General features: G+C 41.5%; 1 protein-coding gene across 1 annotated transcript; it reads left to right on the top strand.

The window, feature by feature from the left end:
- Positions 1–64,432: 64,432 nt before the first annotated feature.
- LOC308367432 (A disintegrin and metalloproteinase with thrombospondin motifs 2-like) lies at positions 64,433–232,303 on the top strand. The gene is made up of 23 exons (XM_080841340.1): positions 64,433–64,616; positions 66,753–67,195; positions 136,334–136,508; positions 187,857–188,056; positions 204,848–204,931; positions 209,245–209,401; positions 210,419–210,524; positions 210,951–211,094; positions 211,435–211,567; positions 212,542–212,571; positions 214,151–214,264; positions 214,491–214,636; positions 215,060–215,235; positions 217,392–217,525; positions 218,577–218,700; positions 220,317–220,397; positions 221,344–221,507; positions 221,715–221,874; positions 223,085–223,217; positions 223,958–224,162; positions 225,828–225,960; positions 227,049–227,114; positions 231,115–232,303. The coding sequence occupies exons 1-23, from the start codon at positions 64,541–64,543 to the stop codon at positions 232,047–232,049; spliced, it is 4,119 nt and encodes a 1,372-aa protein (XP_080697466.1). The 5' UTR covers positions 64,433–64,540; the 3' UTR covers positions 232,050–232,303.
- Positions 232,304–244,067: the final 11,764 nt, after the last annotated feature.

Raw genomic sequence — 244,067 nt, 5'->3', positions numbered from 1 at the left:
TGGTTTTGGTGATCGGCCTTTCCTGCCTTTTGAAGTAGGACAATTTAGCTGATAAGTTAAGCCTGGTGGACATTAACCACATGATTAGGGTGTGGATCAGCCGTCGACGAGCAGATATATCCTGTTCTCATTTAGCGCGATTAATCTAACGTGCTAAAATGACAATTGATTAACTTCATTAATAATTGTTAATATTAATTGTGCATTATTAATAACTGTTCTAATGCTATCCTGTGGAGCTGTAAACTCACAATGTCCGAGTGCAGCTGTTACTTAACTGCCATTGGCCCGTCTGCGTTCGAAAGGCAGGGCTTAGCGACAGGTCAACTCCAGTATTAAGGAAAAGCATTTTTTCGCAACTCCTCCTACAGATTTAATGGTATAGCCTTCAAACTTGGTCAGGATACTCTTCAGCCATAGGGGATCAAATTCTCTTGAGGGATTGTTCAAAATCTCAAAGGTGTGGGCGTGGCAGACCCTCAAACTTTTACTTATTATATGTTTCTTCTTCTGCAATGGGTAGTCTATGGCAGCCCCTAGAACCACATGGTCAAAAGTTGTGAAATTTGGCACACTTATTGGGACCAGTCCTCTCATCAATTTCACCAAGTTTCATGTCTCCCATTTGAACCCTCTAGCGCCACCAATAGGTCAAAGTTGAAGATGTGTTTACACACGTTACTTTTGAAGCGCATGGTCAAAAGTTGTGAAATTTGGCACACTTATTGGGACCAGTCCTCTCATCAATTTCACCAAGTTTCATGTCTCCCATTTGAACCCTCTAGCGCCACCAATGGCTCAAAGTTGAGGATGTATTTACAAATGTGGTCAAAATTTGTGAAATTTGGCACACTCTTTGGGACCATTCCCCTCATCAATTTCACAAAGTTTCATGTCACCCATTCAAACCCTCTAGCGCCACCAATGGGTTAAAGTTGAAGATGTGTTTACACACGTTACTTTTGAGCCATTTGCCGCATTTCCCAAAATGAGGTATCATTGGATTCCCTGGATCAAGACGAGTTCAACACACTCTCACATCATGCCCAGTTATATTTATTCTCCGCTATTTACCATGTTAAGGAAAAACGTTTTTTTAGCTACTCCTCCTACAATTCTTGTCGAATATTCTTCAAAATTGCCACACATGATCTTCAGACTTAAGGCCCAATCTCAATACTTCCCCTTAACCCTTATCTTCCTCCTTATCCTTGAAATTGTGCGTTCATGTGAGAGCTAGTGGTGTCTCAATACCCAATTTGATCAAGATTAAGGGATAAGATTGAGGGCTTTATACCCCTTAAAATTAAGATGATCGGAGAGCTTACTTGCTCCTCCAAGGGCTATCCCAGAGCACACAGCGAAACCAGCTCGGCAATTTTCAAAAAAACATGGCTGCTTGAAGCGAGGAATATTTTACATGAATAAAGCTATCTACACAACTTTTTATATGTTTATAATGACTCGGTTTGATCTGAAATGTGCTACACGAACGATGCATAGTATTGTAGGTCTTAACTGAAGCTTTCAAACGATAGTTTTAGGTTACAATTAGCGCGTATACCACCACTCCATTGGCTTATATGGTAGCTTGCCAGCTAGATGCTACATACACTACATGTAAGTATTTTTGGCTTATAATTAATTTAAAAATGACGACAGTCTTGTTTCGTGCTCTACACAGTTGTATACATATATATTTGCAACCATGGTCTTCATTGAAACTTTTTTTAAATCGCTAGTTTCATAGCTCATACAGTCACGCATGACGTACCCGAAACCGAGTGGCGTCTCATTTCATAGGGGAAAGTTTTCAGCCCTTGGCCCTTACACTTGCAAGTGCTAGGGTTAAGACAAAGACAAAGCAAAAGGGGCAAGGGGAAGAATCGAGATTCGGCCTAAGCCTCACAAAAGTTATCCCCTGGCGTTTAGATTTTTGCAACCGTTTGTTAGTTACAGTCAATCAAATTGATGTGGCTGCCATTTTGAATGAATGAATATAACGTTTTTAGTTAATATCAAATATTCACCAAATTTTGGAACAGATTATCTTCAGACCTCAATCACCTTGACTTGTCAAAATAGGACTGAATTACAGCTGTTTAAACTATTTAAACTTGGTCCAAATTTGACAACCATTGCCACAGGAAAAAAATGCTTCTATTTTGAAACAGTTGGTGTATGCAGAGTTTCTCCAATCTCAACTGCTGAAGCTTGAAACTCCTTCAAAGTAGTCATAGGTCTATTGGTGGCCTCTCTTACTAGAGTCCTTCTTGCACGGTCACTCAGTTTGTGAGGACGGCCTGATCTAGGCAGATTAACACATGTGCCACAATCCATCAATTTCTTGATGATGGATTTAACATAATTCCAGGGGATTTTTTTGTATCCTTCTCCTGACTTATACTTTTCAACAACCTTTTCTCTGCGTTGCTTAGAGTGATCTTGGGTCTTAATGGTTGAACAATAGCCAGGAATACTGATTACTGAATACTGACCAGTGAATGGACCTTCCAGACACAGGAGTCGTTATACTACAATCACTTGAGACACATTCACTGCACACTGATCCCCATTTCACAAATTGTGAGACTTTTAGCACCAATTGGCTGGACCTCTGTTGAATTAGGTCAGTCTATATAAAGGGGGTGAATACTTATGCAATCACTTATTTCCATTACATATTTTTATTTAATTTACATTACTGTGTAGAAATCTGTTTTCACGTTGACATTAAAGAGGGCTTTTTTGTGATTTCTTTCGTCCAAAAAGCCAACTTATATTGACCATGACTGATTTATAAAAGCAATAAAAGGGTAAAACATCCAAGGGGGTGAATACTTATGCAAGGCACTGTATATATATACAGTACCAGTCAAAAGTTTGGACACCTCCTCAGTTTTTTTCTTTACTTTTATTATTTTCTACATGGTAGATAACACTTTTTTTGTTTAGTACATCATTCCATATGTGTTCTTTCCTAGTTTAAATGTCTTCAGTATTAATCTACAATCTAGAAAATAATAAAAGTAAAGAAAACTTTTGACTGGTAGTGTATATGCCAGATATATGTAATGGATAAAAGCTCTTGTTAAATATATTTTTGTTATCTTTGTGTACTATTTATCATCTATCTCGTGAACAATAGTTTGCGAATTGAAATGAGCACTCTATACATATCTAATCATGGTAACTTTCAGAACGTTCTGCTCAGAGTTGAGAGGAACAACTGTTTTGCAGTGGATAACTTAGGGTTCGCCTTGCCTATCTGTCCATTAAGAGCTCAGGGTTCGCCTTGCCTAGGTCTGTCCATTAAGAGCCCAGGGTTCTCTTTGCCTAGGTCTGTCCATTAAGAGCACATCTTCAGGTTCAGATTAGATGGAATCACATCTCTGGACTTCCCCCAAGGTTTCTCATCAGTCCACTAGCAAATTATCTTATTTATCCATTTAACACTAGAAATTTGAGAGACTAGAAAGTGCTTTTTCTTGAGCTGGCTGTCCCAAAATGTTATCCGAGGATAACAACCTATGGTTGATTTACACGTCAATAAAACTAACTGCTTCATACAAAGAGGGTGAAATGCCATCATCATCACTAATTAGACATCACAGTAAAAAGTGCAAAATGTAGCTTCACCCTCCAGCTCTGCCCTGCTTTAAACTATGTCAATAGAAAAGGGTACAATGCAATTACTAACTTGAATAATGCTGCTCAATGATGGTGTTTAAAAGGTCTGTGTTTTTAAAAAGTAATTACTGATATCTCCAGTGCCTCATCTTTTACGATGCAGCTGACATTTGGTTGTCTTGGAGAAGGATGCCACATAACCCTCAGGGGATTATCTGTTGTCAAGGGTGAGCAGAGAATAAGCGCTCTCCACAGAAACCATAAAATTAGACATGAAATATGAGGCTTGGACTGCCACTGCTGAGTGCCCGGCACCTCTGAGGTAAAACTTGAGACAGCAGCCACATTTCATGAGGGCGAAGAACATCTAGGGCCCTATCTTGCCGATCAGAAACGCAAGTAGGATGGCGCCAAACGCAAGTAGCTGTGTGGGCGGCTCTATGGCGCAGTTGCTATTTTAACGGCGGAAAGGGTTGGTCCAAAGGAGGTTACTCAGCCATAGGTGTGTTTTGGGCGTAATATGCAATAAACCAATCAGAGCGTCATCTCACATTCCCTTTAAGAGCGAGGAGCGCATATTGCAAAGCGGCTTGTTATCGTAATTGCGGAATTACCGGGAGGAAGACCGTGAGGCCACCAGAACGTGTGTTACCAGAAACAATCACGGCAATATTTTCCCATGCTTGTTTGGAGAAATGGTTCTACTTTTCATTTCTCGTTTGTATTTTTTCAGTTAGGCTACTAGCATTCGTTTTTTGGTGGCAACATATTTGAAATAAAAGTCACAAAAACATACTTTCCGATGTTTTGGGTTCACCCTCACTGAATCACTAGGTTATGTATGCATGGTAATAATATTGCACCCATCGGCACATGCAGTTCAACCTCACGTCTTCTAAAGTCCTCTAATCTATCCTCATTTACACATCCATGATTCATGGCAATGTTGTGTAAAACACTGGGGGGGCACGTATGTGAATATGGGTGCAGTCTACAGCGCCAAGGACGCCAGGGAACCCATACTTCTCCCAGAACGCCTGCTTAGCCCGCTCTTGGCTGTCGGGTGTTACGGGAAATGTTATGAATTCCCAAGCATGTCGGACTAGACCTGACGTAACTGCATGTATAGCCGAACTTATTGTAGACTGTGATAGGGATATTGTGCGTCTGTCCCCAGCTCATCTGCCAGAGAGAGAGCGAGTGAGTGCGAGTGTGTGCGCGCGCGTGCGGCCAGCCACTGATCAGGCTGTCCTCTCTACCGATCTCTCCCTCTCCCTCCCTTTTCTCCTTATCTCGCCGCAGAAATGTGATAGGGACAGTGTGCGTCTGTCCCCAGCTCATCTGCCAGGAGATGGCAGACATCAGAACCGCCATTACAATTAACCTGAATCATTTGGGTCATTGTGTACGCTAGATGTATGCCTATTTTTTTAAATCTCTTGGATATGGATATCACAATGATTTCCTCATGTGGTAAATACTTTATTTTCCTTGTAATTATATATGGCTTGCCAAAAAAATGGTGTAAATCTCTCGTGAAGACGACAGAAGTAAAGTGTAGCCTATAGGTCCTATACTGTGCGGGCAAGCACATGCGCCCTTAAAATAGCGTTCTGAATACGCGTTACAGACTTTAGACATTGCGCCTCTGACATTAGACCAGCTTTTTTGTGGTCAATGGAGCACGGCGCACGGCGTTGTTATGAAACTGCAAAATACCACTTGCGCCAGAGAAACGCCTTCTCTGTTCCGCCCCCGCCCATGTCGACGCAAGTTCATTTCGAAGCGCGCCTCTGGAAGGAAAATCGCGCTGTGCGCCGGGTGCAAGATAGGAATGATACATGCGTCGGTGACAATGTCAATTGCGCTGGGTGCAAGATAGGGCCCCTAGTCTCCTTGGTGAGATCCTGCTGCTTCTTTGTCATTACATGACTAGCAATCCCTCTCTGTCTCTTTTCCCTATCTTTCTCTTCATTGCGTTTGTCATATTCACATTCAAAGAAGGTTTTACACATTGGAAGCTAAATTTGATTATTGGTGATATGGGTGTAGTAGGCTCCTCATTCGACCTGGATCCTTATCTTGTTATTTGGAAACACTTGTGCAACCTGCTGTCTCTAATTTCAGTGTACATGAACACTTTGCCAACTTTTCTTTTTTTTCTTGCGTCTCTTTGTTAGAGGCTTCATTGGTTTTACCATTGAGATCTGTTTCATAATCTATTTAAGATACTACCAAAAGTTCAAACTAAACGAATTTGTGAATGTTTCTACATGTCTTCAAGCTAAGACCCCAGAGCAGGCCAAGAACAGGCCAGATTCAGTTAATTACAGGATGGAGTGACAAAAAACATTTGGCGCAGTACCACTATGAAGCATAAAGAGCTCATCTTAGCTGCAGAATAACAAAATATAAATTGTAAAATGTCTGCCACACAACCACATCACTGCTCCCTTCTATGTGATATCCCTACTGTGTTTGGAGCTGCCATTAAAGCTCCATTCCGGGAGAATTGGTATGTTTTTGCTACTGAGGTCGAAGTTGCGGAGTGTAGCTCACTTTTATACCACTGTCGTAAATACAAATTACGCTTTAAGACCCCATAATGGACAGCGTACATGCGTATTTGTTAACAAGCCGAAGGATATGGAACTACCAAAGACAACGACAGAAGCCAAAGAAGCATGTTGACTGACAAGGGGCCCTATCTTGCCGATCAGAAACGCAAGTAGGACGGCGCCAAGCGCAAGTAGCTGTGTGGGCGGCTCTATGGCGCAGTTGCTATTTTAACGGCGGAAAAAACACACTTGCGTCCAGCGCAAGTGTCAAAAGGGTTGGTCCAAAGGAGGTTACTCAGCCATAGGTGTGGTTTGGGCGTAATATGCAATAAACCAATCGGAGCGTCATTTCACATTCCCTTTAAGAGCGAGAAGCGCATAGTCCATAGCGGCTTGTTATTTTGATGGCGGAATTACCTGGTGGAAGACCGAAGAAGTTCACAGCCGAGGAGACCGACGTGAGATTTACACCAATTTTTTGGCAAGCCATATATAATTACAAGGAAAATAAAGTATTTACCACTTGAGGAAATCATTGTGAAATCCATATCCAAGATATTTTAAAAATAAGCATACATGTAGCCTACACATTGACCCAAATGATTCAGGTTAATTGAAGCTGCGTGACATTTGATTTATTGTATGGCTTTGTAAAAAGCCGGGAGATAGATATATATGGGGATGCGAGAAACCCTCCAAAAGTAAGCAAAGTCAAGCAAGCATGTCAAGATATTGCCGTGATTGTTTCTGCAACGGGGCACCCGAAAACGTTGCCGAAAACGCTATAATGACGTCCGGAGACGTGGGACATCCAAGCTGGAAGGTAACACACGTTCTCGTGCCTTCACGGGAGGTGGATCTGCCTCGACCCAGGATCTGACGGCAGCAGAGGACATCGCCACGTCTACCCTCACGCCTGAGAGCGTGCAGGGATTTGGGGGCATGGAAATCGGCACCCAAGCCAGTGCACCAGCTGACCAAACCCAAGGTACATAAATAAAGTCCACATACACAGAGATGAGTTTACAAGATTTATAATAATACTGGCATTAAATAAATGCAACAAAGCCATACAATAAATCAAATGTCACGCAGCTTCAATTAACCTGAATCATTTGGGTCAATTGTGTACGCTAGATGTATGCCTAGTTTTTAAATGTCTTGGATACGGATATCACAATGATTTCCTCATGTGGTAAATACTTTATTTTCCTTGTAATTATATATGGCTTGCCAAACAATTGGTGTAAATCTCTCGTGAAGACGACAGAAGTAAAGTGTAGCCTACAGGTCCTATACTGTGCGGGCAAGCACATGCGCCCTTAAAATAGCGTTCTGAATACGCGTTACAGACTTTAGACATTGCGCCTCACATTAGACCAGCTTTTTTTTGGTCAATGGAGCACGGCGCACGGCGTTGTTTTGAAAACTGCAAAATACCACTTGCGCCAGAGAAACGCCTTCTCTGTTCCGCCCCCGCCCATGTCGACGCAAGTTCATTTCGAAGCGGACCTCTGGAGGGAAAATCGCGCTGTGCGCCGGGTGCAAGATAGGAATGATACTTGCGTCGGTGACAATGTCACTTGCGCTGGGTGCAAGATAGGGCCCAAGGTGTCATCGGCGGACCGGACGAACGGGCAAACCGGGCAGTTGCCCAGGGCCTCGGCCACCAGGGGGGCCTCGTCGTATTTCCGATTTTTTTTTGCTAATTAAAATAAATCAATTGTCATTGCAAAATAATGACAATTCATAAGAAGCATGAAAAACGATTATTTTCTTTTCAGTAACAGATTAAAATGTATCTTCCATCATGGAACAAATTATTTCAGGTCACGTGACTTTTCTGTCACTGACAATTTTTCGTGTGGTGATGTGGTCGCAAAGTTAAGCGTGAAAAGAAAGAGGAAAGGGCAGGATGAGAAGTTCAGGGAGAAATGACATAAGGTAACACACAATTTCCTATCAAGGAATTCGTCCGTGGAAGTGGAAGAAATATCTGATAATGTGTCGAGTTCATCTGATAATGTTTCAAGTGCGGCTAAGCCAAGTTTAGCGATTGCTAGCAGCAGCAGCAGACAAACAGCTTGTAGTGACACCAACTAGCTCTGCCTGCTTTGCTTCTACAAACGGTGAGCCATCATGTACCACAGCTGCCCATATCCGAGACACTGTCACACCCGCACTGACGACGACACGCATGATACTGCCATGGTCATGAACACAGCTCAAGCACAGCTGGCTGATAACGACAGCGGTGATGTCAACAATGTGAGTACATCAATGGTGGCGATACACTGGTTAGTGAAGACCCCTGGCGTGACAATTAACAGATAGAGAGAGAATTGAAATGGTTAAAACAGGACCTGTACAAATTGGAAGTTTCAGTTGAAAACATTCAGAAACAGAACTATAAAGCATTAATCAAATGTAACAAGTAACATTGTTTTGATCAAGAAATAAAAAAGTTACACTACTAAAACACTGCACTCAAAACCTCATAATTAAAATAATTTACAACTGTTTAATTGTTAAAGTCATATACTCACAATAAATGTCAGTTCCACATAACATTAAAACGATTTATTTATTTTTTTGGGGGGGGGGGGGGGGGGGGCTCAACATTGTTCTTTGCCCAGGGCCTCCAATTTGCTAGAACCGCCCCTGGGTGTCATATCACAAGAGTTTACACAAATATGACTCTGCATAGTTTTATTTATTTTGACATCGGTGAAAACCATGAACATAACCAAAGAATTTAAAAACAAATTGCATTGTTTTCTAAGCGTTTGAGTGTGGAGTATGTGTAATCTAATGAAATGTTATTGGCGACATGCTTAATAAACATTGGACAGGGTAGTTTATCACAAGCTAGCTGAGTCAAGATTGCAAAAGTCCAAGGCTTATATGACATGATATTGACAAAGACTGATAAAACTTTAATTAATTAAATGTGTCCATATGTAATTCAATAAATAATATTGTGTCAATAAATGTTTAAATGATGATTGAAGGTTTAATTGATCTATTCATTTAAAGATATATTTCATTATATATTGCATTCATATTACATTATATATTTAAGGATGTCATGGTCCAATACGATATGAGCCATATGATTGGATAATTGTTTTTAGCTTTGTAAGTTCTTGCTCTTCAGCTCCCATAATGGGAGCTTTTCCCAATATATTATTGTGAACGTACATAACATAACTTTCACTTTACATATTGATAATGCACAATAAAATATATTCTACTAGTATAGACACTTAATAATGCATTCTTAAGTTTTGAAGGATTACAACCACCCACCCTGCTTGTCCTCAGTGGTTTAAAACAGAACTCAAACTCTTGTCCACTATTCATTTAGTGTGTATTATGTGTACATTTGTCTCCAATTAAATACCCCAAATCCTGATTTATATAAGGCTGTCTCTAGCTAGTTGCACTAGTCTTTTATCTTTTATATAATTACCTAATTAATTAGAACATAACATTGTGTTCAAAAATACTTAAAACTTAAAATATGAAAATTAAAATGTAAAAAATTATTCTCTGTGAGACCAACTAGCATGTAGGTGCGTCCTTGGATTTAAACTAAAATTATAGTTTATCTTCGTCCAAAGGCCCCATGCCTGTTGTAGGTTAATAACAAACGGTTCTTCAAAAAACGTACTTGTCAAATTATAATAAAATGTAAAAATTATTTTCCAAATTAAGATACTCCATCAAACATGCAATGTAAGGAGACTCAATACATTTTGTGTGTTGATGCCAAGCAAGGCACAAGGTAGGTGAATCAGCAAAAAGTGTATTTTGTACAGCAATGGATGTTCGGTTTATACTGAGGCTTCGTTGATTTTTTTTTAAATGTATGAAAAACTAAAGAATGGCAAAACTAATCATGCCTCTAAGTTTGAGCTGTTTTAGCTAGCTGTGCCTTACCCAGGACATCCAGTGGCTCTTCCACTAAAGGTAGCGGGTCGGTATCTTGCATGGGACTTAATTTAAATCAGGCCGTCCTTACAAACTGAGTGACCATGCAAGAAGGAGACTAGTAAGAGAGGCCACCAAGACACCTATGACTACTCTGAAGAAGTTTCAAGCTTCAGCAGCTGGTATGGGAGAGACTCTGCGATATGGTATGGGATATGGGATATGGTATGGTATGGTATGGTATGGGAGAGTGGCTCTCTTCCATAAAGCTTTGATTGGTGAAGAACCCAGGCAACAGTTGGTGTATGCAGAGTTTCTCCAATCTCAACTGCTGAAGCTTGAAACTCCTTCAGAGTAGTCATAGGTCTATTGGTGGCCTCTCTTACTAGTCTCCTTCTTGCACGCCGCACGGTCACTCAGTTTGTGAGGACGGCCTGATCTAGGCAGATTTACACATGTGCCACAATCCATCAATTTCTTGATGATGGATTTAACATAATTCCAGGGGATGTTTAGTGCCTTGGACATTTTTTTGTATCCTTCCCCTGACTTATACTTTTCAACAACCTTTTCTCTGCGTTGCTTAGAGTGATCTTGGGTCTTAATGGTTGAACAATAGCCAGGAATACTGATTACTGAATACTGACCAGTGAATGGACCTTCCAGACACAGGTGTCGTTATACTACAATCACTTGAGACACATTCACTGCACACTGATCCCCATTTCACAAATTGTGAGACTTCCAGCATCAATTGGCTGGACCTCTGTTGAATTACGTCAGTCTATATAAAGGGGGTGAATACTTATGCAATCACTTATTTTCATTACATATTTTTATTTAATTTACATTACTGTGTAGAAATCTGTTTTCACATTGACATTAAAGAGGGATTTTTTTGTGATTTCTTTTGTCCAAAAAGCCAACTTATATTGACCATGACTGATTTATAAAAGCAATAAAAGGGTAAAACATCCAAGGGGGTGAATACTTATGCAAGTCACTGTACCTGCACTGGCACCTTGGGTTATTTGAGTTAAGTACCTGCACTGGCACCTTGGGTTAATTGAGTTAAGTACCTGCACTGGCACCTTGGGTTATTTGAGTTAAGTACCTGCACTGGCACCTTGGGTTAATTGAGTTGAGTACCTGCACTGGCACCTTGGGTTAGTTGAGTTAAGTACCTGCACTGGCACCTTGGGTTAGTTGAGTTGAGTACCTGCACTGGCACCTTGGGTTAGTTGAGTTGAGTACCTGCACTGGCACCTTGGGTTAATTGAGTTGAGTACCTGCACTGGCACCTTGGGTTAATTGAGTTAAGTACCTGCACTGGCACCTTGGGTTAGTTGAGTTGAGTACCTGCACTGGCACCTTGGGTTAATTGAGTTAAGTACCTGCACTGGCACCTCTCCCGCACCTTCCCCCTGCATCCAATGCCTGATTTTAAAGACCAGAGTACAGGGATCCTCACACCATCTGCTTCAGTGAGTCTGACCCACTCAGCAGAAGACAAGGACAACTGTTTATCCTCCAAATGGGTCTTAAAATACGATTATAATTGTGGTCACCTCTGAGCATCTCCCTAACAAATAAATGTTTTACGCCACTTATCATGACTTCTCTTTCCACTTATCATGACTTCTCTTTCCCCCTATCATGACCTCTCTTTCCACTTATCATGACTTCTCTTTCCACCTATCATGACTTCTCTTTCCACCTATCATGACTTCTCTTTCCCCCTATCATGACTTCTCTTTCCACTTATCATGACTTCTCTTTCCCCCTATCATGACTTCTCTTTCCCCCTATCATGACTTCTCTTTCCACTTATCATGACTTCTCTTTCCCCCTATCATGACTTCTCTTTCCCCCTATCATGACTTCTCTTTCCCCCTATCATGACTTCTCTTTCCAACTATCGTGACTTCTCGTTCCTCTCTAAGGAGGCATCCTCCTCCCAGCCCATCACCCAGCAACATTGCTTTTACCCATATACACATTTGACCTCTGACCTCTCTACCCATATACACATCTGACCTCTGACCTCTCTACCCATATACACATCTGACCTCTCTACCCATATACACATCTGACCTCTCTACCCATATACACATCTGACCTCTCTACCCATATACACATCTGACCTCTCTACCCATTTACACATCTGACCTCTCTACCCATATACACATCTGACCTCTCTACCCATATACACATCTGACCTCTCTACCCATATACACATCTGACCTCTCTATGTGGAAGTATCTTTTGTAACTGAGAAAAGGGCCATATCTTTCAGGGGGGTTGAATACATTTGCAAGGCCCTCTATATATGTGAATCACTATCTGAAAAGTGTTACTAAAGACAAATGGTGAAAAAAAAGGACTAGCTGACTAGTTCACCAGCTCCGCATTTCACTCCTGTGTACAGTATATCTAACAAGCTTAGTAAGGTTGCTAACTAGCCACCAAACATGGTCCCTTCTAATATTCAACTAACGTGCACAACCAAAGTAAAATCATATAGAAATGGCCAATGACAAGAAAAACACAAAGGTAATGGCATAACATGCATTCCACATTAATATTATGTTGTATACTGTCACTGACTTATTTGAAAAGCTCTTCATCATGTCAATTACTGTTAACATAATCCAGTTACTTTCAGAGGTCTTTGGACAAGCCATGCATCTGAGTGGGACAAAAAGTTCATAGCCAATTCAATTGCATTACAGTTTTTCACTATTGCTAAAACCCGTTTTTCAAAACAATAATGGCTTTCTCAAAACTGCACACAGACAACTGAAAACCTCACACACAAAATGCTAAACCTGACACTCCCTTTGCAAGATGACTCTTTGCTATCAAATCTCTTAACTGTTCACAAAATGGAACTCGTGTTTTCATTTGGTACACACAGCCATATTTTCAAAACACACACACATACATTCATTTAGTACACACAACTAAGCATTTGCTGCACACTACCAAGCATTTACAGCACACAGAAGTGCAAAATTGAAAACACAATCATCGAATCACACCATATGAATGACAATGACTCATTGAGCCATTTCTCCTTTTGTAAAATGTATCAGTGTAGGCCTACATTTTTCATAGTCAAACATAAAACAGCAATACCGTTGTTCTCACAAACCATATTTACAATTTCAGTCTCCTGTTCCACCAAACACTAGATTGTATTGACATAAAATTGTATACAAAATGCTTACAGTTTTTCTCAATTGCTTACACACATTTTTTGAAAGCATGCCTTCTCAAAACTCTAAACACAAATCCCAAAACAACTAACAAAAAATGCAAAACCCTTTATATCTCCTGGAAAATGCTACTTTGCTTTCAAAAAATATTGAAAGTGTGTTTTCTTCCTCCACAGTGTTTGTCTCTTTCAGTCCTGCAAAATACAAATACTGTGAGCACACTATATTCTATTGATATGCAGTATTACAGTACACAAGGCAAACAGATTTCGTACTTGTTCTCCATCCTGAAGGTTCTAATGAAAAACCATGAAAACATGGTCTACCACAGCGGCCCATATCTCATTAGAGATGACCATTCTCCTTCTTCTTTCTCCTCCTCCTCCTCCTTCTTCACCTTGTCCTCATTCTCTTCCTCCTCCTTGTCCTCCTCTTCCTTCTCTCTGTCCTCCTACTCCTCAACCTCCTACTCCTCCTCCTCCTTGTCCTCCTCTTCCTCCTCCTCTCACTCTTACCCCTCTCCTTCTCTGGTTGTCGATCTTTTCAAAGTTTTCAATAGTTTACCAAACAAAACAGAGGCTCAAGACACTTTTATGGTGCAGTCCTCACTGCAAATTGGTCAAAAGACCTGAAAGTTTAGAGATTTTACTATTTGTGTCTTGCAGGTTGATGCTTTGAGATTTTACTTGAGAAATGTGTGCAACAACAGAACTTTGTGTACAGTGTTTTGACAACAGCATGATGTGTAATTGACATCAGTGTGTTCACAAGGAAAATCAGAGTTTAATGCAGATGAGGGAGTCTTAAGTATTTCCCACTTGGGGCGAGCAATTGATACATGACGTGAAGGTTGTGCAGATTGTGCCGAATTTTCGCTTTTTACTTCTTAACAATAGTGAAAAACTGAAAAGGAAGTGTGCCATAGAATCCTAGTAAAGTTTGATGTTAATGGGGCTCAAAGGGATGTGTGTCCACATGTGTTCAAGTGCACCTAATAGATGACTATGTCCAGTCGGAAGGTAATTATGTATATACTGTATATATCAATTTGACAGAGCTCACAGATGAAGGACCTATGTATCGACAAAATATATTAACCATTAAACAATGAATGAAATGAGAATTAACTTATTCATTTATCATTTAACATATTTTGCTATGGTAATACAATATTGTATAAGGGTCACTTGAGGTAAATCTAGTGGAGGGGGCTCCCATAACAGTATCCTTCCTTCTTTCATGGAAGATACCTAGCAGTTCTTACTTGTAGAGCGTGAAAACACACACACACACACACACACACATATTTGTCTTTATTGGTTTCCATGGCAACCAAGGAGGCAAGATCAGAACATTCAAGGACAGGTATGTTTGTCAACGAAGGTGTCAGGTCCCATCTGTGTACACACATCCTCACACACACTCTCACACAAACAGAAACAGAGAGTTTATCCTTTCTCAAGGCCTGTGCTTTCACAACTGAGATTGCAGATACTTTCCACCACATCTTGCCTATGAACAGGACTGATACATATGTATGCAAACAATACAACCAATCGCAATGGTCAAATGAGTATCCTTATATTTGGTTCATATTTCTGGCAGACATAATCTTTAATATAAATTCAAGATTAACATGATAGACAAGAATCAAAGACACAATTTGGGAACATTGTGTGTAAAGCACAACGATTAATATCCAGGAAATACTACATTATGAAACATTTAAAAATCCAAAAATTCTTTGAAACAGATATTTTCATTTGTTTTGCAGGCTTCTTGCGTGGGTTGTATCTATATGGCATGCCTATAGTGTAGCTCATAAACATACCTGGGTTTGTATGGCGTGACCTGAGGCAGCCTGATGTGAGAGCCTGAGAGACATCTGTGGACCATGCCTTGCAATGTGTGCATGTGATGTCCTCGTGCTTGGCTGTCGAATACACCGACAAAAATACAAACGAAGACAGAGACCAATATAAGATGCCACAAAGTGTTTTTCCAAATGACTTTTCGAGTACCAGACAAAACTGATGCAAAAGCTCTTCTATGTTTAGTTTTTAATTTTGCCATATAAGCATTGCCCTTTTCTTTAGACAGAACTTACATTTTTTTTCACATGTGCTGGTCAAGTATTTTTAAATCTCTCTCTGAAGGTTTCACTATGTGTTTGTGGACGAATACACATTCATCCAGCACAGCACAGCACTGTTTGTGTGCCATTCCCCAGATGTGCTCTGTCTCCGTTCTCAGTGGTAGCTGCCACCATGTTAGCTGGGAGTCTTATTAAATCCATGTGTTTGACCAAGGTCTGATGTTCCTCAGCGCCCGCTGATGAGACAAGTTCATTATCAAAATGTCAGAGTGTCACAGGCCTCGACACCAACCCTCAGCCAACACCACCAGTGGCTGACGGCTGCAATTTAAGCCCAAATCAGGATTAGAAAGCAAGAGTAGAGGGGATAATTGAGAGACAGTCTACAAAATGCCACATACTGTCAAAGGGGTTTGGATGACAGAGTTCCATTTAATGATGGTATCTGCACATGATATCCATTACCATGAGTATAATAGCATTTCAATAAAATAATAAAGTGAAATGATGAAGATTCCGAGGAATTGTAAGAGGAAATAGAAGGGATATTGGTGGTGTTATCTGTGACGTGTCAGACACTCAGGTATCTCTTGGAATCCAACAAATGCTTCGAAATTAAACAGGGACAGTGAAAACAAGTGACATTCACAATTAACATTCCCAAATGTAATCCCATAGTTAAATGGAGACTCAGTCAGGCAATGGTTGATCAATTAGGAACAAGGTTTTATTTACAATCATGTGCATCGACAATAAAGGTTTCAGATGAAGATTCTCTAAATTCTGCATCTCTAAAGAGACAGACAGAAATGGGTGCCAATCACTAGTCCCAACCCAATCGAAAAGTCATTTGGAAAAACACTTTGTGGCATCTTATATTGGACTCTGTCTGTGTTTGTATTTTTGTCGGTGTATTCGACAGCCAAGCACGAGGACATCACATGCACACATTGCAAGGCATGGTCCACAGATGTCTCTCAGGCTCTCACATCAGGCTGCCTCAGGTCACGCCACACAAACCCAGGTCTGTTTATTAGCTACACATACCAAACAACTTCTCCCATATAGAAAACTGCCACAAGATGTATTTGCAGAAAGAATAATCCAGAACAATTTTGAGGAGGCCCTTTGAATACTGGGAGATTGCAACATCCATATGGACATCGAAAATGATAGAATAGCATTCCAATCCCTGATCAGCCATGTTTCCATTATCGGGAAAAACCAGGGCGAGCTAGTGCATGCCAAGGCCAGCTGCGTCTCCATTGTCACTTCCAGGGCTTGATTGTGCCTTCTCTGGGCTTCTGGCTAGGGGGGGTTGGCTCTATGAATAGCCTTGGGCCAAGCAGGGCTAACTGTTGGGGGGTGTAATACTTTTGAAAGATGTCGTTCTTACTCGGTGGTTGAATGGCATAAACAACTATGAAATTTCAAGTTGCGTGACTATTTTGGTACGTATCAATTACAACAAAGTCTGTCACCATTTTTTTTTAAAAATGCGAACTTGCCCTAGCTGTGTTACATGGCACAGGCAGACTATATGCATAGTGCATGTCATGATTCACTGGTGGATCAAATCTCAATATATTTATACAATGCATACAATACAAATCACTGCCGGCTCAAATGAACACAATATGTAGGTACAGAGCTTAAAAGAAGATAAGAAAACAGAAAATGCCATACCAATGTTATACTTCCTAGACTCAAGCACTTAATCAAACCGGGCTCAAAGCAGGGCTCCACTTCAATCCCAATGTCGGGGTGGTGGGCAAGCTGCATTGGGTCAAGAGGGGTGCTCACCTGAGGTCTGAGAGGGGCCAAGATCAGTGTCTCCAGGATGGTCATGATGTGTGATGTTAGGGCCTAGATCAGTGTCTCCAGGATGGTCATGATGTGTGATGTTAGGGCCAAGATCAGTATCTCCAGGATGGTCATGATGTGTGATGTTAGGGCCAAGATCAGTGTCTCCAGGATGGTCATGATGTGTGATGTTAGGGCCAAGATCAGTGTCTCCAGGATGGTCATGATGTGTGATGTTAGGGCCAAGATCAGTGTCTCCAGGATGGTCATGATGAGTGATGTTAGGGCAACTTGTCTATAGTCGTTGAGAGCAGATGGAGAAGACGTCTTAGGTACCAGGAGAAAGCAGGATGTCTTCCACCGCACGGGAACCTTCTCCTGGCTCAGGCTAAAGGTTAAAGAGGTGCTGTAGAAACCCACAAAGCCAACTAACTAGTTAACTAGCTAACTAAGAAGTTGATTCTACAATTACGTATATACCGATAGCCACAATGAAAAATTAAGTAATTAGCTGTGTAGATAGACAATACTGTTTATCTGATTATCATCATCTCACCGTAGCTACCTTTTATTTAGGTGTAAACGACAAGAGTTTCCCAACTCAGAATTCATAAAGACATTTTTTACAAACATACATATAGTACTCTTTTGTTTGCCACCATAATCTAGTCATGTTTCAAACACCCTTGTTTTTCCACTACCTCAACCTACTGCCCACATACTGTATATTAAACCTCAACAAGCCTAAATGTTACTATCGTTTACATATCTTTCTCTCTGTCAGCACTGAGTTGTGTACCCTTTAGAGAGTAGGTAGAACCGCCCACTGGATGATTGTATCAGAGAGAGCTATGACTTAAGTTTTTTTTTAAGTTGAAGGTTGCGAATTGCCAGTTCATTTAAGCGCAGAACTTGCAGGACAAAGCAGGCAAATCACAAGATCAGATTACACCCCTTATAATGTATCAATATTTGCTCCAGAGCATTTGATATGTTATCATTGTTTTACACAACATTAGGCACATTTAATCAATTTGTTTTTACATAAAGATTTGTCAAATTAATCAGTTCGATCTGGTGTGTTGATCTTCATTGGCTTTTATCTACTTATGTTATTTTGTAGGTATATATTTAGTGTTCCATATGAAAGAAATCCAGTTTATAGGACCTGTAAAATAATCTTAACACAAACTTCATTACTAACACTTAGTTAACTTAGTAAGTCAGTTTGTTTTCTGGAATTAGGAGTAGTATTAAATTGAATGTTGTGAATTCCTCTGTTCACATCCGCTCCAGTCCTTGCATCGTGGCTCTCTATTCATTAGGAGAGTGCGTCAGCGTTTCCTGTTTCTTGGCATTCCACATATGTTTACCACCAGAGTTTAGCTTCTCTTCTCAACACAGAGTGAGGTAGTGACCTTATTTTCACTCTCCCTTGTTTCCACTTTATTCTGGGATGTTTTGTGTGAGGCTCTGGCTTCTGTCAACCATTTCCACATATGAAACTATTTAGGAGATGATAGAGAACACATGCAACACAGGCATTTGGGTGGTGGACTGAAGAAAGCAACCATGTTATTAGACAGTGGAAGAGGGAGAGGCATGAGGTCAGGATCTGGTAGCTGGAAGCCAGTCTTTTGGAGGTTGTCTAGTACTGTGAGTTGCATGGGCTATCTGCACTTTCTCACGTTTGTTTTTGTCAGGATTAGGATATCGACACAAGCGTTCCAGAGCAAAGGCGAATGTACGCGGATACACAATCCAGAACCTTCTCTTTGTCTTTTACTACTGTTTAAACACAGCTAAAATGACTTATTTAATCGGTTCGATATTCATCAAAACTTTAGCACTGTATAAAGCGAGAATTCATTCATTTTCTATAAATATCAATTCCATGTTTCCATGTCCATATCCCATGTTTAATAAAATGTTAGCCTTGAAAATGGAAAACGGCATTAAAGACAACCACTTTTATTCTATACCACTTTCAGCCCTCAGCCTACAAATACATCAGTTAACATGCTAGATAGATTTGATATGTGCCAACTGTGCTGTTTTTGTAAGTAATTGATAAACCATGTAATTAACCCTTACTATTACTATACAATACTATTTATTAGGGATGCACCGATACCGATACCGATACCAGTATCGGGTATCGGGTCGATACTTCGTTAAAATACTCGTACTCGTACTCGTTTTAAATTACCGATACCAAAAACCGATACCCAGTGTTGCGTCTTAACGCGTGTGTTTTCCTCTCCTCTATTGTCTATGCCTGCCAGGTGTGAGAGCGGCGAGTTGCATAGAGGCCGAGAGCGGTATTGCAGACAGATAAGTTGAGGTTGAACTTGCAGTTTAAATTAATTCAATAACAGCTTGGATACGATGTGTGGAGGTGGCTTGCGTAAGCTAACGGTTTCGCTAGAGATTTTAAACTTAACACGTACGACCTCCAGTAAAGGTTGTGCTATCTTCGGCTATTTTATGTTTTGCAGTTAACTGCTGTTACATAGGCAAAGTGTAGGGGCTAGCCTACTGTCTTTAGCGATGCTGCGCCTATAACATATTATTGCCATTTGCTACGGTTGATTGACGGGGACGGGAATGTATTTGGTTTCTCCTCTTTTACCCGGACGCATTTAGGTCTCGAAAGGAGGACATGTGAGGGTAAAAGAGGAAGTCTGTCTTGTCTTGTGTTTCAGGAATCTTGTTGACCTGCTAGTTTGTCATAAACACCCGCTAGCAAGTAGCCGCTAGCAAGACATCCAGTTAGCGATGTTAGCAAGGTTGTTTTAACACTCTTGGACATTGATGCTAGTATTACGGTTTTTTTTTTCCGTTTTTCCGCCTGATGCTAATATTAAGTGCTTTTGCGTTAACTTCTTTGCAATGTTATTGTCATAGCTATGTTGGCTAGGTTGCAAACAACTTCCCTAACACAGTCAAACTTCAGGCAAGTGTCAATTTGGCTGCAAGAACGTAGCCCAGTTCATTGTCAACATTAAATTCTAGTAAGAAATCGGTATACCGTTGTGCTGCCTTAACGGCGATTTGGACTCATTTTAAGATAAATGATGACAGGAGTAAGGCACAGTGTAAGATCTGCACTGTTACAGTGTCGAGGGGCGGAAAGGAAAGTACTTCGTTTGACACAAGCAATTTGATAAAACATCTGAAGACGCACCATAGTGCTAAGCGCACAAAGTTCACTCATGCCAGTGGCTCAATAGACCAAAGCAACCATTTTTTACTGACGTCTTTCAAAAGAAAAAAACGTGCACGCACACAGACAGAGAGAGAGAGAGAGAGAAGGGGAGGAAGAGAGTTGTTGATCCTTTTGTAACTGAACTTTGCTCATGTTCTTATCCAGGATAGTTCTGTTCAGTTTTTGTTAAGCAGACTGTGTTGTTAACTATGCAGCAAATTAAATTGCCATCTGTCTATATTTACATTTTGTCTAATGTGATGATATTGACTCTCTTTTTTTTTTGTTTAAACCAGAAACTAAAGCTCTGTTTATTTTTGGCTTGGGATAGCCTTCTGTTAATGTTGTACTATAGGCTTGACATAACCTGCAGAGGATAAAATAAAATCTTTCATGGAAACCGAATCTTGGAAGTATCGGTATCGGTACTCGGTATCGGCAAGTACACAAATAAAAATACTCGTACTCGTATCGGTTTGTAAAAAAGTGGTATCGGTGCATCCCTACTATTTCTGTGTATTTGGATAGAATGGTAAACAAGATAGTGGATTTAGAGTGGGAGGGGAAGAGTCTATGAGGAGGGGAGGATCCCAAAGAGAAAACACTGAGAGAGTATTGAGAGGGGAATAAAATGAAGGACATGGGGAGTCGGGGAGTGGACATCTTTTGAGGCACTGATTCGTTCATTCTGTCCTACTTGGCCATACACCGATTTGTATCGCCCTTCCTAGTCACTACCACATATTGAGAACAAAGTGATTCCCGTGAAGGCAAGACCCTACGTTGCCGAGCAACAGCACACTGGTCTGATGGAGTTGAGTTAAAGGAGGTGTTTAGCATGTGAAGGATTCATGCACAGGTCATCAAGGGCCCTATTACCTCCAAGCCGTGATACCTAAAGTCAAAGGTTTTGGTACTCATATGAATACCATGATGAAAACACAGCACTGAGGTACCTCAAATGAACAAGGTTTGCCATTTTGAGAAAGCAAAGTAGACGCCATTCATCAAAGGAAAGTAGTGGTTGAGAGGAGAAATAGATGAATAAATAGGAGTTAAGATGAGAAGAGTAATGGAGCTGGGTGTTGAGCCGATGGCTGTTCCGTTGGCATGAGTGAGATTTGAATTAAATCCTGACAGCTACAGGGAGCGAGTGAAGGGTAATCAGCAGAGTGACATATGTCCTCTTCCATGGATTGAAGACTAGAGTTGCTGCCATGCTCTTTATCATGGTTGCATTCTCACCACATAGGCAGTACGGCTTGCAAGAAGAGCATTGCAATATTCTAGTCTGGAGATGGATAGATGGTAGTTGAATTGGGTGAGGTCTGATCTTCCAAATATTATAGGCAGTAGCTCATAGAAACCAAATTGGTTTTGAGGCAGTATTTTCTAACAGTAACACTAGGTTCAGTGATGAAGAGACAAGTTGGATGCTGATACTATATTATAATAATAAAACAATAATAAAGAAGTCTCAAGGTGCTACTATATAGGGCAGCAGGATTAGATGTAGATTCTGAAGTTGACAATCCTTCATCCAAACCGAGGCATTCAGGCTGATTCATTCAAACCAAAAATCATTGAGCCATCTAAGCGGAAGGATGAAAACTATTTAGCGTCATTAACATAGCAATGCTAAGAAAAAGCATGGGAGGGGATAATCTTACCTAATCAGATGGTGTCAATTGAAATTAAAAAACCTCATTACTTACTGCCATGGAATGTGGAAGTCAAACGAAGTCAAGTCACATTTATTTATTGAGTTTCACCAAAGTGCTTTGCAGTCAAGGTTAAACAATTTACAATAAAAATAAACAAGAATACAATAACATGTTAAAAAGACTAATGAGACTAAAAACACATAAAAGATATTAAATATATGGGCCATTCTACCGAATTCGTGTAATATGCAGTCCCTCAACAATAAAAACTATTTACAAAACAATTAGGTATTAAGGCATAGATATTTAATTAGAAAATGTTACGGTCTATACAAACCCAATGCATTACATGAGATAGTGATAAGCTAAATATACACAAAATCATCATTTATAGGGTACTTTCTATTGGGAAGTAGCTGGCCCCAACCCTGACATCTAAATTTCAATGCCTTTAAATAACACTTTTCAATTTTTATTTTATATTTTATATTTTTTTCAATGATTTAATTTCAAAGATCTTTATGATTGGGTTGAAACAGAACTTGGAATATTTAGATTTATTGTGGGTTTCATTTTTCAATCAATTTACTATACTCAAAAAAATCATATCCCTAGTTTTCATGTCACTACCGAAACACAAGAGTTTTAATCCATTGGCTGAGCCTGTGTTTTAGCCACGACACGCATTTTTGACCATGCAGTGACACTGCATCTCTGTCCCTCATGGTTGAATGGTAAGTAGCTAAATTCCATAGTTTTTATATAAATGTGTTCCAAAGTCTGAAAATCGACGTGTAACCTTAAGAATTGTCACTACCGAAACGCATGTTTTCTTCAATTAAGTAAACCTTTTGGGGTTTCATGTAAAATCTTATGTTTGTATGTGTGTTCACCTCTTCGAGGTGTTTGCAAGCCGTGTGCTTGCTAGAATTCTTTATTTATGCTTAAAGTTAGCTAGAATTGTCACTACCGAAACAGTCACTACCGAAACATATGGTAGTGACCAGATGATTTCGGTAGTGACAAAATGAAATGGTAAGTAGTTCAATCCCATCATTTTTAAATAAATGTGTTGTGTGGACTAAAGGGCGGCCCAGAGCACCTTTTGGAAGATTTTAGGAGAGAAATGAACATCCATCCAACAGTGCAGTCACTACCGAAACAGTGCAGTCACTACCGAAACAGATCAAATTGAACTTGAAAATTTGGTAAAAATTTCATTTTATGGATTTCATTGTGAAAACCTTCAAGAAATATTTGTAAAAATACTCTTCAGAGAAGGGAAGGAAACACAATCTGAACAGGTCAATAATAATACTTTTTTACTATAGTAAATGTGATGTTTCGGTAGTGACAATTTTTGGAAGAGGAAAAACATTCCAACACATTCTGAAAATACAATATACATACGGACAAAGATTTGGGAATAAAACATAAAAAAATTCAAAATATTTCCAACGTGACTTCGCACCAATTCGGTAGAATGGCCCATAAAGGACAGAAAAATAAATGAAAGTGAAGAAATAAAAGAGAGCTATATGAGCAAAAGCTAATACAAATATATATTATATAATATATATTATTAAAAACCATATAATATATATATATATAATATGTATCAGGTATATATAATATAATATAACATCATTTATATTAGTAAAAACAAAAGGCTTAAGACAAATACAAGTGAGCATAAGCGTAAAGCGATCTAAAACTGATCAAAAGAGGACAGATAGGAGAAAAATAAATAAAACCATACAAGCATAAATATGGTTAATAGAATAGAATAAAACCACCAAAACAATAAAAACACAACAAAAGAAAATGTGAACGGGAAGGACTAATAGCACAAATAAAAGCCTAACCCCAGACTGAACTAAGTGCAGCTAAAAGAATGCATCCCCAAGTTGTAATCCAGGGAAAGCCTAAAAGTGTCCTTGATGAAATATAAAGGGACAGAAGCTTCGAAATATAGGCTGGAACTAGTCAATTTACAGCCTTAACAACAATAGAATCTTAAAATCAACCCTGAACCTTACAGGGAGCCAATGTAGTTCTGCTAAAACTGTGTAATGGGGTCAAACTTCTTTGTCTTAGCTGCATGGTTAGCTGGGTTTATCCCAGTCCGGAAGATAGCAATTGTTCTCAGCTGGTGAAATGAAGCAATAACAATCAATCTTCTGCCTGTCAATTTCTAAATCTGAGTCAAATAACAAACCAAGATTGTTGACTACAGGCTTTTGGTATGGTGTGAGAGGACTAAGCACACTACTCATATCAGGGGAACCAGAATAATCACCTCTGTCTTATTTTCATTGAACTTGAATAAGTTGTTATCCATCCAGAGTTTAATGTCTTCAAGGCAATCAAAGAGAGGTTGTAAATTGAATGTACTGGAATTAAGAGGGAAATATATTTGAGTATAATCAGCATAGCAGTAATAAGAGACCCCATGTTTTATGAGCATCTGATCGAGAGACAATAGATAAAGCGAAAACAGAAGGGGGACAAGTATTCAACCTTGTGAAACTCCACAAGAGGGGTGCAACGTTTCAAAATATACCAGCCATGTTGACCATAAAAGTCCTATAAGATAAATAAGAGACTGTGCCTTCCCCTTTATACCAACACAAAGCTCCAACTGCTCAAGCAACACTGCATGGTCTATATGGTTTCTACCTATTGTAGCTTTTTAACAATGCTAGCTATCTCGTGCTTAGGGAACCATCCATAGGCAGCTCATTCCACCAACCTGGAACCACGTATGAGAATAGTCTAGATTGCCATACTTGCAAAGACAGCAGTGCTAAACGACCCTCATCAGACGAGCGCAGCATCCTGGGGGTAACATTTGCCCTTACAAGAGCATTTAAGTAGATGGGAGCAGAACCTACTGAATAACCTGAAGCAAAGTTTAATTTCTCAAACTCAGCTCACCAACAAAAAGGCTTTCTTGGGTTCAAATGATCACAACCACTTGTGGCTAATGTGAAATGGCTTCACATAGACATTAAACAATCCTGTGGGACATCAGGGTGAAGCAAGGGCTTACTCTGACACCAGTGTAGTGAATAAAGTCCCCCCCCCTCCCCCTTGCCCTTCTCAAACACGTTAATTCAGTGGTTGCCAGGGGAGCATATGTACATCTGATCCAGTGAATTTTAATAATGGTTATGGAATGTGATTTAATTTAGCTAACAGCCAATGAATACATGTATGTATGAGTGCATGTATGCCAAATATGATCCTGCAATTTATTGCCACCAACAACCCACTAAGAGGCCCTTATTATACTGCAGTACAATTATTATTAAAAGCTAATTATATACTATTTTAATGAGACGTTGAAATTCATATCCTGAACCACTGAGTCACTATATCAACTGAGTTAGCCAAGAGGGAGTGGGTCATCTTGTACTGTTTCTAGATGTGTTGTCCTGACACCCTTTAGGCAAGGTTGAATATAACATTGTCATTCAGCTTCAGAGCTGACCATAGGTCACCATAGGTAAGGTTTATTATCTTCAGATTTTGCCTTTCTATAGGCTGTGTCTTTAATAAAGAATTCACCACATTCTTTTAGAATTACTGTGAAGCTTCACAGATCAAGAGCATCTGGTCAAGAGCACACATATGTGTAAGTGCACAATGAGACACACACACACACACACACACACACACACAGACACACACACACAGACACACACACACACACACACTTTACACAGTCATGCTTCTTAGGGACCCTAGAGATATAGATATGTAATGCATGCACGGATAAGTCAGAACTTTCCCCTTTTGAGAAGTGGAAAAAAAAAACTCACAAAACAGATTAGTGATCACTTTTGTAAACGTGACTATGAAGGCGATGAAAGCCTTATTGTGCAGAACTCAGATCAGCTTTCACTTTGTTCCAGGCAAACATATTTTCAAGTAATTCCATTATACTTAAGGCATGAATACCAACATTTGCTTGTCATAGGAAAATTAGATCAAAATTGAGTACTCTGTGATCCCTGATTTTATAACCACGTGGAAAGATAATCCTGTACGGAGGAACCATAAAGCCCACATCCGAGATTGTGTCATGGCATTCTCATTTGAGGAAAACATCCCTTATGTAACACACCGTCTGCTCCGTCTTCAAAAGCTACCACCTATCCCAGTTTATGACGTCTGTCAATCAGGTGTTCCATCTCACTCTTTCAGTGAAATCTATGACTAAAGTCAAACAATACAATTGATAGGACTGTGTGTTCCTGTAACTGATTCTGAGGAAATAATGGGATCTCATGCTCCTTATACAGTAAGCCTGAACAAAGAAAGCCACCATGACCACCAACAGGGGGAGACAAAGTTATATGTTTTATCTGAAGGCAGCGAATATTCAGAAGGCTTTACATTGATACGATACAATGCTGTTGCATAAGTTATTGCACTCATTAGCCTGAAGGTTAACCATCTTTTATCAACCTATAGAATGTTAGTCCGATTTAGTGGAATACTTTTAAAATAGTAAAGAAATGTATTCACCCTTTGCGAGGCCCTTTATGTAGACAGATGGGACGTGGTTTAATTGGTATCATGGTTTATCATGGTTTCCATGGTTTAAGAGAAATCTCATCTCTACCTTACGAGACTGCTGGCAATACGTGCTGAACAGTGTGTTCAGAGGCTCTCACGCCTCTCTTCATAGAACTAATTTATAGTGTAGTTTGTGAAATATAGTGAGTGGAAGAGAGACTGCATTCTCACATTTGATGTCAAAACTGATTTGAGGAACCAACGATGATTGTTTGATTCAATATACAGAGCCCATCTTTCTCTGGTGCAACTAAAACAAAAGACTACTTTGATTTGAGTCTATATATTTGTCCCAGACTGTAATAGTCAAATGTTTCTTCAGAGCATTGTCCATAAATGTTAATTAATGTAATTAGAAAAGAATTAGTATGTAATGACATCCAAATCTTTCAGATATCCGCTTTTGGTTGCTTTGCATTAAAAGAGACCTGGTTTCATAATCCAAAAGGAATATTGATCCATCCTGTTGCGTGGAGGGTAGATCAAATCTAGGAAGTTTCAAAATTGTTATTTTTGCTCTAAACCGACATTTGCTTCTGAGTGTGTGTGTGCACTGTGTGTGTCTGTATATATACGTGAGCTCCCTCATTGTTTTGATGGTCAGTTTCATGCACATTATATTCACTTTGGTCTAGTTTGCCGTGGACTTCCTGGTTCATTTAAGGATAATATTTCAAACAGATGTATATAGTAAGGGGGAGTTTAAAACATGATCACAGCTTAAACTAAATGGTAAAAATCTACCACAGACCATAGCCTTGTCTCCCAAGGAAGGAAAAAGTCTCTTTACAACCTCCAATATGCCAGGGAAAACAACCCATAATCTATGCACCAGCTCAGAAGCCCTACACTTTGATCTCAGCTTTACTTCCAGTATTGTTCTACGGTTTACTTTGGCTCATGTCGATATTGAAATGCAAGTCTACACTTATGGAATACTTTGGAGATATTTTGTATAAAAAAAACAGTTAGCTGTCATTATGCATTACATGTCTTGCATCTGCAAACGGCCTGATATGCGAGTGAATGAGCATGTGTGGTACTGTGCTCGCACTGCTGGAATGTATGTGGGAGATTGAGACGCTCTACCATTGTTGCTTTTTGTGAGTCACTGCATGTGTGTGTGTTTGTCAGAAAAAAGAGAAAGAAAGAGGTGGTGTAAATACATTTGGCAGCAGACATTTCTAAAAGACCATGTGTTTCTCTGCGTTACCGGCATGTGGGAGTAGTTGAAGAGCCTTTGGTGGACACGTTAGCAGTCCTCTTCCACTGTATGTTCCCTCACTACTCATCTCTCTCTTCCACTGTATGTTCCCTCACTACTCATCTCTCTCTTCCACTGTATGTTCCCTCACTACTCATCTCTCTCTTCCACTGTACCCAGCAAGCAAGCCTCCACCGGCCCCATGCAGGCAGGCTGTGGGCACTGTGGGCTAGGGCCAGCCCACACCAATTCTTCACAGGCCCGGTGTGGGCACTGTGGGCTAGGGCCAGCCCACACCAGTCCTACACAGGCCCGGTGTGGGCTTGCCCAAGCAGGGCCTGCAGCTTTGGGTTCACTGCGGGCTGTCACCGGATAGCCCAACAAAGTCTAAGCTGCCCAGAAAACCCATGCTGGGCCTGTGCGGGCTGCCACATATGGCCCCCCTTAGGGCTGGCACAAGGGCCCTTTGAGGGCTGCCCACGCAGGCCCTTTGAGGGTTGCCCACGCAGGCCCTTTGAGGGTTGCCCACTTTGAGGGCTGCCCACGCAGGCCCTTTGAGGGCTACCCACGCAGGCCCTTTGAGGGCTACCCACGCAGGCCCTTTGAGGGTTGCCCACGCAGGCCCTTTGAGGGTCGCCCACTTTGAGGGCTGCCCACGCAGGCCCTTTGAGGGCTACTAACGCAGGCCCTTTGAGGGCTACCCACGCAGGCCCTTTGAGGGCTGCTCACGCAGGGCCCTTTGAGGGTTGCCCACTTTGAGGGCTGCCCACGCAGGCCCTTTGAGGGCTACCCACGCAGGCCCTTTGAGGGCTACCCACGCAGGCCCTTTGAGGGTTGCCCACGCAGGCCCTTTGAGGGTTGCCCACTTTGAGGGCTGCCCACGCAGGCCCTTTGAGGGCTACCCACGCAGGCCCTTTGAGGGCTACCCACGCAGGCCCTTTGAGGGTTGCCCACGCAGGCCCTTTGAGGGTTGCCCACTTTGAGGGCTGCCCACGCAGGCCCTTTGAGGGCTACCCACGCAGGCCCTTTGAGGGCTACCCACGCAGGCCCTTTGAGGGTTGCCCACGCAGGCCCTTTGAGGGTTGCCCACTTTGAGGGCTGCCCACGCAGGCCCTTTGAAGGCTACCCACGCAGGCCCTTTGAGGGCTATCCACGCAGGCCCTTTGAGGGCTGCCCACGCAGGGCCCTTTGAGGGCTGCCCACGCAGGGCCCTTTGAGGGCTGCCTACACAGGACCCCTGAGCTTTTGCTCATTGGCAAAATGCTGGCCCCACAGTGATGGCCCTGCGTGGGCAGCCCTAACGGGCCCCCTTAGGGCTGGCACAAGGGCCCTTTGAGGGCTGCCCATGCCGGGCCCCTGAGCTTTTGCTCATTGGCAAAGTGCCGGCCCCTCATTGCTGGCCCTGCGTTGGCAGCCCTAACACAGCCCACAGGAGCCCTCACTAGGCCCACACAGAGCCTGCACTCATTTTTTGCTCATTTATTTATTGAATTTATTTATATATGATAGTAAAAAATAGAAAGTGTTTGTTCTGCAAATCTAAATGGATGCAGTTACAGCATAACTAACATCTGTATAGTCAGAAATGTACAATAGCCAAAAGGAATTCAAATTAAAGACTTTATTAATACAAGTGTGTGTGTATGTGTGTTTGTATACAGAAAAGCTCTATAAAAAAATGAATTATTATTATTATTATTATTATTATTATTGAGCTTTGTCAAACCAAACTCCGAGGTAGAAAACGTATAACTTTTGAGTTTGGGTGGACAAAGCTCACGTGGACTACTGGTAAGGGTGTTGGGCTGGAAAGCGTAAGGTCGTCGGTTCAATCCCCAAGCGGCAGGAAAAATGTGCTGTGCTTCACTTCACTGTGTGCTGTGTGTATCACAACCCTGGATGGGTAAAATGCAAAGATCAAATTCAGAGTGTGTGTGTGTCACTACCTTGGATGGGTAAAATGTAGAAATCAAATTCAGAGTGTGTGAGTCTCTACCCTGGATAGGTAAAATGCAGAGATCAAATTCAGAGTTTGTGTGTGTGTGTGCCAGTTTTTTACTTTCACTTTTATGTTTTACTATTATATATAAATATATTCAATAAATAAATGAGCCAAAAATGAGTGCAGGCTCTGTGTGGGCCTAATGAGGGCTCCTGTGGGCTATGTTAGGGCTGCCCACGCAGGGCCAGCACTGAGGGGCCAGCACTTGGCCAATGAACAAAAGCTCAGGGGCCCTGCGTGGGCCTTGTGAGGGCTCCTGTGGGCTGTGTTAGGGCTGCCAACGCAGGGCCAGCAATGAGGGGCCGGCACTTTGCCAATGAGCAAAAGCTCAGGGGCCCGGCATGGGCAGCCCTCAAAGGGCCCTTGTGCCAGCCCTAAGGGGGCCCGTATAGGGCCTGTGGAGGCTTGCTTGCTGGGTATGTACCCTCATTACTCACACTGTCTCTCTCTCCCCCACTGTATGTTCCCTCACTACTTATGGCTCTCTCTCTCTTCCACTGTATGTTCCCTCACTACTCATGTCTCTCTTCCACTGTATGTTCCTTCACTACTCACACAGTCTCTCTTTCACTGTATGTTCCCTCACTACTCACACAGTCTCTCTCCCACTGTATGTTCCCTCACTACTCATGTTTCTCTCTTCCACTGTATGTTCCTTCACTACTCACACAGTATCTCTCTCACTGTATGTTCCTTGTTCCCTCACTACTCATGTTTCTCTCTCACTGTATGTTCCCTCACTACTCATGTTTCTCTCTCACTGTATGTTCCCTCACTACTCATGTCTCTCTCTCTCCCACTGTATGTTCCCTCACTACTCATGTCTCTCTCTCTCTTTCACTGTATGTTCCCTCACTACTCACACAGTCTCTCTCTCTTTCACTGTATGTTCCCTCACTACTCATGTCTCTCTCTCTTTCACTGTATGTTCCCTCACTACTCACACAGTCTCTCTCTCTTCCACTGCAGGTTCCCTGACTACCAACTTAAATCTCCATAATGTACCAAACCAAACAAAATGCTAAATGCCAGCATTACTAAACATCTGCAATACCCCCCTAATCAACAAAACTGGGCTACAGACAGCGTATGTTGTACCGTGAAGGAGGGCCTTTACGAATCCCGGGTACAGCATATGGCGCGTGTTGCGACTGTTACCAGCCAATTGGGCAATCCTGTGTACCCTGCAACCCTAAAGCTTACGACTAATATCTCCACATATACAAAACCAAACAAAATGCTAAATGCCAGCAATACTAAACATATCTTCTCCCTTTCTCTCTCTCTCTCTCTCTCTCTCTCTCTCTCTCTCCTTTCATATCATATTGCTAATGCTTATAATAACACTGATCAAATAGCCATATTGCCTGCTCTTAAATCTGCTACCCATAGGTATCTCCCTATCTGTTTCTGAAATTGATGTCTACTAACAAAATGTTTTCTCTCTCCCCTACAGCATGTTCCAATTGCTGATGGAAGTGGAAACATTGCTTCTCACCCCCACCATTCCTCATCTACGCATATGGATAGCCGAACTCTACCCACTCACTCTGTTCCTTTTCTTTCCCTCCTAATCTAGACTATCGCCATGGGATGCTGCTGTCTCTCCACCTGGTCTACTCGTGGAAACCCTCGGCCAATTGCACCCACCGCCACCGCATTGCCGTACACTTACACTACCCCATACCCTATGCTAGCATTTATATACAATAAACATTATTGCCACCACTGAAATGTTTCTCTGTCCCTACATCCCTTACCCCTGTAACAGTAACCCTATGAGCACAGTGTATACCCACTAAACTGGTCTTGCCTGTATCCTGTATTTACCACCGGATGTCTGTATATATACTACGTACATCGACCAAATGCTGGCTGTATACAACCCCTGTTGTTTCCCTTCCCCTTCTGCCACACAACCCTCCCCCTTCCCCCCTTCCTATCTCCACCCGGCCGACCTCAAGCAGATGAGTCCCCCCTTATGTGCCGTGGTTCTGCTTAAGGTTTCTTCCTGCCTAACAGGGACTTTTTTCTTGCCCCTGTTGCCATAGTGCTTGCGCTAAGGGGGTTCAGGCTCTGGGCTCTGTAAAGCGCCTAGAGACAATTGTATTGTTATGGTGCTATATAAATAAAATGGAATTTAATTGAATTGAATTGATGGCAGTCTCTCCCCCACTGTATGTTCCCTCACTACTCATGTCTCTCTCTCTCTCTTCCGCTGTATGTTCCCTCACTACTCATCTCTCTCTCTTACACTGCATGTACCCTCACTACTGATCTCTCTCCCCCACTGTATGTACCCTCACTACTCACACAGTCTCTCTTCCACTGTATGTATCCTCACTACTCATCTCTCTCTCTCTCTTCCACTGTATGTACCCTCACTACTGATCTCTCTCTCCCACTGTATGTACCCTCACTACTCACACAGTCTCTCTCCCACTGTATGTACCCTCACTACTCACACAGTCTCTCTTCCACTGTAGGTATCCTCACTACTCATGGCTCTCTCTCTTCAACTGTATGTTCCCTCACTACTCATGGCTCTCTCTCTTCAACTGTATGTTCCCTCAATACTGATCTCTCTCTCCCACTGTATGTTCCCTCACTACTCACACAGTCTCTCTTCCACTGTATGTATCCTCACTACTCATCTCTCTCTCTCTCTTCCACTGTAGGTTCCCTCACTACTCATGGCTCTCTCTCTTCAACTGTATGTTCCCTCACTACTCAAATCTCTCTTCCACTGTATGTTCCCCCACTACTCATGTAGTCTCTCTCCACTGTATGTTCCCTCACTACTCATGGCAGTCTCTCTTCCACTGAATTAACATGTCATAACACGACACAATGCATTCCAACAAGTCAGAGGTCTGGGTCTCCTTATGAGATCCCAAAGGGGTCAGAACTGTCCAGTTCAACAAAGACTTAAGACATTAAGAAAGCTCCTGAATACGTTATGCAGGTGAACTAAGAGTCGACTTGGGCTGCAGACTTCATAGCAGAGTTTAAATAGGCTGGATATCTATAGATATGGATTTCTTTTAGTATCAAAGCCCAAAGATATTGCACTATGTAATTTATCATTTCTTTGTAGTGATTGTAGAGAAATTTGTGAAATTGTAGTGAAATCTTGAAATGTGAAAATAGTATGCATTCCTAACACTTGTGGCATGGTATATGGTACATGGCTAAAGTTAAGCCATGAAGAGTTCAAAAGTTGGAATCCTCACATATGATTTGTGTTTGAATGACAAATAAAATCAACAAGTGAAAAAAACAATACTCACTGGTACTTGGGTGTAGGCCTACAATTAGTAATTAGCTACAGAGTTGTTATAAGAGAGGAGACAAATCACTGACGGGGACATTAATGGGGAAAAAGGAGGGAATCTGTAACACTAAACATGGCAGATTTGTAAATTGAAGTACTGTCATGTACTATAAAGAGCCAATCTCGTTGGAAGGCTATACATGTTTTGCCTCTCGTGCACATTCTGTTTCTTTCCACTGTTGCATTAGTTATGTCCGTGCAGCTACTGTAAATGTGTTGCATGTGCAGTGAGCAAGGCAACATGGAGAATAAATAAATGAATAAATACATTATTTGAGCAGTAGAGGGAAACAATGGTCACGCCATTAGTGTCAAATTTAAATGCGGATTCACATGTACTTTTAATGTCTGTTTGACCACCCAGTGTGGAGTTGCCTGGAGGCAGTGCCAAGATGGCTGGGGAGTGGCAAGATCACATCTACCATCACCCTAAAGGTAGGTGTCGTTTAGTATAGAGGGGTATAAAGGGGCTCTAACCTCAGGCTGCCACTTCCAAGACAGGCTATGGATACTTTACAGGTCCCAGCACTGTCACTTAAGCTGTTGGAGCTTCAGGCCTTTGTGGCGGTGCCTCAGCTGTCTGGTTGTTGGACCTGGGGAGCATTTCAGAACAAAGTCACCGGCAGTCTGGGCCATCTCATCCATAAACACAGTGTGATGCTCATTAGGTGAAATGAGAGACCCTCTTAACTGGAGTCACAGTTTAGCTTGAAGGGTTGTGCAAAGTCACCATAGGCTACTAAGCACTCTGCAGTTTGCTTTTGAGCTCTTCAGTATCTGCTTGGCAACTCTGGTCTGGTTCCATTCCACTGGGTGATTCTTGTCCGTGTGTGCTTTACTACTTCACCCTATAGTCACAATCATCCATAAATGGTCAATGTTAAATGCCTTATGAATATGTTAACCTTTATAACAAGCCTTTGTTGGATAATTAAGGGAAAGATGGAAACGTCAACTTGCGTAAAGAAGTTAAAGTCTGCGAAGTATGGGAAAGTACACCAAGTAAAATAATGTACTGAGGGAAATGTGTTCTTACTTGCTAAAAAGTCTGTCTGGTCTTATCATAGGCTGTGCATCATATGGGGTGCCAAGTGTTACAAACCTTTTTATTTTGAAGACAAAAGGCTTAATGGACTTCTTACTTTGTGGACAAAAGAAAATAATTTCATAGTCAGAGTAAACCTTATCAAACCAAATTAGATATAGGTGATTGGCATTGGATCTATTCTTTGATATTTTTTTTTTTTTTTTCTGTGGCCTCGAAAATAAACTCCTTGAAACCTAATTTAAATAAATGTTGGCCTATATGACAGAAAGACAGATGGAGGTCATTGTCCAGTGTCTGTGCTTGACAGTTTTGCGTTTTAATGGTAAAATAAAAACCCTCAACATTGGAGACTCTTTTGGTGCCACTTTAAAGTGTTCTCTCATTATTACGTCATTGGAGCAGTAGACTTCTTTTGGTGCCACTTTTGATGTCCTCCTCAAGAATAGCTCTTGTAAAAGTGGATGCTACCAAGACTCCAGGGCACTCCCATTCAAATATTGGCCTCGGTGGTTTGACCGTTTGTTTTTAATCAGCCCATCCACTTGACCTATAGGGCCTGATTTACTAATATGCGAGCGCTTCTTAATCTGCGTTCGCAAATTAACGCACGGTGTTTTAGCGCATTTTAGTTGGTATTTATCAAACCAGATCGCGCTGGGCAATCTGTGTTTACTCCGCCCTATATAGGGCCTGATTTACTAACATTGCGACCGCTGCTTAAACTGCGTTCGCACATTAACGCACGGTGTTTTTCCGCATTTTCCGTGGTATTTATTTAGGAAGAGAAAATGAAGCTACAGCAAGTGGAGATTGATATATTGGTTCACGTTCGCTCAATCACTGAACCTGATTCAATGTGTGCTATAATGTTGTTCTGCCCGCCATCACCTACAGCAAGATGTTTAAAAGAACACGATTATAAATAATATGCTATTGGTGGCATTAATGCATAAACTGTCTATTATAACAATATAGATGTGTACATGGCGAGATTAATACGTTCTACAAGGGACATGGGTTCACTACAATATATCCCCACTGAAACAAATACATTTACCAAGTAGACAGGCCTCTCCAAAATCACCGTTGCTCAATCATGGATAAATGGCACTATTCCGAAAGATACTGTCATGGACAGACCACTTCCACGTAAGTAATGGTCATGTTGGCATCACATATGACCTGGACATTCATTGAATATGTGTGCTTTCTGTTTCGGTAAACGTGTTCGCGGATTGAAGGTGGGACTGTTTGCATGTGGGTGCGATCAATTTCTCCAATTACGTTCGTAAAGTTTAATTTCATATATATGAATATATGAATTATACGAGTTGAAACAAATATTTCTGTTCGCTGTCTCTGTCTATGTCTTTGCCTTGCTGCTGCCATATCAACGTTTTCAGACTCAGTGGAAATGCGCTTGGTTTAGACGTGCTTTTATGAGGCGGAGAATTAGCCTGCAAATCAGAGATGTGCGCTCGCCGGGCAGTTTAGTAAATACCACGCAGTTCATCATTAGGCGCACTCCTCCCATTAAATAGCGCTACACGCCTACGGTACCACCCACGTTTCCGAACCATCCCACCTGTTTGCAGGTACACACCCTCAAAGCGTTAATATGCGCTGCGCCAGCTTAGTAAATACCGTTTTTCGTTACGACCGCTATTTTACGCCAGAAAATGGGCGCAATCCTGTTAGTAAATCAGGCCCATAGTGTCAAGATGATTGGTTTGAAGGGTGCCTTGTCTCTCTGGTATGTGACATATAGAGTAGAGTAAAACACTCTGGTGTGTCTGATTAAAACATAGAATATGTGAATGGTCAGTTACAGGAGAAATGCATGGATATAACAGCTGAATATAATGGCTATTGAGGGTGAATTAAATATCACACTGCAAACAAACAAATACATTGTTCAGGTTCAAAATAAAAACGACAAATAGAAAATAATTCTGCAAAACTTTAAAACTAAAAGTTTGAACTTCTAAAATAAAATAAAAATTGGATGGGCACTTGAATGTTTTTGCAGCAGATGCACCTCAGGACTGCTCTTTCTGTTTTCTTTTAGTTTTTCAGTTTGACACGTTGACAAGCAGTCCTGTGCAAATGCAGCCAAAAACCTCATGACCTCTGGAATTATGGCGACACTGAGTACAGGTGCACCATGCCAGAGGAAAGGGAAGGAGTGTGTGCATGTGTAATGTACACTATTCTCTGTTAGTAATCTAAATATCATAACCTGAACAGTAACCAGACCTTTAGTACTTTTACAGTTTGAAGATTAATTTTTAATGCTGCTTTTACCTAAACGTCATAACCATTGTTGTTATCCCCATTGGTTGGAATGTTAATTGGATTCAAAACTGCTATAAACCAGTGAGGCCATGGATATAATAATGAATTCCTATTTATTCTGTTTATTTATGATTTCAACCTAATCCCCCTGTCACTTATGAAGGGAGCACAAAAACATGTATCATGTGCATTTGGGTTTATTTAAGTAATTGCTATAGTCATTGCCAGTTATGGTGGGATTTATGTCATTTTATTGAGAAGCAGGTGTAGGAGATTTCATGGCCCTCTTCTTATATTGTTTTGTAGATAAGAGACAATGATTTTTACCATGAGGTGAACGTCTTGAAAGTTAATTCAGGGATATATGTATGTAGTCCTAGAGGAGCAGCCTTTCATTTCTCAGAACTACATTAAATATCGTAACTTAAGTGCATTTCTATTGTCTAAAGCTTTTTGTGCAAATGTGTTTGCATTATCGGACAAAGCTACAGATTTTACCGTGTTGGTTGTGGATCTGTAAATGAAAATTTAAATACAGGGTTAAATTTATTATAAACACTGGGGAACGGATGACCTAATTTGGCAGAGTTTCAGTGCACATTCCTTCTGCTAAGTAGAGGTCTGAACAGGAACATGACAGCCTTGGCCCAAACCAACTGGCATCAGTGATAATAGCAATCAGAAAGCTCTGTACTTTGAATTTCAGAATGCTTGGATCTTTAATGTAGCAAATACATTGACATTATATTGGATAGTTAAGGGCAGGGCATAACAGTCAGTTAAACCATTTTTTTCTACATTACAGCATTTTCTTAGCATTGTCAGAGTGAGGCCGCTGACTTTAGGTGTGTGTGAGGGGGGAGCAGCTTGCTGGGGATTTGACCACAGATGGTCAGTGCTGTGGATGGTGGAGGTGAGGCCTGAGGATGCTGCTCAATGCAGTAGTCTCTGTTGGGCCAAGCAGCACCAGAAGGCGTGCACAGCTCCTGAGTGGAGAGTTGAATATCAGCAGCTGGCCAGTCAGGCAAAAATAAGTATAACTAGACCACCGGGAAAATGCCAATTGCAACCATATTCTAGAAGAAATATGTTCCGAGAGTATTCCTTACATTTTCTTCAATAAACAAATAAACAATATATCTATGAAAATAAAACCTATCCTTCTTTTTCACCCAGATCACGTTATACCTCATAATGGGATTACATTTTCCTCAAATCAAATGTTCTTCTCCATAACAGCCATCACTTACTGACCCAGATAGAACAAAAATGTAATTACGAACTGATTATCATATCCACACAAATAACTGTAAAGGATGCATTCACACCTCATATAAATAAATAAAGTTATGTCAGTGCAATATATGATCGCTAAGCAGTGAAACAATGTCATTCAAAGCGATAAAACCATTCACATTTGTATTCTATTAATTATTTGATGATTCAAATGTAGTCAATTCTTAGAGATAGTTGAACTTTCAAAAACCTTTCCGTGTCCTTTTCCTTGGCATCAGGACTGATAATCCAACATTTTGCCAAAGTGCGCTGGGTTTGATATTGCCTCAACTTGCCAAGCTGTGAGTACTATTCACATGACATTTTTTCACTTGCTTTTTTTTTTAGGACACAAAATGTTCTAACAAATGTCTTGTCCATATGTATGGGAAGGAAACAACTGTTGTTGTGTGTTGGAATTCATTTAGGAAGTATTTCAGTGCATTGTATGTAATGAATCACACGTTGTATGACAGAGATACAGTATGTATATATGCAGTTTAACCCTATGGTACATGAGTAGTGTCTTTTTTATATATAATTATTTTTATTATTGCATACAAGAGGCAATACAGGTATCAGCATACTTTGTAATGTTATACAGTTTATACACCTCCTTATGATTTCAACAACACTCATATTCACACATTCATACGTGCACAGACACTCAACCGCCCCCAGACACCCTCCCACCACTCACACACACAGACAAACCCTCCCTCCCTCCCCAACACACACACACACACACACACACACACACACACACACACACACACGGTTCCCATCTCTCAGCCACCACACCCATTCCCTATTTCTTGGCTTTACAAGGCTTCATATAAATCCTGCCACACCTTATTAAATTGTTGCCTTCTGTTCCGGTCTTCGAACATTGATTTTTCAATATTTAAATAGTATTTCATTAGACCCTTCCATTGCTGTATTGATGGGGCCTCGGAACCCTTCCAATCCTTCAGAATACATTTTTTATACACCAAAGAGGCAAATATGACCATCCATCCAATGGGATATTTAAGTGTATTTGTGTTTGTATTTTGGAATATGCATCTCGTAGCTGTAAATTCAAGTTTGATGCTACAAGTAGTGGTCATCCATTTTTGAATCTCTAATCATCCCTTGCGGACCTTCTCACATTCCCAGAAGGCATGTATGATTGTTTCCTTGTATATGCCACATTTGACACAAACAGGAGAGAAAGAGGCATCAAATGTATTTATTTTTGATCTTGTGTAATATATTCTAGTCATGAGCTTGTATTGTATGAGCCGCAGATTTTCATTGGTGGTTATCGTATTGGTTTTGCTGAGACATTCCTTCCATATACTGTCAGAGTTAGTTATGTTAAGATCTTTATTCCAACCCTCATATATTTTTTGTAATGAATAATTACTTTCCTGAGCCTCAACAAGATCTTTATACACTTTTCCTATTAATTTCTTATTTTCATCTGGATTCAAGAATAGTCTCTGAATAACTGGGGGTTCCGAGGAGCTGGGTAACAGCTCAAAATGATCTGTTATCCAGCTCTTCAGTTGAAGGTATCTAAAGAGTTCCTTGTTAGTTAAGTCGAATTCTGTTACCAGTTGATTAAAAGGCTTTACGTTTGTATCTGACATAATATCCCCAATAGTTTTTATTCCATTGTCACTCCATGATCTCCACTTTAGCTTCTGCTTTTGGATGGTGATGGATGGGTTATTCCACAGGTACGTGGTCTTTGGGATCATGATTTTTATATCCAAAATTTGTTTTATTCTCGACCATGCTCTTAATGTGCTATTTGTGACAAAACTAACATTCTTAATCTTCACCTTTGTAAATAAGGCTAAAAACAGGTTTTTGCCCCTAAGCTGCTGATCCTCTATGTTTATCCAAGTATCTTTCTCTGATCTGGTTATAATTGTATTAATGTAATAGGCCTGAGCAGAATAAAAATATAGCTCCAGGTTTGGGAAATTTAGCCCTCCCCTTTTTTTATTGTTTTGAAGTAGTTTTCTACTCAGTCTATTCGCCTTATGTGACCAGATAAAAGCGCTGAAAAGTGTATTAATATTTTGAAAAAACTTTTTAGGTGGGGTCATTGGTATTGTCTGAAAAATGAACAGAAATTTTGGGAGCCATATCATGTTAAGCAAATTGATTCTGCCTATTAAATTAATTAATTGTATTCATAATTAATTGTTTAATTATTAATTAATATATTCACAATTGTAAGTCTGTGCATTTATCTAGGCTAGCCTTAAGATCCTTTATTAATGGAGAGAAATTGTCTTTATATAGTTTTGTTTTATCAAAACTGATAGCGGCGGTTAGTGAGAGTTTACATGAGTAGTGTCAGTCAGTGTATGTATTCTTGATTTCTCCACAGGAGTACAGTTGGTACAGATGGGATACCACTCAGTTTGATGTCCCTATAATCTTATTACTTTAAACAGAGAATGGGGTCTTACTTCTTCATTACATTACCATGGGCTAAGGTTGCTCGGGCAACTGCCCGTTTGCCCTCCTCAACTGAAGTTGCCCCTCTGACGGAAATATCTATATTTGCGATCAGGGGACAGGGGTGTGGCAGCAACAGTTAGTGAGAGTTTAAAATGATATTGGTAAAATTTGCAATCAGTTGACGGGGGCGTGGCAGTGGCGGTTCCTGAGAGTTTAAAATTATTTTGGCGAATTTGCAATCAGTTGACGGGGGCGTGGCAGCGGCGGTTAGTGAGAGTTTAAAATGATATTAACAAAATTTGCGATCAGATGACGGAAGGCGTGGCAGCGGCTGTGAAAAAAAAAATAATGTGTTGCCCCTTTTTTCCAGGGCAACTGCCCTTCAAAATTTCTATCACATCCCTGCCAATCAACTACAAATATTGGCTCTGTCAAAATGACTTGGCCTGGACCATCATACACCATTACGTGCACGCAATTAACTTGAATGTCCCTACAATGTAAAACAACTAAGTATTTGGCAGCTCTTGGGCTGTTCGCCTGTGCATTAGGAACTGTGTTACATTAGCCCAAGTAGCAGTAAAGTTCATTTTTGATAGTGTTCTTGAGGTTCCATTTAGTTAATCATGTTGACATGGTCAGGTCCACATATCCTAGCACATTTTTGCATTCAACTATCACTGGCTTATTTTGTTCTTCCATAGCTGTTTTGGTCTTTAAGGACAATGCACAAATTGTGTGAACAATAAACACAATGATGCTATGCTTAATTGCACCCCCCTTTCGCACAAGTTAAAATAGTTTCAGAATTAATAAATAAATGCAATGTGGTCACATTCAATCATAACCTTGAATTTGCATTCATGTGATTGGCTGAAATGGTAAGAGACATCTGTAAGGCTTCTGAGAATGTACTTTTGAAAAAAAATGCATTTGTGAAAAAAACTGCATCAGGAATCAGGATCTATAGATACTGCATGACTATGGCTAGCCTGACGATGTCATACTCATAATCATAATTATAGTCAGAATATGAGTCTGATACTGCTCCATTGAGCTGTGATTATGGGGCGTGTTTCAACGAACCAGGGGAAAAAAATGCCTCTTCGCTCAATTGGATACCTAGAACCAATCAGAGCAACGTAGTATGACCTTCTGATACATTAAACTTTTACCGGATCCCATAGGAAGGACGGCAAAAACGTCTTTTCGATCGACAAATGCCTTGATCGCTTTTCTCTGTTCCTCTTTCAAAATGAATGCGCTGTCAATATCTGTGAGATATGCATGCTCACGTTATACTCATTAGCAGCGAGGCTAGCTAGCTTCTATGTGTTTCAATGGATTTTTAGTTTAAGCGTTAGCAGTAACCTAATAATAATGGTCTTGAGCTTCAGCTAAGACTTACAATACTCATGTAGCACATACACAACTAACTGAGTCAATGTAGACATAAAAAAAGTTGTGTAGATAGCTTAATTCACATAAAATATTTCCCACTAACAGGCTCCCGAGACGCCGCCATCTTGGTACGATTTCGAATCTACCGTTAATTCAACTCAAGCGTTGGTTGATCATCTGTCCATCATCGTATGAAGCCCCCTCTGACAATTTCATTTGTTAGAACATTTTGCTGAAAACTGATAATTTCTCCCCAATGGAGCAGTGCCAGACCGAACTTCCAGACCTCAAATGTTGTGGGCGGGGTTCGGTCTGGTATCCAGGCTAAACTATGGCTACAGACATGAATTTGAGCAGGGATAATTTATGGGAAATACATTTTTGTGAGCATGGAGAAGTTAAAATTCACTTCATAAAACATGGGACCAAAGCCTGACATGTTGCTGACAATACAAAAAAATAACAGACTTTAAAGCAAGTCACTTTTCTGATGCATCACCAACTGTACTAGTTGAGCAGAAGCTAACCTTAGCTAGTGTTAATTGGGATCACATATTTTTTCAGACCAACCACTTAGTAAATCTGCCATTACTGTAATTGCCTCAGTATTTGACAGTTGCATATAGTAAATCTGATGTTTTAAGCACTAGAACTGTAGATTTCAGAAGAATACGCAGACTTTGAGAGTTGTCTCAGTAAACTAATTGTGCTCATGTGCACAAGTGTGCTCATGGCCATCGTACATTCGCTGTGCAATAACACATGGGATATGTCATTGATTATCCTGGTACATCTTCATTTAGATTCCGTTGGGGACAGCAGATAGCTGAGGATATCAGGTCAAAGATCATATCACTAAGACAAAAAATATTGCTCATAAAACTTATCTTTATATCAAAACCCACCATATTGATGATATTTATTAAATAGTTGAAAAGGTATTCCCCTTTTGAAACTCAACTGCTCTGCACCCCTCCCTTCTTGCTTCATATGCTGACATCACCATGGTGATTGAATCAGTTGAGTATGTGGTGAACACGTCCTCCTCCCTCTCTCTACTCCCTTGTGCCAGTCCCTCGAGGATCAGAAGAGAAGACAAACAGAGAGACAGAAGCCAGAGGAGGGAGGACTGGGAGTGGAGTGGGCACATGTTCCATATCTGTCCGTGTCTATCAAGTTGGACTAAAATATTTATGAGTGGCATAAGGTTTTCATTCATTCTTTACTAAATTCAGAGCAGAGAAAAAAAAATATTAAAAAAAAATTGATACAATGACACATAAACTGCAAAAGAAAGTTGGACAAGGAACCTTAATATGAGCAACATGAAGACTGTACACTCACCATACCCTGCTAGGTCCAGTACACTGGGAGAAAATAGGATTATATGTTGGACAAGGGGAAGGGTTTCAGGCTGAAAATGAGACAGTGAGTCAGAGCCACACTGTTTGCACATTTGTGTGTCAGTATGAAGACCTTAGAAGGTTTGTGAAGTCACACGGTTTATGCATGAGTTTTGTCATGTAACTTTTGTGTATATATGTGTTTGTGTATGTGTTTGGGTGGGCGGCTGGCTATCTCTGTGTGTTTGTGATGGAGAGAGAGAGACAGAGAGAGAGGGAGAGAGAGAGAGGGAGAGAGAGAGAGAGAGAGAGAGAGAGAGAGAGAGAGAGAGAGAGAGAGAGAGAGAGAGAGAGAGAAGTGTGAGAGAGACAGAGGGGTTGCAGGAGGACTGGAAAGAATTTGTTAGTAGGTGTTTATGTGATGGTCTACAGTAAGACTTGAATGTGTATATAAAACAAGGAGTTTGTCCACATTACAGTGGATGTGTGTGTGTGTATGTGAGAGAGATAGAGAGAGAGAGTGAAAGAGAGAGAGGGAGACAGAGAGAGAGACAGAGAGAGAGAGAGAGAGAGACAGAGGCATCATGAACCAGGTTGTGTGGCATACTGGCAGAACATGCTGGAGTGGCAAGAGAGGCCCAGGACACAGATGGCCTGTGGTAAAGGAAAAGCTGTCTAAAAATACAGTAACAACACACCCTGTTACACACTCACTCACTCGGTTGCTCAGACTCACATAGTGTGCAGGCAGAAAGAAGGCCCTGGTACCCCACTCATTGAGTATGACCAGAGCAAATTCACTTACTATTTCCCTAGTTCTAAAACAGCAATACATTTCTCCAATTAACAAGCTTAACACCAAATGGACAAAGTTGGTGAAAGGGAGGGGACGAAGGGATGGGTCCGCATTATATAAAGAGATGTTATAAAAGAAATCAATCATGGAGAAATAGGCCAGGGTAAATGAGGGTGGAACAGCGATCTCCAGAGACTGGGGTTTTGTTCCAGTTGCAAGAACGTACATAAAAAGCAATCGATCAGATCTCCACCAACAGCAGGTACCAATCAGGGGGAATAGGCTTCATGGACAAAAACACATTAAAACACCCAAACTGCTAAGGTGTTATGGTGACGCAACAGAGCTTTAGAGAATATTTGAACATTTTAAAATGTAAATAACATTCAAAAGATAAAATGCAGGAGAATGGAAAGAACTACAAAACACATCCACACCCTCAACAGGGTACATCACCAATAACACATTAGTCTTGGACTATACCAAGCCTGGAAAGTATTAAGGCATATACTTAATATAATGTTATGTTATTATGCATAATGTTAGACAAACATTGCTTTACCATTACCGACATACATGTCCCATATTTCTAAATCAAACACTTTGATTGGATTGACAGTGCCTTCTGGAGCTTTCTAGTGTCATAGGGATGTTGCAAAGAGACAGCTAATGTATAAGCACTATATAGGGTGACTATATAGAGAGCAACTATATAGAGCCACAATTCAGGATAATACACAGGTTTTCAAGAAGTGAGTACAATTAAGTGGTAAATGCTATTAGTACCTCTTTTTTTGTTTCGAAAGAGGGGTTCAAGGATAATGACGAAAAAAGGATTGTAATGCATTTGTAAATATTAAGGCATTAGGTGGTATTTACAAATAATCCATTGGCAAGATATGAATTCATAGTTTTAGGAATATATTGCTGCTGTAGAAAGATTCTGTGCTTTTGATGCAGTCCTGCTGCAGGCATTTATGCACATGCTTCTAGACACATCCTAGCTTAGGGGGAGACAAGGCCTTGCATGGTAATGCTCTCACACTGTCAAGTGCAAGAAGAGAGTGAGTACTGAAGCACGCCAATGTGCCACACACATGGTACCGAGGGCCAAAAGTTAGAACAGTACTGTTTACATGCCAGTGGTTCTCAAAAGGGAGATCTGACGGTAAGAGTCTTGCAAATATGACAGTGGAAGAGTACTGCTGTTATTGCTAAATTGCAGAACTCCACTGCCTATACAGTCCACATATATAAACCATAACTGTCTAGGTGGCCTTGTGGGATATGACAGTGTATTGCACACAGATATCTGGGCAATCCCCTAAACTCAATCCCCTAAACTCAATGAAATGTCAATGAAAACAATCAGGCTCTAGCTTTTCAAGAAAAAAACTGGATACTTTTTTGCATACTGACTGTACCATCCCTCAGGTCTAAACACATTTCAGCCTGTCCTGTCATTGGAGCGGCATGAGGATATGTGGTATAAATAATGACACCAGCACTGCCACCCACCCAAGCCAAAGAGAAATGGAGGGGAAAAAAATTGAAGTGGTTTGAAAGAGAGCGTATTTCCACCACCAATCAAATCGTATATCAGAGAACTGTCCACACTTTTTGACCCCTTGTTGTTAAATAACAAATCAAACTAAATGACTGGTTCATATTTCAGTCCTTGGGACACTGAGAGCATTTTCAAATGAACAGTGTCCTAAATGGTGTCCTAATGGACATCTTTCATACTACGGCCCAGAGATCATGTGCTGCTGTGCTGCGCTGCGCTGCTCTAAACAACTCCATATTGTAATTCAGCGTGAATGGATTACAATCAAAACAGCTGTCAAGGTGGAATATAAGAACTCCACAGCTGCGACGGGTAATATAATTATTAGTTTATTACTTTCAGAATGTGCGGTTGTGAAAACAAATGTATTAATGGACTACTCCCACCCCATCTCAAATAAATATGAAAGGTATTAGATTGAAGTTTTACATATTTCCAATCAAGGGCGTAACTTTGGGTCTACCATTGGGGGGGTTAAACTCGCGGCATATTTATTTATTTATTTATTTATTTATTTAATCAATCATCTTCTTGTGTAAAAGGTAACATGTCAATTTGCCGTTCCTGTATTAGAAATACATTGCGATACCTTTACTGATTTTGGCTTCTTTTTGACTATTTATGCCATAATGACACAGTAGTAAAATTCAGTGTTTAAGCATTAGTCAGCAGTGGCAGCTTCCACTTAATTTATTTTGTGTGTGTCTATCTTATGAAAAAAAACACGCAAGAACTTAAGATTTATCAATTGCATCACTGTATTATTGACACCTACATCCAGCAAATTCACACAATTCAATACAAATGCACAATTCAATAAACATATTGTCGGGCATCACCAGCTCAAACTATCAACATCTAAACAAAAGCAGGTAAATACAAAAGAAGTATAAAAGCATTTCACATAAAAGCACCAAACACCTGTTTGCGTCTTGGTGTAAAAGAAATGAACTGTGCACAAATTGACTTCTTAGTTAAGAGGTCCAATTTGTCCTGATGGATGTTGCACACTGCAACATGGTTCAGCCTCTGCTGTGACATACTTGTGCGTAACCAAGTTTTTAATCGTCGAAGAGCACTAAAGCTCCTCTCTGCCTCAGAGGACGAGACTGGTACCACAAGGAGTAATCTCACCAGAGTTTCGACTTCGGTAAATAATCCTCGCACCTCTGCTGGCAACTCTCTGATAATGTGTGTAGCCTCTCCACAGGAACGGTACATGTAATTGTGTTTGAACATCGGTAGCTGGATTTCCAGCAGCTGGGCATTAATTTCTGGGTAGTCATGAACCACCAGATCAATATTTCCAGAAAGCAAGGTGTTCTCCAGCTTTTGGAGGGTAAGAAGACCACCCTGCTGGAAACGTTCAGTGAACTGTGTGTGAATGGTGTCAAGTACCTTATAAAACTCAACTCTGTAATATTCTATAGGAGTTTTAGGACTGAATCCACTTGATTCTCCATAGCACTTGGGTGGTTGTCGAACTCTTGGCATTGTTATGGGTTCTAAGTCTACAGAATTCACAACTGTAGATGCCCTCTCAAAAAGGTGTTGGAAGGCCTCATCACTCCTCTTGCCATTGAGAGTAGACTGAACCTTACAAACAGCAGCCCGCATACCAGAAACAGTCTCTGTCCTTCTCTGAAGAGACCTGTTGAGACACTCTAGCTCTCCAATAACTGCTTGTGCCATCACAAGACCAACTACAGTGCTGCCTCTCATAAACTGCTGAAATAGACCATTTGCAGTGGTTGCAGTGGGAGAGTTAGTCCCTGCCATTTCCTCTAAGGCAGTGAGGATTGAGTCATACTGTGTTAAAACAGAATGGATGGCACCGTGTCTGACGGTCCACCTAGTTGCACAAAGTGGTTTCAGGGCACTTGAGGTTCCGTGGTCAGATATCGCTATCGTATGAAACATATGTTTGAATTTGCCAGACTGTCCACACAAAACTCCTAATTGATGAACCCAGTCAAGGGCATCTCGCACAACTATAGAAGCTGTGCATGCCTTCTGTGCTATCAAATTAACACAGTGTGCTCCACAGTGCACATACAAAGCAAGTGGTTGTTTCTTCCTAATGTGAGCCTGTGTTCCAGAATATTTGCCAGACATATTTGCTGCGCCATCATATGTCTGCCCACGCAGAGCTGACAATGGCAAATTTAGTCTGCAGATAACATCTAATACTACATTTGCAAGAGATTCTCCTGTGGTCTCATGCACTGAATACATCCCAATGAATTCCTCATGAGGATTTAAGTCATGATCCACATAACGAAGACATACAGATTCTTGTTCTTGACCTGATATGTCTTGTGTCCCATCAACAATCAAGGCAAACTGTGTGACTGGGAGGCATCTAATAGTGTCAGCTATTCCTCTTATAATGTCTTTGCTCATTATGCCTAGTACCTCGTTTTGAATGAGAGGACTTGTGTAATCCTGCTTGCGTGTCTCTAACCACTTCTGAAAAGCAGGGTCATCCTCTGCCTTTTCTTTCAGATGTTGGGATAGATTACCCTTCTCTTCCACATGACCTCGTAGCGCTAAACCTTGCCTAGCTAAGTATTTGATTGAGCCTACAATCTTCATCAATCCATACCTTGCTTCCTCCTGTTGTCTGGCAACAGCTGAAGAAAGCTGTGAAGCTATAGTGTTACCTTTTTGTGCATAGATGTTCACGGCATGGATATGCAACTGACTTTTTGCATGTTGTGAGAACTTCTGGATAGCTTTTTTCCAATTTCTAAAGCCTACACTCACAAAGGCAGGGTCACACTTGCTTGCATATGTTGGCTGATTCAAAAAAACCTTGGCACAGTGAAAACATATGACTCCTTGTAAAGTGGCACTGTAATGTAACCAAGGAAAAGTTTTGAACCATTTCTCTTGAAAAGACAACACACAGTTATCTCGCTTCTGCACTACTATAAGCTTAGGGTCAGGTTGTGCAGGCTTTGTGCAGGTGAGGATGTCTGAAACATCAAATCCCTGGGGCTCAATATCCTGTAACATATGACATGAAAACTTGTCACTCTCTGAAATAACAATCCTATTAAATGAATGTATTGATCAATAATGCTCTTCACAGCTAAATTATGTTCCCTTGTGTTCTCACCTGCTCATTTGCCTGACTGCTGCCCTCATCATGTGACCCTCTGTGAGGAAACCACAGCAACCAAATTACTTGCTTTACACAAGATCTCTCATTCAAAACTAAATACTAGGCACAATGAGCAATGTCAAGATAAGTCAGCACTTTTTGAAAGGGCATCTACAGTTTTATTTACACTTAAAACCCATAACTGGGATTCTGGGATTCCTCGGAATTAAGAGTACGTTACAAATTAAATGAATTATTATTTATATTATTATTATAACAATGCCTAGAGTTTGACAACCCCCCAAGTGCTATAGTAGAGAATCAAGTGGTTTCAGTCCTAAAACTCTTATGGAATACTACAGAGTAGTATGCAGTTCACAGAACGTCAGTGTTCTGACAGTGTATGGCATGCACAATTTTGTTTGAGGTCTCTTACCTGGTCAACTGTGCCTCCTGCGCTGCCTGTCTCTGTGCTCTCTCTCCCTCACTTTGGTCATCTGACCCTTCGTCGCCTCCTCTGTCTCCTTCTTCTTCTCTCTCTCTCTGGTCATCTGACCCTCTGTCTCCTCCTCGCTCTCCTTCAATTGCTCTGTCACCTCCTCTGTCTCCTTCTTCTTCTCTCTCTCTCTGGTCATCTGACCCTCTGTCTCCTCCTCGCTCTCCTTCAATTGCTCTGTCACCTCCTCTGTCTCCTTCTTCTTCTCTCTCTCTCTGGTCATCTGACCCTCTGTCTCCTCCTCGCTCTCCTTCAATTGCTCTGTCACCTCCTCTGTCTCCTTCTTCTTCTCTCTCTCTCTGGTCATCTGACCCTCTGTCGCCTCCTCGCTCTACTTCAATTGCTCTGTCGCCTTCTCTCTCTTTCTGGTCACCTGTCCCTCTGTCGCCTCCTCTCTCTCCTTCAATTGCTCTGTTGCCTCCTCTGTCTTCTTCTTCTCTCTCTTTCTGGTCACCTGACCCTCTGTCGCCTCCTTGGCCATTTCCCTCTCTTTCCCTCTTCTCCTGATATATAAAAAAATATTAAATGGGTTGAGAGAGGTGGTATCGATATCAGTTTTGGAGAATATGTGTTCCCTCACCACAAAGTTGTAAAGCATTTTAAACTCCTTTTGCCCACTTACTAGCACATTTAGACTGCTACACATTTTTGTATAAAATAATAATAAAAATACCATTATTATTATTAATAATAATAATAATAACAACAATAATGCTGTTTCAATGTTTCCTACGAGCAAGCCTACTCACATGCACCGTCATTAACCGTTGTGTGTGTGTGTGTATGTGTGAGTACAGTACAGGAGAGTGCGCGCTCAAAAGGAGTGGTGTAACCTCTGAACTAGCCCACAGGAGCTAGCTGTCAATGGATGACATCTCTAAGTAAATTAATGCATTCCCCCAAAAAACTGTATGTGTGACTGTATGGGAGCAAACAGCAATTTGGTCTCTGTACTCACATTGCATTTTACCCACACGTAACCGAGTACGTTTGAGGCAGTGGGTTCTAGAATCTTAGTTTGAGGACGTCTATCGCTGCCATTACAACGTAGCCTATGCTAATCATATAAAGTTCACATAGTTAGCTAGCTAGCTCTTACAAAGCGGGAAATAAATATCTGGCATGAATCAGGAATTATTCAGATCGTCTGGTTTTACTGCACATAGCACACCAACGATACTGTTTGAATGTGAAATTATGCTCTCAATCTAAAATAATTGTGTTTCTCCACTGATACCTCTTCATTCTGAGGGTTTGTATGGGGAAAGTGAATGTCCCTCTCCACTTTAAATGGAGGCGTAAACTATCCAGGTAGTGAACAAATATAAAGTGGATGATAACACCTAACTTAATAATACGGGTATTTACCTCCTTATCGTCAGGATTTTTACTTCTTTTGACTTTTGGCTCCTTTGACGACCAACAATTAAAAATTGTTGTCTGGCCCTGGCTGCCTTTCAGTGTCCTTTTCATATCGATTCATGTACAGGTAGCATTAGTCTTCTCTTACTATTCATTCCCAGCGACCTCGCGAAATAGTTCGGGTAATACCAAGTAGTCGGTGGGCTGGGGGGGGGGGGGGGGGGGGTACATGATACTATCTTGCTGACAAATTAAATGAATAAAGAAAACAAACAAGGTATTAATTCAGAATATTTAATTTTTTTGTTCATCTGAATTATGTGTGATGATATTGAGGGGGTTATATTAGCCGGATCCGATTATTGAGGGGGTTATAACCCCTCTAACCCCCCCGTAAATTACGCCTATGTTTCCAATCCTCATAGTCTGCTCTAATAATGCACAGTTGCATTGTGTCCTATAGATATGCAGGAATCAAATCATCTCATTGTGTCCTATACCTACGAAGGATCAAATTAAGTCCTAATGAACTCTTAGGGCCCTATCTTGCACCCAGCGCAATTGACATTGTCACCGACGCATGTTTCATTCCTATCTTGCACCCGGCGCACAGCGGGATTTTCCCTCCAGAGGCACGCGTTGAAATGAACTTGCGCCGACATGGGCGGGGGCGGAACAGAGAAGGCGTTTCTCTGGCGCAAGTGGTATTTTGCAGTTTCAAAACAACGCTGTGCGCCGTGTGCTGTTGACCAGAAAAAAGCTAGTCTAATGTCAGAGGCGCAATGTGTAAAGTCTGTAGCGGGTATTCAGAACGCTATTTTAAGGACGCGTGCTTGGCTGCCCAGTAGCCTACACTTTACTTCTCTCGTCTACACGAGAGATTTACACCAATTTTTTGGCAAGCCATATATAATTACAAGGAAAATAAAGTATTTACCACATGAGGAAATCATTGTGATATCCATATCCAAGATATTTTAAAAATAAGCATACATGTAGCGTACACATTCACCCAAATGATTCAGGTTAATTGTAATGGCAGTGTTGTACCCGATTCAGCACCCTCCGTGGCAGATGCACCCCCTCGATATTTAGTCTTGTGAAACGCTGTGTCAAATACATTCAACTTGCTCAAAGGAAAATTAAGTTAATTCATTTTGTAGTCATGGCTGGGGTAGGCTATATATTTTCCACAGAACAAAAAGGTGTTCTTTTGCGTTCGCTATAAACATTGGTTGTTTGTACTCTTTAGAACAGTTCTAAAGACTGTAATCACTTGTGTTCTCTTCTCTTCCATCTCTTTCACAAATAATGAAATCATAGTATAGTATTTTTCCCTGCGTTTGTTTAGGCAAACTGCTTTCCTTTCCGATCAAGCGAAGTGGTGCGCACTCCCTTATGGAAGTTTATTAGACTCTTTATTCAAATGGCAATGCATTTGTCAAATGGCAATTCAATGCGCAAAGCGACAATGCAATCCGCAATTCAAATGGCAAACCAGTTGTCAAATGGCAATTCAATGTGCAAATGACAATGCAATCCGCAATTCAGTTTGTATTATTTTGAATAAAAATTTGAATGAACGCTTATTGCATTGCATTTCATATTGACACGGTTTTTTCGACTCTTTATTCAAATGAAAATGCATTTGTCAAATGGCAATTTAATGCGCAAAGTGACAATGCAATCTGCAATTCAAATGGAAAAGCAGTTGTCAAATGGCAATTCAATGTGCAAATGACAATGCAATCCGCAATCCAGTTTGTATTATTTTGAATAACAATTTGAATGAGCGCTTATTGCCTTGCATTTCATATTGACACAGTCTTTTCGACTCTTTATTCAAAAGGAAATTCAATGTGCAAAGTGGCAATGCAATCCGCAACATATCAATATCCACGTGATGTCAGTCACGTGATATGTTAGTGTGAACCTCAACATGGGGTCCATGTATTAAAAATTGTATGTTCATTTTTGATTAAAAGATGATTACTTGGCCCTAAAAAGCTGATTCTGATTCTTCTGACATTTAATACATGGACCCCATGTTGAGGTTCACACTAACATATCACGTGACTGACATCACGTGGATATTGATATGTTGCGGATTGCATTGCCACTTTGCACATTGAATTTCCTTTTGAATAAAGAGTCGAATGCTAGTAACTGAAAAAATACAAACGAGAAATGAAAAGTGGAAACATTTCTTCAAACAAGCATGGGAAAATATTGCCGTGATTGTTTCTGGTAACACACGTTCTGGTGGCCTCACGGTCTTCCTCCAGGTAATTCCGCCATTATAATAACAAGCCGCTATGGAATATGCGCTCCTCGCTCTTAAAGGGTATGTGAGATGACGCTCTGATTGGTTTATTGCATATTATGCCCAAACCACACCTATGGCTGAGTAACCTCATTTGGACCAACCAATTTGACATTTGCGCTGGGCGCAACTGTGTTTTTTCCGCCGTTATAATAGCAAATGTGCCATAGAGCCGCCCACACAGCTACTTGCGTTTGGCGCTGTCCTACTTGCGTTTCTGATTGTTAAAATAGGGCCCTTAGTGTTACGCAAAACTCCATGGATGGGGCCACACAGGTTTCGTTATGAAGCTGAAGGTCCGTTTTATGCCTGTTTCTGCATGTCTGGGTCTTTGTTATGTCTCTTTCTGCATGTTTAGGTCTTTGTTATGCCTCTTTCTGCATGTCTAGGTCTTTGTTTTGCCTCTTTCTGCATGTCTGGGTCTTTGTTATGCCTCTTTCTGCATGTCTATGTCTTTGTTGTGCCTCTTTCTGCATGTCTGGGTCTTTGTTATGCCTCTTTCTGCATGTCTAGGTCTTTGTTGTGCCTCTTTCTGCATGTCTAGGTCTTACCTCCTCTCTCTTTCTGTGTGTGCAAAGGTGAGTGAGTAGAAGTGTGTCTTTTTTCTGCCATTCTCTCTGAGCATTGCTTAGCGACACTGTGCTTCTGTGCATGAGCTGCAGGATAATTCCATAAAGTTTAATTATATCCAGAGCTCCCTATGGAATGAGGAAGATTAAAATGAAATTAAAATGTGTTGGCGGTGGAGAGACACCTCGGCGGTGCTCAGCATCAACAAAGTCGGCACTTCAGCGGAGCATTCCTCACCACGTCCAGAGCCTGATTAGTTGAAGGAAAATAGTTCTAATACTACTTACATTTAATATGGCATAATATCCTACATAGTAACAAAACAGAGGATGAAGGAGGAAGAGAGAGGAAGAGAACAGAGCAGAACAACAGACTAGGAAGAACTGGTAGTAAGTGTATAGCTCTGGGGTCTGTGCATGTAGCGTGTGCATCTAAAGACCTTTCATATACGATTGTACCACTGCCTCTTAATGTGGAGGCAATGTGTGCGGCCTGAAGAACAAGTAGACAATACTCTTATACTGTTACTGTAACTATATGACAATACTCTTATACTGTTACTGTAACTATATGACAATACTCTTATACTGTTACTTTATGACAATACTGCTACTGGGAAAAGAATTGTGACACAATTAAGAGGCAGTCATGGGACTTGCATTCCTCTATGAATAGTCTCAAAAGAGTTCTATCAAACCATTCTCATTAAAGCCCATTGAAAGTTGGCCTTGCTGTTTGGCATGGACTGTCTGACCCTGTTATATGTCAAAAATATGTCCTAGCAATGTGAATATAATACATAACACTTGATCCCTCTCGTCATCTATTATGCTTTGTAAGGTTTATCTAAACTAACAGTGTGAATATAATACATGATATTTGATCCCTCTCGTCATCCATTATGCTCTGTAAACTAACAATGGCCAACTTGGCCAAGCAGAAGAGGGTTTTCATAACAGCATCTCTGATGTTGTGCTCAGAGACTCTCTTTCCCCGTTTATCACCTAAGTTATGTTTCAAAACTGTTCCTTCACCACACACACTTTAATGAGGTTGGAGCATAAGGTTTAAGTCTAATTTAATGCAACTCCTAAAGTGATGTGTTCTGCTTTACTGTATCTATTAATGTCCTGTTGTTATCCAACTTTTCTTTTTGCTTATTTAGGAAATCTATAGAATATCTCCAGGGGTTTTACATTAAGCAGGCATGCAGATGTTTGAATGTGTTTTCACTAAGGTTCTAAAACTATGATGTTGAGATAGAATCTTGTCTTATTGATATATCTGTATATGTCTGTATATATTGAATCTTGACCAAAATCATCAATCTAGTCTCATTATTTACATATTTGCACACATTTTGACCACTTCCCACAAACATCTTTTCTTAAACAATTCATCTCCTCCAGTTGAATAACAGAAAGACATGCACACACACACACACACACACACACACACACACACACACACACACACACACACACACACACACACACACACACACACACACACACACACACACACACACACACACACACACACACACACACACACACACACACACATGCACACGCTCACACACTCACACCCACCCACATGCACACACACTCATGCACTTGTAGAGGCAAACAATGGAGTGAATTATGTTACAACACTCATTTAGATTCTACCTAGTAAAACTAATATTCTAAATGCCTTTTGTATGGTTTGTGTGTTTGTGTTTGTGTGTGTGTGTGTGTGTGTGTGTTTGTGTGTGTGTGTGTGTGTGTGTGTGTGTGTGTGTGTGTGTGTGTGTGTGTGTGTGTGTGTGTGTGTGTGTGTGTGTGTGTGTGTGTGTGTGTGTGTGTGTGTGTGTGTGTATGTGTGGAAATACCATAAATCAAAGTTATAATACATCACACGTAGTACATCTTTGAAAACCAAAGGCAGTTTGTGCACCACAGATCTGCCACACCATGACTTTAAGCCCATCTGTTATAAAAAGGGGGAACATTTAATCATCACTGTAAATAGTTGCACCTATCAACATTCTTGCAATCAAATGAAACAAATGTTAATCACTGGATTGTTAACACAAAGAATCTGTCATCTCAATAGAATCTCATTCTTCTCCATCAGTCATGAGAACCATGTTGGCCATGTAATTAGCCTCACAGTCTCTGACCTCATCCCTAACTGACCTACATGATTACAAGTGGGGCAAAAAACCTACGGAACAATCATGCTGCCACATTAACCTAAATAATTGGTGAAACAATGCACCAATGAGATCAAAATAACTATATGATTGGTAAAATAATGCACCAATTAGATCAAAATGACTGGATATCCTTTGGTAGTTCCTGAATATCTAACAATCCATGCGGTTCAAATAGCTGCACAGAAGCTGACTAAGGCCTATTTTTCCCATACCTCTACAAACAACAGCACTGAACCAAATGATGCAGTTTGGATAGACACTCTCTAAACTACTATGCTAGCATTGTCAGTTTGGAACTAGTAGAGACTGTAACAGGTGGCCTGTGGAGAGTTCTGTGCAGTATAATTATATGTTTTCAGTTTATTTTCTGATTTGGTAGAAGTTCATTCCAAGTTCCTCCACAGTTTTATTTAAATAAGGGTTGCAGTTCTTTGTTTCAAAACCTCCCAACCTCACCATCCTCCATGCTATATCATTAAAACTGTGTCTAGCCTGGTTGGCTACAGAAGACAACAATCTTCTCAGTTATTTGGTAAAAGTACCCAAATCAAGATTTTCCCATAACTTTCAAATGACTGCTCATGCTACCAAAACCCCATTGATCATACTGTAATGGTTATGGCCAGTGTGTTTCTGTTGTTTGCTTAAAGGTGGCATGTGTATTTTTTTTTTTTTTTTAAGGGATGATGAAAATGTGGTGTTTAACCAATATTCACTTGCATCCCATGCATACAGTCCTTGTGTGTCAGGTCCATTATTAAATGTGTTTACATTTTCCTCCCCTAGAATGTAATGAAAATGTGAACTAATGCACAAAAACTACAGAAACCAGGAAGGAACATTGAGAAACATTATCTGACACTGCACAGAGAAGTGATACATTTTATCAACAACAGAAATGAATAGTAGGCTGTGTGAATAGAAACGTGATTGTGTAATTTCCGCATTGACACATACAGTAACTCAGTTGGGAAAAAATTAGCCACACCTATACAGTACATACTGTAAACAGATAGATACATTTAAACACTGCCACCTCAATACAAACTGAATCCTCCCTTCCAAAAGGAGCCTGTGTGCAGAGTGCTACAGAAAAGTAATTCAAGAAAATAATTCAAGAACATTCAGGAAGAAGAATGCTTTATTTGCTTTTATTTACAAATCTTTGGAATTCTTTGAATGTAACCTTCTGAGCAAACCACCGACCGAGATTAAAATCAGCGTAAAGTGTATTCTAGCTCATAAAAACACAGCGGAAACCTTTCGTGGTGTACTAATCAATACTAATCAAAGCTGCGATTTTTTTGGTTTGATGCTCCTATTCTGGGCCTCGTTTCCCGATAACGACGTATCTTAACGGCCTACGTGGATTTTGGCGTCATCGTAGACTCATCATTGCCGTAAGTGCGGCGTCGGGAAACCGCTCTGCAATATCCCTCTTACGACCGATTTCAAGTCCTTTTTAGCGTTCGGGAAACTGGGCCCTGTCCTGTGCCTCAGAGTAAGTGGTTTGTTGTATTGAAACTATTCAATATCTCACTGAAACATTGTTGCAGAAACTATGTTTTTGAATAGATAAATTACACAGTGACAGAGTATAGCCTAAAGTAAAGACAATCTCAAAGTTACTGTAGAGCTAATGCTAAAAATGAAAAAAGATTCCAAGTGATAGCATTGTTTTAAAAGTAGGTTGGTTGTTATATTATAGGTTACCCATCTGTGGTTTAAAAGTAGATTGGTTATTATAATATAGGTTAGTCTATGGTTTTGCTTGACATTTGTTAAATGAATAAAAACAAATGTATAACACATATTTAGTTTGTGTGATGTCATGCATTTGTATTTGTGCACTGATGTTTGTCAGCGATCAAACATTATTAATGATGATATTAATAATAGAGCAACCCATAGGGGAAAGCAATGTTTTCCAATGCCGTGCTACACCAAAAGACAAAAAGTCAAATATCCATGGCTATTAAGCTGCTGATCAAATCAAACCACCAATAATAACCATTCCCCAAACACCAATATCACCATCTGGTTACCAAGGAGAGTCATGGACACACTCACACTCACGTTAGAAAACTTCTGATAAAACATGAGTTTACAAATGAAAAAGGAACACAGTTGTCTTGCGGTTAATATATGGTGCAGCTTATAAATGTGAAACTACAGTGCATTTAACTTGGTATGTCTGGTTTTGAGAACGGTTTGGAGATGTTTGTTTGCTCTATCACCCACTGTGGTAACCTTTTAATGTCTTATAATGCGTTCAACATGGTTGGAGTTTGTTAGGTCACCTCGCTATTGTTTGCAGCTTAATTATACTCTTATATTGCACTGTTCATCTGTCTCTCTGTAGTTCTTCTAATGTCTTTTTTTTTTACCATACTTTTAAGTATCTAGTTTTAATTCTTCTTCTTAGATAATCAAACAATCCCTCCTTTTCATTTCTCAAGAACTGAGAATCCACAATCCACAATCCACAAATGATCTGCTGATTTGCCAAGATTAGAGGAGACAGTGGGGTTGTGTATTGGGATTCAAATAAAGGATGGAGCCACGTGAAACTGTTGGGCTCTTCACTCCTTCAGCTTGGGCTGCTGGTCTGTCTCCTCCTCTCTATTCTTTTTTTGTATGATGATCTGAAAGAGCATGTGATTGTGACATTCCAGTCCCTAAATGTTTTGAATTTGGATTTTGGACCACTTTCTGGTCTAAATGCAGGAAAAAAATAACAAAATGTTTCAAGTCCTAGCCTATACTGCTATGCTAAGATATAAATTGACACAGAAAAAATATTAAATTAACTCAACCAAAAAAAACAATTACAAACATTCCTATCATGCCTTTAGTAAATGTGCATGCAGTGCAGTAGAAGTTTTTCAATGTGCCTCACTCATATACATTTCTACACTTGGTGGTTGCCCTTGACCTCCTTGTGGCCAGATGTGGTATGCTGATGGCCACAGCCACTATACTGTCTGCTGGAATTTGCCCTGGTTCATAAAGCCTCACATTTGCTGGGGTAAGGAAACGGTCAGGCTGGGTGGAGACTGCTATTCGTTGGCCTGAAGAATGCAACAGGCATACCAGTGCCACCATAGCCTTCACATACAATCTGTGTAGAGACAAGTGTGAATATTATGATGAAATGAATCTCAGTCATGCACATAAGTCTTGAATTTCCAAAACATTGTTTGGAATATATCTTCATTTTTAGGGTATGTCAAAAGGTCTCTTCTCACACCCCACAGTCTACAGGCCTACTAAGTTTTCTCAGGATACTGATATGTAGAAACTTAGAAACATAGTTATGCTCAATAGAGGATAAGTTCTTTGAAGAGTTTACATGTATGCTGAGTATACTTGGTTGTTTTGTATTTGACTAGACAAAAAAATATGTCAAAAGCAAAGAAAGCCTTTCTAATGTAAGAATTAAGGTTCAATTGTTAACTCTTTGAAATAAAACAATTTAAATGGAAAAGAAAAGAGAGTGTATGAAACCCCATCATTAGGGAGTATGAAAAATACTTTGCTTGAAAAATGGTTCCAACAAAACGAAAAGAGAAATAGAATAATAGCTTAGTTGTAGCGTCATCAATTATGCTAAATATGCGCAGAATGAAGCGCCTCTGTGAGAAACCTATAGCTATGGGTGTTAGTGGCAGAATTTGTCGACGTAATGTCAGCCTACCTTACTTTGAGTGAATAGAAGCTGAACACCTACTTAATTAATGCACAGGCACACTGATCCCTTGATCTGATCATTACAGCTGCAGGCATGTTTCATTTCATTACTGACCTGTGCTGTAACGTTTAAAAGGGCAGATTTATGGACACAAACTAACGTTCCACTGCTTGGGCGTGTGTTATTGCAGACAATACCTCACTGTGAATTTACAGAAGCACATCTACAGAAGCAAACAATGTATAAACTGTTATTAATCCACATTGGTGGTGGTTTTTCATTTAATGACAGCAGCTGAGCACTAACAAGTTTGGATGGCTCAGCTTAATAACATGTCCTCCCACTACCAGCCTCATCAAGGTTGCTTAGCCATGTTGGATGTTTGGATGTTATTGACCTGTGGCTGTCTGAAACCTGGATGGTCTTGAATCAAGAAAATGAGAAACACAAGAATGACTGCGGAGATTGCAAACTATTTTACACAAGCACCCCACAGGACAGGCGCGCTGACGCAATCACAATAATATTAAAACTTAAGAAGAAGAATATGTGATTGCTGCACAATCACATTACTAGTGAACACAATTCATTTCCCTTCCCTGTGCACCAAATAAGGCTATATGTGCAGAACTGCTGTACAGGGGTTTATCTTGGATAATCAACGGCCCAGTCAACATGATAAATCAAAATACAGTACGGATGTGTTTCACAAGTGACTATAATAGGCAGTGGGAATTGGTCATGACGTGTAAAGTGATTTCCATGCATGTGATGCGATCTGTCCAGCTTGGCTTCTACTGTATCGAGCCACTTTCACACGTACTGTAAGTCTGCTCATCTGACCTATGTGTATATATCCAACAATCGAAGCACTTGTTGGCAAAATAAATCAAGGCGATATTATGACCCTTGCAGTCTGACATAAACAAGCATTTGCACCTCTTTTGCAATATCAGTATAGCAGTGACCGCCTGTGTATTTTTAAGAGAACCTTCTCTTCTCTTTAACGTTTGTCACAATACATCCAATGTGGTTCCCCACAATGTGCTTGACGCCGGTATCAACGCGATCTTCTCACATAACAAAAACAGTGTCCTTAGCACCGGGTGAAAAAATGACTGACCCAAATTGTGTGGCTTCCCAGTTTTAACAATCCAATGTGACATGATGAACCAAGCGTGAGGGACCTTCTTATTGACTGTAGCAGCTGAGTGTCTGTGACTGTGTGACTACATATTTCACTAAATGCAAATTGCTTAGTGTGCAAGAATTTGTGTATGATCTGCCTTTGCATCTTGGATAGTTTAAAGCTCTCTTAAGCTGCACCTCATCAAAAATCGCATACTGTGGTGTTAGATCCCCGCTATCGCAGGACTGTGTTGGGCTATAGTCCACATATTTTGTCATATACGTCTCTTTTTATTCCTTTCTCCTTCTCTGCTAGACGTTTTGTTTGTATTTATTTGATCTTTCTCAACTATGATCTTGCAGTTTCAATCTGAAGTCAATGTAGGAGTTGATAAATTGCATACAACTTACATGCAGTTGTTTTATGAACTTAATTACCAACTTATTCAGTAAATAATTTGAATGTATTTAAAGTAATTAGAATAATGTATAATCTGATCATTTATTTCAAGTTTTATGCTATTTAAAACATGCCCTAGCTTCACCAATTAAACTTACCATTAAAGCATGTATAGAGCTAACCAGACTCCATGGCTACATTAGAAAAGGGTTGACTGTGTACAGTTTGTGGACTCTGCTGAGACCTGATTGAAGGCACTCAAATGACTGAAAAAGCATGTGAGTAATCTCTGGATGTTGTTTTTTGTTTATTTTCTGTGTTATCAATGACAAATATTTAATCTGAAACTGACTTATATGTCATATTTCTAAGAGTTCTTTAAATAAAAGTCTTGCGTAAACCAACAACAAACACAAAGCGTATATTATTTAAATCTGTTTATGCCTCATTGTAAAGGAGCTTAATGCATGATTGTATATCTACCAAAACCTCATGCATGGATGTATCCGTGTTCTCTCTTGGTAAGATCTGTACTAGCATAACCTTTCAAGAGCACAATTACCAATGTTTGACCTCACCAAGGACAAGAAGCATCCCTTTATTTTAGAGAGCTCTAAGAGGAATAGGTCTACATGCTCATCAGAATTCATCTGAAAGAGAAAGAGAGAGGGAGAAAAAAAAGAGAGAATCAAAACATGTCTGCCGTTAGAGGTTATGCCACTTGTCAGAATCTCAAGGTTTGTAGATAAAGTACCTGAGCCAGATCATGTGAATGTCTGAAGGCACACGCATTATTAGGCTGAAGGGAGCTTCAGCATCCTGATTCTGTTTGAAGTTTGAACTACAGCTATCTGTCTAAAATGAGAGATCCTTCTTACCTGGATTAAACTTCTTTTACTATCATAGAGATTCTGCATTTACATAATCCCCTCTTTTTGCCATATACAGCGGGTAAAATAAGTATTGAACACGTCACCATTTTTCTCAGTAAATATATTTCCAAAGGTGCTTTTCACATGAAATTTTCACCAGATGTTGGTAACAACCCAAGTAATCCATATATGCAAAGAAATCAAACCAAATAAGTTCAGAACGTAAGTAATGTGTAATAATGTGAAATGACACAGGGAAAAAGTATTGAACACATGAAGAAAGGGAGGTGCAAAAAGGCATGGAAAGCCAAGACAACAGCTGAAGTGCAGTGCAAATTAATATCAGCTGGTTCAGTCCCAACTAATGGTCTACAAAAAGGTGTATCATTACCAAGGTGTCACACAAGTAACATCTCATCATGGGTAAAAGCAAAGAGCTCTCTCAAGACCTTCGCAAGCTAATTGTTGCAAAACATTCTGATGGCATTGGATACAGACGCATTTCTAAGCTTCTGAATGTTCCAGTGAGCACTGTTGGGGCCATAATACGGAAGTGGAAAGATCATCATGTCACCATAAATTTGACGCGACCAGGTGCTCCTCGCAAGATTTCTGACAGAGGAGTGAAACAAATTATCAGAAGAGTTGTCCAAGAGCCAAGGACCACTTGTGGAGAGCTTCAGAAAGATTTGGAGTTAGCAGGTACAATTGTTTCAAAGAAAACAGTGGGTAATGCACTCAACCGCCATGGCCTGTATGCACGCTCACCACGCAAGACTCCATTGCTAAAAAAAAGCTGAATGTTGAAGCTTGTCTAAAGTTTGCTGCACAACATTTGGAAAAGCCAGTGAAATACTGGGAAAATGTCGTCTGGTCAGATGAGAGCAAAATTGAACTTTTTGGATGCCATAATACACACCATGTTTGGAGGAGATGGCACTGCACATCACCCTAAGAACACCATACCAACAATGAAGTTTGGAGGGGGGAACATCATGGTGTGGGGCTGCTTTTCAGCATACGCCACTGGCAAACTCCACATAATTGAAGGAAGAATGGATGGAAAAATGTACCAAGACATTCTTGACACAAATCTGCTGCCATCTACCAGGATGATGAAGATGAAACGAGGGTGGACATTTCAGCAAGACAATGACCCCAAGCACACAGCCAAGGAAACTCTCAATTGGTTTCAGAAAAAGAAGTTCAAGCTGCTAGAATGGCCCAGCCAATCACCTGACTTGAATCCTATTGAAAATCTTTGGAAAGATCAAGATTCATAGAAGAGGCCCACGGAACCTTCAAGATTTGAAGACTGTTTGTGTGGAAGAATGGGCCAAAATCACACCTGAGCAATGCATGCGACTAGTTGCTCCATACAGGAGGCGTCTTGAAGCTGTTATTGCCAACAAAGGCTTTTGTACAAAGTATTAAATAAATATCAGTAAGCGTGTTCAATACTTTTTCTCTGTGTCATTTCACATTATTACACGTAACTTTATTTCTGAGCTTATTTTATTATTATTATTATTATTTGTATGGATTACTTGGGTTCTTACCAACATCTGGTGAAAATTTCATGTCAATGGCACCTTTGGAAATATATTTACTGAGAAAAATGGTGACGTGTTCAATACTTATTTTACCCGCTGTACTATTGAGAATTGCTGTGTGCTTACTTTTTTTTAACAAAAATCTTGTAATCATTGCAAGATAAAATCTGTTACTCATACACCTGCACACGCACACTCTCTCCCTCTATCTACTCTGGGTTTTTCTCCTTGATGATCTCCTGTAATAACATTACACAAACAGGGAGCTAGCTGTCTGTGAGGAGTGATATTAATGTGTTCCAACCCTTAGAAGTGTACTTTTCAGGGTGCTGGGCTTGGTGTCACCATGGCAACGCCTCAGCAATGGGGAAAGAGTGGGAAGCAAAGGTGCTCAGCAGTAGCCGTTCTGTGCGGGATTTAAGAAATATGTGACACTTCCCTGGATGTGTGAATGCGACGATGAACAAGATATAATGCTTGTTTTATTCAGAGCAGGGGTCTAAAATCCCAGTCAGGGGCAAATTCGAGCGTACTTCTCCAAAAATTAACATGTGTTGCTGAGATCTATGATGATTGTGATAAACATTCCTTGGGCTGTTCATAGGCTACCACGCCACACCATACCATTTTATATGTAGGAATGAGTATCAATATAGAAGACACCACACAGAAAACTAGTCAACCCTTCTCACTTGCCCTCGAAGACTGTGTTAGCCTAAATGAAATGTACAAAAATATTATTCAACTGTTGATTAACATAATTTAGCATTTTACATCTTCAATCTGATATGAATTTAACACTAAAAACTGTTAATACCTACCTACCTCGGCAAATGAATGATATTGACCTTTTGTGTAATGTAGCCTACCTGCCACAGGGGGAGCTCTTGTATCGACAGTCTTTGTGCCTTACCCGGCTGCTTTTGTAAGGGGATCTGCAATTTAGCCCGAATTTGAGCGATCCGAACACAGCGGAGGTGACTACCATGTTCACTGAGGTTTTCACCCTTGCCACTAAGACCATAAAGAAACAGAAGAACTTAGTATTTTACCCATCACTCCTAAAAAGTTTCCACGATCGTTCAGAATCACCGTGTAAACGCCCCACGCCCTGAAGCAAGATGAATTCTGTGCATCTTCCGTACTGTTGAGTGCGAGTGTGTGGGCGCGTGTGTGAGAGAACGTGCGCGTGTGTAATGTGTGTGCATGTGCATGTAGACTCGGTTGGTTAGCTGAGAGAGAGAGAGAGAGAGTGAGCGAGCGAGAGCGAGAGAGAGAGCGAGAGAAGTACGGTCTCTCTTGGTGCACTTTGCAGTAAGTTGCAGGCGGCTGTTGCTGGCGTGGCGGTTGCTGGTCACGGGGAACTTCAACACGCTGGATCCCAAAGTCCGTCTCGCTCACCCGCGCAGTTCGGAGCTGCTATGGATTCGCCCGGATTTACCATTTTTATAATGTTGCCGGTCTTTCTGCAAACGACTGGACTCTCCAGTAGCATAGGTATGTGAGAGTTTATCAATTTACACTTTCAGTCAGCGCTCTGAAGTGTGCTGGACAAACCCTTCTGTATGACCCTCACCTTGCTTCTGTGACAGGCTTGTGTTCATCATCCCATTGTATCAGCAATAGATTTGTAAGAATTCCCAGCACTTAACACTCGTGGATTGTTTTGTCTGCTGTTCCGCAGTCACTGTTTTGAAGTGCACAGTCCTGTCATCTCACAGGGATATTAATACTGGCTCAACTAAAATGATCTGATGGGGAAAATGTGATGGGGTTTTTAAACAAACACGGACTAGTAACTGCAACATGACAATCGTGCTTCCACAGTGGTCAATGCAGTTATTGATCTGTCCGATAGAAAGAATCGCTGGATATTGATGTTATTACAATATTTCACAATTTGTCTCCTCTGTATTACAAAGAATGTAGCATGCCGGCGGACAATCATATAGTCCAACATCTCTTATAAAAAGGGTTCAGATATATATTTTTATGCTAGATTGTAAGGTTAATGCTTATTTAGAGATTGTTTGCTGTAAATACGCTCAACTTACACATCTGAACTATAGGCTCAATGGTCTATAAACCTGGAGCTTAAATATGTGGATTACAAATGCTTCACCTGGTCGTGTCAATTAATGTCAACATAAACTATCAGGTAACGGTCGGTCATCGTACATGATTTCATTTGTGGGGGAAAAACGAGGACGGCAGAACATTTTCATATTAATGTGAGGGCGGATGTCATCTCTAACAGGACTAGATGGCTTAATTAAATTTCAATCAGGTTTAAAGTAGAACTGCTGTGTGTTAGAACAATATAAGCAAGCTATTGTTGTAGGCTAGTAGGCTACCATACCTGAATCATGTGTCTCTTCAACATATTGTATGTTGTAAGAATACAAGTGCTTAATAACACTTTCTGTGAAAAATTGAGAAAGGTCTCTCCATGCCAACTGAAAGCATCGATTCGTTAGGCTACATGAAGATGTGTTGTTCAGAGATGAAGAGATGTTTACATCTCCTGTAGGTGTCTACTATAGCCTACTGAAACTGTTCAGTTTAAGCTGTTAACGTTAGAAAGCTATCCATATCAGATGGCCATCTACCTAATCGGTAAGACATATGTATTACTGTCTTCCGGAATTCTGTCTTTTTACAGTCAAATAAGAATTATAATTGGCTAATGTGTTGTGCATGTTTGGAAGCTGTTGATGTAGAAAGGTGTGCTGTATTTACGCACGCGCAGGTGTTCTGAGTTGAACAGTCGAATTGGACGCTATCGGAAGAGTTCTCAGTAGCTCACTGGGAGTGCCCTGGCAGTGAGAATATGTTATTCAGCGTGTAAGGAGTGCAATTATCACCTTGATCGCTCTGGCTTCTCTGTTGTTTGGGCTCTGGGAGCGCTGGAGGAAGTAAAAGCGGCGCATCAGACACTGAGCTGAAATCCCGATTTTTTTTTATATGCACTGCTCTGAGAGTCGGTGTCCTTGGGTCCAGGGTGGGGTTTGGTCCGGAAAAAAACAAAACCGTAAAACCACACCTTGTGTTAGATGAATTGTGAACAATAGAAAGACAGGTTGATTGCTTTAAAAAAAAAAAAAAAAAAAAAAAAGTCTATTGTAAACACTCTATTGTAAACACCCTATGAGTGAAACTATATCGGAAGACCTAGTGGGCCTATAGGCATGATTATAGAGTGTTACAGACCATTGAAAATCCAACAGAATGTCACGAATCCAACAGAATATCACTAAATGACATTAGTTTCTAGAGCTTCCGCTGCTTTGCAGTGATGGGGTGTCTACTGAGAAATCGTGATATTGACATTGCACCATTTTAATATTCATACTGATATTGCAAATGCAATGCGTTTACATATTCATGAGCCTACATAGTGAAATAGATGGAAACTTAGAAGAGGTGTCATGTAGTATCGCCAAACTGAGATGCTTTCTTTAGGTCATACATTTAAGGCCAACATTATGGGATTCAATATATATACAGTATATATATTTCAATAGCCACTGTGATTGTTTGCTGTACATAAACAGTGCAAACAATTTATGTGACAGCTGCCTGCAGTACAATGTTGTACCAATGTCAATGGTGTTTCTCCCTCCTGCCCTGCAGATTCCCTGCAGCATACGCTGGGGGACTATGGACTGGTGCGGCCCATGCTCACCGATGCAGAAGGCCGCTTCGTCTCACACGCCATCTCATCTGGCCAGGTGAGTGGGGGGCAGTTCCGTAGGCGCTGGCGCAGGGAGGCGGGTTCGGCCAGTGACGCCCAAGACCCGAGTGGGAAGGAGATGAACAGCAGCAGCAACAGTGGCAGCCAGGAACCTCTCTACTACAATGTGACCATCTTCGGCCGGGAGTTACACCTGAGTCTGAGACTCAACTCACGACTGGTGGCTCCCGGAGCCAAGATGGAGTGGCAGAGTGATGGGAGGGAGGAGAAAAGGCAGGGCCATGTTTCACACACAGAGCCTCTGCTCAACGGCTGCCTCTACGTGGGAGACATCATCGGCACGCGGGGCGCCGCTGTCGCCATAAGCAACTGTGATGGCCTGGTGAGTGAATCGCAACATGATCTTGTCAGTTTTAGCACCCCCCCTACCTTAACACCTCACCACTACCTCAGTGCACACAGATAAATTGTCAAGTGTATGTGGAGCTTGCCTGAGAGCAGTTTGAAGCCTTTCCTGTTAATATATGAGCTTCTTGCCTGGATTTGTCTTTCAGTGCTGTGTCCTCACAGTGTACAACACGCAGGCCAAAGGTGTGATTAAGGTCAAAGAAATATTTGGATTCTTGTTGTTTTCCTTGTTTGGTTTTGTCTCTGAACTAGGGCACGTGTTTGTTCCTTATTCTGTGTATGAAGATCGTTTTTTGTCATTGTCATAGAAGAACTGAAAAAGGTGTTTTTTTCAGGAGATATGAGATACATGGACTGTAGTAATATGAGTGTCGCTGCCAAATGTGAGTCCCTGCCTGATGTGAGTCCGCATGCGCAAACACAAACGGTTCACGCATAATGTGGGTTCATTTACTGGTATATTTAATTGTGTTGTAAACGGTGACCAGCTAAGGCTCAACGTCAACATATGGGGTGAACATTATGCGTGAACCGTTTGTGTTTGCGCGTGCGGACTCACATCAGGCAGGGACTCACATTGAGCAGCGACAATGAGTTTGAAATGCTAATGATACAGTGGTGGATGTTCTGTCCATGCTAACCTGGGCATGCTGGGCCTGACTGCTACACTCTGGCAGCTAATGAAGGCCATTATGTGAAGGCTGGTGTTCCCCTTCTGCAGTAATCACACATGTCTTGTTGCTGTGTGGCTCACCGTGCATTTTGTTTCATTCTTAGTGTTCACTCAATATGCTGGGGATATGATCTTAGTTCCGGCTGTTTTTCTCGTAGGGATAAGATGTACCCACTCTTGTTGTTTTGTTTCTATATCATCACCTGATATACGAGTGTGTCTGCAAGGTGTTAGGATCTGCAGGATGCTGTGTGAATGTATCTCTATGATGGCCATCTGTACTAGTGCTTTGTGTGAGCAAGATGCAGACAGAGAGAGGAAGTGTGAAAGAAAGCGAAAGTGACAACTTATAACCTTGGAGATGGAAGTTGTCACCTCTTGGTGACACTGAAGGTGAAGTGATGATGACAAGGGGGGTAAGAGTAAAGGTCCACGAGTTTGCACAAGTTATTTTGAGATAATCAATTTGAAATAAACAGCCCATCAAATGACGTCCCTCCCTTCCATGCTCCTGAAGCAATGTGTTGATTTGTTTATGGAATTGTTGATGGCTTGGTCCGAATTTAGGACAAGTCTTGGTCGAAGGCTTGATCCTGATTCCCATTTAAAGCCAATTTCCCCCCCATTTTTTAGAGCTCACACTGAACAGACAGCTATGAATTTGACAAAAAGTGAATCTCATTACAATCGTAGACTCTTCCTTTTAACGTTTGACAATTCGACCCAATCCTGGTATGGAGAAATGTTACCAGATTCTATTTATAAAGTAGCTAGTCAACTGACTGATAGCCCAGACCATGGAGAAATATGTGTCTTTCTCTCTCCCTGTACTACAATGTGACCATCTTCGTCTTCACAGGTTTACCTGCAGGTTGATATAATACATTGCCAAAATTAGTCTGTCTATTTATCTGAGTGATAAAGTGGTTCAGTTGGTTTGGCTTTTGAGCTGTCAGTAGGTCACTGGGTCTGGAACAGGCAGGTCAAAGGTCAAGGATTGCTGGGTGAAATGAGTACAAGTGGTTAGGAAAGGGCTACAAGTGACAAAACCATGGTGTATTTGTGGTGTTTTTATTGAAGGATGTGCAGGTAAAGCCATCCATTTCTCCACCTTCTGCCCTCTGTTTCACACCCAGCCACCTGCACCTCTCATGTGTGCTGCAGCACAAACGGGAGAGTGCTACTATATGACTTAAGGACGTTAAAAAGTTTACACCACAGCTCTATTTCTTTAAAAAAAAAATAGTTTTAACCTTCTTCAATAATTTAAGCTTATATGTATGTGAACTCATTTATGAGCAGCTTTAAATTACACTAAAAGATGTTGTTTCTGTCGTGTTATCCTTTCAAATATAGCTAGATAAAGTTTAGTTTTTTCAGTGTTTTGACACTGGCTCTGAGTGGGTGTTAAGATGGATAAGTGTATTCGACAGCCCTAAACTCATTATCAGTGCTAGGGAATTTGCTATATAAAAGCTAATTACTGACCAATGGAAAAACGTCTCATTTTAAACAGTAACTGGTATTATCATGCTGATTGGATAGCAGCTGGTCAGATATCAATGACATTACAGTACCCTTGTCAACAGATGCACAGAAGAATACATCCACACACATAAGAACACTCCTTTCATACCTGTGGGGGTTGAACAGATGACAGCAAGTAGAGATGGTGCTAATAATGACTGAAGTCTAAGTGGGAGCCAGTGATTATTCACTGGTGTCTCAACCATGCTTTTTAAATTTGCGTTTGAATGTGTGTATGTGTATGAAACCCAGTTTCCAGGTTTTTTTTTTTGAAACCATATTTTAATTTCACGTTTTATGGATTATTTTTTTCAAGTTTAAACATTATTAATCAATTATGTAATTAATCAATTAAAATTAATGACATTTTAAGAAGAATTTGACTGTGCTTTTAAATCAATCCTCTCTGAACCCAAGTGCAAACCCTATAATTCAATATAGGTGTAGGTTAGCACTGGTAATCCAACCATCATGACAAGTACAGTTTCACTGGTAAGAGAGGACCCTCCTGTTGAAATGAGTCAGTCAACAAGCTGTTCACTGTAGACCATAGATGGCTATTGGGAGTTGAGTCTGATGGTGCCCAATAAATCTGCTCATTTTGTTGTATTCCAAGTCATTTGAAGTTTGCTCACATGACATGGGGATGCATCAGTTCAATGCCAGTGTGGCAGTTAGACAGCCTGTTCGGTACATGTCCACGGAACATGTTCTTAACTTTCAGGTGAGCAAGAATGCTGCGCCTGAAATGGATGTTTCTTCTCTGTATTTGATAAATATCTCCTTTCTTATCCTAAAATTCTTTCTTTTTCCATAAATTGCATTTTTTTAATTACTGAAGTCTGTAATCATGTTTTTGTTTTCCACATTTTGGAAATGACAGCCCCCTATACGTGCATGGCAGATGTCTATGAAAGTACTGAGTCTAATACATGCTAGTGTAGTTTTTTGCTGAAAGTGTGTGGATTTAGGAGTTGAAAGCATGGGTGATTCCACGTGTTTGTGTATATGGATGTGCCTTTGCATGTGTACGTGTGTAGTGGGTATACTGTCTCAGGGTAGAGGGTGTATTGTCCGGTATGAGTGCTGATAATTTAGAAATAGCACATATAAATGATAAGATGTTGTGTTGATCTTCATGAAGATCATGTCACTTCCACAGAGATACAATGCAGCATGCTGTGAAAATATTAACATAATAATTTCTGTAGGGAAAAGCATTGAATTTGTTCATTCAGATCAACATATATTGCACATCAGTAAAGAAATGCATTGATGAATTTGAATTGAGAAGAAGCTGATACTCCTCAAAGTCATAGGGACTTTCAGGAGACCTGTAAACAAGTACATGAAATATGCAATAAATGCAAATATATGCAAATATACATCTTCAAGACAAACTCGCTTGGATGCCACTGCAGATATAAGTGCATGATGTGGTGTAATCATACTGAAAAGGCTATACCATAGGATACTATAGCATAGGCTGAGCATACATTGAACATTTAGAACAATACACAAAGTGAATAGTCAGACAAATACATGGTACAAGATCCTGGTCTTGGGGTTGAATGGTACTGGATGAGGCAAAGGGCAGAGGCAAAGAACTCCAAGATGCAAAGTAAAGTTTTCTCTGCCAAGTCCAACATTTTCATTATTTTTCACAAGTTTGTGGTGCTACTTTCTTTTGTAATGGACAAATATAACACTGGATAGTCTGCTTGGTTTGATGCTTTTAAAGGTTACTGCGAGTTATCTGGGTCCTTTTTTAAAGCACTGTTTGTGGGGAGCACCAGTAACATAGTACACATTTGATTTTTGAACTGTTTAAGAGATAAAAATGTATAGATTTATCTGAATATCTATGTTAAAAAATATGTACATTACCGACCAAATTCAATGTTGGAATTGAGTTGGTATACAGTCATGGACGAAAATGTTGCCACCCTTGCAATTCTGTCAGATAATGCACCACTACTCCCAGAAAAGAGTTGCAATTACAAATGCTTTTGTATTCACATGTTTATTTACTTAGTTTGCATTGGTAAAACACAAAAAATCTGACAAATAATGCCAAATCTGACTTTATTCCACATAAAACTCAAAAAAGGGCTTGTAACACCCACCAACGTAATAACTTCCCACCAACGTAATAACCCTGCCAACGTAATAAAAAAGTGTGCATTTTAGAGGTAATAGCCCGGCCAATGTAATAATTTCCTGCCAACGTAATAATTCTTGCCTCCTGCCAACCTTATTTTCACCAATATTGTTATTATCAAGTCTTACTGTAGGGACAGGTAGCAGGCGTTGAAAGACTGTAAAACGCTGCAGTCCCACCCGGAAAAGACATTTGCACAAAGGCGCTACTCACACACACACACAAACACAAACACACACACACACACACACGAATGTGACAATGTGACACATATGAAAGTGACAATGATAGTTTATGTTTCTCATAGAGGTCTATTAGTCTATCAGTGATCTATCAGTACATAGCAGGGACATGTTTTATAAGTGTGTTCACAGTTATAGTCTACACTTTTGACACAAGAAGGAACACAATGAAAGATTTAGTCTGCATTTAATTGCAACTGTTATTCACACAAACAAATCCAGCAAAAGGACTTTCTTGATAAACACACAAATTTACGTTGGCAGGAGGCAAGAATTATTACGTTGGCAGGAAATTATTACGTTGGCCGGGCTATTACGTCTGAAATGCACACTTTTTTATTACGTTGGCAGGGTTATTACGTTGGTGGGAAGTTATTACGTTGGTGGGTGTTACAAGGGCTGGACAAAATTGTTGGCACCTTTAAGAAATAATTGTATTTTAGGCATGTAATTCTCCTTTAATCTTTATTTAAACTCACCTGTGGCGAGCCACAGATGCTGGTAATACAGAAATCACATTTGCAACCAGTTAAAATGGAGCAAAGTTGTCTCAACCTTTGTGTTGTGTGTCTGTGTATACAAAATTGTAGAAAAGCATGGACAATCTCAAGGCTACAAGTCCATCTCCAGAGATCTTAATGTTCCTGTGTCCACTGTGCGCAGTGTCATCAACAAGTTTACAGCCCATGGCATTGTCACTAACCTCCCTGGATGTGGAAGGAAGAGAAAAATTGATGACAGAAAAAAGATTGTTTGAATGGTGGATAAATAACCTCGAACAACTTCCAAATAAATTCAAGCTACCCTGCAGACAAAGGGTACAACGGTGTCAGCTTGCACTATCCGTCGCCATTTGAATGAAATGGGATGCTATGGTAGGAGACCCAGAGGACCCCACTGCTGACACAGAGACCTAAAAAAGCCAGACTTGAGTTTGACAAAACTTTCTTGGGGAAGCCAAAATCATTCTGGGAGAACGTCCTGTAGATAGATGAGACCAAAGTAGAACTTTTTGGTAAAGTAGTTTACAGACAACGAAATGAGGCCTTCAAAGAAAAGAACACGGTCCCTACAGGCTAATATGGTGGAGCTGGACTGATGTTTTGGAGTTGCTTTGCTGCTTCTGGAACCTGATGCCTTGACTATGTGCATAGCATCAGGAAATCTGAGGACTACCAAATCATTTTTGGGCGCAATGTAGGGCCCAGTGTCAGAAAGTTGGGTCTCCGTCAGAGGACATGGGTCTTCCAGCAGGACAATGACCCATAGCACACTTCAAAAAGTACCCAGAAATGGTTAAGACAAAGCACTGGAGAGTTCTGAAGTGTCCGAGATGACTCCAGATCTTAATCCCATAGCACAACTGGGGCATGATCTCAAATCAGTAGTTGGCAGAAGGCACCCTTCAAATGTGAGAGACCTGGAGCAGTTGGCAAAAGAAGAGTGGTCCGAAATTCCAGTAGAGAGGTGTAAGACACCTCATTAATGGTTACAGGAAGCAATTGATTTCAGATATTTGTATTTCTTTATTTTTAAGGGTGTTCTCCCCATTATAAAGTTGAGGGTGCCAATAATTTTGTCCGGCCCTTTTTTGAGTTTTATGTGGAATAAAGTCAGATAGGGCATTATTTCTCAGATTTTTTGTGTTTTTCCAATGCAAACTAAGTAAATAAACATGTAAATGCAAAAACATTTGTAATTGCAACACTTTTCTGGGAGTAGTGGTGCATTATCTGACAAAAGTGCAAGGGTGCCAACATTTTCATCCATGACTGTATAAATATAAGGTTTCACTTTTACATACTGTATATAACATGAGCTAGTTAGTTATTTGTTGGCTGTAAATGTGAAATATGACTGTATGTTCATTTTGGGGCATAATACATACATTAAATCTAGGGGAGACCTAGCTATAACTTGTCAACATAACGATAGCTTAACTTACTTTGAATGTACACAAGCGAAACATCATATCTGACCTGTGCCGTAGGCAATCTGAGCAGATATGTGGACACAGACTAACTTCACACTGCTAAGGCCTACGAGGTATGCTAGCTAAATAATAAGGGGTTTGTTGTTGTAGACATTACTCTCTCACTGAATTTCCACAAGCAAAACATTAGATGGACTGTACGCTGTAAATAATCCACAGCGTTGGTGGTTTCTTCATAAATGTAAAAAATATCGCAGATGCGTATCCATAAAGTTGGTTGAAATGTACGATGCAATCTGTATGGGTGGTGGTATTTTCATCTATATGGAAATGACAGCAGATAAAGCAGTAATTTGTTTGCATGGCATGGCATAATTGCCCTTTATTACACTACCAACACAACAAGGTTGCTCAGCCATATTGGATGTTCTTGAATTGTGGCTGTCGGAAACCTGTATGTTGTTGAATTGTCATAAAGACTTCCACAGTGGTGGTCCTGAATGTTTTCCCATTAATTTCATTTGGGATAAAGGGATGAAAAAAGAGAGAAAATTGAAGAATGACTGGGGGGATGGCAAACATTTTTACAAGAGCACTGCACAGGATCAGGAGGAACGTGTCAGAGTTGGAGCAGGGTTGATATCGCAAAAGTGCTAGGAGCAGAAACAGCGCTACGATACAGGTGACATAAGAATACATAAATAGCTAGAGGTGCATTTCCACGAAGATAATAATTCAACCTTTATTTAATTCTCGGAAATATATTGAGGGAAGCCCTAATTTTTAGTGATGCTGAAGTTACAGGTAAAACTAGAAAATGCATTTCCTGAAGGAAATACCAGTGCATGAAATGCAAAAGTTAGGAAAGGAAGAAGAAAAGAAAGAAGAGTGAAAGAAGGAAATAAGAAAGGAAAGAAGAGTGGAAGAAGGAAAGAAGAAAGGAAAGAAGAGTGAAGAAAGGAGAGAAGAGAGGATGAAGGAAAGAAGAGTGAAAGAAGGAAAGAAGAAAAGAAAGAAGAGTGAAGAAAGGAAAGAAGAGTGGAAGAAGAAAAGAAAGAAGAGTGAAGAAAGGAAAGAAGAGTGAAAGAAGGAAAGAAGAAAGGAAAGAAGAGTGGAAGAAGGAAAGAAGAAAGGAAAGAAGAGTGAAGAAAGGAGAGAAGAGAGGATGAAGGAAAGAAGAGTGAAAGAAGGAAAGAAGAAAAGAAAGAAGAGTGAAGAAAGGAAAGAAGAGTGGAAGAAGAAAAGAAAGAAGAGTGAAGAAAGGAAAGAAGAGTGAAAGAAGGAAATAGTAGTTGAAGAAGGAAAGAAGAAAGGAAAGAAGAGTGAAAGAAGGAAAGAAGAAAGGAGAGTGAAGACAGGAAAGAAAAGTGAAAGAAGGAAAGAAGAGTGGAAGAAGGAAAGAAGTAAGGAAAGAAGAGTGGAAGAGAAAAAGAGTGAAAATTTTGAAAAAAGGAGATAAAAATGGAGTGAAGAAGAGAGATTTAGTGTGAGAGAAAGTAGACTGAGAGGGATAGAGAGAAAGATGGAGAGATGGAGAGAAAAAAAAGTAGAGAATGGAAGGTGTCTTAATGTTCCTAGTTACAGTTAAATTGAGAAGGACAGAGAAGAGGCTCCTTTGATTTGGCGCAGCTGTCAGTGAAGCACAGGTGCAAGCCAGTTTAAAGACCCTATTATGATGTCATAATGGCCCAATGTAAGTCAATGGGAAAAAATATCTTAAAAAGTATAAAGTTTAGAAAATTGAAAAATACATAGCATAAGTGTCCTTTACAAGACCTACGCGACAAAGTTTGAATGAAGTTTCTACGTTAAGCGGTTCGGGCTGAATTAATCGCAGAAAAAGGTAACAAGAATAAGAAGAAGAAGCCTAGGAATAACAATACAGGGCATTTCATGCACTGTAATAAGACATAATAAACAACACAATAAAAAAACGAGTAAAAAGGCAGAGAACATTGTCCAGAGCTGTTGATGTGGAAGGCTCAAGGTGTTGCCCAATAATGGCCACTAGTGGGACTGGCTGTGGCGAATGACACAACAATTTTCAAGGCTCTTTGAAATGTGGCCCTGGTTTTCTAAGTAATCTTTGGATTACACAGGATGCAGACAATCACAATGAAGTTTAATAATTACAGGTCAAATTGAGGGGGTAGTATGGCTAACATATCTCACATAAAAAAAATACAGACTCACCAAAATTCCTTTCATGGTTGTAAGCACAGGGTAGTAGGATATACAGATGGCAGCAGTGGGAGACCCTATCTTAATCAAAGGCTTTGGTCCACTGATGACAGGGTGGTGTGCAGGTGGGAATGGGGGGAAACTGTCACAACCTCTAAACAGTTAGTGTTTAGTGACAGAAAACTCTATTTTCTCTCAGAACAAACACCTGGAGCCATGCATTATGTTAGAAACATGTCGCCATACAGATGTTTTCATGGAAATATGCAAATATGGGACTGTTTTTGCCTGACAACAGGTGGGTTACTGCCTGACAGGGAGAAAAATGCTTGCGAAGATTCAGATTATGAAAGATTTGCATGATAATTCATCTTTCATCATCTTTTAAGATTCATCATCTTTTAAGATTGTCAAAGGTTTATGTCACCTCTTGTTGGAATGAAATCAGTGTTTACGTGAAGCTTTCCTTGCAATTGAGCTTGTAGCTGGGTGTTTAACAGAAAACAGTTAATGTAGGCCTAAATATAGCCATTGTGGTTGACGTGGATTTTGTTCTTTCATCGGCTAATTAATTAAACTATGCATATAAACATTGTTCTAGAATGTAGTTAGACCGGCACTTTACTAATGAAATATCCTCCTTGAACTGTAGACTTATTGAGATAGAATAAGGGGAAATGGTGGAGGGAACAGCTGGAGTGGGGCTTTTAGGATGCCGGGGCAATACTGTGGTCTTTTGATCAGGAATAGGAAGGAGTTGCCCAGAAGATGAATGATATAGCTTCTGTCTTTGTTACGCTGCAGAAGAACGCCACCGCACACTTCTCCTCAGGGGACATGTATTTGTATGGGTGTGTTGAAGAGTGTCCAAGGCCTAATCCTTTTACACACTCCACTGCCTGCCACAATTACACCTTCTTCCTTCATCTTTCCTGGGGTGTCTATATTCAGCCTGATTTAAAAAATCATCAATCAGCTTGCTGGACTGTCATCATCTTTTTTTCAGCTGTTCAGGCACAAAACTCTTTTCTCCAGTTGTTTTTCCTGTAAGAAATATATCCAGTGTCAGTCTTTGCTATTGTGGGTGTAGCAAATTCCTTTAAGACACAGATCCCTGAAACATGTGGTGTAGTCTGCCCAGATTTGTTGATGTGCTGTTATTAAACCATTTCCGAATGGAGCATAGTCTTCGCAAAACACTTAAGATGTTTGCGATACCTTCTCTTGAAACACCTCATCCTTGATTTAATTTGGTGAAATGTGCTTAGCCTCTGTAGATGTAATAGAAAGAATGACATGTTAGCATATAAGCATGCCACAATCTTTCAGTGGTGCTCTCGGAAATAACCTCTACCAGTTCTAGCAGATCTCTCTTATTTAGTTTAAAAGAAAGAGAAAAGGTTGTATTTCACAGTACCAAAATAAATGCCATTATACCACAAATTCCGTCAACCTATGCGAGTAGACTTGATTAGAGGGAGGTCACAATATTCAGGTAGGTTTGGTATACTGTACTTGGATAGTTAGGGGCCAAAGTAGGTTTGGTATACTGCACTGGGATAGTTAGGGGCCAGGAGCACCTTTCTAAAGCTATGGTACACTGGATGTCTTAGGTCATACGCTGTGTGGTCATCTGCACGGTATCTTAAGTTGCACATTTATAGCAGTGGTAAGGTCATACATTTGCTTCAGTTTGTTCATCAAACTTGAGCAGGATAATTTAAGTGAAAGAGTTAACATTTGTATAGATCAGATGGGTGTACGCTGAATTACTGTCTCTCGAGTGTTGCATCAGATAATTCTGATCTCATGAACACTAATGTTACAGAGTTTTACACCGTGATGTGCCTTCATGATTAGATCATTCATACTGTACATCTGTATTGAGACCTTGCCATTTCAAGGATGCCCCCTTAGCAGTTTTTTTGTGTAACAGTAAGGGGCACAAATGCACCATAGTATGAATCAACTTCATTTGAAATTATTATGGAGCACACTACTGTAATTGAACCTGTTTGTAGCCAATGGGTGAATCTACTACAGAATGAAATGAATTAACACATCACAACACAGGCAGATCAGATTACAATTACAGGTTCCACCCTGCAGTGTGGCTCTCAAACACACAATTACCCAATCAAAGCGCTATTACTGGCGAGTTAGGGGCTCACTTAGAGGGGTGGAATGTCTCTCTCTCACAACTGCCATAATTATAGGGTCTCTCCAACCGCCACGGAAATAGTCCTTTCAGTTGGAGAATGAGGGTTTTCCCCCGGTGAATAGCCTTCATCTGCTCAGATACAAATATTTGTGACGTCACAAGTGTGTAGCAAATGTAATCTTGTTTCTGAGCCAGCGCACAAAAGCACTGAGTGAAACACTCTGACTACCTGAACAGGTAACTCTGAGCACAGGGGAAGTGTGAGTCGGTGAGTGGAGCCTGGTTAATGTGCATATTTTTAAATGAGCAACTCAACAACTCTACTTTGTTGTAATATTTTTGAGGGATGATTGAACCAGATCTGAACCAGTTCCTGGAGATAACACATTATGTGAAGAACATCTACCAGATTTGGGTTTTATATAGTGATGGATTAAAAGACTCCAAACACATATTTGCTGTCCAAAAATCTTAAATCATCATTGTGTCTATTCAGATTTATCTTGTGTATTTGAAATGTTGTATTTCAAAGATAGTGATCAATTTGTACTTCAGTAGCTTGAGGATATTAAAACAATGGCTTGGTGGCTAGCTCGAAAAAAGGGCTTCCCTATGTCCCCAGATGTCTATGTCATCCACTAATGCCAAACAACAGCATCATTACTGGGCCAGACTATTTCCCCCCAGTAAGCACTGCCTTTATATCATCAGCACACAGCCTGAAGCATTTGGTGAAAATATTGGTGGGAGTTCCCCTAATCTCACTATCCTGTTTTTCTATCCACTTTGTTGGGAGAGAGATTGTGGGGGCTTGTCTGTGAACCTGTACTTCTTGAGGGCACTGTGAAAGATAACATGTATTCAAGCAAGTCTTGTGGTTTTGATGAAGAGTCTGCCAATCTGTACAAACTACTTTCAAAACATGACATGTAAGCAAATTAAATTCAACACCCACAGTCACCTGTAGAAAATGTTGATTGCTCTAAATCTACCTACCCATCTGGTTTTTGGTCCTCATCCATTTATTTGTAAAAGCATTGAATACCCATTATGCATTAAGAAGGGTCATTGCTCTTTTTCTTTGAGGCCAAAACAAGACAACTGTTAAGGCCTTGTAGAGAGCCCCTACATTTAGAATTGTACTGACCTCAATCCATTGATGAGTGACACAAACCCATGAACTGTCTGCATATGCGTGCCTCTGTTTCACCATGTGTTTGGTGTTTGGAGACCAGGCCTCCTAAAATCACAGGGTTGAGGAGCAGTGAAGTATCTCGCATGTAGAGATGCAGGATTTGATTATGTTTTTCACCTGTTAGTTGCTCGTCTGTTGTATAGTGTGTATGTTGACGCATTTTTCTGCCCGTTGTCTGTGTGCACGCACACATATGTGTTGTTCTCTGGCATGTTGGCCATCCCTGGTGCCTGTGTGCTCATACATGTGTGTGTTGGCCATCTCTGTTGTCTGTGTGTGCGCATACATGTGTGTGTTGTTCTCTGGCATGTTGGCCATCCCTGGTGCCTGTGTGCTCATACATGTGTGTGTTGGCCATCTCTGTTGTCTGTGTGTGCTCATACATGTGTGTGTTGGCCATCTCTGTTGTCTGTGTGTGCGCATACATGTGTGTGTTGTTCTCTGGCATGATGATGGCCATCCCTGGTGCCTGTGTGCTTATACATGTGTGTATTGGCCATCCCTGGTGCCTGTGTGCTTATACATGTGTGTATTGGCCATCCCTGGTGTCTGTGTGCTCATACATGTGTGTGTTGGCCATCCCTGGTGCCTGTGTGCTTATACATGTGTGTGTTGTTCTCTGGCATGATGATGGCCGTCCCTGGTGACCCCCATTGTGCTTCCCCGGCTCAGTGTTTGATGTGTCAGGTCAATTCAGGTGTGTACATGAGAGCATATGACATCATCAGCACTATACCTTTCTCCCCACCCTCCCCCTATCCCCTGTGGGACCGCATGAATAACAGGAATCGTTTGAAAATGTCTCTCAGGTCTTCTCGACACTCTTCCACTCCAGGCTCGGCAGATCATGGCTGCCGATATTATCTGGGGAATTGATTCTTTTCTCTTCCCTGAAGCACCCCGGCAACATGCGAGGCCTTGATAGTCCCTTTGTAATCATCTCTGTTCAGCTGGAGAGTGTATAATCCTGTACCTCAGCCCCGGTCTGCCCTGATCGGCTGTAAGTTTCCTTCCTTGGTTTGCAAGACTGTCAAACTATGTAGTAGCTTTCCCGGTCCACACTGAAGGGGCCATTTGTGGACGTGGTGGTCATTACTGCTGGAATACTGTCCTAAGCACTCTTGATTCACTTCCAGTCTTTAAATGGTATATTTCTCACTTTCTGGTCATTTTGGCGTTAGCAGGATTTGTGAAGCTCCTGCTCAGTTGTCTCCATGAATCCTTACTGCTTATAATTCATCCACCCACTCGCTCACCTGATGTTTAAGTGAGGTTACTTTGGTCCTTCCATCTTCCTCCTCCCAACAGAGATCCTCAGAAATCCTGTGTGTGTGTTTGTGTGTGTGTTTGTGTTTGTGTGTGTGTGTGTGTGTGTGTGTGTGTGTGTGTGTGTGTGTGTGTGTGTGTGTGCGTGTGCGTGTGTGCATGTGTGTGTGTGTGTGTGTGTGTGTGAGTGTGTGTGTGTGTAAGAGAGAGAGAGAGAGAGAGAGAGATGCTCAGGCATGTAATGTTCAGGCTGCAGTGGGGGTTGCTGACGATGCAAGAGCCTGCGTCTTTGATGGAGATAGGATGTGACAAGGCTCTCCTGACAGTCTTTTCCCTGTGTGTGACAGCATATTGCCTCCATCCAGCTCTCTCTCTCTGGAAAAAAGCCCTTCCTGGGCTACAGTGTTATCTACTCTCTGTTCAATATCTCCTGCCTGTGGTTCTGCTCTTTGTCTCATTCTCGCATTTTCCTCAGTAATGATAACGATCGTTTAAATTGTAATTGCATTTTTGACTAATTTCTCTGTGACCCCTCCCCCACCTCCGTTCTCCCCAGCACAGCCCTGCTCTGCCCTGCTCTGGGCCTGTCTCAGGGCTGTAAATCCTGATGGCTGATGCTGTCTTTGGGCATCCTGTCAGTGTGACCATCCTCCGTTGCTGTGGATACCTCAGCCCTTGCGCTTCTCCCAGGGGTCTAGGGCTTAGCCAGCCTCACAAATAGCAAAGTGCTTGCAGTACTGTCAGAAAGGTGCGCAGATCCTCAGAAATGTACAGAATCATCCCTCACCCCTAAACCTTATAAAGATTCCCTACTGTGGGATCATATGTACAGAATCATCCCTCACCCCTAAACCTTATAAAGATTCCCTACTGTGGGATCATATGTACAGAATCAACCCTCACCCCTACGCCTTATAAAGATTCCCTACTGTGGGATTAATGTAGTAATAAAAGAGGTGGTGTAATAATCAAACTGTCGGTCTTGTAATAATGTGGAGAATTCGGCTCTACCTAAGCATTTATTTTTTTTGTCACTCAATCACAAGGATGCAATAGGATGCTATTGACAGGAAATGTGTTCTTGAAAGCTCTTGTTACTGGTCACCTTCAAGTTTTGCGCAGTCAGTCTCAGATGACAGCTATTGTTAGAGGACTCTCTGATGAAATTTTTGGGGAGTTCCTGGCATTCTTTAGTGTATCGCTAAGTGGCATTCACTGGCACTCTGTGATTGGGAGGGTGCATGATGTGGTGTGCACTGACAACTAACAGAGTGTATGTCTACTTCAATATAGCTTGTCTCGTGGGAAACCAATAAGTCTTTGATCCATGTGCTTGTTTGACTGCTGGCAATCAAGGCAATCACAAAATGAATCACTATGTAGAATAAATTGGTTTTTAAGTAGAGACTTTAAAGAGTTGTAGTGTAAAAACATCAAATAAGTATGATATAATAGGTGACACTGTCTTTGGATAGCATGACATAATGCATGTTTCGAGGTTAAAGCCTGAGCTATATGTATACAATTGTTCAATGATGATGAGAACAGACAACATACCGTCATACTTTCCATGTTATTTAAATCTGAAATCTAAAACTTGTCTATTTTACAGTTTTTATGCCACAGTAGCTGGGCCCCCTCATTTTCTCCAGAACTGTGATACAGACTACTGAACCATCATTTTCTCCAGTGAGTGCTGAGTAGTTCTCTTTGGTTAGCTCCCATGTAGCCGAATTCTTAATTTACCCTCCTCACACCATGGAAGGTAACAGGATCCACTAAAAGTCACACTTCTTAGGTATGCAGGGCATAAAGGGACATTTCAGACAGCTTCACTAATGACAGAGTACCGGTGTGTTTAGAATAAACTTTCAAAGCAATATCTGGGTCCATTGAAAATAACGTGGAATTTGACACTACATGGAGTTTTACATTGATGATGAATGCATTATTTACTAGAATTTAAAAAAAGTACCTGTTGAATGGTTAATGAGTTTTTGAGAACATGACATTCGGAGCACTGCACACTTCTATCAACTCACTCTGCTTAGGTAGGGAAAGAGATTTCAACCTACTGAGATAAAAACTTGACTTCCGTGTTATGATGATAAACAAATACAAGTAAGAACTATGCAACTGTTTTGATGTACGTTATTGTTAGTAGTTTTGTAAAAATTACTAAATCAAATTCTAAATCAATTCAGATAACAAGATTATCTGTTAGCTGCAGTAGCCCAGCTTACTAGCTAGCCACCACCTAGCAAGCTAAATTGTTAGCTTGCCCGTGAACACTTGGACTGTCAATGTCCACACACTATACGCAGAGGCTAAGGGCCTGATTTACTAATATGCGAGCGCTTCTTAATCTGCGTTCGCAAATTAACGCACAGTGTTTTTGCGCATTTTACTTGGTATTTATCCAACCAGATCTGCGCTGGGCAAACTGTGTTTACTCCGCCCTATATAGGGCCTGATTTACTAACATTGCGACCGCTGCTTAAACTGCGTTCGCACATTAACGCACAGTGTTTTTCCGCATTTTCCGTGGTATTTATTTAGGAAGAGAAAATGAAGCTTCAGCGAATTGGAGATAGATATATTGGTTCACGTTCGCTCAATCACTGAACCTGATTCAATGTGCTGCTATATTGTTGTTCTGCCCGCCATCAGCTACAGCAAGATGTTTAAAAGAACACGATTATAAAGAATATGCTATTGGTGGCATTAATGCATAAACTGTCTATTATAACAATATAGATGTGTACATGGCGAGATTAATTATTTCTACAAGGGGCATGGGTTCACTACAATATATATGGACGTGGGTGCAATCAATGGTTCATATTACGTTCGGAAAGTTTGCGATTTCAAAACAAGTCCTGTTTGATGTCTATAATTTCAGCTGTGGCAGTGGGGAAATGTATTGACCAGTGCGCCATAGCAATGCTTCGAGTACCTGTGTGAATATTTGTGAAGGCTGAGATATATCAACTGCTGATACTATAACGGTTTGAAATGATCAGGTGCCAATATTTGCAATGTTTACCAACTGATTGAATGGAATGTGATCTCCGGTTGGAGGGTTAGATGTCGTCTCTGATCTGGTCCAGTAATTTAAGTATTGCGTGGCTGGTTAACCTGTACCGTCTAATGATTTCTCGTTCGCTTAATTGAAAAAGTGTTATACGAGTTGAAAAAATTATTTCTGTGCACTGCCTCTGTCTATGTCTTCGCCTTGCTCTTATTACTGCTGCCATATCAACGTATTCAGACTCAGTGGAAATGCGCTTCCTTGTTAAGACGTGCTTTTATGAGGCGGAGAATTATCCTGCAAATTGGAGACGTGCGCTCGACAGGCAGTTTAGTAAATACCACGCATGACATCATTAGGCGCACTTACCTTGTCTCCTCCCATGTAAATTGCGTCCACGTCCACCTCCACGTTACCTCCCCTGTTCACACCCACAGGCGTTAATATGCGCTGCGGCCCCTTAGTAAATACCGTTTTATGTTTACGACCGCTATTTTACGCCAGAAATGGGCGCAATCCTGTTAGTAAATCAGGCCCCAAGTATCAACAACAACGTCAAATCACAATAAAAACACAGCTTAAGTTATCAATCAGGCAGTGAACAGTGTTAACAATGTGCAAACTAACATGTTAGCTTTTAAACGCTGCAGGTTTATTTCACAAGCAGGCAGGGTGCGCTATGAACCAAGAGAAAGCCTGTCAAGCTCACCTGGGTCCACCTTCCAACTCAGGCCAGAAGTTAGACTACACTTGTCATTATCATCATGATGTGGCAGAGAGGTTGCATCACCATTTACCTCAATGAAAAAGGAATTGCTTGTCCACTTCTTGAAACTGCCGATAGTCCTGGTCAACATTTCGTTTTGCTTTGGAAATAGACAGGTTTGCTTCCATTTGCAGTTAAGTGATGGCTAGCTAGCTAAAGGTGTTCACAAGGAATAGCTCTTTTGGTTGCTTTAATCAAACTTTAACTCTAGTCCCAAAGCTTTCGTCAGTAGAGTATTCTTGAGAACCTTCTGTAAAAAAACACAGTCCGCCCTCGCATTCCTGAAAACTGCGGCCCAATGTCACCGCTCTTTACACTTCCTGCCTGTGGTGATACGTACTATACAAAAAGTTTACTCACTGCAATCCCACCGGTGGTGGCTGTGGTGGAACCAATATCCCAGGCAGCAGCACTCTCAGTGAAGATCACGGAATGACTAGAAAAGGTGTGGTGTGGCTGTAGATGCCCCACAGAAGTAAACAAAGGTTTACATTCAGGGTATTTCCTGGTGCCAAAGTGGGGCAGCGGGCTCAGATCCGCGTTGTTTGCACAAGGCATTATTCAAGATGCTGATGCAACATCAGATGATCCAGTGTTTTCGACAGTGTGACTGGTTCACAACTGTGAACCTGAAAGATACTATTTTTCAAATTCCCGTGCTGCCAAATCACAGTAGGGTCTTTTGTTTCGCATTTCAAAGAGTGGCTTATGAGTACTGTGTTTTTCCCTTTGGCCTATCTCTGGGACCTTCCACGTTTACACAGGAAATTGTAAATTGAGGCCACCCCTACACCCTTATGGCAGAAGGGCCTGAACATTTTTCAACTACTTTGATGATTGGCCGCTATGTGCCGAATCAGAGGGTGGGGCAATCAACCACACAGCCCTAGTTCTGGAACACCTCCAGTGTGTGGACCTAATACTGGATCAGGAGAGATGTTTTCATTCCTCAACAACACCAAATTTCCCTCTGGGTTAATAAAGTATCTATCTATCTATCTATCGATCTATCGATCTATCTATCTATCTATCTATCTATCTATCTATCTATCTATCTATCTATCTATCTATCTATCTATCTATCTATCTATCTATCTATCTATCAAATCTCTCAGACTAGATTCTCAGTCTAGGGGACAAATCTCTCTCAGGAGAGAATCCAAGCAGTTTAGCAGTGAATTTCCCAGTTTACAATAGGGAGATCAGACCGTTTCTCTGCAGGTTTCGCTGCAGGTGATAGTACAGTGCTGTTGCATCCAAACTCTGGATACAAGCCAGATAAGATCCTTGCAACCCCTTTTTCCAACCAAGTCAACCAATTGTCATCCTTTTCTCCTCCACCTTTTACTTCTGACAAAGACTGTGAGATACATACCTTTACCATGTCCAGAATTATGTTCATTGGACTTGCCCTATTTTTTCAATCTAAACAGCTTTTTGCTAGGGAGGGCATTGGGCAAAAAAAACTTGCACAATCCAAAATGCAACAAGTATTTATTCCATATGCATAATAAATTAAAACAGACAACTATGCATTGACAATATTGTCTCGGATCACAACATCATAACTTACATTACATTAATAGTAAAACTCATAACTACAAAGTGCAGCCGCAACGAGAAGGTGACATTCAGCTCCGGACAGCGACCATGTGCCTGCCCATAACCAGACAAAACATCCAAATTGCAACAAGTATTAAATGAAAACAAACAACTATGCATTGACAACATCATAACTAACATTATATTAAAAGTAAAACTCATAACATAGGCTACAAAGTGCAGCCACAACGAGAAGTGCGAACAGCTTGTTCGAATGATTAAAAAAAAAAAGAAAACTCACCAGAGTTGTTTTACAGAAGGACGATGCGTCTATTGCTGTGGTTGAGTGCAAATGAGTCTATAATTTTCTGGACATCCAGGGCCTTGGTTCTTTCTGCGTGTATGGACAGGCAGGCAAGGTTGCTGAGTCGAGGGTTTGCCATTCTGTTCCTCAGGTAGGTTTTTACGCGCCGCATGCACGAAAAACTGCACTCGCATGAAGCGGAGGTTACAGGCAGTGTAACAGCAATGCGCAAAAGTTTATAGATGTCCTCAAAGGAGTCTTTGTACGGTTTAAGCATGGACAGAAATTCCAGTGTGCTGCTGAGTGTTTCACCTTGTTCTTTTTTTCTTTCCAAGAGCCGGCGCATTTGGTGCACCTCGGCCAGCAGGTCATCCTTTTTGATCCCATACAACTGCGCCATGGGCTCAAGGCTCTCCTTTTCAAGGAATGTGGCATTTTCGGGGTTGAGGGCTGACGTGCCCATGAGAACGGCTCCTGCTTCTGTTGAAAACCGTCGTGTCATTTCATTCACTAGTCGGTCAATGACAGGGTAGAATGAGGATGTTCAGAGTTTATCCAGAGAGGACATGCATGGATGTTCTGTTTGAACTGGAGCTTCAACTACATAGTCCTGCAGATGGTGAGGTTGTTGAGATTGTCTCTTCTGTTGTGGGAGCTGCGGTGGTTTTGCGACACCGACTTTGGTGCAGAGCGCCTCTGCCTTGCTCCATATGGCTCTCCAAGAGTCCTCTGTGCGCTTTTCTTTTAGGCCCGTGATGACTGAGTGCGCGAGGTCGGTGGCAGTCTCCAGCAAAAGTTCGGGGGACTGTAGAGTGTCAGACATGAACTTTGCTGTACGAAAAAGATCCTCAAACAGAACAAGGTGGCGAGTAATGACCGAGCAGCAGTGGATCTGCGTGGATTTGGTTGCGCCTTAATGTCATTTAACGATGCAATGATGGCGGGTAGGGTTTTTTGCACTGCCCACAGTGAGTGATACTGGCAGGACCAGCGCGTATCGGACAGTTTCTTGAGTTCTATGGGCTGCTGAGAGGGCTCAAGGTCCCGTTGCTTCTCAACGAAATGGACATGGACAAATGAGCCTGAGAAAAACTTGTACATGTCTTGCACAATAACAAAAAAATCCCCCGCTGGCTTCACGTTTCTCACACAGTCCACCAAAACTAGATTGAGGCGGTGTGCATGGCAATGGATGTAGATTGCCTGAGGGACCTCTTCTCGGAATTTCTCTTGGACCCCGTTGTGAACACCGGACATCACTGCAGCGCCGTCATAACACTGAGCAATACAGGCAGTGTGATCAATGTTACATTTGCTCAGAGTGTCTTTGATTGTAGCAAAAAGTGACTCTGCATCCAAACCGTCAGCTCACGTAGCGCACCACAACAGACACTTGTTCCGTTTTACTCAGGTCCTTACTCTCATCTACCATCAAAGCAAACATTTCAGCATCTTGTACTTCACTACTTATCTGATCCCTTATCATATTTGCCATAATGTCCAGTATTTCGTTTTGTATGTCATGATGTGTGTACTTCGCATTTCTTGGATTGTCAGATATTTTCTGTGCAACTGTTTTGTCAAATTTGCCTATCACCTGTAAAAGTTCAAGAAAGTTTCCCTGGTTGACAGCCATGTCATTCTCTGTCTCCTCTCTGTGAAAGTCCCTGGTATGCAGTGAAACGCAATGACTCCACAACTGCTCTCATATACTCTCTGTTATATCTTACTATTTTTGCATGTCCATCACTCAGAGCATTGCAAATTGTTGAGCCAGACTCTTTCTGAATAGTCCACTCATTCCACACTGCCATAGCATATTTATGCTCCACACTAACATTGTGTGTCTTGAAGGAACTTGTCGCCTTCTTTCAGTTCTGGTAGCCGTTGTGGGTAAATGCTGCCTTCTCGCCATGATTTCCTGGACGTTGAAAGTGGCGGCATGCAAAGCAGAAAACACGGTCCTTTGAAATGGAATATTCAAGCCATTTGTAATCCTCATACCATCTACGATTAAAATAGCGATCCTGCTGTCCAACTTTGGTGGCCGGATAACGCCGGTGCTCCTTCTGGTCCTGGCTCAGGAGTTCCTCTCTCAGATTCATTTTTCAAATCTCCCTCTTCTTCGTTGGCCGTCTGGGAGACTTCATTCATTGGTTCTTCATTTTCTACCTGCACTCTTTTCTTGATCAACCAACGATCCATTTTCAGCTAGCCTTATTTAAACATCCATTTGCAGCTAGCCTTATTAGCCTACATTTAATGCGCGAGTATCCATGGTGATATAAATAAAAGACTCCCCCCGCCCTCCCCCCTCTTGTCCCCTCTCTCTCTCTCACACACACACACAGCATAGGGTAAACGGGGTACGGGCGCAGTACAAACACGCAAGCGTGGATTTGGAACAGAATGCATACGTATGAACCTTTACAGTTTTTCTCAGTCGCTTTGGTACATTTCTCAAATCATCCTCGACATTTGCAAAACAGTGCTTAAATGCTAGAGGGGCTTAACTGGGGCTACACATTTTTTTGCCGTCGCTGCATACATACATGCATCAGGGCGATAGTGGTTCAGGAGTCGTTCAGCAATCGTAAGGTTGCTAGTTCGATCCCGACTCCTCCTCACCAAGTGTAGAAGTGTCCTTGAGCAAGACACGGAACCTCCCAACCGCTCCCGATGTGCAGGTATGCACCTTAAAAAGTTGCCTCCATCATTGGTGTGTGAATGGGTAGATGTAAGAGGCATTCATCTGTAAAGCACTTTGAGTGATCTATGAGTAGAAACGCGCTGTATACATGCAGTCTATTTACCATTACGCACACACACACACACACACACACACACACACACACACACACACACACACACACACACACACACACACACACACACACACACACACACACACACACATATATTGTTATATGTGTGTGTGTACAACACAACAGTATGTTCTGCTATATCTTTATTTGAGAACCCTCAACCCTTAGGGAAGAATTGTGCAGCACATGGGTGAGCTGTTGTGTCAGATCATAGAGCTGGTTCTCTGCTGCCATGTTTTCGAGACAGCCAGTGAGTGTGTGAGATTCAGAAGGGTGCGTTGTGTGCAGGGCAGCAGTGAGTGTGTGAGATTCAGAAGGGTGCGTTGTGTGCAGGGCAGCAGTGAGTGTGTGAGATTCAGAAGGGTGCGTTGTGTGCAGGGCAGCAGTGAGGAGGTCAAAGATCCAGCTGAGATGCAAGCTGCTGCTGCTGCAGCAAGTACGTTGGCTGCAAGGACACCAAATGTACCGCAGTTATTTATCACTACCACAAACAGATGGAGGAGTGCTCTGCCATAGTTTGACTTGGAGTTGAGTTGAGAGGAGACAGTTAGGAGCAGTTAGTACAGTAATATGAAGGACTATTCAGCCAAGAAGATGTATTGATACAGTCAAGGTTTTGGTTTCTATAGGGTTCAAGAAGGTCTTGTCATAATGGAAGGGAGGAAAGACTTGTGATATATTTAGGAAATGGCCAAAACTGCTACTGATGTGCTGCTGGCCATTCAACTATTATTTGAAAATCTTGTGTTTTAAATAATATAGACTATGTGCTTGATACCTGTACTTGGCTCCATTGCGTGGACTGTAATTACTAACCTCCATGACTGAAAAATGTCATTTTAGGACTGGTTGATTATCCTCCCCTGCCATACGTCTGTTGTTTCCATGTAACAGTTCAATGCACAACTATGTATGTGCCTGTGTGTGTGTACGCTAGCAGTCAGGAATATTAATATACTTGCATCAAACCCACCTTCAGCGCTTTAAAGTGAATTTTAATGTCGACACACACCAACAGTGTTTCAGTGCGCACATGCACATGCATTCTCATCACGTAAGCCTTTTCTCCCGTCCTGTCTGTCCAAAGGGTGAGGGTGGTCATGTTGACAGGATGGGATGCTGAATTATGATGCAGTGAGATCAGTTGCTGAGAGCAGGGGGAGGTGGGTAATCCAGTTAAGCTGGGTAACTATGAGAAATAGCCTCAACGCGTGGACTGTTTTGACAGCTCTCTGTTGCCATATCGTTGGTTCAATGGCAGAGAAGCCTCCCTTCAGGCAAAGTGTATACACATACAAAAATATTTGGGAAAGTTGTCATTTTCGTTTCAGCAATCAGGATAATGTATTTAATCTTTACAGATATCTCCACAAAAACATTGAATTCATGACAAGGGTCTTAGTTGTGTGTTATGAACAATTTATTGATGGTCAACCAAGACTCCAACCCACTGAGGCATGGGCTCTGTGATTCCCTGTGTGGCACCAGACATTAGTTGCAGATCCTTGATTGGATTGAGATCGGGGGAACTTTGAGGCCGTGACCTCTAGTCATTCTCATGTGAATTTCCTACAGATATCCACTAGAAATATCAAGACAGTGCTCTTAGCTTCTTAGCCTTAGACAGAAAATTAGATATTTGAAAAGTTTTGTCTAATGCTGTTCAAGACAGAAAATAGACTTTTGCATTCATATCAAAAGGTCATACACCACAGGTGTTGTAGTCAATGATCAAATATAAGAAACCTTTATCTGAAAGATGTACATTTAATTTCAGTTTGTGCCATGTGTGCCTCTATGCAGAAAGAGTGGTCAAATGGCATAGATGATGTCTTTTATCAAATGACATAGGCTATATTCTAAAACTGATTGTTCAAATCCTTGATGGTGATTGGCTAAAAGCCGTTGTAAAATCCAGCATAACCTTACAATTTGTCCTCATAACATTCTATGATAACATTCCATATTACTGCGCAGCGTATGGCAAGGCAAGGCAATTTTATTCATATAGCGCATTTCATACACATGTGGAGCAACATCATCTGGGACACTGAAGCGTCAAAATCAGGATACCCCTGGCGCTGCACCAGCAAAGAGGAGCCCGTTTGAAAACTATTTCAACAATTGCACTATTAATGGCGATATACAAATTAATGCGAATATATAAGCACCCCTTTTTTGGTGGTAGCACAAGTGTTCCATCTGGCTGTTGCGTTGCTTCAAGGGTTGCGTGGCAACGATTTATTAAGGAACCATATTTTGTAGTGGTGGAAGAATGACGGTTTATCATTAAACTATTGTTTCTTAAATTGAATTGTTTTTATTTAATGAAACCATATCAAATATGTGTAGTGACAGTTTTAGAACAGCAATAAGCTCCGCGATGTCCGTGCTTTGCACTGATTTTAGAACAGGTTCGCGTCGACACAACCCTTACCTGATCTAAAATCAGCGCAAAGCACGGCCTCTTGGGGCTTATTGCTTAAGTATTGTATACATTTGTTCATGGTTAAGTGGGTATACTGAAAGGAGGAACATGGGGAAAATAGTGTGCTCTCTCGCTGCATCTTGATGATGGCAGGCGTGCAGGGGGAGGGGAGGGGAGGCTTCAAAGGTTGATCTTCATGTGAGGTCAAGCCCTCAGGCCTCATCTGGAGTTGATGAGTGTGTCTGAGCCAATCTCCGCAGGTTTATTCATTTGTGAAGCTCAGTGTTGATCTGCATCCTCGAGAGCTTCAGCATCCCGACTCTTTGGAAGATCGCTGCTCCGGAAGCTGATGATTGGCCATGGATGTAAATAGTTAACCGTCCAAAGATATTCATGACTTCTGTCGTCTCTACTGATGCTTTATCTGTGGTACGCTAGGTTCTTCTTAATTGTCAAGAGTTCATCATCCTCTGCCTATTGTTGTGTCCTCACCTTTAAAAGCTTTTTTCTCCTAAGAAAATGTTTTGACTCATTTGTTTTTCCCACATTGAAATGTATTCTCTCCCCTGGTTGTTTTGGTTTTGTGAACCTGCTGGTATTCGCACCAAATACAAACACTTCACTCCACCCATTTTCACACACACCCTAACACACCATCCTCCCCTTTAAATCTGCACTTCATCATTTGTGCTTATATTTCGTGTAAACTGCAGATTAAACACTGATAGTAGTTTATACAACAGATTACACACTGATAGTAGTTTATACACCACATTTCACACTGATAGTAGTTTATACACCAGATTTAACACTGATAGTAGTTTATACACCAGATAAGACACTGATAGTAGTTTATACACCAGATTTAACACTGATAGTAGTTTATACACCAGATGAATCACTGATAGTAGTTTATACACCTGATTAGACACTGATAGTAGTTTATACACAAGATTAGACACTGATAGTAGTTAGCTCTTAGCTTGATAGTCCTGTCTGAGGGAAATTAAGTATTTGCTGTTCATTTTGATTAATTAGGATGCAGAATAGCAGTGACTGTTTTTTAGTGATATGCTAATGGTACATACTTGAGACCATTAACCAATTAATGAACATCCGAAATACTCAGTGTTCAGTGTTTGATGTGATGGCACTGTGCAGAGGTAGGTCCACTTCAAACAGTAGCCAATGTAGGTGTAAGCAACGGTGTGTCCAAGTCTCAACGTAAATATGAGCTTGATCTTAGCTTGATTGTTCTCTCCCTTGTACGTCGCTTTGGACAAAAGCGTCTGCTAAATGACTAAATGTAAATGTAAATGTAAATGTAAATGTAAATGTTATAAACCATATAAGTCACTGATAGGCTAGTAGTTTATACACCAGATTAGACACTGATAGTAGTTTATACACCAGTTAAACAATGATAGTAGTTTATACACCAGATTATACCCAGTTAATAGTTGAATCGTATGGATCTAGCCCTTATCTTTCAGAAGATCTTTTGGATGTTCAACAGATCAGCACCAGACCCATTCCAAAGTCAGCTTTTATTTACATGACATGCTTTCTAAGACAGTTCTCATTCCTGAGAGGTTTTTCTCCAGAAAATCAGAATGATGGTTATGGACACATTCCTCTCTTAACCATCATTTAATGTTACTGCATGTTTCGCCCAAGTTGCCCTTCTGTTAGTCAGGGCCAGGGGAGTTAGCCTTCATTGCCCTGGTGTCTTGATTAGCCTCCCACACATAGGTTACACACATCAGAGAGAAAATCTGTGTATTTGCTTGCCTTTGTCATGTGTGTCTTTGTGTCTGTCTGTGTGATGCATGAGTGATGATGTGTGACTTCTTACTAATCTGGCTGTGCTAGTTGTTAATTAATTTGGCTCTTATGTAACAGCAGCTTTCCCCAAATGCCATAATATCATTAGTGAAAGCAGTACAAAGTTAGATAGATCCAGGTGCTGAGGTTGTGAAGTCCTTTCTGTGCAATTATGTTTGTGCTGGACCTCAGCACAGATCATGTGTATAACAGTTGAAGGAAACTTCAACACAGTTCTGCTATATGACTGATTATCTTCATGGGCGATGTAGACCACCAGCTTTAACTTGCTAGCTAGCTGTCACTGTGCTAGCTGTAACTGTGCTGGTTGTCTCTGTGCTATCTGTGCTAGCTGTCACTGTGCTATCTGTGCTAGCTGTCACTGTGCTATCTGTCTAAAACTCTGCATGTACCAATCGGCTTCTCAGCTTCTCTGATGGTGATGGATTTGCTGTGATTGGTTGGATGAATTTGAGCAATGCATGTAGGTTTTCAGATATAGAACTCCTTACTCCTACTACAATGCATACATAGAACCAACAAAGCTACTCTGTCCCTCCTCAACCATGATTGTTGTGTGTCTGTGCTTATCTTTCTGTGGAAGTTGATATTGACATGGGTGTGCATGTGCATCTTTGGGTGTGTATGTGGTCCATGAATGTGTGTGTTTATTATGTGTTTGTTTCTTTGTGAGTGTACACAAGCATGATAGTGTTTCAGCATTTTCCCTCAAGGACTCCCACTGATAGAGATTCAAGCCAAGGTGATTTATGGTTGTACTTAATCAACAATAATACAATGCTGTGCAAATGTAACTACCATCACGGCATTCTCTGCTCACAAAACACTAGGCTAATCAATAAGGAGTCAATGTGGAAAATTATAGGGAATTTAAAGTCCTGTCTGAGGGAAATTAAGTATTTGCTGTTCATTTTGATTAATTAGGATGCAGAATAGCAGTGACTGTTTTTTAGTGATATGCTAATGGTACATACTTGAGACCATTAACCAATTAATGAACATCCGAAATACTCAGTGTTCAGTGTTTGATGTGATGGCACTGTGCAGAGGTAGGTCCACTTCAAACAGTAGCCAATGTAGGTGTAAGCAACGGTGTGTCCAAGTCTCAACGTAAATATGAGCTTAATGTTAACAAGCATAGCAGGTCCTAGCATGCACCTGTATGTGTGTTTTTTTTTTTTGCATGTGACACTCAATTGTGCGCACACACACACTCTCACACACAGACACTCACACACACACACACACACACACACACACACACACACACACACACACACACACACACACACACACACACAAACACACACACTCTCACACACACACCCCTTGCTCACTTCACAAAATGACAAATGTGGTGTGCCACTAGCCCTGCAGGTGGGAAAATCCTTGCAGGTGTGAAATGTAAAAGTGTCCCCTTCCCCACACAATCTTTGGGATTTGGGTGTTTCTGCTGACGCCAAAGCGCCATAGCTCTGAATGTATGCCATGGTTGTAGTTGCAATAATAATATTTGCTAAAATACCAGTCACTGAATTAATTATGTCATCCAGCTAAATTAGTCACCAATGATTTAGTTCACCCTTCAGACCAGGGTGGGAAATTTACATAATTTTTGTGGGGCAATTTTTGCCCACACTAACGGAAATCCAGGGGCATTTAACAAAAAATTGGGGGTACTTTTAAAAACTTGTGAAATAACATTCTTTGTTCAAAAATAATAAACACACTTATTTAGGCTTACAGTATATGAGCATTGTCATCAAGTGGCAATGATAAGACTATTAGGCAGTAGTCTACAAATCAAAATGTTTTCTTAGATTCTTTTGAACAAAAACCAAACAGAAAACCTATGATTAGACAATCATATTCAATTGTATTCTTATTTCTTTGTGGTTATTTATTGCTATTACATTCTTTTAAACAACTATTAACAATATTTTTTTCTTTCTTTTTTATAATAATAATTTATTATATTTATGGATTTTTTTGTTACCTTTAATCATGTTGTACCTACCATAGTAGGCCTACAGAAAAATACAGATAGGACTAGTTAGCTTGCAAGCAGGCCTTTTTAGCTAACGCACTATCAGAGCTATCTAACGTTAGATAACTAACATTAAACTAGCTAAACCGAACTTATTCATTTCTAAATGTATTATTATTATTTATCATTCACCATAGGCGATGGCTTGTTGCTTGGCGCCTGGTGACGAAAGGCCATGTATTTATGTATGTTTTTGCTCCCCTTGAAGAAATCAGCAGAAGAATTTGCCTGTGCTGGATTGACAACGACTTGGGCAACTTGTTGTCCACAAGCCCGACATGCCTTGTAAAATATGTGCGTCTTTTTCTCATCGTCGTCGTCGTCATACTGCACCCCAAGCCAATCTAGCTTCCATTTTTCGACGGTGGCTGGGTTTGTGAATTGTATCTTTTAAAACCTGAGACGGTGACAGTCTGTGATTGCTCATTTCTCCTCACTCTCGCATTCACAGGTCTGGTTAAGAAGCGCTCTAAATATTTTTAGTTAGAACGTTCGGTTCTTCAAGCAACAATCAGTTAAGGCGAAAATCAAAACATTTTATTGCAACTGGACCGGGTCATACAGGCTACGATGTTTTTGACAAGTTCATGAAACTATTATTACAGAACATTATGGGGGCATTAATTGCCCCTCTCCTAGTGATTTTGGGGGCAAAATAATATTTCTTAGGGGCAGTTTTGCCCTTTGCCCTCGAGTATTTCCGACGCTGCTTCAGACTTACATAGTCAGGAAACAAGAAATCTAAGCATATTTGTGTTCTTAGGTGACAGGTATTCATGAAAGGTGTACATGCATTTTCACTCACAGGGACTTAACACCATCTCAGGCAGCGCACAAGCTGTCTTTAGCTGGTTTTCCGAACAAGGCTATATGTGTGTACAAATAAGTGCGTGTGCATGCATGCAAGTGCATGTATGAATTTATATGCACATCAAGTGAAGCATATGACGCTTGTCACATGATTCCAGAGCTTGTCATGTCAGTGGTGTGACAACCCCCTGTCCTTGTTAACAGCACACATTGTCTGCGTGTGGGGGAGGAGGCCACGGGCCTACCGGTGAGAGGAGACGCAAAAGCAGAGATATTGCTACATGGAGGATTTAGACTCACACTTCTGTTTTCACTTTTTCATATCTGTCACATATGTCAGTCACTGATTTGTACCTCTACTTAACTACAAGTACAAGTACTACAAGTAACTGTAAATGTATTTCTGATCATAACTTCATAACTGCTGTTATGACTTACCTTAAACACTACCATTGATATAAAAAAACAGTAAACTTAAGATCCTGGCTTATTTTCTCCCTCTCTTGTAAGTCCTGGAGTAGAGCCCAGTCTGTCTGGCTGTGCGCTACACCATCCATTTGCATTGACATATTGATATCCTTATCAGGATTTATAAGAACAGCATGGCAGCTTTGCAGTACAAGAATGACTTGCTCAGATAGAATGTCCCTGTTAGGTCAAACACAGCTATTCCATGTGAAAGGACACCTTATTTCGGACCGTGTGTCCAGCATTCATGCCTTGCATTGAGTTACTGATTTACAAATGATAATCATTGTTCAATAAACCGGTGTAGTTTTCTATTAACATCTGGTAAAGGCAGGAGCTACTAGAGCTCTTTGTGCAAATACAGTATGCACAGCTCATCTGCAGACATGTGACAGTATTCAATGCTCAGAGAAAACTAAAGTATAAAATGTTGTAAAGGAAACATAAACATGATCAGTAGCTAACACCTTCCTACAATCAGCTCATTCATCTTTCTTTCCTTCTTTCTTTCTTTTTTTCTTTCTCCACTCTTCCCTCTGTTGGCACATTGGTCAGCACCCCCGCTGTCTTCCTCCCCAGAGATGGGAGTCATTATTATACACTCTGCAGAGTTGCACATAATCAAATATGTGACCTAATGAGGGGATTTAATTACTCTTTCTGTGAGCTGGAGCTATTGGATTACTGATACTGGGACTCATTTTGCATGAGTCTGACAGCTGGGGTGGGATGCATCTTGGGGCACATAGTAAGTTTGTGGTCAAAAAGCACCTAGAGAGCACCAACAGAGAGGCCTTTTCTGCAATGGAACCTCTAGCACACAGAGGAGTGTTGGTGTTGGCCTTTTCTGCAACTGAACCTTTATTATAATTGATTCATTGATAATATGAAATCTCTGAATGGTCATAATCAAATGTCAGGACATACCTAGAGATGCCTGATGCAAGATATGCCTCTGTACAATTCCTAGCAAGTGGAAAATGACTCCCTTCTGAGGGATTATGTCTCTATGACTGTCCAGAACAGATATAACTATAAATTAATAATTGCAGAAAGCATAGAGCAGGAGAGGAGAGAGAGAGGCAGAGAAAGATAGAGAGAGAAAGAGAGAGAGAGAGAGACAAGCGTACATATAGTCTAAAAATATAAATACAGCGTATTACGTTCAAATTTGCGCATTGCATTATTGATCCAGTTGGACATTCACATTCATAGTAACATGGAAGCACATTACCTTATATATCCATCCAACTCCATCCAACTATCCTACTTCATGCCTGCCCCTAACTCTGAGAGCTAGCATACTTCTGAATATACATTTGAGCTTGTGTGCTTCACATAGCTTTTTAGTGGATGTTTGATACAGATCCTCTGGTTTGTAAGGGTGAGGTGGCTGTGGTTTTTTAATGTGAGAGAGCTCCAGCATCACTGTGCCTTTGTCTGGGTGCGCAGCTGGCATTCAAAGCCGCTAGCACTGGAGAGAGAGAGAGAGAGAGAGAGAGAGAGAGAGAGAGAGAGAGAGAGAGAGAGAGAGAGAGAGAGAGAGGGAGAGAGGGAGAGAGAGAGAAAGAGAGAGAGCAGCCCTTTTCCACCTCTCCTTCGGCACAGATATAAATAACCTGTTGGAGACTTTCGAAGGAAATACAAGGGAGGTGTGCGGCGTGAGTGTACCAAGGGCCATCAGAGGAGAAGATGAACGAGGCTGCATCGCTCCGCTCATTAAAATGTGTTGGAGGGATGAGTTGAGAGAGGTAAACAGGTTAATCGCAGAGGAGCTGCAGGCTTTCTGCTACAGACCTTGTCACAATGTTCCTCAAAGTGAAGTGTAATTTTGTGTGAGTCTATGTGTGTGTGTGTGTGTGTGTGTGTGAGTGTGTGAGTGTGTGTGGTTGTGTGGACATGTCAGTGGCTTTATCCTGTATGTCTGCGCATTACACTGTACCTCCCAGCAGTGGAGCCGTCCGCGTGTTCAAAATATGTGTATAATATATGTGTGTGAGAGATGTACACGTATGTATATATGCATGTGGATGTGGGAAGAACAGATCGGGGTGTGGAGCTCCACATCCCCAGGTCATTAGTGATCCTAATGAAGAGTAAATGGGCAGACGAGCAGATCCTTGTGTGCCTAGAAATATCACTGTAATTGAAAGTAATGAGCAGGCCGGTGGTCCTGGGTGGTCTGGCTGTGAGAAGAACACTCTACATCACCCTGTGACCCTGTCATCCCTCCCGTAACCATGGCAACATCATGCTTTACAGTGATGCCTTTGCGCAGAACAGTGTACTTGCTTGACACTCAGAGCAGAGCACTTGCTCATATACCATCAATGAGCTTCATTAAAACATGTTGATGTGGGACTGGGAATGCGTGAGTGTCTTATTCCAGGTCTGCTGCTGTTCCTACCCAGAGTGTCTGCCCCTTAAGACTAAGGATATAGTTGCCTTCACATCTCTCTGCCCGACCCCTCTCTGTGAAACCCCACCCTTGATCACATTGCTGTGGCCACTTCCTTCTGTTTGCCCTCTCTTGTCTCTCTTCTCTCTCAAAGTGTGTTGAACATCATGGCAAACCCCTTGTCTCTCTAATAGAATATCTGACAGCAAGATGCGCTAGAAGCCCCAGTGGCTGGCCCTCGGCCGGCTGCCCAGCCGGCTGCTGTCTCAGCTTGGCTGTTCTCCCCTGGCCTTGTAGTCCCAGGGCGGACTGACTGGGGACTGTTTGATGTCTAAGCTGGTGAGCCCCTTTGCCTGCCAGCTCCATATGGGACTTCTTGGTGTTGGGGAGTAATGGGAGGATTGAGAGACTGGACAAATCAGCAGAGCAAAGGAGTATCTAGTGACTGAAAGCTTTGGAGAGAGAGGAAGTGTCCCACTGTTTTCTGTCTGATCTCTCTCTTTTTTCACTCGCTTTTTTGTCTTTCATCATTCTGGGGTTAGGATACTCACACACTTGAATGATATGGTCTGAACAAGGAACGACAAAAAAACGAAATGAAAGGCATTGTTGAGAGATTAAGTTCAACATAACAGCAGTATGCGCTGCCTCTGTGTATGGCTTCACTATGGGGCAGTTCCTCAGGAGGCACAGGGAAGAGAAAAGGATCTTGAATGAACATGAGACATTTGGTACTGACAATCAACAAACAGAGAGACAGACAGCGGGGTTGCCAATGGATAAACTTCTACACTGGAGATGGAGAACAGGAACAGATGGACAAGCAGACAAGGAAAACAAAGAGAGACAGGGATAGATTTAGTAGACTTGCATGAGGATATTTGATTGGCTCACAATCAAGATTTTGTCAGTCCTTAAGCATCTGAGAAAACACACCGTAGACAGGCAGTGAGTAGTGCTAAATAAGTATGTGTAAGTATATAATGTGTATTGTTAAATAGGGACCCTGAAAAAGGGTTGCAAAACTGTAATGTTACTGGACACAGGAAAACGAAAACCTGTTGATTTTGAATAATTGATGACACTTCAGGCAATGCGTGACAAAATTGATTACATCACCCTGACAACCTGTGCAATTATTCAGGTCTGAAGCTAAACCTGTCCTCTAGATGTCTAAAGGTTTGAAACTAAATATGTCTTCTAAAGCAGGGGTCCCCAACCTTTTTTGCACCACGGACCGGTTTAATGCAGGCAATATTTTTCACGGACCGGCTTCAAGGTGTGGCAGCATACAGCAAAAATAAAATAACACCACCTAAGTGCATGAAAAATACAACTCACCATAACGATGAATCAGTGCTTGGTCTCCATGTGCCGAAGCAGTTTTGAAGGTTTCATTGGTGTAATGTTTATGATTTATAACATGTGGTGTTATGTTAGGTTATAGGTTTTCCACATGTCAATGTTTCATTCAATCCAGAAGGGGGCGCTTTCAGTATTTGTTCGTAACGTTAATATTAGAGAAGAAGCAAGGGATTCAGAAAGCAAATGGAGTACATGTACGGAACATGTAAAGGATTGCAACAAGTTTATAAAGAGTCCAAAATGACTTTATTGTGTCAGACATTCATTCAAGAACTTTACACTGGCGACGAGGATTTAACTGTATTTCCCCCCCCCCCCTCTTCGAACATGGCAACTGCTGCACTACCGTCTTTCCCGGCTTTTGATGTCGGTGAGGATCAAAACTCATCCATCCGCTGGAAGAAGTGGTTAAAGCGCTTTGAAAATTTCATAGTTGCTCTGGATATAAAGGATGATACAAGGCAACGTGCAATGCTTTTGCATTATACTGGGGATGGTGTACAAGACATCTTTGACACACTTACTGACACCGGAGAAGCAAAGGATTATAAACGCGCAAAGGACAAACTAAGTGAGTACTTTTCTCCTAAGATCAATATCGCCTATGAGACTTTCAAATTCAGACAAGCTAACCAACTAGCCGGGGAAACACTTGACTCCTATCACGTAAGACTACGGCACTTAGCAGCTACTTGTGATTTTCCAGATGTTGAAAGAGAGATTAAAACCATGATCATCCAAACATGCAAGTGCAATACATTGCGGCGTCAAGCACTACAGAAACCAGAGTTAACGTTGACGGAACTCCTGTCACTCGGTAGAGCCATAGCACTCGCTGAGATTCAAGCGTCAGGAATAGAACGAACACAACAACGTCCAGCACAAGAACATTCGCGTGAAGACGTTATGGCTGTAGAGATGGCAAGAGGGGAGGGAAAGAAAAAATGCTACAACTGCTCTGGTACTTTTCCCCACCGTGAGGGAATGGTATGCCCAGCACGGGAGAAAACATGCAACGCATGTGGAAAACAAGGACATTTTGCTAAATGTTGTCGCTCCAAACGGCCACAGCACAGCATCAGAGGCAGACATGACGTGCACTATGTACACACTGGTGGAAGTAGCAGCACTACACCTCAAGCAGCAGGTACTGTAGACACGGAGCCTTCTGAGGATTGTGTACACAGTTACTCAACGAAATGCAAATCTCCCACATGCAAAAATAAAGGTCAGTGACTGTAATATACAAGTGATGCTTGATTCTGGTGCAACTGTGAACATCATTGATGAAGCAACCTATCAGAGACTGAGACATAGGCCTTCACTCACGAAATGTACAGTTCCCATTTTTCCATATGGTTCAAACACCCCACTGCCCACCCTGGGAAAATTCACCTCACTGGTGGAATCCAAATCACGATTCACAAATGCAACTTTCCAAGTGCTTCAAGGCAGTAACGGCAGTTTACTTGGCTATGACACTGCCAGTCAATTAGGACTAATCAAAGTTGCTAATACACTCCACACAGCTCTGGAGCAGCCAGTGCAGCATACAACCTCAAACCAGATGTAGATTAATGCAATAGGTGATCTCCTCACTGAGTATGCTGACCTTTTTCATGGGATGGGAAAATAAAAAGACCTTCAAGTCAAGCTGCACATAAGAAAACACGTTTCTCCAGTCACGCAACCTCACAGAAGAGTACCGTTTCACATCAGGAAGCGATTGAAGCTGAATTACAACGTTTAGAGACACTTGACATCATTGAGAAGGTGGATGGGCCCACTCCATGGGTTTCTCCAATTGTCCCTGTTCCAAAGCCAAAAGACCCAGAAGCAGTGCGCATTTGTGTAGACATGAGGGTACCAAACCAAGCTATTGAACGAGAAAGACACCTCACACCTACAGTAGATGACGTAATACAAGCGCTCAATGGAGCCAGATTCTTCTCAAAACTAGATTTAAACAGTGGGTATCATCAGCTGGAACTGGTACAAAAGACTGAGTTTTGGAGTTTCCTCGGCAGCAGAGGTATTTCAAAACGCCATTCAGCAAGCCCTGGATGGTATCCCAGGAGTCATCAACCTGAGTGATGACATTCTTGTGTTTGGCAAAACGAAGGCTGGCCATGATCAAGCTCTAAGGGCAACATTTCAGCGACTCAAAGAGAAAAACCTGACTCTTAATAAGGCTAAATGCTCCTACGCACAAACCACTCTGGATTTCTTCGGCTACACATTTTCAGATGGTGGTTTCTCTCCTGATCCCAAGAAGGTCCAAGCGCTACATGATTCTGCTGCCCCAAACAATTCTAGCGAAGTCCGCAGTCTTCTCGGCATGGCAAATTACAGTGCCCGCTTTATCAAAGATTTTGCCACATTTTGCCACATAACCCAACCTTTGAGAGAACTTACAAAAAAAAATGTTCGCTGGACGTGGACATAGGACCACCAGAAGTCCCTTGATAAAATGAAACAAAGTCTAACAAGTGACGCGGTCATGACCTACTTCGACCCATGCAAGCTAATTGAACTGGTGGTTGATGCGAGTCCTGTGGGTCTTGGGGCCGTCTTGGCACAGAGAAGTAGCCCACATGAACCAGCCAGAGTGATAAGCTATGCAAGCAGAGCCCTGTCACCCATTGAACAAAAGTATTCCCAAACAGAACGTGAGGCTCTCGCCGTTGTGTGGGGCTGTGAACATTTTCACATGTATCTTTATGGGGGACCATTTACCCTAGTCAGTGACCACAAACCTTTGGAATGGATTTTCAACAACCCTAAATCCAAGCCACCTGCTCGTATAGAACGCTGGAGTTTACGCCTTCAGCCTTACAATTACACAGTCCGCTACAAGTCTGGCAAGGATAACCCAGCGGATTACATGTCACGTCACCCCGCACATGTTTCACATGTCTTTCAGGAAGTTTCGAAGAATATGTGAACTTTGTTACTGCAAACGTTGTCCCTAAGGCAATGACGCTAACAAAAATTCAGAATGCTGGAGGGTTGTAATGTTTATGATTTATAACATGTGGTGTTATGTTAGGTTATAGGTTTTTCACATGTCAATGTTTCATTCAATCCAGAAGGGGGCGCTTTCAGTATTTGTTCGTAACGTTAATATTAGAGAAGAAGCAAGGGATTCCGAAAGCAAATGGAGTACATTAACGGAACATGTAAATGATTGCAACAAGTTTATAAAGAGTCCAAAATTACTTTATTGTGTCAGACATTCATTCAAGAACTTTACAATTGGGTCGTTTGCTAGCTTGTCGCCACATATTATACAGAGCGGACTTGGTGCTTGAGAATCACCTGTTGCGATAAACCTGTAGCCTATTTTAAGTATGACTCCTGGTATTGTCTGTTAAAAGAAGCTTTCTTTCTTGGAGGTCGTAGGCTCCTGTTCTGGCTCCTCAGTTGGCCTTTTCCGATTTACAAAGAAGCTCTCTAAAGACGTTTTTTTTTTTTAAACTCATTTTCGCTAGTTTGCGGGCTTATCTTTTGAGTGACGTATCATGTGAACGAGACAAGCGTCTTGACGTGACAAGAGGCACAGGCCAATGTTACGTCCGGGAAAATCCGGTAGTTTTTCAAAATAAAACACCTTTCAGACTCTCATAATTAATACAGCAGAAATTATATAAATAATTTATTCTTTATTCTTTAGGTAACAAATGCCTCACGGACCGGTACCGGCCCGCGGCCCGGTGGTTGGGGACCACTGTTCTAAAGGACTGAAGCTAAACCTGTCTTCCAGTATGTCTTAAGGACAGAAGCTAAACCTGTCATCCAGCATGTCTAAAGGGACAGGCCTGACATGTTTTTCTAGCCATTGCTGTGTGTGTTTTTGTTGAATGGCGGTTGTAACAAATAACAAATATTGGAACTCAGTGCCTATGGATATGAGCGCACACACAAACACACACACATTTGTGTTTGCTGGAAGATATAACCTTGACAGTAAGCTTGGAAGATTGTAGAACACTTTGTCAACTTAGAAACAAACTATTTGTATCCATGAAGGCAAAAATAAGATGAATTCTTTAGGTTATTACTTCTTGCTGTGATAAGATGAAAGCCCCCCTCCTTGATTTGGTGATTAGGTAGATTAGACTGAGAAAAAAGATACAATGACTCATACCTATTTTTCAGCCTTATATGAAAAATAATACTGGACCTGACTGATTTATTCAGAAAGCTTAAGCCAAGCCTGCTAGACTTTAAGAAGGGAGCTTTGGGAACCGATCGATAGCTGCATCTCATGGCTGGACATGATGGTCTAGATTCTGCCCTAAAGCTGTGCTTGTTTTGTCTGGTCTTGTGCCCTTTGAGAGGCATTGTTTTCCCCTTTTCATCTCCGAATGCCTTTGTAGTGGCATTTCTGATTCTGTCATCGAATTCCTGTCAGTCAGAGATCTTCCTGTCCGGAATGGATCGTTAGATCTGACTGAATGTCATGCAAAGGCACAACTCTCTTTTAAAGGCAGGAGAAATAGATAAGAGCAGTCAACTAAGAAAATGAAATAAAGTCAGGATATTTAGTTTTTGAGACTGCCCAGATTTAGTCTTAATTTTGATTGGTATTTAATCTGCAAGGATTTTATAATATATTGATCAGTAATTGTGTTCACAATTAACATTGGCAATTTAGTTTAAAACTGGGGCGGTAATGTGTATGAAGTTATAGATAAATACATTATTTATTTACATAACAAACATACATGTTATTCTCAAAGTATGACAAATACATCATTCAAAAGCACATATACGTGTTTGGCAACAAACATAACCAGCTCTGAGGTACCAACTAAAACCATGATTAGATTCATGCTAGTAATACCAATTATATCCACCAGTTCACTGCACATACAGTATAAGTATCCCAACACTTGTTTTTTCATACATATACTTGATAGGCTGTTGCAGGCTTCTTAAAAAGGAGCTACACATTTCATCAATGTTAGTGTCTGTATTGATGAAAGCATTTATGAAGTACTACATTTTATGGGTTGAAATAGCCTGCATGGATTGTGTTCATCTGTCCTTCACATGACCAATATAAAAACAGGCAGTACCTCAAAAAGTGCCAAATTGCTGCATAGCATTGCTTTAATGGAGCACATACATTGGAAAACATTGTTTTGCTATGAGCTTGATTTTGCATTTGTATTATGATGGATGAGGAAGACAGGTAGTCATTTGAATATGTTTGCCACTGAACAACTAATACTGATATTGAATACATTGTTACCGGGCATCTTTGCTGGAAAGTATTAAACTCATCACTGGTTTGAACTGTTAGTTCTTATGGTCTCTCTCGCTCCCTCTCTCTCGCTCTCTCTCTCTCTCTCTCTCTCTCTCCGTGTGTGTGTGTTTAGACTGCTGCTCAAAGTGTTCATCCAGCACTTAAATATTTAGTTGTATCTGTCAGCCTGGTTCAGTAAGGACTTGGCTTCTAGGCACATCTGCCTGAGGGAAGTGGGCGAAGCCAGGAAAAGCTCAAATAACTGCAATAGGTGAAAAAACTAGGGGGGAAAAACAAGGGCAAGGGCAAAATAGGGAAAGGAGAGAGATAGAGCCAGTATGAAAATTAAGTAAGAGAGGGATGCAAACCTATATGAGTTGGGTTCTAATAAATTGGAAAAAGAACAGCAGCAGTGCTGGAGGTACAGACATGCTTTGTCATTCATTCTTTTTACTGGATGTGGTCCATCAGGCCTCTCTTTCCAAGATTCGAGTTATGACTGAACATCACACCAGTCTTGTGTTGGGATGGAAGTTCCTTATGGCTGGTTTGTTTTTGTTTCCTGTTGCCATGGTAGAGGCTGCTCCAGTTGGTCTTGCTATCCCTGTGATTATCTCAAGTTATGTAGAGGTTTTGGGTTGGCTTTATGAATTTAAAGTGTGGAGGATTAATTGTTTAAATTGTGTAGATTATATGTGACTAATGTTTTTTAAATTGGACATGATTTGATTTGAGACTGTAGTTCTTTTTTTTTTTGCATTATCAATGTTTGTCATTCACTTTAGTTAATGATTTGATAATATCCACATCGTTGAGGTTACAGATTCCTTACATAAATCCGATAAGTATTTGAAGGTGTGACTTTTGGTATTCAGATGTCTGAGAACTCTGGACATCTTTTCTACCTGGATTTCTCTGACAGCTCTCTCTGGTGTATATAACCCCCCTGAGCCAATGACAAAAATGCTTTCAAAGTGCTTTTACAAATGTTCACTGGGATACTGCAGTTCCACTGACACCGCTCCTCCCAGCTGCTCCATGGAAAGGCCAGCGGCTTATTCATTGCATGCGTTAAAAAAAAGTAAAAATAAATAAATAAAAAAAAAGTAAAAAATAAAATAAATAAATAAAAAAAAGTAAAAAATAAAATAAAAAAAAGTCTTGGCCTAAAAGCGAATTGGAATTCGCCCTTAGCCAGACGTGTGTAATTGCCAGTGAATGCTAGAGAGCCAGGATAAGGACAGTTTTAATATGCCCAGTGGCCTCGCAGCTCAGGCTGCGTCCAGGGTTGCCTCTGTGGCTTTGGAGACAGCAGCTATTGAGGAATGAAGAGAGACTGAAACATTAGCATTTTAGCTAATTATGTAAAGGTAAGAACTGTGTTTTTGTAAGAAAAATATGCAATGGTTACATTGCAATCCATTTGTGAGTGTCTGACCTGTAAGTATTCAGTTTTAAAATCAAATGTCATAATTTCTTAGCTGTAATTGCATGCAGTTGTTTTACAACTTTGTTTATTTCATGATATTTTGAGGGCATAGAACTACAATAGAATTAAGGAATAGTGAGGTTAGACCAGGCACGGCCATGATTAATTTGTCTTCAAGACACCAGGAGATTCAAAGGCTTTGACACAAGGCTGATTTCAAATTCATGTAAATGCTGTAAAACTAAATAAAATACTTACGAATAAAGAGTTATTCAGAATAAATACCATAGCATTCTGCTTGGATGTCAAACATGTGCACTGGTTTAAACCAAGATCACACAGAAATTATCTTCCACTGGGCTCAGTGTATCAGATGGGGCCTGAAATGCACTGAGCCCAGGTTATTTTCTCTGTGCTGACATGCACTGAGCCCAGGTTCTTTTCTCTGTGTTGACATGCACTGAGCCCAGGTTCTTTTCTCTGTGCTGACATGCACTGAGCCCAGGTTATTTTTTTCTGTGCTGTTGTGGATGCACTGTACCCAGGTTCTTTTCTCTGTGCTGTTGTGGATGCACTGAGCCCAGGTTCTTTTCTCTGTGCTGTTGTGGATGCACTGAGCCCAGGTTCTTTTCTCTGTGCTGCTGTGGGGATGGAAGTGCAGTGGGATCACTGCCATCCTGGCTTTAATGAGTGGAATTATTCACATGTTGGAAAAACAGGTTCATTTTTCAGCAGCAGCACTAGCCACTGCACTGTGCTATTGACCAGTACTATAACCTTACTGCACTGTTCCATTGACCATAACTATTAGATTAGATTAGATTAGATTCAATTTTCAAATTTTCAAAGGACTGAGACAACGAAATGCAGTTTAGCATCCAACCAGAAGTGCAAAATAGCAATAAAAGTGCAGAGTATGTGCATATGTAAAGTGGAATAAGTGAATAAATAAGATATATACAGAAAGAGTTAGGTATGAAATATGAACAGAACTAGCAGGACTAGCAGCAATTGAGGTAGGAATTGTGGATAGATATGAAATATATAAAGTGCAGGTGTATTAGTGGTGGTAATAAGTAAAGAGAAATGAATGAGGTAGTAGTAATATAATGATTAGTACTATAACCTTATTGCACTGTTCTTGCTCAGTTTTTGTCTGCATATTTGCATACTATGTATTTAGTGATATAGTAACAGGTTCGGTATATAATATATATATACATTCAATATTTTAAAGACTAGATGAACTGCATGATTCAAGTTTTTAACAATCTTACTAAACTCAATTTCAGAAGCACAAACTTAAAATTGACTATTCAAAAAAAGAATAGTACAATGTAGAATGGTTATGTTTCAGACATGAAATTGTTGGTTAGAATACTGTAGCTTTAGGTAAAACCGGTTAACCGGATATAACATGTGGATACATTCACAAGGAAAATTCAGGCCTTATTCTCTAACACACAAATCATACTCACTACAAGAAAACCTATTGATTATACTTAACTGAAAAGCAAGGCTGTGTGAGCTGTATCCAAACACTTTATAAATTGTGTGCTACTGTGCTAAGGTGTCTATCCAGGCCATTGTGGCCTCATGTGGTTCTCCTTACTGGGAGGGGTGAAATGGGAGCGAGGCCAACCATGCTGTTAGCCACCAGAAGCACAGAATAGGCTTTAATTGATTGATATTAAATCACAGTCCTTCTCATTTGTCAGGAGCAGGTCTACTCCACTGTGCAGTATCTCCAGTAGATCTTCTCTTTTGAGTGTAACAGTAACACAACCTTCTCCCTTTCTCTCTTTCTGTAATCAGGTTTGCCTTGTTATCTGATCTGATCTTATCTTTGACAGGATGAATTTACAGCACTTTGCTGAAGGTTCAGGCCAGCTTTGTGTGGCAGGGTCAGTTTGTTCACACAGTTGATCCTCCTGTTGGGGTGTTGGAGAAAAAGAGCTTATGCATGTTGGTGGATGGGTGTTTATATAAGAAAGTGAATTTAAGTCTGTCTGTGGCTAGGACGAAATTACCAGCTGATTTGTTCGTCACTATGCTATATATTGTGAAGTATTATGTATAAAAAACATACATTTACTGCAAAACATTAAGACTTTCTATACATTGTCACACTATGTTGTTATTTGGATCCTGCATTTATCATTATTTATTTTTGTAACTTTTTTTTTTAAGTTGATAAACATTATCACTACAGAGGCCATAGTCAATACTTGTTGGAAAAAACACTCAGATGGACTATAGCTAAAAGTCTGCACTATTGATGGGGAAAAAACACTTTTCAGCATTAATAATGGCAGGGAAACCTTATGCACTATAAACCTGAACAAGTTCAGAGTACTTAAAACTTTTGATGTAACCGATTACATAATACAATTTAAGATAATATATATATTTTTAAAGTAAACTTAACTTAAAAATTATAAATCGGCTATACTGATTTATTTTGTTATCATTTTCATAATTTTTGAGTTCTCTGAACTCATGTTATTCCAAAATCGTAAAGGATTTTGCCTTGTTGGATATTCACGTTTCTCTGGGTCTTACACAAACTAGTTATTACACCCTTACAAGTTTTTGAAAGGGTATCTTCCTTACGTTCCAACTTCTTGCGCAAGCTCTTACTGTAGATAGAGAGGACTTTCACTTAGAGAGAACTGTCATTGGTCGACCGCCTTCCCAGTGTTGCCATTGCATTTACAGTTACATCTGTGATTTAGCAGACGCTTTTATCCAAAGCGATTTACAAGGAATTTTGCATTTATAGATCAGGAGCAGTTTAGGGGTTCACACTTGTACACTTGGTAAGGAGGAGTGGGGAATCGAACTATCAACCTTCCAACCTCTGGATTACTAAACGACTCCTCTACCTTAAGTCTGCTGTCTCCGTCTCTTATCACAAGAGCTTTGCAATGGTGTTCTCAACGACGTTGATGACGTCAGATACTAAAAAAAATTGAGTTATTAGGCAATGTTTACTCAAACAAATACATTCCAATACAATTAAAACGTCTTCACTTGCTCAGAAAACTAATACATTTTAAGTTGGGTCAACTAAATAACTTTTAAGTACTGAATACATAATGTTAATGAGTTAGTAGAACTGTCTGGGTTTACAGTGTGATGAAGGTTAAATTAAAGATTAAACATTATGCTGATATCATTTGTAAAATAGTTTTTTTGATGGAGGCATACATACTCATACTACCTTTTTCTTTCATATTCCTTTTCTTTTCCACCTTTGTTCTAGTCTTGACAGTCTTGACTTTCTCTGTTGGCAGCAATGCATTGTTCTTCCCTCCGAGTGTCCTCATCTCTAGTCTGGTCCGTTGTCCTCTGTCTCCCCTTCTGTCAACTCTACATATCGTCTCTGAGTCTGTGACAGCCTCCTTTTGCCTCTTTACATCTCTTCTCTCTTCCCCCATTTCTGCTGCTGTCACAATGCCATTCCGTTAGCTTCATTCTGAGAATACATCTATTATCATTATTGGTGTGCAAAAATATAGTTTTTGTTGAGTTATTGCTCTTTAAATTTGTCTGATTATTATTTAAAATTTCATGATACAATTTTGAAGCTACTATGCTTTTTTCCCGTTTTTTTTTGTTTAGTTCTGCAATGGTTAAACATAGCCAAACTGTCATAGAAAATCCAATTATTATGTGATTGCCTCTTATTACCTCTGCCAGGGAGGATATGTCTTCCCCCTGTCCGTCTGTTGGATGGTTGTTTTTGTTTGTTTGTTTGTTAGCAGGATTATACAAAAACTACTTGCACAATTCTCATGAAACTTGATGATCATAGAATGGATCTGACTCACAGAGCTAAGGAAGAACCAATAGAGTGGATCTGACTCACAGAGCTAAGGAAGAACCAATAGAGTGGATCTGACTCACAGAGCTAAGGAAGAACCCATAGAGTGGATCTGACTCACAGAGCTAAGGAAGAACCCATAGAGTGGATATGACTCACAGGGCTAAGGGAGAACCAGGCCCGTATTAAGACTTCATGGTGCCCCTGGGCAACAGTGACTCTGGTGCCCACCTACCCCCACCCCGCAGAACACATACCATACCTATCCACAGGGGTGTTTTAGTCCTTGAGTAGAAAAATACTTTCTTACTTTACTCAAGTATTATTTCTGAGTATCTGTACTTTACTTGATTGGTTTTTTTATACATACAGTACTTTATTGCATTTTCTCGCTTATATCACAGCTTACTTGCGAAAGTAATTAATGCATATGCTGTAAATTATGTTTAATGTGAACTTATGTTATTAGAAATCATGATACTTGGGTGCCCTGCTTGCACAGACACAACGCAGGAGGCACCACAGACAAACTGAGATACAGAGTGGGACGTTAACGAAAGCGATTTTTTTTGGTCACTGTTGTCCCAAATGTATGTACTGTATAATTGCAATTGCATGTTTTATTATTATTATTATTATTATTATTATTATTATTATTATTCTTATTATTAGTATATATATTAAAAAAAAAAAAAAAATCGTTTGCTTGGGGCCCCTGGCGTCTTGGGGCCCCTGTGCAGTTGCCTAGTTGCCCATATGGTTAATCCGGCCGTGGGGAGAACCCATAGAGTGGATCTGACTCATAGGGCTAAGGGAGAACCCATAGAGTGGACCTGACTCACAGGGCTAAGGGAGAACCCATAGAGTGGATATGACTCATAGGGCTAAGGGAGAACCCATAGAGTGGATCTGACTCACAGAAGAACCCATAGAGTGGATCTGACTCACAGAAGAACCCATAGAGTGGATATGACTCACAGAAGAACCCATAGAGTGGATCTGACTCATAGTGCTAAAGAAGAACCCATAGAGTGGATCTGACTCACAGGGCTAAGGGAGAACCCATAGAGTGGATATGACTCACAGGGCTAAGGGAGAACCCATAGAGTGGATCTGACTCATAGTGCTAAGGGAGAACCCATAGAGTGGATCTGACTCATAGAGCTAAAGAAGAACCCAGAGTGGATATGACTCACAGAAGAACCCATAGAGTGGATCTGACTCATAGAGCTAAAGAAGAACCCAGAGTGGATATGACTCACAGAAGAACCCATAGAGTGGATCTGACTCATAGAGCTAAAGAAGAACCCAGAGTGGATATGACTCACAGAAGAACCCATAGAGTGGATCTGACTCATAGAGCTAAAGAAGAACCCAGAGTGGATATGACTCACAGAAGAACCCATAGAGTGGATCTGACTCATAGAGCTAAAGAAGAACCCATAGAGTGGATCTGACTCACAGAAGAACCCATAGAGTGGATCTGACTCATAGTGCTAAAGAAGAACCCATAGAGTGGATCTGACTCATAGAGCTAAAGAAGAACCCATAGAGTGGATCTGACTCATAGAGCTAAAGAAGAACCCATAGAGTGGATCTGACTCATAGAGCTAAAGAAGAACCCATAGAGTGGATCTGACTCACAGGGCCTGCATGAACCATTGAGATACATTGCATTTTCCCTTTGGTGCAGGTCTGCACTCTACTGAGGCCATTATAGTTTCCTCAAAAAGTTACAAAGTAACATTGACAAATTATTTCAAAAATGTGACAAAGTTTGTCAGATTGCAGTCTAGATAATGAAAAACGAATGTTAATTTGGTAACATCCTTCCATCTACGTCTGAATTATCTGAAACGGCCAAGAGTTTCTGTCAATTGAAACTGTATTTTCACTAAAAGAGTTTCTGTCATTGGAAACATCTTGGTTACGGATGTAACCTCGGTTCCCTGAGTAGGTACCAGATGTAACATTCGGGACATGACACCTTCATGGACCAATCGAAGCACTTTCTATTCAAGCCGGAAGGCCGAATTGCGACGAATCACCGTACTGAGCCCGCCCCCTCAGGTACCCATAAATTGGGGGTGATTGCGTCGCTCGCCCTCTGAAGACTCTGAGCAATGAGCCTACCAGAAGAAAAACACGCACTGTGCACTGTGTACACTGTGTGTATGTTGCATATGTTACATCTGGTCCCTACTCAGGGAACCGAGGTTACATCCGTAACCATGATATTCCCTATCGCAGCTGGACTGCGATGTAACATTCGGGACCGTGTCCATTCACGCATGCAACAGTGTCGGCCAACATGCATACGCACACGCCGACCTATTCGTCTTGCCCTCAGAGAGGTTCATGTGGCGGGCGGCGGTGCGCCTTATACGGGGTATGAATTCAATTTAAGTGAAACGGGATCACTGATCCCTTGCTTATGAAACTTACACCCAACTGCGCCATCCGCCTTTAATACATAAAGGGAGATGACCACATCATTTAAGCATATTCGCAGGCCGCAGAGGATCACAGATCGCTCGCCTGTAATACACTCTGCAGGAAACCAGGCTCCGCCACATCAGTGTTGTTTTCGTCAGGCAAGACGAAAACGAAAATGACGTCGTCAGACCCCTTTTTTCCATGACGAAAATGAGACTAAGACGAACGTCACCAAAGCCATATAAAGACTAAAATGTGACGAAAAATGTAGACATTTTCGTCAGACGAGAACTAGACGAGACTAAATTGTTAGTGAGTGGACGAACAAAGTTTCAAAACATGTGCCGGGTGCGGGTGGTCGTAAAAAGAGTGTTCTGACTTGATATTTGTTAATATGTTTGTTAACATAATTTGTTGTCCGAGAAGGACACCTACTGGTGCATTCCGGTATTGCACCTTGAGTGCATTTGTTACGTCTCCCCCGCGAGAATTCAGTTATAGTCAGTTATTTTAACGTGTTCAAAGAGCTGCATGGAAGCTGTCAAATCGTCCGACCTTTGGAGTGGAACGTCCGTAAGTTGAAATGTAATGTTTGTGGGATGTGTTATGTGCGGTGTGCAGTAATTAATAAGAGGGTTAATTTAATTAAATCAATTCATAATTAGCGTAGTTTGCCTTTGGTTGGGAGGGATAGCTATTTTCAACTGTTAAGCTAACTAACGTGTCTGGTGACTAGCTTCTTATTCACGAAACATGTTGAACGGGATAAATTGGACATATGGTAATTTGCTGTGTTTGTGTTTGTTTTATAGTTTTACAATAAATACATTGGGAATGAGAGCATCAGAAAGTAAAGACCTGAACATCATACACCCTCTGGATTGTTGTCTATCTGTCTACGCCTTACATGCACGTAATTGCTAGGGCAGAATAATTACTGTTCCCCAACCCCTCATATTTTAGTAGAATTGCACTAGGAGCCACATTGTGTTCCCCTCCTTTTGAAAGTTAGATCAGTATCAGTGTGCTTCATTATGATAAATGTATTGGCCTATTAAATAAATACACGCATCTTATGTATATTTGATTTTTGACTAAAACCTTTTGAGTTTTCGTCGGACTAAAACTAGACTAAAACCTTTGGAGTTTTCGTCGGACTAAAACTAGACTAAAACTTTCAAAGATAGAAATGACTAAAATGGGACTAAAACTAAGAAGCATTTCGTCAAAAAGACTAAGACTAAAACTAAATCTAAAATGCCAGCCAAAAACAACACTGCGCCACATCCAACATATAGTAATTAATAAGGTGTGGCGAGAGCTCCAGCTTGCAGCTTTGCAGATGTCATCCACTGAAACGCCCTTGAACAGGGCCCAGGATGACGAAACCCCACGAGTAGAACGCGCACGAAGCTTCTCCAGGGGCTCCAACAACAAACTTGTATAAGACAAAGTGATAGCCTCCACCAGCCAACGTGAGAGGCTCGACTTTGCCAGAGGTTTGCCTTTGGCATTTGCACCAAAGCATACGAATAACTGATCCGATTGCCTGAACGTACCAGTGCGCTCTACATAAGTGCGTAGAGCGCGCACTGGACAGAGCTTATCCAAAAGCTCCTCCTCCGCTGATGCGAAAGGAGGGGGCGAGAATACGGCCAACTCAATGACCTGGTTACACTACGGAGTTGTCACTACTTTGGGTGAATATGCTGCGTTAGGCCGCAATACCACCCTATCCCTGGCAATCGAAAAAACTGAATGCACGACGGGCTGACGGACAGCGCTTGCATGTCACCGACGCGCTTCGCTGACAACAGTGCCAGGAGCAGCGCGGTCTTTAAAGACGCAAACTTTATGTCTACCGTTTCTAAGGGCTCGAACGGGGGACCCGTGAGCGCCCGCAACACAACTAGCAAATCCCAAGAGGGTAAGAGATGCCTGACAGGCACTCTAAGACGCCTTATCCCAGCCATAAAGCGCGAAGCCAATGGATGGCTACCGGGAGATTTGCCATTAATGCCAATATGGCAGGTGGAGATGGCTGCTAAGTATACTTTGATAGTAGAAGCCGCCTTTCCTTCATTAAATAATTGCTGTAAGAATTCTAGGATGATGCCCAGAGCGCAATCAATAGGGTCGTGCTGATGTGCAGTGCACCATCGCTCGAATGCGCCACTTGAGCATATACAGAGATCGGGTAGACGTTGCCCGAGCGCTCTGTATAGTATTCACCACTGAATCCGACAGGCCTGAAGCTAAGAGCCTGTTCCTTTCAGGTGCCAGGCCCTGAGCTGCCACAGCTCTGGCTTGGGGTGCCAGACCATCCCGTGAGCTTGCGAGAGGAGATCTCTGCGCAGAGGGAGCTCCCACGGAGGTTGCACTGACAATCTGATTAAGTCCGCTAACCATGGCTGATTGGGCCAATGGGGCGCTACCAGTATCAGTTCTATGCCCTGCATCCTGCAGACTACCTGATGCAGAAGAGGGATCGGAGGAAACGCGTAAAGACGCATGCTGGGCCATTGCTGGCTCAGCGCGTCCACGCCTAATGGAGGGTTGTCGCCTCCTAGCGAAAACCACAGAGGGCAGCAGGTGTTTTCTCTGTTCGCAAACAGGTCTACCTGTACCCTGTAGAAACGTAGCCAAATCTGGTAAACCACCTGAAGGTGGAGGCACCGGTCTGCTGCCTGAGGGTTTCCCCTCGACAACAGGTCTTCTCCGTAATTGAGATGACCTGGAATGTGCACCACTCTGAGGAAGCGAATACGTTTTGCAGCCCACAAGAGTAGTCGGTTTGCCCAATGGTAAAGCGCAGGGGAGCGCACCCCCCCTTGGTGATTTATGTATGCCATGGCGGATGTGTTGTCCCTCCTGACGAGTACATGATGCCCGCTTAGTATGTGTATGAAATGTTGAAGCGCTAGAAAAATCGTTCGCAGTTCCAACACATTTATATGTGACGCGGCTTGCGTTGATGACCAACGCCCGTTCACAGAATTTCCCTCGCATATCACACCCCAGCCAGTAGAGGAGGCATCTGTGGTTACGACAATGCGGCGCGTCACTATGCCTAGTGGAGCCGCTGCTGAGAGGAAATATGGGGATCACCATATGGCCAAGGCCTGCCAGCATCTGCGATCCACCGCGATCAAGTGAAACTTGTCCCTGGTGGAGCTGAGCTTTAAAGACAGATACCACCCATGAAATGCATGCAGCATCCCTGGCGGGAGCGCAACTGCGGCGGCTGCCATCAATCCCAACAGTTTTTGACAGCGAAGAGGTGTGACTTTTTTCCCCAGTCTGAACTGTTGCACACATGCCCTGATGACATTTATTCATGCCTGCGACAGACCTACCGTCATTGAGACGGAGTTCACTGTCATGCCTAGGATGTGAGCAGTCTGCTGTGGACATAATATGCTCTTTTCCTTGTTGATCACGAATCCGAGGCTGTACAGGTGTGCCACCACTAGATGGCACTCTTGCACCGCCTCTGCCTCTGAGCGAGAGCATAAACCCAGTCTCCCAGATAGAAGGCTTGCTTCTGCAATGGGGCGATGGCTGCTGCTACGCACTTTGTGTGTGGCATTGGTACGCTCCTTCCCCGAATGCAAATCCCGGATATCTTTGATATCTGGAATGAATCGGTACGTGAAAAGCGTCCTTTAAATCTACCGAATATACCAGCCGCCTGGTTTTATGAACTGATCTAGACAGCGTGGAGTCAACATGTTGAACTTCAACGGCATCAGTGCTTTGTTCAATATACGTAGATCTAATACAGGCAGATAATTCCCGTCCTTTTTGGGGACGAGAAATATTCTGCTGCAGTGGCCCTGGTTTGCCTCCTCTGACGGCACTGACTTATGGCCCTCTTTGTAATCAGGGGTTTATATCCTGTTGTAGGAGATGAACCCGCCCCTGAGGCACCACTGACTGGACCACCCACGGAGGAAGGTGGGGGCACACCATCACAAATGATTGACAAATGTGGGTGTAAGGGTACAGTGAGGAACTTACATAAGCCGTGTAACCTGGGAGGGGGGGCCGGGCAACTGCAGTGTATAACCACTGTTATAGTTTTGAGCACCCCTGGCGAAGCAGTGTATGTGTGCCAGCTCTCCGCACAGCCTTTCAGCTGGCTTTGAGCTGAACATCTTGTCGGGAGTGAACCCGCTCAAAGCCAATCTGCCTGTATAGATCTGTGCCCGCTCCCCTGGGGAGGAGGGCAAAAGACCTGGGTACACACCACACATTGTTTGTGTAAGGGTACCGTGGGTGTACTGAGGGGAAAACTTACCCAAGCATAACTTATTTTTGTGACATGTGAGGTTTATGCTTATGAGACTTTGCCTGACATGAAGGTTTCATGTGGGTGGCGGGCAGTCCTTTTTTGGTGGTGGAGACCACTTCCCTTCCCTTCGATGAAAAGTGATCAGGCTGAGACCTGTTCAGCTCTCACACAAGGCAGGAAGCCCGTTGGAACAGGGCTGCCGTGGTGGATGTGTTGAAGGGGAATTAAAACATGCATGACTTTATTGCTTTTCCTACGGGGGCAATGAGTGACATGCAGTGCTGTGCTTATGAAACATAAACTTACACGCCGCGCTCAACATGAAGGCTACACGTGAGCAGCAGGCAGTCTTTTTTCGGTGGCGGGGCTGACACAGGGTAATAGGTGAGATTGGGTAAGTGTCCCCGCAGTGTAGCCCATTACAGCGTCGCCGCCCACTCTCGATGTTGTCCAGCAGCTCTCCTGTGTCACAGGAGGGAGGGGGAAGGAGGGATGGCGTAGAGGAGGGATGGCTGTTACCTACGGCGTGCGCCGCTCAGCTGGAAGAGTCTCTCCAGTTGAGCAGGCATCGGCTGTCTCGCATCCTCGCTGTTGCCGACAACAAGCACTGCTCAGAGTGCATCAGCCGTCTCGCATCCTCGCTGTTGCCGAAGGCGAGCACTGCTCAGAGTGCATCAGCCGTCTCACCTCCCCGCTGTTGTTGATGGCGAGCACTGCTCAGAGTGCATCAGCTGTCACGCCACCCCGCTGCCGCTGACGGCGAGCACTGCTTAAAGTGCATCAGCTGTCTCGTCTCCCCGCTGTTAAGCAGCAGCGCTGGGCTCCGGCAGCAGCGCTGGGCTCCGGCAGCATCGCCGGGCTCCAGCAGCAGCACCGGGCTCCAGCAGCAGCTCGCTTCCTCGCTGATGTTGACGGCGAACACTGCTCAGAGTGCATCAGCTGTCTAGCATCCCTGCGGTCCAAGCATGCGGAGCATCCAGTCTGCCGAGGCACTGGAAAGAGAGAAAAACATTAGTACAGAACTAGTTCGGAGGTCACCAATGGTGACAGTAGATGACGGTAAGCTAGCTAGATAGCAGTGTAGTCAAGGGCTAGAGCTAACAAGCTAACAAGCTAGGCAGCTAGCACGAACATTCTGAAGACCAAGTGTTAACTCGTAAACTCACGCTAGCGACAGGAGTACAGTACGAGTTTGTTTACTTCCCCCACGGGAACAAGCTAGTTGCAGGGAAGCCAGTAGACTAGCCTGCTATCAAGCTAACAGCCAACAAGCTAGGGAGCTAACTCGAACTGTAAGTCTAGAAGCCTTAACTCGCGGCACTAAACCGGAGAAGGTTGTAAGACATCGCTCGTTTACCCTACCAAAGTCGACGGCCGTCAGGCATCAACTCAGTCAGGGCACACTAGTCTCGACGTGTCGGTAACGAGAGATGGTTAGCACAGACATCGCAGGCCGGGACGTAGCCACTGCCTGGACATCATCTGAAATGAAACACAAATTAGCAAGAGCTATATCAACGTAGTGCGTTGTAAGCAGTAGTGAGACGGCAAGTTGAGGACGAGCGTGGTCACCAGCTAGACAGTAGCTTGCTTAAAGCGTTGAATATCCTTGTAGAACTCAGAGCTAGTAAGGAAATTAAATCCGACAACTCACCAACTCAAAAGAGTAAAATAGCACACAAGAATAAAGGATACGCTGAGCGGGTAGAAGTTTTTTTTGACGGTCTGTAGCTTCTAGTATCGAAGAGTCAAAAGAGGGCGAGCGACTCAATCACCCCCAATTTATAGGTACATGAGGGGGCGGGGTCCGTATTGTGATTCGTCGCAATTGGGCCTTCCGGCGTGAATAGAAAGTGCTTCGATAGGTCCATAAAGGTGTCATGCCCTGAATGTAACATCGCAGTCCAGCTGCGATAGGGAACTGCATTTTTACTAAAAACAGCATTTGGCCGCACACCAACAGCCATTCGTATAACACTGGTAAACAGAAGGTTCCTAGTTTGTACGGATGAGGGAGATGTGAAAATGTTCACTGTGTCTCATGTAAAAACATGCAACTGCTTATCATTTAACAGAACATTATTTGCTTAAGTGATATTGCTATGTCAATAATTAATTCTCTCAGCAAGGAACTGAGGCAGAAAATAGGGGTTTACTGATAAAATCGTTGGAGACAATATCGTACCATCACTCATTCATCTCACATCAGGACTAAACTACCCACAACCCCCAGCGACAACAACTATGTACCAAACCAAATTTTACTTTCTCTAAAAGCAAGATTTGTATAGCACTTCGCAGTCTATTAAACCCTAGACACACCACCACAGAAAACGTTTAGAAGTAGTCCAAAATACAACAGACATGTAGTCTATGTAATGTCAATGACAGCAAAGGGAGATGGTTTAAAGCCCAAATCAGTGTTGAATTTGCTATACTGTTCGTTAAAGTAATGTTTGTCCCCTCACGTATCAACTCTATTCTACTGGCACACTGTGTCAGAGATGTCCTGCACCTTGTTACTCCATCAACTTGTGCAACATGTGAACTCATAGAGGAAAACCTGTTATGACATCATTTTTGTTTTACTGTTAAAGCAACCATACCCATGTGCGCCTCAAACTTAATTTGTTTGGCCTTGTTTAAAGTGGTTTTCACAATTTGTTTCCACATCTTGAAATCTGGTACCCCTACTTAAGATCTTTTTTTAACATCTCTCTAAATATGGAAAGCTGCAATATAGTATTTCATATCACATTTATATGAAGATTGAATCAGAATTGAATCGAGTTGTTAAATTCAATTGTTGAATCAAATTGTTGGCTTGTGAATCAAAATTCAATTCAATTGGGGCGTCTGTGCCAATACCCAGTTCTACTGATCACATTGAAATTAGGATTATGACATGTCTGTCTGTCTGTCTGTCTGTCTGTCTGTCTGTCTGACTGACTTTCTATCCATCCATCCATCCCATCCATCAATCCATACCGATATCTTTATTTAGTGTCATTGTCTTGTGTAGAACTGAATGGCATTCAGAAAATTGTCCTTTCAAATGATTTTGCTCTCACAATCTCTCACCTGACCATTGGAAATATTTAACAGCGATTACTTAATTGTGGCCTTGGAAGTCTTTTAGTGCACTTGATCTGTTTTATTTTGACATTTTCATGAATATCCCTCCCTGAGGGGCTTTGCACCCTACCTCTCTCCTACAGTATGTGATGAGGGCTGAACAAAGGGCCTGTTTCAAGCAGCTCCCCTGTTCCTCTCATGTGCTGATGCTGTCATTGTCCCTCATTCCCAGTCTGCCTAAAAACTCAAATTCAAGCTCTGGTATTTTCTTCATGACTGACCTTCCAGGGAAAATGTGAGGAGCTGCTGAAAAGCTGGACATGTTTATTAGATCTATTGAGATTAACTCTAATGAATAATGGAATGCTTTAGACATATGGTTAATACTTTAGTTTGATATGATGTACATTGATAATTAAAATGAAAATTGTACACATATCCGTAGGTATAAAAACAGATACACAATAAGTAAAGGTGTCCTTCTCGGATATTGATAATGTTCAGTTTTACAGTTTGATCACAGCCAGTATAGGTAGTGGAGGAGGCAAATTATCTTCTCTAGTGATGTGTATTTCAATACCTCCTGGATCTTATAACACACATCATGTATTAATAATAGCAGGTGTTGGAATCATTACCAACAGAATTGATGTTTCGCTTTCATGCAGGTTTAAAAAAAAAAAAAAAAAAAAAAAACAGCTTTGGCCTGCCCCAACAAGCAATTTATTCCTTTATTTCTCGTGCTTTGATCCATCTCTTCTCAAGAGGCTGAGAAATCAGACTAGGGAAAGCAGCCTCATAAAATTCAAAGGTATACGAGGTGGAGTTTTTTCCCCCACCGTCTTCTTCTTGTCTGTCGTCCATGGCGATTTCAACAGTGTTTTGACAGGTTCAAGGAAATCTGAGAGTTGGAGAGCGAGAAAGTAAACAGCAGTATTGGCTTTGGAGTCATGAGGCACAAGTCACGACTTTCTCATGCAAAAATCTAAATGTTGGGACTTGTTATTGCTGTTGGTATTCATAATGATATTAGTCTGAAATGGGTGCATATTGTGAGGTGTTGTAAGTAGAGGGCTTAACTGAGCAGTACAGTAAAATACAAGAAGCTAGGCTCTAATCATAGTTATCATAGTTTTATGGCAGTAATTAAAATATGTCTCAATGCTCTGACACCAAGACCTGTTGAGCAGCTGTTTGTTCCACTGCCATTGTACCTGACTGTTATTAGATCCAGAGCTTTACGGTATAAAGGGTTGAATTCAATTACCAGGCCTAACTTTAAGTTGACTAGCCAGAGTATTTACTTTAGAAAGGGTATACAAATGTTGTGAAATGTTCCATAAATGTTGTTGAGAAAAAAGGTTAAATAGATTTTGAACAATTGAATTGTATTCATTGGCTGTATTGCTGTACTCTGTGGCTTATGATTCCAAGTGATGGGTCTTCTGAAGCAGGAGCTCTCAGGCACATCTCTCAATGCTTTTTACCCAGCATCCAGTCCTCCACACATGTTAGCTATCATTATGACATGGGGCAGGTTTACCACATATGGTAAAAACTAAAATAACTAGCTAATATTGCAAGCTAATGCATTCTAGAAGTAGTCCAAAATACAACAGACATGTAGTCTATGTAATGTCAATGACAGCAAAGGGAGATGGTTTAAAGCCCAAATCAGTGTTGAATTTGTCTGTCTGTCTGTCTGTCTGTCTGACTGACTTTCTATCCATCCATCCATCCCATCCATCAATCCATACCAATATCTTTATTTAGTGTCATTGTCTTGTGTAGAACTGAATGGCATTCAGAAAATTGTCCTTTCAAATGATTTTGCTCTCACAATCTCTCACCTGACCATTGGAAATATTTAACAGCGATTACTTAATTGTGGCCTTGGAAGTCTTTTAGTGCACTTGATCTGTTTCCTTTGATAGATGAGAGGAACAGATGAATAATAATAATAATGATTACATTTTCTATAGCGCTTTTCTGAATACTCAAAGACGCTTGAGCAATAAAAGGGTCATCGCATTGCTGTGATTATTTACATTGTGTGTTATTGCTGGTTATAGTAACGTGGATTGGTGGGTTGTCATTTCTATTGAATGTTTTCCAACATTCTGAAATAAGCTGTTCAAACTTGCAAAGAGGTTGCCATGAAGAAAAAAGGTTAGTTGACAGAGCATTATAGGACTGCTATTTTTATGAAGTGAACAAATATGTTGTGCTCTAGTTATCAGTGTCAGTTCACACCACGTAGGAGGCTTTTGAAGGACAATATACTGTGAAAGTCAAGCAAAATTGAATTTTCTACATACTGAAAACAGCTTCTGTATAGTTTTGACGAATGTATTTTAAAATAGCATGTGATGTTAGGCCTATTGTGTATAAAAGCAGGATATACAATGCTGTTTATGTTACTCTCCAATTGCACCTTTTAATCAAATAAATGTTTGAACAGTTATTGGAGTAAGAATGAAAAAAAAAAACATTATAGTGGCAAAGTATACATAATCCTTAAAGGCACCCAGTGCAACTTTATGTAAACATTCAATAAAAAATAAACATTACATTTCTAGTCTTTTTTACACGTAGTAAGTTTCAATAACTCCATACCATTACATATCGACATTCAAGGAGCAAAGATGAGACGTCGTTGTGTGGTGAGAACTGATAGAAAATCGTAAACAACAACAATCGCCGGTGGGGAGAAGCCATTTTTCCATTGACTGGAAGCCTGCTTTATTTATTGTAGGTTACAAAAAATAAAGAAAATGGCGGTGATTGTTGTTGTTATCGATTTTCTATCAGTTCTCACCACACAACGACGTCTCATCTTTGCTGCTTGAATGTCGGTATGTAATGGTATGGAGTTATTGAAACCTACTATGTGTAAAAAAGACTAGAAATTGAATGTTTATTTTTAAGCCTCGAAAGTTGCACTGGGTGCCTTTAATGTTTTTTGTGTTATTATTTAAACATGGAGTAAAGATAACAAGCTCTTTCCCCAGGTAGGTAGGACTCAAGGTACAAAAACTCATAAGGCATTATAAAATGCCTAGAAAACTATCATTATATTACATTTCAGGTTTCAGTTGGAGATATGGAAAATGTTTCCTTTGATAGATGAGAGGAACAGATGAATAATAATAATAATAATAATTACATTTTCTATAGCGCTTTTCTAAATACTCAAAGACGCTTGAGCAATAAAAGGGTTAACCGTCTGGGTTTGGGGGCAGGGAAGGAAGTAGATAAGTTGAGAGATTGTGTGGTAATGAAGAAACACAGTGAGGCATGACTGGCCATCGCATTGCTGTGATTAGTAGGCCAAGCTTGTTCCAAGGCTGCTGTGGGCCTTAGCATTTGTTTTTCAAACCGACTGGCAGAGATGCAGTCACCCTGTTTGCTTGTATAACAAGCTTTTTCTTTAATCACCAGTGGTTATACACATTGGACAACAAACTGTCTAATTGCTGTATTTCTATCAGTGCCTTACTACAAGCGGTTAAAGATGGACCTTAGAGGAAGGACCACTTTTACAGTTGAATGTGTGTTTTATCTTTTTTGTCTTTCGCATATGGCTTACAATGTAAGACCTGTGGGGTCAAACCTTTGATTCAGATTTCTATTATCATGAGCTCAACATCCAACCAAGTATGTGACCATGGGAGTGGTGATGGATGCATGGATGCATGCCTGCATGCGTGGCTCCTGGGGTGGGGTGGTCCCTGGCTCCTGGGGTTGGGTCTGCCTGCCTGCATGCGTGTACCCTGGCTCCTGGGGTGGGGCCTGCCTCCATGCGTGTACCCTGGCTCCTGGGGTGGGGCCTGCCTCCATGCGTGTACCCTGGCTCCTGGGGTGGGGCGCAGGGCACTGGGCCTGGATGGAAGTGAATAGGCAGACAGTTTCCCCCTTGTCTCAGTGGCTGATTGGTCTTCAGGCTACCAGGGGAGAAGGTGTCCTCTGATTGGTCTACAGGCTACCAGGGGAGAAGGTGTCTCAGAATGCAATTGGTTATTGAGCTCTAGCTGTCACTGTGCAGGAGCTAGAGGGGAAGAACCTAATTTCTTACTGTTGCTAGGTTACAGGTATATTTATTAGAGGAGAGAGAGAGAGAGACAGAGAGACAGAGAGAGAGAGAGAGAGAGAGAGAGAGAGAGAGAGAGAGAGAGAAATGCTGAAGCAGAAGCAGAAGATCCCTGGGTCTGATTCCATAATGAGATGTACGCTCTTCAAATATTATATTCTAAAACTGGGCCCTGCAACATTGCCCTTCAATATTGGTGCATATGGACTTTCTGAGTTAAGTTTGAAGTTTTAGGCCACGTTCAAGTGAATCTGAGACCATGTCTTGCAGTTGCGAGTCGTCTTTATCTTCTTATAAATCTTCACAAGCGCAGATAAATCACTGTCTATTGGCTAGGGGGAGGTCCCCACTCACTGGGTACAAATGACCTCTCAGATGAATTAGAGTTGTTTAACATTCATTACTGTGCTGCTTACATTTAAAAGCCATTGAGATCCTCATTGCCTTATTCCCATTTCAAGTATGTGCTCCCAAAACAGTCAGTTCTGACTACTTGAGATCATTTGTCAACTTTCCTAGGTCAGTGACACCTCACATTTCAAAGTAAAAATAATTGATGAAAGCATATTGTGCACTTGAAGGTGTGAACTATTTCTAGGCAAAATAATTGCGTTAGAAATGAGGTTAGAGATGGCAAATTAGCATGAATCTTTAGCAGGTGGTAACAGATCTGCACTGTAAAAAACAGCATTAATCTCTATCATGTGGTAACAGACATCTGCATTAAAAAAGCAGGGACAATCATTTATTGTCACAGACTTGTTTTATTAGACAAACCTGTTCCAACTATTGCCATTCTCAGTGTAATTCCAGAGCAGCGGGAATCGGAATTGTGAAGACTCTCTTTCCCAAGTGCTTGTGTCATAGAATAAAGCACTAATAATTAGTCATGTGTATTGAGCTGTTTCCCAAGTGTGAAGCAGAATATTCTTTTCTTTGACTCCAGGTGACCAGACAGGTGAAATACAAGTTACAACAGTAGGTCATAGGTCATGCTTGGCCCCGCCCTTTTTTAACATATAGACTTTTACATTTTGTCAAATAGTTCAGGGCGGTTAATTTTAGAATCATTTGAATTATTTTCATGAATCAATTTGGTTAGCTTGAAACATACTAGACCTCATCTAACTTACTCGTTCTTCCACTTCTGCCAGTGAGCTAGCTAGCCATCTTGAATTTTTGAAAGGTGTATTTGACCAGTGTTGGCAATAAAGGAGGGGAACCATAGCCCCCTGACTGACATTTAATGGATTTGGCTATACGTTAATGTTGCTGATCATCCTGGAGACAAGAAGTACTGTTTTCTGATTGGCTGGAAGGAGTCTCAATATGAATTTAAAACAGGACACCTATTAAGGAGATCAGGTAAAAAAGTGTAATCATCGTTCAATATCATTGCTCTAAAAACTTTGAATGGGAACTATAACAATAATTGTAATAAAAGCTTGATTGAAAAGCTGCCCATTATAAGAAGCTACTACAGTGAGTGTGTAGCGAGGCATGCTAAAGAACAAAATAAACGTATTCTCTGATGGTGTAAATGGGATGAATTCCGAGCTTAAAGTGCTAGAGGGAAAGGATTTGGGCTAAGCAACACTGGTATCAATTGTAACCTGGTAAACTAACAAGTTGGCTTCTTTTTAAAGTCAGACAATTACGGCCTTTGAGGTGTCCTGTTATACAAAAATGTTGGCTCTGGCAGAGGAAACTCAACTTAACTTTGTGGAGTTCTTTGCCTCGTTTCATATATTTTTTAAATAAACTGCCGCCCCAGTGACCATTATCCCTTACTTATTACACAGCTACTCATAATGTTGCAGAAAGTTTGATTAAGTTGAATGGGCCATCCCAACTTACGGAGGTCCAATATTTCTTGATAATGATTGCTGAAAAATAGTAATGACCGCTGAAAAAGAATAATGACCGCTGAAAAAGAATAATGACAGCCGAAAAAGAATAATGACCGCTGCCATTGACAATGGGTGTTTCGCTTCTTATTCACATCTTTCATATCCTTCTGCAAGTAGTCGGAACGGAACAGAAATTCATTCATTCATTCAAACTTGAAGTCAAGTTTTCAACTCCTGAAACTATAACTCTTTGAGGAGTACATTCACAAATATATATATAGAGCTCTGGCTGGTCCCTGGGGAGGATGATCACAAATATGTTATTAGAATGTTAGAGAACAAAGAGATTTTCACATTTTGTCACAGCTAATAATGAAACTGTAGAACGTTAATATGGGGAAACAGACTCACTCTCTAAGGCACGACATTGTTAAAAGAACTCACTCTCCAAAATGTTAAAGCTCTTTTTGCGTCAAAAACTATTTTTTTCTCAGCAGAGAGCCACAAAATGGCAACAAAATCATATATGAATTTATATACAGTCATGGACAAAAATATTGGCACCCCTGCACTTCTGTCAGATAATGCACCACTACTCCCAGAAAAGTGTTGCAATTACAAATGCTTTTGTATTCACATGTTTATTTACCTAGTTTGCATTGGAAAAACACAAAAAATCTGAGAAATAATGCCAAATCTGACTTTATTCCACATAAAACTCAAAAAAGGGCCGGACAAAATTATTTTCACCCTCAACTTTATAATGGGTAGAACACCCTTAAAAATAAAGAAATACAAATATCTGAAATCAATAGCTTCCTGTAACCATTAATGAGGTGTCTTACACCTCTCTACTGGAATTTTGGACCACTCTTCTTTTGCCAACTGCTCCAGGTCTCTCACATTTGAAGGGTGCCTTCTCCCAACTACTGATTTTAGATCATGCCCCAGTTGTGCTATGGGATTAAGATCTGGACTCATCTCGGACACTTCAGAACTCTCCAGTGTTTTGTCTTTACCATTTCTGGGTACTTTTTGAAGTGTGCTATGGGTCATTGTCCTGCTGGAAGACCCATGTCCTCTGACGGAGACCCAACTTTCTGACACTGGGCCCTACATTGCGCCCAAAAATTATTTGGTAGTCCTCAGATTTCCTGATGCCATGCACACAGTCAAGGCATCAGGTTCCAGAAGCAGCAAAGCAACCCCAAAACATCGGTCCTGCTCCACCATATTAGCCTGTAGGGACCGTGTTCTTTTTTTTTAAAGCCTCATTTCGTTGCCTGTAAACTGCTTTACCAAAAAGCTCTACTTTGGTCTTATCTATCCACAGGACGTTCTCCCAGAATGATTTTGGCTTCCCCAAGAAAGTTTTGTCAGACTCCAGTCTGGCTTTTTTATGTCTCTGTGTCAGCAGTGGGGTCCTCTGGGTCTCCTACCATAGCATCCCATTTCATTCAAATGGCGACGGATAGTGCAAGCTGACACCATTATACCCTTTGTCTGCAGGGTAGCTTGAATTTATTTGGAAGTTGTTCTAGGTTATTTATCCACCATTCAAACAATCTTTTGTTGCATTCTGTCATACATTTTTCTCTTCCTTCCACATCCAGGGAGGTTAGTGACAATGCCATGGGCTGTAAACTTGTTGATGACACCGGCACAGGGGACACATGAACATTAAGATCTCTGGAGATGGACTTATAGCCTTGAGATTGTCCATGCTTGTCTACAATTTTGGTTCTCAAATCCTCAGACAATTCTTTGCTCTTCTTTCTTTTCTTCATGCTCAGTGCGGTATACACAGACACACATCACAAAGGTTGAGTCAACTTTGCTCCATTTTAACTGGTTGCAAATGTGATTTTTATATTACCAGTCATTTTTTTACATTTTTGAGTTCACCTGTTTGATTAGGAACTCTTAAGTGGTCAAACATCGCTTCCTGCTTCACAGAGGTATAAATATGAGGTGACACAGGCCAAATACCCTTAGTCATTCATCAAGATGGGAAAGACAAAAGAACTCAGTGTCAAAGTGCGCCAAAAAGTTGTTTAACTGCTGGAACCTGGATTTAGGGATAATAGGAAATATCTAAACAGTTGGTAATACCCACTTCCACAATCAGGGCAATAGCTAAGAAGTTAAAAGCGACAAGAGATGTAAGGAATCAGCCTGGAAGAGGACCTATCTGTAAATTGACCCCACGCACCGTGAGGAGGATGGTTCGACTGGCAAAAGAATCTCCAAGGATCACAGCTGGATAATTGCAGAGGTTAGTTAAGTCCAAGGGTCGGAAAGTCTCCAGAACTACCATCAGACTGCACCTACATCACCACAAGTTGTTTTTGAGGGTTGTCAGAAAAAAGCCTCTGCTGTCAATCAACAACAAACTAAAGTGCCTACAGTTTGCCAAATGTAAGTCAGACTTTTATATTAGAGTTATATGGTCAGATGAGACCAAAATAAGGCTTCAAAGGTGGGTTTGGCGTAGACAGAAAGATAGCCATACAGAAGAGCACCCCATACCCACTTTGAAATATGGTGGCGGATCTCTGATGTTGGGGGGCTGTTTTTCTTCCAAAGGCCCTCGACATCTTGTTAGGATACCTGGTATCATGGACTCCATCACATACCAGCAGACATTAAATGAAAACCTAACAGCCCCCTCTAGGAAGCTTAAAATGGGCCGTGGTTGGACCTCCCAGCAGGACAATGATCCGAAGCACACCTCAAAATCAACACAAAAATGGTTCACCGACTGCAGAATAAAGGCTTTACCATGGCCATCACAGTCCCCAGACCTAAACCCCATAGAAAATCTGTGAAAAGAGCTGAAACATATTGTACCAGCGGTGACCTAAGAATCTGAAGGATCTGGAAAAGATACTGTGTAGGAATGGTCTCAGATCCGTGCCATGTGTTCACCAACCTAATCACGCATTATAGGAGAAGACTTGGAGCTGTTATCTTGGCAAAGGGAGGCTGCTCAAAACATTACATTTAGGGGTGCCAATAATTGTGGCACACCTGTTTAGGAGAATAATATTTATTTAATGTAAAATTAAAATGTTTTCTTTCAATAATTTTATTTCAATGTAAAGGTAAGATTTTTGAGAATATTTTGAGTGAAAGACCAAGAGGATAAACAGCAAACAAATATTTTTTCATAGCCTGTTTTGGTCACATTCACTAAGGGTGCCAATAATTGCGGAGGGCACTGTATACTATTAGAACATTTGTGAGTATCTTTGTGCTTATATTTCAAATGTAGTTGTGTAAGAGGGTCAGTATGGGGCTACTGAAGGAATAGGTTTAAGAAATATAAGATGAAATTGGAATACAAGATTTTAGTGGGGTTTGAGTCTGAGATTTCTGCCCCTGTTGGTTCAGTCCCACTTAGGATCCATCTCCAAGTGATTTGTCACAGACATAGTGATGAATCGGCCTCCCCCTGGTCTTTTGAATGCATGCGTTCCTCTATCGTCATGGACTGATGTAGCACCTGCACTTCCCCCGAATCCTCATACTAACAGATGGTATGGTGGAGTTGACCTTTAAGACTGGGGTTTTCATTTCCAGACAGGATTGGGTAATTCATCTGTGGTATTACTATCCTCTCTAAGACACAGTAGATTTAGATAACGCATCACCCTATTTTCCCTGCACTCCAGTAAAGTGCATTTTATCTAATCAGAGCCTGCATGCTTTGAATCTTCCAAACTGCATCCTTTTCGTACAGTATCATCTACCCAATTTAATTTATCATGTAAGGTTTTGCATAAAACCAAATGACACCTGTTTAACCTATTTCGCCATACAAAGCAAAATTAAGATTCTCAGACCAAGCTCTAAATACTAAGATGAATATCTTTGGCAAAGTATGTGTGCAGAGCTCATTTGTTGCTATGTGACTGTATCATACCCAAGGACAGCAGTTCCCCTCTCTCAACACACACACACACACACACACACACACACACACACACACACACACACACGACACACACACAAACGCACACACACACACACACACACACACACAAAGACATGCACACGCACGCACACGCACACGTACACGCACACATAAACATACACATACAAACACACAGACACACACACACACACAAACACACACACGCACACACACAAACACGCAAACACACACACACATATTTTTCACACCTCCATGCCATTGCAAATCGAAGACCAAAGGATTCGGCCAATTAGAGAACATTTACTGCAAACTGAAAACACCCCCTGCCTCTAGCATTGTCACTAAGACAGACAGACCGACACACACACACACACAAACACACACACACACACAGACCTCACCTCACCACACCACACCACATCTTGGTTTTGCAATACATGTTACCAAAATAAGCACACTTTCGGTCATAAACGAGAACTCTTAGAAATCATAGAAATATGGATGCCTCTGTGTTAATCCAGTATAGACCTATCTCAAGTCCTTTATAGCTAAGATAATTGAGAAAGTTGTTGTCAATTTTTTTGTTTTTTTGTTGAATGTTGACACATTTCAATCAGGCATCCGACCTTACCACAATATTGAAACAGCTCTTATAAAACTGTTAGAAGATATACGGCAGAATACTTATTCAGGTAAAATATCAGTTCTGCTGCATTTTACACTGTAGATCATAGAAAACGGATGGACAGGTTGGGTAGGACTTTCCAGAGCAGTCCTTAATTGGTTCAGGACTGGTTTAGAATGCCAGAGTTACTTTGTCACCTTTGGCCGTTATGAATCTGATAGAATGGCTATGACAGGTGGAGTCCCCCAGGGATCAGTTTTGGACCTCTTTGGTTCAATCTCTATATCCTGTCTTTTGGTCAAATTCTACAGAACAACAGCATTGATCATACACACTGATACACTGATACACACATCGTTATGCATGATGATACTCACTGTGCTGACTCAATGTGTCAATGTTAAGAGCAAATTAATAATTGGATGAGCAAAAATGTTCTCCAAATAAATAAGGAAAAAACAGATACTGTGTCTAGCAACAATGAGAAGAGAGGTAGCATTAGCAAACACCTTGACTCTTGGACTCTTAAAAACCAAAGACCAAGACCAAAATATTGGCATTCTAATAGACTTAGATCTCACCTTTACCAACCATATCAAACCAATCACCAAAACAACCTTATATCATCTGAAAGATATACTTAGCCACAATCAGAGAAGCGTGTTCATGCTTTTTTTTTCAGTAGGGTCGACTACTGTAATGGTCTCTTAAATGCTCTTCTCAAAAAGACCATTAAACAGCTGTAGCTCACATTTTTCTTTTCATGTATGTATTTCATTACTATATGCACAGTGTGTGTGTGTGTGTGTGTGTGTGTGTGTGTGTGTGTGTGTGTGTGTGTGTGTGTGTGTGTGTGTGTGTGTGTGAGTTTGCGTGTGCAAATCAATATAAATATAAATATTTATAAATGATCCATTATTGATTTGAACCCTTATGAGCTTTTGCTTGATGTTTAATTTGGATGTTCCTTTTTCTTTTATTTATTAAAATCACATTGAACTGCCTCTGTGTATGAACTGTGCTATAGAAATAAACCTTCCTTGCCTTGATTAATTAAATCGCCCCTCTAAACATAACCTTGACTCCAATCTTGCCTTAAATAGTATTACATACTGTGTTCATAAACTTGATATGTTTTGCATATCTATAGTTTCAGAAGATATATATCATCTTGGGTATTAGATATATGTATTAGATGTATGTATCTATCTGTAAGATAAATAGATAGATACAAATGTCTAATTATCACCAACAGCAACAGTGATCTTGAGTGGTTGCTATGTATATCTGTGAGTGTATAGCTGAGCATCGCTCCAAGATTAACTTTGGCTGACAACATTTTATCTCTGAGACATTCCACACATTTGACATAACTCATTTTTCAAACACTAGGCCAAGAACATCTGGAACGTTGGGAAGAGCAGGAAGAAAGGCAGGCAGGGCGTCACTTAGGCCATGGATCTGCTATGGAATGTTTTAGTTTTCTTTCTTTCTTTCTGTCTCGCTCCTTTTTTCGCCCACTCGTTCTCTCCCGTTGTCACCATTCTCTAGTGATACCAAAAGTCCTATCATGACACACTCCTTTCCATGCTCATCATTTGTCTGTCACGTTCCCTTTTTGGTTGTTTTCCTCTCCTTAACTGCCCCGCTCTCTCTCTCTCTCTTTGGTTGTTTTCCTCTCCCTCACCACCCCGCTCTCTCTCTCTCTCTTTGGTTGTTTTCCTCTCCTTCACTGCCCTCTTTTTCTCTCTTTTTGGTTGTTTTCCTCTCCTTCACTACCCCGCTCTCTCTCTTTTTGGTTGTTCTCCTCTCCTCCACTGCCTCGCTCTCTCTCTCTTTCAGTTTCCATGCCAAATCCTCCTTCCCATGCTTGCTCATTTCCTGTTTTCACTCTCTTGCCTCCCTCTCTCTGTCTCTAGTGATCGGCAGATGAACAGATCAAGTTTGTTTGCTCTGAAAATAAGGATAGCAAGTTTTGCAAAATCCCTGTCCTGATAACTTAATGAGGACGTGTTTGTGTGCTGTGTATGTGTATGTGTATGTGTGTGTGTTGTGTGTGTGCGAGTGGGTGTTGTGTGTGTGTGTATGCGTGTGTGTTGTGTGTGTGTGTGTGTGTTTGTGGTGAGTGTGTGTGTGTTTTGTGTGTGTGTGTGTGTGTGTGTGTGTGTGTGTGTGTGTGTGTGTGTGTGTGTGTTCTGTGAGCCGGCATGGCACTGGGGTCTGACAACATCCCACATCCTGACTGAACGACTCCTCCCTGGGTGACCCTGTTAGGAGGCTAAGTGGTGTTTTAGAGCCTTTCTTACACCACTGTGAGCTCTTTGTATTTATGTCAGGCACAGGAATAGCACACTCCCTCCCCACCTGCCACATTTAACCGTCCAAAAAACACAAGCAGATTCACTCACTTCAGAAAGTTCAGAAACCTCTCTAGGAAAAAAAAACTCCCTAAGCAGTTCTTTAACTTCAAGTGCAGTGTCCAGGACATGCCTGGGGACACAACAGACGGAGTTCGCATTGGATTTCCTTAAAATTAATTTTAACATTAAAAAGCAAACAAGTATAGAGTATCTCTCATCTCATGTCTTAATTTGAATGGACTTGATGATGGGATCACCAAACTGGCAGAGGTCTAAAATGCAGTGATGAATGCACTGCTGGAACAACCCAATGCATAGTTTAAACATGTCTGTGTGACACATGCACACATAAGCAACAATTAAAGAATAGGGCTGATGGAACAGAACGATGTGCCCTGTGTGTGCAGGTTCTTTTATGAACTTGACACGAGGGTCTGAAAAAGAGGCATTGCAAAGTTTTTGTCTACAACTGGCGAACTAGCTAACAAACAGAAGGCTTGCCTTGCCAAGACCAACAACAGAACAGTTGGTCCTGATACAAATTAGCTAACTGATGTCTTGGAGACATGTTTGGCATAAGCCAGTTGTACATGTTTTGAGGGATCCAGAGCAGAGTACTACATAGTGAATAGCTCGGGCAGCCAGTAAGAATGACTGGTGTGTTGACCTCTCCTTCACATAAATACCATCCAAAGGATATTTTGAAAAAACAACAACCTAAAAAAAATTATATTTACTGTCATAATGTTGGTGCATAATACATAAATGCTTATTATAATAAAGACATCTGCAAGTGTGTAATATTTGAATGTGACATATAGTACTTTTCTTTTCTTCAGAAATACTGGATAAAAGCATTTTTGATTGTCCATAAAAGATTCATGCAATGACTCTCCATCCATAACCAGTTGTGGAATACAACTCCCATAATCCATCATCACTAGACTGTTTGCCTACTTCCACACCCTGTTCTTGGAAAAATGAACATGGTGTTCTCTCTTAGATCCCTCTGAGTCTTTGATGTTTTATTCAGAGTCTCCTCTACAAGCCAAGGGTGAGCCATTGTCCAGTCCTCTCCTCCCTTCTCCACTGCTTTGCTCCAATCGATACGTCCGTGTCTCAGAGTCCCTGGCGTCATCTTTCCTCTCTGACACAGTGTGCCTCTGCACTCTGCTTGGTATTCTGGACTGGGAACTTCTCATGCAGCACATCGCAGATCCATCAGCTCTTGTCAGAGAGCCCTGCATTACCTCTAAAGAAATTGGGGGATGAGCATGGAGAAATACAGGCATCACATGAAGAAAAGCAAGGAAGAATATAAAAAGACAACACATATATAAAAAAGTATTGTATCCAGCCCAAATACTATAGTCTACATATAAGATGTACATATGTACACATGACTGATACATAATGCTTTTATTTATGTTGGGCTCCTGCAACATACATGCTCACATTACATGAACCAATTATTTGTCGTTTAAAGGCAAACTAAATTACCTCATCATGATGTTTCCATAAAACTTGAATTGCTGACTATGTTCATGGTGATATAGTTCAATGTTGACATTTCTAAAAATGTAGGTTTCCATTTTAGTGGTTCTAGTAGTTCTTTCAATTAGTGATCCAGTGATGCAAGTGTTAAGCTATATCTTTCCCTTCTTTACTGACAACTCTCCCTCTATATATGCAGCAAAAATCCTCTCTTGCTCCCTCTCACATTTGTCAACACAAGAGGTTCAAAAGAGAATCACTATATGCATGTGTAGTGTAGCAGATGTGTGTGCGTGTGCATGTGTGTGTGCGTGTGCGTGTGCGTGAGCATGAGCGTGAGCGTGTGAGTGTGTGTGTGTGTGTGTGTGTGTGTGTGAGTGTGTCTGTCTGTCTGTCTGTAGACTACTCCCTTTTGATACGTGAGTGGAAGCAGTCAGAAGAGTGGTAATTACCAGTTGTCTAAACAGACAGATGGCATTAACAAGAGTGATGGGTAATTTTCATAGTGGTAGCTGCAGAGCAAGGAGCTGAAGGTGGGATTACCTGACATCCTAAATTAGTAGCATCACTGACATTTTGTGTCTCTTTCAGTGGTCGTGTTCGCTTCAGATGCCTTTCTTTGGACCTGTGACAGTTAACGGTGACATTGTACCTGTCTCTTTGTGGAAAAGGGGTCATTCAGACTTAGTGCCCTTCCAGAGCCACCGAGGCAAAATTATATGAGTTCTTTTCACACCTGAGACTGACTCAAGGCTCAGTGGTAGAGTGTTCTGACACTTAAAGTCCATTTAGGAGGAACTGTGTTCTATTGGAGGGAAAACTCTACATATACTCTTCTGCAGCGTCATAGTCTGTGTCTCACTCTGGAGCCTCTCCATATTAGAACATTTAGGTCATGTTTGCCCTGCCTGTACCAGTATTTAATGTGTTATCATGCCCTGGCAGGTAGCACTGCTAATCTGATTTAATCATAAGGGTAATCTTAATCGATAAGGCGTTGTCGATAAGGTTGTGTTGGGTAATCTCTTACTTGACACTGGGCTGTTTGGAAGTGTATATATGGATGAAACGAGGTTAACTGTAAAATTAGTGTAACCCAAAGTTTGTTCCTTTTCATATGTGTACATGTAATAGCACTTGTTGTGACAGTGGCTTCTGGGAGACAGGTAATACAACCTGTGTATTTTCTAGAACCAGTACAGAGTTTTTGCTGTGAAGTTCATTGTTAATGTACAGTATTAAATCTTGCCTCATCTGTCATTGCTTCCATTTGTCAGGCGGGAATGATCCGGACAGAACATGAGGAGTTCTTTATCGAGCCGCTGGAGAAGGGACAGCACATCATCCAGCAGGAGGAGGACGGTGCTGGTCGAGAGCACATCGTGTATCGGACCTCAGCTGTGAAGAAGCCTCATGTTGGTCCAGGAGCTACTGCAGAGTACCGCACCAGAGGTCAGTCACCAACATAACTGAGTATTTAGCTTTCTACTAAAGCTATACATCTTGCACCAAACAGCCAAACAATAAGTGCAGGATTCTTTTGACCGGGATTAGTCTTGAGGTTGGGATCATGCTGAAAATGATTGAATTATGTCATCTCAAAATCATCAAATTGATCTGAAGATATGTGACATGATTCCCTGAGCAAAACATTCAGTGTATTTTTCTACTTTTTCTAGGTTTCAAGTCATTAATGTTCTGAACATCTGATAAAATAGGTGAAGTATCATGGCATACCTCTCTCTCTCAAGTCTCTTCAATTCAATCCAGTCGTTTCTGGAGGTATTCAAACACAGCGGTCCCTTTACTGTCATTACTCTTCAAAGATCTTTTCTCACTTAAACTGTGTGGTTGTGTTTGCTGGTAATGGGAAATGCAAACCGATTACAGACACTGTACATTTTTCATCACACATCAGTGATGTAGATCAATAGAACAATGACTCATCTTTAGTGGACATATCAGGATGTGTGTTGTTAAAGGCTGATGGACAGCCTGGGAGTAGTTTCTGAAATGGAGAGGGGATAGAGTGAGAAGAAAGAGAGAGAGAGAGAGAGAGGGTGAGAGAGAGAGAGAGAGAGAGAGAGAGAGGGTGAGAGAGAGAGAGAGAGAGAGAGAGAGATGGAGAGAGAGAGAGAGAGAGAGGATGACAGAGAGAGAGAGACAGAGACAGACAGAAAGAGAGAGAGAGAGAGAGACTCAGGTTCCAGAGAAAGACACAAGGGCAGCTTAGGTTTCTCTTTCCCACAGGCTGCCATAGTATTACATGCTGTGTGGAATGGAGTGGTGAGAGGGGCAGAGAAATTGACTCAATTACTTTTCACATGTAGTATAACGGTAGGGTCTACACTGGTGCCAATTCATTTTCACATGTAGTATAACGTTAGGGTTTACACTGGTGCCAATTCATTTTCACATGTAGTATAACGTTGGGGTTTACACTTGTGCACTGTTGAATGTGTGTATTTGGGAAAGGGTCTGACCATGCTGCAAGATGGATGGATCAACCCAGAGCTTGGGTCTGTTTAGTTGAAGTCCATTACTACCACTGCATGTGGGATATACTTCTCATTAATAGTGTTCCTGAAGTCAGCTGAGGGAAGCAGGAGTGCATCAATATAGCTTGTGTTTTAAAGTGTGTCTCTGTGTGTGTGTGTGTGTGTGTGTGTGTGTGTGTGTGTGTGTGTGTGTGTGTGTGTGTGTGTGTGTGTGTGTGTGTCTGTGTCTGTGTGTGTGTGTGTGTGTGTGTGTGTGTGTGTGTGTGTGTGTGTGTGTGTGTGTGTGTGTGTGTCTGTGTGTGTGTGTGTGTGTGTGTGTGTGTGTGTGTGTGTCTGTGTGTAATGAGAGAGAGACAGAGACAGAGGATGAGAGAGATGAGACTATTCCTAGCACACTACTCCAAAACAGCTAATAATAAAGAAATAACAAGAGGGAGAGCTGAAACGTGTCTGAGTTTCCATAGGAACGCTTGCCAGAGAGGTCTGGAAGAAGAGCAGTGCAAGATAGAAGAAGTAAGCTAGGCCTACTCCCGTTACTGACACCTGCTCCTCGACATGGCTGCAGTCTGTGTTTGTGTGTGTGTGTGTGTGTGTGTGTGTGTGTGTGTGTGTGTATGTGTACAATAACTTATCCATATCCTCATTTTGTTCAAAAAACGATATCAGCTGTTTGTATTATTTGAATCTTGTACTTTCATACAGTTCAATCAAACAAAGAGTTTAAGTGTGTTTCGATTTCACTCCCGTATGCTCTCAAGCGATTTGCTTGTACACATGCAAAGATGCACACAGCATAGCATTCTGGGTGGTCTTTTGAAGCTGTGCATTGACTATTGAAAGGCAGGGGTGGGATCGATGCTGTGGGTGTGAGGCTGCAGAGGTGGAAGCATCCGGGTCTCCACTTTCAAAGCTTTTCATGGCCAGACAGTCACATGACTACAGAGAGAGAAAGAGAGAATGAGAAAGATTGATTGTGTGTGAGGGTAACTGTTAGAACAGTTGTTCTAACTGTTTTACAATGGTGATGCTTATCTTCTTTTATTATGTGTCTTTATTTGTCATGGTAGATTTCTTTTTCCCTTCATGCACATTGATAAAGTGGCTTTACTGGACAACAGAGGAAACCTCCCATCAAAAGGAGGGCTCATATACCATGAAGAGTCAGTGGTCACACCTTTAGCGTGGTAGCTAACTGGTCTGCCAGCCTGCTAGCTGGTCTGAAGTGGACTGAATTCCATCCTCCTCCAATCAATTAAATTCTTGTTCATAAACAAAGAAGGCATAGTTTTGATGCTCTCTTTCTCCAATATCTTTACCATAATGCCCATCACAAAATGACTGTGGAGACAATCCTATCTCTTTCTACAGTATCTTTACCATAATGCCCATCACATAATGACTGTGGAGACAATCCTGTGGAGACAGTCCACCGGTGGTGCACTGGCCAGTAAGCGAAGACCTAACTTCACCGGTTCAGAGGTGGAGGTACTGTTGCAGAATGTAGATGTGTCCATTCTATTCCACACAGTGTAGCGCTTTTATTTATTTTAGGACATCACGATGCCTCGTAGAATCATGACTCTACATGCAAAACGTAATTGTTACATTCTTGTTATGTTGTTATTATTATTATAATTATTTAAATCTGATGATGTCTGTAGAATTTATGTGGACGCAATCACCAATGATATCTCACAAATTCAGCCCTTAAGGACATGGCAGCACTCCATTCTGGCCTATCTACGACTACTTTTCCACATTTTTAAATCCTGTTCTTAGCTAAGAAAAAATCTCAGATAAAAAAACGTTCATGAATGCCAGATTTGTCCTTGGGAACATTGGCCCTCATTCTCGACAGCAGTTGGGAAGACTTTCAGAAGGATTTCAGAAGGAACTCCACTTCAGTGGATTTAGGAAAACATTTGCCATTCTCCATAGTTTTTTCTTCCGTGCTTTCTTCTGAACTTCAGACGACTTTCAGAACGCGAAATATCAGTCGTAACTCTGCCGGAATCTTCTCAAATGCGATTCCACGGGCCATCTTGTGGTTATTTGAGGAATCGCGTTGAGGAATGACATTTGAAAAAACTCCGTATTACAGTAAAAGGGTTAACGGTTGAATTTGTGAGAACCCGTTGGTGATTGTGTTCACGTCAACTCTACAGACATCCTCGGATTAAAATAATCATGATAATAATAAATACGAGAATATTTGTATCATTAACAATTACGTTTCACTTTGGATGAAGCGTCTGCCAAATGACTGAATGTGATTGCAAATGTACACGAACACTGCAAATGTAAGTGAATAAATAAATAAACACTAAACCCAATCTCTAAGAACTGTCAGTGGACTTACTGCAATTTATACGCCTACTCGTGACCAGTCTTCACACCTATGGTGTCTATTTTTGCTGACAGCACTGACTGCAATTTATACTCCTACTCGTGACCTGTCTTCTCACTTATGGTAGCAATTTTTCGATTTTTTTTAAAAAAAGTGACTTCTTAAATGTGTTTTACGGACTTCGGAAGTTCACGTAAGAAAATATCTCCATCTTATTAATAAACACCTGTCACGAGTTGCTTTCGTGTGGATTTGGGAAAAATCCGACAGCACACTTGGTTAATGGCTGCGTGCCCTAATAAGGAGCTGGCGGGGCGTGTATGTATGCAAATCCACTTTCACGAGAACGCGCATCAATCTAAGAAACTAATCGGAAGGAACACAGCTGAGAAGACTTTGGCTGTTTATGAACACATTTTCAAGCGTGCGGGAATGCAGCGGAAGCGTTTCTCTTACGTTGTTTTTGCGAAGTCGTGTAAGAAACATTTCTGAAGAATTACAGAAAAAGATCGAGAATGAGGGCCATTGTCAGTGGAGTTAAGAAGAAATGTAACTCTTCTTAACTTTTTCTTGGTTAAATGCTTTGTGACACTCTTCAAATGTAGACTACCATGGCTGTCACTTGATCAGATAGCACAAGGTAAGTCATTCCACCTCTGAGGTATTGAGCTGAAGAAAAGAGTCTTGATTATCTCTTGCTGAGGAGAGAAAGCAAAGACAACAGGCGCTCTTCTTAGGAACCAAGTAGTTAGATGTTAGATGAGGTCAGATGATACAGTGGGGGAAATAAGTATTTGAACCCCTGCCGACTTCGCAAGTTTGGCCACTTGCAAAGAAATGTGTGATCTAGAATTTTAATGGTAGGTGTATTTTAACAGCGAGAAACAGAATATCAACAAAAAAATCCAGAAAACTGCATTTTATAAGATTTATGACTTTATTTGTATTTGATGCAAAAAATAAGTATTTGAACCCCCAAGCAAACAGCAAGAATTCTGGCTCCCAATGGCCAGTTATGTGCCCAAAAAGCACACAGATTAGTCCTCATTAGGTCTAACAAGGTATACCTGATCTCAACTGGTGACTCATAAGAATCATACTTCACACCTTCAACCTCACCACCATGGGCAAGACCAAAGAGCTGTCCAAGGACGTCAGAGATAAGATTGTAGACCTGCACAAGGCTGGAATGGGCTACAAAACCACCGGCAAGCAGCTTGGTGAGAAGCAGATAACTATTGGTGCGATTATTCATAAATGGAAGCAACACCAAACAACTGTCACCCACTCCAGGTCTTGGGCTCCATGCAAGATATCCCCTCGTGCGGAATCAGTGATCATTCGAAAGGTGCAGAATAACCCCAGAACTACACAGGGGGAGCTTGTGAATGATCTCAAGGCAGCTGGGACCAGAGTCACCAAGAAAACCATTGGCAACACACCAAGCCGTAATTTTTTGAAGTACTGCAGCATTCGCAAGGTCCCCCTGCTCAAGGAAGCGCATGTACAGGGCCATCTGAAGTTTACCATTGCACACTTGAATGAGTCTAGGGAGGATTGGGAGACAGAATGTGGTCAGATGATACCAAAATCAAGCTCTTTGGCATCAACTCGACTTGCCGTGTTTGACAGGGGGGGGGGTGCTGAATATGACCCCAAGAGTACATCATACCCACCATCAAGCATGGAGGTGGAAACATTATGCTTTAGGGCTGTTTCTCCGCCAAGGGTACAGGACGACTCCACCGCATCAAGGGGACTATGGATGGGGCCATGTAACGTGGAATATTGGGCTTGAACCTCATTCCCTCCCATTGAAAACACAACCTTAAAGATTTGGAGAGGACCTGGAAAGAGGAGTGGACCAAAATCCCTCCTGAGATGTTTGTAAACCTGGTGACCAACTACAAGAAACGTCTGACGTCTGTGCTTGCCAATAAGGGTTATTCCACCAAGTACTTTGTCAGTCAGTTTTGGGGGTTCAAATACTTATTTTTTGAATCAAATGCAAATAAAGTCATAAATGTTATAAAATGCATTTTTCTGGATTTTTTTGTTGATATTCTGTTTCTCACTGTTAATATACACCTACCATTACAATTAGTGGCCAAACTTGTGAAATCGCAAGGGGTTCAAATGCTTATTTTCCCCACTGTATGTATTGCTCACCCAACAGGTGGTGGGGGTGTCAAGCATGTCTTTTGTAAGGTAAAGTGTGAGCATCCACATAATTGCATAGGTTACGGTATGCTATGGTCGACCACTGCTGCCACATCTCCTTGCAGAAATGCATCTCTAATTAAGTTGTTGTAATACCTCCAGCACTATAATGATACAACTTCAATGTGATGTTATTTCATTTGTTATGTGTCACCCCCATTATTCTGTCATTCTTGTTATTGCTGGAGACTCTCTGTAGAATCCCTCACTCTCCCTCGATCTCTGGCCGTGTGGTCATGTGCTCTTCTTCTGGTTGTGTCTGGGACGTGCTGAGGGATGAGGAAGCCCCAGAGGGCACACGCCTCAGTCCCTCTCCTGGTCCTGCTCTATCTGGAAGAGTCTGTGGCTGCCATACAGAGGCCTGGGGACATACGAGTCCGTCTGTTCTTCGTTATTTTCATGTGGGAAGGTGTGCATGTCTCGTCTGCCCTCCCAGCTCCATTATGATGAGACAGATGTCTGGTCAGTCTCATTTGGGGGAGATTTAGGAGATTTCTGTTGCCTAAGCTTTTGTTTGTCTCATGTAGGCATCCTCTCATTTGTCCTTCCCCAATGTACTTAGTGTGCAGTGGGGAAAGAGTTGAGAAATGTCTCCCCTATTGCATATTTTCTGCCTTCCTTTGATTTCCTCCCCAAGTAGAACCGTTGGTTGAAATAGGCAGAAACTTTATCCTTCACCCCACATAGCTAATGTTGCTACCCTGTATGTGCAGCCTGTCAGAAGCCATTGCACATTTTAATCATTTAACACTATACTCATAAGACAGAGCTGTAAGGAGAAATACAAATGGGAGAAAATAGTGTTTGCTTTGCCCTTAAATTCTTTGACAAGGTCACTGAGAGACCAGTCCTTCCATTCCGTTGAGTTTGTGCATTTTACTGAACTGAACATTTGTGGCAAGAGGGTTTACAGTCTCTCTCTCTCTCTCTCTCTCTCTCTCTCTCTCTCTCTCTCTCTTTGTCTTTCTCTGTGTCTTTCTCTGTTCCCAGCCCCTATCTCTCTCTCTCTCTCTCTCTCTCTCTCTCTCTCTCTCTCTCACTCAGGCTGAATGGGGTCAGTGGACCTGTATTATGTGGTTCAATAGTGGTTAAATGACCAAACATGTTGTTAACATTAGTGTTCTACCATTTTGACCTAGTACAACAGTTATACCAGAAACTTTCAAAGTTTTTCCCAGTGTAGCTTGTGGCATCTTTCTAATCAGTATAGCAGGTACTTACCGTCTGTACAAGTCCACGTGACCTTAGGCTGACAGGCAGAACTTCAAAACACTTTGGGCTGTCTATGTTTTGTTCACAATGGTTTCCAAAAAAAGAAAAGAAATATGCTGATGCAGAGATTGCCTCCTTATTTGTGTTATTAATATGACACTGCCATTTTAATATGATACAATTCGACAACCCTAATATTGTCTTTATCCTGGGTTGATGTATTAGTGTCCACTAATCCCATGACAAAATTATTAAGTTAAGGAAATAAACGTGAGTAATTACGTTTTGGTAGTGAGGATAAGATCCTCTGGCAGGCTTAGTGAGTATTCTTGGCAGTTACAAGGTTGTTTGAGAGTTACAGTGAGATCATGGAGAATTTTTTTTTTTGTAGAAGTGGTAAAATGAGATCATTTTTCAAGATGGCATTTGAGGGATTTCTTGGCACTGATGGTGAGCTTAAGATGTGAGATTGTTTAGTGATGGTTGCAATGATGTAGTATGTGTGACTGCTAACCAAATGAGAGGGTATCACCCTGAACCCCCTAAATACTTCACACATGGTTCTCATCTTGATTTAGGGGCTGGATTTACATGATGTGACTTCTTTGCCACTGCTGAACTCTGTATGCCCAGATGCTGAGCTACTGTACTTTGATTAATGGAGCTTTATATGCTACGGCGTCTCCTTTTATGGACAATATTGTGTGTGAGCGTTTTCTAAACAAAAGGTTGAGGAAGATCGCCCATGAAGGATCTCAACACGCTACCACGCACACAACGCTACCACGCATCAAACTCACATCATATCTGCTTTAGTTGGTTTTGTTGAGTGCTTGAAACTTAAGTGGTCTCACTCTGTCAGGCTATTCCTTTGAACTTCAGATTATAGCCATTTTTAACCGTCTTAATTTTTTATGGTGCCTTCAGTGAACATCTGTTCTGAAAGTCCCAGTATTGCTCAATAATAACATGTTAGTGCCCCCCGGAGAGGTGCGGACTGGACGTGGGGAGGAGGACAGGAAGCAGCTGGATGTTGGAGGTGAAACCTCTAATTTTCTCTATTTCTCTCTTCTGTTTAGTATTTAATCCCCCTCCAAAGATCCCACTCCACCCACCTCTCTCTCGCTCTCTCTCTCTCTCTCTCTCTCTCTCTCTCTCTCTCTCTCTCTCTCTCTCTCTCTCTCTCTCTCTCTCTCTCTCCATGTACAGGACAGTTTGATCTGTTGAAAAGCTTTTGAAATATACAGTGAATTAGTTTTTTTTAGTACGTATTATTGTGTTAGGTCATTACAATACATTTGACATTTCAGATCAAACGCTTGAAACTTGAATTGTTAGTTGAATTTTAATCTTGTAAAATTGTGGAAAAGTGCTGAGCGGTTTCCAATTTCTCCGCTTGTAGATTGTTACAAGTGCAGTTATATTGTAGGCCAACAATATTCTTAATCATTCACTTGTTCCTTGACTCATTTCTTCTGTTTTCATTTGGGTGGGAGAGGCCTGCTGGCCTGTATTTGGTAAGATGTGGTGATGTGTACTCCCACTCAGCAGGGTCTATATTAAACCATCACTCTCCCAGCCACACCACTGTCATTACACAAAATGATCCTGGGAAATAGCAGGGTGCATTGACCGGATGAGCAGGGAGTAAAAATACACATCCACACGCTTGGCAACCTGAATATTGCCTGGTCACACATTCTGCCACAGAGCAACGTTGGGTGACATTTTTTCTAGTGGGCTATCAGCCAGTTCAGAGACTCAGTAATACCAGTTCTTTCAGATCAGGAGTACAGCAGAGTGCTTTAAGAGAGCTGTCAGTCTAACCTGCAATTTAAATCCTACTGGGATCATTCTACCTCTGCTGCTTCTTTCTCACAAATTACCACTCAGTCGTGTTTTGTCATGTTGAAAAGCTCACTTTTGTTGGATTGGTTATTCTTCAACATCTGGCCTTTCGCTTCCTGAGTCTTTTAGGCTTTCTCAGTGATCTAATTGGTCTGAGAAATGCATTGTTTGATACATGACGCTGCCTTTTTGATTACACTGGCATGATAAGGTGAGAATGAGGGTTAATGAGTTATTGTCGTGCACTTGCTACATACTCATGCTAATGAGAAATTAATTAATAACTGCCATTTACTATAGTTTCAGTATGCTCTCTATTACAGAAAAGGTTAATTAATTATCAACACCAATACAATATTAATTCATACAATGATGCCTAATTTAAAATACTTAAAATGATTATGACACACCATCACACATTACACCTCAATGAAAACTTGAAACCATTTTGTGTGTAGTTATCATTGTGTCTAAATGGGTGATTCCCTGATTCTTATTGTAGATTTTTCACTAAATACAGAAGATCAAGCTGCTTCCTTTTGAATGCTAGAATCTCACTTCAACATAAATAATGGATCTTGCCATGTTTATACATTGAATGCAATTTAATTAAGGTAAAACTGTCTTATAATACCTATAATACCTATTCTCAGATGTGGCAGCTCTGTAGGAGAGAAGGCATGTAAATGCTCAGTAGGGGACCATTGTCATTGAGAGGTCCAATCGATCTGCATCATAGAGTCGGTGGTAGGCAGATGGTGATCTAGTAACTGATGTGTGGGTTTGATTTTAAGATACATCTGTTATATGAGTCCATGTTGATTCAGTTGGTTGATTGGTTGCTTATTGATGTGTGAATGCTGACCTATGCGAAACCGTAGATTGATCCTACTTTGCACAATTTTGTATTCTATTTGAACACGGAACTCATCACGTGTATCTTTGCTTGGACGCTCAGGTGTATCTACCCCTACCTAGTGCTGATCTAGTCTAATATCACACCTTTCTTTTATTATGTATAGTGTCATGTAAAGTGTTTGGCAAAGTTTTATTTTTTGGTCGACAATATCACATACTTAGACTTCACCGATTCAATTCAATTCAATTACATTTTATTTGTATAGCGCCATAACAATACAATTGCCTCTAGGCGCTTAACAGAGCCCAGAGCCTGAACCCCCTTAGTGCATGCACAACGGCAACAGGGGCAAGAAAAAACTCCCTGTTAGGCAAGAAGAAACCTTAAGCAGAACCACGGCACATAAGGGGGGACCCATCTGCTTGAGGTCGGCCGGGTGGAGACAGGAAGGTGGGACGGGGGGAAGGGGGGAAGGGGCAGGGTTGTGTGGCAGAAGGGGAAAGGAAGCAACAGGGGTTATACACACCCAGCATTTGGTCACTGGACATACATCTGATGGTAAATACATGATACAGGCAAGACCAGATTACTGTGCCAATCTGGCAACAGGGGTAAGGGATGTAGGGACAGAGAAACATTTCGGTGGAGGCAATAATGTATATTGAATATAAATGCTAGCATAGGGTATTGGGTAGAGTAGGTGTACGGCAATGCAGTGGCGGTGGGTGCGATTAGCCGAGGGTTTCTCCAGGTAGACCAGGTAGAGAGACTACGTGCAGAGTGGTGGGGGTGAGGAGCGATAGTTCCACTTCCATCAGCGATTGGAACATGCTATAGGGGAGAGAGAACATTTATGTTAGTAGACAACAATTTCAGAGACAGATAGGGAGATGCATTTGGGTAGTAGATTTAACAGTACGCAATATGGCTATATTATTAGTGTTATTATAGGCAAAAGCAATATGATGTGGAAGGAGAGAGAGAGAGAAAGGGAGGAGATATATGTAGTAATGCTGGCATATATTGTTAGTGTGCTTGCAAACACACTATTGTTCTTCTTAAGTTTTATTTATTTATGCCTGGGCCGTACATGCATCCACTAGGCAATGTTTGAGACGGTAAGATGATGGTGTGGACAAGCCGGGAGGCAGTATTGTTCGTCACATTGAAGTATAAGCTGTTATGCCGGGGCCGTACATGCATCCACTCAGCAAACAGGATACACTTTTGGCTAGCGGAGCAGGTGATGAGTTTGTTGACGCAATTACTTTTGGCTATAGGATGCACTAAAGAGGAATGTCTTGGCTGTATTGTTCGTTACATTGAAGTATAAGCTGTTATGACGGGGCCGTACATGCATCCACTCAGCAAACAGGATACACTTTTGGCTAGTGCAGCAGGTGATGGGTTTGTTGACGCAATTACTTCTGGCTGTATTGTTCGTTACATTGAAGTATGAGCTGTTATGCCGGGGCCGTACATGCATCCACTCAGCAAACAGGACACACTTTTGGCTAGCGCAGCAGGTGATGGGTTTGTTGACGCAGTTACTTTTGGCTATAGGATGCACTAAAGAGGAATGTCTTTAGCTTTGATTTGAATATAGGGACAGTGTCTGCATCTCGGATGGAGGCAGGGAGGTTGTTCCAGAGAAGGGGTGCTCGGTAGCTGAAGGCTCTGCCTCCTATTGTGGTTTTTGAAATTCTTGGAATTACCAGGAGGCCTGCACTCTGGGAACGGAGCAGCCTTGGAGGGCAATAGGGGACGAGTAATTCCTTGAGGTAGTTTGGAGCCAGGTCGTTTAGGGCTTTATATGTTAGCAGGAGTACTTTGAAATCGATTCTACTTTTGACGGGGATCCACATGAAACTTGGCATGACTGTAGCCCCACATGGCTTTTACGGAATAGAGTGTGGAGGTCGGCTGGAAGTTTGTAGTTTTTAGTGTTAGCACCAAATAAGCACTTCCTGCTTCCAAAGAAAAAATTGGCGAAAATGAGATGTGAACCAAACAATGCCAGTAGAAAACCTTGTGCTCCCAATCGGTAACGCTGACTATGGTTAGCTTCTGCTCACCTTGTGAATCTGGTGATGCATGACTTGCTTTGTAATCTGTGTTCACTGTTTCACTGTCACATATTTTAGAGAAATAATGTATAATTATACAGTCTATGACATACAGTTGCAATCAAAATTATTCAACCCCCATTGCACATTAGGTTTATTGGCAAAATATACAATTTCTCAGTGGTTTGCAATAAACAAATTACACAATAATTGTTTAAGTAGTTTAATGGAACTAATATTACAAGGGTTTTATCCAAATTCAACACAAAATGCTACTATTAATGACTTTAAGGATTGCAATGCAGTCTCAAAATGATTCAAGACAAGCATCTTCAGTACTTAGTAGAACACCCTTTTGCTGTTATGACCTGCTGCAAACGTGATGCATAGCCAGACACCAGCTTTTGACAGCGTTCCTGAGGTATCTTAGCCCATTCCTCATGGGCAATGGCCCCCAGTTCAGTAATATTCTTTGGTGTACGTTTTGCAACCACCTTCTTCACATCCCACCAGAGATTTTCAATGGGGTTCAAGTCAGGCGACTGTGACGGCCACTCTAGAATCTTCCATTTCTTCTTCTGAAACCAAGCCTTGGTGGACCTTAAGGTACTCTCTGGTACTCTCTCCATCTCCCTCTGGTCTGTTGAGTCCAGCCTTTTGGGACATAACTCTGTTCTTAGTCAAACTTCAGTTCTGTTTTCTGATGTGTCCACTGTTCATGCAACCTTACAATGTTGCTTTACAGCCCTGTAAGGGAGGACCATTCAGCTTTATAGTGGGATCTGTATGGACATGGGTTATATATCTGCTCTATGGTTGTGCTCCTGCTAACTCACAAGTGAACTGAAAGAAAATTGGAGAAAGGCGTTGTGGACAGCAAAAGAAACAGCAAGGCTTACTGATTAAAATGATGATCTCTAGTAATTTGAGTTTGTCCTCTCCAGCCTCCCCGGGGCACAGTTAACTGAAGAAGCTTTGCTGTGTTTGTTTCTTCCCGCCTCTTGCTTCCCGTGTACAGTGATCTTGCTTCCCGTGTACAGTGATGGCACAGGACGGCTCCAAAACCTCCACAGCTTTCAGACCAACTGCTGTCTCAGCGAGTCACACAAAAGTAAAAATTCTGTTTTGAGGTGAATCTACAGAAGATATGTGTGCTTATATGTACAGTCGGAATGACTGTATTGGCTTGTTGGTTAATCTTGCATACTAGATATAGTTGTTTGTGTTGAATATAAATTACAGTAGCCAGCACATACTTTTGCTCTGCTCCTATTAGGTAATAAAAACAACGCTCTTTGCGTGAAATACCTTGATCACGCCTAGAAACATCATTTTGTTAACCTGGGCTAGTTTGAAATTGGTAGGCATTAGGAATAAGCATTGATGTTTATGGTGATGGGCTACCTAACCACGCTGAAAATGGGATATATCTATGAAAAATGGAAAAATTATATACTTCCATGTGTATTTCAGACACAAAATCTCTTTTGTACACAGCAAATACCAGACATCCCGTCCCATTCCCCTAACTTTATGTAACACATTTTCATCAGATTTATCTATTCCAATAGCCTAAACACTCAGCATGGTTGACAGTATCTTTGGGGATTAAGCTGTAACCAAAACACTTGCCAGTGTACTACACAGAGCAAATTTAAGGGATTGAAACTCCACTTTCGCTGTCTGCCTAACCACATTATCTTCATTATCAGGCCTATTCCCATGCCTGTGATACCTAGATCATATGTCAATGTAAATTAAGCATAACTACCAACAACAAAACTGAGATTCTTGTTACTTACAGTATTAAGGAAATCTCTAAAAAATACAAATATAGCCCAAGGTTAATCAAGCAGTATGTACAAATCATGAGAAATAGCAGAATCCAGAGAGATACAACAATTTGAACAGATGAAAGGACACAATTGGAATGTTAGGAAATGTTAGAAGAATGTGTGCAAGGAAAATCACAGCAAAGTTCAGCTTTGTGGGTTGAGTGGTTTTACATATTGCCATGTCTATTACAATGCCCCTAGTCACAAAATGTGTTATATAGCCCCTTCATGCCAGCATGAGTCAATATAACACATCTCATGAGGATCAGCTCTTTACACTGTTGAGCAAGCTAATTGGCACTTCAGGAAATGTGAGTGAATGTGGCCAAGGATAAGTGTATCAAATTCAGCATCAGTCATTCTGAGATACTGCACTGTTTCAGTTAGAGTACCTCCCATGTATACATCGTCATGAAATTGGGCACGCAACCAAATGATTTGCTAGTGATTGAGTGGATCAAGTTCTGTGAATTATGGACTTCATGAACAACTCAAGATATTGGCCAAAGAGTCATTATCTGTCATGCATTGAATTTGATTGACAGTTATCTCTGAAACAGATTGACATATTAAAAGTCCTGATAAATGTGTAACAGCCAGTTCTGTAGATGATGTTCACCGAACCTTCATGTGAATCGGACAAACAGCCTAAGGAGAGTTTGTAAAATCAAGAGAAAATTGGCGTATGGAATGAAGAAGATTTTGTTCTAATGGTCTAGGAGTAGCATTAAAAACAGTGTTGTGATGTGTTCAAACTCGTCTGAGTTAAAAGTAGGCATGTAACGATTCTCTCAACCCACGATGCAATGCGATTCACGATGAAGGGTTGACGACTCACGATGCGATGCAATTCGATGAGTGGGTGCCGATTTAGGATTTCCTTTCCTTTTTGACCACTAGATGAGACAGAAGTATGACACAGACATAGAATACTGCCAGGCTGGCAACCCATTATTAAACGTCATCGTATTATTCTGAACGTCATCATCAGCTAAATTGGATGGAAATGGAGATTATTTATATAGTGAAAGCTGGTTTACGCAATCAAACAAATGGCACTTACAAAATCGCTGAATTTGCTGATCTGACATAAAGCCACATTGAAAGAACAGAGGGGAGGCAAACACTACCTCTGCCTCAATGAAGGGGGCTGAAAATGGAAGATTCTACATTTGCAGCAGCAGCCATGTTCAAGGTTAGTATTAGGCTAACGTTACTGTGTTGTGACAGTGGTCGGTTTTATTATGCGGCGTCCACTCATCAGGCACGCGCCATCTGCTGGTCAAAACAGAGCATCGCGGTTAATTTTGAATGTCATCAAAGTGCATTGTGACCCATCATTTTTTACCGAATCGCGGTGCATCATTACATGCCTAGTTAAAAGTATTTTGGACTACTTGTAGTTGGAGAGAAATACCTGGCTAATATCTGAGGATAGTCCAGCCTGGAAGATATAAAGACATGGGCCGTCCTCTCACAGTCTTTTGGGGACAGGAAATTCTGCACTACTGCAATTGTTCTTAATTGATCAAATGAGGCACTAGCACTAGATCTCTGTCTGTTTTGATTAAGTTTGAAGGAGATATAACATGACCGTAAAGGCAAAAGTAAGTATTTCAAGGCAAAAACAAATGTGAAGGTGGACCACACCATGTAGGAGATACTGAGAGAGAGAGAGCTACTGCCTCATATAGCATCGACACACAGCTAGTTTGTTAGTAATTCAGTGTCTAGCTTGTAGGTGACATTGTGACTAAGCCTTTCATGAATTTCATTAAGATCAGCCAATCCAACTAATAGGGTTCTGGTCGATTTTCTGCTTGGACCTCTAAACATGGATCATATTTGTATAGATTACCAAATGTAATCAAGTAATAGAAATTAAATGTGAATGAAATGTCTTAAAACCTAAAAATGGAATAGAAAATAATATAAATTCTGAAAATCTTTGGATTAAACATTCTGCTGTTTGGCCCTGCATCGCATGTAACGTTTCATTTGACTCTAACTTCTCTAACATTCACACTGTTAGTGTTCTCAGAAGTCTCCATCTCACGTAACGTTTCATTTGACTCTAACTTCTCTAACATTCACACTGTTAGTGTTCTCAGAAGTCTCCATCTCACGTAACGTTTCATTTGACTCTTAACTTCTCTAACATTCATACTGTCAGAGTTCTCAGAAGTCTCCATCTCATGTAACGTTTCATTTGACTCTAACTTCTCTAACATTCACACTGTCAGTGTTCTTCAGAAGTCTCCATCTGTAAGCCAAAACAGCCAAGCAACCAACATAAAACAGGGGTAAAATATTGATGCCATTCTGACCATTGATATTTTCTTTTGCACATTGAATCAAGGGTTGTTCATGTGGCGTCGTGACTCCGCTGTCACGCTCTCCACATCTGGGTATAAGCAGCCTTTTGTCATCAAACTGAATGAAAAGAGAACATTACTCTTTCCAGGTGCGCTCAGGGTCATGTCTGATGGCTGTGTATACCTGCAGTTGTTTGCATAACTGACAGAGTAAAATAATAAAATCAAGAATATGTAGTCGTGATCGCCAACACTCAATGCACTTGAAGAGATTTTTTTTCAAGCTAAAAACCTTATTTACTTGCTGAATCTTTTAAGGCAATTTCAATGCTTCATTAATTAATTTGTTACAGATACAGATACAGATTTGTCGATGATAAAGTATGATTTTAGACCAAATTAACTCAAAATGGACATTGCTGAATTTATATGTCCTGATATGTGGTAAAACAATTAAACATTCTCTGATTGGCTAAGGTGGTGGTGATCAATTCTCTATCAGTGGCACAAATATTGTGTTTTGTGTATGGCTTGAAAACTACTTTCATTGTCCAGTAACTTAGCTAGCAGGCTAGTTGACAGAACAAGCTACTGCTGCGTAATGAAGATGGAATGCTATTGGCTAATCCAGATTCTAACTGAACTCCTTTCCCCAAATGTTGACACATGTCACAATTAAAAATAAATAACAATTATCCAATTCCTTGTCTACAGTTGTTCAAACATATTTTCTGTTCATAACCAGCCACTACTCTATCAAGTATTTCACTTTACGCAATAAGGAGGTGGATTTTTGTCTTAACCCTGGCTTCTTTTCATCTGTACATTCACAGAAATGTAAGACTGAGCATTCTGCACTCTGGATGAATCAATTTGTTCATTTTACATACTCATAAAAGTGCTTCTGGAAACTACAACAGAAAAGTATTTGGCACAGGCCAATTATGGTCCAGCATAAATCATTTATTCAGTATCCTATCCTGTCAAGGAACGAGGACAGGAGGAAGGAGCATGGACAGTGACCTCGGAGCAGAAGAAAAACTAACGGTGGTGTGGTGAAAGAGGTGGAGCTGAAATATTGCTTACTAAAAGCAACAGAGAAAAGGAGACTGTTTAAGTAGAGCACCATGGTCAGCTAAGGCAGTCAAAGCAGGAAACTTATTTGAGAATTGGTATATTCATTGTATTTATGTATTGTACTTGCATCTTATGTATACATTTCACATTTTCAGAAAAGAAAGTGTGTTTCTTAATTTGTCTTCCAAATATGCCTGATATTTGGCAACCAGTTTTTCGGTTAACCTGTAATTACTTTTTTAATTTTTAATTTTTAATTTTTTAATTTTTTTTTTAAACGATAAATAAAAAACTTGCTGCTGAAAATGTCCGGTAATAATGCTCATTCAAAACATACAACAAATCTTTAAACAGGAATTTTGTGCTTTCACCAAAGCAAATCATTTAACAAAAAAATCGTATCTTATTGTTGGCTATATTTTATTGATTGATTAATTGCGAGTTTCAAAATCCGACTGCTTCCTACTATCATTAGACAGTGTGGGAAGAAAACAAATTTCATCCAGTCAGATTTCATTCTCCCTGAAACTTCAGTCTGCCTTCACCACGTCTGTAGGAGTGGCAATGGATAGAAAGTCAGACACATCATGTTGATGAGCTAATCACTTTTTTGATGTCTATGAGGAGGATGTAAGCTATTGGGAACATCAGCGTTTCTCTGGGTTTGTTGTTTGTTGATATAACATGCCGCTAAATGTCAACAACTTTAAGGATAGGAGTCAGTTCTGTTTGCACATGACCACATTTCGCTGATGATGACGAACAGATTATAGGATTTATCTCATCTCTTAGTACCATTTCTTTGATAAAAATCTTGTGTAGTTGTTGGCTATAACTTCCGAACAATGGTTATGCAATAAATATGATTTCACAACGACCTAGCTAGCAACAGTAAATAATGCATGTAGTACTTTTTTGCTTGACAAAGTGTGTTTAAAAGCTATAATGGTATTTTTCAGCTCACACAGTGTCATTTTGAAAGAGAAACAAAGAATGCAAATTGTTACATACCACAAACTATTTCAAGATGTGGCTCCATGATGGACAGCTCTTATTAGATGCTCTAAAGGTTTGAGGCGTATTGAGCAGCAGACAGCCATGCATACAGTATTGTTGACAAGCAATTGAGAGGAGCGGACTAAGACACTTTCACCAACTGTGTCTTCACAACTGCTGAAGAGATTGTGCATATCCTGGGCGCAGTGGAAATGGCAACAATGGTCATTTGGGTGGGGAAACGACCCAGTGTCTCTCTTTGTGGACCGCTTCACGCTAAATTGATTAGGCATTTTGAAGCGTGGGTAAGGAGTCCCCGCTCATTACAAAAATAAAGGCAACAATGGTCAAAGGCTTAAAGGACTGTTACAATGATGTACAAACAGTCTTATTTTGCCTAAGCCCTCCATCTTTCATTTCAAATGTTGAATGGAATGTGGCCCTGTGCAGTGTGGATGGTCCTTGAGGGATTGTTTTCTAGTGTAGTCTTTTGCATGCACTCAGTTTCTGCTCGACATTTGCACAACTACAGTTGTGTCTTTGTCATACAACTTTGGATTTAATCATGAAATTGTGGTTGCATTGAAGTCTGTAGTCATGCATGTAATAGAAAGCACACGCAGTATCTCCTGTTTGGGCAAACCTGGATACAGGGCTGTTAACAATGTGTTTTTCGCCTGGAAGTCTCTAAAAATCTGGCACCTTATTCAATTTCAAGTTAAATTTAAGAATCCTTCTGATAACACTTCAGCTGTGTTCAGAGATATTTTCTGACTATGATCTTTGTTGTAATGATCTTTGTTGTACCAAAGTAATCACACTAAATCATGAGTTTGTGATTCGTGATGCATAGGCCCTTCTAATATTATGTCATTCACTGTATTAGTGAGTTTGCCCTTTTTCTCTACTATGCTCTGGAAACATTGTATGTGATTTCTTTCTCGAGGGTCACAACTAATGAGCACTCTTGCATATCGAATTGAAAATGAAGGATTGTAGGGTTGTAGCTGATACCCCAAGAGAGATAGTGAGCACATAAATCACCCTGATTCCAGCATTATCAATCTAACTTCAATGTTAACAATTCTGAATGTATCTATCCCCTTTGACGAGAATCCTATTCTCTTTCCTGCATTAGAAGTGGCAGCTCTGCCTTTTCAGTCATCATTTATACCATTTCTGTCATTGGTTGAGAACAAATGCGTTTTTATTTTGTTATATATTTTTTTTATTTGCTCTGCTGTCCTGTCCTAAGTGCGTGTGTGAAAGTTCCAACAATGAGCTAATGACATAAATGACAAGGCATTATAATAGCATCATAGCACTAATCACATACATGACAAGGCATTATAATAGCATCATAGCACTAATGACATACATTAAAAGGCATTATAATAGCGTCATAGCACTAATGACATACATTACAAGGCATTATAATAGCATCATAGCACTAATCACATACATGACAAGGCATTATAATAGCATCATCTATCTATAAATCCAGAAATCTCTGTGTGTCTGTCTGTCTGTTTGTCAGTCAGTCTGTCTAGGGCGTATCTCCCTGACGTTAGTTACGTTAGATATGAGATTTCGCATGTAGCTTACGCATGTCATGAACCTGTGCATCCTTGATTTTGAAGATTTCTGAATTCATAGTTTGCGACATATTTGTATTTTATCGTTTGCCGTAGGCACTATGGGTAGTGAGGCACTATGGGTAGTGTAGTAATTCAGAGAAAGAGGGGGAGAGGGGCGGACCCGCGCAACGTGAATGATGTCATAGTCATAGAACAGTCGTCGTCATAGATGTTACCCCAGCTGATGCGTATGGGCCTGGCATGTAACCAACTCTCATTACCATGTTAAGTAGTATATTGTAGTTTGATGTATTTGTATAAGAGTCAGCTTTCTATTCAACGTTGCTGGTAAGCCTACACCAGTGACCATGCGTTCATGCATCACAATAAAACTTCAGTGTAACCTGTACCTATGTGGAGTGCAAATATGTCTTGCTATTACACTACCCAACAGCTACACCTACGTCTGCTAACACTACAGAATGCATAATTCTTACGGGCACTGCACTAGAAGCACTAATGACATACATTACAAGGCATTATAATAGCATCATAGCACTAATGACATACATTACAAGGCATTATAATAGCATCATAGCACTAATCACATACATTACAAGGCATTATAATAGCATCATAGCACTTGGGCTACCAGATGGCTTGACCTTCTAGTTTTTGTGATTCAGAGGACCTTCCTAAGTTTCTGCTCTACTGAGGCCTTGAGACATGAAGAAAATCTCTCTCCACAAATCCTCCACTACTAGATGCAAAGCTGTCCTTGTCTCATCCCCGTCTGCTGTTGTTCATGCTGGCTCAAGCAAGAGGGCTTTTCGGGGGTTGGCCCTCTGTTTCGAAATATTCCATAAAGGGTACTGTATTAATTAATAATTTTATCTGGGAGTTTTCTTTATCATAAATGTTGCTCCTTTAATAATATAGAGATGTTCAGCCATTTTGCAGGTGCCTCTGTGACCTATGATGCAAGTCTGTCACAACACCCCAAATATTTAATAGCAGTATCACTCTCACATTTCCTTTTGCGACAGAATAGATATTAGATGTTTAGTAAGTTCAACTTTAGCAGTATTGGCCTGTGCATAAGTCTGCCTACTTTGACACGTTGAGCTCTGTGAGTGCCAGGTGAACAGCATCCTGCTATGCCCCTGTAGAGACTTCCTCTGGCAGGCGGCCACACCTCCACACCTCTGCACAGTGACTTTGAGAGTGAATGCTCACCCTACTGCGTCTTGTGTGGGCCCGTGCCAAGGTGTCACCTTTAGCTAGCCGTGCCCATGCCTTGTGTGCTCCAGTCCAGGCAGGAGCTCCAAAAGGAGCTGAGTCATGTTGGCTGATGCATCAGTGTCAGGAGCTGCAATAATGACACTTGCCACAAACCATATGCATGCAACTATGTTCCGCCTGGAGCATTTACTCATCGCAAGGCTAGACATGGTTGCTCATGTTTGGGGAAGAAAGCAAAAAAGTTATTGAAAGAGTTTGTTGTATTTTAACACTCCATTGTTTCAGACACCATACATTTGTAACTACAATTGACATTTTTGCCATTTGCTTTGCTTGTTTGAGTGGATGATAATGTTTCCTTTAACTTGCATCCTATAGTCCAACACTTGCTGGAAAGAAGTTCAAGTATTATATTTTAATTTGAATATGTGAGAGACTCTCTGTTGGGTGATGACTCGTGGAATATTTTCATAAAAGATAACAATTGGCAGTGAATCAGAACACTGAGTATTGTCCAAATGTTAATTAAGGCTTGAAATTAAAGGAAGAAAACAAAAGGGGAAAAAAATCTCCATAGATGAAATAGTCTTCTCAGAATACACCAGAGAAATGTTTTTTTTTTTCTTCTTTTTTCCCTCTCTATCCTTGTAGTCATTAAAATGTGTAATCCCACAAAAAAACAGCACTATGATCTCTGCCTACTGGAGTCACTCACAGAGAAATAATGCCTTAGAAGAATCCCTGATGTTAATGCTCTTTGACAGGAGCTGGTAAGATATTGGTGCACAAACTCTTTTTCCTTGTCTGACCTACCAAATATTTACAACCTGATCAAATAGTATGCCAATACCAATTAATGATGAACTTTGTTAAAGTCTATTTAAGTCTATTTAACTTCCAGAGGAGCCCGTGTTTTTTCTAAAATACTGTATTATAATACACACACACACACACACAAACACACACACAGACAGACATAGACACACACACACCTGCGTGCCCTGGTGTCTGTCTGGATCGTTAAGGCTGAAATTGCCCATAAAAGGTAGTGCACCCGACCTTCGTCCATGGCAGGGCTGGCAGATTTATATCCGTACGTGGGATTTGGTCAGCCGGAGAAGTGATTGTTAATAAAAACAACTCTGTCTTCCTGCATGGTGTCATTTCTCTAAGCCTTTGTAATGGTAAGTGATTGGAATATGGCTAGCCACACCAAAGCTTGTGACTAGCAAAACACGGTCCAGCTTACCACAATGTACAGTAGCTAGCCATTCTAAAAACATGTCATAATGTAAGCCAGGACCCCAGCAGAAATTTTATTGTATGAAATGCCTTTCATACTTTGGTGCGGCTAGCCATATTCCAATCACTATATATATATATATATATATATATATATATATATTTCTCTAAATTAATTCTAACGTGTGAGATGTAAAATAGCATTGAATATATAGTGTGTGTAGATGTGTAGATCTCAAAGACTTGTCTACACTCTTAATGAAAAGAGCCTGCTCCACCCCCAGCCAATGATCTACTGTTAAACGTTAACCTCCAAAGAACATTCTAATGTAGTATGTATGATGCTGCGTGTTCCTTTGATGCTGTGTGCAGGGGGTTCTTATTGGTGGGCTACAATGGTAACCCAGAAAAATAAGTAAGTGAGACATGAAATTTGTCAAGTTGCCGAATTGAACACACCTGTGCATGTATAAAAGATCTATGGGATCTATGAGGACGTGGGAACTTAATACCAACTATAAGTAGTCCTCTTTCCTATGCTTAGACCTTTCTCCTCCCAGTGCTTAAACCTGCCAGGCCCTGTCTTACTGGCCGCAGGGCAGCCTGAGGGGAGCCAGAAGCCAAAGGCACTGCCCTGTCCTCTAAATCAAGGCATCTACCAGGGCAGCTCCCTAGGCAAGGTCAGGGTCACTCCCCATAGGCTGGAGAAGCCCTGGCTGAATCTCACCTCACAGAGCTAATAGAATTATGTATGTGCATGTTCATTGTGTCATGTTTGTGTCTGACTGTCGTGCTTTTCTCAAGACCACAGCACAGAGAGAGAGGACACAGGGAGAGTGGATGCCATGATGTATTCCAATTAATTAAATATTTATAGAATTGGTCAATTAAAATTCTATGGCCAAGAGTCCCTTGGAGCTTGGGAACACATTAAATCTTTGCAAATAGATGATTATCTTGTGATGCAGTCAGACCATGTGGAAAGGGATATGTCACAGACACCCTTAGCAACAGCTCAGCTCAGCTTCCAGCCTCAGGTTTAACTAGACACCATCCTTTTAGACCACCCAGTTTAGAACACATACACAGTGGCAACTCCAAATAGATGTCTCACATACATTGGTGTACTGAAGGCGCCAATGATAAGTCTGTTTTCTGTCTTTCTGTGCTATATATAGCACATAGCTTTATACATTGCCTCAAGAGCAATATGTAATAATATTAATATAAATTAATATTAATAATACATATGCATTAAATTCATCCTCTTAGTCCATAAAATCCATTTGAAAGTTTCAATAGGCAGTATTTGAGCGGTCAACAAAAAAATTTGCTCTCCCTACTCACCCCCTTTCCATACTACCACAGGTGCCCAGGTACGTATATGCATTCATTAATACCCACGTGACTTGCCTACACACCCACAAAATACCAAAATAAAAGCACCAAAGCACAGACTAATTTAACCATGGCATATGGCCGCTATACAAGGGTTACAGCATGTGTGCTCCCTGGGGAGCAAACATAGGCCCATATTAGACAATTGCTCAGTTGCCTTAAAGAGGAGACCTTAACCGTTTTGATTAAAACTAACTCAAGAGTAAAGAAGTCCTGCTAAACCTCACCGAACATTAGTTGTAGTAAGGTGTGCTTGTATATAGACGACGGGCTTGAAACCTTTGATTGACTACTCTCTTTTCATTTGTCATTTTCACCTACTAGAGTAAGAAATATCAAATTCTTGAGTCCTGTGAGAGAGAATGCTAACATGATCCAGTATCTCTCTTGGAATGTTGCGAGGTGCTCAGTGACCCTGACACACCATTACATTACAGCAGCACATAGATGACCTTCCCACCCATGCTGTCTCAACTAGGCTTTCCACAATACATCATGTCCTGAGACAAGTGTGCCAGCAGTGTATCGGTAGGACCAGACTCCAGCAGTTTAAGTGAACACTAGTGACGGTACTCACATACCAAGGCCTATTTAAAGAGACTTCTACTGAATCAGTCACAAAGCAGTCTCATAGATCAGTCTCATTAAATATTCTAAACTATGAATTTGAAACTCTGATAAATAATTAAATTAGTAGCTCCAACCAAAACGACCATATCCCTAGCTCGTAAAGGTTGAATGTCTTGAATGTTCTGAATAGAAGAGGTTGGCAGCGTTCACTCTTGTGCAATATTAGATCAGCATATACAATCAGAAGCATTTATTCACAAAATGATCGTAAGTGAAATACACAAAATGTAATCTAACTAATGAACTAAAGGTGAGGGTGTGTGTGTGTGTGTGTGTGTGTGTGTGTGTGTGTGTGTGTGTGTGTGTGTGTCTCTGTGTGTGTGTGTGTGTGTGTGTCTGTGTCTGTGTTTGCTTCTGTGTCTGCGTCTGCTTCTTTTTCTGTACGTGTGCATGAGCAAGTGTGTATGATTAAGTGAGCGCAGTCGGGTAGTTCCGTAGTTCTGCATTCATGTGCATGTGCATGCACGATTGTAAACAGTGGTTAGAGATAGAACTACCCTATGAGAAGAACTACCCCTATGAGAAGAACTACCCTATGAGAAGAACTACCCTCTGAGAAGAACTACCCCTATGAGAAGAACTACCCTATGAGAAGAACTACCCCTATGAGAAGAACTACCCTATGAGAAGAACTACCCTATGAGAAGAACTAACCCTATGAGAAGAACTACCCCTATGAAAAGAACTACCCTATGAGAAGCACTACCCTATGAGAAGCACTTCTCTCCGCATGTGAGGCTGTGTCTGTGTAATCTATGGGATTACGGTGCCAAAGTATGTCAGTGGTTAGTAGTGAATGCAAGACCCTATGTCTGTGGGGAGCACAACTAACATTTGTTCTCGTGAATGGTTCTTGGATACTAACCCTTGTATGGAGTGGCAAAGCCATGAGAACATGTCACAACAATGAAGTTTAATGCATAAATCAAAATAGTAAATGAACATTGCAATAACAAAAGCTAAACAGTCTGTTGCTTAGCCATGTAAACAATAATGCTAGGTTAGCTACATGTACAGTATGCCCACTTATTGTATCAAAGTTAGTAGTCTTTTAGGGGAGGGGTTTGCTGCCGTGTGAGAACAGGAGGAAAAGAACTGGCGTTCCTGTTCTCCTGTGAGAACAGGGAGAAAGAAAGGGAGGTTTAGATGACTTGGGGGTCTTGTTTACCAGCTCAGGGGTTATAGTTCAGGACCAGGTCAGGTGGCATAGTTCAGGTGACATCAGGCTACAGTTACAGTGTGTGATTGGAGGAGAGGCTGACTGTTTAAGTTCAAGTTTCTGATTAAGTCACACAATGAACGAATTCCCGGTCTACCAACAACACACACATTTTATTTTCCCTTTAAAACATAAAAGCACTGCCACGCATTCTTCTTCTCTCTCTCTCTCTCTCTCTCTCTTTTTTTCTGTTTTCAAATTAGGGTAAATACCAAAATAAAAGCACCAAAGCACAGACTCATTTAACCATGGCATATGGCCGCTATACAAGGGTTACAGCATGTGTGCTCCCTGGGGAGCAAACATAGGCCCATATTAGACAATTGCTCAGTTGCCTTAAAGAGGAGACCTTAACCATTTTGATTAAAACTAACTCAATAGTAAAGAAGTCCTGCTAAACCTCACAGAACATTAGTTGTAGTAAGGTGTGCTTGTATATAGACACCGGGCTTGAAACCTTTGATTGACTACTCTCTTTCCATTTGTCATTTTCACCTACTAGAGTTAGAAATATCAAATTCTTGAGTCCTGTGAGAGAGAATGCTAACATGATCCAGTATCTCTCTAGTATTAGGGTGCTGTCATTTACTGTAACCAGAGCGAACATCGAGATTTTGCCACGCTCTTTTTTAGCGCACGTCCAGCGCATCTGTATCTCAGCTTCTGAAAGTCGTACGTAGACACTTTAATATGGTCTCAAAATGACAGGAAAGCACTGCCACACATTCTTCTTCTCTCTCTCTCTCTCTCTTGTTTCTGTCTTCAGTGTGTCTCTGTCATACACACTGTGAGTTTTTTAGTGATTTGTTAGTGAATCCTGCACATCATTGTAGTTCTTGACAGTAGCTTGTTAGATTGGTATGAAGTGGCAGTGTGTGTGTGTGTGTGTGTGTGTGTGTGTGTGTGTGTGTGTGTGTGTGTGTGTGTGTGTTAGAGCCATGTTGTAGTTCTTCAGATACAATGCAAAACAAGGGCACAAGTACTTGTTCAGCTCTCCCTGTTCATATCACTGTACATGGAACTACTACACAAAAGAGGGTGTATTCTTTGACTGATTAGAAGTACATTGCTGATGACATCCCGACAAATTATATTTTTTTCTTGTCTGAACATTTTTTTTTTGTCCTCCGAGGCAATACTCAATACTTTACATGAACACTGAATGAATGCAGCCCTTGCTTGTGCTTTGGCCTTTTTGGAAAGATTTCATCGAGGGGTTTTTATTTTTCAAGGTCGATTGGGTGCATTGGCATGCACTGTTGCCTTAAATCCAGCTCCTCCTGTTTGGAGCATTTTACAATACACAACATATAGTGTGGAGGTTACAAATGTAACTCCAATGTGGAGTTTGTTCTCACCAAATATACTGTATGTCTACTGTCCACTGTTGGCGAAAATAGTTTTGCGTTTTGAATTATTATCAATTCATCAGCTTTTGGTCATTGATAATGTGATCAACAACAATATATGGCATCTTAGGCCTGTACATTTAGCATGAAGAAGTTCTGACTGATTACTTACATTTAAATGCTCCCTGTCTTGCGTAGTTAATGCAGGTGGCATTAGAATTGCCACAATATGCTCTTTCAACAGCATCGGCTGGCAGAAGCAAAAGATGAGACAGAGATGGACAAACATTGCCTACAAAGAAATACAACAGCACATGAAAACAAAACAGCTCTTTGAAGTTCACATGATTGATATCTTTCATGCTCCTGTAAAATACTGACCCTGAATTCACTTTATCTGTGATCTTTAGTAGAAGCAATCTGTCATAGAGCCTGAGAAGTGTATGAATGGAATATACTGATATCTCAAGTATATGATGAGGAAACATAAGAGATGCAGGGATACACTGTTAAACATTTCCTGTTAAAACTACAGTAAGTTACTGGCAGCTATTGGGCAGTAAGTGTAGTTCTTTTCTAATATTTTATTTGTGGAGTACTCACAGTCACAACAAGCCTACACTAAAACAAAAACTTTTACAATAAAAGTACAAGAAGAAAGTCAAAAGTCACTGTAATATTTTTTTGAATCTGTTTGGAATAAGCCTACTGCTACAGCAGTATCTTATAGGCAGCGATTGGCCAGTCAATGATTGTAATGTTATTTTGCAGTCATCTACTGTTTAACATATTAAAGTACCAAACAGAACACTGTAATGCACTGCAAATAAGAAAATGATTGGACCTCCAGCCATTTACTGGAGTAGCAGGCCATAGGTTCAGTATGAAGTATGAGTGTCATGACTTTTCTCAACGGTTTCTGGCTAATTCGACCCTGAGGAACAAAACTAGGGTGCTGTCATTTACTGTAACCAGAGCGAACATCGAGATTTTGCCACGCCCTTTTAGCGCACGTCCAGCGCATTTGTATCTCAGCTTCTGAAAGTCGTAGACACTTGAATATGGTCTCAAAATGACAGGAATACGCATGTGCAATATATGCACTATGAAGAATTTTAGGCTCTAAAACCTTTACCAGAAGCCACAGACCTCAAAGGGTTAATCTTTATTTCATTAAAACGTTTAGTTTCTGGTAGATTAGTCAGTGGACTATAAGGTAGGCTAAGATTACAGGACTTGTATCACACAAACATGTTCCTGATAAAATATTGCATGCTTGTCTGTTGCAGGTTGTTATTGCAGTACAATATTGAGTGAATTGTCTAAACAAGTATGTTGCAGTTGTATGTTGTGTTAATCAGGCATAATGTGTAATGTAATAAAGTATGAGCTATACTCTATGATGTAATGGGAATAGGATCTTCTTTTAAACCTACACATGGGAGCTATGAAATTTTGCCATGGTAAAATGTTCATTAAAGGTTTTATGTGTACGTTTGATCTGGAATGTGATGAAACATCTCCCTCTCTTTCTGCCAGCATCCCCCTGCCCCCCTACACACACACACGCACACGCACACGCACACGCAAAAAAAAAACACACACACACACACACACACAGCCCAATCTACACCACAGGCATTATTAATGAAGTAAAATGACCGCATTAATATTTTAGGGGATGTCACTAGTGGAATGGTCATGATCCTCTGAACTGTTTGTGTGTGTGTGTGTGTGTGGATAGGTGTTTGGGGTGAAAGTCTGGGTCTTTCTGTGTGTGTGTTTCTTTAGTGGGAGGGGATCATTATATTTTTATGTGTCTTTGCATAGTGTGTATCAAGAAAGAGATATGTGTGTTTGTCATCAATACAGTTTGTGATACCTCAGTGTTAACATGCTCAAACAATAGGATGACAATCTGCATGTATTTCTGTAGTGATAACAAGAAGTGCCAAAAGGTAGGACAATCAGAACATTGAAACACCCAGCATTGTGCACTTGCAAATTCATATATTCTTTCTTTCTTTCTCCCCCTTTCTCTCTCTCTCTCTCTCTCTCTCTCTTTCTCTCTCTCTCTCTCACACACACACACACACACACACACACACACACACACACACACACACACACACACACACACACACACACACACACACACACACACACACACACACACACTTCAAGGTCCAGGAGGCAATTTCCACCATTGCTCTAGTGAGACCACTTCATTAAAACTAGATGGAGAGCCGCACGGCCAGCTCCTTCAGAATCATATGAGAACGAAGGAAACAGAATCACATGAGAACGAAGGAAACGGAGTGAGAGACAAAAGGGAGAGGAGAAGAATCTGATTCTTCCCCCTCCTCTCTCGCTCCTCCTCGTTGTACACACTTCCCTCCATGTTTCAGCTTGGCCGAGGACCAAACAAGAAATGAGTGGAGAGAGAGAAAGAGAGAGAGATAGGGGCTGGGAACAGAGAAAGACACAGGGAAGCTGCTATGGAATGCATATTCATAATCAATAGCTGCTATCGAATGCATATTCCTAATCTATGTCTGCTATCGAATGCATATTCCTAATCTATGTCTGCTATCGAATGCATATTCCTAAGCTATGGCTGCATTTAGACAATTGAGCTGCATTAGGTTTTCTACCACATTTCATTTCAATGCCTGTAGATTTAGAAAATGATTGAGGACCCATCTGCCAGTGTTTATGTGGTGTGTACTGAGTGCTACTGTATGAGGTTTGCCTGTGCCTTAGTTGTTCTGTTCATCAGTAAGCTGTGCTGCACACAGAGTTGTTGTGTGACGCCTGATCTTGTTAACACTGCATGTGTCAATGATGATGCAGAGAGCGTGCCGCTTGTCACTGTCCAGTGCGCTCCGATGCCTGTGGACCATTGTTTTACTGTCTGAATGAACTTCACTAATGAACTCTTGTGGGAATTTGCAGCTTGTCTGTGGGGGTTTTAGAGAGCGTATGGACTTAGTGTAGACAGAACTCGTGAGGAAGAGAGGGAGACTGTTGCCTGCACACTTTAGGTTTGTAATCAAGAGGTATTTGTCATCTAGTGCGTTTTGGCTACGTTCACTACATGAGAGTGATAACATTGTTGTAAATTGGTCATGACAGCTTCCATATGCTGTCATGAATCATCTTGACAGTCTGTTTTCAGTGACCATTATTGATGTTGTCATGACATGCCTATGAATTCTGGATGCTATAACTGCCTTGGTCCTATATTTGTACATTTTAGAAGTCCACAGCAAGATGCTTAAGCTGTTTACATGGAGGAAACTACTTTCATGTCAAGGCAAATTCAGTTCATATCATACATATAATCATAAAGGCCAGTATAGTTTGGATGTGCCTGTGCAAATTTCATAAAGGATTTTGCAGAATGTTTAATTCACATATAATCTGTATTCAAACCCCGAACATAGTAAAATTGATATCGTTTTTTAAACCATCTTTAGATTCATTTTACCGATACATGATCACTTGAAGGAGCGATGAAGACTAGCGTAGTTCCCACTAGCTGTCCTTTTAATTTCATATGTAGTTCCAACTAGCTGTCCTATTTATTTCTAAGTTTGTTGGTATTTGCAAGTCAAGTCTCTTGCCTGTTGTTACAGATAGCAATTGTTCCCATTCTTTATATAGCTAATATGGGCCATTCTACTGAATTGGTGCAAAGTGCGGTCCCTCAACAATAAAAACTATTTACAAAACAATGAAGTATTTAGCCATAGATATTAACTAAGAATAGGTTATGGTCTATTTAAACCCAAGGCATTAAATGAGATAGTGATAAGCTAAATATATACAAAATCATCATTTATAGGGTCCTTTCTAATGGGAAGTAGCTGCCCCCCACCCTGACATCTACATTTCAATTTCTGTAAATAATACTTAAAACAATAGATTTATTGTGGGATTAATTACAAAAAATGATTAACTATACTCAAAAAATCATGTCCCCAGTTTTCATGTCACTACCAAAACACAAGAGTTTTAGTCCATTGGCTGAGCCTGTGTTTTAGCCACGACCCTGCATTTTTGACCGGGCAGTGACACTGCATCCCTGTCCCTAATGGTTGAATTGTAAGTAGCTAAATCCCATAGTTTTGATATAAATGTGTTCCAAAGTCTGAAAATCGACATGTAACCGTAAGAATTGTCACTACCGAACACATATTCTCTTAAATTTAGTAAACCTTTTTGGGTTTTATGCAAAGTATAATGTTTTTATGTGTGTACACCTCTTCAAAGACGTGAATACTAGCCATGTGTTTGCTACCATTTTTTTGTTATGTTCAAATTTAGCTAGAATTGTCACTACCAAAACATATGGTAAAGTTTCGGTAGTAGTAGGGATAGGCGCGCTCTACTTAAAAAAAAATTATATAAATGCATTTTCGGGTGCGAGTAAAAGAATGTTAACTATTAGTAGAATAAAAAACGCACTCTCAGGCTTTTCACACTGACGATGGCGTAAGGCCGAAACGCGTCTGTACTAAAATAAACTGGGCCTCATTTCCCGAACGCGCACTTAGCCTAAAAAGCACTTGAAATCGCTCGTAAGAGGATTCCTACGTTGCAGACGGGTTTCCCAACGCCACACTTAGCTTAAGTGTATCTTTCGTTGAGAAGAATTCTACGTGTGGTCAGGACCAGTAGTAACTTCACACTTAGCGATTTAATCCACCAGGGGCGTCGTTCGACCGTCGTTCGGAAGAAAGGGGAATTTAAAAAAAAAACATGGCTACTTGAAGCGAGGAATATTTTACATTAATAAAGCTATCTACACAACTTTTTATATGTTTATAATGACTCGGTTTGATCTGAAATGTGCTACGCGACCAATGGAGAGTATGTAGGTCTTAACTGAAGCTTTGAAACAGTAGTTTTATGGCACAATTAGCGCTTATGCCACCACTCCATTGGCTTATATGGTAGCTTCTAGCTAGATCGTTGTATAGATATATATTTGCAATGTTCTTCATTGAAACTTTTTTTAAATCGCTAGTTTCATAGCTCATACAGTCACGCATGACGTACGCTTCAAACCCCTCGACACCTTATCCAGGGGTGTCGTTCGGCCTATTGTAGAAGAATTCCAAACGATGTTTCTGTGTATAGCACATCATGAGAATGTCATTGTTTCACCTGCCTATTCCCATCAAAATAGAAATAAAGAATATTGAGTATTTGAAAATAAAGATTAGGCTATACAAAACTAGTGCAGTGCCCGTAGGAATTATGCATTCTGTAGTGTTAGCAGATGTAGGGCTGTTGGGTAGTGTAATGGCAAGACATATTTGCACTCCACATAGGTACAGGTTACACTGAAGTATTATTGTGATGCATGTTTCCTTTTCATTAAGAAATGTGTTAATGGTAGCCTTTTTGGAGAGTTACCAACAAATAAAGTTTGAGATTATGTAGTGGATGCAGTTGAATATACTGTAGATGTCAACGTTGCTGTCTAAACTATAAACTAAATGTCATAAAGAAAGACATTATTTAAAATGAAGTTATGGTTGAAATAGGATCACTTCTTTATTGTAAGGGTAAGTGTAGGGTAAGAATGGTCATGCAGTTGGACTCAAATGTAGGTTAATTTTATTGAATGTATGTAGCCTACTGTACTGTATGACTTCGATGATGCTAGCTTTGACAGCCCACTCTCAGACAGATCGTAATAAATGTCCTTACAATGGGAACACAGTTTAAATAGGCTTCTCTGCTGGAGATGGCGTTACTATCCCCGCCCCGAATTCAGTGCACATTGCACGTTCGATGCACGCATAGGCTAGCTAATTTCACAGCAATTAACGTAAACAGGTTAACCTGACGTAAACAGCTCCTAAGAGCTACTTAAGAACTCGTGCACGTTGCGCTCGTGCACCTGACTTTAAGTTGATGGTTGGGAAACGCACGTTAATAGAAAGTGTTACTTAGTGTACGATGTCGCGAAAATCCACGTAGGCCGTTAAGATACGTCGTTATCGGGAAACGAGGCCCTGGTCTTATTGTTAAAGAGAAAAGCCTGAGAGTGCGGTTTTTATTCTACTAAAAGTTTCGGTAGTGACATGTTCATTTCGGTAGTGACAAAATGAAATGCTTAGTAGTTCAATCCAATCATTTTGAAATAAATGTGTTGTGTGGACTAAAGGGCGGCCCAGAGCACCCTTTGGAAGATTTTTGGAGAGAAATGAAAACCACCTCTTCAACATCACCAGTACACACAGCTACAATTCCTGCACAGATCTCTGAAAGAAGACGAAGCTATTCTTCACATTGACTATGCAGAAAACTGGCAGCGCAAATATGCAAAGGAGGTGCAGCAAGTCCATTTTGGAGCATCCGACTATGGAATCAGATAAATATTTTGTAATCTGTAATATAGATTTTGTATCTGTAATATAGATTTTGTATCTGTGAAACCATCTACACTTTCAAAACCTATCTACAGATATGGATTTTAAATACGAAATGTATGTACACTTTCAAAAACTATCTACACTTTCAAAAACTATCTTCACTTTCAAAATCTTTCAGTTACGGATTACGGATTTCTGTTACGAATTACAAAATCTTTTTGGCACTGTCTTTACTTCTTTTCTAAAGAGCCAATCAGCGTTTTGGCAGATTTTCTAAAGTGCCAATCAACACATTGTATCCTGTACTGATCAGCGCTAGCTTGTTGGGAAAGTTGAGTGAAACGGTGTATGCAGCAGTCATGGATCTGAGACCGAGAAATGGCACAAGTAAGAAGTCCTATATTTGGAGTTGTTAATAAAGTCATTGTAAAACGCACAATCATAGTCAGTGGTTTTCACTCCACACTTCGTTCCACCTGTTTCAATGATCCTTGTCGTTGTGTATGTAAGATATTAGGATCTGCTTTGGTAGCCAACGAAAGCTAACATTAGCATTTTCGTGACCAATCTCCTATTCACATTTAATTAAGTTAACCATGAACAGTATTCATATGACCCATTATCACGATGAGAACATTTAGCAGACAGACTGCTATTGTCTTGTTCTCCAGACACATGCAAAGTGATGCAGTGGCGATTCTAGAAAATTTTTCATGGGGTGGCAAGTTGAAATTCAAGGATGGCACATCAAACACACACATGCCTGGTGCCTATATGTATTAATTTATACAAATTCAGATAGTGAAAACAGACAACAGCAATGTGTTGCCAAGAGTCTAAATATTGTTACAAAAAGCCTTTTCTTGAAAAAAAAGTCCTGATGTCCTGACCTTTTCTCTTCATTTTTGGGCCCTGAAACTGCAATATTACTAGTGGTTTAGTTTTAAAGAGGATCTGATATCGGAACAGTGCTATCAGTTTGATTTACAACTGATTTAGTGCTTAATACTGGCATTTGGATGTAAGTTAAATAGGCTATGGTCTAATGGAGCCCATTAGATATGTGTTAACACTTACATTTAGGTTTATTTCCAAGTCCAAATTCGATTTCTCTAACAAAAGAAAATAAAAGAAAACTGCATTCAGAACCCACAGCACTAAATGTCATATTGACATACCGGTATATGACATATTTCCCTTCATAATGACAAATACTTTTCTTAATGGCCAATTGAATTTCTAATGGCTGATGTTCTATTAGGTTATCACATACAAAATAATTTATACCAAATCAAAGCTAGACTAACTACTAGCTAGCGAAAGATAGGGTGGACAAAAGAACGCACGTTTTACTGTTTCTGAGTTTACTGTAGGCTACATAATGGAGTACCTTAAAAACAGCCAGAAAAAGGCTTTTGAGAAAACAGTTAGTGGTATCTAAAATCTGATTTCGGAATAGCTTAACAGTTAGGTTACAAGTTACATACGTAATCAGTCCACCTTCTGTACTAAAGACCTTGGTTAGCTAAGCTAACAGTGGTAACTTCACGGCTAGTTAGCACAAGCAAGCTGTATAGCGAGCTAGCGTCTGTATGCTACCGACTTTTGCAAGTTACGGTGCAGATCCATACAAGCGATCTGGGCGACGCGATCTGGGCGACCCCATGCATTTCAACGGGAGCCAGCTCCATTGTGACGTAGACCAGCGATCTGAGCGACGCGCCTGATGAAAATTCGAACATGCTCAAACTTATGCAAATGAGGAGCGATTTTTCTCGTCTTTGACGGTTTGAAAAATCACTAGTCCAGTCTATTTCCACACGCTACACCACGCCCACTCAAAGCAATGGAATTTGATCGCGTCGCTCAGATCGCTTGAATGGATCTGCACCGTTAGCAATTAAATAAACGATTGAAATTACAACAGAACTGTCTGTCACATATGACATCCCATTACATTTTCTTTATTCACGAATCAGTAGTACTGTACATTGATTCTTTCAGCACTGCAAGCCTAAAGTAGGCTTGTCTCCAGTTTGTTTTTGGCTTTCAAACCGATTATTTCCTCACTATGGAGCGGGAGATGGGCAAACACACTTAGATCAGAGTGGACTCATGGACTCAACCATTTTACAGGGGAGGGGGAACTTAAAGATTTTAGAGCAATTTACCAAAGAGATCAACCGCTTAAGTAGCAAAAATATAATACCATTCAATACATTTAGAGTTTATTACAGGAGACACTTCTGACAACACTTCTGACAACCAGATCTAGGGTGGCCACCGGGGTGACCAATGTCATTTCAGAGGTGGCCCTGGCCACCCTTGGCCACCACCTAGAATCGCCACTGAAGTGATGGTGGGGGTATACCGTTAAGTGCATATGCATTCTCAACAACTGGATAATGACCAGCCTGATTTCAAAACCACCTTGCAATGCCATTTTCGTTTCTTTTCATGGCACTTTGGGGTAGGCTATTTGTAACCATTTTCTGAAGTCCTTGAAAACGCTTTATTGTGTATTTTTTGTGGAAGCGAGTTTTCTAGCGTCTCAGTGGAAGAGATATATGAGGCAGCAAGCTGGAGTCTTAGTTACAATGCGTTCTGCAGCCAAGCGATCACGAATCGCCAGAGCCTAAGATTAACTTAATAGTACAGGTGTTCATCAGCCCTTTGGGCCAGACATAAGGCATGCTTGTTTAACTTCCCCCACGGCATTCGTACACCAAATTGTATTCAAACCGTGAGGGTAAGACCCCAGATCTTTCCCTAGGCAGAGCGGTGGCAGATTTAGGTTATAACTATTGAATAATGAGCGGGCCAGCAGTTGCCAGCAAGCTAGCGCTGAATGGCTAGTCAGTACAGGATACAATGTGTTGATTGGCGCTTTAGAAAATCTGCCAAAAGCACTGATTGGCTCTTTTGAAAGGCTGTAAAAACAGTGCCAAAAAGATTTTGTAATTCGTAACAGAAATCTGTAATGCGTAACTGAAATCCTTATCTGCAGATAGATTTTGAAAGTGAAGGTAGTTTTTGAAAGTGTAGATAGTTTTTGAAAGTGTAGATACATTTCGTATTTGAAATCTGTATCTGTAAATACATTTAGAAAGTGAAGATAGTTTTTGAAAGTGTAGATACATTTCGTATTTGAAATCTGTATCTGTAGATAGGTTTCACAGATACAAAATCTATATTACAGATTACAAAATATGTATGGCATTGATCTGATTCCATATCCGACAGGCAGAATGCACAATGCTGTTGTTCTTCAGTTCCTGAAGGACCCGAAGTTCCTGAAGAACCATCCTAGGGTTCAAAAGCTCTTTTTCATCAGCGACGGGCCGAACATGCAATATAGAGAAATGAAGAACTTCTATCTCTTGAGCACCATTATTTTCCAGATGGGTTTTACCGCGGTAAACTAGAGTTTCCTGGAAGCTGGTCATGGGAAAGGGCCTTTCGATGGCGTTGGAGCCACCATGAAGAGAACAGCTTGTACTTTAAATACTTCTGGACGAACAATTGTTATGTCTTAAAAAACAAAGATGATTGTATTGACCACAAAACATTAGTGTTTGTAAAATTCCCAACCTAAGGCATGTTATGAGTCAATATTAAGCAATAAGGTTGAGGAAATATGATACAACGTTGAAAACAAAATACTGTGCTCACTACCAAAAACAGTGCAGTCACTACCGAAACAGTGCTGTCACTACTGAAACACTGGATTTTGAGCAATTTTATGATACTGATTGGATTAATGTATGTTCAATTTCATCAATCATCAACTCTGGAATCAATATGATCAGTATTTTGCATTTTACAAAGAAATATTGCACTTAGATTTTGAAGAATTGTTTAAATTGAACTTCATTTCATTTTTATGGATTTTAACGTGAAAACCTTCAAGAAATATTTGTAAAAATACTCTTCAGAGAAGGGAAGGAAACACAATCTGAACAGGTCAAAAATAATACGTTTTTACTGTAGTAAATGTGATGTTTCGGTAGTGACAATAGTGACAAGAGGAAAAACATTCCAACACATTCTGAAAATACAATAAAAAAATTGACGGTTCTTTTACTAGATATGGTTACTTTAGATATGGTACAATATACATACGGACAAAGTTTTGGGAATAAAACATACAAAATTTCAAAATATTTCCGACCTGACTTTGCACCAATTCGGTATAATGGCCCATATAGTAGGCAAATAACACAGCGTTTATATGTACAATGTTATGTCACACAGTACGCTTCCATTCTTTAAAACTAAAAGGCTTGCCTTTTATCAGTGCCAAAATGACTATAAACAACAACCAAAGCATTATGCACAAAACAACATTTTTAAAACATCAGACCATAGTCAAAATATAGCTGCAAGCAGCAATGTGGTGGCCAAGCAGGGCAGATGACCCAGAAGAAGCCTTCGATACACTCAGAAGAGGCTTTTGATATACTCAGCAGAGGCTGGGTTTGAACCGATGAGGCTGCCAAAGACAGCCCACCAATCACCAACTCACTTACCTAGTGAGCTATTGTCGGTGATGGAAATCGCAGAGTTCAGTTACTGTGTCAAAATAGCAGCGGTTTTTCCTGTGGCAATGGTTGTAAAATTTGGACCAAGTTTAAACAGTTTAAACAGCTGTAATTCAGTCCTATTTTGACAAGTCGAGGTGATTGTGGTCTGAAGATAATCTGTGCCAAATTTGGTGAATATTTGATATTCACCAAAAACATTATATTCATTTATTCAAAATGGCAGCCACATCAATTCGGCCACATCAATTTGATTGACTGTAACTAACAAACGGTTGCGAAAATCAAAACGCCAGGGGATAACTTTTGTGAGGCTTGGTCTGAAGATCATGTGTGGCAATTTTGAAGAAGAGTCCCGAAAAAACGCTTTTCCTTAACATTCAAACTAGCGGAAAATCTATATAACTGGGTATTATGTCATAGAGTGCGTTGAATTTGTCTCTATCCAGGGAATCCAATGATACCTCATTTTGGAAAATGGGGCATATGGTTCAAAATGAACGTGTGTAAACACATCTTCAACTTTGACCCATTGGTGGCGCTAGAGGGTTCAAATGGGAGACATGAAACTTGGTGAAATTGATGAGGGGACTAGTTCCAAAGAGTGTGCCAAATTTGGTGACTTTGATATTCACCACAAACGTAATATTCATTAATCCTCATCCTCATTTGGGAAAATGTGGCATATGGTTCAAAAGTAACATGTGTAAATACATCTTCAACTTTGACCCATTGGTGGCGCTAGAGGGTTGGAGTGGGAGACATGAAACTTGGTGAAATTGATGAGGGGACTGGTCCAAATAAGTGTGCCAAATTTTACAACTTTTGACCATGCGGTTCTAGGGGCTGCCTTAGACTCCCATGGCAGAAGAAGATGATGCGTAATAATAATAATAAATAGAAAACCAATAGGTGGCTTCACTGCTTGGCCACCACATAACAATGCTTATAACTATTATAATATAAAAATGAGGACTTCTAACAAATGACAAATTAGTTTTAAAAGAGGTGAGTCCTTAAAGGCTTTAGCTCTTTGAATATTCCATGGCTGTCATTTGATTAGATAGCACCAGGTAGGTCATTCCACCACAGAGGTAGCACTAATGAAAAGAGTCTGGAGAGAAAAGAGTCTCTTGCTGTGGGGGGAAGGTAAAGACAACAGATGTTCTTCAGAGGAAGTGCTCGAGTTCTTCTTGATCTTGATAAGGTGCATTGCACACAATTAAGGAAGACAGTCAACCTATTTTGAACATTAGCTGATAATATTTTGAATAGCGGAGTGTTTGGGTCATTGCTGTTCGAGAATTGCTGCCCTGAGCCTTATAGATAATATTTACTGCTCATGCAACAGGTGGTAGGAGAGTCTAACCTTTCTTCATAGGGAGAAGTGTTGGCATTGGCTTAATTGCATAGGTTACTGTGTGCAATGCTCCACTGCTGGTGCAGCGCAATCACATTTGCATTTTCTTTTGCGAAAAATTCACCTCTAGTAAATTAAATAATTATAAATTGCTACCCAGTTATTTCTAGGAGTGTAATGAAAATGTGTTTGTGTCATTAATCATCCATAACTTGAGATTTATCTTACCGTGTTGGTATCTTGGATGAAAGCATTTACAAACAAGCTCATAGACAAACCAAGACAGTCCAAATACACCAACCATCTTAATGTAGTTGTATTATTATTTCTGCGTTTGCACAAACGTGGCACTTTTATGATTTTCCTTGTCATGAATGTAGTATTTCCTCCATAGTCATATTTGCGAATGGAATGAGTTGCAGCCTGTGTTGTGTTCTGAGTGCCAGCCATTGTGATGTTCCTGCAAGGCTTGGTTAGTACACCCGCCTCCTCACACTGTACCTCTGCAACTGGAACTTCAAGAATGAACTGCTTGATAGTCATGTTTTTTCACACCTTTAATTTTCTGTGTTTATTGTTCTCTCTTGTAACCATGTCATTTCCTTCCACTTGTGTTTTCTTATGGTGGGTTTCTCTCTACCAGTTCCCAACTGTGCTCCCTATTTCTGCCTGACACACACACACACACAAACAAACACACACAGTGGAATTAGAGGGCATTACCTGTGCACTGAAGCGAGGAGAATTGAATAAAGCCCAGTGTCGTGTTCAAATTGAGAAAGAAAAAAACCTCTTTAAACGCTGTTATTAATTTTCATCAGGGAGAGATAAAGTTTTCTTCCTCTCTCTTCAGTTTCATATTAAATACTAAATTGGGACAAACTGCTGCTAGTGTTATTTTCCCTTGCAGCTAATTCCTGCCCAGACTAAATGTGTGACATGTGCTTTTGAGCTTGTGGGATGGAGTATGATGTAATAACTCATATGTCCATTTGTTTTGTTTTTTGCACTGACCTCTTTTGCATTCTGACAGATATGCAGAACCTGTCATCCAAAGTTAAGCCTGCTTAAGCCTGCTCCAATATCGCTTTAATGGGAACCTGCATGACTTCATTATGGACATTCCCATCTTTATGGGCCAATAATGACAGGCAGCCCTTTCTAGTGGCTGTATTATGAAAGGCAGGTGCTATCCCAGTCTGGTCAATTAGAAGTTATGTTTACTCCATTTTGACAGTGGGTTTCAGTTCTTATCCGAACACAAATACACATGAGCGATCTAGACAGACAATGCTTTTATACAAAGTGTCCCCCGTTTTCGGTAAATATGCCATTCTCCATTCATTCTACAGTGCAAGTCACAATGCATTGCGTATGGTATTCTATTGAATACGGTGGAAGTACAATTTAAAAACAAAATATTGTATAGGGAATGTTGATATTAGAGGTGATTCACAGGCGTCTCTGAAAGCAGTGGGCAACCCTGGTGTATGACTCCCAAATGGCAATGTGTTGAGAAAACATGCTAAACTAAGGCATGAACTGGTAATCCAGACATAAGACCCTGACCTTTGAGTGTGTGTGTGTGTGTGGTTTGTGTGTATGTGTGTGTGTGTTAATTAAAATAGATCTCAATTTAAATTCATTTTTTTAAGTCTAGACTATGCATCCTATAGGTAGATATAATACATCCAGATACGGCACATGTGGCAGTATACTTCCCATACACCATGTGTACCTTATTATGGCTATGTATATCATATTGTGCTTTATAAAACAATTGGGTTCTATCACGTTATTTAGCGGTTTCTGATTGGACGAGAGACGTTCCATGCTGTAGCTTATCCGTCAACATACCAACGGGACTTTTCACAGCTAATAATAAATCACTCCGCGATTAAATATTCTATAGCGCATTGATAATAACCGTTAATTCAAAATTCTTATAATTCCAAACCAAGACGTTGACAATGGAACAATTTTTTGTTGCGGAGAAACAATGGCGAAATAAACCATTTTTAATCAATAACTTTGTGTTGAAATGTTAATTTGTTGACTGTAGAATTGTTTTATAAAAGCAATATAGCACTCGTGGGAGTGGGGTAGGTAAGGGATAATCCCACTGGTGGTGTTCGGACGTAGCCACCGAGGCCGGAGGCCGAGTGGCGTAGGCAACAACACCAGTGGGATTAAGGATTATTATCCTTTACCTACCCCACTCCCATGAGTGCTATATTGCTTAAATGTTGTTGATAACAATGATGTGGCCACATTTCTTTTCCTTCTCTTTGGATGCCTAAAGGGTTCATATCCCAGTTTCTTCCCTCACCCTAACCCTAGATTCATAATCCCTGGGGCTCTCACCCCCAACCCCTCCCCTTACCCTAAGTATGCTCTATCGACCCCAACCCTTTACCCTAAGTATGTCCTATCACCCCCAACCTCTCCCGTTACCCTAAGTATGCTCTATCAACCCCTTCCCTTACCCTAAGTTCAATTCAATTAAATTGTATTTGTATAGCGCCATAACAATACAATTGACTCTAGGCGCTTAACAGAGCCCAGAGCCTAAACCCCCTTAGTGCATGCACAATGGCAACAGGGGCAAGGAAAAACTCCCTGTTAAGCAGTAAGAAACCTTAGGCAGAACCACGGCACATAAGGGGGGACCCATCTGCTTGAGGTCGGCCGGGTGGAGACAGGAAGGTGGGAAGGGGGGAAGGGGGAGGGTTGTGTGGCAGAAGGGGAAAGGAAGCAACAGGGGTTATACACAGCCAGCATTTGGTCGCTGGACGTAGTAAGTATACAGACATCCGGTGGTAAACACATGATACAGGCAAGACCAGATTACTGTACCAATAGAGTTACTGTTACAGGGGTAAGGGATGTAGGGACAGAGAAACATTCCAGTGGTGGCAATAATGTATATTGTATATAAATGCTAGCATAGGGTATTGGGTAGAGTAGGTGTACAGCAATGCAGTGGCGGTGGGTGCGATTGGCCGAGGGTTTCTCCAGGTAGACCAGGTGGAGAGACTACAGCAGCGTCCCATAGCGGAGATAGTCCTGATTATTAGGGAGAGAAAAGGGAAGAAAAGGAAGAAAGTGAGTGGGTACAGTTCAGCTGTCCATGTGCGTAGATGCGGAGTGGTGGGGGTGAGGAGGAATAGTATGCTATATCACCCCAACCCCTTCTCTTACCCTAAGTATGCTCTATCACTCCTTCTCTTACCCTAAGTATGCTCTATCACTCCTCCTCTTACCCTAAGTATGTCCTATCACTCCTCCTCTTACCCTAAGTATGCTCTATCACCCCCAACCCTTTACCCTAAGTATGCTCTATCACCCCCAACCCCTCCCCTTACCCTAAGTATGCTCTATCACCCCCCCCAACCCTATGTATGCTCTATCACCCCAACCCGTTCTTTTACCCTAAGTATGCTCTATCACTCCTCCTCTTACCCTAAGTATGTCCTATCACTCCTCCTCTTACCCTAAGTATGCTCTATCACCCCCAACCCTTTACCCTAAGTATGCTCTATCACCCCCAACCCCTCCCCTTACCCTAAGTATGCTCTATCACCCCCCCCAACCCTATGTATGCTCTATCACCCCAACCCGTTCTTTTACCCTAAGTATGCTCTATCACTCCTTCTCTTACCCTAAGGATGCTCTATAAACCCCTACTCTTACCCTAAGTATGTCCTATCACCCCCAACCCTTTACCCTAAGTATGCTCTATCACCCCCAACCCGTTCTTTTACCCTAAGTATGCTCTATCACTCCTTCTCTTACCCTAAGTATGCTCTATCACCCCCCCCCCCCAACCCTATGTATGCTCTATCACCCCAACCCGTTCTTTTACCCTATGTATGCTCTATCACTCCTTCTCTTACCCTAAGTATGCTCTATCACTCCTTCTCTTACCCTAAGTATGCTCTATCACTCCTTCTCTTACCCTAAGTATGCTCTATCACCCCCTACTCTTACCCTAAGTATGCTCTATCAACCCCTCCTCTTACCCTAAGTAAGCTCTATCACCCCCATCCCCTCCCCTTACCCTAAGTATGCTCTATCAGCCCTCCCCTTACCCTAAGTATGCTCTATCTAATATGCTGTATCCCCATGCATGTATGAATTTGTCTGCTTGCTTTTGACCCCCTCCCACCTGGCCGGCCCTAAGCAGATAGGTCCCCCCTGATGAGCTGGGTTCTGCTCAAAGTCCTTCAAGGTTTTTACTTGTGATATGATCCGTTTGATCCTTTCTATGAACATCCAAGTATTTGCTTAATCACACATGAGATAGTAACAGCAATTGTAATTTATGTTACTGAATACACTGGTTAAAAATACTAAATCCACCTGCCCACAAATCATGTATATGTAAATATAGATACATGCACAGCGTGCTTAACAGTAGTGTATTCAGTAAGTGCCTCTATAAATACACTGTAATTACCACGGCACTATTTTTGGCCAGTAGTTAAAATGATTCTTCTTTAGTAATTTCATTCATTTCTTTCTTTCTCAACAAAGCAAATCTATGCTGGATCTGTGAGTAGGTTGTATAAACCTGTACCTTGATCTGTGAGTAGGTTGTATAAACCTGTACCTTGATCTGTGAGTAGGTTGTATAAACCTGTACCTTGATCTGTGAGTAGGTTGTATAAACCTGTACCTTGATCTGTGAGTAGGTTGTATAAACCTGTACCTTGATCTGTGAGTAGGTTGTATAAACCTGTACCTTGATCTGTGAGTAGGTTGTATAAACCTGTACCTTGATCTGTGAGTAGGTTGTATAAACCTGTACCTTGATCTGTGAGTAGGTTGTATAAACCTGTACCTTGATCTGTGAGTAGGTTGTATAAACCTGTACCTTGATCTGTGAGTAGGTTGTATAAACCTGTACCTTGATCTGTGAGTAGGTTGTATAAACCTGTACCTTGATCTGTGAGTAGGTTGTATAAACCTGTACCTTGATCTGTGAGTAGGTTGTATAAACCTGTACCTTGATCTGTGAGTAGGTTGTATAAACCTGTACCTGGTTTGGAGTATTGTGCTAACCGAACAGAAGTGCACAGGACATCTCATAACAATCCTGAGGCCCCTATTGTCATTGAGACACATTTTTGCCCTAACTCTGAATGTATTACATATGGCCACAACATGTTGCATGTGGAAAAGAAATGGGGGATACACAGTCTATTCCAAATTGACATACATGTATATTTGATGTTCTGTTGGTCAAAAACACGGTTTTTGTTTCTTTATTATTTCCCTCACCCTCAAATACCCCACACCTCTATTAAATCACCCACAACGGGTGGCCCAATACAGCTCTTTTTCAATTGGATATGACAGAGAGAGAGAGAGAGAGAGAGAGAGAGAAAATAAGTGATGTGTAAGGTTTCACAGTGAATGGAATGTGATCGCTGGAGTGAGAGGAAGGCCACAGACCACGGGTTTTATTACTCCAAGTTATTGTACTAAGATGTACCAAAGCAAGCCTGTGTGAGATGCTGTTGACAGTACATTGGTCTCCTTAGTGTTAGTTTTGTCTTTTTGGCAGACTGCCCCAACATTTCACAATGCTTCTCTTGCCCCCTTAATATGGAGATTGGTGACATTTTTAACTTGGCGTCAGCTGATATCGATTTTTGTTCCCTTTATAAATAGCACGTATTTGCGCCACCTTAGGGTATTTGTGTTGTAGCCACACAAATATTGTGTGTGTGTTTGTGTGTGTGTGTGTGTGTGTGTGTGTGTGTGTGTGTGTGTGTGTGTGTGTGTGTGTGTGTGTGTGTGTGTTAAGAATGTGCTTAAAGTCGGCACAATTTGAGAACACTCCCTGGGGAGTCTCTGTATTATCGACCAATGGTAAGAGAGCAGCCGTTCTCTCCCTCCCTTGTCCTATTTTCTTTCCGTCCTAGACGTATTGCTTGCTCTATCACTCTGTCTTTCTTCCCTGTATTTGCATCCCTCTCTCTCGGGGTGAACATGTGCACGCTACAGTATGTTCATATGTGGACATCTATCTCATTATAGAATTGTTGTAGAACTAAGTATATCTTCATCTGTCTGTGTGTGGGTATATCCCTGCTGTGTGCTGTCTGTCTGTGTGTCTGTCCATGAACCGAGGTACATGGATGTCATCTTTCTCAAGAGGTTCCTTTGGGAATGAGCCCGTTCCCCTGGTGCTTGATGACAGGCTCCTTTTGAAAACGTATGTTCAGCTTGCCATCATCACTCAGGGTGGTGACCCTGTCTTGTCATGGGTATATAAATGCCCTGTGTCTGTGTGTGTATCCTAAGGGACACACCTAGGTTCACTTTGCCCACACTCTGGCCTCCATACCTCCATTCCCAGAGCCAGTCCTTGGTGGGGGAGGTTGTGTAGAAATGGCTCTGAATCACAGAGAAGGTCACTGAGGTCCAATCAGGACCCTCACCTCTGCCTCTCCCAGGAGAGGGTCACCTTCCCAGGGTCAGTAGATGAATGCTCTGGCCCTCCCCCATCCACTTCTTTGGAGGCTGGGACATGGTTGTCAGCAAAGTTTGGAGTTCTTGGAGTCTGAAGCGGAGAGCAGTATAAGGAATAGGTGTTTTCAATTAAGACGCTACTGGAAAATTGCCATGCTGTCAAAAGCTATTCTTGGCTTTCTCTCTAACTCTCCATGCATACGCCCCCACCCTCATCACTAACGTGGCATTCTCTCTAACTCTCCATGCAAACGCCCCCACCCTCATCACTAACGTGGCATTCTCTCTAACACTCCATGTATATGCCCCCACCCCCATCACCAACGTGCTCTGCATCCTTCCTCTCACAGCAGATGGGAATAAGGGCGCGAAGAATTTGCTACTGACCTGAGAGCTGCTGGTGTATGGTGGAAAGCCACTGGTGGAGAGACATTGGTAGAGAGGCACTGACCTGAGAGCTGTTGGTGTCTGGTGAAGACACACTGGTGGGATTCTTCTCAGATCTGGCTTTGAGGGGGTGGCACAATGTGTTTGCCTTCACAGGCTGGCAAGTAAGTGGAGGAAGGGAAAAAGTGATAAGTTTTAATTTTAATTTCATAAGAGCACTCTTATGAAATGTCTCCCCTGTGGAGCCTCCTAGAATCCAAGGGGAAGACAGCAGGGCCACACAGGCTGTGCTGGAGGAAGCCTGTCACTTAAGACTTCATTACATTACATATCATTACAGACTTATTGTTACATCCGTGCCAACCCTCATGTTTGCTGTGCAGTGGTGAGGCGCTACATGCATTTTACCAAAAGGTCAACCTACCTGAATATGCCATGTATTAATTAATGTAGCCAAGGAGAGGTGAGCTACCATTATTCCCCTTCTATTTTTAGTAAGACATACTGAGTATCATGCCTGCCAGGGTGCACTTTGGTTCAAAAGTGTTGATGTGAGTGACTGTGTCTGTATAATGTCATGAGACAATGCCTTCTGGTTTAGACACTTATAATATAGAAATGTCTGCACTAGCCGGCAAATAACACATTATATTAGGAGCTCAACAAAATGTCAATGCTCACCTCACGGAGAGGACCAACAAGTCATGCCGATCTTTGCAGGAAAAATGGGAACTTATTGAAACAAAGTGAACTTATGGCATACCACTTTAACCCTTTAAAAGAGGCAGATTTCTAAAGGGTGCAGATTCCTGAACAAACACGTTCTGTTTTTTATTACACTTCCCCTCTCATGCCACATGGTAAAGCACACCTTAGAGGTTCTCAACTCTGACCTTAGGAAGCCAGGGGTCACTGGGTGTAAATTCCCAAGAGCAGGTGTGTTTTTAATGTATTTTGTTCACTGAAGCATCGTTTAGTATCTTTGTATTTAGATGTAAGATGTTGAACCATATTCAAACATACTAAGGCCCAATCCCATTTCTCATCTCTACCCCTACCCTTACCCCTACCCCTTCGCCTTCGCTTTTTCAAACGGAGCGGTAGCGGAAGGGGTTGAAACGCTAGCCCTTCGAATTGGGATAGCACTTCAACAATTACGTACGTCATCAGTACGAAGCGTCAGCTGTTACGTTACCGGAGAGCGACAGCTGTCACTCTCCAGATATAAACAAACATGGCGCCTGCAGCTGTTATTTACACAATGCAACATTTCATCAAACAAGTTTTAAAATCATGAATTACAAAGAAAATACTTTCATTTGTGTGATGCTTTCCCTGCTGTTTCCGACATTTTTAAATGGACTCGCGCGATGTTTGTTCTTTAATGATCACGGGTTCGCAATGCATTGAGGGAAATCAGTCTACCCCTCTGTTTGAAGTGTGCCCTCGGAAAATCTCCGTTTGGAGCGGTATTAAGTGCTTCCCCTTCCCCTACCCCTCTGTCTTAACGTGAATTGGGACAGCCCTACCCCTCCACATGAACGCGCAAAACGGAGGGGAAGGGGAAAGACGAAGGGGTAGCGGGAGAAATGGGATTCAGCCTAAGACTCTTAATATTGATGTTTCCAACCAACACAAGTTTTTCAGGTGATGTATTTGCCGAAAAGTCTCTCGGAGTAAATGCTGTATGAAAGTCAATCTAACAAATGCTCTGTTATATTGTACATTGTTGCTCAGATGTCTAGGGTGAACTGTACAACATTGTTTCATTAGTATTAAACTGTATTCTTGAAGCTGCATTACCTCCTCAACATAGTGTGGTATCCAACTTTCACTCTTTGGGCCCTATCTTGCACCCAGCGCAATTGACATTGTCACCGACGCATGTATCATTCCTATTTTGCACCCGGCGCACAGCGGGATTTTCCCTCCAGAGGCGCGCGTCAAAATGAACTTGCGCCGAAATGGGCGGGGCGGAACAGAGAAGACGTTTCTCAGGCGCAAGTGGTATTTTGCAGTTTCAAAACGACAGTGCGCCGTAGACCAGAAAAAACCTAGTCTAATGTCAGAGGCGCATTGTGTAGAGTCTGTGGTGCGTATTCAGACACTATTTTAAGGGCGCGTGCTACCAAAAGTGCTACCAAACGTGAAGAAAAATTGCGATTGTGAACTCACTTGACCTTTCATTATTTGATTCGCTTTGGTAAAAAGGAACGAGAGGTTTTACTTAATGTAATGGAGTAAAAAAGTACGAAGTTTCACTTTGAAATGTAGTGGAGTGAAAGTATAAAGTCTCACCAAGTAGAAATACTTGAGTAAAGTACAGATACATAGATATGTTACTTAAGTACAGGAACGAATTACATTTACTTCGTTACTGTCCACCACTGAGTATAGGACTGTATAGAACAGGGTGGAACAGTAGTGTAGAACTGAATCAAATGGTTCCATGTCAATGTTCCGAAAGCCCATTATTCCAACAGCCCGCTGTTCCGAAATTGTGAGCACAGCAACGTGAACCACTAAGGCCCACATGCACATCCCAATGAATTGAACACTCATACACATATAAATGCATGAACTTTAATTCAGATTATTATTATACACACATGGCATTTGCATCGCGATGATAAAATACTTTTATGATAGCCAACGCATGCATGCTTTATCAGTGCTTGAAATGTCCTGCGACAATCTGCCGGTGATTTCCTTCGCACGAACGGTACCCTATATTCAAAACCTTGACTTGGCTAAATTAACAAATATTGCATAGAAAAGTGATATGTGAACCTTTCCGGTCTTCCTCCGGGTAATCCCGCCATTATAATAACAAGCCGCTATGGAATATGCGCTCCTCGCTCTTAAAGGGAATGTGAGATGACGCTCTGATTGGTTTATTGCATATTACGCCCAAACCACACCTATGGCTGAGTAACCTCCTTTGGACCAACCCATTTGACATTTGCGCCGGACACAAGTGTGTTTTTTCCGCCGTTATAATAGCAAATGCGCCATAGAGCCGCCCACACAGCTACTTGCGTTTGGCGCTATCCTACTTGCGTTTCTGATCGTTAAAATAGGGCCCTTTGTCTCTGTGACTGGCAGAGAAATATTACAGGCACACACATTGTCAGACTTTATTGAAATAACCTGCACTGGACAAAATACTGCTCGCCCACTGTAGTGTATTGTGTTTCTGAAGCCTTGTCAAAGCAATGGTGGCCGCAGGGGCTTGATCCCTTCTTCCACAGGTAGTGTTGTACATCATAGATCATTCTCCACGGGGGACCAGCTTAAGAGTAACCTTGCACCCCCCCCCCCCCCCCCCCCCCCCCCGAGCTGGTGGAGAGACAACACATTCAAACAGAGGTCAGTGGAACCATACAACCACTAGAAACAAGTTAGTATTGTATCAGTATTGGCATAGAATGCCTGGTAAGCCTTAGAGGTAGTGAAGCTATGTTATAAACTTTACTGCCTGAGCAGTTGCAAAATATTTGTATCCCGCTCTCTCTCCTCAGTTTCTCCCCTGACCACTCTGCTTCTATTCTCTCTTTGTTCCATGGACGCGTAGACATTCTTGACATTTGCAAAGGTTGAAAGACAAAGTACCTTTGTGTCCTAATAAGGGTGAGCACCAACTGAATATGAATTGTGGGGAGGCAGAAGGGCAGGCGGGAGGCCACTTGTCCCTGGCAGACAGGTGGAGGGCGGGGGGGATGGCTTTGGGTACCTAATGACAGGAGGCACAGAACAGGCGCAGTGAAGGAATAGGCTGATCATGTGTGTTACTGCAGTTACTGTGACATAGTTGTCAAATACTCTTAAGATTACAATCTCTTAAAAATACATGATTATATAACTTCTCAGAGTCTAGCCCACACACATTCATATACAAAGACTTTGCTAAGTACACCCCCCCCCCACACACACACACTCTTCCAAACGGCACAAACCTGTGGCAGTGAAGTTGGGAGTGGAGAGCAGAGGTAAGTGAAGCTTTAGGAGTAGATGGAAGAGGTTGAACATTAATTGATAAATTATTAACAAGGGTCAGAATTATAGGCTGGAAGTAGTCAGCCTCTGGCTGGTTTTCACTGGATGGTGGAATGGTAGTCAGGAAGTGAAACATGCTGTCACTGTTGAAAAAGCACCCAGTGAACAGTTGTGTTCCTGAGAAACAACCTCACACTCAAAGTAAAACTACTTGTTTCCATTTGTAAAACCATCTTGACAAGAAGAGCTAATATAACCTACTATATTCCATCACACTAAGCAAAAATGTCCTTTAATATGCCATTCGAAACAGATGGTAGGCTATTTCATCACTTTCATATTGGAAGCAAAAATATTGAAATAAAAAAAAACTGAATTATTTTGAATTATTGAATTATTATCTTTTCATTTTTTGAGAGAAAAAAATGACACACTGCCTTAAGTTACACTTTCTGGTTGGAATATTCTTGTGCAACACACAAAGATGTGAAGAATAAAAGACAGCATGGCTGGGCGCTGTGAAGTGGCGTGTGTTCCTGCGCTGCATTAGAGCTTTTTACCCTGAGACTGTGCTCGGAGCATTAGAGCTTTTAACCCTGAGAGTGTGCTCGGAGCATTAGAGCTTTTTACCCTGAGACTGTGCTGAGGATCCTGACTTGGAGCATTAGAGCTTTTTACCCTGAGACTGTGCTCAGAGCATTAGAGCTTTTTACCCTGAGACTGTGCTGAGGATCCTGACTTGGAGCCTGATCTTCCAATAAGGAAGTTACTGCCGAGCCAATATTAGCCCAGCTGAGCGTTCTTTCACCCATGAGTGGGTTGCCACGGAAACATTACATAAGAGGAGCAGGAAGGACATCCCTTGCTGATTGGGTGATGGGAGACTGGGTGGCAGATCTTCCCTGCTTCAAGACGCTTTGGTCTGTGTAGCTGAGGCTGTCAGGTAACAGCTCCTGCCAATCTTCAGCTCCCCTCCACTGCTTGCTTCCTCTTATGAAATACTAGGCGATGAAAGCACAACTCAAGTTGCCTCGTTCTGGCAGCCATGTGTCCTTGTTCCATGGCCATGTGTTTTTTATGGCTTTATTTGACTACTGTTCTTCTTAAAAAACTGATTAAGCAGCATGTATGTACAGGTTCTACCCTTTTAGAATGAACAAAAGCACAATCAGCACCAGAGCCAAGTAATAGTCTGTTTTTGGATCTACTCTTTATAAAATAACTTTATAAAAACACCCATGCCTGTGGTGTCAGTAGTTTGTTTTTGGATCTACCCTTTATAAAAACACCCATGTCTGTGGTGTCAGTAGTTTGTTTTTGGATCTACTCTTTATAAAATAACTTTTATAAAACCTGTCTGTGGTGTAAGGGCATTTTATTTTTTTCCTGAACATGTGACTTTGGTTTTGACTTGATGTTTGAAATATTTTCTATGCATTTTAACTACATGAACTGTTCTGAAATTGTGCCTATAAGGTTGCTTATCATATAATTGACTGTAAATACTATCCATGTTACCTACTCCTTAATGTTAACCAAAACACTCCAATTTTCCGGCTCTTTCTGGTCTGCAGCAATAGCTTCTGCTGTCTAGAGACTGAACCCATTATGTACCGTAGCATACCGTAGCGTAGCACAAACCTTTAATGTGCTGTACAATGGCTTTACCAGTTGGACCACTGGAAATTCACAGTATAGTCCTCTGTGTTGTTGGCAGGTGCAGATCTGGATGGCCTGATGGATCTGGAGACACTGTACCGTGGCGTAGAGCAGAATCTAAACCACAGCCGCCGGGCTCGCAGACAAGCACAGGACGGAGCCTACAACATTGAGGTCATGCTTGGAGTGGACGACTCAGTGGAGCAGTTTCATGGTCATGAGCACATCCAGATGTATCTGCTCACACTCATGAACATTGTAAGTATGCCAGACGTCCTTCACATTTTTATTGAAAGGAGTATTGTGTGGTGGTTTGTTACTGCAGTAACGACTAGAACACTTTAGGGTAGTGTGTGTGGTGCTGCAGCAAGTCATGATAAGGATATCTTGATTTTATCTTTGTCTTTGCTTTTGTCTTAGTTTTTGCCTTTGTCTTAGTCTGTCTCAATGTACCTGCAATTAATGTGACTAACAGTGAAATGTACATTTAAATATTAGAGTTTAAACAACTAGTTTGATCATCCAGACAGTTAAGCCGTACATGAAGTCCACTGAAATTCTCCTATGGTTGTTGCACTATTCACTATGATTCAGTGATTTTGGTGGAACACAAGTTTTGATATTGAGACTTTCTCTGAATGCCAGCTCAGGACAATGGCTTTCCAGGAAAGGGCTTTATCTACTGTCTGCTGTGACATAAGTCTGTGTGTGTGTGTGTGTGTGTGAGTCTCTGTGCCCTGCCTGTGTGTGCACGTATTACACGGCATGGGGACAGGGACAATGAGTCAAGGAGACAATATTCTTGAGGACACAACAGAGTGCTTAGCTGGGCCATGACCCGCAGGCAGCCCTTTAATCTAGGAAAATGAAACCTGCTGAGCGAGAGAGACAGAGAGAGAATGAGGAAAGGAGATCAAGGGGGTGGGGGAAATAGGATTAAGAGTATGACATATTGTGTCTCTATTAACCTGTAGTCTGCGATGATAAAGAGAAAGATATAGGAGGAGATTTCAACAGGGAGAAGCTGCTACCTACAGGTTTCAATCTGTCTAATGTATCACCGTCCTTTTTTTCCTGTTTTTCGCGTCTGTCTTAACATAAGACTGGGGGTGAACATCAGCAACACAACGCATGCACTATCCAAAAGAGGGAAAGGCTATTTCCATGCTGCGATGTGCATAAATTAGATAAATTCAGATAAACATAAATGAATAAATAAATAAATAAGCCTTCTCGCTCTCCCACGCGTTCCCTCTGAGTTTGCTCCTTAGCTTCAGAAGTATAGCGCTCCTGCCTGTCTGTCTGTTGGTAGGGAACATAAGGTGGGGGGGTGGGCAGGTGATACACTGAGGCTCAGATTGTGGTTTGTTTGGCTCACTTGGTTTTGTGCTCCTTATTCAGGGCTAACCTGGTTGTGTGGATAGCTTAGCTGCTGTATCTACTCAGGAGTGTTGTGTATTTTTTCATATTTGACCTAACTGCTCTAGCTTATTTATATTTGAAGTAATGCTGATGGAGTATGAGCTGAGGCTTGAATTTTGAATATTGAATCTAAAGGTTTGGGTTCACGCTAATTGAGCGAAGTTTGACATGTTAATGATATTAGTGGAAGATTGCAAATTGATTTGATTCCCTTCTGACTTCAAAAGCAGAGCACTGCAGCGTGTCTCCATTACTGCTGCTGTCAAAACCTTCTGCCTGACAACAAGAAGCCTCCTGGGAGCCCAGAACAGGCACCAGTCAAAGCCAGGAGCATGTGATATTCAGCATTCCGTTTTTCACAATCTGAACGAGACGTGGCTATGTGCGGCGAGCCTCATGGAGTGTCTGAAATCATTAAAATGCCTTAGTTAATACTCCAACCAGCATCTGGAAACATGCCCCCCCCCCCCCCCCCCCCCACACACACACACACACACACACACCCTCCACCCTTTCTGAAAGCACCTCAGGTAAACAATCAAAATAACTTGTTGCTCCAGAAAAGCATTTCATCTGCTCTCCTCCCCCTTGGATCTGTACTCGTTGGGGAATACTAAAGATAGCTTTTGAGGAGAGCGAGTGATTTGTCTCCCTCACACTCTCCCTGTCTCGGTCTACCCTTGTAGTTCCTTGTCCTTATGGTCGCGCTTGATAGAAATTGATAGGTGTGGCTGTCACAGAGTGTGTCATGGGTTTTTGCCTCTCAGTTTTGTTCACACTCTCAGCAAAGAGGCCCGGCGGCTAGGGAAACCTCACTCTTCTTCTTAGAGGCCCGGGGGCTGGGGAAACCTCACTCTTCTTCTTAGAGGCCCGGGGGCTAGGGAGACCTCACTCTCTCTTCATGCCTTCATTCCTAACGCTCGTCTTCTTAGAGGCCCGGGGGCTGGGGAAACCTCACTCTTCTTCTTAGAGGCCCAGGGGCTAGGGAGACCTCACTCTCTCTTCATGCCTTCATTCCTAACGCTCGTCTTCTTAGAGGCCCGGGGGCTGGGGAGACCTCACTCTCTTCTAAGAGGCCCAGGGGCTAGGGAGACCTCACTCTTTCTTCATGCCTTCATTCCTAACGCTCGTCTTCTAAGAGGGCCAATTGGAGGTCATGGCAGACAGTGTGTGGGTGTCCGGGTGTTCTGTCTGCAGGACAGTGTCACAGTGCAGCTCCAGTTTGTTAGACCAAGACTTCCGTCTATGTTTGTCTATTTGTGTGTGAGCGTGTCTGTCTGTTTCTGCCTGTCTGTGGACATGGACTGCATGTGCTGCTCGTATGGTGAAAGTCAATGTTTATGAATGGGTTTTGGTCTAACAAATGAAACAAATGGGTCTGTTTGTGAAGTGTGTGCCAGTGAATGCTCTGTGGGCATGTGAATGGCCCAGTGTGCCTGTTGGAGCTGATCTGCTGACCCTCATTGGCTTTTAAGATGGAACAGAGGCGAACTACTCCAAAGATGCACAAACACATTGATCGCTCTCTCAGATAGGTCCATGGGAAATGATAGGGAATCAATGGTCCAAGACTGGAATCAAAAGATTCCGAGACCTCCCGGCTCACAGGCCCCTCCCCCGCACCTGTGCTCTCACATGGACCACTTGGCTTTGTCAAGGGCAGACGCAGAACCAAGGAGGAGGTGTTGATTTATTCCAGCCGTGAAGGTCTCTGTCAGAGGCTTCCTCAGAGGACTACATATTATTTAAAGTTATGAAACCTCCCATGTTTTATAATGGATGAGGGTATGCCAGTCTTTCCATAATGTACAGAAAATTGTATTGACCTATTTAAAAAAGTTTCTTGTGATTTGATCAATACTGTAAAGGGTTCACTGAAGCACTGAAATGCTTTGTGTATTTCACAAATTCCAAACTCTCCATTGAAAAAAAAAGTCTGCTGTTTAAACATGCATTTGGGGTTTCAGGGAGCGATGAGCACAGAGGAGGCTTGAGCAGGTTATGTGGGGTTCAACACTACGTTACCATGTTAAACATACTTCAGAGGGAGGGAAAGTGTGTAAACCAACGTTGCGTAATCTGATTCAAACTAATACCAGGGGCGAATCTAGGTTCCGACTTTTGGGGGGGCTAAGCCCCTAGAGAAAACCTATTATTTTTCCTGTAACCCAACAGAACTACGGGGGTCTGGGGGCATGCTCCCCCAGAAGATTTTTTTTGAAAATATTCTTTAAAATAGTGTCCTCTAGTGGGTTTTAGGTGAGAAATTAACAAATTTAGATTTAAAATATGGCACAACAACATATTGAAGACATCTACTGAGAGGTGCTTATTATATTGTAGCATAATCATTGAATAAGAAGAGACAGATTAGTTGCCTGTTTCACAGAAGACAATCAAATGAAATGTGACATTGTGTCCCAGCTATTAACATTGTTCTGTTATGTGTTCTAAGATAAAGATCCTAAAGCATGCATATCTACCCCAGGTGAATTAATGAAAGACAATTAATACAAGAATGTTGATACTGGAATTTTATTTGGTTGTATATAGAAAGATAAACTTTTTAGAGAAAACATTTAACATTTTTAACAGCAGCTGTTGTAAAAGAGATGAGGGAGTCAAAGATGTACGCCTTTATGGCTGATGAGGCCAGAAATGGAAAGACTGAACTGCTGGCCCTCTGTGTCATATATGTTTCACAGGATGCTGTTAGGGAAAGGCTGCTATCCCTTACAGAACTGACTCACTTTGATGCTGTCTTAATTAGCACTGCAATTGAGGGTCAATTAGTTGCTCATGGTATTGAGGACCTGAAATGTGTAGCTCAGACTTACGATGGGGCAGCTGTAATGGGCGGGCCTTGTTGGGTGTGTGTATTTACGATGAAACGTACCTTGTGATGAAGGCAGTCGGAGTACTTTTCTCCGGCGCTTTCTCCTTCCAATCCTCAGTATAATTCAAACTATTAACATGGGGCGGCATCAACGGTTAACGTTGTAGGCTGGAATTCACTAGCTAGTTATATCTGGCTGAGCTACTGAGTAGGCTAGCATACCCACAGGATCAATGAACCGGCATGATCAAAAGAGCCACGACATCTATAATAAACCCGCGATGATTTAACCATTTCGTTCAGTTGACCATTTTAAACTTAATGCGCTATATATACCTTTGTATCGAGCAGCTGATTATGGCAACTTTCACAGCTTTTTTCCAGCTTGAGTCGGACAGTCGCTCCCAGTCTGTTTATTTGACGTTGTCACCGTCTGTCTGCACGCTCTGTCTCACTCACTCACGCACGCACGCAGGCATGCACGACCAAACAGAGCTGTGCGCTTGCCACCCAACAGTCTCAAACAGGCAGGAGTCCTGTGCAACTCGAGACTATTTTATTTCTAACTCTAAAAATGAAACTTAATACGTTCACAAAATCGGTTGATAGGTGTGAGTTTGACGATCTCAGAATACAAAAAATTAAACCATTTTTGTTTGGGGGGGCTAATGAAACTTTTGGGGGGGCTCCAGCCCCCCCCCAAAATGGGGCTAGATACGCCCCTGACTAATACTAAAGCAAAATCTATCCAGTGGGTACAATATTGGAGCCCTTTGCCCATGTTTAATGAGATACTGTGAGCCATTGAGCAGGTTATTGTCTCTACCCACCTATCCCCCCTCCCCCCAAAGAAACATCTTGTGTAAAGGCCTTGATGTCTGACCGCCACAGCTGGGTCATTATGTAATCAGCCCCATGTACTAGCCTGTACCAGGGGTGGAAATGTCAGACAGGTAATGACTGTCCAAAATGTCAGGTGAAAATGGCAGTGATCTGTAATGAGACTCTGGGCAAACTTTACTCCCTCATTGAAGGGAGGGAGGGAGTGGGGGTGAAGAGATTGCTTGTGTAACCTGTTGTTTGTAGCCAACAGGGGTGGCCATCTTAACTCTACAGGTAGCTGTGGAAGCTGACATTAGGGGCACTGGAACCCTATGTTCATTTGGGTTGGCATGATCAGAGCTTCAGACTAAAAAGCCCAACATATGGTTGTCCGTTTACGGAGACACAGAGAAGCGGAGAGCCCTCTCCGCCGTTGCAAACCCTCTACGAGCAGTCGAGCACCTGACCTGAAGTGCAGCATATTTAGAAACTATCCGTCTCTGTCAATCCGTCAATACATTGCTGTTTACCTTGTGGGTGGTAGTATGCCAACATGAGATAGCTGGCTTAGACACCTCGCAATCCCCTCAGACGTATTTGTCAGTTACAATAACAGGTTTTTTACATTGCACAGTGTCTATTTCTCCGTAACTTTTAAGAAATCTAGGCAAAAAAAAGTCAAACAATGCGACCATCTACGGAGTTTGGACCGCCATCTTTTTTTTTTTATTGCTTTTCAACACCCACAACTGTCGGAGAATCATAAATGTAAAGGAGTCATTTAAGGCAACTGCGTGACCATACAGTAACGGAGTCGTAGAAGTATATTTCGGCCTTTAGACTATAAGGAGGCATGGAGTAACAGCATGCCCAAGAAAGATGAGGATTCACTGTCAGCAAAGTGTTCTTGTGAGTGTGAGCTCACTGTGTGAGTCTTGAGTTGTGCCTCTCTAGTGACGGGCTCCGAAGTGGTGGAAGAGATTAAAGATTCTGACAGGAATGAAAAAACTAGCGTCCATGGGTTCTAGTACAATAGTTCTCTCTCTGGCAAAAGAATTTACATCCTTAAATGGTGTATTTACTTGATGACTGCCCTGTCTTGAAACTTTCTTTTGTTTTGCCTGGGCTATAGCCTTAAAGAGTTTTTCCAAAGACTTGGATGTGTTGAATTTGATTCCATAGTCTGATATATGGTACCTCCATTTCTCTCGCCTCTTCTCCCTAACTCACAGCCTCTCATCATTTTGTCTGTGTGTCTTTTGCCTCCTCTCCTCTCCTCATTCAGAGCACCACGGCTCCTGTGCTGGACCCTTCTGCATTATTAATCTCTTATTAATGATTTTCTGACTCGCTGACCTCCAGGACTCCATTAGTTACCTGCAGGCTGAAACCTCACTCATGAAACCTCAGCCAGTATAGCGCTCCTCACAAGGCCAGCAGTGGGGGCAGCGCTAATGAGAGGTGCACTTTTAGAGGGAAAAGAGGGGGAAGACGGAGTGGGGATGTGTGTGTGAATGTCAGATAGAGAGGGAGAAAGAAAGAAAGAAAAAAAGAAAGAAAGGGACACACTGGGGGGATAGTGAGAAGAAGAAGGAACTGATAGGCATGGCAATCATGGAGGATTATTTAGTTATATGTTTGAGGTAGAATAAAAGTGTGTGCGTGTTCGTGCGTGCGTGTGCGTTTGTGTGTGCGTGTGTGTGTGTGTGTGTGTGCGCGCGCGTGTGTGTGTGTGCGTGCTTGCGTGTGCATGAGTATGTGAGTGCATTCATGCCATACTATTTGTGATTATGTCAGATAAGATGAGATATTCTCAAACATTGGCCCAGAACCTGTGGATTGTTGGTGGGTACCTAATGCAAAGCTCTAAACGCTCTATAGGGTCGGGTGAAAGGCAGACAGGGAAGGCCCATGGCCTGTGTCTCCTGCTCATTAAGCTTCAGTACATTGTGTCAAGGTCACCTAGAGGTCAACTGTACCCTGACTGGGCTAGTCCATTACCATTGGAACAAACTGTTATGGGGTACCAATGCAAAATGTGCTGAGAGAAGTTCTTGCTTCGGCTCAGGTCTCAAAGTGTCTTTTTTCACCAGCTAGTATTCAGAAATGTGCTGTGGCCAGTGTCTAGGGGGGCTGGTGTTCTAATTGAGTTTTATATATTTTGTAAGTGCGAACTGGAGCTGCACTGTGACACTGTTCAAACAGTTCTCTTCACTTTTATGGATCAAATTGCTTGACTGCAATTTATTTGCCATAATGCAGTGTAACTGTCAGGACAGCACATGATTTATTAGGTTCAGCGTTCACTCTGCTGCGTCTCCTTGGAGGTGTGTAAAGGATAGGTAGCACACAGAAAGGCCCATGTCCAGCCAGGCTAGAAGAACTGGGGTGAGGGGTGACACTGGGCCCAAACTCATCTAATAGTTATGGTTGCTAAGCAACCGAACTCAAGCATTGACAAAAATGGATGAAAGACAAAAGAAGTTAGCAGGAGGGAACGTGTTAAGATTATCCATTCCTTTTTGCGACCATGTCAAGACTGTTAACCTTCATATGAATTATGAGATATTTTGCCATTTCCTATTGTCTCCTCACCATTTTCTGTCACTATATGTGTACGCATAACAACACGTTTACCTATCAAACATTCACTATATGTGTACGCATACTTATCAAACATTTACTATACTGTATGTGTACGCATAACAACCTATCATACATTTCCATAATCCAAAGGCATAGATATGTTTCAGTGCTTTGTCTCTTTAACATTTGATAGCATTATCACACACTTTCATACTGTGACTAGTCTTACTCTATATCTGTCTCGCTCACTTTCTTTTTTCTTTCTTTCTTTCTTTCTTTCCTCTCCCTCTCTCTCACTACACACACACACACACACACACACACACACACACACACACACACACACACATGCTCACACTTTCTGTCACACACACACACACACTCAGTCAGTGATGATTCCTGGGACTTCCTGCAGATTCTTTATGACAAAACGAAGGGGACAGATGATAAGTAGGGGTTTGAGCCAGATTATCATTCCCACCAAATCAGCTCAGACAAGATGATAAGGTTGTTTAAGAAGGGTCTTGTATCACCCTGGAGGGGTTTATTTTACATTCATAACTGAATAGCTGTACATTATTCTGCTTGTCACTCAGTTAACTTTAACTAAAACGATACATTTGAAATTATTTCAGCACTCATGTTATACCTTCCGTAGTCACCCAGTAGAATAGGCAATGGAACAATACTAGTAGTCTATGGCAGTGTTTCTCAAACTTTTTCAGACCAAGGACCACTTAGCCAATAAAAAAAACTTGCGGAACTAAATAGTCTATCCCCGGAACAACAGGCCTCCTACCCAGACCTGGCTCCAGACACTTGTTAGCGGCACATGATTTTCACGGTTGGGCTCTCCTTTTTTACTTACCGGTACGCAAGTTATTGATATAACAATGAAATAGGCAAAACATATGGAACCCTGCTCCATGCGTGACTTGGTTTTATTACAAACTATAGTTCGCTCACAGCGAAATGAGACAATGCGCGGCGGAATGAAACAATGCGGCTGAACCTTCTCGCCGTTGCACCTTCTCCTTGTCGGTGTCAGAGGCTTTCTCATTTAATTTTCTTTTCATTGTCCCTGTCTTAAACCACCAATCCATGACCTTGTTAAATAGATTAGGCAACTCTTTAATAGATAAGGCTACTACTGACTACTTTTCTTTGTTCTGAGTTGTATGTTAGAAATGTCGCAATAATTTACTTTTGGCCGTCCTGGACCATTATGGGGCACTGGCGGACCACACTTTGAGAACGACTGGTGTATGGCAACATGCTAATAGACAGGGCAGCAGAAGTATATGTGCAATTCAGAAGTAGCAGTTCTGAATGCAGGAATCAACAGATCAGAGTTCCACAAACCTGGGTAATACGTATGTGAGGGAGATGTGAATGCTTTCTGATGGTGGGAGACTGGAGCTTGTGCATGTGTTGTATGTGAAGTGATGATATATCACATTCACAGTCATTTCAGTGTCAATTTCACACTCATTTCAGTGTCAATTCGTCAAATGCTTTCTGCTCGACCATCTAAGGTTAGCCTGGACCATATGTGCTAAATATTAGATCTCTATGTCAATTCATTTTCATTTCAATTTGTGGTTATTGAAGAAAAATCAATGCTCTTTTATCACAGTTCTGTGAACATGTAGACAGCAAGGACCACTTCAAAGCACTACCATGTAAGAGCCATTATTTGCCATAAACTTAATATAAAACACCTTTAATGTAGAAGATCACTCAAGTGAGTCGTAAAAGGAACAGCTCTGATTAACTAGTCCATTAGAAGAAACTAATCTACTAGAAGAAACACTCATGTATTGATGTAGTCATGTTCAACAATCATTACTTTCAAACTGAACAGGTTTCTTTATGGGTCATTTTGATATACTTTGATACAGTGCACCAATGTGCTCTTCAAATCCTATTCTGAATTGAAATGTAATAATAAGAATAATACATTAGACTTAAATAGCGCTTTTCAAAGTTCTCAATTAAGCAATAAGCCCCAAGAGGCCGTGGTTTGCGCTGATTTTAGAACAGGTAAGGGGAGTTGTTAGAAATGCGCTATATGAATGCCTTGCCATTCGCTTATGGAGGACCAAACCTGCCATATTTACAAATGAATGAATAAATAAATAGATGTCCACATCCATGCATTTAGACAGAAATAAATGGATACATTTTTTAATTAATGCACAATTGTCAATCAAAGTTACTTATAATTTACATTTATGTATGTATTTATTTATTCATTCATATATTTATTTATTTATCCATTCATTCATTCATTTATGTATTTATTAATTAATTAATTTATTCATTTATTTATGTATTCATTCATTTATTTATTCATTCATTCGTTGTTCCCAATATGATAATGAGAGGAGGCCAGTAGGCGTGGAAACTGACGTGGAAACTGTCGTTCAGACATTTTGCAATCAATCCAGAGCCTTCATTATACTGACATACCCGGACATTCCGAGACCTAAAACATTTTGGGATTCCAAAATTGTCCGGGATTTTGCGTCATCGGATATTTGTGTTTCTGGGTCTTTCACAAACTCGTTTTTACGTCCTTACAAGTTTTGGAAAGGGTATCTCCCTTATGTTCCACCCTCTTGCGCGAGCTCTGACTAGAGAGAACTGTCTTAAGTCGACTGCCCTCCCAGTGTTGCCAGATGCACAATAATGATCCTCCAAATACGATACTGAGCATTTTGCCGGCCCCACTAGGTGCATTGTTTACAATAACGGTGATTTCCTTCGCAGGAATGGTACCCCATATTCAAAACCATAGTAGGCTAAGTTAACAAATATTGCCTAGGAAAATTGATAGCACAATTAGTGTCTCCGCTGAGCAAATTAAAAGCTGTGTGTGTTTTGTGCCACTTAAACTAGTTCTAAAGTATGCCAGGGGGACTTTCTTTTCCGCAATATTGATCTGACACAAGGTAGGCTACCCTGAGAGATTAGAGGGACACGTTGTTTTTGTTCGCATTTCCAAAGCTTAAAACATTGGGGGAAAGTTGCCAGCTGTGGATTAAACAGTGTGGGAGACCCCACTCCCAACTCAATATATCGCAAAATACACATATGTCTTCCCCAAAATAAATGAAGCTGCTTGCAGTTAGCTAGCTATCTATCGCTAGTTATGATGACTAACTATCTAGTTGAGAGAACATCCCCTAACAGTTATGGTTCATGGCAACTAGTATTATAACCATCAGAAGTACATAACTAGTCTCTCCAACAAATGTGTTAATGTTCAAATCAAAATGTTAATGTTACCGTCAAAATGCTGTTTGAAAAATTGCACTCTGAGCTATCATAGCTACTAGCGATAGCAAACACCAGCTAGTTGCCAGGAGCTTCACACACTGCATCAATGTTGAACAAAACGTCCCAAAAGGCCATTATGAACTTTTTATATTTAAATCTTTGTAGCATTTTGTGAATGGGAAGCCTACTCCTGAGTATCCCATGGTATGCATAAAGCACAACCTGAGAGCAATAACCTGGCGATCTGATATAAAGCCATAGCATTAAATCAGTATCATCAAGGCTCTGGATTGATTGCAAAATGTCTGAACGTCAGTTTCAACGTCAGTTTCCACGCTTACTGGCCTCCTCTCATTATCATATTGGGAACAACGAATGAATAAATAAATAAATGAATGAATGAATGAATAAATAAATAAATAAATAAATAAATAAATAAATAAATAAATGAATAAATGAATGAATGAATGAATGAATAAATAAATGAATAAATATATGAATGAATAAATAAATACATACATAAATGTAAATTATAAGTAACTTTTGATTGACAGTTGTGCATTAATTAATACATTTATCCATTTATTTCTGTCTAAATGCATGGATGTTGACATTTATTTATTTATTCATTCATTTGTAAATATGGCAGGTTTGGTCCTCCATATTCGCTGCGCAGTAATATGGAATGTTATCAGGTCAAATTGTAAGGTTATGCTGGGTTTTACAACGGCTTTTAGCCAATCACAATCAAGGATTTGAACAATCAGCTTTAGAAAGACGCTTAACATACTGTGGGATAAACGAAAACAAACAGTAAACTCTGTAATAAAGACATAATGCTATGTTCGTAGAGATTTTTTGTTAAAATATTCCGGCACAGGCAGGAAAGTTTTTTTTTTATTCCTAAAATGTTATTGGCATGGAATGACCTTTGTGCCACAGGTCCACAGAGTAAAATAGATGTGTGTCTGTACTAGCTGATACTAACATAGTCATGATGGTTACAAGCACTGTTGGAACTTGAAGATTGTAATTGATGAAGCTAGATTAGAGGTTAGATTAGTATTAGATTTTTCATTCTGAATGAGAACCCAGGTCTTTTGAGTCCTCTCACCAAAAATGCTCACCAAGTTCGCCAATATTTTCAAGAAAATTATATGTCTGCACAAAATAGACCTCAAACCTGACCATCCATACCAACACATCCAAAAATCTGTATTTAGGCGAAACAGTGTGAAGTTGTAAGATATTCTTTACTCGTGCTAGCAAAAAAGTAATGTATCATAACAGATCAATAGACCAGCAAGGTCACAGGCAAACAAACCTTGTTTCTATTTCTATAGCGACAAAACACTACAATAGTCTCAAAGTGCTTAACAGAGTCCTGGGCCTGAACCCCCTTAGAGCAAGCACAATGGGGACAGGGGCAAAGACCCCTGTTGGGATATACATGACCCATACAAAATTGATAGAGGGGAGGGAAGAGAGCATTCAAGTATTGTAGTACAGCTTAGTGGTAATACAGTGTGCTTGTAAGGGGGCACTATTACAAGGGTCAGTAGAGTAATGGAACAGAAAACTATGTTGAAGGTGGCAATGATTTGCTACCACAGAGTATGGGGTAGAATAAGTGCATGACAGTGTAGTGGAGGTGGGTAGGTGTAGGCCAAGGCTTTCTACAAGTAGATCAGGTGGAGAGACTACAGCAGCATCCCACAGCGAAGATAGTCTAGACTAGGAGGGGAAGAAAGAGACAAAGTGAGTGAGTAGAGTTTGACTGCCAATATGTGTATATGTACTTAGTTGATATGGTGATGAGGACAGTAGCTAGAAGATGTAATGTTATCAGTCACAGTGTTATGATATTTTATTTCCACAATGGCTTGAAGTGTTTGATTTTTGGATGGTTTAGCGGGACCTGTTGTCTGCTGTTGTATTTATAATCAACTCTTTACCTGGGCCAAGGAGACCACAGTTTTAAGAAAACTAACACCAGAAACTATCAATTACATGCTATTTTTCAGATTACTGATTTTTTCACATTTGAAAGTACACTGTTACCAGCTGAAAATATCCAATTTGGTCTGATTTTGCTTGTATAATGTATTTTAATTTTAAGAAATGTTTGGAAAGACTCAGAGCTAGTTGTATGCAAGACAGGCTTTTTAGATATTTTATTTCATCCCAGTCATTCCAAATGACACTGTCAGCTTTCCAATAGGTTCAGGATCAATCAGTATGCACACACACACAGAAACACACAGACACACACACAGACACACACACAGACACACACACAGACACACACAGACACACACACACACACAGACACACACACAGACACACACACAGACACACACACACACACACACACACACACACACACACACACTCACACACAAACACAAGCTTCTCTCTCGTCTCTCTCTCTCTGTTTCTCTCTATCACTCCCTTTCCTCACACCGCCCCCTGCCTCCCTCTCTCCTGCACCAGTCCTGCTCTTTCTCTTTCTCTGCAGTCTGTCCATCAGAAAGCTCATTATTTGTGGCTGTGTTTACATTCCAACGTCTCATTAGCAGCCTTCCTCAGACGCTCAGGACGTCATGTCTGAACCCCTGCACCAATTTGTCTGCCTCCTTCTCTCTGTCTCTCTCTGTCTCTCTCTGTCTCTGTCTCTCTGTCTTCTCTGTCTCTGTCTCTCTCTGTCTCTATCTCTGTGTCTTTGTCTCTGTCTCTCTCTGTCTCTCTCTGTCTCTCTCTGTCTCTGTCTCTGTCTCTGTCTCTCTCTGTCTCTCTCTGTCTCTGTCTCTATGTCTCTGTCTCTCTCGGTCTCTCTCTGTCTCTGTCTCTCTGTCAATTCAAATGGCTTTATTGGCATGAATGTACGATACACTGTTTCCAAAGCACTAATAATAATAACAATATACGGTAATAATAACAATAAAATAAGAATTGGTAATACAGGAACAGATACATTATCTAAATACCAAATAAAACAAATAGATACATACAAAAGTAAAGTCATTACAATTAATTAATTATAATAATAACGTAAAAAAGAAAAAAACATATACAGTAATAGATAAGAATGGATAAAAAACCTATGAGTTCAGGCCTATGTTTATAGGTGGTATGGCCTGCTCTCGGAGGATGTGGCAGGACTGCACATATTCAGATGCCAAAAAGATACATGTCTCAATTTCCCCCAGGAGGAATGGCAGTTTCTGTTGGTTAGCTAGGTTCATGAAACCAGGGTGGATGTTTTCGAATTGGTTGAAGTATGCATTTCTTATATTTTGGTACTTTGCACATTCCGTCAGAAAATGTTGCCGACGATCTCCTCCTACTCTCCCCTAGTGCAGAGGCGCTTCAGGAAAGTCTGAATATTGTCAATGAATACAGTCTTACATGGGCCCTTCCAATTAACCTGGATAAATCAAAAATCATTGTATTCCAAAAAAGACACTCCAAACACAATAATAATTACAGCTTCACAATTGGCGAAGAAAAACTGGAACAAGTTAAAAAATATTGTTATTCAGAAATCAATATAAGACACATGAAAGTTGTGATTTTAAATCAAGGTTATTTCACCAAATATTGATTTCTGAACCCTTCCTAAGTTAAAGCATTAGTATTGTGTAGTTTAAAAATGAATATGAGCTTGTTTTCTTTGCATTATTAGAGATCTGAAGACACTGCATCTTTTTTGCTATTTTGACCAATTGTCATTTTTCTGCAAATAAATGATCTAAATGACAATATTTTTATTTGAAATTTGGTAGGAATGTTGCCAGTAGGTTATAGAATAAAACAAAAATGTACATTTTACTTTAACACATACCAATAAATAGTAAAACCAAAGAAACTGATCATTTTGAAGTGGTCTCTTAATTTTTTCCGCGGCTGTATATTGAATAAGGTTGGACTTAAGCAACAGCCTTGTCAAACTCCTTTTGTCTGATCAAAATAATCTGTTAGTCCGTTGTGAATTTTTACACAGCATTTATTGTTTTTATACATATCTTTGATGATATCATACGTTTTGCCCCCAATTCCACTATCAATTAATTTCAACATATGTCCGTCATGCCATACTGAGTCGGAAGCTTTGCTAAAGTCAATGAAGCAGTCTCTGTCTCAGTCTCTGTCAACACAGCTGTCTCTGTCTCTCTCTGTCTCTGTCTCTCTCTGTCTCTGTCTCTGTCTCTCTCTGTCTCTGTCTCTGTCTCTGTCTCTCTCTGTCTCTGTCTCTCTCTGTCTCTCTCTGTCTCTCTCTGTCTCTGGTGAAACTCGTCCCCCATGGCCGTGCTAATAATTCTAGTCAGAATATGAGTCTGATACTGAACCATTGGGCTGTGATTATGGGGCGTGTTTCAACGAACCAGGAAAGAAAATGCCTCTTCGCTGAATTGGATACCTAGAGCTACCATTTGTTTCAATGTTTTTTTTGTCTACGCGTTAGCATAACCTATCAATAATGGTCTAGAGTGCTTCAGTTAAGACCTAAAATCCTCGGCAACATTCGTGTTGCTACACAACTAACCGAGTCAATGTAGACATAAAAAAGTCGTGTAGATAGCTTAAATCATATAAAATATGTCCCACTAAGCTCCCGAGACGGCGCCATCTTTGTTCGATGTATATTCTATCTATCTAATCAACTGAAGCGTTTGTTGGTCATCTGTCCATCAACGTATAAAGCCCGCCCTTACAATTTGATTGGTCAGATCACTTTTCCGAGACGTTTAATCTCTCCCAACTAGCTCAAGTCCAGACTGAATCTCCCAGACCAAAAATTTTGTGGGCGGAGTTCAGGCTGGTATCCAGGCTAGGGATTGTCTATCCAAGACGTATTGAAATTGGTAGAGGTACAGTACACGCCAGTGAGTGTGTGTTTGTGTGTGTGTGTTTGTGTGTGTGTGTGTGTGTGTGTGTGTGTGTTTGTGTGTGTGTGTGTGTGTGTGTGGGTGTGTGTGTGTGTGTGTGTGTGTGTGTGTGTGTGTGTGTGTGTGTGTGTGTGTGTGTGTGTGTGTAACCCTAGGTTTTAAATCAAATGTTAGAGCAATTGTGCTTGTATGAATTTGTGCAATTTGCTTTGTATGAATAATGAACTAAGGTCTCTATTATTGAACTTGCATGTCTTTTTTGTCCAATTACATTAAAAAGGGATTACTGTTTAAATGTTGGTTTAAAATGATTGTAATTTTGGCTGAAGAACACGTCACTTTATATCATTTAAGCCACCTTAAGTGAGTACAGTGGAAATCAGACTGAGTTGAGATGGACCTCACTTGGTATAGGTAGGATAATGTTAAGTCTAAAAGAATGATAATGAAAAAAAGCATTTTAAAGTGAATGTAAAAAATGTGCTGACGGTCATTTCGAGTGTATTATGACAATCAGAAGGTTTTTATTTTGCTACCAACAGATGTTTTGTGGATTTGTGTAGCACACGTAAAAACCGAAGCCTAGTTAGAAGTGACTCTTTTGTTTGATTGATTGTTAGCACGAGAGCACTTCTGTGTGGCTGGCTAGAGAAACAGTCTCTTGATGTTGGGCTGATGGGAAGATGTTTGATCTGACTATTAGAGGTGAAAGGTCATATAAGCTCTACTGCACTCATGTCCCCAAACAGCCAGGGTGTTTTTCCCATGCAAAAGTATTTAAATGAATTGAAATGCTCCAGGTTGCATAGACTTACAGCATAATATTTCCCAGGTACTGATGACTAAGGGCAAAGGTGTCCTTGAGTTGGCAGTGAATTGAAATGGGAAATGTAGTTGGATCCCTTGACACAGATAGAGGCCTTGAGCGTTGAGGACAATCCACTGTGATGCCATTTCATTTGGATACGCTGGTAACAGCCATGCAGTGCCTACTCATGTCATGATACCGGTAATGATTTGATGACTTTAATAAGAAATGCTCTGAATCTATAAGGCTGACTCGTAATGCCTTGTTATGTTCTGCTCTGAATCTATAAGGCTGACTCGTAATGCCTTGTTATGTTCTGCTCTGAATATATAAGGCTGACTCGTTGACATGTTCTGCTCATGAAATCAGACACTACATTCTAATGCTCCTCTCTGCCTCCACAGGTGAATGAAATCTACCATGACGATTCTCTTGGGGCACAGATCAATGTGGTTCTGGTCCGAATCATTGTGCTGGGTCCGGAGAAGGTAAAGTATTGAACAGTCTTTATGTATTCAGTTTCATTATTTTCTGTTTGTTTGATATTGAACAGTCTTTATGCATTCAGCTTTATTATTTACTGTTTGTTTGATATTGCACAGTCTTTACGTATTCAGCTTCAGTATTAACTGTTTGTGTAATATTGAACAGTCTTTATGTATTCAGCTTCAGTATTTACTGTTTGTGTAATATTGAACAGTCTTTATGTATTCAGCTTCAGTATTTAGTGTTTGTTTGATATTGAACAGTCTTTATGTATTCAGCTTCAGTATTTAGTGTTTGTTTGATATTGAACCGTCTTTATGTGTTCAGTTTCAGTATTAACTGTTTGTGTGATATGACAAGTCAGTTTTTTCTCTAAACATTGAACCTCTTATCTTTGAAAATGTAATTTGTGGCTTGCAGGCCTGCAAAAAAGATGGTTAAAAATGAAAGCGTCATTATGCAGGTTTTTATAGTTTTTTAGTACGCTTTATTCTCAAATGAATTTTGTTGTCATACAAACAACTGGTAAACACTGTTTAAAAAATACATACTGTAAATACATAGCTGAAGAGTTAGCGAGGTACTTCATTTACGTCAGAGGTGTAACGTCCCTTTGGTCACTGCAAGTCAGGACTGTTGGCTTTGAGCTAGTTCTCCTGCTAGTTTTAGACAAAACCTCTGGAATGCCTCTAGAAGTAAATCTGTGTGCTTTCCTTGGTGGCTCAAACCTTTAAAGGAACAACGGCCCTGTTGTGGTGTGCTTTGCCACTGTGCATCAGGAACTACCGGAACCATGAGTGGATGCAATAACACCTTTTGTTGTCGGGATTCAAAATCTGTCTGTATTTCATCCGTCACATGGATTGTGGAATTTGGTAATAAAAATAGAACTCATGGTTCAGCGAACAGAATCTGATGTTTGCTTTATTTATTTATTTAGATCAAATAATGAACAGAGTCACATTTTGCAGAGGCTGCATTCTTGCAGAGTGAATCTCTCTATGTGCGGGTGTAGGTGTGTGGACATATATGTGGCCATATTCAAATATGCAGCAGTAGCTTGTGCTGTTGGAGGCCTGAACACCTGTGGTACAGCTGGCATCTGGTGCACTAGTGTGTGCCTGCTGCATATACTGTGCATAATTAACACACAGGCACTAAGCCCTGACAGTAGCCACAGGTATTTGTGAGAAGATGGTGGCTTATGCCAAGCAGACAGCCACTTTGTGTTCTTGCACGTCAGGAAATGTTGGCTGTTTGCGTGCTGGCATCTTTTTTTTTTCAGTACAGTAGTTTGAGGTTAAATACAGATATGTTAGTACGCAAACATGTTGAAGGCGTTGCTTGCATACAGTACACAAGGAATGTTCTTCCATAAATAGTTAACTGCTCAGTTGATTAAAAAGGACCTCCTATGGTTCCTCTTAGGTACATTAATGAGCAGTTCCCTATAGGTTTGACAGCGAATCAACGGTGAAAGTATACACACATGCACACACAAACAAACACACTCCCTGACTGTGAAGTTACCTTTCCCCTCTCTCTGCCATCCTCCACCCCCCGCTCCGTGCGAAGCTTAGCGAGGCCTAGGGCGTGTTATTCCACTGGACTGAGCAAAAATGAGCAAAAGGGGGAACTAAAAGCATGGTATTCCCAGGGGAGTGTTTTCAAAGTCGCACGCCTTCACAGTTCAGCACCAAAGCACACAGAAAGCTGATGTTATGCAATCAGCTCTCTCCCCCCACAGGGACGTTGCAAGGCATTCTGGGAAGTTCAGGGAGGATAAACAATCAATGATGGCCCTCCCTCATTCATAAACACAACTCTATGAATATCTGCCTCATAAACACAACTCTATGAATATCTGCCTCATAAACACAACTCTATGAATATCTGCCTCATAAACAAAACTCTATGAATATCTGCCTCTTTCCTAAAAACCTCCCTTCCTCTCTCTCCATCCCTGTGTACTCTTACTCCACCATTCTGTTCTCTCTTGACACCTTGTCCTGGGCAGATATGACACAAATACCTCCTCTATCAGGTCTCTCATCTAAACTCCCAAAGTCATGCCAGCACAGGTACTACTACTTCTGCCATTGATAATTATCATCCTCCTCATCCATCATCCATTATCATCCATTATCATCCTCATCCTCATCCTCATCCTCATCCTCATCCCTACAGCCACTGCTGTTTCCTATGAGCATCATAGGTATGAAGTTCAGAGGCAGACACTTCAGTGTTTTACGTCTGAATGTCTTAAGTATTAGAATGTATTTTCAAACAGGCACCAGGGAGACATTGTTTCCTTCTTTTGTGGAGACTTCTGTGATGCTAATTGTAATGTAATAAAAGTCTAAGATAGTGCTGGAAGAGAATGAGCTTTGGGCTGCTTCACATGAGGAGCTTCTATGGAGCTTTGGTGCACTCAATGGTACATACCTCAGAAGCATGAGACAACTTTATAGAGAGAGCGAGACACACGCACACAGTCAGACATACAAGCACTAACACACACACACATGCGTGCCCACACACGCACATGCGAGCGCACACACTCACATGCAAACGCACACGCACACGCACACGCACACGCACACACGCACACACGCACGCCTGTATCCCTTGACCGTGAGTTAGTGACAACATCCCTCTTTTTTAGCTGAGCTGGCAGCTGGAGACAGCCCCACTGATTTGTGGGTAATGTCCCCTCTCCAGCACTCCACACCCCACCCTCTCACTGGCCCAGCCCCTGACACAAGACGATTAAGGCCAAACGCCCTGTACCAGCCTGTCAGCCATGTCACCTCCCTGGGGTGCAGGTGTCTCTCTCTTTCAGTCTCTCACACACACACACACACACTCACACTCACACACGTGCACACACAAACACAGTGGTGCATACACGTGAGCACACACACACACACACACACACACACACACACACTCACACACCCCTGATCAGCATGCAGCCTGGACCACAGCTCTCCTGCTCAGCCGAGCTGGCTGGCTGTCCATCACCCCCAATTACTGTGGCGCTGGTTGCTGACGGCAGTGTGGGACTGATCCGCAGTGTGACCCTGAGCACCCCAGAACACACTCACTACATCACCCTGGCCACGCCCATCTGGGGAGGGATGGAGGCTTTTACCCAAGCACTGGAGGGGTGAGATAGTATTAGGGTAGGAATAGATACACAGCCTCCCCCCGCCCCCACCCTGACACCCGCCCTCCATGTGTTAATGCATGAGGTCGGAGTGGGGAAATAAAAGCTCAGAAATGTCTGCTGCCGGTCCTTTATTATGTAATTATCATTGTTTTAAATAGGCGTCTAACCTGCTGGGGGGAGGTATTGTAAATCTCCCATATGGCCCTCCTTTTTTGGGTCGGATAAACATCATGAAATCTCTGTCTCATTAGGAAAACCAAAATGTTTGGAGAGGGTTACATTGGGTCATTGATTTGTAATGAAATAAAAAGTAAATTGAAATATATCTAAATCCAGTGCATATTGTTAATCCATAATTGCACTAAAGCCATGTTGTTTTACATGGACCATGAAGTATCACAGCCCATTGTGATTCCCAACCCTTACTGAGTACAAGGGCTGTGTGCAAGTGGGCATTGGGTGTGAGTGTTCTTTTGAAGAGGTATGTTCGTGTATGTATGGATAGTGCGTGTGCTTGTGAGTGCATATGGTGTATCCAACCAATCCAAGATCCTGTCTGTATGGGTTTGTGCCTCACCTACGGTCTGGCCCCTGTGTGACCAAGGGTTTGCACATTTATCTGATTGTCACATCAAGTGCCCCCCCTACTGGCAGAGAGTGAAAGCTGCAGCGGACAGCTATGTCTCAGTCTTGGCGATTAGTACCAACCTATGAAAGACCATTCTGTCCGACGGATTGAAATAGGGATGCAAGTACATATACCACATCACCATTTGTAAAATCATTCAATTGGTAAAGTCATGGTGTCATAGTGTGTGCAGGTATCTGTAATCTTATGTAAACACAAGTTTCTATTTAAGTGAAGTTAAACTAAGCTTCAAATTGAAAGCCTAAGTATGAAGTATAATGAATAAGAAGTTTGACTGTTCAGTTGACTCTGGTATCAGTTTGATTTGCCTGCTTTTTGGCAGACAGAAGCTGCTCCAAGAGTCAAGAGTAGGTCTGTGAACAGTATGCATACTGATTGTCTCTCCCTCTCTCTCTCTCTGTCTCTCTCTCTCTCTCTCTCTCTCTCTTTCTCTCTCTCTCTCTGTCTCGCTGTCCCTCTATGTCTCTTTTCTTCTCCCTTCTCTCCCTTTCCAGTCTGCACAACTGATAGTGAAAGGAAATCCCTCCATGAGTCTGCAGAATGTGTGTCGCTGGGCCTTCCTGCAGCAGAAGAGCAGCACAGATGACACCGAGTACCATGACCACGCCATCTTCCTCACACGCCAAGAGTTCGGCCCCACGGGCATGCAGGGTATTTCTATTGCACATGAATACATTCAAATATGCATCTAGTCACTCGCACACAGATACACACAAACATTTACAATCACCACACATAAAGACACACACACACACACACACACACACACACACACACACACACGCACAATTTCTTGCAATCACACGCAGTCATGTGTGCCCAGTCTTAAAAGAGTTCAACAGAAAACTCCCAGATACAGAACAGTGGCTTTAGATACCAGCATTCCGACTAGAAGGGTAGAGAAAAGTGACACAGAAATGCTCAGATGTTGTTTCCATATTTAACCTTTGCTTATATCTTTGCACATATACACATAAAAACATGAAACACATAATTCACAATCTTATGGACCTCCTCACACCCGATCATTATGAGATAAACATGTGTGCATCATACATGAACCACTCAACACACATACTGTATACACTCCTAAAGGGTAGATATCTGTACAAGGGCAAGAGTGTCATAGGTAGCACATGTGTGCACAGAACATGTGTGTGTTGTACGTGTGTAAGATTAATAATATGAAATGTGTGAAATAGCGGGTCCTAATTTCATAGGGTAATGTGCACTGCGAACAGGCTTTGTGCATTAGCAACCCTGCAGTGAGAATAGGCTGGGATTCCTATATGAGCTCATTTCACTGACACAGGATCAGTCAAGCAGGAAGAGCTTGAGTAGATGTGGCAATGAAGTCATTCTTTATCAGCCAATCGCAATGGTAGAGCAAACAACACACTTCCAGTTGCGAACGCGGTTTACGCCAGAGGTTTGTGTGAGAGAGGTCTTGCATGACAGGAAATCCTTTCATGGAAACAGATGTTGCAGACTGCACACCCATGTGTGTGCTGAAAACCTTGTTCAAGTTCTGAAATGAGCTTTAACTCATGCACGGCCCATTTTCCCATCGATGAAGTTAGGGCCCAATATGTGTGTTCTCAGCGTTTGTGGATGGCAACAAAGTGTGAAGAAGGCCTAAACCAAACACTTCTCTGTGATGGTTGACAGGTTATGCCCCTGTGACGGGGATGTGTCACCCAGTGAGGAGCTGCACTCTCAACCACGAGGACGGCTTCTCCTCCGCGTTTGTGGTGGCACATGAGACTGGACATGTGTGAGTATATACATCACTGTGTGTGTGTGTCTGTGTGTGTGTGTGTGGGGGGGGGATGTGTGTCTGTGTGTGTGTGTGTCTGTGTGTGTGTGAGAGTGGGGTTTGTGTGTGCATGAGTGTGAGGGAGACAAACAGTACAATTGTGCACTGTGTGTGTGCATGTTTGTGTGTGTGTGAGGGGGGGAGGGGGTGCATGTGTACCTGTGTGCATTTTGTTGTTTCTATGTGGGGATGTCTATGTCTTGGTGCTAATTATTCACATGTGCATGTCTTACTACTTATGTGTGTGTTTCTTGTGTTTGTGTGTGTGTGTGTGTGTGTGTGTGTGTGTGTGTGTGTGTGTGTGTGTGTGTGTGTGTGTGTGTTTGTTTGTTACTGTTTGCTTGCATGTCCTGAAGTATGTCCATTGTGCTTGATTGTGTCCAGGCTGGGGATGGAGCACGATGGCCAGGGGAACCGCTGTGGGGATGAGGTGCAGCTGGGCAGCATCATGGCCCCTCTGGTGCAGGCCGCCTTCCACCGCTTCCAGTGGTCCCGCTGCAGCAAACATGAGCTCACACGCTACCTGCAGTGAGTCCCAGTCTTACACTGGTGCACTTTTACACACACACACACACAAGCATACACACGCTCACACACACACACACACACACACTCACACGTACACACACACACACACACACGACACACGCACGCACGCACACACACACACACGCAACACAGACACAAACACACACACACACACACAAATGCAAATAATAATGCATTAATTTGCCGCACATGGGTAGACATTATTAAGCTTGTGACACACTTTTCCAAAGTATCTAATTTCATTGTGTTGCTATTGAAACATGGCCGTCCACCACATCTGTGTCATGTTGTCCCCTGACTGCTCCTCTGCCTCCCGCAGCTCTTATGACTGTCTCCGTGACGACCCTTTCAACCATGAGTGGCCATCCATTCCATCCCTGCCTGGTCTGCATTACTCCATGAACCAGCAGTGCCGCTTTGATTTCGGCGCCGGCTACATGATGTGCACAGCGGTGAGTCCAGGCTCGAGCCCCTCCTGGTGGTCACTTGGCACCTAGACACACCAAGACCACACAGAAGCGCTCCTACTCTGCCAGTGTGGACCGTAAGAGAACTCACAGACTTGTTGTTGTGGTTCAATGAGGCAATGATGGGAGATTAGGTGAGAGGAACACCAAAGCTTCTGAAGTGTTTGTTCAGACAGTTCAACCCAAAGTCTACCTGTCTGCCCCACACTGTGAACTGTTACTTGGTCAATGCAGCAGTAAACTTAGGTAGAGTAAACCAATACAAACCAGAATAGCAAAAAATATTATAAAAAATCTTGATGTTCGATTGAAAGCAGACCAAGGAGGTAATAGTTATGAAGGAATAATTTGATTAATGTTTAAGAAAAAATATCTTTTCCTCCCAGGATCCATTCAACATTCCTCTATAATTCAAAATATTTCTCTAGGTAATGTCATTCTTTGTAAAAAAAAAATTGTCAGTTACAGAGTGAAACTCTGTTTGAAATCCACAGTTGTAAATAGAGCAAAAACACTCTTCATGGTCATCCATGAAATTCAACCTGCTGTGTTGAGATGGCAAAGCATCCACCATTTCCCCACCTTACAGTGAAGCATACATTCTAATGTTGCCTGAGAAATCCCTATTTAACCTGCAGTAACATTAACCATCACTCTTGGACACTCTTGGATGTATTTATTTATTTATTTTTCGCACGTCACAGATATACACATAGGTATTCAATATCAAAGCATTTTAATTCACCATTTAAACAACATTTTAAACACAAAACATTAGTAAATGTGAAAATCATCCATAAGTACCTTATTATGTATATCAAAAGATAGAAAATAAGTTTAAACATTAGTTATCACAGAACTATTTAGACATGCAAAAGCATAAGCCAAAGTGCCCAGTCCAGACCAGCTAGAGTGACTGCTTGACTGTACTGTGTTCACCTGTCCACCCATTCCCATAGCTGCAAAAGGTGGGACAGTCAGGAAACCAGGTAAGGTGATCCCTTTCGTAGAGCCACACGGCCACGCTTTCTTTCCCACTTAGTACAATCTGGTACCATTTATCGTTCGTTATTATTTCTTCAGAAATAATAGTACGTTTTTCATATTTTTCTTTAAAGACCATCGTCACATTACAGACACTCTGCAGGAGGCTTAAAGCTAACTAAAGATATCTCTCAGGGCTTTTTTAGATACATTTCTGCCCCATATATTCTTCAGCATTTTGAATGACAGTATTTTCCTGAAAGGTAAGAGGTTTTGACTGGGTGGCAGAGGTCTTCTAGTCTCACTCTGGCCAGTAGAGACTGCACTGCTGACACTGTGGACAGGCCAGGGGTCAACATCCTACACACAAGGCCAACCATGAAGGAGCATCTGTGGTAGTGCTTTGACTAGTTAAGCTTTGACCTTTGAACCACGAAGGAGCATCTGTGATAGTGCTTTGACTAGTTAGGCTTTGACCGTTGAACCCTGAAGGAGCATCTGTGATAGTGCTTTGACTAGTTAGGCTTTGTCCTCTGTACCCTGCACTGACTCCCTGACCTGTCGGAGGTATCTCACATAGGAATGCCCAGATGGGGAGGTGTACAGAGGGAGACAGAGAATACGACAGTCTACCAATCAAGAACTCAGACCCCTAGGATGTCTTCAGGCCTCTGATGGCCTGACAGCAGCAAATTATACATTCTTAATTCTTTAATTCTTTAATCCATTTTTGTAATTAATTACTGCATTATACATGCAAATCCTTATTACCGGTACTATTAATTGGCTCCAGCTTGTTTTTATATGATAATATGCTCTCTCTATACATTTACATTGAGAGTCGCTCCATTTATAAGCTCATCGCTGTGTCAACCATAGTCTGTTGATATGACATCACAAGAATACCAAAGTTAAGACCCCCTGTGCCCCACAGTCCCAGCACTTCAGTGTCACAAGTGTCAAGAAAGGCACCATTGAACTTTGAACCTTCGCGTTTATGTGCCCTCCTTGCTCATCCTGTCAGCCACTGATGAAAATGGTTTTCCTCATGTTTGATGTTTATTTGATGAGTATCTTCAGTTTGGTTGGTTTTGCATGTAGTGGCATTCTGTTTCGTGTTCGTATCTATATACTGTGAAGATTTGGTTGTTGGGAGGTAGCCCAGACGTATCCCTGTGATTCATTGTGCTCCTTTATTGTAATCTTGTACCTGTACATTGTCCAGTCCTGTTCATCTAATGTGGCTGTTGTTCAACTATGCACTCTGTTTTACTCCACATGAAAGTTGAGGGAACATGTCTGGGTTTGTTGGAAAGTTAGTTTCTCTATTTGGAAACACTGTTTCTGTTAGAGATAATTAGAGTGATGACATGTATGTATGTGTTTGAATGAATGTATTGCTGAATTGTTTGAGTATTCATGAGCGCAAGTGTCTACTTGATCACTGTGTTGAAAGTGCATTGGCAGATTGGCTGAATATTAAAGTGTATCTTAAATCTGTTCAGCTGATCTGTGATGGGCATATTTAGCAGCGGTATTGGGAAGGAGTGAGTAAGCTGGTCTGGTTTGTTTTGTCCTCTTCAGTACCGACCATTTGACCCATGCAGACAACTGTGGTGCAGTCATCCCGACAACCCTTTCTTCTGCAAAACCAAGAAGGGCCCACCCATCGATGGGACTATGTGTGGCGATGGCATGGTACACACACACACACACACGCACACACACACACACACACACACACACACACACACACACACACACACACACACACACACACACACGCAGATAGAGGCATACATTATACGCATACATTTGAGAATGAACAATTACATTTGTATTTACATTTACAGATAGGGCCCCACAATGTTATCAGTTTGTCTGACAGTAACTCTTTACCTCTCTCTGATGTGTCCTTGTGCAGCACTGTTTTAAAGGCCACTGTGTGATGCTGAGCCCTGACCTCATCAGGCAGGACGGTCAGTGGAGCTCCTGGAGTCCGTGGGGTCAGTGCTCACGCTCCTGTGGGGGAGGGGTGCGTTTCCGCACTCGCGACTGCAACAATCCTTAGTGAGTGTGTGTGTGTGTGTGTGTGTTATCTTTACAAAACACTTCATCGTATGATGCTATATTGTATTTTGAGAGAATTCTGAAGTTATCCTATGTAATAACTTCAGTATTTGCTGAAATATAACATGGATTTAAGGCAAATTCATTTATAAATAAAATGCCTTATGATTAGTGAGATTTCCAATCCATATGGTCATCATGCTGTGGGTTCATTTTGAGTTTCTGATACACTGGAACACTACATGTTATATGTACGAGGTACATAATGCATGTATTTGTGACATATTCAAAACGATGTCATTTTCCCATCATGCAGTACATCTTATCTGTACATCTATCATTACTGGTTTTTGAAGTTCACTGAAAACAGTGTGGTTTCCGTAGTGCTTAGTGCTAGTCTTGAAGTGGCTTGTCTCTCTTTAGCCCTGCCAATGGTGGCCGCACCTGCCTTGGCCCCACGTACAAGTTTGAGCTGTGCAGCCGCGAGGAGTGTGACGGGCCCTACCAGGACTTCAGGGAGAAGCAGTGCCTCACGTGGGCCCACACCCTCGACGACCAGAATGCCAAGCACCACTGGCTGCCTTACGAGCATAGAGACCGTAAGCATCGCCCAGGGCTAGGTTTCATAGCGCTTATTTCACACTCAAGAACATTTCTCTGTGAATGTAAACTCAACTCTAAAGTTCACCTTAATCCTGGTTCTCGAAACAAACTGTTCCTATTCTGAAATCTAACCTTGCTCTGCACTCTGATTACAACTTCACCCCTTTCACTGATGAGGTTTCTGTTTGGCAACACATGAGCTTATATATAACCTACTTCCCTCAGCCTGCCAATCTGTCTCATGTAATCACAACAGCCAAAGCTGCATGTCTCCCTGCATTCAACCTCCCCCACCCCTCTCTTTCTCTAGGCTTGCTCTGCGTTACCACCGCAGTCAACCACCAGCAGCTGTTGTGAATCAAAGCACATGGAAATTCAGTTGTTACAAAAATACCAATTTCTATCCCACACTTTCCACAGACTTCCTAAAACAGGGATTGCATCATCCAAGAGTGTCTGGGGGTACGCTGTAGTAGAGAGGTCCTCAGGGATATGGATGAGATCATCATCTTTGAGGCCAAACAGACTGACTCACCAGACTGCTTCATTGCTGCCTCCTAAAACTAACCTAATGTCAGATAATGCTGAGGTTTCCATTAGTGTCAAGTTTTTTTTCCTTTAAAAAAAATAAATGATCTCTCCTGCTTAACCCTGTTATGACTGTATGGGTGTACCATTGAGGAGGTGTAGACCTGTTTCTATTGCTAAAGACAGCTGGGGATGTCTCATCAGCATTGCTAGTGCTTCGCTGTTTGCTACCACTTTCCACTGCTTAACACCACTATCAGGACATCCATTATTGACCAAGCAACTCAATATAGAGATGAAACGGTCCTGGAAACAGTTTCATGAATTAACATTCTATATTACCTGCTTACATAAACAAATACAAGATCATTGTTTTCTTTCTTGATTGTCACAGTATCTTACTTATTTGACCATTCTTCACTACCCTGTGCCATAATTATGACAGTGCCTTTCTCTTATGCCAATAGAGCACCATTCCTGTCAGGCCGGTGCACAGCTGGTGGATGAGGTGGATTATTAATAGTGAGACTAAGGCTCCATCTGTCTGAACTTGTCTGTCTGAACCTGACATATAACATGGATAAGCCCTTCATAGAAAATTCCTTTTTAAATTGGAATGGAAAAACTGTCCTGAGATCAGGCACGGGTTACATATTTGGGATGGACAGTTGAGTCGGCTGTAATAGCATAGCTCCACCATGAGTCACTGCGAACAGATCGGATCCAGTCCAATCCATTCAGATGGATTAGACGTTTGTTGACTCTAAATATGAAACATGTTGCATACAGATTTGCCCTTCTGTACACATCTGCCACACACGAGGACTAGAGGGGGGAAGCTTTATTCTTGAAACATTTCGTGTGGGTTAATGATTTCTTGCTTACTAGACTGAAGGAAAAGTGCACTGAAAAAATATGAACCAATACCTAGGGCTTAGCATGTCATGAGATCTAGCCACTTAACCCCATGAGAATGGCAATGGTTTAAATGTGGGCTCCTAGAGTCTCTCTCCCACTTCCCCGCCCTCCTACAGACTCAGCAGCCAGACAAGTGAGCCTTGTGAATCGCTATATAATTCAAATCAGTTACACTGTGATATGATATGCAAAAACATTTATGAACACCTGTGCATGGACAAGTCCTAGAAGTGCTGAAGAGCATAGTATTCATGTGTGTGTGTGTGTGTGTGTGTGTGTGTGTGTGTGCTGAACAGTACAGTATTCATGTCTGTGTGTGTGTGTGTTTGTGTGTGTGCTAAAGAGTACTGTATTCATGTGTGTGTGTATGTGTGTTTGTGTGTGTGCTGAAGAGTACAGTATTCATGTGTGTGTGTGTGTGTGTTTGTGTGTGTGCTGAAGAGTACAGTATTCATGTGTGTGTGTGTGTGTGTTTGTGTGTGTGCTGAAGAGTACAGTATTCATGTCTGTGTGTGTGTGTGTGTGTGTGTTTGTGTGTGTGCTAAAGAGTACTGTATTCATGTGTGTGTGTATGTGTGTTTGTGTGTGTGCTGAACAGTACAGTATTCATGTGTGTGTGTGTGTTTGTGTGTGTGCTGAAGAGTACAGTATTCATGTGTGTGTGTGTGTGTGTTTGTGTGTGTTTCTCCCTCCCGGTGACCCTCAGCCAAGCTGCGCTGCCAGTTGCACTGTCAGTCCAAGGAGACTCGGCACGTGGTCAGTATGAAGCCCATGGTGGAGGACGGCACCCGCTGCTCTTACAAAGACCCCTACAGTGTGTGTGTGCGAGGCAGCTGTGAGGTTAGTGTGTTGCACTCAAGCAGTCTACTGTAGAATGTGCTCTTAAATAAAGCAGTCAGAACAGCTCGACTGAACGGACTTTAACCATCAATTGCTACATATCAGTACATCGAAGTAGTTTACACAAGAATTACAAAAAATTGGGTGACTTTGTTTTGCACGAAGTGCACTTGTGTAGTGAATTCGCATAGTTTTGTGTGTAAAGTCTGTCAACATATACCTAGTATGTATTAATATATTCTTGCACCCACAATAACTGCATTTGTGTGCATACATGTGCATGCTTGTATAAGTGTCTGTGACTTGTGTGTGTGTGTTTTCTGCTGGCAAACTCTATTTTTCCTGTAAGTGTGCGCCGCAGTCAGGGCAGAAGGACTCCCGGAGTGATGCCCCATTAGCTGGCCTTGCGCTGCTGGCGTCCTGTTGCGCTGGAGCAAAACACATTTAGTTTCACTGCATCTCTGTCTTTTTATTTTGATTTAAGGACTCAAAGACTCGACCTGTCTTCTTTAGCACGCACACCATCAGAACAGTAACACCCTCTCCCCCTCCCTCCCTCTCTCTGTCTCCCTCTGTCTCCCTCTCCCCCTCCCTCCCTCTCTCTGTCTCCCTCTCTCTCCCTCTCCCTCTCCCTCCCTCTCTCTGTCTCCTTCTCCCTGTCTCGCTTGCTTCCCTCCCCCCTTCCCTCTGTGTGACAAGCAGTGATTGTGTAGAATCCCAAACAGGGCAGAGGGTCAGGGGCTCGAGAGCCAAACTGATAGCCACGAGCTGAGCTGAGGAGGCAGTGTGACATGTGCAGACAGGCAGGGGGGGGTAACATCTTGGATTTAGCCAGCGATGGGCTGAATGCCAAAATACTGTAGCTCTTATGTCAGGGTTGGAATGAAATGCTAAAAATGCTAATTGTGTGTGTGTGTGTGTGTGTGTGTGTGTGTGTGTGTGTGTGTGTGTGTGTGTGTGTGTGTGTGTGTGTGTGTGTGTGTGTGTGTGTGTGTGTGTGTGTGTGTGTGTGTGTGTGTGTGTGTGTGTGTGTGTGTGTGTGTGTGTGTAGAAAGTGGGCTGTGATGGAGTGGTTGGCTCCATGCAACAAGAGGACTACTGTGGTGTCTGTGGGGGTGACAGCTCCACCTGCCATACCAGAAGGGGCAACATCACACACTACCCCAAAAAACCAGGTACATATCTCCTAAACCTATACACACACACACACACACACAGAGAGTATGCAGTGCATACATGCATGCGAATCCCTGTGCTTAACCCCAAACACTAAATAAATGATGCATGCTTAATCCATAACATATCTGTACATGAATACATACATGTACAGTATTAATCTCAAGTTGCACAGATAAACATTTCATGCTGCGATGAGATAGTGCTGTCTTTACGACTTTTTCAATGTACATATGCGCTAATGTCATGTACATTCAGGCCCCCAATAGTAATTATAATTCATAATAACTGATGTGTTATAATTATATACATGTTTGAAAGATATATTCATATGGTCAAAATCATTACTAGTTAATGGGGTGGGTTTGCTTGTGTGTGATCTGGTGGAAATGCATTTAGATGAGTTGTGCTGATGAATGACAATGGCACTCATCATTCATTGAGTTTAAGTTGACATGTTAGTTTGAGCTACAGTCCTTGTAAACGGTGTCATTGACAGACTGAGAGTGTATGTGCTATGTATTTGGTGAGCCAGAACTTTGTTACCGTACTGGAACAGAGTGTATGTTTGTCTCCACGAGCCTGTCTCTGTTATGTATCATCGTCATGACATGCTTTTGAAGTGTCCGCCAAGACAAACACAGCACAGAGCACAACCAGTGGAACTGTCATAACCGCGTCAATGCAGATGTAGAGAGGGAGAGGTCCCCAGCACACAAGCAGAGCTCATGAGTTTATAAGGTCACCATGGTTAGTTAAAAGAGTTTAAAAGGACACCATGGTTAGTTGTTGGTCTTTTCCAGGTCAGACTTTGTGTCACAAACCAATGTTTTTATACCATGTTGAAGCTGAAATCATATTTTATACTCTCAAACTGTTTTTGATTATCTTGATCAAGCGTGCTTATTACTATTGCAGAACAACTTGCTAAATGCAGGCTTTGAAAACAAAAGTGTGTTGTTAGTTGTTTGGTGTGTGTTGTCTGGGCATGCATACACACTCATGTGATAAACATTGCAGGCATCCAGTGGAACTGGCCCATTCCCACTACATTGCCAGATTTGTGACCAATATGCACCAGATGGTTTGTGCTACTTTGTAGGCAGGCTGTCTGAGGCCGAGACTAGGCAACGGTTAAGCAGTCATTTTAAGCAAGGCATCGCCATCTAGTGGTTCAAGGAGTAAATCAAACCCAAAAATCCGGGCTGGAACTGTGTGACAGCACCAGAGGCCCTTTTTGCTTTCTGTGACAGCCCTCCTAACCATACTGTTCTCCTCTCAACCTTTTGTTGATGAGCCTTAGGTGATCATGGGTGCCTAATGATGTGTGTGCCAGATTGGCAGCACATATGGTTGGCATGCTGGATACAGTGTTACAGGACCCTGAGGAATGAACCTTTGGATAACCTCTGACCTGAACACACCTTCAGCATCCCCTAACCTCAGATCAAAAAAAAGAAGCTTTGCATTTTAAGATGGGATTTAGGAGAAACTCCTCCAATATTTATTATAGAATGGGTAGAATGTATATTTGTTTAAGATCAATAGTGGATTTCATGGGATATCACTGAGGACTAAAACACGTCCTCTGGTTCTGTTTTCATTCTGGTTGCAGGTTATCTGAGAGTACTTGAAATCCCTCGTGGGGCCAGACACCTCCTCGTCCAGATCCCCAAGGGAGACCCACATTCCTTAGGTAGGAGCTCTTGTCTAATGTGGGTCCCACTGATGGAAGGTATCCACTGGTTGGGTCGTTTTTATGCTCTTACTGCATGATGACCTAACAAGACAAGGAAGGCCTAAATCCTGGATGGGAAACACAAAACACATTTCAGAGCGTAGCCAACTGTATATAATTAGGGTTTATCTGCTGCCAATGTGTGTGTTTATACTGCTAGTTCATTTATTTCATTCTCTAGATCAGGGGTTTTCAACTGGTTTTGTCTCAGGGACCACCATTCTTACTAGAAAGGAATCCGCGGCCCCCTGATGTGCCTGCGCGCTCGCGTGTGCGCGTTCATTCGTGCATGTTTGGGGAGAGGGGAGACGTGTCAGTGTAATATCTGGGCATGGTGAAGTCCACACAGCCTGTCTATTCGTGGCGAAATGGTAGACAGCGACAGTCTCATATCATTCTCTTGCCCTGTACTTATTCTTAAAAAAAAAACGCTCTCACACAGGTAGTTTGAAAGTTTGCAAAATACACCTCATTGCTTTTGCAGCAAGCTCTGGAAATTCGGTCTGGCAACTTATCCAGAACTTAGGCTACCATAGACTGGATAGGTGCAAGGCTACATTCTGTCAGCGTGAATCACCTTTATATTATTTTAGACATATTTTTCTTATTTGAGACATTTTCAAGAGTAATCTGGAAATGTGTTGAAATATCAAAGCAATTTTTTATTTATTTTTTAATCGCGGACCCCCTGCAATACCGCCGCGGACCACCGGTTGAAAACCCCTGCTCTAGATGATTTGTATGCCTTACTGTTTAACCTGTTTATAAATGAGTTCAATGGAACAGTTTATATCTATTGTTGTTTTTTATAAATTAGTTCAGTGGAGCAGTTTATATCTTTTGTTGTTGTTTATAAATAAGTTCAATCGAACAGTTTATATCTATAATTGTTGTTTCTCTGTAGTGGTGAAGAACAGGGCGAACGGCCAGTTTTTCCTGAATGCAGACAGAAAGTTCCCAGAATTCACCTCTGTGATTGAGAAGGGTGTGGAATGGGAGTATGAGAAGGACAAAGACAAAGAGACCCTTCAGACCACCGGCCCTCTTAGACATGATACAGTCATTCTGGTATTATATATATTGACCTCCACACACACACACACACACACGCACACACACACACACACACAGACACACACACACACACATACACACACACACACACACACACACACGCACACAAAACCCTATGCATAAATATGTAAACCTCACAATCAATCTCAAATCTCTCACTCAATTATTTAATTAATCAATCAATTAATCTCTCTACCTCAGATTCTAACCACTGGAGAGACAAATATCACCCTGACCTTCAAGTTCATCATCAAAAATGAGTCTCCCTCAGCCAACGACAACATCCTCCCTCTGGATGATATTGCCACATACAAGTGGGTACTGGAAGGATGGTCATCATGTAGCAAGCCATGTGGAAGAGGTATGAAGCGGCACACTGCAATAGACCCTTTGGCCCACACAAGACATAGCAGGATAGATATTGTTCACTTTAGATTTAGAAACTGAAAGTATGCATTGCAAACATTATTATCTGTTATTGTTGGGCCATTTCTCCAAACATGTGTGCACAACAAGAGCGCCACCTGGTGTTTAAAAGAAGAAATTGTCTTGATGAACCTCCATCCACTTGACATTTGACATTCCCTATTCAAACAGTGTTCTAAATGAATACCAATCTAAACTACACACTGGAACCACATAATAGTAAGAGTGTGGTGGGATTGCCACTGTCATCACATACTGTGCCCCATAACATTGCATTACATCATTCATTAATTCATTAAGCTTTTTGAAATAATTAACTGTTGCTTACCTCATCACAAAACGTAACCCTAACTCCTGATGCTAAGGGTTACAGATGCTCCTAAGGCAAGAATGCAAGAATGACCAGGAGTTGTCATGGCATTAAATACACTGAGAGCTCTCCTGAGAGGCGCTTACAATTGTGACATGAACTTGGTATAAGTGTGTAAGATAAGATAAGATAAGATAAGATAAGATACACTTCTATTCATCCCGTTAGGGAAATTCAGGTGACATAGCAGCAAGATTATGAAGTGAATAAAAGGGACAACAGAAATGGGAATCAAACATACACATAAAAAAAATAATAAAATAAAAACAGCCCAGCTTCCAGTGTACTGGCTCTGATGAAGACTTATCACAGGCTTCTATAGTTTAGCATATTATACATAGAATATTCAGAATATACGACACATTCATTACGTAGTCTTAAGACGGAGAGTAACAAGCTATCACATCCAGGAGTGACATGCTTACATTAGAAACACATTTGACCAAATAAGTATCTTAAATTCAATGACATTCTACTGTAATCTGCCCTCCATTCTCTAATTAATCCCAATAACACCTCATATCTAGAGTCATTCTCATTCCAGATCACTCACCTAACTTTGACTTTGACTATTTAACATCTGTTCCCTTGTAACTTAATTCTTTCTGAACTACAAGGTGTGAATATTACTGGTGCTGAAATATTCATTTTGGTTTATGCTGTGTTATGTTTTAGTATTTAACACCTGCTGGCGTGTGTGTGTGTGTGTTTGTGTGTGTGTGTGTGCGTGTGTGTGTGTGTGTGTGTGTGTGTGTGTTTCTTTTCCTCGGCAAAGGCCAGCAGCATCCACGTTATGCCTGCATGAAAACCACAGACCTAGAGAAAGTGGAAAACCGCCACTGTGCACACATCAAGAAATCGCCTACAGAGAGTATATACTGCAACATGAAGGAGTGCCCACTACCCATGTAAGCTGTGTGTGTGTGTGTGTGTGTGTGTGTGTGTGTGTGTGTGTGTGTGTGTGTGTGTGTGTGTGTGTGTGTGTGTGTGTGTGTGTGTGTGTGTTACGGGTTGGAGGTGAAAGGAAGGCTGATTGGTTGATTGATTGAACTTTGAAATTTGACAAAATAATGTATAAACTGTGGTAAATAACCAGGAAATGACTGTATCTCTTTAAAATAATAGTCTTGACTGAAACTAAGCCTGTTAGGCTTCATAGTTAGAAACAATATATGACTTAAGTCTTCTTTATTGAATCTGTCCATTACTTTTCTGTTCATGTTCTCTTGACAGTGTAGTTTACAGATAGGCCTAGGATGTAGTAAGGTTAGGGTCAGGTTTAGAAAGGTTAGGGTCAGGTTGTAGTAAGGTTAGGGTCAGGTTGTAGTAAGGTTAGGGTCAGGTTTAGTAAGGTTAGGGTCGGGTTTAGAAAGGTAAGGGTCAGGTTTAGTAAGGTTAGGGTCAGGTTGTAGTAAGGTTAGGGTCAGGTTGTAGTGAGGTTAGGGTCAGGTTGTAGTCAGTTGACAGTCTGTTGACAGCCAGATGATATAAAGTGGAGATCCACATTGAATGTTTCCACCAAAACATTAATTCTCAGATGAAACCCTTAGTCTTGGTGAAGTTGTTAAGTTGATCTCACCTTATTCTGTGTGCTTGACCAGTGTGAGTGTTTCTCATCTAGACTCTGATCTCTAATCTCCTCCTGTAGTTGGGATGTCAGACCCTGGGAGCCGTGCAGTGAGACATGTGGGAAGCTGGGCTACAAGACACGCGCTGTCTCCTGCAACAAACTCCTGGAGGATGGCACCAAGCTCAAGATCCGCAACAAATACTGCAATGACAACCGGCCTGATTCTCGCCAGCCCTGCAACAGACACCCTTGCCCACATTGGAAAATTGGGCCCTGGTCTGAGGTGTGTGTGTGTGTGTGTGTGTGCGTGCGTGCGTGCGTGCGTGCGTGCGTGCGTGCGTGCGTGCGTATATGGGCCATTCTACCGAATTCGTGTAATATGCAGTCCCTCAACAATAAAAACTATTTACTAAACAATTAGGTATTTAGGCATAGATATTTACTAAGAAAATGTTATGGTCTATATAAACCCAATGCATTAAATGAGATAGTGATAAGCTTAATATATACAAAATCATCATTTATAGGGTACTTTCTATTGGGAAGTAGCTGTCCCCAACCCTGACATCTAAATTTCAATGCCTTTAAATAACACTTTTTAATTTTTTTCAATTTTTTTCAATTTATTGAGGGTTTAATTTTTAAATCAATTAACTATACTCAAAAAATCATGTCCCTAGTTTTCATGTCAATACCGAAACACAAGAGTTTTAGTTCATCCCTGTCCCTCATGGTTGAATGGTAAGTAGCTAAATCCCGTAGTTTTTATATAAATGTTTGTCACTACCGAAACCCATGTTTTCTTCAATTAAGTAAACCTTTTGGGGTTTCATGCAAAATCTTATGTTTGTATGTGTGAACACCTCTTCAAAGATTAGTTTGCAAGCCGTGTGCTTGCTAGAATTCTTTATTTATGCTTAAAGTTAGCTAGAATTGTCACTACCGAAACAGTCACTACCGAAACATATGGTAGTGACCAGATGATTTTGGTAGTGACAAAATGAAATGGTAAGTAGTCCAAACCCATAATTTTTAAATAAATGTGTTGTGTGCACTAAAGGGCGGCCCAGAGCACCTTTTGGAAGATTTTGGGAGAGAAATGATCATCCATCCAACAGTGCAGTCACTACCGAAACAGTGCAGTCACTACCGAAACAGATAAATTGTATAAATTGAACTTGAAAATTTGGTAAAACTTTCATTTTTATGGATTTCATTGTGCAAACCTTCAAGAAATATTTGTAAAAATACTCTTCAAAGAAGGGAAGGAAACACAATCTGAAGAGGTCAATAATAATACCTTTTTACTATAGTAAATGTGATGTTTCGGTAGAGAAAAAACATTCCAACACATTCTGAAAATACAATATAAAAATTGACTGTTCTTTTACTAGATATGTGTACTTTAGACATGGTACAATATACATACGGACAAAGTTTTGGGAATAAAACATAAAAAAATTCAAAATATTTCCGACGTGACTTTGCACCAATTCGGTAGAATGGCCCATATACAGATAGCCTCCATTTTAGGGTTCAACTTCAGTCCAGCATCATTAATTGGTACGTACAAATGACTGTACCAAACATGAACAGCGTCCGCCCAGTTAAAAGTGAAGTCACTGGATGGAACTAAAAATGCGGAGATTAAACAAAATATAGTCGGCACATCTGGCCAATTTTCTGTTTACTGCACATGCTCTGGCTGCAAAAAGCACTTACTGTGCAGAATCTGGCTCTAGTTTTGCCAAAATGGCAGACCAATTTTGGCTTAATTTCTTCATAACGTAAATGCAAGAAGCCATGCTGTCCAATCACTGTTTTTTTCTTGAAATATGGTTCTACCTTTTCACTGTGTGTGTGTGTGTGTGTGTGTGTGTGTGTGTGTGTGTGTGTGTGTGTGTGTGTGTGTGTGTGTGTGTGTGTGTGTGTGTGTGTGTGTTCACAGTGCTCTGTCACATGCGGCAGTGGGAGTCAAGAGCGGCAGGTGCAGTGTCGTAACCGTGGTGACAACGATGCATCATGTCTTGAGGACGGGAAGCCGGCCACCCTGCAGAAGTGCTTGATGTCTCCCTGTCAGAGTGAGTGTCCCTTCCCTTTGTGTTTGGGTGATATCCACAAGACTGGCCTCTGGCTTAGAGCTCACAGAACACAAAGGACTGCCTCTGTGGACATTCATGGCCTGTGTCTGTCCAGCCTCAGAAACAGAAACAGGAAATCAAGTTTCTCCTCAGACTTCAGGGTTTTAGCCAATAGTGAAGAGCACCACATGTAGGGCACCACAGAGACCATGGGTGTAAATGTGTTGGAGTAACTGGAGTAAGAATGTGTACTGTTTAGTGAGAGCATACTCTCAGCACTTACAGTGGGGAAAATAAGTATTTGAACCCCTACCGATTTTGCAAGTTTGGCCACTTGCAAAGAAATGTGTGATCTAGAATTGTATTGGTAGGTGTATTTTAACAGTGAGAAACAGTGATCAACAAAAAAAAATCTGAAAACTGCATTTTATAACATTTATGACTTTATTTGCATTTGATGCAAAAAATAAGTATTTGAACCCCCAAGCAAACAGCAAGAATGCTGGCTCACAATGACCAGTTATGTGCCCAAGAAGCACACAGATTAGTCCTTATTAGGTCTAACAAGGTACACCTGATCTCAACTGGTGATGTTTACAAAAGAAACCTGTCCAAGGAATCATACTTCACACCTATAACCTCACCACCATGGGCAAGACCAAAGAGATGTCCAAGGGATAAGATTGTAGACCTGTACAAGGCTGGAATGGGCTACAAAACCATTGGCAAGCAGCTTGGTGAGAAGCAAACAACTATTGGTGCGATTATTCGTAAATGGAAGCAACACCAAACAAATGTTAATCACTCTAGGTCTGGGGCTCCATGCAAGATATCCCCTCGTTCAATTACAATTATAGATCACACATTTCTTTGTAAGTGGCCAAACTTGTGAAATTGCCAGGGGTTCAAATACTTATTTTCCCCACTGTATGTGGGAGGCATGCACTGCAGCAGTATCATATATTTAGGAAACTGAACTGAAATATAATGAAGGAAATGTCTGAAGGGGGGAGAGAACTATTTTCTGTTGTTAAATTGAGGTAACATGACATTTGGATACCCCTTTCTCTTCCTTTGTTCTTCTCCAGGTAACTTCTTGATCCAGTGGCTGTCGAAGCCTAACTCGCGCGACTTCACCCCAAAGATTTCCCCAAGTAAAAAGTCCCTCCCGAGCTTGGCACTGGCCTTGCGCTGCATGCCCTCGCTCAGCTGGACCCTGCCCCTGTCCCTCTGCCTCTCTATGCAGGGCAAACTGCCCTGACCGGCGAGCTTCTGTGGTGTGGTCCCTCCTCTCGCAAGGAGGTTTTTGTCCGACAGCAGGGGCTGAAGGCTGGCAGACTCCTGTGCTATTTCCCCCTCTTTCCTTCTATCACTGTCTCTCTGCTATCTTGATCTCCTCTGTGGAGCTGTCTTGTGAAACACTGACCAGTCGGGGGAAAACAAAAAAAGTCAAACGTCAAGGAAAAAAGGTGTTTCATAAAAGTGTACTGCAGTTTGATTGGTAGCGAGAACAGGTGGTGAGTGAGTTGGTTTTAAGTATGGGAGAGAAGGAAACATTGTGATTGGGCGCCCACCACAAGCTGTTGGGTTGGCTTGGCTTGGGTTTACACTCCTTTGATGGCACCCATTTTTACATGTTGCCATCATCTTAAGGGAAGGGTGGTCTGGAAAAAAGAAAAACAAAACCAAACAAAAAAGAATGAGGAAAGCTTTATTGTGAATGTGAACTCGTCACAATGAGGATGATCTTTGCTAAGTGCTCATTTCACCACATAACAGACTATTGAAACACACAGGCACATGCAAGACGTTGTTCAGCTCTTAAATAGGGAGCACTGTTTAAATGCCATCCTGTGTGGCTGGCCAATGGTGGTGAAGATGAGGTGATTAACATGTTTCATATTAAAACAGGGTCGAGGTTTTTCCACACAAGATCTATCACCATTCCACTTCATCCTCCATCCTCTCTCGACTGTTAAATACCGAATTGCAGCTTATTTGTGCTTGCAAATTATAAACATATATATATAAAGATAATATATACATAAATATATTTGTACTTATATATGAATATAAATCTATATGAGTCTATATGAACAATAATATAACTAATAATTAATTTTACCCTGAATAAGCTGTAGCTTATTTGCCTAACCCTTTGGACTGCTACTGATCGCTCCGATCCTTGACTGTTATGTTTTACATGAATACAGAAGAAAATATTGAATTATGAAAAAGGTGAAAAGTGTTTCGGGGTTGAAAGTGGACTTCTATTATGCAGGACATGTTCAGCCAGTTGCCTCAGTGTTGTTTTGGTGTCAAAAAAGAATAGGAGGACGTCTCACTTTGAGTTTCTGCCATGCACATACGTATCCATTGCACAGTGAGTTTGGGATGTGTGTATGTGAATGTGCCTGCATCTGGGTTGAGTCAGTGTTTATCATTTTGCGTGTTTACATATGAGTGTGTGTGTTTGCGTGTTTACATATGAGTGTGTGTGTGTGTGCTTGCGTGTTTAGATATGATTGTGTGTGTTTGTGTGTTTACATATGAGCGTGTGTGTTTGCGTGTTTACATATGAGTGTGTGGGTTTGTGTGTTAGCGTGTTTACATATGAGTGTGTGTGTTTGCGTGTTTACATATGAGTGTGTGGGTTTGTGTGTTAGCGTGTTTACATATGAGTGTGTGTGTTTGTGTGTTTACATATGAGTGTTTGTGTTTGCATGTTTACATATGAGTGAGTGTGTGTGTTTGCGTGTTTACATATGAGTGTGTGTGTTTGTGTGTTTACATATGAGTGAGTGTGTTGCGTGTTTACATATGAGTGTGTGTGTGTTTGCGTGCATGGTCTTTTATGGCAGTGTGGTTTGTTTGCATATACGTGTGATACGTCTATTTGTTATGTTGGGAGGTGGTGGTTGTGCGTGCGTGCCTGTACCCATGTGTATGTTTGGGATGCGTGCATTTTAAGTGAGATCCTGGCAGATCTCCAAAACCAGAACATGATATATGGCAAAATACCTCATAAACCTCATTGTTTTTTATTGTGTGCACACGTGTTTCCTTTCTGACATTGAGCGTAAGAACTATGCCTTACACTGGATTGAATGTAAATGGCATTTATCTCTGAGGGCGGTGGCTACGCTCACACAGGTGTGTTTTATCACAAACTAAAAGAGGCAGCTTCAGACCCCCAAATTTACAACAAACACAAATTTCACAACACAGGCCAATACATATTTTAGGCAATGGTGGACTGAAGCCCAAATCTTGAGTATTACATTTGTCAGAGAAAGAGTTTAAAATGGACACAAGGCATCTCCTTAACACTTCAGATTTGTCATTGTTTTGTGAACACATTTCTGCTGTGATTATGTAGCGAGCTATCAGAAGTCATGTGCTGGAGATGATTGGGAGAAAACTCAAAAGGAGGATAAAGCCAGATCTTGCAGTGTGATACTGTATATACCATTGGTGTTGACTGTATTTAATAACGTTCATGACTGTTAATTCCTTACTTCTGAAAAAATGATAATATTATCTACTATGGGTACCTGTTTCTGTGGCTTCACTGGCCCGCTGCGCCTGGCCACCTGATGTGGGGATAAAACGTTTGGGGCAAATGTTTGGGAAACATTCAGATGGTCTTACGTGCACTGCGTCTATATGCACTTTGATTTATCAGGGAAACTTTATTAATGTTTTGTAAATGTTTAATATATGACACTTAAACGTGCCATAACAGTTTTTACATCATCATGGGAAACCTGTATTTTATTTATTTAACGACCTATTTATTTATTTAATTATTTATTTATGTATACTCATTCTTTGCAGTTGGATTGATTTCAAAGTAATGAAGTGTTTTACCAAAGTGACTGTGAACTTGTACCTTTCGATACAGTTGATTTATTTTTATTAAGAAGTCTATATATAAATATATATATATATATATATAAACATAAATATATATTACTGGGGGAGTCCATTGTTTCAGTTTCTGTCATAATCAACTGCAAAAGTTGTAGAAATAAAACAAATGCGTCAAAGAAGAACTTATATTTTATTTTCTCCTCTGAATTGTTCATGAATGTGACTAGTAGAAGAGGGAAGAGAGAGGAAGAGTAATTCAGCAGTCTACACAAATCTTAAATAAAACATACCAGAATTGTCACAAATTTGTAGCAAGTGTGCCATGATCAAGACACATCAAGTTAGAAATATACAATCTATATGTTTCGTTTGCCTTTTACATGTTCTCTGATCCAATGAAGTGTGCTTTTAGGCCTACATGTTCCGAAGTTAACAGACACTCACTAAACTGACACTCACAAAGTACTGCCCAATTTACATGTGCTAGTGTGGAGAGCTTCCAAAAATTGCAAATACAGGGGGGAACCGTTGCCCAGCGGAATTATTGGCGTCCCATACCACACAAGGACCCAGGTTCATGTCCAGCCTGAGGTCATTTCTCGAGCCCACTCCCCATCTCTGTCTCCCACTACTACCTGTTTACTCTTCACAGTCCTGTCAATAAAGGCTCCAAAAGCCTACATCAAATAAACAAATAAACAAAGTTACATTGTCTGCTTAGCACAGTTGAATTGTAATCATAGTGCAGCTAAGATACAGTGCTTCAAAAACTATAAAAGGTTTGTAGGTAAATATAACATTGCCAGAATGCAGGTTCACACTGTGTTTTAAGAACAATACCCAATTAAAATGTTTCTAGGTTTTCTCCCATCAAGAAATTATACTAGTTTAGTTTCTTTGAATTTCTATTAAACATTCAAATCCAATCCATTCTGATTGGGCTACTGGTATATGATAAGATGTTAGACCCCATGTCAATGTAGGGATCCATTACTAGAGGCGGTCCCTTGATGCTGAATGCAGCCAATCTTTCATGCCAGTTGCTTTCTGCTGCATCAAACAACTGCTTGCCTTTCTTTCAGACTGACCCCTGCATTCTTCTGCTGTGCCACACATACACATTCATAACTACTTGATACTGCCACATAATACTAAACAGGGTTTTATTGATATTGAACATAAGCAGTCGTGCTGAACAGGTATTTCTTGATTGCATGTACATGCACTTTGTGAGCTCAAGCCTGTGTCTCAGTCTCACCTCTCTCTTTCCTTATTTTGCAGGGCACCATTGTCAGAAAGACAGGTCAGTGTTCTGCCGTATGGAGGTACTTCGCCAGTACTGTGATCTGCCTGGGTACCAGCGCTTGTGCTGCAAGTCTTGTGCAGCCAAAAGCACAACTTCTGATCAGTCTAAGTTAACCACACGTTCCAGCCATTCTGCCAAGCATACAAACGCCACCAGTGTAACCCTCAATTCCAGCCATACCACCCAGAGTTACAGTGCAACCCCTTTTAGCACTAGTCAGAAGTCCACCACTTTTACCATTACAGATGATCCCAGTAAACATGCCACAACTCCCAGTAGCCCTTTCACCCACCTCAGCAACCTCCCCACTGATCCAAGAGCTCCTCATGTCATCTCAGCCAATGATGGCATGGCAGAGAATAGCACCATCCTGTCACGTCTTGTGACGACCACCACTTGGCTTGAATATACCCCAACTAAAAGTCCAACACACCTAATGGACGACTCTTTGATAACCAGCACTTCAGTTCCAGTTGATGACTCCACATTCACAAACCCTGCCAGTGAAGATGATGGCATGGATTTGACCACGCCTGGCTGGATAGAAGTCACCGAACACTTAACTGAGAGTCTGACCCTTCCATCGACATCTACAGACCACAACAGAGAGGAGATTTTCACATCAACTTTGGCCATGACAACAACAGCGATTACATCAACAACTTCACCAGTTACATCCACAACTTCAACCAGCAAGCCAACCACACGGCCTGAGGTGACAAGTGAGGGCAACGGCATTAATATTCCCTTCCGGATTATTGGTGTAGACAATGATGTCCCCCTGAACAATGTAATTTCCCAACGCGGCCGTGTGTTCCTGAGAGAGCGAACAAGGAACAAGCGTATCCAGCAACTCCTCGAGGAGAAACGGAACTTTCTTTTGCGCCTCAAACGGGAGCAGGCTGCCTGACCTCCGACCAAAGTTTATCCGTCAACAGCACACTGAACATATCCTCCCCTAGATTGAAGTTATTGATTTAATCCCGCTGCTGTTCTTGGTACTCCATCAAGACAATACAAATATGGTACTCGTGCTTCCTCAACGCTTAACAATGTAGAGGTTGGCAAACTGAATTTTGTGGAATAAAGAAACCACTGGAAAATGTTTGCACAATAACTATGGTTGGAAAAAGCTCCACTCAAGGCATTTTACATTCAAAGCAATTCATGACATTTTCTTAATTTTAGAGGTATTGTTTTGATATAAAATGAAAAAAAAGATTTTTCCCAAGTTTTTCCAAGTATCCAAACAGATTTAGGCACATATGTTTTTACTTATCTCCATGACAGTCAAGTGATATGTTGCGCCATTAACCATATACATTGTCTTAAAGGGCTTCACTTAGGCAGACTGTAGCCTTCCAATTAAAACCTCCAAATTGCAGCTCATAACAATGATGATTATGCTAAAGGTAGAGATAGCAACGCCATAGACTGCAGTCTTTTTATTGTCACAATGAATTCAAGGGCTCTTTGCCTCAAATGGATCCCTGTAGGAGATACAACATTATTTACCATTTGTTTTAGCTGTATTTCGATGTTCTTTGTTTAATCCCAGTCATACCTGACTCTAATTGCCTAACTGCTGTGCATGTCTAAGTGCAGCAACAGCACTTTCAGAGGGAACCAGGGACACTGATGTGACCAACCAGAGTTTAGGTCTAGCACAGATGTTTATTGTGAAATGCGATGTGTAATGGCCCGTAAGACCAGGGCAGGTCAGCGTATGGGTTCTTGGGGTGACCACATTTTCAAAACATCATTATAAGCTGACTATTCAAACAAATGAAATGCCATTGGATAGAAATGGGAAAGTGTCTGGTTCTGACTGGGGGATATACCACTTGTTTATGACTGACACGCAGCAATCAAGAAATGGGTCTTCCTAGTGACAGGTACTAAATGAAAAAACTGATGGGGGTGATATTTTGTATATCACGATGTGTTGATATCAGGATGTATTGAAATATATATAGGGGGATTGTTTGCACAGGGATTTATAACGTTATGCTGTAGGTGTCAATCCCTTATCACGTCATCAAGGTTTCTCTAGTATCACTGTGTGTATTCATTGCAGGGAGTATATCCATCCATCCAGTGCCGTGTTGGAGGATGAAAAGAAGTCATGTCCAAATCAATTGTTCTTGTGATGCACCCACACCTATTGATTCCCTTTCTGGCCCAATTAAGTTCCAGGAAATGTGACTGGTGCTATCATTAAATGTTGTGTGTGGGCAGGTGCTTAAATGTGTGCTGGACATTGCTACTTTGGCTGCTCTGTGATCGGAGACACTTTGAGGGAATTTAAAGCAATAATTTTCCTTTATACTCATTCAGGGAAGCGGGTAATGCCACAGTTATGAATTATGTTTGTCCTTGAGAATAACCTTGCACCTTAACAATAATCATTTGCCCAAAATAGATGATAACAAAGGGATAAGGCTAAAAGAATTGTGCATTTCATTTATCTTTATGTTGGTGGCTATATATTTTTAATGAGACTGTTTTCCATATTGTAAATAATATTTTGAAAGCAGGGAAAAAAAATCTTCAAATAAAAAAAAATATTTTACTCTTTGCATCTCATAGAGGCTTTAAAGAGCAATTATTTCAGCCTTATAAATGGGTATTTGCCATGGTTGCAAATACACCATTTGTTGTACAGTAGAGAGTATATGTACATATGAATGAAAATGTAGTATTTATTAAAGTTTACATACACATTTGAATTTGCAGAACAGATGGCATGTGTGACTCCTTTTTTGGATTTACTCTTCCCTATCGATGTTACAGTGATGCAATATATTTTGCAGATTATATTTTCAGTCAAAGGGGGTTTTACAAGCAGCTCTCTATTAAGGTTTTCTTGGTCTTCCAGACTTCAACTTGAAACTTGATACTTGATCACATCATGGAAACAGCTACCAGCTAAGTGGAGCCTGTGCTATCTTCTTGTAGCCTTCTCAGAGTGCTGTGCAACTGCTAAGAGGAGCCTGTGCTATCTTCTTTAAGCCTTCTCAGGGCCAGATTTACTAACAGAATTGCGCCCATTTCAGGCGTAATTTCTAGAGTTAGGAACCGTGTATAGAAACGCGGTGCACTTGGGTGAAACCGCAGATTGCCCGCTGCTAAAGCGGATAGAGGCAAGTTGCGCTCCCCGTCTTATACACATGCATAAATGGGAGGGTATAATGAAAATGGTTGTTCGTCGCAAAGAGATGGGAGGAGATACATAAAGTGTGCCTAATTCTGCCTGAAGAGAGGGCGTCTCTAACTTGCCTGAGAATTCTCCGCCTCATAAAAGCAGGTCTAAACCAGGTAGAGTTTAAACCGTCTTCTTTGCCTTAGTGTGGACGGAAGGGCTAAATGGAGAAATATTTATTTAATATTTATGCGTTTCTATATTTACCCGGGTTAGTGTCGTCGGGGTCTAAGCTTGCTGTAACCTCGTGAACCAAAAGCTCTAATTCTAATTCTTATTCCAACTAATCATCCATGGTGGCAGGAACAAGCAGGCCCATTCTCCCCTATTTTAGCAGCATTTTATTTGATAAATACCACGCAAAGGCAAAGGCGCTGATTACGCTGCACTCTCAAATGTATGTAAATGAGGCCCTCAGAGTGCTAGGCAACTGCTAAAAGGAGCCTGTGCTATCTTCTTCTAGCCTTCTCAGACTGCTAGGCAACTGCTAAGAGGAGCCTGTGCTATCTTCTTCTAGCCTTCTCAGAGTGCTAGGCAACTGCTAAGTGGAGCCTGTGCTATCTTCTTTTAGCCTTAGTGCTAGGCAACTGCTAAGAGGAGCCTGTGCTATCTTCTTCTAGCCTTCTCAAAGTGCTAGGCAACTGCTAAGAGGAGTCTGTGGCTTCTGATTGTTGGAACAAGGTCTGAGGAGTCAGGATATTTATAAAATGTTGAAACTTGCCCCAACTGCCATCACTAACGAGGACTGTGAACAATATATGGACCTAACAAGCTAATTAAGGTCTGAGATCTTGGGAAAGGTTATCTTAGAGCTCAACTCAAACTAATTAGGGTCTGGGATCTTGGTAAAGGTTATCTGAGAACTCAACTCTCTCTGGGGGCCCAAACTCTAAAATTGCACCAAACAAAAATGATTAAAATGTTGAAAAGAATGTTTCATCTTTAACGTTATGCCTTTTGGAGAACAGTTTATGTTCTATTCACCATTTTGACCAGGGGTGCCCTTGCATGCCACTGTACTAATTCCTTGAATGACCCTGTAATTGTCTTCATTGGGTTTGCGGTATACAGCCATATAGACTAGAATAGACAAGGTGTTATGTAGTATGTCTCTGCTTGATTTCTGAGATATATTCATTCGGATCATGGTGCTATTTTAATGTTCACAACTTTTAGATATACAAATGTGAGAATTGACCCACACAATCAAAACAGCTTAGTGGCATCTGCTCATATGTATCATTCCTTTTGTTGGGAGGGTTGTATTCCTTCACCACATAATGGAAACATTTCAGGCTATCTAGAGTGAATCAGTCATTTTCATATTGGCTAGATATGAAACAAAAGGAAAGAACATACGAATTGCATATGTTACAGTGGGGAAAAGAAGTGCTTGAACTCATGCCGATTTCGCAAGTTTGCCCTCTTGCAAAGAAATGCGTGATCTATAATTGCTGTGCTGACCAGCTAGCAGGTGTCTTCAGTGACATCTTCAACCTCTCCCTCAGCCTGTCTGTGCTCCCCACCTGCTTCAAGAGGACAACCATCGTCCCTGTGCCTAAGAACACCAAGGCCAGCAGCATGAATGACTATCGCCCGATAGCACTGACCTCTGTCATCATGAAGTGCTTCGAGCGGCTGGTCAAATCATTCATCTGCTCCTCACTGCCACCCACCCTGGACCCTATGCAGTTCGCGTATCGATCAAACAGGTCTACAGACGACGCCATCGCCCTGACAGTGCACACCGCCCTCTCCCACCTGGAAAAGGGGAACTCGTATGTGAGGATGCTGTTCATTGACTACAGTTCGGCATTCAACACCATCATCCCCTCCAGACTCGTCTCTAAGCTTGTGGACCTGGGACTAAACACCTCCCTCTGCAAATGGATCTACAGCTTCCTGACGGGGAGGCCACAGGTGGTGAGACTCGGTGACCGCACGTCAGCCACAATGATCACAAACACTGGCGCCCCCCAGGGCTGTGTGCTTAGCCCTCTCCTGTTCTCCTTGTTCACCCACGACTGTGCGGCAATGCACAGCTCCAACCTCATCGTGAAGTTTGCTGATGACACAACCATCGTAGGCCTCATCACTAACAATGTTGAGTCAGCCTACAGAGAGAAGATCACCTGGTCTGCCCGGAAACGCCTCTTCTTCCTGAGGCGACTCAGGAAGTTTGGCATGAATCCAGACACCCTCACCAACTTCTATAGATGCACTATAGAAAGCATCTTGACTGGTAGCATCTCAGTTTGGTTTGGGAGCTGCACAGCCATGGACCGTAAGGCCCTACGCAGTGTGGTCAGATCCGCTGAGAACGGCAGGAAACTCCCTTCCCTTCAGGACATCTACCTCACAAGATGCCTCCGAAGAGCTGGCAGGATCCTAAAAGACTGTCACCACCCATCCTTCAGACTGTTCAGCCTGTTGCCTTCTGGTAGAAGGTCCCGAAGTATCCGGTCTCGCACCCGCAGACTGGAGAAAAGTTTCTACCCTAAGGCCATCAGACTCCTAAATGAACAATAATGAACAATAATGCACTCTCATCACTTTACACTCGCCACTTTCACTGCTGTTTGCACTACATTTGCAATATTGCACCACCCACACACTTGAAGTGTCTTTGTCTCTGTGTTCAGGTTATTATGTGTATAGTATGTTCAGTACAGCTAAAAATATCATGTAGGTATGTTTATCTGTTTAGTATGTGTATTTATGTTTAGTATGTGTATTTATGTTTAGTATCTATATTGTATATTTATTGTTTATCTAGTAGGTCTACTACTCTGTCTTTCATATTTTTATCTAATGTCCAGTACTTATTGTTAAGTTATGTTATGTTATATCATGTTGTTGGAGTACTTATATGTTTATATGTTATGTCTTGTTATGTTATGGTAGTGTGGTATGGTGTCCTGTCCTAAGAATTTCAGTGCCCAGTCCTACTCTGTTGTTCTGTGTATCTGACAATAAAAAGATTTGACTTGACTTGACTAATGGGAGGTCTATTTTAACAGTGAGAGACAGAATATTAACAAAAAAATCCAGAAAACTGCATTTTATAACACTTATGAATTAAGTTGCATTTGATCGCAGCAAATAAGTATTTGAACCCCTAGCAAAACATGACTTAGTACTTGGTGGAGTAACCCTTGTTGGCAACCACAGACGTCAGACTGTTCTTCTAGTTGGTCACCAGGCTTACACACATCTCAGGAGGGATCTTGGTCCACTCCTCTTTGCAGATTCTCTCCAAACCCTTAAGGTTGCGTTTTCAATAGGAGGGAATGAGGTTCACGCCCAATATTCCACAGAACATGACCCTATCCATAGTCCCCTGTCGGGGAGTCGTCCTGTACCCTTGGCAGAGAAACAGCCCCAAAGCATAATGTTTCCACCTCTACGCTTGACAGTGGGGATGGTGTTCTTGGGGACATATTCAGAATCAGCATTCTTCCCCCTCCAAACGTGGCGAGTCGAGTTGATGGCAAAGAGCTCAATTCTGGTCTCATCTGACCACATCACGTCTCCCAATCCTCCTTAGAATCATTCAAGTGTTCATTGGCAACCTTCAGACGGCCCTGTACATGAGGTTCCTTGAGCAGCGGGACCTTGCAAACGCTGCAGGACTTCAAACCATTACGGTGTGGTGTGTTGCCAATGGTTTTCTTGGTGACTGGGGTCCTAGCTGCCTTGAGATCATTTACCAGCTCCCCCTGTGTAGTTCTGGGGTTATCCTGCACGTTTCGGATGATCACCGATACTGCAACAGGCGAGATCTTGCATGGAGCCCCAGACCGAGGGCGACTGACAGGTGTTTGGCGTTGCTTCCATTTGCTAATAATCACCCCAACAGTTGTCTGCTTCTCAACCAGCTGCTTGCGATGGTTTTGTAGCCCATTCCAGCCTTGTGCAGGTCTACAATCTTATCTCTGACGTCCTTGGACAACTCTTTGGTCTTCCCATGGTGGTGAGGTTAAAGGTGTGTAGTATGATTCTTTGGACAGGTTTCCTTTATACACGTCACCCGTTGAGATCAGGTGTACCTTGTTAGGCCTATTAAGGACTAATCTATGTGCCTCGTGGGCACATAACTGGTCTGTGGGAGCAAGAATTCTTGCTGTTTGGTAGGGGTTCAAATACTTATTTGCTGTGACAAATGCAAATAAATTCATAACCGTAATAAAATGCAGTTTTCTGTATGTTTTTGTTGAGTCTTTTGTTAGTCTGTCTCTCACTGTTAAAATAGACCTACCATTACAATTATAGATGTGTCATGGTATGTGTCATAGGTACAGTATGATACAGTCAGAATGTCAGTATCACTATGTGACATAGGTACAGTATGATACACAGTCAGAATGTCAGTATCACTATGTGACATAGGTACAGTATGATACACAGTCAGAATGTCAGTATCACTATGTGACATAGGTACAGTATGATACACAGTCAGAATGTCAGTATCACTATGTGACATAGGTACAGTATGATACACAGTCAGAATGTCAGTATCACTATGTGACATAGGTACAGTATGATACACAGTCAGAATGTCAGTATCACTATGTGACATAGGTACAGTATAATACACAGTCAGAATGTCAGTATCACTATGTGACATAGGTACAGTATAATACATAAGGGATAATGTATTGTCCGGAGGTCATTCTCCAAAAATAATTCCCGACGGGCGAACAACACCCCGACGCGCAGCGGAGGGTGTTGTTTCGTCCTGAAGGGAATTATTTTTGGAGAATGACCGACGGACAATACATAATTTTTAATGATTTAGTTGCCGTTTCATGAGTCCCGTTTAGAAATAAATAGTTCTTCAAGCAAATAGAACTTTGAAGTTTCAGGTGTTGCATAGCAACCCATTACTTGCTGACTTCAATTTACTGTCTACTGTTGCGTTATAATGACTGGAATCCTGGCGGAATGATATGAAAGATGTGAATTAGAAGTACAAAACCCGTTGCCAATGACAGCGGTCATTATCTTTTCGCAGCGGTATGTTAGCAGGAATTAATGTGACCTATGACGTAGGGATGGCCCATTCAAATCAACGGTACTTTTTGGAACGTTCTGAAGAGCCGTATAATAAACAGTCATAATGTCAAACTGTTATAGCACCTTTCTTGAGCAATGAGGTTATCTCTTCCAATAGGAAACTCGTCTGCTCCAGAGGCACGACTGATTGGATCACACCGCTGAACCTCGGAGGGGGGCGGGCGAATTGCAGCGCGTAGCCGTCTGTAATAGTCTTTAGCACCCATGGTCATGGTCAGGATATCCCCGGTATTCCAGATGGCCAGTCCGCCCCTGCCCATGGTGGTGCTGCGCATGCGCGCCAACCGTCCGCACAGTCCGCTAGGCTGGGCTTCAGGTTGAATCTGTCGGTTTCTAAACCACTCATTGTCAATCTTTCTAAACCTAAACCTGTCCCCGCTCCGCATAAGGAGGGGGGTGAGGTTGGGGGCTGCCCCCACATGGTTTGAATAAAAAAATTGTTTTGCAAACGCTGGGGCTGCGTTGCGGGGGGAGTTACACAAGCATGCCTTATGACTGGCCCCGAAGGGGCAGGGTGAATGACATGAACCTTTGAATGTTGTGCTTGTTGGGATACTTTTACCGTGCTTGACATGATCTGTGCATGAGAGCGACTCAAAGCTTTCCTCGGTGGCCAGGGATCCACCACTCTCCCCTCCGTGGACAAACACCCTCTCTCAGGACGACGGATTCTTATTGTAGCCTCTGTCACGGCCACGGCCACGGCCACGGGCACGTCGTCCCTGGTGGGTAGCGCCCTGTGCAGCGCGCGCTGGCTGCGGCTGTGCTTGCGGCTGTGCCGCGGGGCGGAACTGATGTCTGTTCCACCCTCGAGCTCCGGCTTGCATCTTTGCCGGAGGAACGGGGGACTTAAACCCGCTCCTCTTCTGCCCAGCACTCGGGGTTCGCTGTTCCGATGAAAACTGGGCGTCGGAGCTCCCTGAGCAAGGCATCCACGCCTGGAACGCCTCCTTGCTCTTCTGCTGTTCCACGAACTTAGCAGACATGCACTCCACCGCCTCACCAAACGCGCCCTGGACGCAGACTGGTGCGTCGAGAAGGGGCACCTTCTCCCTGTCTGTCATCTTAGACAGAGACAGCCAAAACGACCGGTTGGTTGCCACGCTCGCTCCCATGACTCTCCCCAGAGCCTGGGAAGTGCACCGCGTCAGACGCAGCGTGAGATCCGTAGCTCGCCGGAGCTCCACTACGGTCTCGTTGCCCTCCCCCATCGATGCTGCAAGCTCTGCCAGGAGCTTAGCCTGATAGCGCTGTAGCAGCGCGGCCGTGTTCGTAGAACACGCCACCTGCCCAGCCACCAAATAGGCTTTCTCCGCCAGCGCCGCCTGATGCCTGGCCACCCCAGTAGGCAACTGGGGTCCATGACCGAGGCGCATCGTGGGGGTGGAAGGGGCTAGGTAGCCCGCAACCGCCTCCTCAACCGGAGGGAACGTGAGGTAGCCAAACTCCTCCGCTTTGTCTACATTCAAGTAGCATCCGAAGCCTGGCACAGGGGCTCGCCCCAAGTAGGGCGTACTCCACGTAGCCTTGACTTCCTCGTGCACCTCCTCGAAGACGGGGAGGGTGCACTGAGCCACCACTGGAGGGCCCCCATAAAACATCCCGTCCAGCAGGGATGATCGTCCCTTGGGCGGAGGAGGGAGAGGGAGACTCAGAGTGTGCGCCGCTCTCATAGCCACCTCGTGTAGCTGCTGGCCCAGGCTTTTTGATGTGACCGGGGGCGAGCTAGCCCGTGGAAGCGCCACATCCATCTCCCCCTCCTCCTCCTCCTCTTCCTCCTCGCCCGAGGCATAAGAGTAGTCCACCAGACTCTCTGTTTCTAGCCCAAAATCAAATTGCCCACCGGAGATAACACTGAATCCGGAGGGTAACTCCACCACCTCAGGGTCTGGGCTGACCAAGAGGGCAGGCGAGGCGAAAGGGGACCGCCCCAGGGCGGTCACCGGGCACTGAACTGCCTGGGGCCGAGGAGGCGACCAGCCCAACCGGGGACCGCTCCCCGGTTGGCACTGCAGTCGCTGTGTCATCGCGCTCCCATAGCGCGAAACGTCTCCTGGCCCTGGCTACGGTCATCGTAGCACATATGTTGCACCCGGAGTCTGTGCCACCCACCGCTGCCTCCGCGTGCTCCCTACCGAGGCAGAGAACACAAAGTCGGCCCTTCTCCTTGGCATGGCAACACCCCGGGTAACTCTGGCGCGACATTTCTGTAAAAAAGGAGAAATATTAAGCACACAGAGAAATACTAAGCACACTATCACCAACACGAGGTTAGCAAACCCCGCTAGCAGGCTAGTCAGAGACTAGCTAGTCTAACCCGTTGCTGACAGTGAACTTGACTTTCTAAAAGCAAGTCGTACTTGTAGCACTCTTGAGGTAGTGAAGGTTAAAATAACCCGAAACTCACCAGCTCGTAATGATTATTAATCAGTTGTAGAAAATAGAAACAAGTATTATACGACCAGTTATAGCGTAGAGAATAATCTTGGAGACCAAATCTTACGCAAAGATTTTGAAAAAGAATGATGGAGCAGCGCGCTGTGGTTTTTATAGGCTCCGGTGGGGGCGGGGCCAGAGCACGGCGTGCTTCTCCCTGCCTAAGCGCCGTGAATGAAAAAGTTCTTCGAACCAGTCCATGACACTAGGTCAAGTCCCGTTGTTATATCGCAGCTTCCTGCGATAAGGAACCACTGTACTGCCATTTAAATCGCCACTTCAAGTGAAACTCAACACTTAAATTCCCAATTTAGTTCCTCAAGGTCTCACAAATGACTTCCCATACTGACTGTGTGTATACAGACATTCACAAGTTTATCAGAAAAATAACTGGGGATTTCCTTATGCCTGGCACAGGATTTGAAAGTGCTGATGTCGCCTGATTTCCAGGAAATGTAGTAATACTGGTGAATGTAGCCATTTATATGCATTTGTTTATTCTAACACTGATCTTTTCATGAGAATCATTAAGGAAGAAAGTCTAAAACAGAAAGTGACCACGTTTCCCATGCCACTCAAAACAAACACCAATAATTGACTGTAGGACATTTTAATATTAACAGTAGTTTAAAATGATCTCTTCTTCTCTGATGCTCTTTTGCATTCCGTGTCATAGGAAACGACTGCACAGGAAGAGACGCAGAATGGTTAGAGGTGTCAAACCACCGCTCGAGTTCAGCAGGGGCATGCCAAAGCCTAATGGAAAGCCCCTCAGCCCCCTCAGCATTGACCCCCCCCCCCCCCCCCCACTCATCACCTTACACCTTTATACACCCTCAGTCCCTTCAGCATTGATCCCCCACTCATTAACCTACACCTTTATACACCCTCAGTCCCTTCAGCATTGATCCCCCACTCATTAACCTACACCTTTATACACCCTCAGTCCCTTCAGCATTGATCCCCCACTCATTAACCTACACCTTTATACACCCTCAGTCCCTTCAGCATTGATCCCCCACACATTAACCTACACCTTTATACACCCTCAGTCCCTTCAGCATTGATCCCCCACACATTAACCTACACCTTTATACACCCTCAGTCCCTTCAGCATTGATCCCCCACACATTAACCTACACCTTTAGGGCTCAGATACACATACGCGTTTTTGTAAAAACACGACGCTAGGAAATACATTGATTCCTATGGTACGGCGCGCTTTCACGCAAAGCGCCCCGTACCATAGGAATCAATGCATTTCCTAGCGTCGCGTTTTTACAAAAACGCGTATGTGTATCTGAGCCCTTATACACCCTCAGTCCCTTCAGCATTGATCCCCCACTCATTAACCTACACCTTTATACACCCTCAGTCCCTTCAGCATTGATCCCCCACACATTAACCTACACCTTTATACACCCTCAGTCCCTTCAGCATTGACCCCCCCCCCCCCCCTCATCACCCTACACCTTTATACACCCTCAGTCCCTTCAGCATTGATCCCCCACACATTAACCTACACCTTTATACACCCTCAGTCCCTTCAGCATTGATCCCCCACACATTAACCTACACCTTTATACACCCTCAGTCCCTTCAGCATTGCCCCCCACTCATTAACCTACACCTTTATACACCCTCAGCCCCCTCAGCATTGATCCCCCCCCCCTCATCACCCTACACCTTTATGCACCCAAAGCACTTTGAACTGCAACTCTTGTAATGCTCTATATAAATAGAGTCTTACTTACTTACTTACGTCTGTCCGAGTATCACAAAATAAAATCACAATATTTTAAATCATACCTTGATCTGCATGTTTTGATTGACTGGGCAGCAAAAATAAATGATACGTTTTTTTCACTAGGTTTGGCAGCTGCCTTTGCTGAAGAGGCCCAAGGCCACGCAGTAAATGCAACAAGGTTGCAACATTGGAGCTAAAGACGAAGGTATTAAATAGATTAGGGGGAAATTAATGTGGGTGTTGTCTTCACATTGAAAAGACTGACACCTGGACAACAAAGATTTTACAACCACTGTCACTAATACATTAGGCCATCTTTACTGCTGAATACGATATAGAGAATATATTAACGTTCAGGGATACACATAAGTCAAAGGGGTATCCCAGGATGTCCATATAGTGCTGATGGAACTTTGAGCACGTGTGATTCTTCAGCACAAATGTAAATTCAGGTCACATTCAGGCAT

Source organism: Sprattus sprattus (genome assembly GCF_963457725.1).
Source record: "Sprattus sprattus genome assembly, chromosome: 6".
Classification (NCBI taxonomy): domain Eukaryota; kingdom Metazoa; phylum Chordata; class Actinopteri; order Clupeiformes; family Clupeidae; genus Sprattus; species Sprattus sprattus.
Note: the sequence above shows the minus strand (reverse complement) of the source record. Positions and strands in the feature narration are given on the sequence as shown.

What these genes read in the sequence shown, in the direction of transcription:
- LOC308367432 (XM_080841340.1), top strand. Translation starts at nt 64,541, where the DNA reads ATGGATTCGCCCGGATTTACCATTTTTATAATGTTGCCGGTCTTTCTG. An exon ending in ACACTACCCCAAAAAACCAG is followed by an intron (nt 218,701 to 220,316) that starts GTACATATCTCC and finishes TTCTGGTTGCAG; the next exon opens with GTTATCTGAGAGTACTTGAA. An exon ending in GGGAGACCCACATTCCTTAG is followed by an intron (nt 220,398 to 221,343) that starts GTAGGAGCTCTT and finishes GTTTCTCTGTAG; the next exon opens with TGGTGAAGAACAGGGCGAAC.